Raw genomic sequence first — 278,214 nt, forward strand, 5'->3', positions numbered from 1 at the left:
AGTGAGGAGGAGGAAGATGAGACAGAGCAGCATGAATGACAGAAGAGAATAAGGAAGACAAAGATGAGACGGCATCAGAGGAGGGACAGTCAGCATCATTGGTCAGAGAAACAAGGCAGAACTCAGCATAAGCAGGGGCTCCACCTGTTCCTGGACCAACTGGTGAAGTTAGAATTATGTTACCCTAATAATAAAAATGTTTCATTCATTATTAGTCTGAATAGAAATGTCAACAGATATAATTAATAATTAGAAGGATATTTTTATTATTATTTCAGAACAACAGATTTCATTTTTTGTTTATTATAGATATCTCTCAGTCAAGAGCCGAACACCCCAAGCAGACACACCAAAGCATTAAATATAAACAAAAAAAAATATATATATATATCAGTAGTAGTATCTACTAATGGTATCTACTAGTATCTATTAGTTATTATACTAGTAGTATCTACTATAAGTTCATGTTCTACAAAATATCAGTAGGCATTTATCTTTCTGTTGGTTTTCTAAAGGTTGTTTTACTACGTTTGGTAGAATGAATTTTAAAAATATAGCTCATGGTTTTTGTGTGCCACCCCAAGATTTAATGTGGCCCCCCACTGGCCACCCCCATGAAAAATTTCTGGAGGCGCCACTGCCCCCATCTCCATACAGCCCCAGTCCAGCAAACCCTCAGGATTGAGCCTTTTTATTATTGTTATGCTGTTCATTTTAATTTATGGCTCTCTGCAGCCACTGACTGCAAGAACCATACTGTTACTGTAGTTTTAAACATTTCTTTAAGCGAATATGCGCAAAAAGCCACCAAAATTTGCACACACCTAGTACTTGGCAAAGGTAAATTTTTGGCCATAAACAACGACCCCCCCCCCACCCCCACCCCCCAAGACAATAACATCATGGCGAGTGAAACTGTAAAAACAAACAAATGGGCCAAAAATCGTTTATGGAGCCAAAAAAAATAATGAATTTCCAAATCCTCAAAGAAACCAAAACACACAAGTTGGGGATATCCAAAGGACGTTTTGAAATTATTATGGGATGGCCACACGAATTATACCTTGGTGGCCATTTTGTGGCAAAGTTTGGGATTTGGTGATTTTCACTTTTCCTGCACTAAGTAAGAAGGAAACCTTAGTTTGAAAGACAAAAATGTTAAAATTATCGGTGAGGAAAACAAAAAAAAGTGACATTCATTTACAGCTCAGCCTAGACGGCAAAAGGAGGGTGCAAAAAGGCAATCTCAGCATACAATTCTTACACAATTATTGTTATCAGTCATCAACACACTGTTTTATTGAGAACAAACCAAACAGAATCAGCTTAATGATTGATGTTTCCAGATTCCTTGCAAGATAATCAATTAAATATTTGTGCAAACAAACAAGTAAACAAGAATTATTGTCAAATCCATTCACATTTTAGTTTTCTAGAGTTCAGCCCACTCTTGTTTTTCCACATTCAAATAACCCAAAGTAAACATGATTAGAACATTCTAGCACACTGTATGGTCACATGACTTTACTAAATGACTTTACTAAATTGAAAGTGTTTCCACACATTGGACTGGAATGATGGTTGATCATTATTTGCTGTCATCAAGTGTGTGTTGTCTGCTGTGATGCACTTGACCTTTCTTTATGTTATAGTTAAATAAACCTACTATAGCTCAAACTAAATGGCATTTTCATTTATCAAAAGTTCCTTTTCTGGTCCTTTTTTTAAAAACTTATTTGATAGATTGGTGATCTTGTATTTGTTCCTCCTCTTAGTCAGGCAGAACCTCTTCTGGTCTTTCCAGTTTTTCCACATCAGGTCAGGGTCGTATCAGGATGACCCCAATGCAGGACCAGATGACAAGCCACAGTGAGAACTAAAAGTATTTCATAAGAAAAAGCACCACTCTAGGTGGGAAAAACGCACAACATGACAGAACTCAACACTAGAATACAAATTAATCAAGATGTGCTGGAGCTAGAACCTAAAAAATAAAGTATACTCCGACACAGAGAGCAGAAACAGAACCACTTCAATACAGCTCAAACAAATTGACCTACAGTGCAGGCCACTATGCCTATACTACATGGACAGCCACAGCCAACCTGCACAGAAAAACACAAGAATGAGGAAGAAAAAACAGAACTGACACTGTGTCACATAAGTGTTGAAGTAAAACGGCGTCTCTAGAAGAGCTTCCTTCTTCCCTGATGTCTGCTGGCCGTCACACAGCGAGTCGTGGATTTTCTTCCAGGAGTCCATCTCTGAGCTCCACAGAGCAGCTCTGGCTCTGATAAATTGTGACACCTCCGTCTCGCTGCCTTTGGCCAGGCTGATGCTGTCTATACAGATGAAGAAGACGTCCAGGCCGAGGAAGAGGGCGTTGGCCGCGATTAAGCCGGCTCTGGCCGACTTGGACAAAGCCAGAGAGCTTTTCACAGCTGCCTGACCGATGTCAGGGACGTCTGAAGCCACTCTGGAAACGCTACGGAGAGCTGCTGCTTCCTGAGCCACCGCTTTACTTGCACTTGAAACCAACTCCTCACTTTTTAACAGCTTAGCTGTAGAAGCTAAATCAACAATTTTGTCAATGCTTTTACAGACACCTCCAGCTTTGAAAGCCAGTTTTCCGACTCCCACAGCTAAATCTATGTCACTAGCTTCCAGTTTGGTGATTTCTCTGTTGCTCACCTCCTTCAGACAGTCCTGTAGTTTGGTCACATCCTCCATGAAGCTCTGGAAGACTTCACTGGCTTTCTTCTGGTGCGTTCGGTTGACCCCCAACTCAGTGGCCGTGGTGACGATGCTGTTGACACCACTGGTGACGCCCATCCCTACGCCTGCCATGGTGAGTGCTAAGGACACTCCTGCTGTCACAGGTATCAACGCCAAACCAACAATGGACAGCACACCTCCAACTGCCCCCACCGAGCTGCCAACAACACTGGAGATCTTTGCACCTTTGTTCATCCTGTCCAGCTGAACAGCATTTTCCTCCAACTCCTTAAGAAACTGCAGCATCCTGGGCTGACGCTCACTAAACTCCTTCATGAAGCTGGAACCAGATTCTTCCTGGAACAAGAACACCATCCGGAAGTCCAGGTCCATCCTGACGGGACAAAACAGGAAACTGTTGGACTCTTGTTTTCTGAAAAGTTACTCAAAAAAGTCTAAAGCAGAAAAATAATATAATTTGTTATTACAGTAAGTACAAACCAAAACCCTACCGTATGTCTTTAAGCTGGTTGATGTGGTCCAGCATCCTCTGCATGTTAAATTCAGACAAATCCACATCCAGCTTCACCACAACTTCTGTCTCCGTCAGGCAGCCATCATTCAGACAGCTGTGGAAAACACTGTCAGTCACATTTACTGGACATTTTCTGCACACAGCTGTGCCTATTTGCTGTAGTTTCACCTTTTCTCCATCTTCTCACACATCTTCTTTGTGGTCTGGATGTATCTGTCCAGCTGATATGCCAGCACCTCAGCGTTTTGCATTTTGGGAAGGAAGAAAACGCTCGCATCTCTTTTAAACTCCAGCAGGAGAGGGCAGATGAGTTTTGCAGTGTTGATGACAACCTGAACGTAATCAAAGCCGATGTTTTCAGGAAGCTGGATCAGCTGGTTCTCCATGAACACGTGCACAGAGCTGACCGCCAGCTTCTCTATGGCGTCCAGGAAGCACTGGAGTGTCTCCAAACCTCCAAGAGTGTCCATCAGCACCTCCTCCAGCTCCTTCTGCAGCTCTGCAGACTGTTTTACCTTGACTTTGTCAGCCCTGTCTTTGATGTCTCTTATCATTTCCAGCTCAGTTTCCCTCCACAGCATCCATTTGGAGAACTTCTCACAGAAATCTCTGACCGTCTGGATGTCGGTGAGAATGTCTGAGGCATAGCACCTCAAGGCGTCCTCCAGTTCCTTTCTGTAAAACAAAACATTGCCCTGTTTTAAGAAATAAAGTGTAAAAATTCCATATTTCATTAAAAGTTTTCTGCATCTTTCTTAATCAAATGTGTGCAGGAGATGCAGCAGATGAATGTAAAGAGAAATAACCATAGACTCAATTTGATAAAAATCTCAACTTAGATTTTAAAAAAGCAATAATGAGCAGTTCTTTAGCTGGCAAAAGTAATCAAGGTTTCCAAATGTCAGCTAAATACATTTTTATCCTGACCACAATCAAAATGTGTTTGATAAGATGATAGAGACAAACAAATACTAATTCACTGCAAAAAAAAGAAAGATGACAAAAACTTATTGAGTTAAAGTTAATGAGAAACATTTTTCCCTTCATCTCCAAAGTTTTGCTTTCAAAATCATTACTAAAATATTGAGATGCTGTGGCAGTTTCCCCTGACTGAAACTCCACACAGGAACTCAAACATACAGACACATCGTATACTCAGGGACTAAGCTAATGCTGGTTGGGTGGGTGCACACATTCAACCATTTAAAACATCTTAGAAAGTTCCTGATAGCAACACACACTGATATACACACTGTTAACTCCTTTTATTCCTTTATTATTTTGGGTGTATTATGTTTATGTATTTTTGTATGTCTTGCTGACTTGTGTCTTACCTTTTTCAGTTTCACTTCCTGGGTCAAAGGACCCGATCTCTGGGTTTGGTAGGCTTTTGTAGGGCCTGACCAAAAATCAGCAATTAACCTCAACTGAAACCACCTGGCCCAGGGGAGGGGCCATGTCTTATAAAAGTGTGAATTTTGGTTCATGAGAGAGAGGAGTTTGGGTTTCAGAGCATGTATGGACATTGCTGCTGGTTACCTACTGTAAAATAAAAATAACAGCCATTTTCAGCATTCACAAAAACCTTGTGGAGTGGCTTTTATTGGTCTTGCCTTGGACCTGTCGGTCTCACTCCGGACAGGAGCGTGACATTTGGTGTCAGAAGTGGGATCATGACCCAGAAGACAAGGAGCAAGGCTGCCAAACATTTGATGGAGCCAGAGCCAGCTGAACCTGATGTGGAAGGTAAAGACTGGGCAACTGATGATGGGGATGAGGGTCCTACCTTCCAGCCACCAGGAGCTGCGTCCTCAGAGCAGGAGATGGTTACACTGCTGCGGGAGTTCATTTATGCCCAGAGGAGCAGAGAAGAAATGCTGCTTGGGGAGCTCCAAGGTTTGCGGACAGCTATGGAGGCTGGCAGGGGGCTGCCATCTCTTTCCAATGTGGAGGTTGCTGCCTCTCCTACAGGACTTTCCTTGGGTGGGCCTTCACCACTGCAGCAACCAGCTCTGCAGTCTCAGCCAACGGTTCCAGCCCTACGGAAGGACCCCAAGTTGCTACCGTTCCAGTCTGGTGAGGACATTGAGAATTATTTACTCCGGTTTGAACGTGTAGCGAAGACCTGGGCTTGGCCGGAGACTGAGTGGGCCTACAGATTGGTTCCTCTACTGACTGGGAAGGCATTGGAGGCCTATTCTGCCATGGATGAGGACCTTTCTGATTCTTATTTAGATCTGAAGCAAGCTCTCTTGGCTAAATTTGACATTTCTGCTGAGACTTATCGCCAGCGTTTCAGGAGTACAGCTGTTCCTCAGGGAGAGACGCCCACAGAGACCTACCAGCGCCTGAAAGGTTTATATCGACGTTGGATTAAGCCAGACCAGTGCAGTGTGGAGGACATCGGGGAGGTCATCATACTCGAGCAGCTATTGAGGATGTTTCCACCAGACGTTCGAACATGGGTTAAGGAGCGGGAACCCACTTCTGGCTTGGAGGCTGCAAAACTGGCAACGCAATACGTCAACGCCCGAAGACCCCACGTGACCAGCACTTCACAGCGGCCGTTGCGTAAGGGACATGAGGACAGTCGGCTAGAAGGTCAGAGGTCCAGAAACCATGGGACATTTGGGAATGTGGGGGCTACAAGGGTGGAGCAGCAGGCTACTGTTAGTCGGGGTGCTGTTGGGACTAATAGGTTTGGACATCAGGCTGGTTCCAGTCATGGGGAAATCATCTGCTACTACTGTCAACAACCTGGTCACAAGGCCTCAGACTGTCCCCTTAAAAAGTCTAAACTTTCAGGTTACTGCTATGTTCCAGGTAATGACTTATGCAGACAAAGTACCCCACATTCATCCTCATTGTATCCTGTTCAAGTTAATGGTAAATATGTGTCCGCTTTATTAGACAGCGGAAGTTCTTTGTCACTGGTTAAGAAGTGTTGTCTGTCAAATGGTGTCATTGATTATAAAAACAAGACTAACATTAAGTGTGTTCATGGGGATCAGAGATCGTATCCTACAGCAGAGGTTACTATAGCCGTTGACGGCCATGCATTTTTGTTACAGGTGGGGGTTATTGACCAACTGTCTGTAGAGTGTGTTTTGGGAAGAGATTTGCCGGTTCTCCATGATTTGATCACACAAATGAAACCTAAAATATGTGCAGTGGTTACAAGGTCTCAAACAAAAGCTGGCTTGGAGCCCCTGCCAGATCTTCACAGTGATCTGTGTGAGGGTGGTTCCAAAGGCCCCAGGAAATCCCGACGCCAGCGTCGCATTGACAAAATTACAGGTACAGATTCTGATGTAAAAGTTTATCCTGAACCTGTAAGTGTTAACTGGGATATTCCGAATGACATAAGTTTTTTGCAAATGTCTGATCCTTCTCTGTCTTGGTTGTATAAGCAGGTGGAGAATGGGGAGGGAAAACAAGGATCTGGATTGAGGTTTTTGGTTGAAAATGACATTTTGTATGCTACAGGGGAGGCAGGTAAACGGTTGGTCGTTCCAGTTAGTTGTAGGCCTCTCGTTCTACATCTAGCACACACAATACCATGGGCAGGACATCTGGGACAGCAGAAAACATACATGAGGTTGGGATCCCGGTTTTTCTGGCCTACAATGTTCAAAGATGTCAAACAGTATTGCTCTACATGCCCAGACTGTCAGGTCACCTCACACATCAAAGTCAGACAGGCACCGTTACACCCATTACCGGTAATTGGTACCCCCTTTCGGCGCATAGCCATGGATGTGGTTGGGCCATTAGAGAAGAGTAGCTCTGGTTATAAATACATTTTAGTAATCTGTGACTACGCCACACGTTTTCCAGAAGCTTTTCCCCTTCGAAGCATAAAGACACCGAAAATAATCAGTGCCCTTGTCCAGCTTTTCTCTCGAGTTGGGGTGCCAGATGAGATCATCACGGACCAGGCTACCAACTTCACCTCTGGCACCATGAAGCAACTACAGAAGGAACTTGGCATCAAAGGCATAAGGACAACCCCCTACCATCCACAGACTGATGGCTTGGTTGAGAGATTCAACCAAACGCTCAAACAAATGCTGCGCAAGTTTGTGGCTGATACAGGCCGTGATTGGGACAAGTGGTTGCCTTTTGTCTTGTTTGCTTACAGGGAGGTGCCTCAAGCATCAACTGGCTTCTCCCCGTTCGAGCTGCTTTACGGGTGGCCTGTCCAAGGGCCACTAGATCTTCTGAGGAAAGAGTGGGAGGCTACCAAGAAACCAGTACCAGAAGGTATCTTGTCTTATGTCCTCCAGATGCGTGAACGCCTTGAGAAGTACCAGGATGAGGCCCAAGTCAATCTGGAGCGGGCTCAGCAAGACCAGAAGTACTGGTATGACAAACGGGCTCGACAAAGAGAGTTTAAACCAGGTGAGATGGTCCTGATTCTGCTTCCCACAAGCAGCAACAAACTGTTAGCCAAATGGCAAGGACCTTACGAGGTATTGAGGAGGACTGGACCAGTGACTTATGAAGTGGCTCACCCAGACAAGGGAAAAGCATCCCAAGTCTACCACATCAACTTGCTAAAGGCGTGGAAGGAGCGTGATTCAGCTCAGGTGTTGTTGGTGCGTCAGGCTAACGAAGACGATGGTGAGTCAGAGACTAATCTGCACCAACTCTTACAGCCAAAAACACCTCGTCTGGAGCACCTGACCTTAGCACACCAACAAGCTTTGCAAAGGCTGCTGCAGGAGATGCCTGGGCTATTTCGGGATGGTCCAGGTCAAACAACACTCATCAAGCACACCATCCGTCTCCAAAGACCTGAGACTCCTCCAATACGTCAGAGGCCGTACCGCATCCCAGAACGATTGGTGGGGGTCCTGAAAGATGAAATCCAGCGGATGCTGGATCTTGGGGTTATCGAGCCATCAAGGAGTGAGTGGTCCAGCCCCATGGTGATGGTGCCCAAGAAGGATGGCTCTCAGAGGCCCTGCATCGACTTCCGAAAGGTGAATGCTGTCTCCTGTTTTGATGCCTATCCTATGCCCCGCATAGATGACCTGGTGGAGCGTGTTGGGACTGCCAAATATATAACGACATTGGACCTCTGCAAGGGGTATTGGCAGATTCCACTAGATGAGACGTCAAAGCAGTACACCGCCTTTTGTGCCCCAACAGGACTCTACCATTTCACAGTGATGCCATTTGGGCTCCATGGTGCCCCAGCAACATTCCAGCGTTTGATGGATGCTGTCCTGAGGGGGTTTGAAGCCTTCAGTGCGGCTTATCTGGATGACGTCGTCATCTTCAGCCAGTCCTGGGAGGACCATCTCATGCATTTAAGAGCTGTTCTGAGTGCGATTGAAGGGGCTGGTTTGACTCTAAATGCTCAAAAGTGCGAGTGGGCCAAGGGAGAAGTCCAGTACCTGGGGTTCCAGCTTGGAGGGGGTCGCATCCGCCCTCTTGTGGACAAGGTCGATGCCATTCGTAATGCCCAACGCCCACGCACCAAGAAGCAAGTAAGGTCTTTCATCGGCCTTGTGGGGTGGTATTCCAACTTCATCCCTCACTACTCCACTCTCGCCACCCCCTTAACCAATCTCACAAAGAAGGGGGCTCCTAACACTGTCAAATGGACTGCTGACTGTGAACAATCTTTTATTGCATTAAAGACTGCAATGTGCTCTTCACCTGTTCTCTGTAGTCCTGACTTCCAGAAGCGTTTAACGGTCCAAGCAGACGCTTCTGATGTTGGCATTGGAGCTGTGTTGACTCAGAGTGATCAGGGGGGAGAGAGGCCTGTGTTGTACCTCAGCCGAAAACTGGAGCCCAGAGAAGTGAGGTTTTCCACCATAGAAAAGGAGGCCCTAGCCATCAAGTGGGCCCTGGAAAGTCTTCGTTACTATCTCCTGGGGCGTGAGTTTGACCTGGAAACGGACCACAAAGCCTTGTCCTGGATTGGAACCATGAAGGACCGAAATGCCAGGGTGACCCGTTGGTACCTTGACCTGCAACCTTTCTGTTTCAAAATACGGCACAAATCTGGCAAAACAAATCTGATGGCAGACTACCTGTCTCGGTGGGCCACCACGGCGGCGCCAGGAGAGGGGGGAGGTAATGTGGCAGTTTCCCCTGACTGAAACTCCACACAGGAACTCAAACATACAGACACATCGTATACTCAGGGACTAAGCTAATGCTGGTTGGGTGGGTGCACACATTCAACCATTTAAAACATCTTAGAAAGTTCCTGATAGCAACACACACTGATATACACACTGTTAACTCCTTTTATTCCTTTATTATTTTGGGTGTATTATGTTTATGTATTTTTGTATGTCTTGCTGACTTGTGTCTTACCTTTTTCAGTTTCACTTCCTGGGTCAAAGGACCCGATCTCTGGGTTTGGTAGGCTTTTGTAGGGCCTGACCAAAAATCAGCAATTAACCTCAACTGAAACCACCTGGCCCAGGGGAGGGGCCATGTCTTATAAAAGTGTGAATTTTGGTTCATGAGAGAGAGGAGTTTGGGTTTCAGAGCATGTATGGACATTGCTGCTGGTTACCTACTGTAAAATAAAAATAACAGCCATTTTCAGCATTCACAAAAACCTTGTGGAGTGGCTTTTATTGGTCTTGCCTTGGACCTGTCGGTCTCACTCCGGACAGGAGTGTGACAGATGCAAATTGGTCATAAACACATTTGAGAAGTTTGAAAACTGCAGTAAGACACATACAGTTAACACATCTTACCAGCAGGTGGCGCCAAACTGCTCTAAATTATGCCGGATCTATGCAAACAAAAAATTCGAAGAAGCAAGCATGAAAATTAAATATTTGCTTTCAAAAACTTTTTTTTTTTTTTGCTTTCAAAAAATAAATATTTTTGCCTTTGCAAAACAAACGTTTTCACATGTGTTGTGTCTCATCCCGCTTTTTCCCTATCTTTGATTTTGCGTTGATAAGTTTAATTTTAGGGTGACATATCTGCCATCAAAATTGTCAAAAGGGACAAGATTAGTGAATATCCTCCTGACTTCAGGAAAATATTAAATTAAAAAAAAAAAAAAGATTCACCGAATTTTTTTGTTCTTTAAAAATGAAGTCAGACTTTATTCATCTTCATTGAAATGTATTCAGAACAGAAATCTTTTTATTGATATTTGTATATCTGCTACAGAATGTTTACTAATCTAGGGTCCAGATTGTTATTTGCCTGGAAATTTAATTTATGCTGAAATATTTCTATATTTTAATATAATAATAATAATAATAATAATTGGTACTTTATTTATCCAGCAATGGGGTAATTCTTCTCCGCATTTAACCCGTCCCCTGGGGGAACGGTGAGCTGCAGCCTAACCACGCTCGGGAGGCAGTAGCGTTAAAGGGTCTTGCCTAAGGACCCTCACTGGGTGATGTTAATTGCTCGCCATTGATATGGTAATTGACCCAGTACCATTGTTTAATATATATATTCATTTGTTTTGTTTTGTTTTTTGTGGAGAACTATGCCTTGCATCATTGTGCTGTTTTGTCTTCGAGAGTTTGTAATAATTATATTTCAATAAAAGAAAATAAAAAAATATATCTGCCATCAAACAGCCTGATAATTGGTCTAGATTCTATCCAATCAATAGTCTCTGTCTAGTATTGATGGAGCTTGGAGGCAGAGAAGGACTTTGTATCAGTTCTGTCTGAATTAGATTCCCCAGTCTTCCACCATTCTGTCCCGTTTCTCTCCGAATAAAACCCAGAAGGAGCAGCAAAGCTACAAAAATAGATTATAACAGGGTTTTGTATTTATTTAAGTTAGTGTGGCAATGTGTGACTCTTTTAAGTTATAGTTCATGATAGAAACAGAGAGGCCATGTTGTCAAATTTCAGTCTGCATAAGAAAACAGATCAAAACGTGGAGTAAAAATCAAAAATGTCAATCAAATCAAGTCCTGACACTTTCAAAGAGGTTTTCTGACTCAAACAGAAAGCTTACCTGATGCCAGACATGGTTCTGCCGCCAGATTCACCTATACCTGCAGAAACCAGAGCTCTGCTGCAGGGATAGTTTAGATTCTTATTTTGCTTTCACTTTTGTTTCCTCAAATCAGCAGATTCTGCCACACCCATGTTTACAGAGCGTCACAGGCAGTTGTTAGGTCAAACACTGAAAAGCGAACCCGAACCCACCCACCAAAGGATCATGGTGCACTGCCAGAGGCCCAAACAGCAGGATAGAGCTTCCAGTAAGAAGGACAATCTGGCAGTCAGTTGCTGGAGGGAAGCAGAGCTTAAATAGCACGAGTCTTGATGAGGGAAATGGTTGAAAGGTTAGACTGGAGAACAAAAAACCCTCTGCACATCTCCTGCAGAGGCAGAGGAGAAAGACTGCTAACCACTACACCATCTTTGAATCCAAATGGATTTTTATTTTTTCTTAATCAAGTGTGTTTCTGGTTGGAAACATTTTTCATGTTTGTTCTGGTTTCATTCAAATGAAGCTCCATGGTAATGTTGTGGTAGTTTTAGGAGAACACATCTTCCTCTTACTTAACACATTTGTGTTTGATTAGACCAGTTCTTCCACATTTCTCTTCAGGACAAACTAAATATAACATCAGACAGGCTGAAAACAAACACAGGAGGAAGCTGGAGGAACTGCTGGAGCAAAACAAAATTCGAGATGAGTAGAGAGACCTGAAGACAATCACCGGATACGGACATAGAGCCGCTGAGACAACTGGGCCAATGTGGTTAACCTGTTCATCAATAGGTTTGATTCCAACGCTGCTCCCCCATCTCCATACAGCCCCAGTCCAGCAAACCCTCAGGATTGAGCCTTTTTTATTATTGTTATGCTGTTCATTTTAATGTATGGCTCTCACCAGCTCTCACCAGACAAAAAATAAATAAATAAATTTAAGAATCTCCAAAGAAACCAAAACACACGAGTTGGAGGAATCCAAAGGAAGTTTGGAAATTATCATGGGATGGCCATGCGGCCATTTTGTGGCAAAGTTTGAGATTTGACGATTTTCAATTTTTCCTGCAATATGTAAGAAGGCAACCTTAGTTCGGGCATTAAAAATGTTAAACTTGTGGACGTGGGAAACAAACAAAAAATGTCACAAAAAAAATTCTGCTGATTCTGCTAAAAAAAGAAATCACATACATTACATCCATCTTCTTCCCCTCATCCAGTACCGGGTCGTGGGGGCAGCAGTCTAAGCAGAGATGCCCAGACTTCCCTCTCCCGCCCACTTCCTCCAGCTCCTCTGGAGGGACCCTGATGCGTTCCCAGGCCAGCCGAGAGACATAGTCTCTCCAGCGTGTCCTGGGTCTTCCTCGGGGCCTCTGCCCAGTGGGACATGCCCGGAATATCTCCCCAAGCAGGCGTCCAGGAGGCATCAGAACCAGATCCCCGAGCCACCTTATGTGGGTCCTCTGGATGTGGGCGAGCAGCAGCTCTACTCTGAGCTCTCCCCAAGTGACCTGCAGATATTACCTACAAGAACTCTGATGACTCAGAGCTCTGCTGTTGGAGGGGAACAAACTGGAGTACAGGTCAGTCATGGTGGACTTTGTGGACTGGTGCTAAGAGAATAAAAATCAGGACACCATCTTCTGCAGACCTTAATTTAAAGAGCAATGCAGTTAATGCAGCAAGACAACGATCCAAACACCACAAAACCACAGCATTGACTTTTGAAAACATGCTCAATCTTTAATTCAGTTATAATTTACATTCATTCATTTACAGCTCAGCCTAGACGGCAAAAGGAGGGTGCAAAAAGGCAATCTCAGCATACAATAATTTGGCATAACACAATTGTTATCAGTCATCAACACACTGTTTTATTGAGAACAAACCAAACAGAATCAGCTTAATGATTGGAAATTCAATGAAAAGTAAAGGTTAAAACAACAGGAAACTGGGATGAATCAGTCAAATTTAGGGGTGCAATGATTCATACCATTACTTGACAATCTGATTCATAGATGATATTGGTTTATTTGATCCGATTCACTGACCTACAATGGACCCAGGACATCTTTACCCAAAACTTAAACCATTGTGACTCAGAGATAAATCCCTGGAACTGAACAGACCAGGGGAAGGTTTCCACATTCCTTGCAAGATAATCAATTAAATATGTGTACAAACAAACAAGTAAACAAGAATTATTGGCAAATCCATTCACATTTTAGTTTCCTTAAGTTCAGCCCACTCTTTTTTTTCCACATCCAAATAAAACAAAGTGAACATAATTAGAACATTCTAGCACACTGTATGGTCACATGACTTTACTAAATTGAAAGTGTTTCCACACATTGGACTGGAATGATGGTTGATCATTATTTGCTGTCATCAAGTGTATGTTGTCTGCTGTGATCCACTTGACCTTTTTATGTTATAGTTAAATAAACCTACTATAGCTCAATCTAAATTACATTTTCCAAGATAGATAAAAACTATTTTTTTAAAGGTTTAGGTTGATATTAGAATGAAGATTAAAATGAAACTTTTACAGAAGATCTTTTTCACCATTTGCAGTGCAGTGATCCCAGATCTACAACCAAAGAAAATATTCTTATCTTACTTTTTCCTCATCTAATCAAGAATCAAAAAAATACAATGTGAACCAATTTAAAACCAATTAAATTTATTTATCAAATGTTCCATTTTCTGGACTTTTTTTTAACTTATTTGATTGATTGATGACACATGATCTTTTATTTAGTCCTCCTCTTAGTTAGGCAGAACCTCATTGTTGAGGTAAAATGGCGTCTCCAGAAGAGCTTCCTTCTTCCCTGATGTCTGCTGGCCGTCACACAGCGAGTCGTGGATTTTCTTCCAGGAGTCCATCTCTGAGCTCCACAGAGCAGCTCTGGCTCTGATAAATTGTGACACCTCCGTCTCGCTGCCTTTGGCCAGGCTGATGCTGTCTTTACAGATGAAGAAGAGGTCCATGCCGAGGAAGAGGGCGTTGACCGCGATTAAGCCGGCTCTGGCCGACTTGGACATACCCAGAGAGCTTTTAACAGCTGCCTGACCGATGTCAGGGACGTCTGAAGCCACTCTGGAAATGCTACGGAGAGCCCTTGCTTCCTGAGCCACCGCTTTACTTGCACTTGAAACCAGCTCCTCACTTTTTAACAGCTTCGCTGCAGAAGCTAAATCAACAATTCCATCAATGTTTTTACAGACACCTCCAGCTTTGAAAGCCAGTTTTTTTACTCCCACAGCTAAATCTACGCTACTATGTTCCAGTTTGGAGATTTCTCTGTTGCTCACCTCCTCCAAACAGTCCTGTAGTTTGGTCACATCCTCCATGAAGCTCTGGAAGATTTCACTGGCTTTCTTCTGGTGCGTCCGGTTGACCCCCAACTCAGTGGCCGTGGTGACGATGCTGTTGACTCCACTGGTGACGCCCATCCCTATGCCTGCCACGGCGAGTGCTACGGACACTCCTAATGTAAAAGGCATCAACGCAAAACCAACGATGGACAGCACACCTCCAACTGCCCCCACCGAGCTGCCAGCAACACTGGAGATCTTTGCACCTTTGTTCATTCTGTCCAGCTGAACAGCATTTTCCTCCAGCTCCTTAAGAAACTGCAGCATCCTGGGCTGACGCTCACTAAACTCCTTCATGAAGCTGGAACCAGATTCTTCCTGGAACAAGAACACCATCCGGAAGTCCAGGTCCATCCTGACGGGACAAAACAGGAAAGTGTTGGACTCTTGTTTTCTGAAATGTTCCTCAAGAGTCTGGATTATTAGAAGGAAAATAAAGCAGAAAATACAATGCAGATCAAAGATTTTGTTATTAAAGTGAGTACAAACCAAAACCCTACCGTATGTCTTTAAGCTGGTTGATGTGGTCCAGCATCCTCTGCATGTTAAATTCAGACAAATCCACATCCAGCTTCACCACAACTTCTGTCTCCGTCAGGCAGCCATCATTCAGACAGCTGTGGAAAACACTGTCAGTCACATTTACTGGACATTTTCTGCACACAGCTGTGCCTATTTGCTGTAGTTTCACCTTTTCTCCATCTTCTCACACATCTTCTTTGTGGTCTGGATGTACCTGTCCAGCTGATATGCCAGCACCTCAGCGTTTTGCATTTTGGGAAGGAAGAAAACGCTTGCATCTCTTTTAAACTCCAGCAGGAGAGGGCAGATGAGTTTTGCAGTGTTGATGACGACCTGAACGTAATCAAAGCCGATGTTTTCAGGAAGCTGGATCAGCTGGTTCTCCATGAACACGTGCACAGAGCTGACCGCCAGCTTCTCTATGGCGTCCAGGAAGCACTGGAGTGTCTCCAAACCTCCAAGAGTGTCCATCAGCACTTCCTCCAGCTCCTTCTGCAGCTCTGAATACAGTTTGCCCGTCTGGGTGAACATATTCTTCACATATCTCTTAAAGGCTTGACCTTTTCCCTCTGATGTGGCACAGTTGCTGACTTTGTCTGCCCTGTCTTTGATGTCTCTTATCATTTCCAGCTCAGTTTCCCTCCACAGCATCCATTTGGAGAACTTCTCACAGAAATCTCTGACCGTCTGGATGTCGGTGAGAATGTCTGTGACGTAGCACCTCAAGGCGTCCTCCAGTTTCTTTCTGTAAAACAAAACATTGAAAAAAAGAATGCAAATATATTTTCCATTTCCCAGTAAAACATTTTTTCATTTTTCTTTATTAAATGTCTGCAGATGTTCCAATGGTTTAATCCAAAAATTGATTTAGATAAAAATGTTCAGGAGCAGTTCTTTATCAGCTATCGGGATTTCTACTAAATATTATCTAAATGGGTTTTATTGTGACCAAGTGTGGAAAGACTGATACACAGAAAAGATGTTTTGATAAGATGATAGAGGAAAAACAGTAATCTAATACCAAAAAAGAAATATGACAAAAAAATCTAGTTATTTGTAAAAGAATGACAATATTGTTTTTGTTATATTTCTATTAATCAGATTTAAATATTAAATACATTCATTTTAAACAAATAAATAACTGAAAGTGGATTTTTTTAACTTCTCCCCAAAGCTTTGCTTCCAAAACCAACATGAAAAACTGTGATACACAAATTGGTCATAAACATATTGTAGCGACCTGGGGTTAGCCCCGCCTTCAGCCCCTAGGGCTCATGGGAAGTGAGGAGCTTTAAGGCCCGTACACACCGGGACGAATATTCGCCAGGCGAAATTCGTCCCGGTGTGAACGGGCCTTTAGGGTGAAACCTTGAGTCTGAGGGTTGTGCACTGAAGTGACCTCCATGCTGTTTGGGCTGTTTGAGTGTGTTGGGATAAACAGGCATATTGCTCTAAGGGAATTAATGCCTGTAGTCTAGTTTATTCCTCCTTGAGACTCACCGGGGGTTGTGCGGTGCATGGGGCATGGACAGCTCTTCAATGAAGCCATCTGATTAGCAGCTCGGCATTTGCTACCCCGCTTAAGTGACAGTACAGCTGGATCATCTGGATCATTACAATATTTAACCCCCAGTCCGTTTAACGATCATATTAGCTGATCTTATTTATTATTTCAATTGATTAAAATTTTATTGCAAAAGTTTCAAAAAGATTTTAGCTTTAAATTTTTTGGAGTTATGTGTTAGTGTATATATATTTTGCATAAAAATAAATAGGAAATACATTTTTTTCTCTTTTTTTCTAAAGGAAATAGTTTATAACTTTTGATACAGGCGAATTCTTTTCAAAATAAAAGACACCCTGTGTCACATAAGATTGCGTCAATCCAGCACATGTAGTATTAGGAAGGGTGATGTCAACAGTGATAAAAAAACCTGTTTATTTCACTGTTTGTGATGCATCTTAGCTACAAATACATAAATCTAACAAACGAAAATCAACTCTGATATAATTCAGTGACCCCTACTGCAGTGTTTTTCAACCAGTGTGCCGCAGCACACTATTGTGCCGTGGGAGATGGTCAGGTGTGCCGTGGAAAATTGCCCTCATTAACTGATCTAAAAACATTTCCCATCTTCCTGATATCAGTTCTGTGTTCATCCAAACAGGCCCTGATATAACACTGAGTAGTTAAGAATATGAAAGATTGTAAAAGGCTTTTTTCTTTGTGTTTATTTGATTCTATTAAAGACATTTTGATAAGAATGACGGTACCGCGATTTAGCTGCAGCTATAAGTGTTTTAGTCCCGCCCCTTTAACTATCTCCACCAATCATTCTTGAAGGCTTGATCACATGTCATCATAACCCTCTAGGAGGTCATCTGGGACAACTAAAAACATTGTTGCGGGTTTTGGAGGTAGCCTGGTGGCCTAATGTGCGTAAAGATGTATGGGATCATACAAAAAACTGTGAGGTGTGTCAAAGAACCAAAGCAGATAACCGAAAACCATCAGGTTTATTACAAAACACCTCTGTGTCTCTGCCGGGAGAGATGTTGGGAATTGATATCATGGGACCTTTCCCAAGGAGCAAGAAATCGAACACCGTTCTTGTAGTGGTCGTTGACTATTATACAAAATGGGTGGAAATGTTTCCCCTCAAAGATGGCAAAACACCCCGGGTTGTAAAAGTCCTACGGGAAGAAATATTTACTCGTTGGGGGGTACCAAAATACTTGGTGTCGGACAGGGGTCCTCAATTTACCAGTCATCTGTTGAACGAACTCTGTAACAACTGGGGAGTCGTACAGAAATTAACCACCAGCTACCATCCTCAAACAAATCTGACAGAACGTTTCAACCGAACCATAAAGACCATGATTTCCTCCTTTATCGGCCAGCAACACAACACCTGGGACCAATGGATCCCTGAGTTCCGCTTTGCCATAAACACCGCTCAACAGGAAACAACAGGGAAAACCCCTGCAGAGTTAGCCTTAGGACGAAACATACTTGGCCCACTGCAGCGGTTAATTCACAAACCTCCATCACCTGAACAGTTGGGGTCGTACAACCTGGTAGAACGGCAACGTAAAATGGCAGAGGAGGTCAAACGGAGAGGGGGGTTGCATCAGGCTAGACAAGCTAGGTACTATAACCAACGGAGGAAAGATGCGCACTTTCTCCCGGGTAACCTAGTCTGGGTCCGAACACATCCACTTTCCAAAGCCACTGATAAGTTCACAGCAAAGCTTGCGCCTAGATGGGAAGGGCCAGCAAAAGTACTACAAAGATTAGGGCCTGTTAATTACAGGGTTGGTTGGGGTGACCCACAGAAGGAAGATACCGTCCATGTGGTTAATTTAAAGACCCATCATGGGTTAAGTCCTTAGAAGCCTCCGGCTGGAGGGGGGGACTATGTGACAAAGCCACATAAATGTATCATGTTTTCTGTATTTTACACCCTATGAGGTGAAGAGGTCCTATGTTTTCCTTTTATTTTAGTGAATGTGTGTATTTTGGGTATTTGTGTACCGGGGATGCCGCTGACGTGACTCCTCACAGCTGATGCGATCAGCTGGGGTGCGTTAACACCCGGCATGGCTTCCGGGTTAAAAAGGGACAGACAAGGTGGGCTGAAAGCCTAAGGAGAGTTCAAACTCTGACAAGACGGAAAGGGAGACTAAGAGGGCCCTTCCAACAGCAAGCACGCACGGAATACCCCGGAAACCGACCATCGGGAGTCACAGAGGAGGATCTGACATGGACCTTTCCAACTTCTGCCGCTGGGATTATTATTAATTTCTTTTGGGGAAGGACGTGGCTGGAAAGTGACCATGAGAAAAATGAGACTCCCTGACGTTAACCCGAAGGACGGGGTGAGATCATTTCAGTTTTTCTGTTTCTTTTGACTTTGGGAGGAATTGTTTACGTCGGAGCGCTTACGCGCACACAGGTGGGAGTCGCTAGACGGACAATAGGGAATCATCGTAACCGCGTGCACGGACCTATAATGTAATCGGGAGCGCGATTCATGGAGTGTGACTGGGTTCAATGAAATTATGATGGTTAAAGAACAAATCTTGATTTAATTGGTTGTTCATTTGTTCATTTGTGTTCCATAGTCAACCCACGACAATAATCTTAAGACTCTAAATGAACTGTAGAGTGTTACAAGTCTGACCAATCAGAAGTGGTTAAAGTCTTCACTTCCTTGTTTCGATTTAGCTCATAAGTCACTCAGTTCCAACAAAAATACCAGCTAAACCTCATCTTTAGCGGTGTAGCTTTCCACAGAATGCGGTGTCAGACCGTGGAACAAGTGAACAAAACAGGGAAGCTCAGAGACGCTGGTCTTTCTGCGGTCGGTGGATTTTCTGCACTGCATCTCCCATGGTGCATTGGGTTAAGGCAGGGGTGTCAAACACACGGCCCGCGGGACGTCTCCGGCCCGCCAGGTGGTTTAGTCCGGCCCACACATGAAGAGTAAAAATCACAAGAATGTTTAAAAAAGAAAGCAAGTTTCTAGTCCATTCCTGTGGCGAGTTATGATTTTTTTAAAGAAATAACCGAAATGCGCAATTCCGCCACTAGGGGGAGCAAAGGAAAAGCTGAACAGTTGAAACAACATAACTCTGCATGTGTCTGGGTAGGCAGTAGTTTTGGTTCCCTGTGGTTCCCTGTGAGCCTCACCACTGAAGGATGATCAGTAGTGACAACCTAATGACCAAAATGTTGTCAAAAAGAAAAAAAAGGTTGAAGTGAAGTCCTGAGCTTTCCAGGAAAATGGAAAGCGTTTTATTTGTTCACAGAGCTGAATGCAAACCTGCATGCTTGGTATGTCATCAACAGGTTCTCCAAGAAAATAACATTCAGCACCACTATGAGACACTCCACAAAGAAAAATTTCACCATTTGCAGTTAAGAAAAAAAAGACTTAGCAACTATTAGCTGGACCGATAAATAACCATCTGGATTTACTGCAGCCGTGACGTCAGTGATGGAGCAGTGAAAGCTAGCTACCTTATTGCAAACAAGTTGGAGATAACATCCAATCTATTTTTTCATGGTGAACTTATTGAAAAATGCTGAAGGCTGCAGAAGTCTTGCAGAAGACCTTAAACATGAGTCTGTCACGAATTACGATCAGATCCAACATCTCTGAGGAAACATGGGCAGCCATATGAAGGAATCCAGGCATTTATCATATTTTCAGTCACTATTGATGAAAGCACCAACATCACAGATATGTACAGCTGTGCATATCTATTAGAGGTGATGAAGAGATGTCACAGTGGAGTTTCTGGAGTTGATAGACACCACAACAGCTGATGACATAGTCAGCTCTCTAGTTACTGTGCTGGACGATGTTGAAGTGAACTGGTCACGTGAAGTAATTTTGGTCACTGATGGCGCTTCCATCAAAGGTCAGGAAGAAGGCAGGTGTTGCCACAAAATTCAGGCAGAAACCAGGAAAAGATTCTTAGAATAATGAATGATAATAATAATGGACATTTCATTGTGTTTTGCACACTTGAATGACAGTAAATGTGTTTCTGCAAATGTGTTTCTGATTTGAATCCTGATATTGACGGTCTTGTGAAGTTTCAGGAGAGAAAGGAGGTTAACTCCAAACACTTATGTTCACAAATGTTTGCAAGTTTAATTTAGTGTGATTTTTTTCATCGTTTGGATGTTTAAATTTTAGGAAGATGTTTCATTTTTTTCTGTAGCCCCTCTTGAATTTATTATCAGGATTGCTTCAGTGTCAGATTTAAAATATTCAGGCTGTATAAAATCGAATAAATCAATATTTTTTAAAGTGAAATTAATTTCATTTAAGATCCTTTAGCCTCTGTGAATGAATGTGTAATAAGAAATGATAAAGCTACCATGTTGGTTGAGGCATGTTTTCCAATTGGGTAAAAAAACAAGAACAAAGCTGTTGTTTTGCCTTTACGCTACTGGTCCGGCCCACTTGAGATCAGACGGGTTGAATGTGGCCCCCGAACGAAAATGAGTTTAAAACCCCTGGGTTAAAGTGACTGTCTTAGCGCACACTGAGTCTCTCCTCTTAACGTCTTAAAACAACGAACACACATCAAACAATTTTTGAGTCTTTTAACTTAACTTTTATTTCATCTTTTAGAAAAAAACAACTCCAGCTTCCAGCTTTTTCTGCAATAATTATCACAAAAATGCATGTGAGATTGCAGAGGGGCTGTACATCAATACAAACTATGAGCTTTTCCTTTTTTTTTTTTTTTGGGATGCTGGTGTGCCGCGGGATTTTTTTCAAGGTTAAAGTGTGCCGTTGTGGGTACCAGATGTTCTCGGGGTCCTTCGGGGTCCTTCGACCAATGATGACGTCACACTATTTGATTGGCTGTAAGTTGCCACGATGACGTCTAACTTAGTGATTGGTCAATTTCAAACTTTCTGTTGTTTGTGAGCTCGATAATACAATAACTTTCCTTTATTTTGTGAGATCGCCAGCACAATAACTTTCTGTTATTTGTGAGAAACATGGATGAATATTACATCGAAATTTCCCACTACATTGCACAAGGGACTTATCATAACCTCACCCTCACTTCTAAGAATCCCGATAGCAGAAAGGCGACCATTCAAAAGACGTCAAAGAATTACACAATTAAAAGTAAGTAACAACAATGTGATGTGTGAGACTTGTTAGATACACGCAGATGTCACTGTTTTTGAAGACGGTTTACTACCAGTATAATTAGTCATTAATCAGATATTAAGTTAACGCCAATTGAAGTTAACATTCTCTTTTCCTGGTGGTTATTAGATGAGCAGTTGTATTACAACCATCGGGGCAAGCTGCGCTTGGTCGTGTTTCAAGCGCAGGTTTGCGACATTTTAAGGAGCTGCCACGATGACATTGGCAGTGGGGGGTCATCATGGCAGACGGCGGACATTGGAGAAGGTTTTAGCATCGGACCACTGGAAAACTGCACGAGAGGATGTAATGAATGGGTAATATATTTGGACTACTTGAGCTATGTGTTCCCCAGAATGATAATTAGGATTTTCTGACTTAATTAATTAATTACTCTTAAATTAATTTATTTCAAACTATTTCAAAGTTTGATGAGTGTCCCCGCTGTCAGCACCACGAGACAGTTAAAACTGTTGCTCCTGTTCTTCATCCCATCCAAGTTCAGGAAGGATGGGATGTGTCATTGGGATAGACCTGATTGGTACCCTTCCTACCACTGCAAAGGGCAAAAGGTATCACTAAATTTTGTAGTGTGTCTGTGTGTTTAAATTCATTTAAAGTTAATATAATCAGTTTTTGGATTAAAAAAACCCAACAGAACCTGAAAGTCGTGGGTGCAACGTATATTAAAACTAACTGAATCTCATGTTGCAGGTTCATTCTAACAGCCACAGATTTTTTACCAAGTGGGTCGTGGCAAAATCCCTCTATACCAAAACTGCCACAGAGGTGTCAAGAAAAATTGTCAATATTATGCTTGACTTTGGACTTGTAGAGAGGATCATTGCTAACTAGTTTGTCCAACTGGGGTTACCGTAGGGTGACGTCATCATTGGTCGAAGGACCCCTAAAGACCCAGACAACATCCGGCAGCCCGAGAACATCCGGTACCCACACCGTGGCTCAAAAAAGGTTGAAAAACACTGCCCTACTGTACATTCGAACTATAAAGCACACTTAAAGTCCTAGAATTTGTTAAAAAATAGAAAATCTGCATTATAATCTGCCAGATATTGTAATTGTGAGACTGCTTGGAACTTTGTTTATGCTTGAATGGAGTTTCATGTTGTTGTTTTTTCTCACATGACTTTGTTTTAGCTTTGTTTAGGGGTTATACATTTTTATTTTGTATTTATACATTTTATCTTTTGCTATAAAAGCTCAATACCAGTTTGATCTCAATTTATGTTGTGTTATTTGCAACAAAAAAATGACAATTTGCAACTTTGAATTGAGTTTTTTTGACATTTCCTGATTCAGTGTGGGATCATTTTGTAATATAATCAAAATGTACCTGTGAAAAAAGAATTTTTACTAAAAAGTTGCCACAAAAGCATTTTTAAAGATAAATGAAAACAAACCGTAAAGTAGTAACAGAAAGGCCCCAAAAGGTTCCGGATTACAAAGTGTTAAGAAAATAAAATACGGTTACAACATTTTACCAGCAGATGGCGCCAAACTGCTCTAAATTATCAAGTGATTTGGGAATTTTGTAGACAAAACATCAAAATTTGCGCCTAAAACTTCGATTCTGTGGTCAGAGTTATTATTCTTTCATAACTGAGCTGAAATTCTGCACTTTATCCAGATATTTATTGGTTATAGATCGCATTAAAGCAGAAAAGTGAATACAGGAAACATGCGCAGAGCGTTTTATCGAATTACATAAATGCCAAAAATTGAAAGGGCGTAAAGACAACTAAGCGGGCGTATTTAGAAACTGAGGGAGTGAACCTTACAAAAAACGCCTGCTTAGTTGTCTTTACGCCCTTTCAGTTTATGGCAGAAACGTAGTTCCATAGTTTTAAGTTAAAGGTCTTTGTAGAAGCAGAAAGATACTTTGTTAAAGCCAGTTGGTATTTTTTAAGATTTAAAAACGGAAACATACGGAGCCCGTGTCCTGACATTAAGATATAAAAATATATCTTGTTCCCACAGATTAATATCTTGTTCCCACAGGTTATTATGTCGTTCGCACGAAATACTATTCCGTTCCCATAAGATACTATTCCGTTCCCACAAGATACTATTGCGTTCCCTCAAAATACTATTCCGTTCCCTCGAAATGATTAACTCGTGCGAACGCAATAATTATGTCGTTCGAACGCAATAATTAATCCGTTCGAACGCAATAATTATTCACGTCATAAGTCATTCAGGCAGATATGCTCTCTGTACGCCGGCAAAACTAAGCCGCTTTCAGCGGTAACTTCCGTGTCTCTGTGACCCATATTCGTTCAAAAAAGGAACATGAAAAACAAAAATGATCACTTTATTACTGTCTCAATGAATATAAGAAAAATATCATTGGTCTTGTTGTTAGACCTTGGTCACAGGGACACGGTGATTGGCCAGTGATTGGCAGCAAAGCACCCTGGGAAACGGGACGTACTGCTATTGTTGTTATGCTACAAGCTAAAGGTAAGTGCTTTAGGCGAAGCATCCAGCTTAATATGATATTTTTCAGATTTTCATCGAGAAAATAAGAGATCGACCATTCTTGCTTTTATTTTTACCCCTATTGAATGCTCACAGAGACACGGAAGTAGCGGCAGGAAGCGGCTTTTGCAGCAAGATGACTGAGGGCGTACCAGATCATCATGTGAATGAACGTGAATACGATGGATGCTTTTGTGCTTTTTAAAATAAATAAATCTGTTCTCTAAACATCCTCCGTGTCTTCAATGCAATGTAATGAGACACACACAGACAGAAATGTGAAGGTATCTGCTGTAAATCTATGACGTAAATTAATAACAGGAAATGATCGGCTAGTCAGTTAGCATGTAGCCTAATAGGCTTCGAATGTAAAGATACTGACTGCTAAAGTTAATAAAAGACAAGTCCTGAATATTATTATTCCTATTCGACCCTAAACTACAATATCAGCTGTCTGACAACAGACCAGCCAGTTGCCCAAATGCCGGCATACATGATCAGAGAACTCTGCGGCGGAGCTAGTAGTAGCCTAGCAGGAGCTATCGTATGACAAAGCAGCCTAGTTATCATAAATCTATTGATATTTTTCTTATATTCATTGAGACAGTAATAAAGTGATCATTTTTGTTTTTCATGTTCCTTTTTTGAACGAATATGGGTCACAGAGACACGGAAGTTACCGCTGAAAGCGGCTTAGTTTTGCCGGCGTACAGAGAGCATATCCGCGTGAATGACTTATGACGTGAATAATTATTGCGTTCGAACGGATTAATTATTGCGTTCGAACGACATAATTATTGCGTTCGCACGAGTTAATCATTTCGAGGGAACGGAATAGTATTTTGAGGGAACGCAATAGTATCTTGTGGGAACGGAATAGTATCTTGTGGGAACGGAATAGTATTTCGTGCGAACGACATAATAACCTGTGGGAACAAGATATTAATCTGTGGGAACAAGATATATTTTTATATCTTAATGTCAGGACACGGGCTCCGTAGAAACAGGTTCAAAGTGTGGAAATATTGAAACCAAGCATGGTTTTAAAAAAGACAAAAAACAATGAAAGACTCAAACAGAAAGTTTACCTGACTGCAGACATGGTTCTCCCGCGTCGTCGTCCTCAGACCCAGATTCACCAGACCCAGTTTAGCTCCTTGTTTAGGTTTCGCTTTCGCTTCTCCACATCCGCAGGGTCAGCCGCGCCCACATCCGCGGAGCGACACAATCAGTTGTTTGTTTAAACACTGAGGAACGATTGTTGCCATGCTGGGTCAGCTGTTCCAATGAGTGATTTCGCTGGAGGAGACACGCCCGCTTGGGAAGCCTGGCTTCACTGGTTCCACGGACGGAAGGTGCCGCAAACCAGCATGAGCTAAACCGGCTCCCCAAAAATAATTTTTATAAATAATTTTTTTAAAAAGTTTTTTTTAAAGTTTTAGACCTCTTTGACATGTAATTTAAATTATTTAGAAAACAATAACTCAATAATAATAATAATAAATAACAATATATAAACAATACATCAATCATCATAATAAATGATAACAATATATAAATAATAAGTCATGTGAGCGATCAATTTGTGTAACACAGATGCTACGGTGTCAGGTTTCAAGTGAACAGTCTGGCCAGTCTTATCAAAATGTGTTTCCACAAAATGTTTTGAACATAGACCGACTGCATTGTTGGTACCACATTAATCTATCTGGTTTAGCTCTTTTGATAGCTAAGGCCCACTTTTTCTGTCTGAATCAATTGGAAACCTGCAAGAAAAGTTCAATCACTGAGTCAGAAACGTATAAATCTATTTTACTATAATAGCCTTGTTCTAGTATACTGTATATAGGTTTAACAAAATAAAGTTAACATTTATGTCGACAGCAAATTATACGAACATCATACCTACATGGTGATAATAGCCCTGCAGCATCATGCATGTCAACATGTGTACGATTAATGAATGCAGCTTTAAAAGGAAAAAAAATTATACTACTTACCTATGAAATGTTATGCCCTCCTCCTTCTTGGACTCATTTCTCCGATTTTGGCAGTTGAAACCCGCACAATGAACTGGCATTTTCAAAAAATGTGTTCACATGCATGCAATCCAGCAGTGACTTGACCTCACCAAGATGGCGGTGCTCTCCTCCTATGAGGAATCACGTGATGTCTACTCTAGCGATATAACTCATTGAGCTGTTCTGCTCGAATCAACAGGCCAGAACTTTTCATCCGACAATAATACAGTTCATGTTAGAGCTGCTGTTGATGCCATTCAAGGCTTTCTGTCTGCAGCGTCTATACAGGTAGTTTAAAGGGAACCGTCATGGGGCTGCGCATGCTCAGTTGGAGCGCAGAGCGTCACACCTGTCCACCGCCAAGAATTTTAGAGTTTTGGTTTTGTTTCTGTAGCAGGGACAGTTGGCCATCTTCCCAATGTGCACTGTCCCTGTTCGAGTAAATAAATATAGTTATTTTCTATAAAACAAAGTGTTAGGAGACAAAAAAGAACAAATTAGAATGTCTCTAATTGAAGATCAAAGCAAAACAAACTCAACAGAGACCATATTTCACATTCATTAGGTGATTTTGAATTAAGGCGGAGTCATGGCACAGAGGTGGTCATGGCCAGTTTGGCACTTTGGACGAAAGGAACCTTTTTTCATTTTTTAAGTATATATACAATCAAAAAAATATATAATAAAATGTATGTTACTTTATTAACTTTTTAAGAAGAACATAAACAAGAACATAAAACAAAAACAAATATTGTATGTCGGACAATGTAACCTGCAAAAATCCTTCATAACTACAAATAAACAAAACAAAAAATTATAGTTATTTAATTTATTTAACTTATTTTATCAATTATTATTATTTTTATGTAATGAATTATATTAATAGAAATTGTATAATGATAATGTTTTTTAATTGATCTTATACATAAACAATTGTTAGATTTAATGTTTTAATATGATATCAATAGTTATCACTTCATACTAGTGATTGGTGAGTCCTCTTTCCCTCTTTTAGTCTTTCCTCTCATGCTATGTCCACACTGGTCATGTGATGCGTGTTCTAGAACATGCTAAACACGGATTCTTCAACGCTCGTTCAGCCTATAGCCTTCACACTGGACCTTTGCAACCCCATGAGAATGGAAGAAACATTGTGCTAAGTGTCATAGTGGCTGAGAACAAGCCACAATTATGATGAACTTTGGCAGCAGCAGATTTCAGATGATTGGGACACCCATGTCATGGTCATGGTCATGTGTTACCAAATCTGAGTCTGGGAACGGTTGTAGAAACTTGGGTAGTGATGCATATTCACTCAATTTATGCAAACATAAATGTGTTTATATGCATCAGATTAGGTTTCGCCCACTGTTCATCCTGCATTTTCTTACTTACATACAATAATACAAATATTATCAACAGAGCAGGAATTTGACATGGAACATGTTTCAATAATTTCACGTTGAAATCAGTGGTTTTAGTATAGATAACCAGTCATTTAAAAAAAGCTGGAGACATTATTTTTGCCCCCCCCCCCCCCCCCCCCCCCCCCCCCTCATATGAGGCCGTGGGAGATCACCAGCATTCCCTTTACTTAAAACCACCTCTGTCATGGCATCAGAACTTTTTCTCTTTTCTTCTTGAAATATTTCCACAAGAGAAGACCAAGTCCTGACATCACAATTTAACTTCAAGATAAACTTTACGAGACTTCATCACAGGAAAATCAACACTAGAAGAAACAAAACAACGCTGATCTGGATCCACAAAGTCCCACCAAAGGGCTTCATCCTATCGAGAAGAAGAAGAAAAAGCTGTCATTCTTTCATTCAAGAGTCTGCAGAGTGTTGTGTGTGGATGTGTTGGGATTCAGTTTGTCTGTAATCTGCTCAGATTATTTTCAGATTTCAGTTTTGTCACGTCATCGTCACACAACTCAGTGTTTACTTTCTTCCTCTCATGCTTCCTGCCACACCTCCCATTGTAGTCTGCTGAACGTTATTGTTCAGAGAGAGGTTTTGAACCTGAATCTGAATCTGACTGAACCTGACTTTTTTTTTCTTTTCTTTTTTTTTTTTTACCAAGAAGTCACTGAAAAACAGAATTAACAATGACGTTTTCACATTTCAGTTATTTTACTTCTTTGCAGAGACAGAAATTAAAATATAAACCCACCCCCCCTCATCAGGAATCTATTCAGATCCAGCTCAGCCACATAATCTCCTATTATTCTCTGTAAAATCACTAAGGACTCTTAACAAATACTCCGATCATCTTTTGATCTATTTTCAAAGCGCTCCCACTGGTCTGTTAATCATGATGATGCCGTTTTTAGGCAAAAGGCCAAAACCTGTGTCATTTTCTAGAACATAGTTTCTGCAGAGCGGCAGGAGTTCATTGGAACTTTACCTCTGAAAAGACAAATTTCTTCAAACTGGATTTTTTCGTCTGCTCCTGATTCCAATTTGAAAAAAGAATACTCAAAAGTGCTTTTTTTTGCTTAACTTTCTTTATACTGGTCCTCCATCGTCAGAAAAATAGCACAAGAAGATGTTTAAAAGCACAATTTTAATAGGAGCTAGTCTTTTACAGCACTGGCATGCCGTATTGACAAGACGAAATCCGTCCAGACTCCAACCCCAAGCAGCAAAAACATCCATCTTGAACACAAATCTTAAAAAAATAAAAAAATGTTGTCGCAATATTGTTTAAAGTCATGTGAAATCAAAACAAGAAAAGCTTGTAACCAATGATTGAGCGCATTCACGATTCATTCACAATTATTCCTGCTTTCTGTTTTAATGTTTATATAAAAGGAAATTTAGCATCTTGACAAATTGAACCTATTATTTTGAAGGACAAAAAAAAATATTTCCGTCTCCAAATTACTTTTTTTCTTGTCAGATTCAAAGTTTTTCCAGAATTCTGAGGTTTCATTGAGTCAAAATGAAATCAATGATGTTTTCAATTTATTTCTTATTTTACTTGACTGCAAATTCTTCATGATTATGAATGCAATTATAATATCTCATTATTATACTTCATTCATTCCTTTTTTGGGGTCACGGCTGCTGGAGCCTATCCTGGCCACTTGTGGGACATCCTGGACAGGTCGCCAGTCTGTCGCAGGGCCACAATCACACACCCTCATGCACACTCACACCTAGGGACGATTTAAAGCAACCAATTGATGAAGTCTGTTTTTGGACGGTGGGAGGAAGTCGGAGTCCCCGTAGAAGACCCACGCATGCAGGGGGGGAACATGCATTTTATATACTACTTATAATATTTTTTAGCCACATATGTCAGTTTTTGAACATCTATAATCGCATTTTGGATAATACTGAATCAAACTTCAGTTTGAGAAGTCCAAAAGTAAAACATTTTGTACACTCAATATTGCTCTGTAGACATTTATAGTTGCTTACTTCATAAAATTTGAATTTCTGACAGGCCAGTCCTGTTTTTACAGGTTAAAGTGATTAAATCTGCAGGAGACACTCTGCTTCTCTCATCCTTTACAACATTTTCAACTAAAACCATCGCATAGATCTACTGTCCCAGACCTCCATTCTGTTTGTGTTTTACTTTCACAAATCTTCAATAATGAGGAGAATCGATGCAAAGTATATTCCACATAAATAATATTAGTTTAAATTTCGAGTTTAGTTCTTTTTTTTTACATTTTCTATGGAAGTTTATATATTTATACTTTAAGGATTGATTGGTTGTTTGCTTTTATATCTTTTTTTTTACTAAAACATAAACGTCCATCACTTGCTAAATATGAACAGCAGGGGGCGACAAAGCCCACAATGAGATCCGGAGGGAGCTGTCTTTTCAGCACCACATTTTTGCGCTAAAACTGCGCAATTTTTACACAGCACTTCATTAATTCATCGTGAGATCAAACAATAAAACGTCTAGTGAGACTAAAATAGTAATCCTGCTTGAACTGGGCCGTTCGTCCTTGCTGATGATTGAGGTCTATCAGATCAAGCACGTCAGGGGAAAATAAACGGAGAGCTTGTTTATTGCGGCCTTTCTTGAGTTGAGAGCGAGTTAAAAGGCGATGAATGAAGTGGAGCATCACGTGAATGACCTAAAGGAGCTGTGGAGTGCGGAGGAGGCAGCTGCAACAATTGCATCGGTCAATAATAATGAGCCATAAATCCGTAAATCACAGCATGCGCGCGCGGCTGCAGTTAAATGATCCCTCATTTAGAAAAAAAAGAGAGGAACTGAGTGACTGAGAGCATCATCGCTACATCCCACCTCTTCCTGCGCCACTCAGAAACGGAATTAAAAATCTTAAATCTTTCCAGAAACCAGCTGATCCAATGCTGCAGCGCCAAGCGCGCGCGCACGCAGCGCAGCCACGTTCACCGTGGGCCTTCTGAACCCCGCGTGAAGAAAAAAAAACCGTGGTGGAGGAAGATAAAAAAATATCTGCAAAACTAAAATGATGGTATAAACATAGAAATCAGGCAGCACCAGTGGAGGAGGGGGGTGTTTGAGCGCAGCTCAGGCTCGCATCGTGACAGCAGAAACGCCGCGGCGGATCTGCGCGCCTCGCTCTCCTGATTGTGTAATAAAGCTTTTTTTTCCCTCTGCAAAGCGGCCAAACCTCCATCTGAGAGCGCCAAGGAGAGAGGGGGAGAGAGGAGAGCAGAGGAAGAGGAGGAGGAGGGAAAACAGGGGCATCGCAACGTCCATTTGATTTCATTTTCTTCATCTTACATGGCGCAAGGGCTACTTTACAAGCGGGACCGTCCTGGGTGTGATACTGCCACGGTTCATTTGGATACTCAGGCAGCATTCGCGGCCGCAGCAGCAGCAGCAGCATCAGCACCATCCTCCTCCTCCTCCATCCATCGAAGACTTATCCTCAGCTGCGGCGGCGCCCACACCGATTCCTCGTCCTCCTCCTGCCGGCTCCATGACGAGTGATGGTCGGCTCGCCTTGCTGGATGCTCTCCGCTCTCTCCGGATCGTCGACGACCGAATTTCCTCTCACCGCAGACCCCCATTTTCGGCGGAAACCTTCCCAGAGCTATAGGGCTACATATGGAAACTGGGGATCGAAATTTTAGAAAAAAGGAAAAGCGCAGCTGTTAGTTTGGTTCATTTTCTGTCTCTTTTTGCGTAAAAACCAGCGGTTTTTCCTTTCCGAGCATCATTTTATGCCTGATTAATTATTCTAATCCTCGAGTCTTGATTTCCGCAATTCGCCGGTTTGATTTGTGAGGTGAAGGTTTCCTTTTGACCCTCACAACAGGCTGTTATAAAACACACAGGAATTAGCTTTTTATTCCAAGGAGCGGGACTTGAATCGACTCGTTTTTTTCCTCTTTTCTCCTTAAAATGATAGATTTGCTTGCTGTTTCCTTCCTCCGCTTATCTCTTTGCTTTTTTTCCATTTTTGACTAAACGCTTCTAAAACTATAAATGCCTAATAGTCTTCAGATTAGCCTTGGATCTAGCTGTACTTCTGGATTTTTACTCACGTTACAGCCTTTGACTAAAGTATCCAGACATCACTGAACTGTTGTACTGTAAGCCTGCCATTCCTCCGGCACCATCAGCCCTCTATCTCTGGAGCTCATGAACATCCAACCTCTTTTCGAACAGGTTGTTTTGGGAGAAGCCTGCAGAGAGCAAACCACTGTTTTTCTCACGTCCATTTGCTGGCTCAGCCCAATCTCTAGAGGTTTTAATTAATCCTTGCAGCTCAGTGCTGTAATTCGGATCGCCTCGTTGCTGTGGTGTGGAGCTGCATCTTCGGCTGAAGGCCTGTTGAGGAGCCGCCACCCCCTGCATCCCACTTTTTTTGGGGTCCTTTTTTCTGCATTTGGTGGAAAAGTAAAGCCAACAGAGAGGAGAGGCGCCCCGTCTCTCCCTCTTCCACCTCCCCAACTTCCACTGTCAGATTTTCTCTTGTTGAGTCCTCACCCAAACGCAACCATAAGGTTCCTACCGCATCCTCCTCCTCCTTCTTCCCTCTCCTTCCGCTCGAGTATATCCCGTTTTTTCGGTTTGGTTTGGTCCCGTAAATTTTCAAATATTTACTTCCTGTACATTAAGAGGAAAGGGGGCTCCCCTTTCATGGAATGCGGAAACATGGGTCTGTTCGACCGCGGAGTCCAGATGCTGCTGACCACGGTTGGCGCCTTCGCGGCCTTCAGCCTCATGACCATCGCGGTCGGCACGGACTACTGGCTGTACTCCCGGGGAGTCTGCAGGTCCAAGTCCATGAGCGAGAACGAGACCAGCAAGAAGAATGAGGAGGTGATGACCCACTCGGGCCTGTGGAGGACGTGCTGCTTGGAAGGTAAGACCCTTCTCCCTCCTGAAACAGTGAAGGAGGTCAGCGGGTGCTGGATGGTCCTCAGTGCAGAGGAGTTCTGGAAACTGTTGGTTTGAAGCAGAATTCCAGCAGACACGGCGACCAAACCGACTTCTGTTGGACGAATGAGAAGATTTTTGAAGGTCCAGTCTGTCTCATGAGGTTAAAGTTGTGCAAATCCAACCAGAAGTGTCTAAAATTCAGTATTTTAGCTTCTTGTAGATGCTTTTCATGCTCAACTTCAACATCAAATAATGAAGAATTTGCTTGTGAACCACCTTCAATGTTGTTGAATCCCCAAAGGTTTTTGGCGAGATGAACCTAAAAGACATTTGTCCAACGAAAGATGTGCTTTTGGTGCATTTTTATCGGCTTTGTTGGTGTTTCTGTGAAAATCAGCGTAACACCTTTTTTAGTTCTTTGTTTACTTTGACAGCAATCATTTTTCTGGCCTTCTTTTCAGTCAAAATCTCAAATGACGAAGACTCTGCTTTGGTTGTTGTTCTATAAAGAGAAAGAACTTCCAGTTCGGAACCTGAAACTCACATGAAAGGGGAGGAAGCTCCTGAATGTCTCAATTTCACCTTAAACTGTATATAAATGTCCTCAAAGTTTCAATGACAGCGCGAAAAAGGAAAGGTTAGGATTTTTCAAAAAAAAAAAAAAGCTTTGAGTCAATCGGAACAGAGAAGAACATTTTCAGCAATAATTCAGAGAAACTGCAGGTAATCTGAACTTGTGAAGGATTGAAGAATAAGTGCTTCGAAATTCTGTCAGTGGCCTGACCTGTCGGACAGATTGATGACAACAGCACTTCCTGTCATGTGACCCCTGACCTGTCTGTACTTTCTGAGCTGCTGAACAGAGCGTAGGTTTCCATGACTTCCAACGTCTGCCCTGTCAGAAGGAGGCAGCTTGTTTCCTGTCATGCCCCAGTGGACGCACTGGGGGCAATGCTTGGACAGAGAGGCTGTAACCTTGTTGGGGCAAAGAGTGTTACAAATCTGCTCATCTTTTTAGCTGCGACGTCCGTGGCTGATTTCACTCTTCTACATTTCTGCAAAAGCTTGACAAAATCTGATGTAAAATGGAAAAATATCTTTGAAAAACTCTAAATGTGGGGACAATTCTAACCTCAGATTAAAAGATGGCGAGAAAGGATCAAAAAGGATCAAGCTGAATTGTGTGGGGGTTTGAATCTCTGCACTATATGCCCCTCTCCCCCCGCTTGTATTCTGCCACTCATTTTCAAAGTATTCTTCGTTTTGGAGAAGTGACCTAATGTTTCTGTGTCTTTTGAAGCTCAGCTGTACGCAACAGACTCTAAAAGTACGAAAAGCATTAGTCAGGGGTTGTAGTGGTTAGCGCCCCTACCCTCACGGCAAGAAGGCCCCTGGTTCAAGTCCCGGCTGGGGGATCTGAAACAAAACATCAATGGGGGACCTTTCTGTGTGGAATTTGCATGATCTCCTTGTGCATGCTGGGGTTTTTTCCGGGGACTCCAGCTTCCTCCCACCGTCCAAAAACATGCTTCATAGGTTAACTGGTTACTCTAAACTGTCCATAGGTGTGCCTGTGAGTGTGTATTGGGTGTGTGATTTGTGTGGCCCTGCGTCAGACTGGCGACCTGTTCGGGATGGCCCCTCCCTTCGCCCACGGGCGGCCGGGATAGGCTCCAGCAGCCCTGTGGCCCTGTGTGTGAATGAATGAATTTGTCAGTCACAGACACTGCAAGGGTTTGGTCTGTAATGTTCATCATGGAAACATTTCCACTGCGAGAGGCAGACTGACAAACGCCCTTCTTGGCTAACTGTATAGTATTTGGAACATTCATTTGTGAAAACACCAGTATTATTCTTAAATCCTTGTGTTTTTTAGTTTATTCAAAAAGGAAGTCAATCTTTTTGGGCATCTTCAAGTGTAAATTTGTCTGGACTTGATGTTTTGCAAACTTTCAGCCATACTAGCAGATGGAAACATCTGATCATTTTATTTTGTCAAAAAAAGTTGTCGTATTTGGCAAACAAAGCACAAACGATCATGTACAAATTTTGACATTTGCAGATATTCCAGGAAAAAAGCAAATTATGCTGTGAAAGTCCAATCAGAGCTGTCATGTTTGCCTTGTTTTTAATTATAATGTTGCTTGTGCAATTTTAGGAGAACAAAAAGCAACACATCTTTGAGTTTCCCATCAAACAGTTGGAAACGTGAAAAATCTGCTACCTCCACGTCTGATTTTATCTAAAGTTTGGCGGATTTTGTTCATCCAACTTCAGGTGAGATGAAAACAATAACACGGACTGAAAGGAGAAAGATCTGCAGCTGGTCGCCACATTTACACCTTAGCTGTACCTGAGAAGCCTGTCAGGTGGCATCAACAGAAAACTGTGTTTTCACCTGGCATGAATGTGTTTCTGGGAAAAGAGTTCTCAGTTTTTACGCCCGAGCGCGACGTCGCCACAGCCCAGGTGCAAGTGTGACAGCAGCGAGCTTTAATCTGGGCTGGTCCCTTAGTTAGAAAACAAAACAGGATGAAGTCCAGACGCTTAACTTTGTGTGTGTGTGTGTGTGTGTGTGTGTGTTTGAGCTCAGAGAACGCCGTCCTTCGAATGAAGGTTCAAAATGGCAGAAAATAAAACCAGATTTGTCATTTGTGATTCATGAATGATCCTATACCCAGGGGAGGCAAGGGAGTGGAAAAATGGGGGCACCGCATGTACTTACTGGGGTCACGTTCATTTAAATTCTAATTCAAATGACTTCCTGCTCAGGAAATGGGGTCTTAAGAAGCGAGTACATTTAATTATAGGTAGTGGGAACATTTTAAATCAAAGAGCACAGAGCGGATGCAGCTGAAGGGAGTCTCAGATAAGCAGGCAGATGAAGCTGAATGTTTCACATGTTAATTAGCCTTCAGCTCCATTTCAGCTCGTCTTCATCTCTCCTACAGCTCCTCTTAAATGAAGTTTGCTTGTGATCAGGCAGCAACTGAGGTTGCAAAGCAGCTGCTTTCACAGCAGCGGACTCACACACACACACACACACAGTGTGTTTGGCAGCGCGTGCCCACACATCCTCCTCACAGAGTGGACACAGGTGGGCGACGCTCGTGTTTGTATAACCAACGAACGGACTGGAGAACCTGGGAAAACCCAAACTGGGTGCTGCAGGAATGCAGCCTCTGCAGCTCTCTGAACGTTAGAGCAAATGCTTTGAATTCAGATGTTTTCTGCTGATTTAAAGTTGATTTTTATGACTTTCTTTGAAGGCAATATCCTTGAGCCATTTCATAGGTTTCAATAAATCTATTTTATTTGTCCAATTATGCAAAGAAAAAGCTGAAACTAGAAAGCTCAGACAAGGATTATTGATGTAAGACAAACTTATGTCAGAAACGTATTTGTGGATTCATATAAAAGCAATTTTTTTAAAGACCTGCTCGGATAAAATCGTATTTTTTGTGTTTCAAACATGTTTTCGTTGCATTTTTCTGACGATGGAGGACATATAAGAAAATTAAGCTTAAAAATGCATTTTTGAGTATTTCTTGATTCAAATCAATCTGAATTAGGAACAGATGAAAAAATTTGGTTTGGAAAGAAACACAAAAACATCCTTTTTGTGACGTAGAAAATAACAAGTTTCATTCTGATGCATTTCTAGATATTGATCTATGTACGTCTTTGATGGGTGTTTATGGATTTTGGCAACAAAAAAAAACACAATTAAAAGACTACTAGGAACGCTTTGAAAATCGATCAAAAGACGATCAATTTAAGGAAAATATCAACTAAGTCCTGCTATTAGCAGAACCTGCTAAGAAAATTCACCTCACTTGTTCCTCAAGAGTTGTTCTTGAGAACCAGAGAGAAAAACTCCCAGCAGGAAGATCTCAACATTTTAGAGTTAACTGCATCCGTTGAAAGAAAAGAGTTACAAAACAGCTTTCCAACATTAATTATATGTTTTACAGCCAGACTCCAAGTGCAAAGACTTTTACATTATTAAAGGTCAGAGGGGGCTGGCGAGCATGAATCATCCTGAGAGGCGCTCTCCGGGGAGAGATCCCGGCATTCCTATGATCCGATTGGTTTCCAGAATATCAGATGATTTTTATTGTGGCCCATAAAGAGACGGTTTAACTGGAACATAACTACCACTCTCTGCTCATTACCCATTATGTGACGCTACAAGCTGCACTAATTAGCTAATAATAGTTCAACTGTCAGTGTTTTGAAACAGTTTATGTCCATCTGTGTGTGTGTGTGCGTGTGTGTGGGTGTGTGTGTTCCTCTTCATGATCCAGACACAGATCTACTCTGTGGACAAAACTTAACATTTAGTGATGCTTCAAAGGATCAAAACGAGGGTTTTGATTCACAGGCGGTTTTATCATAGCTTTATGCAGACACAAATGGGAGATTTGATTTGATTTGATTTTTCACCATTATCATCCTCAAAAATCTACGGTGGCCCTGAAGTGCAAATTAATTCAGCAAGCTAAAACATATTGAAGAGAATCTCCAAGGAAAATTGTGTTTTGGGGGATTTTAACGTGTTCTTGTAGCATTTTTCTGATTAAAAAAATGTACGGCTGGATAGCTCCAATGATGCTCGCCACGTTTGTTGCACCGCTAATGTCAAGTAGGGGTTGTGAGAAACTGTAAGCTAGTGGGAGAACGTGTAAACAGATGGATGATGGCTGAACTCCTGCTGCTCTGCAGAAACTATGTCCTAGTAAACGACAGGTTTTTCAGTTATGGCTAAAAACGGCATCCTCATAATTTAAGAAACCACAGGAACGCTTTGAAAACAGATCAAAAGATAATCGGAGTGGGACTTTAAAGGGCCGATGTCATGGTTTCCTTAAACCTTTTTAGAGTAAATGATGATATATTACCTTTGGCACACTAAGGAACAAATTTGAAAGGTTTTTAGAGGAATACCTTCCAAATGAATGGATCAAAATACCGCTTTGGGGCTTTTTGTTAGGAATGAACATTATAATACGCCTAAAAAGTTGATTTTGCCCTTTTAAAGATCACAACAACAATTTAAAAAGCAAAACAAATATTAAAAAACAAATCACATTTTAGAAATCAAAACAAAATTCCAAAAACCAAAACTTAAAAAAACAAAACACAATTCCAAAGAAAAACAAAACGAAAATTTCAGGAATAAGAAAAGAGTTAAAATAAAAACTAGAAAAAGTAGTTTTAATGATACACAACTGATTGGATGGTGACATTTATTCATCTTTTAAAGTTATTTGGCGATATCTTCAGACATAAGATATTTCTTCAAGATTCTGACCACGCCCACTAAAAAGATCTATTGAAAAGTTGATTGATCAGTCAACTCTTTACCACAATTTGGCCATCTCTCTTCTTCAAAACCCATCATCCGATCAGTGATGTCCCAGAAAACCTATGTTTTCCCGTTTCTTATTTTGTTTCTTTTTTGTTCATTTCAAAATTACTTTTACTTCACAAAATCTTTTTGGTTTTTTTGTATTGTCGTCGTGATCTTCAAAGTCTTTTTGTGTTGAGGGATTTGTTGATGTGATTCGCCCTTCTGGGCCACCGTAGAGTGAAGCATTTTTTTCATTGTTTAATGAACGACTCCAAAAAACGTTCATTAAAATTTTAAATTGTCACCAGCGGATGTGTTGGAATCCGTGGCTTTGCGTCCACACTGGTCGTCAGCGCGGCCGTCTTCAGGCTGCGTTTCATCACAGAAGTTTAGGACTCTGTTTCTGGGAGCGCAGATGCAGCTGCAGAGAGAGAGATTAAGCAAGTAAACATGTGTCGTGCTGATGAATCGCCCCCTGGAGGCCATCGCTCCCCCATCCAACCTGAGATACCTCCAAAAGCCATGACTATACCCCCACCCCCACCCTTCACCTTGCCAGGTGTGCTGCTCTGCTAAGCTGCATCATTCATCTTCATTACATCTTCACCTGCAGGCTGCACAGAGAGGGACGAGGCGTTGGAGAAAAATGGTGAACTCCAGTGTTTGATGCTTCTTCTTCTGTTAATTTTGCATGAAGTGTTTGCAAAGGCTGGGGGAGGTGGGGGGAGGTTCTGCGCAGGGCTCAGAAACCTGTAATAACACCCCCAAACACTAGATTGCTTGTTTAGCTAATGAAGAAGAAGGAGCATGCTTGTTTTGACTGTGTCTAAATTCCCTCCCAAAAACTATTTGGTGCAGGACAGCCCTGATGATGAAAACATGGATGGTTTACTCAGAAAAAAAAAAAAGAGTCAAAATATTTCACTCAGCAAAAATGTTCAAATGCAATGCATTGTGGTCTATATTCACCAATCGAATGAGGCTTTGGATTTTGGAATTGTAGATTCGGACAGCTCTACAACAATGGAGAACACGTCATACAGTGCACAAAATGTGAGAAGTGAAGGAATTCAAGCGCGGTTGTGTCAAGGTTTATTTCTGCAGACAGTAAAGGCCCGTACACACCGGGACGAATACTCGCCAGCCATTATTCGCCAGCGTTTTTCAACACGTTTTTTGTGTTCACACCTAGGCGATTTTCGCTGACGATGAGCCGAACATGCAATTTCAGTCCCTGACATTAGATGGCGCTTAATGTAAAACAGAAATACCCCTGTACACAAGGTGGCGCTGCGCAACTTTACGCTTCTTAAAGTCGCTTTTCACTCAGAAGAAGAAGCCAAGTATTTACGCGCTTGTCAGAGTCAAACAAAGAAAACATGAATATTTCCAGCACCAGTAGCTCCGCTCCAGTTACAGCGATGAAGAAATTATAGTTCTGTTGAATGATGAAAGACGCCGGAAAAGACGCAGATTTTGGGTACATCCCATAGTTACGAGAAGAGAAGAACATGGGGAGTTTCATCGACTGGTACAAGAGCAGAAAATGTATCATGTATCAGGAGGAGGGTTTGGTCTAGGTTACCTTACCTTGGTGGGACACAGCCTTGGTAAATAAAAAAAAATAAAAATAAAAACAAGAGCTGAAAATGTATCATGAGCGTTTTCGGGGATATTTTAGAATGTCCGTCATTATTTCTTTGCGGCAGTGTAGACGCTACTTGGCGTCTATCTTCATCGCTGGTATGTGTGCTCAGAAAGGCAGTTTTGTGTTTGAGCGCCCCCAAGTTGTGTTTTACTGTAACTTCAGAAGCTCCAGACACGTGTGCAAAAGCGCCGTTCTCATTGGTCGTATAGTTTTTGACGCGGCGCGTCAAACCAAAAAAACGAACCCGAGGCGTTTTTTAAAAAATGACACTTTTACACGTGGCGTTTTTCGTGTCGGTGTCCACACTCACATTGGTGCCCTTTGTTTAGTCACAAGGCGTAAAACGTCGGCGAAAATCGCGCGCGAAATTCGTCCCGGTGTGAACGGGCCTTAAGGATCCCGAGTGTGATTTCTTGCAATGAGAGTAAACGACAGACGAATACTCAGTTACATCCACCTAACTAATCTGAGGCCCGTCTGCTCTTTCTCCTCATGGGAGGGTTTAGTCTGTGAATCACATGATCACTCGTTACTTCGAAGTTTGGGCTGATTTGTTGTTGCTTCCTTGTTGCAGTCCTAGAAAGAGTCAAAACAGGCCCAGTGCAAAGTTCCTGCATAGAGCAGTAATACTTTCAATCCTCATCAGCTACTTTCCAGATACTTCCTCTTTGTCTGGCAATGGCATTACCTCTTCTTAGAATGGCGAGTGGAGGGTTATTTTTATCACACGCTTAACTTCTTTATCATTCATTCATTGGTTTATTTGACCTAAAATACAGTAAAAACAAACAAGCAAAAAAAAAACCCAAAGAGAATAGACAGAAGCCTATGAAGCTCATTAGATGCTTATCCTTCAATATCCTCACAAGTTCACGAGTGTCTGTCCACATGTTTAAAAGACATGCATGTGCTGTATGTCAGAGGGGTGGGGGGTGAGATAAAGGCAGATGTATCAGAGCATTGCAGTATAAAATAGCAGGATTAGTCTCATAGTTTAATCTGATGAGGATTACCCAGCTGGGGCCGGCCCACCCCGGCTAATGTCACGGCCCTAAAGTGGCATTACACACATCATGAAACCGATCCCCTCCACATCCAGCTGCATTACAGCCACACGCTCCGGCCAGCGCGGACACAAAACAACGTCATGACCACTTGTTGGAGCTGAAATGGGGCCTGAGTCAGTATCAGTGCTGCCTCTCTCGTCATCTGATAACAGCCTGTGTAAAGTGACTGATCTCTATTACACCGCTCTGTCACTCTGCCCTGCAGCCGGCGATGGATGGGATTCATTTTGCCCTCTCCTGCCTCCACCGAGACTGCACACAGTTGCTGCAAAGCGTAACAAGTTTATTGCTCTCCACTTTGCCCTCTCTATTACCCACTGAGGCCAAATTACAGAGCAGCCATTACAGAATTAAGCAGAGGCCGGGAACGGTGTGAGATCGGTGCAGATCTCTGACCTTTGGTTGTGCTGCTGGAAAACCTGCTGTTCGCTGTCGTTCTCCATCATAACACCGACAAAAATGGTGCCTTCTTTGTTGGTTTACGTCCTTAAAAGTCACTAAAAAGATGAAATCAAGAGAGACAGTAAAGCAAAAGGTCCAAACAGAACATGAGACCCACTTTTTCTGAGAGAAAAGCCTTTGTGTGAATCGTGTTTCTGACACAGCTGTCATCTCCAGATGTGGATTTCCTTGATGCCGGCAAATCTGGCAAACACTTGTGTTATTTTGGGCTGATGGGCTAATTTTTTTTGGGTCCATTTGGACAGAGAGAGTTTTTTCTCACATGGCATGTCATCTGGGGCATGGTCCAAATGCAGGGGCAGAAAAAAAATATTCTCAATGAAACCAGAATTGTGTAGAGTTTCTTTCAGTGAGTTTTCTGTTTGAATGGCTGGGATTCTTTGTTGTTGTTGGGGTAGGTCTCTGGTTAATACTCTGTTCATTCATTTTTATTGATCCAATCTGATGAAAATCTTTCATTTGTGTGTGTTTTGAACATGTTCTTGCAGCATTTCTATGATGATAAAGGACATATTGAAGAAAATTATGCTGAAATGTTAATTTTGGAGTATTTCTTAATTTAAATTGTGTATCAGGAGCAGATTAAAATAAATGCCTGTGGACAAAGCTTGTAGATGTGATGTAGAGGTGCTAAAATCAGCGAACCCCAAGCTCTTCTCCATGCTGATGGATCCACCTGTAGACAAATAGATCCATATACGTCTTTTTTTTCCTTGTTGGAGCTGGAATCGGGTTTAAAACTGTACGGCTGGAAAGCTCTAACATTTTTGTTACACTGATAATGTTAAGTTGCTTTCGTGAAGGGGCTGTAAGCTAGTGGGAGAGACTGTAAACAGATATATGATGAGGCCTGGGCTTACTCAGTGCCAACAGTTTTTCCGACGAATGAGAGGTGACTTTCTGATAAACTCCTGCCGCTCTGCAGAAACTATGTCCAACAAAATGACACAGAAAATAGATCAAAGGAGTGGGACTTTCATCCTAATCTATTGACAGACTGTCAAAATGCTGTAGGTTGTTCAAATCTGTGAAGTTTTCATGACATCATTATGGTGTTGAATCTGAAAATACTTTTATTCACCATGAATCTTTGCAAAGTACAGCCTCAGTGTGAGAATGCAGCAGTCTAGCTGCAACCTTTCACAGCTTCAAACTCACTGCATTTAGCTTGTAAATTAGCAATCGTTGGTGTTGCTTCCCTTCAGCATCACTTCTGTTGAGTAGAAGTAACCAAACAACACAACAAGCTTCAGCAAAGAGGAGAGGAAGAAAAGCTTCACAAATAAAATAAAAAAAGTGTCTGATCCAAATCTTGATCGTCCCAGACAGCAGAGCGGACCGAGTGTGAGGGATTTGTGAAACCTCATTCACTTGTGTTATTTTTAGCTGCAGTGGGTCCTGTTGGGTGGGGTCTATCTTTATCCTACATGACCAAAGAACAAATCAATACGAAACATACCCAGGGCTAATATTTGTGTAAGTATACAGTGTGGCAGCACAGCTTAGCGGAGCATGATAGAGGGATGGGGACGATGCCTCATGGAAGTTTACTTTCTGCACACACACACACACATAAACAAAACAGCTTAAGTCCATGCGGAAAACTACTAATGAATGGGTGTAAATGTGTGATCCACAGACTTTAACCCTTGTGCTATCCTAGGCACTTTAACATTGGGAGTTGGGTCATCTAGACCCACTAGACAGTGTGCTGAACCTTTTTGCTTCAATGATCTTCACTGGTGTCCATGGATTACATGAAATCTTTCCACCTTTATCCACCTTTGTCATGGTAGGGAGAACACGTCAATGGTCATCTTGACCCCATAGGATAGCACAAGGGTTAAAGAAAAAATTCAGGAGCTAAAGGTCAAATGATGCTAGAAGGAATTCATATCGATGTAGAGTTGACTTCACATCTTCAACCTTCTTCCTTTAAACTTGTTTCTGGGTAAATCAGTTATTGTCAAAACCTTTATAAGTTTTTGCGAATGCCCTTAAAAAATTTAAAATTCGCAGCTCAGGCAGCTGGTAAAGAGTTGAAAAATAACTCCTAAAACAATTAAGCATTGCAAAAAGTATTTTTATTTATTTACTTTTTGCCTCTAAAGTGCACCTAATTCTAAAACGCAAAACTGATCCTAACTGGATTGTGTTGGTTGCTAATATTATAGATTACAAAAACGTATTTTTTAGTATAATTCTATAAGGAATAGTATAAACACAGACCGGTGCATCTGTTAGGAGGATCAAAGTTCTTTCATTAATAAGAAATGTTTTACCAATTGGCCTCAAAAGGTTCAATTCTACTGAGGTTCTGCTGCCCCATCTGCTGGAAACCCCCCACCCCCCACCACCCTAAGATGTTTAAAATGGTCCAAACACTCACCCCGCTCCATCAGAGGTTGGCTCTGAGTCAACTTCAGCACCTTTGAGCCTCTTTAAACCCAACCATACAGATCAGGAAAAACATGTTTCTACAAATATTGAAGGAAATGGCAGCTCCGCTGACTGTATCTGACAACTGGACTGAGTATGACGTCACACCCGTAATGGTCTATTTCCAGCTCCCGCCAAATGAAGTCTATTCAGTGGCCAGTTTTTTCGATATGGACACCGCCATGCTGGAGCCAGATGTCGTCAGTAGGCAGTGTTTGGTCTGAGTCAACGTTTCTATGGCAACCGCTCTTGCCAATCAGGAGTGAGCTTGTTGAAAGTCCACACTCCTGCCACTTGAAAGTGGGCTTGGAAGAATCTGTCAAATGTTTGGAATGTTAGACGTGGAGGCGGCGGCAAGCTCCCCCTACTTTAATTGAGTCATCTGATTGGTCAGTTTATAACTTGAATAACTTGCACTAAAGAAGAAAATAAATCGTTAAAAAATATAAAAATGATCAAGAACATAATAAAAAAAAAAAGGCATCAGACCAAGAATGGTCATTGTGACCAACAGAATGACTGAGTAATGGCTGTTTATTTCTCTATAGAGGTCCATGGGAGGCGGGGTCACTCAGTCCAATTCCCATGTAAGTGAATGTTCAAAAATCGTCAACTTAAAAAAGTGTTTTAACAACTGCCAGGTTCTCTTGTCTGACCTGGGTCCCTGTTTGTTAAAACACCAGCGTCCAGTCTTCATTCCTGAGAAAAGAGCTGGATGTTCATTTTCATTCTTATGGAGAACTAATGCAGACAAAAAAAGACCACGAAGGGACAAGTTGGAATGATCTGCTGTTTCATGTTTGCTGTAACGTTGCACTGCCGTGTTCTAGACTCAGAGTTCATCACTGGCCCAACTCCTGTCTCATTTTCACGCTCAGCATCCAACATGTGTGCTTCTTCTGAAAATGAGCAGCTTCCGCATTAAAGCGGCTTGAATAACCACTCGATTTTTAGTGTGATTGCACTCTGATTACATAGAATTGATCTCTTCGCGATGGAAGTGCAATTACCAGCAGGCCGAGTTGTGCGATTCCATCACAGCTACTCTGTGCTCCGTGTCCTCGGCTGTGTCCTTAAGCTGTAGAAACCTCCCAAAGAGACCCAGCAGTTAATGATAATTAACTGCAGATACAATCCATTCATTTTAAGAAGGTGCAATTTCCTTTTTTCTTCCTTTTTTTTTGCAACTGCAGAGAAATGGCACAGCGGAACAGCAATCTGGCTTTTGATTAATTGGTGGTGTCTTTGGTGCACTTCATTTGCAATCTATTACAGTGTATTTGTTTTGTGTCAGAACGCAGACCAAACACGCTGCATCATCTAGAGGAGGGAAGGTACGAGGCAGAGTCCGCTCTACAGGCAGCTGTGCGTGCCACGGCTCGCTGATGCTAATGCTGATGGAATAGCTGTAGCAATAACACTACAGATTGTGTAATGGATGTGTCGTGTGAGAGCAGTTAGCATTCTATGTAGTTATGGCCCGAGCCCAAAAAGGACCATGCTGTTATCGGACTGTTTTCATTATTCCCACTTTTCGTGAGTTTTGGGATAAGTTGATATCAGGGGTCAAATTTAAACTTCTTCTTCCCAACCTATTGACTAGATATCGGCACCCGGTGTGCATCTCTACCCAACGTTGATCTTTTTTTAATAGGAAGGGATTTCCAACTTTTTCAGATTTGAGAACCTAAACCCATAAAACCAGGGGCAGAGCTACAGGGGGCAGAGGGCAACACTTGCCCCCCTCAGATTTTGAGTCAACATTGCATCATTCTTGACAAAGAATTTAAAAAAAATCATCAATACAAGCAAACACCAAAATGCAATCCTTTCATTTGTACTGGCATGTGTGCTTGGTTTCTGGGAAATCTCCAAATTTTGTTTCGCTAATTGCAAGTAAAATCGACGTTAGCTAGCTTCAGGCAACCAAAAAAAAAAAATAAAATCACATATCAACTGCATATTGACTCAACTGCATCGTAAATTTAAGGAATTATTTTCAGTTCGACCTCAACTTTGGAAGAAAATCCGAGCACACACACGGCAGCTTCTACTTTCTAAGTTCAACAGCAAAACCGAGAGTTCTCACCTTTTCTAAGCACTCATAGCCTATGCCACAATTTTTCATCAATGTAAAGAAATATTTTATTTGTTCTTAAGAGAGTTTGAATGGTTTAGTTTCATGTATTTTAAGAATTTATTTGGCAAAACAAACTGATATTTTTTACCTACCTTTTATTAGCTTTTTAAAGATATCTGCACCAAATCTCAATATTAAATTATTTACATTTACATTTTAAAATTACATTTTAATTAAAATTATATACAAATCTTGGAGATTGGTAAACATGATACCAGCACAAACCCAGCTCAAATCCACATTTGTTTTATTTATTTGTAAGATTTTGAAAGGACGTGCGATTTCTTTTATTCTGGTCACTTATACGGTACCAAATTCAATATTTGAGTGGTTAAAACTTCCATTAAGCCAAACCCTTTATAGGAAATCTTTTTTTAAATGGAGCTGAGGAGAGGAGACAGAGATGTTCCCACCTCTGCAAAGCCCTCTTAGCACCCAGTGGGAGAGCTGCTGACAGCTCGGCGACCATTGTCCAAGCCAAAGAGCAAAAAACAAAAACAAAAAAAACAACGTGAAGTCTGAAGCTTCAACCGAGGTGAGCCATAGATTGGAGGTTCCAGTGGGTGGAGGGCAGAGGAGGACGGCTGGAGGTTACGCCAGCACGGGCGAGTCAGGAAGCGACAGATGGAGGAGTGAGCAAGGGCCACAAGAAGTGGAGGAAGGGAACAAGCAACCTGATGTAGCACCACAGTGAAGTTGAAAGACGATGAAGGTGAGCCCGTGCAGATGGCTCCTATTAATTCATGTGTCATTTAATTTGAAATGCAAATATGCAGCTTTTTAAGGTGTCTGACATCTTTGGCATTTGATGTTTGGTATTTTTTCTCTCTGCTGAATGATGCAAATAAATTCCGACAGAGTTGTCCAAATTTTTAAACTGCATCACAGAGCAGAGGCAGTCACAGGCTGGATTTTGATTTTTTTTTTTTATTTATTGCAGCATTAACCTCTAACTAATGAACTAACTAACTTCAGATCAACGAAAAGAAAACATACAAATCTACGCTATTACTATAAGTTGGTGGAAATAATGAGCCATTTGAATAATTTTACCTTAAAAAAAAAGTGAAAACATTAGTAAACCATGCTTTAATCCAAAGATGTCCAAATTTTTGCAAGGATGGCCAAATTTGAAGAGGTGATAATGTGAGGGCCAACCACTCAGCGAGCATTCCTCCAACCCTGATAATAACATAAAATGCTATGAAAGTTTTACTGCAATAGAATATTTTCTATTTCTTTACATAAAAACAGAAATACACGTATATACATTTTACCAAAGTAACTGTGAATTTCATATTTGAAAACCAGAAAAATAATTTTTAAAAAACCTTCATCGGCATTAAATCTGTGTTCACATGAAATGTTACATATGATTCATTATTAAATACTCACTGTCATTTTCAGAATGTAAATCATCTGAATAACGGACATTAGCCAATCACAATCAAGAAAAAAACAAGATGAAAAGGAGAAACATATTCAGCTGTTTTTACGGGAACGATTTTGCAGTAGTGGTTCTCAGAATAAAAATGTAGAAAATGCAGTAAAAATGTAAACAACTTTACACAACAATATATAAATGCAACATAATAATCTTGCACACACAACCCTCCCTTCAAGGCCGTGTAACATGGCATTGCTGTAATTAAGTAATTGTTTTATGTGGAACTATTTTTTGGGGTTATTTTCACTTACTATATTAGTCAAATTAAGCTTAAAATTCTTCATGTTCTCTAAGATGTGACTATTATCTGTGAGTTTTAATGACAGTTTTTTAAGTGTAAATTATCACATAAAGTTATGCAATATTTATAGAGTCCCTGTAACGTTGCTTACACAATTTTTTACAGATTTGTTATAGCAACCACAGCTGCAAGTTATTTTCTGTAAAATCAACAGTTTTTTTACAGTGTATTTATTGTATTTTTATCATTTAACTGTTTAAACCCCTTCAAACAAAATAAAGGACAGAACTCCCACCTATCTATTATTATTAAATTGACAATGCAGCTTGCATAATGCCATCATAACTACATTAATGTCTGGAAAGCGCCATGTTCCTGCAGGTGTTTCCTAAAGGACTCCAAAAAAAAAAGTAGATCCCATCAATGTGGAAGAATCCATCCTGAGCCAAAGTGCTCAAACCAAAGGACCAACAGCTTCCATCAAGGGATTTGTTTAAAAAACAATTGTAACTGGAGCCAGATCAGTTTGTCAAGTGAACAATGGGTTGTCCGTTACACAATGAAGTCTCCAACCATCTAACTATCCATCTTTTTTTTTTATTCCTTCGAACACAGCCATTGGCTAAATGCATTTTACTAAAACTTGATAGTTACACCTGTGGATTACAGACAACTTTGCTTCCTTTTTTATTTGAGATCTGCTGTATTAGTAAGCATCTGGTCACTTTGACTAAAAGTCCACTATTGCCTGGGGCAGCGGATGTTTTCATGTCCTTTGGTGGCCATGTTAAAGTCCCCAAGGCGCCATTTTGGCCTTGAGGGCTCTGAGGACATCAGAGCCTCCTGTCAGTGCGACGCTGCTCAGATGGTCGTGTTTATTGCTCTCCAGAGTGAGTATTTACTGCAGTCGACAGGCCTGGCAGACCCAATTGTCACAGCAAATGGTGCTGTTGGGACAACAAACAGTTGTAATGAGAGCGTATCTGTCAACGAGACTGCTGGAAACGGATTCAATTCAAAGATGACGAGGAGGCGAAGGAAGGACGATTTCAAGTTCTAGGAGTGTGGGTGGAGCAGGGTGGTGCACTTCTCAGCTTAGAAGTTGGTGCGTTTCGCATAACTGATTAGGACGTCGCTTTTTTTTGTCACACTTGTGTCGAGCAGATGGTCGGATTGTTTAACCTGAAGGTTAATGATTGAAGTCGTAAGTAAACCCTCCAAGTTTTCTTCTTGGCTTTGTCGTTTGTACTGGTGCCTTCACATGATGCAGTGATTAAACTGAGATGTGTGTTTGTGTGTTTGTGTGTGTGTGTGTGTGTGTGGGGGGGTTATATTATGAGGAAATGCTTGTTAACTCTTGAATACTGTAGATGTCGCCTACAGAACATAAACTCTTTATCATATGCTGAGCCCTGGAGCGATTACGCAATCAACGTGAATCGGCTGATTCTGACACCGAGTCATCGGCTTTGCATTGATATGCAACACATCACTACCGTAAAGGGTTAGATAACTACGCAAAGCTGCCTTTCTCTGCCTCTGAATCCGCGAGTATTGAAAGGTTTAAGAGTTACGGTAGAATAAAGAATGTAAAAGGGGAATGTTAAAAAGGTTAAACCGGCTTTCTTCTTGCAAGTTCCTAGCTAGCGTTCTAACTTTATCTTCTCCTTTTCTGTGTCTTCTTGTGGAGGCTGGCATTGCCAATAATTCTAAACTAGCAGGGTATAGAGTTAAGCAGAATCAGAATTCATTCCCTACCCCTACGGCTTCTTCCTGCCCCTACGTTTAGCCCTTCAAGTGGAGAGATGGGAAAAAATTGACCATCGCTCGATGACGTCATTAGTCTCTCATCTATGTTGGCGTGTAGCTGCTAGCGCTCGGAAAATACATACCAACACCGGTTTTACAATTTAAAATACTCATGCCAAAACAAAAACTAAATATATTAAGATGTAAAGTTATGTACTTCAGAGCAGACCATTCATTCATTCATCTTCTAAGCCGTTTTGTCCCTTTCGGGGTCAAGGGGCTCACGGAGCCCATCCTACGGCTCTCCCTTAAAAAAAAAAGTTCGGACAAAGTCGGAAAATTGGAGCAATAGGGAGGAGCCAGAGGGGTAGTGAGTGAATTCAGATTTGGCCTTCGTCTATGCTAACGTTTTCTAATGGACACATCTGCCTCTTCTTTCACTTTCATTTTCCATCTCACCTACTTTACTTCTTCTCATCTCTATTTCTGAGACCAGTATTTGTCAGGATAATGGTTAGAGTTTAACTAGTAGTTAATATTGTTATTGCTTTGCCGTTATTTTAGCTACTTGTGTTTAAAAAGGGTGGAGTCTGGGTGCAGGAAAAGAGTTGGTGGTTCGAAGACACTGAAACATTGTTGAGGAGCCTCCTTTGTGTCAATGGCCAAACACGACAAAACACTAATTGTTGGAGTGTTCCCACCTAAAGACCCCACTGACCTGCTTGTACCCTCACAGCCACAACACAAATATTAGTGTGTGTAGTTGGCATCTTTCTTTGAGATTTATTGATGAGTCAGAATGTCATTTCAACTGTCTGCTCGACTTCTAACCAATTCCTTTTGTTATTTATTTGCACATTCAATTGTTTATTTTGCAAAGCTCTTCGAGAGGAAATGATCTAAACCTGGTGTCAGGAAAAAGCTGACGCTCAATTATTCATTTAGCGATAGGTAGTGTGACTCTGAGACAAAGCCGAACTGCTGACGCCGCTGCTGATTTTTACCCGGATTAAAGGAATACAGAAAACAGAAATGCCTTGCTCATCAGCAAATCAAGGTGTTTGCCCAAATGAAGTTGCCACAGTCATCATCGCTGCATCCTGATGTGGCCGAGGATAAATAAGGTGTTGGTTGGTCCAGTGAGGAGGATGATGTCATTTCCAGTGAAGCATGCTGCCGTTCTCCTCCCCCCCTCTCTTCTGCTGGGTTTCTGGGATTGTGTGGATGTGTGTGCGTGAGCGCTCACCTTCATGTGTCTGTATTCCTGAAGGTGTACGAAACAGGATGAATTTTTAATGAAAAGCAGCGTGGCTTCTCTTTGCTCCCTCAGATCGCTTTCCAGGACAGGGTGTCTCTCCTGATCATAGCAGCAGGCAGCAGCGGGTGAGAAGGAGACGCACTTTCACCTGGAAAAGACTGCAGATGTTCAGCGCATGTCCAGGTTTTTTTACTCGCCTCTCCAGCAGTGGAGAGCGATGCTCAGTTGTGTATCTGTGTAATGTGTCATGCTGTTACATCACCACCACGAGGACCAACACTGTGATTTACAATATGTGTACATTGGCAGATCTAGGACCTTTCATGAGCGTTTTTCTTGAAGTTTACCTTTTGTAGTTTGAGGCCCAAGAACTTCAAAGTACGGTGGCCCTGAAATCCAAATCACATCCACAAATCTCTAAACACACAAGCACATCGAACATCACAACCATGATTATAAAAGCAAAACAAATTATAAAAACATTTTAGAAGTTACAGCAAAGTTCTAGAAACCAAAACACAATTTCTTTCTTTCTTTCTTTCATTCATCTTCTTATCCGTTTGTTCCCTTTCGGGGTCACGGGGCTGCTGGAGTCTATCCCGGCCATCGTGCGCAATTTAAAAAAAATCAAAATCATGTCAGTCACTCTTTTATATTTGAGTATCAAAACGTATTTCAGTGCAAATATTGGCAGCTCTTCGAAAAACGGCAAATTTCATCAATCAGAAACCTATGGGATACGTTTTATTTATCTATCTATCTATCTTTCTGTCTGTCCGTCCATCCGTCTCATCTCAGGAGGACCTCGAGGTTTTTGGGTTTTTTTGCATTACCAGACTCCATTACCAGACTCCAAGCTACCTGCTGGTTTTTCACACCAGACTCATGGTTACAAGCAGGAGTCAGTTTCAGTAAAAATAAATGGATCTTGAACATGACAGTGTTGTCAAATAAAATTTCCATCCATCCATTCACTTGTTGGAGCTCACTACTGTCAGGCAAAGGCGGAATACACCTGGACAGTTTGTCAGTCCATCTCAGGGCTCAAGGAATTTAATGTTTTTTTAAATTGATCTTTACCTACGAGACGGAATGTTGATATGCAAAATTGTTAGTGCTGTCTCCTCAGGGCAATGCCCTGGTTCAAAGCCAGCTGGGTCTGTGGGAAGTTTGCATGTTTTTCCTCAGGGGCAGTTCTTCGGGGGACTCTTCCTCCCACAGTCCAAAAATGCCTCACATAGGGAGATTGGAAACTAAATTGTCCCTTTGGAGTGTGTGGCTGGGTCATAGAGAATAGTGGCCGTGTCTAAAGGAGAGCACTGGTGTGTCTTTCAGTTTCCTTGAGGCTCGTACGGCCACCTTAAAGGACATCATAAAATTGGAATTGTTGTCCGTTTTGTTAAGTGTATCATGAATTTTTTGTAAAGCTAATGGAAGTTTCATGCACTTATGACACACGGGTGATGCTCTTGGACGGTGTCCTTGCACCACACCCTAGTCCTTAGTAAGTTGCGAGTATTGGCTCCTTACTGACTGCCTGCAAATGCTGGAAACACGAGAGGACGCTCCTAGGATGTCCACACAAACTACACTGGCTCATTTACTAATTTCTAACAGCCAGACTGCACGCTAGGAGCGCGCTCTCATCACTTGAACAGCAACAAGCTCCCTGCACAATTAGCAGGATTTGGGGATAGGTTAATAAAAATGAAAAATCTGTTTGGCATTACCTTTACATGTTGCACACGTGTTCTCTCAGACCTGTCGCCTGCAGCAGGCTGAAGAAAAAATGTATATGAACATTTTAGTCGTGCATGATCGCAAAGCGGTCTACAACCTTGATGTCTCATTCTGGCCACATGCGTGCCCCGTACAGGTTTGCCCCTCTTTCCCCCGCAGACAGACCGAATCCACCCATAAGGGCAGTAGTGATGAAGAATTAAGGTTTAGTTTTAATTATCAATGTATAATCCAATTTTCATAAAACGTGACCATTTAAAAAAATTTTTTTGTAAAATGAATTAGAGTATAAATCAAATTAAGACCTTTTTAATTTAGATCTAATCAATCAGCATTCTCATGTTGATTCTTTGGTAAAATAGACATTGTGTTGCTCAGGTTCATGACTGTTTTCAGAGGTCATCTTAGATAGAAAGATTAATAGAACAAGCTAAAGATACCTACCATTGATTGATTGATTGATTGGTTGGTTGATTGGTTGATTGATTGATTGATTGATTGATTGATTGATTGATTGATTGATTGATTGATTGATTGATTGATTGGTTGATTGATTGATTGATTGATTGATCGATCAAGCTATTTCAGCACTAAAACAAGGAACACATTTATTTAAGATATTAATTCATAAATTGATTGGAAGATTTAAAAATTAAATTAATCATGTATTCTTAACATTAAAATTGCTCTTAATTATAACTAGACATATTTGAGTTTATATATAAAGCAAACACAAACGACACATTGACTTCATTAAATAAAACAACTGTCAAATAGAATTTGAGTAATTGGTTGAAAGCTAATGGAAAGAAGCCAACTTTTTATAATCCCACCCCTGTAAATGCCAATACAAGAGGTTGAATGTGATTATTTCGGGAGATTAAAAAATAATATTTATATATACTTGCACATTTCTTTCCTCGCTCTGACATCTCACTAATTCCTCCTTTCCTAATTTATGACTTTGGATGTCAATGGATCTTGCTGAACATTTAAAGGACACCTTCTGTGTTTTTCTCTGCTCTGAATTTTCTATCTCTGATCTGTTTTTGTGTCAAGTTCTAATGTACTTCACAGTCAAAGCATAAGCTAACATTTACAGCCGTTAGAGCATCTCCACCCAGGTCTCTTCGCTAATGCCTGTTTGATTTCCCCGCCTTTCGCTCCCCCTGTACACATGCCCTTGAAATGTCATTTGACGAAACAGACAGTGGCTGATTGCTGCACACATTTAAACGCCATCGTTAACGGCGCGGGTGTGACGTGCTGTGTGTGTGTGCTTCTCGTATGGAAATGTAGGTCACGCTCTTCTTCAAACGTCAGAATTGTGCTTGTAGTACGCGGAGAGATAGGCTCATCAGTGCGAACGTTAGGCACACACGGGCTTAATTAAAATGATTACCCAACAGAATCAAGACCGATAAGTGAGCCTGTCATCTTCTCTGACCCGAGCCCCCTTCCCTACTTTTTAGGGGCCACAGTATTAAATTTGCTCAGTAGCAGCTTTGTGGGGATTTAACTCCAGAGAAAGACAACGGTAAGGATGAGAGAAGGCATCCAAGGAGGCAATGAAGAACTGGCGGCGGTAAAAATTGTGTTGAAGATGTTGCTTTTCTCTCATAAGGCCATGTGTGTGTGTGTGTGGGGGGGGGCACATGTACATGTAGTGGAACAGGAAAATGGATGTAGACCTGCCTCCATCCATCTAGCCATCTTCCTCCTCCCAGCATGCCGTTCTGCTCGCCGCTGCAGCAGGGGCAATTCATGGCATGTGGACACTCAATGAATCGCCACCAAAATGGGGGTGGGGGTGGGGGGCTGACGCATCTAGACTGCAACCACTCCCCCCCCCCCCCCCCAACTGCATTAAAGATTGGAAAAAAAGAACTGCAGAGAGGCACCACACTGAATACGAGATGTGACCCCCCCCCCCAAACACACACACCGTCTGAACACACACAAACCTCTCTTCATCCCCTCCCTTCATGTCCGCTCCACCTCACCGTCTTCCCTCTCTGACCCACACTCAAACTACCCCCCCCCCCCTCAATCTCCGTCTCCCCCACATCAGGAGAAATCAATCACCACAAATGAATCATTCTGCCATTTAAAGGCAGACCCAGGGAGAAGGCTGCTGGTTGGGGGGGGGGCAGTAGAAGAGGTGCATTAAGAGGCTACAGATATGCAGGGATTGGGAGAGATTTCTCAAGACGTGAGGAGAACAAGGACCACACGTCCACACTTTAGTGACGTGAAGCATCAGAGCTCCCAAGTCGTGTTTAAAGAACCACTCTGGTGAAAAGAATGGTGCCATTGGTGTTTTTAACAGATTCTAGTGGTATTTTCTTCCTGATGGAGGACACATATTAGGATTAAAAACTACATTTTTGAATATTTATCTATTCAAATGGTTGTAAATCAGGAGCAGCTGAAAAAGTGCAGTTGGAACAGGTTTGTAGGTGTGCCATAGATGGTGAGTAAAAAAAAACATTAAAAAAACATTAAAAAAAAAAAACAAACAAAAAAGGTAATAACAGGGACTAACTTTTTTCTTAATTCTTTTAGCTCAGGAAATTGATAAAACTCAGGAAAAAATCATAAATTTTCTTTAGATGAAACCCAAACAATTAGTATAGCTCCAACAAGTAAAAAGTGTTTTAAAAGTGTACTACGACACACAAGCTCCCTGTTCCGCTCCACTCGCATCCACTTGCAGACAAGTAGATCCACGATCGTCTTTGTTTACCTCATCTGAGCTGGAATCTGGATCTAAACTGTACGGCTGGATAGCTACAATATTGCTCGCCATTTTTGCTGCACCAGTTATTTTAGGTTGGAGATGTGAGGGGCTATAAGCTAGTGGAAGAGAGTGTACGCATACGGATGTTGGGAAGTAGGGACGGGCTTACTCTGGACCTACAGTCCTGCCCACAACTCAGAGGCAATTTTCTGATTAACTCTTGCTGCACTGCAGAAATTATGTCCTAGAAATTGACACAAGTTTTTTTTTTTTTTTTTTTTGGAAAAACACCATAATTAAAAGACCAAAAGACCAAATAATTAAAAGACCAAAAGTTCAAAAAGGGAATCTCTTAGAGCCTAAATTCCAAAACCATGTCACAAGGTTCAAAACAGTAACATGCATTTTTGTCTCCAAAGTGAGGTTGGATCTAATGCCCAAACAAAAGCACCATCTTTTAGATGCACCACCACCATGTTTCTGCCTCCATCAATGCCTGACCAACTTTGTTCCAAAAAGTTTCTTAAAATTGTGCAAAATTAGGGATAACAATGGGTAAAATAGGAAAAAAATTGAAATCCACATTGCAAACTTTGGATGGATGCTTTGTACACACAACCTTTTAAAGCTGCAAATTTACTGTGTTGGAAAAAAACAGCTAAAGGAAGTAGGCTTCAATCCTAATTCGAGCTAAACCTGAGCCACATCTCAATCAGATTAGTAAAATAAATAGCCACTGTCCATATTAAATGCATTATTTATATTTAATAGTATTTTATTTTCCTTAAAGCTGCCTAAATGTGGCCCCACAGTCATTAGAGTACCTCGCTGGTGCAGTCATGTGGGTTGGGGAGCTGCAGCCAATCAGAGTTGCCACACACTAAAGACTGTTGCATACTTGTGCAGAACAAAAAGTTTGACTCATCAATATTAATGATGGCGTGATGGAGAGAGGTGCCAATTAGAACCCCCTTTTTTTTTTCCAAGAGCAAACCGGTGTCATCCATCTCCTCAAGTTCTGCACGTTTGCATTCTGCAAGAATTTGTTAATTCGGCAGATAACTGGGAATATTTTCTGCATAATTAAACAGCACTGCTGCATTCAAGTAATGTCGTAAGTGCATCAGCAGCTACCTGCTCTTCTCCCTTGGAGAGGTCTTTATATAATGGACGCCATAGAGGCAGTGTGTATGTGTGTGGGGGGGGGGGGGGGGACACAGATTACTGTGGGGGAAAATAAAAACCTTTCTCCAAGCTGAGTCACACAAATTCTGCAAACGTAGAATGATGTTTTGGTCAGTTTTAAAATAATGAGAAGCATTTCCTCCACAGCTGGTTGTTCTGTAAATTTTTAGTGTCACCATTGAAGTCTTTCAAATCTGCAATGTTTATGAGTCTGGATTAGAAAATATCTTTCTGCAGATGGGTTCTTGTTCTTTATGTTTTTCAAATAACTCATTTGATAACTATTTTCTTTGAAGTCCCACTACGATCATCTCTGGATCTATTTTCAAAGCGTTCCCAGTGGTGTCTAAACCACACACACACACACACACACACAAATGGTGTCGTTTTCTAGGACGTAGTTTCAACAGAGCGGCAGGAGTTCTTCAGAAATTCACCTCTGAGTTGTGGGGGGGATTGTTGGAGCGGAGCAACCCTGCTAGCTTACAGCTCCTTACACCCTGACCCAACATTAGCGGTGCAACAAAAATGATGAGACGCATTGGAGCTATCCAGCTGTACAGTTTGGATCCAGATTCCAGCTAAGAAGAGTTAAACAAAGACGTTCATGGATCTGTTTGTCTGGAAGTGGAATTATCAGAAGGGGCGGAGCAGGGATCTTGTGTCAAATCCAGTGTATTTTTTTATGTCACAAATAGAATCCTTTTCAAACTGCATTTTTTATCTACTCCTTATTGATTTGAATAAAGAAATACACAGAAATGCAATCTTAAACTTTGTTTTCTTTTAAACGATCATCAGAAAAATGCCACAAGAACATTTCAAAAACAACATTTCATCAGTGTGAGGGCTCATATAATGCAAAATGTATTTTGAAATTTACACCTTCAGCAATAGTTACACGTTTTTTATGGCTTAAAATGTGAATTTTTGGCACCAGGAGAACATTTTTTTCTATGGCTGTAAAGATCATTTTTCTCACATGAAGGCTGCACACCGATCTGCTTCAGATTCCTCTTTTCCTCCTCAGAAGGTTGGAAACAGTCCTACGATGCCCTGCAGCTCAGTTTTGTGCTGGGTTCTGCATGGAGCATCCTTTCATTTCTATGCACAAATAAAATATAAAACATTTCTGATCATTACAGTTCTACATTGACTTGTAAAACAGGAATCTGTCGAGCTTCCCCCCTGCTGGAAGCTTTGAAGTCCCTTGTCATCCAAAGTACTTCAATTTTATAACACGGAGCTTGATGTATCTTCAAATGAAGACAGAGACTTCATAGAATAAAAGTGAACAAGTTTGCATTTTAGTGCGCAGGCACATTGTCAGACAATTTAATTTGTTATCTCCGGCAGAAAGCAGCTGTCTTGCAGAGCCGGAATCCGTCTCCTGTGCTGATGTGTGATGTCGGGCCGAGCCACCTCACAGAACTTACTGTAATTGGCAGAGATGGGAAAGGTGACTTTGGCGGCGTGAGCATGCATTTTCTCCTACCCAACCGTTATCTTGGTTTTTAATTCGGAGCCAGCTTTAGAAGGAAAGCTCAGATATCCTCTGGAAGAATCATCACTGTCAGCGTGGCGTTCACTTGCGCTGGAACCGCTCCAGCTGCATCACATCAGGTTCTCGGCCGTACAGTCAGAGGGCTCCATGATCACAGAAATTGATCTGCCTGTTAATGGGAATCATATGAATTTGTAAACTGAGAAATGTTTGCGTTGGAGAAAAAACATGTGGGCGGGGGGGGGGGGGGGCAGTCTTACAGTAAATCAGCATTAGTCACCACTGAACTGCTCGAATGCACTTAACTCACACCAGCTTTACTGGAAAGTTCTGCTCTTAGTTTGACTTTCTTTGCATTTTTTTCTTTATCTTATCTAGCAGGGGCTGCTGAGCTCTGCAGCTTCAAGAACAAAAAGATGAAAAAAAATGTAGATGTCTTCTTACAGAAAAGATTAAAAAAAGTATAATTCGATTTTTTTTTTCTTTACAATATTGAGTCACTTTTCTTTAAATCAAGTATTTTATTAGACCCAGCCTGATAAAACATTGTGTTTTTAACATGGTCTTGCTGCATAATTCTGATGGAGGACATACATTAAATTTAGAAAATCAAGCCCCATCTTGCATTTCTGAGTATTTCTTTATTCCAATCACTGTGAATCAGGAGCAGATGAAAAAAATGCCATCTGAAAAAGAGCCCATTTGTGTTGGGCAGTCCACAAGCTCCCTCTTCTTCTTTCTCTTTCGGCTTTTCCCGTCAGGGGTCGCCACAGCGAATCATCCTTTTCCACCTCACTCTATCATGGACATCTTCTACCCTAACATTAGCCAACTTCATGTCCTCTGTTAAGACATCCATGTATCTCCTCTTTGGCCGTTCTCTTGCCCTCCTGCCAGGCAGCTCCATCTCCAACATCCTTCTACCAATATATCCACTATCCCTCCTCTGAACATGTCCAAACCATCTCAGTCTGGCTTCTCTGACTTTGTCGCTAACACAGGCAACATGAGCCGTCCCTCTGATGTACTCGTTCCTTATCCTGTCTAACCTGGTCACTCCTAAGGAGAACCTCAACATCTTCATCTCCGCTACCTCCATCTCAGCCTCTTGTCTCTGTCTCACTGCTACCGTCTCTAACCCATAGAGCAGAGCTGGTCTCACCACTGTCTTGTACACCTTTCCTTTGAGTCTTGCTGGCACTCTTCTGTCACACAACACTCTTGACACTTTCCTCCACCCGCTCCAACCTGCCTGCACTCGCCTCTTCACCTCTTTTCCACACTCTCCATCACACTGAACTGTTGACCCCAAGTACTTAAACTCCTGCACCTTCTTCACCTCAGCCCCCTGTAACCTAACGCTTCTACCTTGATCCCTCTCGTTCAGACACATGTATTTTGTCTTACTACGACTGACCTTCATGCCTCTTCTTTCCAGAGCAAACCTCCACCTCTCTAGCTGTTCCTCCACCTGCTCTCTACTCTCACTGCAAATTACAATGTCATCCGCAAACATCAGTGTCCAGGGAGATTCCTGTCTTACCTCGTCTGTCAGCCTGTCCATCAGCATAGCAAACAAAAAAGGACTCAAAGCTGATCCTTGGTGTAGTCCCACCTCCACCTTGAACTCCTCTGTCTGACCTACAGCACATCTCACCACCGTCATACTTCTCTCATACATGTCCTGAACTACTCTGACATACTTCTCTGCCACTCCAGACGACCTCATACAGTACCACAGCTCCTCCCTCGGCACCCTGTCATACGCCTTCTCTAAATCTACGAACACACAATGCAGCTCCTTCTGACCATCTCTGTACTTTTCCATCAACATTCTCAAAGCAAAAATGGCATCAGTGGTGCTCTTACGGGGCATGAAACCATACTGCTGCTCACAGATCTCCACCTTCTTCCTAAGCCTGGCTTCCACTACTCTTTCCCACAGCTTCATTGTGTGGCTCATCAACTTTATTCCTCTATAGTTGCTGCAGTTCTGCGTGTCACCCTTGTTCTTAAAGATCGGGACCAGAACGCTTCTCCTCCATTCCTCAGGCATCTTCTCACTCTCTAAAATCCTATTGAACAACCTTGTTAGAAATTCCACTGCTGTCTCTCCTAGGCACTTCCATACCTCCACAGGTACGTCATCAGGACCAACGGCCTTTCCGCTCTTCATCCTTTTCAGAGCCTTCCTAACCTCCTCCTTTCCAATCTCTGCTACTTCCTGCTCCACAACAACCACATCTTCCTCCCTTCTTTCCCTGTCATTTTCCACGTTCATCAGCTCCTCAAAATACTCCTTCCATCTTTTCTGTACACTCTCCTGGGTTGTTAGCACCTTTCCATCTCTGTCCTTAATCACCCTTATCTGTTGCACGTCCTTCCCATCTCTGTCTCTCTGTCTGGCTAGCCTGAGCAAGTCCTTCTCTCCTTCCTTTGTGTCTAACCTGTCATATAGCTCATCGTAAGCTTTCTGTTTGGCCTTTGCCACCTCTCTCTTCACTCTACGCTGCGCTTCCTTGTACTCCTGTCTACCTTCCTCAGTCCTTTCTACATCCCACTTCCTTTTAGCCAACCTCTTCCTCTGGACGCATTCCTGTATTTCCTCATTCCACCACCAAGTGTCTTTACCGTCTTTCCTCTTTCCAGATGACACACCTAGCACCTTCCTACCTGTTTCCCTGATAATCTCTGCTGTAGTTTCCCAGTCATCTGGAAGCTCATCCTGACCACCCAGGACCTGCCTCAACTTCTGCCTAAATTCCTCACAAGTTTCTTCATTCTGTAGCTTCCACCACTTGGTCTTCTTTTCTGTTTTCCCTCTCTTCTTCTTCCTGACCTGCAGAGTCATCTTACACACCACCATGCGGTGCTGTCTGGCTACACTCTCTCCTGCCACCACTTTGCAGTCATTAACCTCTCTCAAATAACCTCGTCTACATAGGATGTAGTCCACCTGAGTACTCCTACCTCCACTTCTGTATGTCACTCTATGTTCCTCTCTCTTCTGGAAGTAAGTGTTGACTACAGCCATTTCTATCCTCTTCGCAAAGTCCACCACCATCTGTCCCTCCAGATTCCTTTCCTTCACACCAAACCTGCCCATCACCTCCTCATCACCTCTATTGCCCTCACCAACATGGCCATTAAAGTCTGCTCCAATAACAACTCTCTCTCCTCTGGGAAAACTCTCTATGACCTCATCCAACTCACTCCAGAATCTCTCCTTCACTTCTAACTCACAGCCAACCTGTGGCGCATACCCACTGACTACATTCACCATCACCCCTTCAATTTCTAACTTTAGGCTCATCATCCTGTCTGAGACTCTTTTCACCTCTAGAACACTGTTTACAAACTCCCCCTTCAGAATCACTCCTACCCCGTTTCTCTTCCTATCAACACCATGATAGAACAGTTTGTATCCTCCTCCAATACTACGTGCCTTGCTGCCCTTCCACCTTGTCTCCTGCACACACAGTACATCTACCTTCCTTCTCTCCATCATGTCTGCCAGTTCTCTGCCTTTCCCTGTCATTGTGCCAACGTTAAGAGTCCCTATTCTCAAACCTATGTTCCTGCCTTTTCCCTTCTCTCTCTGGCCACGGACCCTTCTGCCTCCCCTCTTTCTTCCACCAACAGTAGTCAAATTTCCACCGACACCCTGTAGGTTAACAGCATCGGTGGCGGTCGTTGTTAACCCGGGCCTCGACCGATCCGGTATGTCTAAAGTGTTGTGGATGATTCGCATGGTTATTTTGGCAATTTTTACGCCGGATGCCCTTCCCGACGCAACCCTCTCTATTTATCCGGGCTTGGGACCGGCACAGAGGCAACTGGCTTGCAACCCCTGTGGCTAGATTAGGCCACAAGCTCCCTGCTCACAGCAAAAAAAGGTAAGAAAGGGGGACGGGGCAACAATTCTGCCCACAACTCAGAGGTGCATCTCTGATGAACTCCTGCCGCTCTGAGCGCGACTTCCCATCAACCACTTAGAAAACATTGGAATTTACATTTATGATCCCAAATGACCAGAAATCTGTAAACAGGATTATTACAGTTGTTGCAACACATGAATATAATCATAATTGTATAAAGTCATGTTGGTGCAGCATAACAGGAGATCCCCGTCATTGTTGTAGAGGTATTTCAGGGTAGCGTCATAGTACTATTGCTTCAATTTGTGAGTGTTTAAAAGTCACATAAAAAGTACTCTTTAGAGTTGAGAAGTCATGCTAAATTAGGCTAAGAATACATTTTCACCAGCTGTAGTGCAAAATCCTCAGATTCACTGCAGGGTTTTGATTAATGAATAGATGACGAAAAAACCAGCTCCTGTTTCATTATCTGCACAAAGTAAAGTAAGCGCTCAAAGCTATCATGTTTCAGGAATTATCCATAAATGCCAGATTTAGCACCCCAGGCTACATGAAAGATAGCCATTAAAACAAGTTAGTAAAGCAGTGCAATGGGAAAGATTGTGTACATTGAAAAGAAAGATCCTTGTAAACTGTGTGAACTTGACTTGTACCGTATTTTGCTGTGACGGCTTTACTTACTACATTTTCTGTTGAAAAAGCTATATCTGTCCAATGCTTCGCCTGCTTCCAGCTTTTAACAAAGCGAACAGTTCCAGGACGTCATGAAAATTTAACGTACCATTGTTGTCGTGTGGGGTGGGCATTGTAAAGTATTGGTAAGATGATTGGCCACTACTAGCACTTCTGGGGTATGAGTGATGCTGTCGTACGGTGTCCTTATGCCACACTAGTCGTTAGTAAGATGTAAATACTGACTTCTTACTGAGCATGCATGAATGCTACACACACAGGTTATGCACTCGATATGCAAGTGCCCGTACGCTTGTGTCATTTATTCATTTCTAAAAGTCAGGCTGCAAGTAAGGAGCACACGTTTATCACATACAGCACTGACAGGCTCCTTGCAAAGTTTGCAGTATTGAAAAGAAAAAAAGAAAAATCGGTACGACACACACCTGCTTAACCAATTCTTGTAGTTTGTGTTCACCAAGACCTCTCTCTGGCTGCACTCCCTTGAAAAAAAAGTGGCCAAGCGTTTCCACTCTACCGGTTCACTAAGCAGTCTGTCATCTCGATGTTTTGGCTGGGCCACCTGCAACTCCCGTACAGGTTTGATCGTTTTTCACCTGCAGACAGTGAAGGCTTAATCCCTGCGCACGTCAGGAGCAGTTGGCAGCCACGGCTGCACGTCTCTGCAAAGCTGCAGCATAACTGCATCTTTTCCAGATAATGACGCCTCACTTTTAAATATGTTATTATCTGGAGATAGAACACAAAACATCCTGTTTTCACTGCAAAGAAAGACTGACATATGAACACAGAGTGAGTCATAATCACTGTAAATGCAGCCAACTGTAAAAAGTGTCGCTCTCGGTGATCCCCCCCCCCCCTCTGCGGATCTGATAGCAGCACTGATTTGCAAGCCAGATGGATGAATTAGTGCTCAGAGGAGCTGCAGAGCATTTAGAGCTTCTCTGAACACAGCAGCAGGAGCATGGAGCACATTTCTGAGCTTTTTCTGACTGCTGGTAGCTACATTTTTACTTTTAAAAATAGTAACAACCCCTCGATGAGTGTTGAGATGTCTTCTCAAGAGAAGGGACAAGATGTAACTTGATATTAAACTGTTGCAACTAGTGGTTAGCACTCCAATAGAGATTCAATCTAAAGGGGGCTACATGGGATGTGAAAAAACCCTCCATGAGTCGATTATTTGCTACTCTGTTAGTACCACTGAAATGTTGCTAATGGCATATCAGAGACAGAGCATCCCTGAATCATTACAAACACAGAGTCTGCTTTCCAGGCCTGCAGTCCCGATCATTTGCACTCAGAGCAAACAAACCTGCAGCATCCTGACGTACCAAAGAGTCCAATTACGCACTTTACTGTTGCGGAGGCTTTTATTGCACCCTCAGATCTTTTTTTACTCTTTTACCTTGGCGACGAAAGGTCAGAACAACATTCAGCGCTCGAGCTCACCGAGTGACAAGCGACCAGATGCCGAGCTTTGGGCTGAAGGACCGTTCAGGACTCCACCTGTTCAGAATGCTAAAAGGCCAAAGCTACGTCTTTAGTTTAAACTAACACACATGCATACACATGCAAATGGAATATGGATAAAACAAGTTTAAAATAATGTAGATTTAGGAGAACAGTGACATTGCATCATACTTTGAATGCTTGCTGATTGCTGAGGGGAAAAATTATTTTGAACCTGGAGGTTTTTTGTGTTTTTTATATCATATCCGTCCACCCATGTTATTCTACCAATTTCTTTTCTTGTTCTTCTTTTACTTTGGTTGTAGCTACTATGTTTCATGAATTTACTGTTGTTTTTCTGTATCTGCTTAATGTTATCCTTTCTCTGTTAATTGAACTTGTCTTTATACTCAGGGACCATCAACCTTTATGGAATAAAGATGGAAATTAGCCTGAAAGGCTATATTGGTATATAGATATTTGTGTTTTTCCCTTTTATATTATTATAAATGCTGTCCCTGTCTTAAATAAACAAACTCCTCAGTAGCAGTGGTTCTGAAAAGGAGTGAAAGACAACGACTTTAAAATGTACCTGCTCTACCAATTCCAGAGAGGTCAGAGGGCATTGAGGGTTCTTTCTGCATTCCTGATGACTTTTTGGTGAGGTTTTTTTGTGCAATAGTGCACTTTGCGTTCCACCCAGAAGCCTGGTGTGTTTGTTTTGTGGATTTGGTTGAAACCTCATTCAAGGTCGGCTTTCTTCTGGGTGATGGTCAGATTTTCAGTCGCTTTCCTCTTGAAACTCAGGACAGTTAACGTGGGGTCAAATCTGGATTATCTTAAAGTGAATAACTCTAAAGTACACATTGTAAACTTGAAATAAATCACTGAAAAACCTTTTCTTTCAGTCCTGAGTGTACAGTTTGAACTCAAAATTTTCAGTGCGGAACATCATTTTTTGTAGGCTTTGAGCCCATTGGCTACTGGGACATGATTGACATTGGGGGATTAAAGTTATGGATACACCATTTCCACTCCAGAACAGCATCTTTTGTCGGCCTTGCCCGTGTCACCACTCCTCAGATGTGCCAACCTTTGGCAGAGCCTCATCACCTAAAGGACACTTTTCTGGAGCGGAAGTGATGTCACCATAACGGCTGTCACAATCATTTCTCAGTAACCAATGGGCTCATAATCCCACCCCCACTAAAATTGTCTGAATCGAATTGTAAAAGTAAAAAGAGAGAGAAACAAAAACCAAAAATGTTGAAAATAACGTAACAGCAGCGGTTATTAATAAATATTTTTCATTCGGTAGCATTTTTTTCAGGTGTATCTTTTTTTATTGTTTTATTCAAGTTCCAAATTAACAGTTTTTTCCCCCAAATTTTCATACACTTTAAGCTGATCCTGATGTCACCCAAGAAGTTTAGTTCATATTTTATTGAGAAAGATTTATCCTGTTGGGATCAATACTCCTCATCTCTGCAGTGAAACTGTTGCTCAGACAAACCCTCAAATGAGCAAACATTGAATCCTAATCCTATTCCTTGTTAGCAGTGGTGCGAGTCACTTTCTTTGTGAGAATCTGGTGAAATGAGGAGCTTCTTTATGCTCCGTCTGCTGTATTGTCTGCCTTTGATTTGGGATCTTTTATGGTTTCCAGTAAAACCAAACCTTCGCCCCTTAGATCAGACCTAAAGTGATCCTGCTGTTGGTAAATGGTGATCCGGCTGATTTAAATAAAAGCGGGGCTCATTTGTGAGATCAGTGGGCTGCAGTTTTAAAGAGGAGATTTATAACAGACAGCTGTGCTCTGTGTGCAGATTTTGCATGATGCACCGCCACATGTTCACAGAATGTGATATAAATCACAAAAAAATGACACAAATTCCCTGCTTTGAGGTCAAATCATTTAGACGATGTCTAAAGAGTAAAATCTGCAACGTCATTTTATGATTAATCCAGGCTGCTTTGCACAAGTACACAATAAGTTAGACTCCCTTGACACAAGTTTTTATACTTACACAAATGAATATACTTGTGTCACAGTCAGGCCAACAGGTGAGAACCCAAATGAGAAGAACAGCAAACAAATGAGTAACAAAGACCCAATCATTTTTTAACAAAACAAATAACTACAGACAATATTAATGAAACTGGACAAGCTGACACTGAAGGGAGAGTTCCTTCAAAAGTGTGTGGCTAATTAGCAGAGTCACAGCCAGCTGTAACTGGTCAACAGGTGAAGGGGCGGAGTCACAGCAAGCCTGCACAAGAAACCAAAGAAAAGGCAAATGTTAGAACTAAGGAAAACTAATCAAGCAAATCAGAGAAACACATAAGAATGTTAGAACATGCTGAGCTTTTAAACATGTTCAGAAATGAAATTAATAAAGATTACAGACCAGTTGTGTGGGTCACAGCAGCATCTAGTGGCTAAACTGAAAATTGCAATCAACTGACATGCTCATTTAACCCCTTTAACAGGAAATAACACACATCCTTCAAATGACTGTATCTCTTTGATTGCTTAGATAAATATTGTAATTCAAACAGAATCTGAAGCTGAGAAAAGTATTTTCTGCCAAAGTTGAGTTTATCAGGACAACCCCAAGACAGGCAAGGGTGAGTGAAGAACTAGTATTTTGTAATAGCTCTACGTTGCAAAAGAAATAACAAAACACAAAAAGCAGCATGGCTAACAAAGTACAAAGACACTTACAAAGTGCTCAAACATATCAACTTAAATTGCAGGCAGCTGTGCTCTGCTCCATGGAGAACCACAGGTGAGAGGGGTAAAGTCCTCCAGGAGAAGCCAACCAAGTTGCAAGGAAAAGCTGCTTTATCCACTTCAGAATTACGTTAATTGCATAAAGGTTTGAAGAGCTTCGATAATTCAAAGAGCGTCAACACTGGAGCTAAGGGTCAGGTGTTAAAGGGTTAAAAATCCATTGATTTTATAAGAAAGTAAAGAGATTAAGAACCAAAACATGAAATGAGAAAGAAAAGCATGAACAAAAGTCCTCATTTTGCACAACGTCCGTTTAAAACCCAATCCTTGCAGCATTGCTGGGTGAACCACAAATTTAGATCAGATAAACCTTAAACGGACAGAAAATCTTTCCTTTCTGAGCAGGATTTTGATTGGCAGCTACAACCAGAACAAACCTATTTCATCTTAGACCTAATCTGGGCCAAATGTGGACAAAAACTAGTTCTGCTGTAGACAATAATAACTCTTGCTAGTCCAGCTAGTCTGCAGAGTCAGCCAAAGCACAGGGGAAAATGTGCCAAGACTCATGGATATCTTATGTATATCTAAATTCTTCAATTCAGCATTTTATTTCCTATAAAACACAAAACTTAAAGCAATGAAACCGTCTCTTTAGGCTTGGCATATTGTTAGAAACCCAAAGGAGCGATAAACTTCACTGAATGAGTCATTAATCCACAAAATCATTTTTAAGAAAAAATGCTATGAAAAGTTAAAAAGATATTTAAAAAAAAAGGTTTAACAAACACAAGTTTTTGATTTTCCAAGTGAACCTCAAAATGATTTATATAAAAATGAAAGAATGGAGCAGAGAAATTAATGTTGTTTTTTTTATCCCCAAACTTTTAATTAATCCATAATTAGTGGAATGCCATGGTTGTTTGGTTATAAACTAATTGTGCGCAGCTCAGAGAAAATCCTTAAGAAAGTTGTTTTGCCTGCTGTCATGTTGGGTCGGACTCTGCTGGATGAAGTTTTTAAGCTTGTGCCGGTCCATCATTTCAGATCGGAGGGATTAAGCAGTTTCCTTCTGCTGGCAGGACTTAGCTCAGCGCTTCGCGGACCGGAGAGCGAGGAGAGTAAATGTGATGTTTAGCCTTTTCTCAAGGAGGAGGAGCTAAACTGCTAACATGGGTTTTCCTAATTCAGGAGTTTATTGTCCTTTGCACTTTGTTCTCACAAAATCGATCACAGAAGACGCTGAAGTTGGACTGTCATCATCTGACATCATCTATTCTATAGTAACTTGAAGCCATATGTTTAATGCTTTATTTATTGATGAGGCAGAGTTTCCAGGATGACACAAGGGATAGTTCAGATCCACAGCAGATGCTCATAAAAGCCAGAAGACAACTGAACAGCGTTGTGCATCGCCAGAAACCTTTTATTTGATCTGGACCATGTGATGAACCCCACCTCCATCTAAGTGTTTGGGATAGGCTCCAGCAACCCGTGACCTCGAAGCAGAAAGAAAACGGACATTGGTCACTAAAAATGCACATAAAGTTTTTGTTGTTGTTCTTATCGTCTCTAAAGAAGCTGTTTAAAAGCGTATTAACCATACGGGAAGCATCATCTCTTCACTGATTAAAAGGAAGAAACAAAAGGAATGTTCCCATAGGTTGTTTAAGTTTAACAGACAAAGAGAAAGTCTCATTCTAAGACCAATTTTTTCACATTTCCATAGTGAGACACGATGAAAAACATCTGGATTATGGTTTTTACTGAACTCTTACGCCTGCTTGGAGAGTTTACTTTACTTTTTTTTTTAAATGTTCTTGTGGGATTTTTCTAAAGATGGAGAACAAGTAGGGAAATTAAACTTAAAATTACACTTCCGAGTGTTTTTTTTTTTCAGGAGCAGACGAAAAAACTCAGTTGGTAGAAGCTTGTAGGTGTACCTCATCCTGGTTTTCCTCGTCTGGGTTGGCATCTGGCTCCAAACTGTATAGCTCCAATATTGCTTGTCATTTTGTTGTTGCACCAGTTTAAGTTGGGGGTGTGAGGGGCAGTAGTGGGGAAATGTGTAAACAGGTGGATGATGGGAAGGGGCGGACTTAATCTGCGCCATCGGTCACACCCAGAGGTGAATTTCTATTTCTATCAGAATTAAAAGACCACTGGGAACACTTTTAAGAAGGTGAGAGTGGGACTTTAATCTCGTGTCTCAAAAACAACGTTTTATATTTTTTAAGGCCTTTCCTGAATTCGAACATCAGTTTCCTGTCACTAGTTCTGAATTTTCTTTTCTATTTTATGCACAAGCTGCCTGACCTGTGCTCGCTGGATGCAAACCCCTCACAGAGTTGATTCTCTGTTACAGTCAGTCGCATCAACTTCTTACACTCTGGGAAAGCCTCTTCTTGTGGGTGCTGCTGAGGGTTTTCATGAGGACCAGACAGCTTTCACCCTGTCGGACCAGAAGGCCATGACGCAGTCTGCAGTGACGCCGCTGACTCACTGGTGCTCCTGTTCCTGGATCTGTGAAGTTTCCTCCCACCCCCCATTGCTGTGATCCCTGCGCAGCAAATGGACCTTGCATGTCGTGGTGTTTCCACTCTCCTCGGCGGAGACACACAGATGGAGCGCAGGCAGGAAAATCCCCTCCTCAGCTGAGAGATGCTCATCTTCTCTTGGATGGAAAACAATAAGATAGTGGAAGCCTGCTAGAAAATACTTCATCTGCAGAAAACTGTGACAGGGAACAGCCTGGCGGATTTTCTTAGTCTTTTGCGTCAGGAACTTTTTGGTTCTTGAACTGGTTTCACCTCAAACTCAGCGGTATAGAACTTCACTTTCAATTTTGTTGACCTGAAAGAATCTGGATCAGAAGGAAAACTCCATCAGACCTAAACATCTGTAGAAGCTCCTCTATGATATCAGATAGTTTACAGAGACAAATATTTTCTCTTGATCAACATCTGGATGTTGGGAGGTTGGATGAGATCAGTGGGCCTTTAAGAGATCCTCGTTTTACTACACTGTTAGACAGTTTTCCTTCCTAATTGGGAAAACTCAGGAAGCAGCAGACTCTTTTATTATCCAGTGACCTGGAAACACTTTCACAAAGAAGAAAACAGCATCGCAGCCATTTCTGATGCATCTAAGGCTATCACTGGTTTGAACATTTTTAAACTTGCGCATTCATCAGAAGGTGGACAAGGAAATGCATTTTTTCATGTGTTTAAATGCACAAATGAATGTTCTGTGAGAACGGATCATGTCTAAAGTTAAAGTGGGGGAACTTGACCACATTTTTATCCCATGGACGTTGAGCTGCAAGGTCCAAATTCAGCCTGTGAGGCTGAGTGCCAAACAGGAGGCATTAGCTCGCTTTATACCCCAGTCTTAGGAATAGCCCGACTGTGGATTTGAACTCACAGTTTCTCCTTTAATTAAACTCACTTCAACTATGATGTCACCATTCGCCAACAAAGTACAGTGTCCCTGAAGTACAAATACCATTAACAAATTAGCATGACAAGATTCAGACAGAAGATATTTCTTAAAGCTGCTGACCACGCCCACTGCAAAAGATCTATGATTAATCAAACACTTTACTACAATTCATGTAAAACTTCCTTCTGCTTTCCCTTTAATGATCATGTCAGTGATGTCCCATAGTGACTATCTTTTCTATCTCATTTTTTTAACATTTCAATTTACTTTTGCTTTTTGTGAATTTTTGTTTTTTGTTTTTAGGAATTTTGTTTTAATTATTGTCATTTGTTTTGCTTTTACAATTGTCGTTGTGATCTTTTTTATGATTTTGCAATAATTGATTTGATGGTGTGATTTGTCCTTCAGGGCCACCGTACCACAGCCATCATAAAGCACAACAAAAATAAAACTTCAAAGACATCAAACAAAACTTTCAGTCCAACTGAGTCCACATCAATCCAATAAAGAAAAATTATTTGAACTGTTTTATAAGTGAGCAACATATGTGATGAATCTTCCTAAGCAGTTGTAGAGGAAAGCGCACTCCAAAAGGATGGAGAAAAAAACCACAGCAGAACCAGACTCAGCGACCATCTGCCGTGACGGGTTGGGCTACACTGCACAGCGGCAGTTCTCTTAGCTGGAGCTCAGAAGCGAGGAGCATCTTTGTTGGGGAAGCGCTCAGAGTTGTGAGAAGTCAAATGACCGTCTGTCAGTCAGCCTCTACAAACTAAAACCTGATGGCACCTCGCTGCCCTCATTTGTCGGCCCCCCCGCCTCACCTGCAGCCACAGCCGCTGCGTTACACACCTGCCAGCTTTACCACCTGCAGTATGCGCCTCTACAGCTGCTGGTGTTGCATTTCTTTCACAGTTACACTGTCTAAACTTGTCTCCTTCATTTTAATTTAAATTCTGATGAAATTTCAGAACCTATAAGGAATACTTTGTGTATCCATTAACCCCCTCCCCTCCCCCAAACCAGCCTGTGTGCTTTTCATCCTCATTACTAAAGCTGGAGAAGCTCAGTCTGTCAGTTATTTGTCCAAACACAACACATCTTATCTAAGTGTCAGGATGAATGAAGCCTCTTTTCCGCTGCCCAAAACTCTGCTGCATGTTGGCATAAAGGGAGCGGCGGCGCATGAGGGCCTCCCTGGTTTTGCAGGGTCATTACTAAGATGAATATAGTGATTATAAGGATGAATAAGGTGTGATTATGAAGATGAATAAGGCGATTAAGCCCTCTTGTCACCTCCTCTGGGGCGGCTGTTCATTAGGAGCAGAATTGTCAGAGTGTAACATGGGTGAACCCGTCACCTTTTCCTCCACGGGGGATTCACGCGCTCATACCTGCGCATGCATGCATGCACGCACTCTGGGATGCTCCAGCAGTGAATCTGCAGACCAGAGAAGAGCATTTGCATTCGTATATACGGTTTAATGGCCCATGTTTGCAGTCTCTCTCTTTGCACTAGTGGTGTTATGCAGATCTGAGCGTGTCGGGCCGGCGTTGCAGGTTTCTGTGTGTCAGAGCAGCGGCTGCTGACTAACTCTGCATGCTGTGTCACTGAAGCTGCTGTGTCCAGGGGTTAAAGACGCCTCACCAGCTCCATCCATGTGATGCTCCCACCAGTAGCAGCCCAGATTGCCATATCCATGGCAACTGAGGAGAACAGCTCCAATGTCCACATGGCAACGGCTGCTGTTGGGACTGAAGATGGAGGTGGGAGGAGGACATGAAGGAGGTGGGAGGGGGGGTTCTGGATGCTGACGCACTCTGAGGCTGACTAGAAAGTTTTTGAGAATGCCGCCCACTGGCAAATCAGAAGTGGGCTTAAATATCTCTGTCTCTCACTCTTTCTCTTCTAAACGGCACCTCCTACTCAGTCAAGTCCTGCTGACCCCCTGCAGCCTCCTCCACACCACCACCCCCCTTCCCGCCATGCACCTCCTACGCCTTTGTGTCTCATCAAACCTTTGTCTCTGTCTGCAGAGCTGTGGCAGCTGTGGACCCATTTGATCACTGTTGGAGGGTGTCATGTGTGGGCAGACCCGACCTGGATGCGTCCAGGAACGCTCTGGTTCTGCTCGTTTCCTCTATCCAGAAATGGGCAGCCTGACAATAGACTGGATTAATGCAAGATTTTAGAGCCGACACGGAAAAAGATGATGATTGTTTGAAAAGTAATGTTCCAAAAGTTTGGAGGGATCGTTTTAGTTCTGATGGTTAATGGAGCTCAGGCGTTGGATAATAATATAAACTGGAGGTTCTGCAGGAAGTCCTCAGGAAAAAGCGTAAATTGATTGCAAGGAGAAAATGAATCTTTTCCTTTGCTGTTCCTGTAGCGCTGAGCCAATTTGCCCTCTTGTGCCATCAATAATAGCGGAAAAGACCATCACAGACCTCTTTCTGCCAGCTGAAACCTAAACCTAAACGTTTCCTCTTCAAGCAGAGCTTTCTCTGGACTGGATCCCCTCCAAAGCTCTTCAGGCCTCCGTGAATGCAGCCCTGCTTTCCCTTTAACCGCATGAATAAGGAGCAGTGATGTCACCATCCTTGTGGTTGTCTGCTTTTGCCAAAAGCACTTGAAAATGGGCGGACCGACTGCAGCCCAGCGCCTTGGGGCCAGACCCTGAGACTTGCTGCATTGGGAGACCATAAATCTGCCCGCCAGCTATCCTCTCCACCACAGTCTGCTGCCTCTGTGACTCCCGGCCCTGTGGTAATGAAGTGCTTTGTGGTGGTGGAGGACAGGAGGGGACGTAGAGGGCGTGGGGCTACCCTGTAGCTGATTCTCACTGGGGGTGGATTCCCCTAAAAGGTCTGGGTTGACTGAATAAGTCCAGATAAAACCACTCTAGTCCCTACAGGGATCCTCTGGATCGGCAGCTCAAGCTAAACCTCTTTAAAACTTTCTCTTGATGTGTTTATTTCAAATTTCTTGTTTAAAGTCATAGAATTAGATATAATATTAAACTCAAAAAATTAAAACTGTTTTCTGTTTCATAAAATATCAACATTTAGACCAACCATAAAGACCAACTTCAAAGAAAAATGCTCTTGTGGCAAACATACAGTACAGACCAAAAGTTCGGACACACTTTTGTGTCCAAACTTTTGGTCTGTACTGTATATGAAGTAAGTTAAGCTCAAAATTGCATTTTTCTGTATTTCTTTATTCAAATAGTTGTAAATCAGGAGCAGACGAAAAAATGCTGTTTAAAAAAGAGCTTATTTTCTACGCTAGACGGGCCACAAACCCCCTCTCTGAACTCTCAGCAACAGGGAGGGGAAAGGGGGTGGGGTTGCTCCGTACCAGCAGTCCCCCCCACAACTCATAGGTAAAATTTCTAATCAACTCCTGCTCCTCTGCAGAAACTATGTGCTTGTAAACAATACAGGTTTTTAGATTTTAGCTAAAAACTGAGTTGGTTAAACTCAAAATAAGAAGTCCAAAAGAGAAAATAATGCAGAGACGGTTTCTAGTAGTTATTCGCAATATAGTGGAGAAATTATTTTAATATATTGGTTTTTAGGTTATGTTTATAGCCATACTTATTGTTAGTATCTTACAATACCTTTGCAAAAACTTTGAACTTTGCAGTATTGTAGGAAGTTTCGCTCACAGGTGCTCCTCAGAGGGGAGCGCTGCGCCCCGCTGCACACCTGAACCTTTGCTAACACCGCTCAGGTGTCCCCGCCTGACCTCCATGCTTCCCGTTAGCGCCCTCGCCTTGACTTTTACACCGGGAGGTCTCTAAAATGAGGATGCCATTATAAAACATTTACAAACCTGCTGAGTTTACATGTCTGACAAGAACAAGAACGTTAAGTGTCACATTAATCTTTCAGCAAGTTAATTTGGGGCCTCCTCAATAGACTAGATCTCGTCTGCAGTTGATAACATTGTTAACAGTTTGTGCAGACAGCTCCACCGGGAGTGGGTAACGCAGTCATCTTTTGGTGAAAAATGTTCCCGCCCTCTCCTAAAGACTTTTTTAAGCAGAAAAGATTGAGAATATACTGCTATATGTAGTCACAGGAAGCGGCCCGGTAACACCTACAGAATGCTCACTCCTGAAAGCTAGCATGCAACATTTAGATAACAAAGCTTGGGAGGATTGTGCGCCTCCAGCTTTAGCTGGCTTTTGTGAACAGAGATCACCTTCCAGCCGATTGAAAAATACCACTTCTAATCTCCAGTCTGTCAGAGCACAGAGTTCAAAAACTTTGCAGCTCTGTTAAACTCTGGAGGGCTTTTTCACGGCACAGCAATTACTGTAACACTTAAATTTGATGTATTCCACCTCCCGCTCCATCTTCCTTCTCCTCGTCCTTCAAAAACTTTCATTCTCTGCCCTTCCTGCATTTATCTCTCCCGTCGTCCACATTGGCTCTGTCTTTTTATCTTCCCCTTGTGATTGTTCTAATTGCCACAGAACCTGATGATGAAAATCAATGTTTTTTTGATTCAATGCCAAAGCTGAGTCAGTGGGAGAAATGAGTGCTGCAGGATCGGGTCTGAGGAGGATTAGTGGGTAGACACTGAGGTTCCCACGCTCCTGCAAAACTCTGCCCTGCTCTGAAAGTCTGCAAATGTGTGAAGAAGGATTCAACGTTTCATTAACTAAGGTGGCAAAACTGAAGGCGGAGACTCCATGGATAGAGACAGCTGCATTATTGCAATAATGACAACATTAAAACCTTTGTATCATCCAGTTTCTATTACCTCTTTGACCTGATCCAGCTTTCTAGCTGGACCCAATATTCACTGTCTTCAAGCAAACCACAGGAAAACTCCACCGTATTTAAACCAGCTCCTGCAAGTCATGTTAGAGGATAAAAGTTTGAAAGAAGAACTAAAGACAGCAACTGTTGTCTAAATCTGGGTTAAAAGCTTTATAAAGAGGGAAAAGTTGAAAATGTTTTCAGATGTTTGAACGCTGTGTAAGTGCAGGGGGGGGTGAACACAGAAAGCATAAACGTGAATCACATGAGAAGCAGAAAACAAGCACCAATCCTGTAGGACTGAAGAAAAGAGAGGTTTTTGATGTTTTTAACATTTTTCTGATGATAGAGGACATATATAAAGAAAATTAGGCCTAAAATTCCATTTCTAAGTATTTTAAGTCATTGTAAATCAGGAGCAGATGAAAAAATGCTCTTTGTGAAAGAGCATAATTTACAGGCTTCCTGCTTCGCTCCAGTTTGATGCGTCCACTTGCAGTTGTCTTTATTTTCCTCGTCTGGCTCAAAAGCTGTACCTTAACTGCCTTAATAGCTCTGATATTGCACATAGTGTTGTTGGACCTGTTGTGTTAGATTGGGGGTGTGAGGGGCTGTAAGCTAGCAACAGAGACTGTAAACAGATGGCTCATGGAGATTATGGGCATTGACTGGTTAGTAGAACTGGACTGAGTGAGTGTGACATCAAAGGAAATCGTTTACTTCCGGTTCCAACCAAGTGAAGTCAATTCAGTTGCCATTTTTCCGCTATATGTATGTTTGTCATGTTTAGATAGACAGACAGACAGACAGACAGACAGACAGACAGAGACAGACAGACAGACAGACAGACAGACAGACAGACAGACAGACAGACAGACAGACAGACAGACAGACAGACAGACAGACAGACAGACAGACAGACAGACAGACAGACAGACAGACAGACAGACAGACAGACAGACAGACAGACAGACAGACAGACAGACAGACAGACAGACAGATAGATAGATAGATAGATAGATAGATAGATAGATAGATAGATAGATAGATAGATAGATAGATAGATAGATAGATAGATAGATAGATAGATAGATAGATAGATAGATGACTTTATTAATTTTCAACCAGACGTCTTCAGTGAGTCGGGATTGGTCCATGTTAGGCAACAGGTCCAGTCTTAGGCTACATTTCTGTCAGTGGTGTGGCCACACCCCTTACACTGAAAGCTGGTTCAGAAGAATTTGAAGAATTAGAATGATGAGGTCATGAAGCGCCCACTGAGTTTGTGCTTTACCTCCTCTGTCTTGTGACTGTGACACATGGGTTGTCTGTATATTTTGAGACAGTAGCCGACCAACCAGGCTTTATAAGGCTGATGATCATTATTAATACAGTGACCAGCACTGTTGGAGCCTCAGAACCTGCGTATTCATGAGGTTTTTTCGTTTCGGGGTTTTGGCTTCTTGGGACCAGCAGGTACTTCCTGTTTGGAACGCCAGGGGGAGGGGTCTGTCAGTCCAGTTCTCTACATACAGTCATAGTTAAGGGTGATGGGTGGGATTGCTCTGCATCAACAGTCAACTCAGAGGTAAATTTCTGATGAACTCCTGCTGCTCAGCAGAAACTACATCCTAGAAAATTACACAGGTTTTTTTTTTTTATTACGGCTTAAACCCGTATAATTTTAACAAAGAAAACACTGAGAACGATTTGAAAATAGATCAAAAGATGATCGGAGTGGATCTTCAAAAGACAATTAAATTGTGGCTTCAAAAATGTTAAACGTGTAATTGCATTTGTTTGTATTTCAATTTGTATTTTGTATTTTACTAGTATTTTATATTCTCAAGTGTAGCTTCCATATCTTTTAATCTGTTTTGTTGTTTCAATAACATTGACCTGCCAGATGGAAACTAAGCTGTGGTTAAAAAAATCTGGCATGTTTACATTTGTTTTTAATGTTCATTTTGTCCCTTTTTTGTTCATAAATGAATGTTCAGATCAGTACACCATGCAGACGTCTGACTGCGTGTTCCCAGAATAAAGACACATCTGCGATGACTGTTGAGGGAAACATGTTAGGAGCAACAGATGTTGTTGTTTCAGGGGTGGTGGTGTTAATTTTAGCACTTCAGTGTCACATAAATGTGGCTCATAATAGATGTTGTAGGAATTTAAAATTATGTTTTGTGTCAAATTTTTCTGGGTGATTGAGAAATAAAAGAATGGAATGTGGGTTTGGTTACAGTCAGGACATCTGGATGCTTCTTTCATTTTACCGGGAGTGACTTTGTGTAACACCTCCTTCACCTCACACAAACTAATAGCTACACCCCTCTGTTCCCATCATACCTTGCTGCCAAAGCCTCCCTTGCAACACCTGGCACCATGGTAACCAACACCTGTCCCCTCTAATTAGAGGGACACTGAAGGGAGAAGAGATGAAAAAATTAATGAAACACTAATCTGGCCTAATCAAACGCATCGGCATCTGCCTGCTCTCTCCAGCAGCAGGTCTCCGTAATGGCCTCCTTATGGCCGCCTGCCTCTGCCAAGGCCACCCTGGGTGACCCCATAAGGGCCAAAACCGCACACACGGGAGAGCAGACAGGATTGATGCTGCACAAAGGTGGAGGGGGAGAGGGGTGCCGCCTCCTGCATGAAGTGTCTGAGCGGCGGGTTGTCAGCCAAGTGGACGGGCTGTAAGAGATGAGGTTCCCAGTGCACGGCAGCTGGAGCAGCTCCAGGTCGCACCAGCTGCACCGCTCTTGTTTACAAGCTGCCAACTGCTGCAGGTCTTCCTGCTGAACACAGAGCCTCTGATACGAGCTGTTTGGATATGATCTCTGCTGGCTATTAGAAAGGTTTTCTGAAAGGCACATAGCTGCACATCAGTCCTGATAAAAGTCATTCTATTGGTAAATCCTTTTACAGAAACATTCAGATCAAATGAAAAAACTCTGCATTTAGCAGCTTGACTTTGCTCTTTGTGCATAAACTTGCTGATCTGTCGGGGTGTTGTTGCTCGTCGTCGCTCTCAGATGTGAAATGTTTGCAGGTCTGCTGTTTGCCTGCAGCGTGAACTCTCCTGAACTCTTCGTCTCTCCTCTTTTCTCCCTCCAGGAAACTTCAAAGGGATGTGTAAACAGATAGACCATTTTCCCGAGGAGACAGACTACGAGGCGGATCCATCTGAGTACTTCTTGCGTGAGTATACTCCCCGTTCAAAAAAAAAAAAAAAGTCATCACATGAACCACTTCTGCCTCACAGTTTCCCTTTGCGAGTTTTGCCCCACTTTTTGCTCAGAGTGCAGCGAGCTGCCAGTAGCTGATGCCGGCTGCGTGTCAGCGCCGTCTCTGCCTGCCTTGCCAAGCAGCTCGTCTGTTTTTGCTGCTCGGCTGTGTGTAACATAACTCACAGCATTGCAGTCGGCTGTGTACCCTGTAAACACAGTCCATTGATTTCTGCTCTCCTTTCTTTTGTGCAAGCAAAACAGAGATTCTTGTCGAGCTCGTTTGCTTACTAATCCTGAAATTCACAACAATGTGACCTCATGATGAAGTGTTGCTTTGTTTTAGTCGATACTCTACCTAAGGTCTTAGCCGTGACTTTCTGCAGTATTGCACACTCCTTATTTTGTAAAGTTGTCAAGCGCTATCCCTTGTTTACATTGCCGTTGCTGATTGTGATGCTGGAGGCAGCCGTTTCCATGGTGACAGTCACTGTGAAGAAACAGACGCAAGTTTGAAAATGTTGTAGCCATAGCAAATGTTACCATGGATACAGATATGCTTTCCTGTTGGATTGTTTTACACATAGTTTCTCCCTTTTTTGTTGTCATGAGGAGTTTAAATTAATGTAACATCTCCTCAGACTTTATTGGACTCTAATTTTATTTATGGAAGATCATAACTTAATTCATTTCGGGGGTTTTTTTGGTAGGAAATGCTCTGCTAAAATCCTTTTTAAAGAGAAAAATGCATTTTTTAATTATTATTTTTGTTCATGCTTTTAAGGAATCTATAATTAAGTTTTGCGTAGAAATTTAAGGAGGCTTTTAATTCTAGGAAATGCTGTCAGTTTATCTGTTTAAAAAAAGGGACCTTCCTCTTTAATTGCATTGATTTGTTTGAGATGGATGGTTTTTTTAATAACATTCCCAAGGTGTATGGATGTTTTCAAAAGTGCAGGTGATCAGTAAGTGTCGTAAAAACAGAATTGGTCCCAAAAGTGGTCTCCCTCTGACACCACAGAGAGAATGATGCACTTTCGTGATTTCCACAGATCTGAGGCTAATAAACCCCTTGAAAAATCTGGATCTAATCTGACCGCACAAAGGTTTGGAAAGGCTAGCTCTGCATTTTCCAAAATAAAGTTGAAAAAGCTTTGAACAATACTAGAAATATGACTTTTAAACAAGTCTCAAAAATCTGTTAAACATAGTGTATAATTAATGTAAAGCAATAAAACAGTCCCACAAAGCTTATTTTAAAGCCACTAAACCCCTGAGTGGAGTATGAGTAGCTCTCATAGTCTCTCAACTGAAGGTCTTGCTGTGCCAAAGGAGATCTGACTCCAATTCATTTCTACCTCCAGACTTCATCTCCACTTCTGTCTCTTAAGGCTCATTTCTTTGGTCAAGATTTATTTCGGAAGTCAAAATTACGTTTTTTTTTAACAACCTTAACAGACTTCTTTATATAATTTGAAAGTCAAAACTACATTATGTAAGGGTTAATGGCCTCCAAAGTGGGCATTATCAAAAATTAACGCATGCCGTGGAAGCCTGAACCATCCGACACGAAGCAGAGGGTGGTTGCTTCCGTGAAGTGCGTTAATTCTGATAATGCCCACTTTGGAGGCCATTAACCCGCTCATACCGTGGTCACTTACAAAAGAAACAAATAACAGTTTTCAGTACATTATTCTTGTTATTATTTGTTTTGGTTTGGTTCGCTTTTTTCCACAAAAAACTGACTATTTGTTACGTGGTGCGGCATGTTGTCATGGTAACAGGACAACATGCCAGCTGAGCGGGGGACGGACCTCGACTGCAGCGCCAAAGGTAAGCGATACATGCTGATCGTCACAATGAGTTAAATAAAGCATCAGTTCAGAGAGAAAGTTGACCTCTTACCGCTTGTTTCCGTCCAGATGATGAAGCAAAAGTTTGTATCAGAGAAGCCAGTGCAGTGATATAGAACATTTAAGCTATGTGACCGGAACTTCTTTTTTAGGCGTGCATCATCCCTGTGTGTTATCACTTTTTAACGCACACCCAACAGCCAGTCCGATTCGAGAATTCACCCCGACCATGGTATAGTGCTGTATAGGTCTTCTGTCTATGAGATTGTGAACAGTTGAGTGTCATCTGCGTATGGGATGCTATGTTCAAACTAAACAGTAACATCCTTCAACAAACCTGTTCTTCTCACCTGGTGAACAAGGATGCAAAGCTACATTTCCTTTGAATCATCATCATAATTAGTGAGGCATGTGAATCCCACCTGACCCATTTCTGCATTACAACGTGTCCCTCTCCTCGTCTCCGTCTGCAGGGGGGGGGCTGACAGTCATGGAGGCCTCTCGCAGAGCTGAGCAGTGCGTGCCAGTGCAGGAGATTAAGCCCAGCCAATTAGGCTGTGTTTGACCTTAGCGCTCTGAGCGGTTGTTCCCGTCCGTCTGTGCGGCAGATAACGGTTGTGATAAAAGCTCTAGTAATAATTCCGAGTCGGAGCCGTGGCAAAAGCGGAGCATGGGGAGGTAGATGACAGTCGCTGGGACGAGGCCGCATTCCGGCGCTTAAACCGCCACTGCTGCTCGGCACGTGAATGAATTTGTGTGCGTTAATCTCTTCGCTGGCAGTGATTGGAGGGGAAGGCCGCAGTGCTCCCAGTGGCTTGCCAATTAGGACGCTCTCATCCATAAATATTTCAGCCTCCTTCTTATATAGGTCAGGCCTCTCTTGATGGCTGTCTCTCTTCTTCTCCTCACAGCCATGCTATTGCATGTCAGGATTTGTGCAGCACTTCTTTGTCATCTCAGCCATAATGATTCACAGCTTTACACTTCTTAAACACCCCCCCCCACCCACCCACCCACCGCCCAGGGGCAGAACAAGGTCATGGAAGTGTGACGCACTTTTACATCTGCACATTTTCTTTTCAGGGATACACCTGCTTTTTTTTTCATAACGAGGACTTTCATGGCGCCGCTGGGTGGTTAAAAAACACTTCCATCTGCAGGATTTGGGAAGCTGTGCAGCAGAAGGGAAGTCAGGTGAAGGCCTGTCCAAGTGACATTGGGGGGGGGGGGGGGGGGGGCTTGAACAGCCAAAAAAAATCAAGGGGACTCACTGCTGATGTCATCTGAAAGAGAGAATGAAAGGCATGTTTGGTGACATGGTTACCAAGCAGAAAGACACACAAATCCAAATGTTTTCTTCATCCGGGTTGAAGCACACTGCAGCAGAGTGCATGTCTGCACACACACACACGCACACACAGAAACACAACCGCAGCACATATCAGGGATGCTGCATGTGTCCTCAGTTTGCACATCCATGCTGAGTTATATAAGACAGCTGGGGCACACTGAAGCGCCAGTGGGTTTTTAGATCATGCCATGTCGGAGCTCCCATCATCCACTGCTCTACTGGGTGCTAAGCAGCTGAGAACCAAGAAGCAGGGGAAGAAAACGCCCAGTTATGCAAGCTACTGATGCATCCCTGTACTGTGATACACGGGATGGGAGAAACACAGGAGGGGCCGCCGAGTCACAGGTGGAACGCTCACCCTTTTCCTGAAAACTTTTCAGATCTCTATACACTGCCTAAAACAAAAGATAGATCGATCAATTGATAGATATGGATTGGATTGACTCCTCCCATACGTTTCTGATTGATGAAATTTGGAGTTTTTCAAAGAGCTGCCAGTATTTCCACTGAAGAACTTTTTAATACTCAAATATAAAAAAAAATATTTATTTAGATCAATTTGATTTCTTTATTTTCATGTTGCACCTAAATTGGTGCTTTCTGCTATCAAATAATGTAATAATTTGCATTAACAGGTGTATTAGTTAGTATTTAACTAATACCTAATTATTCAACTATACTTGTGTATTTCACAGCATTCATAAAAGTTGCCTTATGCAATTAAGTAATACACTTAGCAATGCAAAGTAATGAACAAAAAGGGGCTTTTAACACTTTATTTAATAGTTAATTAAATAGTTGAAGCAATTGCATAAGCCAGCTTTGTAATACATTAAGTACAGTTAAGTAGGGTTGAAAAATTAAACATTGGTTAACTATTAACTAATACATGTAGTGATACAAAGTAATGCATACAAGTGGCTGTTAAATTATTTATTCATTAATTAATTGATAACTAATGTCTAGATTTTATATCATATGCATTTCTAAAACAGTTTCACAATAGGTCTTGTGATAGACTGGCGGTGTAGCCCACCTCTGCTCAACAACAGGCGGATCAGCTCCTGTGTGGGAACAAGCAGAAAACTGATGAATGGATTATTACATAGACTTGAGATTTCAATAAAAGTAATGTATTACAGAGTCGATATCAAGCTATTCTGAAGCCTTTCAGAGTAAACGATATGCGTATATATGATAATATATTACCTTTGGTACACTAAAGAACGATTTTTAATGAAATATAAGTTATTTTTGCAATTTATTTTCCTCGTCTGTGTTTTGCCCACGAAAGCAACATCCAAAGTTTTGCAAAGATGGATGTACATATTTAGCCGATCACTGCAAACTCCACGGAGGAGGTGTGTGTGTGTGGGTGTGTGTGTGTGTGTGTTAGGCTGGGGCGGCGCCGGCAGTGTACACTCTTCCTGGAAGGAGTTGTCCTTAATTTTCTACGTCACAATGGGAGAACAGACTCTCTAAACCCAACCCTAACCCAAAATAGCAATATGGGGTTGGTTTTTTTGTCAGGAATTAACCTTATAATACACTTAAATGCTCAAAAAATAGATTTTGCCTGATATAAGCCCTTTAAGGTGCACAATTGATTATATAAATATAGCTTGAGATAATCTCCCAAAAGGTCTCGTCAAAGAAGAAGGGAAGAAAACACAGATAAAGACAAATACTTAGGAGGGAAACAGAATATTGACTGATTGATTTGTCACTAATTGTCACTAATAAAAACAAAAATCAAACTAAAATAATGTCAAATCTATTTAAGACATTAATTCATAAACTGATTTGAAAATGAAGAAATAAAATCATATTGTATTCTTGACATTGTTTCTCCTAATCATGAATAACATATTTGCACCTATATTCACAGTCACACACATGACACATTAAACTAAAATGATTGTGAAATAGAGCATGCATAAAATAAGAAGCACAAATGTTACTACAACCCAAACAACACAAAAAAAAAAAAGAAACACATATAAATACTAAAAAAACAGAAGAAATATGTATTGGCTACACATTTTTACCATCAGGAGAAATGGTACCGTTAACATCCATTATGTACCAACTTAAAAAATTAGATGGTGATTATTGAAAATCAAATGTTAAAGAAGCAATTCCGGCTGCTGCACCTATTTTCTGCAAAAATCAATAAAACATCCTTAATGATGCTCTGTGAAACATTAATATATCCTGAGCTGTGCATTGTCACATTTTCCTGACATTTCACCACAAACATAATGAATCACCTAAAGATATGGTCGCGGTGTTTATTCTTGACATGAATTAATTACCACTTCTTTGAAATGAATATACTGACAGCCAGGTGACAGTGTTATATTTCTTTCTTTCATCAACGAGCCGTTCATCTTGCAGCCTTTGATTTATTAAAGGATGTTAAACAGCGGTGACTGCAGAAATGTGACTTGAAGAAAAATATTTCAAATTTTGAGAGCTCTAATCCAAACTGTGCAGATAAATATGGTTCAAAACATCAGTCTTGTGGGGGATTTCTTTTCAACCAATGTGTCAAAGCTGACAAAAGAAATCCGTCAAATGATAAAATCAGTCTGTTTGTGGAAACTTAAACATCACACTGAGTCATTTAGTACTGATGTCAGAGCGGAGCAGCCCTGCATCCAAAATATAAGTTACTTATAGGAAACAGTCTTTTAGAGGTCATAACTATCTTAAAAAGGACTTTTGACACTTAAAGCATGATCAGTAAGTTTTGTCCAAAGTTGAAGATATTTTTTGTGTTTTTCATCTGTTCTTGGCACCCAGGTGGTCCACTCACATGACCAAGGACGTAGACCGCTCGGTGAACCCAGAGAGAGAAAATATTTATGCACATTATGCACATTTTCTCTCTGCGGGCGACAGGTCGTAGTGAACACTGATGCAACACGTAAGGGGAAGTTAGGGTGAAGTAGGTGAGTCGAAGGTACCGTTTATTTATTTATTTTCAACCCCACCAAGTCCTGCAGACTGTGCAAGGAGCCCATTAGTGCTGTTTAAGGGATAAGTGCGCCCTCCTTGCATGCAGCCTGACTGTTAGAAATGAGAAAAATTCAACAATCAATTTGTCTGGACATCCTATGGGCACTAACGTATCACATGCTCTCCCACGCGTGTGATATTCAGTAAAGAGCCAGTACTCGCACCTCACTAAGAACAAGAGTAAAGGACACCACACGACAGCATCTCCCGTTTGCCATAAGTGCGTGCAACTTAAATTATCCGTACAAACATTTCACGATACACTAATAACATGAACGACAATGGTACGTTCCATTTTCATGACCTCCCTTGAGGTGGCCATACGAGGGGACCTCAGATGCAGCCGCTGCTCTCTACGACCCCCTACGTGTTCGGACATCCTAAGCAGCACCCGCACAGGTCAACCGGATGCATGTGACTAAGGCAAAACATGTAGTTATGGCAAATTAAGCCACATGTTGGTCAGTATTGAGGCTTGACAATGTTAGCCGTATGTTGTGCTAACACTTTGTATCATATTTTAAACAAAAATGTTCCAGGGCTTATGAGTTAATAACGAGAAAACTCTTGATACACTATTAGTTTTTACTTAATTTCTGAAATCTAAAGACAAACATGGCACCCCACATTTCCAGGAAAACACAGAGCCTCCAGAAGCCCATAAGTAGTATTGACATCCAATATATGAATTATTGGAAAAAAAAACGTTTTTACAACCTGTAACTTCATTGAAAACCCATGTTTTATTCTGAAACTCAAAAACATAAAAACAGACTTTAATTTAAAACGTTATATTTTTATTAAACTGATCAGATTATGCTAAACTGATCATGTAAATTCTGGCTTTTTATGTGCATTAGGAAAGCCTTGAATACTTTTTTGTTTCTTTTTGGTGTCTACACTTCTAGACATGACAGACACATCAGCAAAATGTGTGTGTTTTTCTAATATCTGTGAGTGCATGTGTCCATCAGAGTCAGTGTACAGTATTGATTCAGAGCACAGCAGTGAGCTGCCACCATTCATTCACAGTGGCCTGCAGGCAGGGACTTCCAGTGTGTGAAAAAGTGAAACGCAAAGATGAAATGGGCCTTATTTTCTTTCCCGGTTTATCGATTTCACAAACTTTATGTGTTTTTCAGCTCTGTCTTTGCTTGAGTTGATCTGAAAGTATTCGCTGGCATTGAGCGCCGCGCCTGCGTCACCCTGGGGCCTCGTGGCGGGCTGGGCGCTGGCCTGAGCTCGCTCTGGTGTCGCCCGATAAAATCGATGGGTCTGGGGTTGGGCCTTGTAGGGCAGAGGTGGGGGATGCAAAAACAACTGCTGCCTGGCAAGTCCAGCGGGAGCAAGAGATCACATGACCTAATAAGGTTGTATGAAGAATGTGAAAACTGTTTTGACTATTCACGGTGGCAACGTTGTGTGTTTTTAGCTTATATGACAACAAATATAAAATCTAATTTTAAAAAAAAAGGTCATTCATTTCTGTCCTGACTGACCGTTTTGAAAACCAGCCCACTTATTGTAAAGCACCAGAACGGCTTGTGTGCGTTCTTAAAGGAGTTACGCTCCAAAAAGTTCCAGAACTGAAGGCGAGAACGATGTGCTTGTGTGCTCTTATCTCCTGGTCAGAAGAGGCAGGTTTGCTTGTATGTAGGCCGACTTCATCAAAGTGGGAGGAGTCAGAGCAACAGAAAATACAGCAGCAAAACGAAGAAAGTCTAAACACAATGTCCCATTCCATAAATGACATCCTCCAGAGGTTTGCAGGGAGAAACTGGCTGTGAAGGTCACAGATGAAATAGATAAGGTTTAATTTTTCTCCTTGTCTACAGATTCAGGTGATCTAATGCAGCTCGCTTGGACCAGATGTTTTTGTGCAAATCCCAGTGCTGTGACTGAACCCCCACTTCTCCGAATTTAACACAAACCAGGAAGTACCAAACGTAATAGCAAACACCACTGAAGGGATTTTACAAAAGGGAGGAACTCTCCATAGACTCCCATGAAAAAATTCTAAGACATAAGACAAAGCATGAGGGCCACCCTATAAAAAAAGAAATAACTTTTTACAAGGATAAACTCTCAAAAATCATGAGAAAAAGTTGCAATTTAACAAGATTAAATTCATATAATGATGAGGAAAAAAGTTCAAAATTTTAGAAAAATAATCCTGTACAATAATGAGTAGAAGAGTCAATATTTTACAATAATAAAGTTATACTACTGCGACAGACTGGCGACCTGTCCAGGATGCCCCCTGCCTTCGCCCATACGTGGCCGGGATAGGCTCCAGCAGCCCCATGACCCCGAAAGGGACAAACTGAAGACGGTGAATGAAAAAAAAAAATGAAAGTCATACTTTCATAAGACAAAGGCTGAGAAATTACAAGATTAAAAAAATTATCATCTCAGCAAAAGTCTGTTTACTAAGAAAAATATAAACAACAAAAAAGAGACCATGTCAGGTTTCAGTATGAGAGACACGTAAGCAGTTACTTCAAAAAAAGGAAATACTAAGTAATTTATCTTTTTTCTCATCATTTAATTTCTGTTCCGTTTAGTCCCTTTCAGGGTCACGGGGCTGCCGGAGCCTATCCTAGCCACTTGTGGGCGAAGGCAGGGCACGCCCTGGACAGGTCGCCAGTCTGTCGCGGGGTAGAATGTCCACAATCACACACCCATGCACTCTCACACTCACACCTAGGGACAATTTAGAGTTGCCAATTAACCTATGAAGGCTACTATGTTATTTAGTGGGTCGTTACAGGAAACTGGGCATTTTTAGAAAAACATTCTTGACCCACAAAAGGTGGATTTCAGGCAAACGCACCGTTTAGACGGTGAGCAGCGGAAACGCTGAGATTCTAATGTATTATGGCCCATAGAAAACCATAAATGGCTGCACTGATTGATTTAGTCAGCGCATGATGAGGATGCAGGCTCAAACAACCAATTTTGTTTTAAAAAAAGCATTTGTATTACATAATTAATGCTTTTTTCTTATAAATTCCCTGCATCCGAAGTTTTGTCAATATGGGTGTGCATGTGTGTGTTAGCCTGGGGGCAGTGCTGGCGGCACAGATTATTCCCGGAAGGGGGTGATCCTCATTTTGTGATGTCACAATGTGAGGATCCATGCGTTTTCATGGATTTGGAGGGGCTGGTGCTCAGACTGCAGGTTTTTAGAGGAATGCTCAGGAATGTTTGAACGGATCAAAATACAGCTTTGGGGTTGTTTTTAGTGAGGAATTGACATTACACTTAAAAGCTCAAAAAAGTTAATCTGAATGATTTTACAGTCGCTACCATGAATGGTTCTCTGAAAAACAGGAATCCTGAAAGTTTGCAAGTTCATAAGGTTTTCAGTAGAAGTAATAAAAAAAAGATTAATCTACTGCTATAGAAGATAAATCAAGTAAAAAATATTCTAATATTACTAAAGTTCTCAATCAGAGCATGCCTGCACTCTACCTGTTTTGTAAATACCTGAAATATGACTATATTCTATATCTAATACCAGTTAGACTTTATTCTGCTTCAGCATTATTTGTGAGGACAGTTTTGGGGTGATATCTGGCAGCCAACGCTAAGTTCCATGACTTTTATTTGCGGTGGGTTCAGGTTGAAGCCAGGTGGACAGGATGGTGGAGTGAGGTACGTGGCTCTTCATCGTAATGAGGACGAAGCAAGGGCTCCATATTGAGGAGGAGGAGGAGGATGATGGGGGGGGGGAGGTGTGGAGGGGATTCATAAGCGTTTGTAGTATTAAATCAATGTGCCTGGGAGCTGAGGCACCTGATTAGCGTGACCCTGTCCTGCACATCAGCACATTCAGGGCTCGAGGAGGCTGATTAAGAGCCAATGCTAATTTCTCCTCAACCCTGTCAATGAAGGATGGAGGGAAGAGGGGAGGACAGGGGTAAAGAAGTCAGAAAGAAGGAAAGGATAGAAATGGAAGCCTTGTTAATGAGGAGTTTTGGCATAATTTCTGTCTTTGAGCAAAAGAACTGGACTTGAACAGTAATTTTAATTTACAGAGCTTGTCTGTTTGTATTTAAATTAATTAAATCAAGAAAGGGTGTATATCTGCAGATTTTTTGGAGTGTTCTGGTACCAGCTCACACACATACAGTGAAAATGTCCTATTAACACATAACAAAATGTACAGATCATTCATTCTGTGCTTTTCTACCTTCAGACTTCCAACCCCAAGCAGCTTGAATGCCTCCACATATTTAGATTAAGGGCGACATGTGGTCATATATGTAAATTCCACCATGGTGATCGAGCAGGACATGCTCCTCCTGAAACCGAGCCACCAGCCTGCATGGGTGTTGAGTCTTATTAAGTTGTTTGTCAGCCAGCACAGAGGAGTGCCAGCGCTCCGACACCAGCCTGAGCTGCAGTCGTGCCAATCAATACAGTACACACAGCATCCGCTCCCACCCTGTGCCTCTGCGAGCAGGTTGGCACGCATTCTGGCAGGACGGCAGGCACAGGCGGGGCTAACTGCAGTCACCAAAAAGCTTGGAAGGGAGGAGGAAAGGTTCACATTGCTGTTCTGCAACGGTACATGTCACTTCGTGGGACTTAGTCCGTCTGGATTAAATATGTTTCTTCCACAACCAACAAAAGTGTAAACATGTAAACAAGTCAAATGGAAAAAAAGAGGCAGCAGCTCAGTAAAACTGAAGTTTTATGATGCGTTCAGTCTGGCATTGCAGGTAGAAGGAACAGATTGATTAGCCCTTGTGCTATCTTGTGGGGTCAAAGTGACCCCATCCTTACATTGACGCATTCTCCCTACCATGACAAAGGTGGATAAAGGTGGAGAGGATTTCATGTAATCCATGGACACCATTGAAGATCACATACTGTATCATTGAAGAAAAAAGGTTCAGCGCACTGTTTAGTGGGGTCTAGATGACCCAACTCCCAACTTTAAAGTGTCTCGGATAGCACAAGGGTTACAGGAAAAGACCACGATTGCAACTTCGAACTTTTTGCCGGTAGGGCACTTTTAATCGGCACTTTAAAACTCATCTCACCACATACGAAACTAACCCTGTCGCTGCGGCATGGTGTTGGCATGGTAATACAAAAGACCCACCGGACAGATTCGGCCATCAAATTTGCATCAGATGCTTGTTCAAAAATGTGTTCGGAACTCGACATCCCTGTTCCAGAAATTATGTTCAGTGTGAACAAAGCTTTAAAACTGTTCTAGATATTTATATAGTTAGATATAGCTTATAAAGCAGATTGGCACGGATCTAGTCCAGAGGTGCGCAGTCTGTCGATCATGATCAACTGGTTCATCGTAAAATATCAATTAATTTAATTGCCGTTAGCCAATCATCATCCAAAGAAGACACGTCTTTGCTTGTTCCAGCTAACCTGAGGGGCACACTCCGCTAGCAGGACTTTTTCTCTTTTCAGTGTCAGACTAACCGTGAATGTAGAGTTATCATCAATGGCCCGCGGTCAGTCACTTGAAAAGAACCTCGAACAGAGCGCACACGGGACGTTCCTATTGCCAGCTCGTCGTGCACTGTGGCACCGTTGACATGACAACCACGGACATTCGAGTCTGATTCAACAAGCTGTTGACAGAAGGAACTTTTATCATGTTGTAATCTTACATATTTATTTAGATGTATCCATTTAATTCAAAATAGTTGTCTGATTCACTTTTAAATATGCTTTTCATAATAAGTCTGTATTTTTTGGTAGATAAATATGAGAATTTTAAGAGCTGGTAGGTTCAAAAGTAGCTTGCCAAAAAAGTGAAGGCACCTCTGATCTCAACTTTCCTTTATTAAACTGCATGTGAAAATTATGCAACAGTCCCTTTAGCTGCCAAAAAGAATTAGCAAGGACATCTAATGATTACGTTAATGCGACAAACTAATTATTTCATGGTTTTGTATTTGTTTGTGTAGGAACTTCATCAAATCTCCCTGAAAGTTCCTAATTTTACAAACAGCTTTTACATTTGACATCTCAGCTTCACCCTCTATCCATCTCTTTGCCGCAGGGCACCCGGTGAAAACAGATGCGTCTCTTTGTCGTTATTTTTCACTTATGATAGAATTAATGGAGTTTTTAAAGTAATTTGGTGAAAATAAATGTACAAACTCTCTCTACCAATTGAACACCCTGATCAGATCATCTCTGCTGTCACCCACAGGATTCTGAACGGGGTAAATAAAGCATAAAGTGGGTCAGACAGGCTCTCTGCTCACCTCACCAACATTCCAAAATCTCAGTAATATCTGTATTGTGTTGCACTCCTGACCTTGTAAATGCTGATGGCTTAGAGTTTCCCCAAGTGGGATGAATCAAGTATTTTCCCATTGGGCAGAATACAAGGTCAAAGACACAATCCGATGAAAGTGGTGTTTTTGGGTGTTTAAAACATGTTTTTGTAGCATTTTTTTCATGATGGAGGACATATATATAAAACAATTATGCATAATTCAAATCAATGGGAATCATGAGAAGATAAAAAAAGGCTTTTTTTAAAAGATCGTATTTGTGAGGTGGAAAATATGCTGGGCACAAGCTTCCTGCTCCACTCTGTTCAGTAACGGGCAGGGGACAGGGGACGGGGTTGCTCAACACCAACGGTCCCAACCCAAAACTCAGAGGGTAATTTTTAATGAACTGCTGCTCTGCAGACACTATGTCTTAGAAAACAACAAGTTTTTAGAATTTGCCTTAAAAAAAAAGACACTATCACTTTTTAAAAATAGATCAAATGATGATCAGAGAGGGACTTTGAGTACGACTTTGTATACAAAAATATCCCAATAATATACTAATTTGATCACAATTCAAAACATAAACTAAATAAGAAAAAAAACATCCAAGAGTTTTTAACCACAGAAAAAAAAGCAGCAAAGATTGAAAGACATTCGGCTGATCATATGATTTTTGTGGGCTAGTCTGACTTTTCAACATGGGAGTTTAAGGGCCTCTATTAGGGGTCCCCAAACTTTTTCCAGCGAGGGCCACTTGACGTTTCCACTCTCTGATCGGGGGCCAGAGTCGGTTTGAAACAGAAAATATGTGGCGATTGCAGGGATGCCTATATGTAAACTGAAAGCCACACATAACCAAATATTAATAACCCAATCTAACATCAAATACTCCTTTCTGGATTCCCTACCAAAAATCTGTGGGTGTGTGGGTGTGTGTGTGTGTGTGTGTGTGTGTGTGTGTGTGTATATATATATATATATAAATAAATATATATGAAATTACACACACACAACCACTTTCTCCGTAGAGCTAGACGCTTTCATTTTAGCATCATCTCTGACTTTGCACAACTTCGCATGTTGTTTGTTTCTGTGGGTGAAACGCAGACACGCTGCCAAGGCCGGGTCTAGGTTGACGTCATGAAATGGGCGGCGCCCGCATGGAGCAAAAGGCGGTGCCTTAGAGATCGAGGCGTCTTAATTCCTGGTAGCAAAAGAAGATGCAATAATAACTAATATTTCATTTAAAAAAATCATTCTTTAGAGTGCTAAAGGTGATGAATGATCATATATATTAATATAGTTCACTCTGAAAGGCCTCAGAATGGTATGATATAGGCCTTTTAATCGGAAAATGGTTATTCTTGAAACCTGCTTCTAGTGGTAATTGAGGGAACTGCAACATTTGTTATTTTGGGGTTTAAATAAATAAAACATGGGGGCTGGATATTCACTGACCCATCTAGATTGCTCGTTCATTCGAGTTCTGTCATCAGGTCTTTTTCTGGTCTGCTTTTAGGTGTAAAGTGCAAACAGGACTCTGTAATTCAGAGAGAAACTTCCTTCAGTGTTGCAAGGTTGTGGATGCTGTGGTTTATCAAGCCGAAGATGCACAACTCTGCGATTTTGTGACCTCAAACCAAATCATAAGAATGAACTCAGCGCTGATCAAAGACCTCCAGAGAGCCTCCTTTAATGTGGGCCCCAGCGAGGCCTTCACAAACATGAGGTGCTGCAGAAGGTCGCCGCTGTCGTTAGCCGTTAGCACGAAGGTCAAAGCTTTCATTTAGGCAGACGCTGTTGTTTCCCATAAGAAAGCGCCTGACAGCCTTTTACTGTGCGTTTTACCGCTGCGTCCCAGGACCGGCACCGTCTCAGGCACCCTCTGTCAAAATAATATCACCCCGGCGGAGATAATCAGCGTTCAGCAGGACTCCTTTGTACGCTGTGAAGATGTAACAGATGTACGGATAATGAGCATCGCAGCCGCTGTGAGAGGATAATTTGTTAAAAAAAAAAAACATTTCAGACCCATCATAAGTATGAACAAACATGCTGTATGTGGATGTTTAAACAAAGTACTGCTCTCATTGGGGAAGTCATCACTCAGACTTTAATCTGTCTACATTTATATAGTTTTTTTTAAGCTTTTATGAGTTGTGTTTTTATTGTTAATTGATCTGATTTTTTTCCCTCTTGTAAGTTAAAAAAAATCAACCAGAGATAGAAATAAATAATGAAAATAATAGTTTTGAAATAATAACTGTCCCATTATTCAACAGGGAAAGTTCGTTCCTGGTTTCAGAGTCAGACTTTCATTGCCTGAATGCTTATCTTTGATAATGCATGAAAGGACCAATTGAAAGTATTTGATCTCCCAGCCTCAGGGGTTAGCTTGTTGCCTTGTCGTCTTAAAACATTCCCCATTCGCTGCGGACAAAAAGCTGCTCAGCGATGCTGCTATCTGAGCCTCATCGGACGATAAGTGAGCACTGACACAATCGGCAAGAAAACTGAATGCAGCCCGGCATTAAAGCCTTTCCTTCCGAGGTAGAGCGTGGTCAGCCAAAGCCAGGGGCGTGTTGGCGCAGCAAACTGCATCCAGTGAAGGCACACTGCATGGTGGAAGGTCACAGTGAAGGTCGCAGTACTTTTTAATGCGCTGCTACACATGGAGGTCAATGCAGAGAACCCTTCAGATTGGAGAACTGCAGGCTAGGAAATGCTTAAAACCATGCAAACAAGCCTCTGAAAGCTGCAGAATCACACTGCTTTCAGGGTTTCTCTGAAGCTTTTAATAAAGAAAGAATCCAATTATTGTTCAAAATAATTTACACTTGATAAATTCAGTAATTAAACTACTTTTGCAGACTTTCATCAGAAAGCAAACTGTGGTTCTGTAACCATCTTGTAAAATAAATCTATTTTCTACCTTCAATTTAAGTTTTCCAAACAAAAAAGGGTTTTTAACAGTATACGTTCATAGTGTCTGTATTGATAACTGACATCTTAGGTTCTTCTATTATCCGACACGGCTTCGACGGACGTCTTCCGTCTTCGTCAGAGTATTTAAAAGTCTAGTCTGAGATCATTTTACAATTTTGTAACCACATTTTTGTGCACTTCATGTTTATTTACACATGCATCTACTCTTCCAAAAGCTTTGTATGAACATTATTTATGAATGAATCTGATCCCAAAATGTTTGTGCTTTAAACTCTTTAGTTGACGGTTGATTATGACGTAAAAAAAAACATGTCTAAATTACAATTTAATGGCTCATAAATATGCGTTTTAACGTCACCTCGCCCAAAGATCTATATGCATCTATAGATTTTTTTAAGGGGCGGGCTTTATTAAGCTAAGCCTCTGCCTGCTCCCTCTTGTTGTTGCTATTTTTGTTGTTATTATTATTATCTATTAAATTGTGCCACGCTGACTGCATTTTATTAACATCTTTGAAACAATTTTAAATAAATACATAAATAAGATTTGAATTTGGATGAAACAGCAGCAGAAATTTCTGGAGTAAACAAATTTTGCTTTCAGTTTATGGAGTTTTTTGGAGTGTTTCATACAAATCGTTCGAATTGCGTTTACAAAATTGTAAAAATGGTCGTTTTAAATGTGAAAACCCAACTAAACGGTGTTACATTTTTCTTTGACTGAGCTTCTTCCTGTAACTTTGAATCTCCCTGAGACTTTGCTCCATTAATCAACCCAGTTGTCAACAATCAATACGTGTATCTGGCCTCTCTGGTCCTCTTTCTTTATTGTTTTTACTGCACTAAATGGAGCTGATGGATGGAAAGGAACCGCTGCGCCCTCTCCCACGTTTTTTTTTTCCCATATCAGGCTCAATACTTTGAGGGGATAACAGGACACAAGGATGGATGCTGGGATACGTGGGGGATGTTGAAGGGCAGGAGAAGGACACACGGTCAAATCTAAGGACCACTTAATATTTAATCAACCTCCTTCACTCGTAACCCTAAACGCCGCAATCCCTCCCGGACAAGCGAGGAGACGAAAGGGGGAGGGGGCAGCGTGGCCGAGATGACACTCCATCTTTCAAACTTCAGAAGATTGCAAAGGCAGTGGGAGACGTTGAAAAATATCAGGGAGAGGACGTTCAGGTGGGGACAGACAGGTGAAAGACAAATGAGAAGGGCTGAATGGCACCATTAAGGTCATCACATAAACGGCAGCTTAATAGCCCTTCTGTGTGAAGACGAGGTCAAAGGAGTCCATCAGCACATCGTTATGCTGTACAGGTGAGGAGAGGACAGAGACGTCAGAGTCACATCAACATCATGTTACCTCCATGAAACGTCTTCAGTCTGTGAGGCCTGACAATCAGGAGGGCTTCATTCTTTTTTTTTTTTTTTTTTTTTTAAACTTGTCCTGTCCAACAGCTGGGCAGTCAGATGAGAGCTGAGGGCCTCTTGTGTTGGACATATTTTACTTTAACAAGAGGGGTTATTAATCTTATTAATCTCAGACAAATCAAAGGCATGACTGAATAAACCCCTTTTGTAATTGAGGCCAAACTTTATTGATTTCAATTATGTTTGAAAATCTTTGGTGTTGGACCGAACGGAAGGGGGGGCTTCATTCTGACAATAAAATCAGAAGAAACACTTGGTTTAAGTTGTTGCTAATGTAGAAATCCAGCTAATTGACTCATGTATCCAACAGGTTCAATGCTCAGGAAAACATCTGTGACTCTATGAGCTGGTTCAGCTCGTTACGAGAGGTTTGCTTTGGCAGAAGAGTGCAGCATCGTTTAGCAAAACTGCAGATTTCTGGAAAAAAAATGTGCTCAACTAAGTCACGTTTTTTAATAATAATAATAATAATAAATTTTATTTGTTTTTCTTGGAACCCAAGGCAGCCTTACAGAACATGGAAACATGGTTAAAAAAAAACAGCGGCAACAAAACATATACAGCTTTAAAATAGGCCAGTGCATCCACGTTTAAGAAAGTATGTCGTGAAAGGGCGGTTCATATTTGCTAGTGACGTCGAAGGGCGAACCAATGTTTTTTTTAATTTTCTGCTCCACATGGGGACAAGATGAGCAATTGGGACATCCACAGACAGGTGTAGCAACAAGTTTTGAAAGGTAAAGGGGGCTAAGATTATAGATGGATTTATAAAACAGGAGAAGTGTTTTGCAGATCATCCGATGGGGAGGCACTGGAGCTGCTGTAGTGCAGGTGTGATGTGTCGGATGGATGGTGTTTGTGTGATGATACGGGCAGCGGAGTTTTGAACATTGACTGTATGAGAGAGCTGGACTGAGTCAGTGTGACGTCACCCCTTAAAAAAATGGCTTACTTTCAACTCCAACAAAATTAAGTCGATTCAGTCGCCAGTTTTTGCAACACGGCAATACGCCGCCACGTTGGAGTCAGATGTAAGCAGTGATCAGTGAATAACTATAGCAACCACTCTCACCAATCAGGAGTGAGCTTGTTGGAAGGCCACACCTCTACCACTTGAAACCTTTTCAACGTTGGAAGTGGGGGTCAGCAGGCTCCACATGCTTTTGTTGAGGCAGCTGATTGGTCAGTTAATAGCTTGAACAACAGAAAACAATATCAGGAAAAAAAGAAGATTAAGAAAATGTTTAAAAAAAATAAAATTAATCCAGGCGGGGGGTGAGAGGCTGTGGACCATAGGGATGAGGACTAAGCGAAGGATGAAGACGGCGAATGGTGCGAAGGTGGAGGCAGGCAGGGCGGGGGACGTTGTTGGCGTGAGAGGTGAACATCAAACAGTTGAACATGTTTGTGATCAGAATCAGAATCAGCTTTATTGGCCAAGGAATTTGGCTTCAATGTCTTGTGCTTTCGTGCAAACTAGCAAGGTATAAAAAAAGTTTAAAGGAGTAAGATAAAAGAGGATAAATAATAAAAAGAAAGTACTATGAGGTAGATATAGGAATATTAAAACATAACTAAATAAAAATGCAACAGTAGTTCTGGTGTGACAGTTTGTTAATGATGTGAAACTGTTTGTGTTTTTGGAAAGGAGGGATAAAATATGACCATTTAACAACCAGAGCTCCAAACACTTCAATAAATGCACAATAATATTTAAACTTTTACTCAAATGAGCTTAAATCCTAAAGAAAACACTGCCGTGATCATATGGTTAACGGAATGTCTTATTTGGAATAAACACAAATGGAATATACGGATTTTATTCAAAATATTCACTTAAGTATAGCCTTTAAAACACAGCAAGCACTGGAAGTGAGTTCTCCGACATTTTTATGACTTAATAAAAAAATTCTTTGTTTATTTAATGTCTATTCTAAGATAGAAGCTGTACAAGTATAAGAAAGTCAAAAGGTTCGTTGCTTCATTCAAGAATAACTAAAACATGTTTGATTTATCAAAACCATCATGGAATTAAAAAAAAACTCACAGGGGTTTTTCTGGATAGACTCTGACATTGATGCTGTATTACTCAAAATTTTAAGAGTAATATTCCAGAATGCATGTCATAATTATCCAGAATAGATTCTTCTCTAGGAGAATAGTGCGCAGTTGTTCAGTAAAACATAAACTCCTCTTCATATCCTTTTGTTCTAAAGGCAAATGTGAGTTCAGAAGCAGTTTTCTTTTTCCCTAATCTGATGGTCCCAAATGCATTCTTTATGCCAATTAACGGATAACAAAACAGTTTAAAGGTTCCTGCAGCATGAAGCTTTTCAAGGAGCCAAGAGAGCCAGAAGAGGGATGTTCATTTGCATAGATGTGTACCTCAGCTCTGCCTTCAAAGATGCTTTTGTGCATAAAGAGTCCTGAAAACCAGGAGCAAATACGTCTAAAGAGACGCGCTTCCAACATGAGTCACAGCTGTGGTAACCTCTGAGCTCAGCAGCCTGTGAGCCCCTCTGTGCCCTCAGGGTGACTTTTCCACTGAGTTCAAATCTTAAGGTGAAAAAAAATCCAGGTCGCGGATCATGAAGGGGTGGGGCGTTGATGAATGGCAGCAGGTAGGCAAGGCAGATGGGCCGCCTGGACCCCCGGCTGGTCCCAGCGGAGAAGCAGGCAGCCAAGTTCAGAAGCAGCCACCCATCCCCGCGTCAGCACTTTGGGGAGAAACTGGAGAAAGTGCTGACGCGGCAGCCACATGGGGAGAGGAGGTGAAGTGGTGAAAATTTAACCAGCCTGATGAAAGTTTAAGTGTGCATGTTAAACAGGAGAGCGGGGGGGGGGGGGGGGGGGTGCTCAGGAGAATTTTTCCCCCCACTTTCTCCTGCATCGCCTTGACTCTGATTTTACCGGTGGATCTGACCCTGCGCTCGACCCGAGCAGAAACATCACATCCCACACTTACATTTTCAGCTTCTTGATAATTGGCTGTTTTGTTTCAAGGATGGCCGCAGCATGCCTGGATTAAATCCACGCTGAAACCTTGAGGTACTTTTGCTGACTGCTTGAACCAGTCAGTCAGTCAGTCAGTCAGTCACCTCTGTGGTCTGTGCAGCAGCTTTAGAACAGGGGAAAGTGAAACGCTGTGATTACATAAGGTTGGGTAACGGGCTCACCGTGGGGTAACACACTCACCAGACAGTGTTGATGGAGTCTTTCACAGGAATGATGGGGTGTTGATTAGGAAGCCCTTCACCCACGAGGACGCGATGTTCAAATCCGTCTTTTAATGTTTTCCATCTCCATCCCGTTCTTGACTCCTGAATCACGTCCCGCTCTCTCCTTTCAGGTGCGGTGCGAGCCTCCAGCATCTTCCCCATCCTCAGCGTCATCCTGCTCTTCATGGGAGGCCTGTGTATAGCTGCCAGCGAGTTCTACAAGTCACGCCACAACATCATCCTCAGCGCAGGGATCTTCTTTGTGTCTGCAGGTGAGTCAAACTACAGCTGAGGCGGGCAAGAGGGAACAGATGTATGGCTGGCATCCTTCTACAGTGTTAATCCAACAACTACTGAAAAACCTAATGAAGGGATTTCGCAATAATAGCTCTTCATCATTCTACAGCATATTTAAAGACCCAATCAGATAAAAATTGTGTTTTTAAGATGTTCATGTGGCATATTTCTGATGGAGGAAAATTAACCCAAAAAATGCATTTTTGTGTATTTCTTTAAATCCTTGTGAATCAGGAGCAGATGAAAAAATGTCGTTGGAAAAAGGGCTCATTTGTGATGTACAAAACACACTTGGTGGGCCGTGCTCTGCTCTATTCTGATGCATCAACTTGTAGACGACTAGGTCCAGGTGCGTCTTCGTTATCAACCCCTGAGCTCGCATCTATCTCCAAACTGTACGGCTGGATAGCTCCAAGATTGAGAACTCATGGCAATGGGGTTACTCTGCACCAACAGTCCAAACACAACTCAGGAAGTGATTTCTGAACTACTGCCGCTCTGCAGAGACTATGTCCAAAAAAAATGACAACTTTCTTTGATTTAGGATAAAAATGGCAAAATTATAACTAAAAAAAATCCACTGGGAAGATGATCATAGTGGGACTTTTACCATGCAGATGGATTCATTTTTTACTTTTACTGTACTCACCTCGAAATGGCTCTTTATTGAGATCCCTGGGAAGGGAGGACTAGTTTGGCTAAATGCTTTAAACCTGGTTCACTGTCAAGCTAGTCTATTGAACACTAAAAAAAAATAAGAGGAAATTATGGTAAAATACCACTTAGATGTAATTAAAATTCTTCTAACTGTTCCTCTGTCTCCTCTCATGAGGACTTTCCGTGGCTAAAATCTCTAAAAATATGTCGTCCCTGACACCATTTCTTCAATGATCCGTCTTTTAATACATAAAGTGTCAAAAGTGTCCCTCTGTGACTAAGCTCATATTAAGTTTGTTGTATGATGAGCAGTATCGCAGAAAACAGCCGCGTGAATCCAGTTGATTTGAATAATCTGCAGCGAGACGTGAAACTTCCCTGTTCCTTACTGCGCACAAAAAAAGCCTGGACCAGTGTAATGTGTTGCTGGGGAGATCAGAACCAAAATACCAGAGGAAGAGTCAGAACTGGGCTCCTTTTGTACGACCTCAAACAATTTTGTAGCCTTCTGATTGACATCCTGTGGGATTATTGTTTGAATGCGCTTAAAGTCCCACTCCGAACATCTTTTCATCTATCTCCATAAATCTTTCATTTTCTCGGGTAGTTTCAGCAGAACGTCTCTATCTACTCTGCGGGTAAAATGACTGAAAACTGGATGTTTGTCCATAGTCTTTCAGCTCATACATTGTAGTTCCAAAGAAGAATATTTCCCTATATTTTAAATAATCTTTGAGTAGTGTTCCTCCATCACATAGTAAAGAGTTTTAATCATTTTTCTTAAATGGTGATGGCCTGAAGTAATCCTGACCGAAGGAATGATGCCTGTTTTTAACCAGCACAAGATAAGTGGTATCACGTGACGATTCGGAGTCTTGACCCACCAGCTGACAGAGATTTCTTTACATTACTTGACTTTTAATGAGGTGTTGTGAATGAGTTTATGACTTTGAAGTTAAATTTGTAGATGTGAACTGACACATTGCCTCTGTTTTCTGTTTTTTTCCCCCTCTCATCCATGGATCGTCACCCATAACTTCTGTCTCATTGCGGCGCCCAAACTGCACCTTCTGATCCACCAGGTCTGAGCAACATTATCGGCATCATCGTGTACATATCAGCCAACGCGGGGGACCCTTCAAAAAGCGACTCAAAGAAAAACAGCTACTCGTACGGCTGGTCCTTCTACTTTGGTGCCCTTTCCTTCATCATGGCGGAGATGGTGGGCGTCTTGGCTGTGCACATGTTCATCGACCGACATCGACAGCTGCGAATAGGAGCGCGTGCAGCTGACTACCTCCAAGGCTCGGCCATTACACGGATACCCAGCTACCGCTACCGCTACCGGCGCCGTTCCCGCTCTTCTTCTCGCTCCACAGACCCATCGCATTCCCGCGACGCCTCACCGGTGGGCCTCAAGGGCTTCAGCGCGCTGCCATCCACAGAGATCTCCATGTACACGCTTCCCCGGGACACCCTCAAGTCCACCGGTACGCCCACCTACAACTCTGAGAGGGACCACAGCTTCCTTCAGGTCCACAACTGCATCCAGAAGGACCTAAAAGACTCGAGCCACACCAACACAGCAAACCGCCGCACCACCCCTGTATGAGGGGGTCGGCGCAGGCCCGGGAGCCCAGCTGAGACACGGGGACCCCTGTGGGGGCAGCACGGCCTTGCAGGAGAAGTTGGATTTCCATGTTTATAGACATTTATTGTTGGTTTTCTTTTCTTTTTCTTTTTTTTCCAACTGCATGACTTTTCCATTACTATTGTTGAGAGAGCCTCAACGATTCTCCTGGACCGAGCGGCGCCGGAACAGGCCCCGCTGTTCCGAGAGCGTTTCCTGTCATTTTGATTTGGGTTTTGTTTTGTTTTATTTTGTTTTTTCCGGCAGGGTTGGAGATCCAGGACACACAGAGAGGTGGGGGGTATTTCTGAGACAAACTAAAAAGAAATAAATAATCCATTATTTTAGTTCCTCTTTGCTTTAAAATGTTCTGCTCTCCAGTTCAGTTGAAGCACCACTCAGTTCTTTGGCAAATTTGTTAATTTTTTGCATAAAACTGTGAATTGTTACAGCTTGGGATTCAGTAAGAATTACCCCAAACTGTAATATCTAACAAAGGTACTATATATATATATATATATGTAATACTTTTATAAATAAATTATTATGTTAATAATCAAGAGATAACAGACTTTACTGAAGCAAAAAAGCAACAAAAAAAGTTACCTGAACCAAGTGCTGTTGGAGACCCGAGAAAAGACTCTTGAAGGTCACGACCCAGAGAAGGTCCTGCTGGTGGCAAACAGCGCTGCGACTAAAGCCACCAGAAACGCAGCCGTAGTGTAATATCTATTCTTTTAATAGAACCTTCTCGTCTTTTTCCCAGTCTCTGTTCGCTTTCTTTTTTTGAGAGGGCGGGGTTCGCCACAGAAAAGTGGAACCTCCCCCAGCAGAAAGAACCAACCGACGGAGTCCCCCGAATGACTCCAGACATGACTTCTGCACACACAAAAAGGAAGGAGCAGAGGGGCAGGAAAAGAAGAGGACGTCAGACACAAAAATAAAGTTTAAACATGAAGTAGAAAAAAAAAAAAAAAAAAAGCTAAGTGACTCACAATTTCAGAAATTAAATGCATGCTATAAAATTACAGCAAATCTGCTCTTGAGAAACTTAAGTTTTAAAGTTTAATAAATATAAGGGGAAAAAAGCAAAGGCGCTACAGTTTAAAGTGTTAATGTTTTCATGTGTGTTTTTCTTTTTATTTTTATTTACCTCATTTTATTTCATAACGTTTTGAGACAAACCAAACGATCTGAATTGAACAAAACTGCTTTTTTAAACAGTTTGGTTAATTTCTTTATAAATATATAAATATATGTATGTATGTATGTATTTAATTTTGTTTTTAAAACTCACACAGCCTTAGTCATTTCTTTTGTTTCTTTTGATTTTTAATGTGTTGTTCAGACTGAAAATGAAATCTTTAAAGGTGCCAAAACCGAATGATCCTATACTTGGATGCATCAAGTCCTGATGAATAAAATACAAACCCAAAGGGGGAACAAGCCGACATGTTTGATTGTGGGTCTCTAATACACGTTTACCTGACGACACCTTTGCTGTTTTGGGATTTTCCCACTTCTCCTTCTGCCACACATTCACATCTTCAAGGCTTCTGCTTTTAATCGATAAACAATAGAAAAACAGGAAATGTCAGATCTGTTGCACTTTTATTTTGTTTGGTTATTGTTTTTATTATAGATTGTAGATCCAGATACATTAGCGTTGCAACATAAATGGCGAGCATTATTGGAGCTGTCCAGCCGTTCAGTTTAGATCCAGATTCCAGCTCAGACGAGAAAAGCCAAAATGTCTGCATGTGAATGCATCAGAATGGAGCAGAGCAGGGAGCTTGTGACCCGCCGACTGTAGCACCTACGTCACAACTACGATCATTTTCCAACGGCATTTGTTTGTCTGCTCCTGATTGACTTAGAGTTGTGTTGGGAAATACTCCGAAACGCAATTTTAATCCTAATTATCTTTATATTTGTCCTCCATCATCAAAAAATTCCATAAGAACATGTTAAAAATTCCAGAAACACTATTTTTATCGGAGTGGAACTTTTAGCTACTAAAACAAGTTTTCTTAAAGGTCCAATTCCATGCTTTTTTTTAAAGCCTTTTATATTTGCATATATATGGTAATATATTACCTTTGGCACACAAAAGAGCATTTGGTTTATTAAATGTTAGTTATTTTCCTGAGTTCTTTTCCTATGTGACAGTAAGACAACTCGATCTCTGAGGCTATGCCCGAATTCCCACCTTAATCCCTAACCACAAAAAAACTATTTAGTGCTGGATTATCTAGTTCTCTGGGTTTTAAAAGCAATTCGGACACTACTTCCTTATTTTTTAAACGGGGACTATGACGTCACCGATTTCATGAAGTGAAAATCTTATCGATATGAGCGTTTTACGTATTTAACTATTTATGAATCCAATGTGTTCTGATGATGAAATTGTTGACGGTTTATTTAAAAAAATACATTTATATACATTTTTTTGTTCTAACGCAATGCAAAAATGTTGATTTTGCATGATATAGGTCCTCTAGACAGAGATTATTTTGCTACTGAAAACCTTTTTTTCCTGGAAACAAGGGTCTTTTTTATTTTTTTCAGATTTAGATTGTTTAGTGTAACATATATTATGTCAGCCTTTTTTTCTGTTAGCTAATTTTGACCATTACTTTATTGACATTAATAGCTTTTTTTGTTTTATTTCATGTGTTAAGTTTTTTCTTTTTCAATTTTCTCTCTACGTCGTCTATATTTTAATTTAAATTTTAATCTAAACTTTTTTCTCAAAAATGTTTATTCTGTGGTGGGATTAAAAGATTAGTTATAAGGGATTCAGTAGAGCAGTGTATGGATGAAAATGATATTTTCTGATGGGAACTATGAGGAAAACAGTCCTGGGACACAAACAATGAGAATTATCAGCCATTATCCATACTTGGTATTATTTTTTTGCATTGTTGCTGTCACGGTGCCTGGCGGTCTCCCCCCCCCCCCCGTCATAGACTTCAGAATCCTGGCGGTGGAAGCCGGCTGGACGGATCCAGCATTGAGAGGGGTCTTCTATCAGTCTTTAAATGAAGTCATTAAGGACCACCTGTGTTCGCAACCAGAAACCCACTCTTTTGAGGAGCTCGTCACGGCGGCTCTCCGTTCGGACACCCGCTTACGTGAACGACAGCATGAAAGACCTCAGCCTCCACGCAGAAGTCCTGCTAATCCACCACAAGGTACGGCGGCACACATTTCTCCTATAACCCAGTCTGAAACCTCTCGCAGTCAGACCGACGAGCCCATGCAGATTGGACACTCCAAGCTTTCCGCAGAGGAGAGGCAGCGACGCCGGATCGAAGGGGCATGCTTTTACTGCGGAAAACCAGGACACCAGGTACACCAATGTAGCCTGCGTTTAAACTCCAAAACCCCCCGCTAGAGGACAGGCCGCGGGCGGGTCAAGTCTTGTCATCTTCTAAAGATTTTCTCTGCATTCCTGTCAAGTTAAGTCATGTTTCTGAAACTCTGGATCTCCACGCTTTGATTGACTCCGGCGCTGAACAGAATCTTATAGATCACAGCCTAGTTACTCGCCTGTCCCTGCCTACAGAGTCCCTTCCTTCCCCTATTAGAGCCGCTGGGTTGGGGGGTCAACACCTTTCGGTGATTACTCACCGTACGGAACCGGTGTTATTAATTACTTCTGGTAATCATAGAGAACTCGCCCGGTTCTTCGTAACTCAAACCCCCCAGAACCCCATTATTCTGGGGTACTCTTGGCTTCGTCACCACAACCCGCAATTTGATTGGGTCCATCGTCGTATTATTGGTTGGAGCGAGTTCTGCCTCGCTAACTGTTTGCAATCCGCTGTTCCACCCGCTAATTCTGCCTCCGTTAAATCTCCTGAGGAGATCGATCTGTCTAACGTGCCTAGTTGCTACCACGATCTTCACACCGTTTTCAGCAAAGTTAAGGCTGGTGCCTTACCTCCCCACCGGCCTTACGACTGTTCAATCACTTTATTGGACGGCGCTCCTCTCCCTAAAAGTAGGCTGTTCAATCTCTCTGGCCCCGAGAAAGCCGCTATGGAGGTTTACATTCAAGAGGCACTTTCCTCGGGGCACATTCGTCCTTCTTCCTCCCCTGTCGGTGCAGGGTTTTTTTTTTGTCGAGAAGAAGGACAAAACCCTCCGACCGTGCGTAGATTATCGAGAACTAAATCAGATCACGGTAAAAGACAAGTATTCCCTTCCGCTCATCAGCTCTGTCTTTGGCTCGATTCAGGAGGCCCGTATCTTTTCCAAGCTTGACCTACGAAATGCTTATCATCTCGTACGGGTCAAGGAGGGTGATGAATGGAAAACCGCTTTCAAAACTCCTCTCGGTCATTATGAGTATCTCGTCATGCCATTCGGGTTAACAAACGCTCCTGCCGTGTTCCAGCGCCTCATAAACGACGTTCTACGGGACTTTATCGACCGCTTCGTTTTTGTCTACCTTGACGACATACTGATCTACTCTAAACATCCTGATCAGCACAGAGACCACGTTCGTCAGGTACTCCAACGATTGTCTGAAAATCAGCTTTTTGTCAAAGCCGAAAAATGTCTGTTTCATTCCACCGTCGTCCCCTTCTTAGGGTACATCTTCGAGGCAGGTAGCATTCGACCCGACCCCGCTAAAATCGAGGCTGTCTCCAAGTGGGAACCCCCTACCACGCGTAAGAAACTTCAGCAATTTTTAGGGTTCGCTAATTTCTATAGGCGGTTTATTAGAAATTACAGCTCCATCGCGGCTCCCCTCACGCGACTCACTTCCACTGTTCGGGCCTACCAATGGAACTCGGATGCCCAAGAAGCTTTTGACACTCTCAAGAACCTCTTCGTAACAGCCCCCATACTAATACAACCCGACCCAGCTAGACAATTCGTGGTCGAGGTTGACGCCTCCGACTCAGGCGTCGGGGCAGTATTATCTCAGCGGGAAGAGTCCTCCAACAAATTGAAGCCCTGCGCTTTCTTTTCTAAGAAACTGACCCCTGCTGAGCGCAACTATGATGTGGGCAACCGTGAACTTCTCGCTATTAAATTAGCATTGGAAGAATGGCGACACTGGCTGGAGGGTGCGGTTCATCCATTTATTGTCTGGACTGATCACAGGAACCTTTCATATCTTCGCTCCGCCAAGAGACTGAATTCCCGTCAAGCCCGCTGGTGCCTGTTCTTTGACCGTTTCAATTTCACCATAACCTACAGACCAGGAAGCCGCAATATTAAGCCCGACGCCCTCTCACGGAAGTACTGCTCCTCTGATGACCAGGACGGCACCACGAACCCCATCATTCCCTCCACCTGCATCGTTGGAAACGTTACCTGGGATATTGAGAATAAAGTGATGCAAGCTCAAGGTGAGGAACCCAATCACCCAGAACCTCCTGACGGAACACTTTATGTACCCCGATCTCTCAGGTCCGACGTCATCACGTGGGCCCACGCCTCACGTCTTGCCTGTCACGGCGGGGTCACCAGGACTCTCTGCCTCCTCCGTCGGCGTTTTTTCTGGCCCTCCATGACTAAGGACGTTAAGGAGTATGTGGCTGCCTGTACCACCTGCGCCCGCTCCAAGACATCCAACTCACCACCGTCTGGTCTCCTCCATCCGCTGTCCACTCCCGGGCGTCCTTGGTCCCACATTGCCCTGGACTTTATAACCGGTCTCCCTCCTTCTCAGGGAAACACGGTCGTCTTCACCGTCATAGACCGCTTCTCTAAATTTGTCCTTTTCATCCCGCTCCCACAGTTGCCCACGGCCACCGAAACCACGGAGATCCTGGTCCAGCATGTATTCCGTCACCATGGTATTCCTGTGGACATTGTCTCGGATCGGGGCCCCCAGTTTGTCTCCCAGGTTTGGAAGGCTTTCTGTGGGGCCTTGGGGGCCACAGTCAGCCTGTCCTCAGGCTATCATCCCCAATCTAACGGCCAAGCTGAAAGAGCTAACCAGGAGCTCGAAACATCACTGCGTTGTCTCGCCGACCGGAACTCCTCTGACTGGTCCAGGTATCTGGTTTGGGCCGAATATGCACACAACACTCACCCCTCTTCTGCCACAGGCCTGTCCCCGTTCGAGGCTGCTCTGGGGTTCCCGCCTCCGCTGTTTCCTTCCCTCGAGTTAGACCTCGCTGTCCCCTCTGTTCAGGACCATCTCCGCCGATGCCAGAGCATCTGGCATCAGACCAAGGCTGCTCTGCTCCAGACTAAGGAGACCAATCGCCGTACGGCCAACCGTCATCGTGTGGTGGGTCCTACATATCACCCTGGTCAGAAAGTCTGGTTGTCATCCCGTAATATTCCTCTTCAGGCCACCTCCCGCAAGCTCGCCCCCCGCTTCATCGGTCCCTATACTGTGGAAAAGGTCATCAATCCCACCTGTGTCCGCCTCCGCCTCCCAGCGGCTCTCAAAGTCCATCCCACCTTTCATGTCTCTCAGGTCAAGCCTGTCGTTGACAGCGCGCTTTGCCCGCCATCCGCCTCCCCTCCACCCGCCCGGCTCATCGATGGTGCCCCGGCTTATACGGTCAGTCGGATTTTGGATGTCCGCCGCCGGGGTCGCGGCCACCAGTTCCTCGTGGATTGGGAGGGTTACGGTCCGGAGGAACGCTCTTGGGTCTCCCGTTCCCTGATCCTGGACCGTGCCCTCCTTGCTGACTTTTTCCGTGCCCACCCGGATCGGCGTCCCGGACCGCCTGGAGGCGGTCGTTGAGGGGGGGGTACTGTCACGGTGCCTGGCGGTCTCCTCCCCCCTCCAGCTCTGCCCTAATGTTCCTGATTGCCACCAGCTGCCATCACTCTCCTGATCATCTTCTGTGGATTCAAAAGGAGATCAACGCCACTACTCGACGCCAGTTTGTTACCCCTTATGGTGACTGCTCTGGTTCTAGCCTCGTTACAGCTTTGTTCCAAGTCTCTGGCTCTAACTAATTCTTTGCTCCCTGTCTCAGGATCCTACCGCTCACGAGTGACGGCAGCACGGACCTTCCATTCTACGCCTCAGGAGCACGGAAACTCTCGGCAGCCGCTAACCGCTTCAAGACCCTCCAGCCACGCCACAGCCACGTCTAACCTGGACACTCCTCGAACCAGCCATCTTCACATCTGGAGCAAACAATAAATCCATTCTCATCCTCCACTTACCTGTCTTCCTTCTGGGTTGCAGCATCTGGGTTCCTCATCCTTGTGAAATCATGACAGTTGCGCCGTATTGTTGTTTAATGCAGCCATTTAGCTGAAGTGACTCTTCCTGTTGCACACAGATGCACAAAATACACAACAAAACTTTTAAAGTCTTTTGAAATTTTCATTTTTTATATTTAGTGTGGATTTGTGTCTTCAATTTGTTGAATTTTCACAAATCCACAAAAAAAAACACAACTGACAAGATGTTTTCAATCTGATCTCAATCTGGATGAAGACATGCAGCGAATAAAGGCTGTCAGGAGCCTAAAAACACTGGATATCAACACAAAATGTTGGCTCAATCCCTCATACACCCATAAAAATAACAGCTGAGCTGTCACACATAAAACCATGTACGCACTCCTGAAATCTCTGCCTCAGCCTGCTGTTGTAAAACGGTGATAACACACAGCAATCGACCACTGTGGCCCATAATTCAGGATATATTAGAGTTTACTGCAGACTGAGGAGCTTTGTCCTGCATTTCACAGGAGGGAAGACATATACATTTTTAAAAAAGTGTTGGACTGATGCTGCACAAATACATCTTTGCTACTCACATTTGGTCTTTTGCTTTCTCTTGTAACCGTCTGAGAGAAGATGTACACTGAATTTTGGTTGTATTTGTCTTCAGAAACACGGGTTTGCAATTCTCTCAGCTGGTAGAAGCCTCTTTCTGTTGCACTTCTCTAGGAGCTCTGCTGGACCTGCAGCGCTTCGTGGGTTTAAGTGTGAAGTGCTCACATTTCGGAAGCCGCTGAAGCAGAAGCTAATACCAAAAAAACTGGGCATTTCTTTTAAAGTTTCCTGTAGGTAAAGGTGGGGAAACTAAAAAAATAAATAAATAAACAGAAGCAAGTTTGCATTTAAAAATGAAGGCATTTGCAGCTTTAAAGACCCACTGATCATCTTTTGAACTATTTAAAGCGTTCCCTGTGGTCTTTTAGTTATGATTATCCCTTTTTTAGCCCAAATAAAAAACTGGTGTCATATTTTAGGACAAAGAGCAAACAGATTAGAGCTAAAGGCTTTTTGTGTTGGACAGGTTTTACTATCACAAAACAAAAAAGGTTATATAGCTTCGAGAAACCAGAGTGTGGATTGGTACAAACCCCTTTTTGTTGTATTATTTTTTATTTATTTGTTATATTTAGTGTGTGTGGGGAGGGAGAGGGGAAGAATGTGAGAGGGGGGGGTGGAAGAGAGTAAAAGGAAAAGAGGTGAGAAAGTGGGGGATACAAGCACTGTTTTGAATAAGTTATTATTTTAAGCTGTATCTTATTTTCTACGCTGCAAAACTGATTATTTTTTTAAACTGAACCCTTTCAATGATTTAAATTGACAAATACTCAGAGATGCAATTTTAAACTTATTTTTCTTTATAATTGACCTTCATCATCAGAAAAATGCCACAAGAACATGTTAAAACCCCATTTTCATCAGAGTGTTATACAAGAATGTCAAAAACTGCTGAGATCCTGACTTTCATCCTCCAAGCAACTCTCCATAAAATATAGTATTGATGCATCTAAATGAACATTATTCAGAAGAATTCATAGGCAGAAGGCATTACCTTCAACCTAAGGTGCTGGAGGATCCAGGCATGTCACTAAGCAACACCTGTCCATGCGTCAACATTCTGAACGTCACTTTTTTTTTAATGATTCTGGACGGGATAAGTCTGCTCTCTGGAACATCCTTCACATTTTGTCAAGCTGTCTTCTCCGATTTCCACTTTTCCAGAACAGGTCCTGTCATGTCAGATGCTTTGCAAAGGTCGACCCACACATCAGCGGGCGGACATACGACTGTTAGTGTCAGAGAAGCAAAGCCTCACCTGTGCGCTCTCAAGAGGAGGACGACGTCTGACAGATCTAATATTGCCACTTTTTCACGTTTTCAGATAAAGTAGAGCCAAAGTTCCTTCTTTGTGAGGAACATTACTGTTTTTGCTAGACTCCTTAAATAAGCAGTTTTTTTTTTGTTTACAAATTGTAACCTGAGGAAAAATAACCACAAATTAATTAATAATTCCTCTAAAAACAGAGAGTAGATCAAATGTTAGGCTATTAAAATTGAAGCGCAATAAAGGGGATTATAGAACATGTTTTCCAAGGAGGATCCATGGATTTTTTAAAAGTGTTTTTTAGAACAATATCCTCAAAATACAAACAATAATGTATTTAATTGTTGGTCTAAAGCACACTAACATTCAGTTCGGATTGTTGTAAAGGGTTGTGTGGTGTCACTGTCAGTCAGGTGAGCCTCATCTCTCACCTGCGGATAGACGTATTGTCACAGCCCTCCACCTCTCAAGCAAGAATGAAAAATGAACTGCTGTTATCCTCTGTGGACAAAAAAAAGCACAACTTTAACCCTTTAAAGCCCACTACATCAAAGAATTGACAGAAAAATCTTTTTTGGAATTAAAATGTTAAAAAACAAAAAGAGATAACAGTATCAGTTGTGATACGTTGGGGGATTTGGTGTATTTTTGCTCCCAAAAGTGAAAAAAAACATCTAAACTCGTTAGTTTCACTATTTCTCTGCTGCTTTATTTGAAATGCAGCTACAGGGGGAGTGGCCGGTGTTTGAACTGTAAAATTTAGATGCTCGCATAAGCGGCTAAAAGCTGATCTGAGGACAGATTTTCCTGCTTCTTTGGATGGAGGAAAAAGAAAAAAACGTGATCCCCCCAAAGAAGGCCTGAACTGTTGCTCACAAGACTGGTGGTCCAGATTCAATTAAACACTCTCCGGACAACTTCAGCGAGGAAATAAATCACCCGGCCGTGCTTTGACAAAAATGTTTTGGGGGGTTAAATTCTGCAAACAAGGGAAAAGCTCTGAAAATCCTCCTGTTAGTGTGGGAGCTTTAATTAGCTTGCACCACCATGCCTCCTCTCTTCTGCATTTAACCTTGCTCTCTTCTCCCCATTTTCCCTCCCTTCTTCCTGCTGTGGCGATCAGAGTGTCTCTGCAGTGCTGTGTGATGGGGGGGGGGGGGTGTCAGCAGAGGAGGCTATGAGAAGATGAGCCCCCCCCCTCCCCTCAGTTGCTTTTACCCAGAATATTAAGTGCAAACACACTGGCTCTGTCACGGCTCAAACCAAACTTTGTGTCAGTCCGACTCCAAGGTTACATAACCTCCCATCAAAGCCCTCTCTGTGACCTTACTGGACCATGCTCTGGGACACAGAGGAGGGGGGCCCCCCACAGGGGCCAAAGCCAGCCCTCCAGCTGCTGAGACGGGGCATCACTTCTTTGGATGCAAACCTAAAATGTCTGTTTGATCTTTCTCTTCTGTGCATGCAAACACAGAGTTTGCGTGCGTCTGCCTTTCAGTACTGCTGACCAGAGGACAGTTGCAGATTGCACTTACCCCAGGTTATTTTTCGGTCATGTAAAGTTGACTGGCAACTGAGAGCTATATGCACGCTTCCACCAGCTGGAAAAGAAAGACAGAAAAAAAAATCAGTGGAGCAAACACACAGCCATGGAATGACAAAGTCACGTCACCCGAACAGCTGAGACAAGCACCATCCTCTGAAAGCTTCTGAGACGGCAGAAAGCCTGGCGTGGACAGGGTAGCTTTCAAAATCATCTCAGCCTTTTTTCTTTATGGTAAATCTAACATTTAACTGTTTTTTTTAATGCACTAAAAGAGCTGCTGCGTTTTGATTGCGAATTGAGCGCCCCCTGTTGGTGCTTGGCGGGAGGAGCACCGGGCTGCAGCCTTCAGCAGGAACGCCGTGTCCATGAACGGGTCTGGAATACTGATGCCACAGTGCAGGGGTGCAGGAGCACTCAGTGTCCTCGGCTAAGACACCAGAGGAGGTCCCTGAATGCGTCTGTGACAACTACACTTGCAGATGATCGGCAAAGAGGAATTATTTTATAACAATCACCTTTAAAGGCTAAAGGGACTATAAAAAGGTGGTTTGTGCAAAAAACACAACTCCATCCTAACAGCTTAATTTGTTTTTTTTTTATTCCAGTTATTTGATGGGAATAAATAATATTTGCATGAATGTTAAGCCATGTGGATGCTGTTCTTCACAGCCAGCCTGCGCTGAACCAGTTTTCGCCTCCAGCCTCCATTGGGTGTGATGATGGCCCTGACCGCGTGGTCGTCCCCTCCAACAGCCTGTCCCCCTGTTGGACTGCACACCCCCACCAGCCCCCCATGTCCCTCTGCAGGACAGCCCGCCCCTGATTCTGTGCCAGCCAGACCTCAGCAGAGCCACACAGAGTGTGCGCAACTCCATGCAGACGAGCGCACAACTCTGCACATACATCAAATGCTGGGCTGTGCTCTCTCTGCTGTCCCAGCATGCACCCTGCTTACCTGGCTGCTGTCCCATGAACGACAGCTGCTGTCAAGAGAGTTGGAGCGAGGCCCCCGCTGCACTTTGGGACCCTGACACACTGTTGTCTGACAGACACACAAGTGTTTCCATCAAATCAACCAAAAGATGATAAAAAAAATCAAATAAAAAAACAGCTCCAAAGGAAGAACCAACCAGACATTGTAGTGGCAGATTAAGACCAGAGAAAAGCTGGTGGAATGGATGTGGCAACATCAGGAAGAAGAACCATAAGAAACTGGAGAAATACCAGCGAAAGGCGGGAAAGGGAAAATGACAGTAGAGCCTGTGGAGATCAGAGCACTCAGGGTGGTGACAGCTAAACCCTAAATCCCTCAATCCAGATCTGGAAGTCCCACAAAAATTATAAATGCAAGCAATAATAAACTGGTGCATGAGGATGCTTAGATGTAGAAGTATCACAATATTACCTAAACTACACACAAAGTAAAAACCAGTCAACTATCTTAAGGTGTTTAACAAAATAAAAGCTGAAAAATGACCCGAAGTTTAAAAAACAACTTGAATTAAAAAAGTGACTTAATTGTACTTTTTACCACAAAATATCCAAATGAGACTAAAACTGGAGAAAAATGTTTCAATTGACATGTTTACTTTTGGCTGCAGTTTTTGACAAACGCTTTAAACAAATGAAGAAAAAAAATCTGCACAATTACTGCATTTTAAAATTTCAAATTACTTTATTTACAGCGTCCAACAAAATACTAGTTATGTCAACAAAAAGTTTAAAATTAAGGTAGCGAAAGCCTCTTAAAAAATAAAAATATAAAGTCACCTGAAGGCCCAGACGTGACCTTCCACTAAGCCCTCAGGAGCAGAACCACATGGGCGATACTATTCCGTTGGAGCAAAAACATGGCCGTCATGCAGACCCCTGCTGCTGGGACATCCGGCCTCGAGTGGACAGGACCGACGAGGCCATGTCAAGTGGTTCTGAGCGGCTTATTCAGCAATGCCGTTATGTAAAGCCAAACGCTGCTTGTGTGTGGCGTGGCAGAGGTCGCAGCCTCTGGAGCGGCTTATGCAACAGCGGGCCGTCTCCATGAAGCTCCTGACCACCGAGCCTCACCGCGCTGCACTATCAGGGCCAACTGCCCCCAAAGATCCTCTGGTGTAAAAACTGCTTTGCTTCTCAGTCCTGAATCCCGTCAGCTGCAGGTGAAAGTGTAGAAACTTTGAAAATCCTCAACAATCCCACCTCCTCGCTTTTTATGCAGATAACCCATGTTCTTAATGACCAGTCTCTCAGGGTCTCATTACCTGCTGAAACTGAGTTTTTCTCTGCAATCATGGGTCAAAAGTGTTTGGGCTTAATAAGTCTTTTGACTGCCAATCGCAGCACAAGGACTCTTAAGGCAGCAGTGGATCCAGCGAGAACTTTAAAATGAAGTCTAGAGCTTTTAAGCATAGAAGCTGGAATTCTGCTCCTCTGTGCTCCAAAAGTACTCTTAAAGAAAACAGTTTACAAACACGCCAATGCTCGGTTTTTCTTTTATTAAACAACTCTGCAGATGAACATGGATGACAGAGAGCGCAGCAGAGATGTGGTTTGAAGTCAGGGGCCTCAGGCGGTCTCTTCCTTGGCAATGCGATCCTTCTTGAGGGGTCCCTGTGGACAAGAGAGACTACATCAGCAGGATGTCAAAAGCCAGGTCTGCTGCTGGCTCAGAAGCTGCCGTGTTCCCAGAGAGTGAACAGGGAGCCACCACAAGGAGGCACTGCTCCCCTGCCTACTGGGGGTTACTATGGCACTGGAATGGAACCAGAGTTCACACTGCAGGATGAACCAGGTTACGAACAGTGCAGAGAGGCTGAAGGAACAGTCGATGCAGATTACTTCTGCATGATTCAGAAAATTTACCATGAAGGCCTTCTTTTCCTCGATGGTCTGGAAGCGGCCGTGACCAAACTTTGAGGTCGTGTCGATGAACTTGAGGTCGATTTTCTCCAGCGCGCGACGGCTGGTCTGCACCAGCAGAGACTGAGGAAAAGAGGACACGTTCAGCATCTGAGAGGCGTCTGCACCGAAGGAGTTCTGGAGAAAGCGGTTCCTCCAACCCACAACAATGTTCTTAACAAGCCCCTGTGGATGTTAGTGATGAGGACTCAAAGAACAGCAAGCTTAAGAATGCAGTTCTGAGTATAAATGCTTGTGAATATGAAGCAGACCAAAGATAACTGGAGTGGGACTTGAACATGTGAACCTTTCAGGAACAGTTCTCACCTTGCGCAGAGTCAGCACCCTCTTCTTGGTTCCCACAACACAGCCCTTCACCATGACAAAGTCATTGGCCACTTGTCCGTAGTGGACAAATCCACCCTAAAGAAAAACCACAACTGAATAACCAACACTCGTCTTGTTAAATGTGAACCGTTTCCCTTTGAAGGTATGTACCAGTGGGTTGATGCTCTTGTTGGACAGATCATACTCAGTGGAGGCGTTGTTCTTGACAACCTTCCCGTCCTTGGTGTGGTAACCCTGGCCGATCTTGTAGATCTTCTTGTTGATCTCTGTGCGGTGGTGGTAACCCTTCTGACCAGCGCGAGCCACAGAGAAGGCCACACGGGCAGGATGCCAGGCGCCAATGCAGGCCACTTTACGCAGACCACGATGGGTTTTGCGGGGAAGCTTCTTCGTGTGCCAACGGCTGGTAACACCTACGAGTCATTTAGTCATCTTTAATACATCTGGAAAGCTTTAAAGCTACAGGCAAGAGAAAAAAAACAGGGAATGCATACCCTTGTATCCGTGACCCTTAGTGACACCAATGACGTCGATCATCTCGTCCTGAGTGAAAACTGTGTTCACGGGCACGGCCTGCTCCAGCTTCTCACGGGCCCAGTCCACTTTGTCAGAGATGGTGCCCCCGTTCAGCTGCACCTCCATCAGGTGAGACTTCTTCTGCTTCAGCGGCAGCAGACGCATCTGCACCAAAGGAAAAAAAAAAACAGTGTTAAAATAAAGCTTATGAACCGATTCTGTACAAGAGTTCCGTGAAAACTCGTCTCAGAAGGAAGGCAGCATGGAAACTATCTTCATAACTGATCAGGCGCCATGCCTGGCGCAGGTTCCGTGGTCTCGTCACTGACAAAATACAAATGATGAACCAAGCCGGACGTACTGACCTGTGTGTGGGCAATGACACGGATGACCTGGCAGTACTTCTTCATGGAGGCAAAGTCTTTCTCCAGCTGCTTCTTGCCTTCTTCATCCTGCCACTTCTTGCAGTATTTGGTGAAAGCCTTCTTCTTGGACTTGTACCTGGGAGCATCAAGCAACACAAACATTTGCACAGGTCCTTCATAACCCCATAGGGGTCAGCGGAAGAACACAGTGCGAAAGCGACAGCCCTCTCCAACGAGGACGCGGGGGGCTGCATCACTCAAGATTTTGGCTCATGGCACAGTTTCTAAGAAGCGCTTTCCACTGGCCAGAGGAGCCCGGAGCTCATCGAGGTACCAGGTACCTGAGCGGAGCTGCCAAAGGGGCCACCGGGATGTTAGACTCGCCAAGTGAAAACGCCATTTCTTTCATTCTCACTGGCGACTAACATCTGCTTCAACATTAACAGCCATGTTTATAAAACTCACCAGTTCTTGTAGAAGCGACGCTTGCACTCATCACTAATGTGCTCTGCAAAGATGGTCTTGAAGGAGCGGAGGCCACGAGGGGTGCTGACGTAGCCAGTGACTCCAACCACGACCATGGGAGGCGTCTCCACGATGGTAACAGCCTCCACAACTTCCTTTTTGTTCACCTCTGCAAGTGACAACACAAACATTTACAAACCCTTTGTCCCCACCAAACAGCATGCGTGTACATGCATTTATCATGGCAGAACGCTTTCAGTAGACGACATTCAGCAAGGGGTTAAACCCCATTATGTCCGCCCGTCGAGAGTCTCATCATTAGCAGATCACCATATTCTAAACGGTTACCTTATTTGTTAACTAAAAAAGAGCCACTTCATAGACACAAAATAACTTTATTCAGAACTACTTACTTGAGCCCGGTCTGTCAACCTCCCGAACAATGTGGGTCATGCCGGCCTTATAGCCTAGAAAGGCGGTCAGATGCACGGGCTTGCTCGGATCATCTTTGGGGAAGCTCTTGCATTTACCGCGGTGGCGACTGCTTCTCTTCCGGGGCAGGAAGCCCAGAGATCCGTGACGAGGAGCTGAGAACTTTCGGTGAGACTGTGGAGGAAAGACATCCATGAGCCCAGAGCTTTTATTAGCACCAATAACTTCACTAGATCTCTCATCCATGTTTTCATTTTAAACAAATGTTAGAAAATGCGTTCCCACTTCGTATGTCACCTTACCGGCTAACGCGTTAGCTGTTCTCAAGCTAACTGTTAGCAACACCACGCCGTTAGCGGAGGCCAACAATCTCATCTTTCGGTTTAATTTAGCGCGTCAAACTTTTCAAATGCAACAATATGCCATCCATCACTGTCGGTAAAATGTATAGGTTCGTAATTAATAAAAGTTTAAAGAATGGACCTGCCTTTCACGTATTGGAGAAATGGCAAGAATGCACCTTAGACACCCTACAATTTAACCCGCAAGAACTTTTAAAAATTTAGTGATGGACCCCAAGAAAGCTAACCGATTACTTTAAAAGTGACAAAATATGTAGGATGCTTTTGATAATTGAAGGATTGGGATACGAAGAAATAGTGAAATCCACACCCACCATCGTGTCTCCAGTCCGAATGAAAGAGGGCCTCCGTACTGCTGGTTCTGCATTTATAACGCTGAAAGTATCGCGAGAGCTCACGAGATCTCAGTCGGTGGAGTTATTCCTATACGTGACCACTAGATGTCACTGGTTGTAACACCAAAGGATTATAACACCATGCACAATGCCACAGGTTGACAACTGTATTATTTGTACTGTATATAGTTATATTTTAACTATATTGTTTATTTTAATCTTTTCTTTCTTCGAGCAATTTTTAAATATTTAACAATGGAATTAGATACATTTTGTGAACTTACACTATATTTCATGTTTGGCTATCATTTTTGCCGTTTAATGTACACTCACCAGCAAAGTTATTAGAAATACCTTCCTAATACGAGTTTGGACACCCTTTTGCCTTCAGAACTGCCTCAGTCCTTTGTGGCACAGATTCAACAAGGTACTGGAAACATTCCTCAGAGAGTTTTGTCCATATTGACATGACAGCATCACAAAGTTGCTGCAGATTTGTCAGCTGCACATCCATGATGCCAATCTCCCGTTCCACCACATCCCAAAGGTCGATCAATTGGTAGGGGATCTGGTGAGTGTGGAAGCCATTTGAGTCCAGAGAACTAATTTTCATGTAATAGAAACCAGTCTAAGATGATTCCAGCTTTATGACATGGCACCTTAGCCATTAGAAAATGGTCCACTGTGGTCAGAAAGGGTTGGACATGGTCAGCAGCAATCCCCCACACCAATACACCACCACCACTAGCCTGAACCATTAATACAAGGAGGATGGACCCATGCCTTTGTGTTGTTAACACCAAATTCTGACCCTACCATCCAAATGTGGCAGCAGAAATAGAGACTAACCAGACCAGACAACGTTTTTCTTACCGTCCAGTTTTGGTGAGTCTGTGTGAATTGTAGCCTCAGTGTCCTGTTCTTAGCGGACAGCAGTGGTACCCGGTGGGTTCTTCTGCTGCTGTAGGCCATCTGCCTCGAGGTTGGACGTGTTGTCCAGTCAGAGATGCTCTTCTGCAGACCTCGGTTGGAACCAGTGGTTCCTTGAGTTCCTGTTGACTTTCTATCAGCTGGAAAAAGTCTGGCCATTCTCCTCTGACCTCTGGCACCAACAAGGCATTTCCATAAATCCTAGATATGGTTGTGGGTGAAAATCCCAGTAGATCAGCAACTTCAGGAAATACTCAGAACAGCCCTTCTGGTACCAACAACCATGCCACGTTCAAAACCCCATTCAATTACCTTTCGTCCCTATTCTGATGCTGCCGTGTGACCGGCTGATTAAAAATGTGCGTAAACGAGCAGTTGGACAGGTGAGCTTGATGAGGTGGGTAGTGACTGTGGCTTGTAATGTATTTTAAATTAAGAAAAAGGAAAAACACTTTGCACCCAATAAACAGGTTTTAGATCTTTTAATACACTTTTCTTTATACAAAACAAACATATTCCAAATTAAGGCAAACATTCTTTCAGGAACCCAAGTTCTTGTTTTACTTTTATAGGAGTTTTGTTTTGTGTTGGATCATCAATGTAAAAGCACTAAAGAACATGATTTTTCATACACATGCATGTATTCACAGCAGTATGTTCCCAATGCTTCATGCACAAATGAAGACATGCTGTAAAATCAGTGGCATTGTCTTCAAACCGGCCATTTTCAGTGAAGAGATCCGACACTAAACCATAAAGATCTTTAAGAACCAAAGAGAAACAGGGATCTCTACATTGTTCTGGGTGTTGCTTCTTTTTCACAGTTTTTCTGTTGCAATAGTAAAATACAAAACTAAGGGTTTGTTCGGTACAAAACATATATCAGTCATCTACACAGCAGATAACTGCCTGGACTTGTGACGCAGCGGCGTGCAGCGCGGAGCAGTTCCCTGTTGCAAAAACATGCAGTTTTCCAGGGTGATGCAGGATTGAGGACAGCGTTGTGGTCAGAGAGGATTCTGGTCCAACTTTATAAACAGGTCGTCCCTTTGCATTTTGTCTTGTTCGGTGTACATCAGTCAAATGCAAAATTGACTGAAACACAGGATTTGTGCTCATTTAAGCTTCATAACATCGCCGAAGTTGCAGGATTTTTTTTCAGGCCTTTTGTAACGAGAGAAAACCTTTAGGTAGATCCATTCCAACTAAATCCTCAGTTGTTAAAAACAAAAAGAAAAGAAAAAACTGCATCCACTTCCTTAGAATTTAATTTAAAAGACAGATGATCTAAGGATCGACTGCCCCATTTCAGATGATCAAACTTGGTGGATTTTCAGGTTACCAACCGCTGTCGATCCAGGTTTACCTTCTGAAAAAAAGCTTTTCCAAACTCATAACTGCTTATCATAACAGCACAAGCTGGGGCCACTTTGATCACTCTGGGCATGAAACCTGAGAGGATAGGAATTAATAAGTGTTAGTGTGTTTAAACTTATAAAATATTCATAATTGAAAGGGCAGAATGTGTGCGTACCTGCAAAAAGACCCTTGTAGCCCAACTCCGTCCATATTTCCTTCAATATGTTCAGAGTGGATGAGGTTTTCCTTACAGAGACTGTTAGGGAAGAGGCTTCTTGTGAGAATGCAATCTTCAAAACAGAACTGCAGAGAGGACGTATGTGTGAGCACAAACCTCCAAGAGAATCCATCTCTCCCAGCTGGATCTGCCTCCGGGTTTTCACCACGTCGAACGGCAGAGTCAGCACTGCAGCCGCCTGAAAAAAACAAACAGGATCAATTCCAGGAACGACAGCCGAGTCAAAGAGGACGAAGAAACTCAATGTCCGTTTCTGTGTTCCCTCGCTTATCACAGGTGGAACCTTCTAAAAAATAACTCACACAAACCTGCAAACTTTATTTGTACAGTTAAAGATGTTTTAAGTCAGGACGCAAACTGTTTTGTATTTTAGAGACTTCACTCGTTCACATGATCCAATAAAAAGTTCTACAAAGGTGAAGCTAAAGCCGAGCCGGTCCACGAAGAGAGCCGGCATCACTGCTGGGTACTTACAGCTCCAGAGACGGCTCCTGCAGTGAAGCTGATTGAAAAGTTGGCCTGAGTCGTTCCACACTGCTCACAGAGCTGGGCCTTCACCAGCTCATAGTTAAACCAGTACAACCCTGCCGAAACACAAGCAGAGCGTTTGAACGTGTTGCTTTGCCAAATCTGTAGCACCAGAATTCACGATTAATTCACATCAGCAGCTGCAGCTCTTTAGCTGGAAGACAACACGACTTTAACACGGGAGGGACTCAAGCGCTGCAGATAATCTAAACTAAACCCTGATGCACGTGTCATTTACCAGACTCCATGTTTCTCACAAGCTTTTTCTTTAAAAAACAAACAAAAAAACAGTTTGTTTAACTTTTCCTGATAAGAGCCGAGAGCAGCAAAAGCACCTCTACAGACAAAGCATGTGCTCAGAAAAAAAAACTAAAAAACCCAGAGGGACAAAGACAACGGAGGCAAAAAGTGTGTTTAAAAAATACACAACGGTTCTTTTTAGGCCTAAAAGGTAAAGTATTTTGCTAAAATGATAAAACTAATAAAAGCTGCTCTAAAATGTTCACAGACGCAAAGATTTCTGAAACTCTTCTTTAATAAGTTTTAAAATGTACAATGAAGCAATAAGAAAAGAAGATTTTAAATAGCAGGAAATTGAAATAAGCTCTTTTTAAATTTTATGCATTCATTTATTTTCCAAGCGATAAAAAAACAAACATCATAAACCAAAGTGTAACAATATGAGAAGTATGAAAAGGGCTTTGGATGAAGATTTATGTCGTGGGAGTCCAAGCCCCTTTTTTCCAAGTCAATTCAAACATTATTTTTCCAAAATTTGAGGAGTAACAAGCAGGAATGGACATTTTCTAATATGTCTCACCAGAGAAGGGCACGTCTCTGAGAACGGTGGGACCCCACCCCCTCCACAGCGACAGCGGGCCCCCCCGAGCCACAGCAGACCGGATGCACACTCGCAGCTCGCTGTACGACAACTTCCTGGACTGCATTTTGGTCCTGATGAGCTCCAAAGGGCTGATGACGGTCACGGCCCCCACTGCCACACAAACCCAGAGTGTCAGGGAAACGAAAGCCGCGGGACTGCCGGGATGTTTGTGCGGACGCGAACTCACATCTGGCTAGAGCTCCAGCAAGAAGAGGGACGAAACTTCCCTGGAGGCCCACGCCGAACCGCAGGAAGTCCCGCAGCTGGTCGTAGCAGGTGAAGTAGATGATGGTGGCTGGGACCGCCATGACCCTACACCCATGGAAAGGAAGGTTTCAGGGGGGAGTTACATACACTAAGAGAAGAACAAGTCAGTTTATCTAAAGACATGTCAATGATTTTAAAGTATCTGACAACTTAAGCCTGCTTTTATTAAAAAAAAAAAACCTTTTGTTTCTCTAATTAAAAGCTAACAAATAAAGTCGGGGAATGTGAAAAGATTTGGCGAATGAATTTGATTAAAAAGATGGAAAGTATCAAATACAAACGTCTTTACTTTTGAGTTGTCTTGATAACGGAAGTTATAAATTAAGGATTTTTAAGACCCGTTTGCCGTTTCCTCCTCCACACATACAAATTAAGCAACACGATCCTCATCGTGCAAAGTTTAAACTTCCGTGCAACTTTCTCTATAGAAGTCTAGGAGGGGTCACTCACATACGTTCAATGGCTTTTTAAGCTAGAACGCAGCTAAACCTTTAAGGACAGGACATTCAGCTTCACACCACATAAGAGGAAGAAAAGCTGCATTGGTGGAATAGTTGCAACAGGAAGAAAGTCTGCTCTGACTCCGTTCACACTTCCTTACAAAAATCCTCAATAGTGGGAACAGAATAAAAGTAAGAATGTTTTTTTTTAATTGCCTTTCCCACTTAGCAATCCATCCATTCATATCATCAATACTAGCCATTTAACTGTAGTTTTTGACTAGTTCATTCTGCAACTGTTTAGATAACACTCACAGCGTCGGCGGCAGCCCACTCCACAGAGTCCTGAGTCCCTCATGACGCGTTATTTTGACAAAAGCATCCTGTGTCGCAAAGAAAATAATAGTATTTTAGTTTGTTTTGAGGGTGACATATTGACTACAGACACAAGCATCCAGGCACCGTGACCCACCAGAGTCCCGCTGAAGTGTGTGGGCTTTTTGTACCAGGTGCTGCAACTGGTTCCGTTCTGGCAAACGTAGATGTGATCCATCAATCCATTGCAATACAGGAAGCATTTCCCTGTTTGGGGAAGCAAAGCGGGGATCAGAGGAACAGAAAAACCTGCAGTGCGCTGACCGAGTGACCATAGGTCTCACAGTTTATCCATTAACTCCTGAATGCTCTGTAACATAATTCAGATATAAATAGATCAAAGACATTTCAGATATAAGCAGACAAAAATTCTAATGTGTCCTTGTAATGATTTACTCTGTCTGTTTTTTTAGGACTGATTTCAAAATGATCCAAAAAAAGAATTTCACCACCAACTCTACAAATATTTATGAGGCACAGGATCAAAGTAATCAATAAACTAAAAATAAGCAGAAGAAAAAAACCCTTTCCCCCGGATTTTCAGATAAAAATTTCATAAATGCACATTTAGGATCTCACAGCATTAAGTTCAACAATACAGCATAAAGCCACACAAATGCTTAGACACTCACTTTTGTGAAGACGGCTGGCACCCCCCCATGGAGCCGGTTCACAGGTTAAAGCTACGGGACGGAGCAAAGAAGCAGCACATGAAAGCAGGACACAATAAAGAAAAACATAAAAGCAGTGAAGTTATAGCACAAAACAGCAGTGAACAACCACCGTCTCTCTCGTTTCCTCACCTTGGTGGAACGGCGTCTGCTGAGCCTGCAGCCTTATCTTCACAACGTCCAGCGGTGTGACTGTAAACAAATTCAGCAGATCAATCATCGCAACCAAGAGGAAAGTCTGCAGCAGAGAACAATCCACTAAAGCAAAACTCCACTAAAACAACATGAAGTAGCTCTTTTAACCAAATAGAGATGTGAGGAGGGCTCCAGTGCCAGAGGCCAGCATCTGCTGCACTGGAGAGATCGCAGCCACGGGGCCGCCAACGGTCCGCTCCCCCATCCTGCCCACCTGTCAGACCAAAGAAAACATAGCAGGTGATGCTGAACAGGTCATGCACTGTCTTTAAACTTGGCAGCGGCGTTTTCTCATTATGTAAAACGGCTCAGGAGGACTGAGTCGCCCAAAGATCAGTAACCTTAGACTGTCTTTGTGGTTGGATAAGACTCCTGGTGATGTCAGATAAGCCATACCTGCAATGCTCCCAAAGCTGTCAGCGCACGGCAAATGAGGCAACCTAAGCACAAACTAATGGGGACCGTGTAATTAGCTCAGACTGCTCTAATGGAATTGGAGAGCAGATCTAGGCGGAGTTCTTCCCGTCCTTGGAGACTCGATAGCTTATCTGCAGCGAGCAGCCAGCATGGCCTCGCCCCCACATGCACTCCAGCAAAAGCCGGCTCAAACTTGTTCTCCTGGTGTTAGCTTGTCCTTTGATTCCTCTGTTTTTGCCGGATTTTTGGCCTGGCAGTTGCTGCCACACGATGGTTTCTTTCCCAGATAAAAACGGCACGAGCCCCAAAATATGAACATAAAGTTGTTCCCATTCCCAGCGCTGCACGCGCACGGGTCACGTCTCCCCGTTAGTTAAATAAACATTACCCTGTCATGTTGGCAGGAAACGTGAAAAATGCTAAATACACAACACATATCTGTAGTTATGGTTACAATAGATAAACATTTCAAGTAAAAACACCCCCAAAAACGCGCATAGTTCCCATGTTTGTACATTATGTTCCATGTTTTGCACCATCTGTTATGTCGCTGGTCACAAAAAACACATATAGTCTAGGAAAGCTGAGCAGGATCATTTGGTGTCAGACATTATCGATTTATTTACGAAAAGGCTGACGAAAAGTGGCACGGGTGTGATATTTTTAATTTAAAAAACGATTAGCTTACAGGCTAGTTAGCTAAATTGTGCTAGTACGCCTCGTGCCAAAAAAAATCCCAAGCTAAAGACTTACTTTTACTTTAGCCGCCTGCTTCTCTGTAAGCCACATGCGCCTTCGCCCATGTTAGACAAGCACCAGTTGTATTTTACTTCATCCTATCCGGGACTCCATCATCTAATGCTCATCGATATTTTATCAGTTCAAGCTCGTAAACCAGAAATCAAGCTAGGCGAAGCGAAGCCCACGTACGCTTTACCCGGATATAACACACATGTGCACTGAAACACTTATGGAACGAGGCATGTGCAGGGCGTTTGGAGATCAGCGCTTCGTTCTCTTCCGCTTCTACAAGCACCGCAGCTTTGGCGCCGCCTTGTGGCAAACAATTATATGACGTAAACAAGCTGTGTTTACCGCAATAAAAAAAGGTTCATTTCTGTCAGGAAAAATACCAAACATATCATCGTGTTTCCATATTAGCAGTGCATATGGTTTTAAATAATTACTAGAATAATGGAAAAAACATTAAATACATGGGAAACACTGAAGGGACCGCCTCCACACCCTCCTTACGTATCCTCCTTGTTGGGGGCGTGGCAACGATGATTCAGGTCTGTGTCTTGAGTTTCATTTCAGTCAGATGCTCGTGAAACACCTGACAGATCGCAACAGCCTTTCTGAGTGTTCTAAAGGTAAGATAAAGACACAAATTGGTGTTAACAGCTTGGAGAGAGAAGAAATAATAGAGAAGAAATGTTATTGAAAGATTAATACATATATTTTAAAGTGGACCCACCATAGTAGTATTAGAGTGTAATGTCTAAAGTTGTTCTGCAGCCATTATTACAGTGTTTTTTTGTGAGTATTTCTTACATGTAGCTGGTGATTTGCATATTAACTGTAATGAAGTGTAAAAAGCAGAAGATTGAAAAAGAGGAAATAGACAGGAAATTTATGTATCTGGCCTTTTTGTCGATTATTTTTTAAAGCTTTTTCAGAAATAAGCAAAAGAATATGATCAAAACAAGAATAAAAACAAAACGGTTGCACAGATTTTTATACTATTATGTATAATATTGTGTTTCAGCTGCATTTATTTCGACTTTTCATGAGATAAAGAGAGTAACAACTTGTGTTTCAGGTGTGTCTTTAGTTTTCTGTTGGGCTTCCCTTTGTGCAGATGCAGAAGTGGGTTGTGATCTGCTGGGTCTCCCTGGCTCTGGTCGCTGCGGACATGTGTCCAAACGGCGGGAAATGTGAAAAGGGTCAAACTTGCTGCCAAAGCCCATCAAAAGACTACGATTGCTGCCCGTTTGATGAGGTAAACGGGCTTCGTCAAAATTAATAAACTCTCTCATCTCTTCCTGACCACTTTCAACAAACTAGTTACCTGTGTGCAGGTTTCTTCTATTGCTACAATGTCGTTATAGTGCCAGCATTGTTCTACTTGTGGAGAAAATGTTAAACGGTGCTTAAATACTTGTGTGTCTAATACAAAAATGTATTTGATTACACATTTCAGTGAAACATTTTGATAGAGAATCCCTTAAACCTGCAAAGTAAATATATATTTAGTGTAATATTCGTGTCTGTCTCACATTTTCATTACAATCCATTTATCACCGTTTCATCTTCGATGCAATAGTTATTCTTTTGTCAAATTACATTTAAATAGACACACAAGATAGACATTCGTACTCTAAATTAAAGGAGGATCCACAGTAGTGCTATTCATCTCCAGTGCTGCTTTTACTACTCAGTAAACCAGATAAAAGCAGAGCCCCCATTCATTCTGAGCGATAGACCTTTTAAACGTTTGGTAGTCAAAGTTCCTCTACTCCTCCTGTCTGCTTAGGCTGAATGCTGTGGGGATCATATACACTGCTGCCCTAAAGATATGCTCTGTGATATGACCACATCCAGCTGTGGAAACGCCACCCTGTCCATGCGCTGGGTGGAAAGAGTCTCTGCAAATCTGCAAATGGCCACCAAAGTAACATAAACACATTTCACAATTGTTTTCTCCTGCAAGTTTTCAGGCTGCCAGCGCTCACTCTGTGTCCCTGCAGTCTTTCAGGATGATCCGCTCATACATGGGTGAGGATGAGGATAACATCTGCCCCGACCAGTCCAGATGCCCGGCTGAGTTCTCCTGCCTGAAAGCTCTGACCCGCTATGGCTGCTGTCCTTTAGCCCAGGTAATCTACTGAGCACAAAAAGCAGCACTGACCTCAGTACAGACGGTCATTTCTGCTGTTCTTGAACCTCTAAAAAGCTTAGATTGAACAGCCCGCATTTAACAATTTAAAAGCTTCAAGGTGACGGGAAGAATTTTGTATCATACCGACTACGATACAAAAGTACGATACGAGTGAGTGCTGAGAACCTTTTTTCTTTCTTTTTTTTACAAACCTTTTCTGTTCAGAACATAAAGCAACAGTTAAGAAAAAAACAAGAGTCTACAAAAAGTGAGAATAGCAGTTCCTTCTTGCAAAAATCCAAACCAGAGGGGATTAAAAGCTTAAAAGTTAATCTAGACTTAAAAAATAGTTTTCACTTCCTTTGACCAAAGTTTCTGCTTCTGTTTTTTTTTTGTACTTTCACTTTGCTGAAGGTCATCAATAGAGGTTTGCTGATCTGTTTGCACTAATAACAGCAGGAACACGTGTTTAAAACAACAACTGGTAAGATTGTTTATAAAAATGTTATTGACATGGTTCTCTTCATTTCTTGACCTCTGACAGGGAGTCTCCTGCCCTGATGGCAAACACTGTTGTCCTGAAGGGCACCAGTGCAGCCTGGACAGCCGCTCATGCGTCAAAAAAGGTTCAAGTTCCACTAGTTTTTCCTCCTGAACTGCTCTCACCTTGGTCTTTTTTTGCCTATGACAGTTTTTCTATGTTGCAACAGAGAGTATCAAGACGGTTCTGTGCAAAGACGGAGTGTCAGAGTGTCCAGATGAAACAACATGCTGTGAAAACCAGGAGGGAAAGTGGGCATGCTGTCCCATGCCAAAGGTACAGGAGGACACTTTTGGGAAATCCATGTATCTGTAATTAACTGTGCCATTCCAGAAAAATGATAAATCTGCATGTCCTTCTTGAAGCTGCATCATGTCGGGTTTGTTTCAACAGGCTGTCTGCTGTGATGATAAAATTCACTGCTGTCCAGAAGAAACAACCTGTGACGTTGAGCAAATGAAATGTTTGTCTTCCTCCGACAAAGCGCTGCCGATGTGGGCCAAGTTCCCTGCCAGAACCAGGGCAGACTGGGAGAACCAGAAAGGCTTGTTTGCTCCTCTGTGAATTAAAACAAAGCCATCCTCATTCTTGGTAATCATTGACTAAAACCGCCTCTTTCTGTCCCATCAGAGGGTAAGGAAGTAAGCGCTGTAGCAGTTGAAGGCAATGAAACCAAAAACTTCCCTGAAGTCACTACAGCCAATCCAGTTCCTGCTTTTCTGGAAGGATCATCTGTTGCCGGGGAAGCCTCAGGTAAGTTTGCAACATGGAAAACATGGAAACGTAAATAAAAGGAAGCAAAATTATAACTGTGCAGTTTAAAAGTCTTCCTCAATGAAATGTAAAGAACTAAACTGTATACTTCAGAATATCCACAAACTGAAAGTCACTAAAACATTCAAGAAACACAATTAATTCACCTGAAGACAAAATTTATCGACTATAAAAGCTGTCAATCTGTCCTGTTTTCCTGCTGGTTTGCATTCTTTGTGGTTGGAATGTCACTAACGGAAAAACAGATGTTATCACCAATCAGCGCAGATAATTACCAACAATTTCCTTTATAAATCCTTTATGTTAGACAGAACCGGATCAAAGCCAGAATAAAGATAATAACTGCTTTTAGTTTGCAGTACACCTGATATCTCACTCAGATAAATCAATGATGTGAGCTACACGCCTTCAAGTCTACAAGCTTTTGTCTTTCAAAGACTTACTCAAGGAAAACCCAAAATAAAGATCAAACTCATTCAGAGCTCTGCACCAATTCTGTTTTCTTATATTTGAAGCCAAGGATATTCCATGCAATGAAACCGCATCCTGTCCTGATCAAACCACCTGCTGTAAAACCCAAGAGGGTGGCTGGGGCTGCTGTCCTTTTCCTGAGGTGAACTTAAGGTTTTCATCTTACTTTAGGATTCCTTATTTAAGATGTAACTCTCTAAAGTTCTTTCATCTTTTACCACATCCAGAGGAGCTGGTTGGGGAGGCAGCTTAGACTGCTGCCTCCAAGACCTGCTCCTGGATGAGTGGAAGAGATGGATGGACCTAGAAGTCCTTATGTAACATGTAACTCTCTAATCCTCCTCCATTGTCTTTTTTAGGCTGTTTGCTGTGAAGATTTCATCCACTGCTGTCCAAAAGGCAAGACGTGTAACCTGGCAGCTCAGACCTGTGAGGGTGATGGAGGTTCTGTTCCAATGTTGGAGAAGGTCCCTTCATTCTCCAAAGTGTCTGTGAAGATGGAGGACGTTCCATGTGACGGCTCCACCTCCTGTCCTGATCAAACCACCTGCTGTAAAACCCAAGAGGGCGGCTGGGGTTGCTGTCCTTTTCCAGAGGTACTAATGTGGTTTTCCTCTCATCTTACTTTAGAAGTCTTTGCTTAATAAGGACGTTTTCTTTGTTCCTCTATCGTTTTTCTACAGGCTGTTTGCTGTGAAGACTTCATCCACTGCTGTCCAAAAGGCAAGACGTGTAACCTGGCAGCTCAGACCTGTGAGGGTGATGGAGGTTCTGTTCCAATGCTGGAGAAGGTCCCTTCATTCTCCAACGTGTCTGTGAAGATGGAGGACGTTCCATGTGACGGCTCCACCTCCTGTCCTGATCAAACCACCTGCTGTAAAACTCAAGAGGGCGGCTGGGGTTGCTGTCCTTTTCCAGAGGTACTAATGTTTTCATCTCATTTTAGGAGTTTAAATATCTGAGAGTTTTGTTTTGTTGTGAGGGAAGATCATTGTGTGAGGTTGACAGGCAGATTGGAGCAGTGTCCTCTGATATGTGATCGCTATGCCGGTCTGTTGTGAGGAAAAAAGAGCTGAATAAGAAAGCAAAGCTCTCAATTTACTTTAATACTTCCCTATGGTCATGAGCTCTGGGTCCTAACCAAAACAACGAGGTCCTGAAAGCAAGATGCCGAAATGAGTCTCCTCTTCAGGGCTGATGGACGCTCCCAGAGGGAGGTCGGAGTAGAGCCGCTGCTCCTCCACATCAAGAGGAGCTGGTTGGGGTGGCTTGGGCATCTGGTCCGGATGCTTCCTTGATACCTCCCTAAGGAGGTGTCCTGGGCATGTCCCACAGGGCGAAGACCCCTTGGAGGACCCAAGACATGCTGGAGGAAGTGACTGGGGAGAGGGAAGTCTAGGCATCTTTGCTTAGACTGCTGCCTCCAAGACCAGGGGCCTCATTTATAAAACTTTGCGTAGGATTTGCGTCAGAAGTGGCGTACGGATGAAACATAGGACGTGCATACGCACAGAAATATTCGGATTTATAAAACCGTGCGCACGCACATCCTACGCATCTTTCCCTTAATAAATCACAACCAATTCTAAATGCGGCGCAGCTTTTGCGGCTTCATGACACGCCCATAGTTGCCCATAAATAGTCCGTGAAACGCCCACAAATTAATATTCATTGATTGCGAAACCATGGCAAACACCCGAGAGGAAATCAAAAAAACGTAACTTCACTCAATGTGAAGTAGAAGTTATCGTTTGCAAGGTGGAAAAGAGGAGAAGAGTGTTGTTTGGAGGGCACAGTGTGGGCATTACTAATGCCAAAAAGGCACGTGAGCGGCAAACGGTGGCAGACGCCGTAAATGCTGTAGCCTCACAACCTCGGACCGTGGCCGAAATAAAAAAGAAATGGTCGGACATCAAAGTCGAGGCAAAAAAACGTCTGGCGCTGCATCACCAGAGTGTGTCTGCCACGGGGGGGGACACACACACACCGGAGCTGACCCCTCTTGATGACAGACTGGCGGCAATAATTGGGGAATCCCTTTTAAGTGGAGTGGTGACTGAGGCGCAGGGGGAACACTGACGCGCCAGATGCACCGGGTGACACACCCCCAAAATCCCGCAGAGGAAGTGGGAACCGGCTCATTAGCCACTCGTCCTCGTTTGCCAGCAAGTCTTCTTGCTGTTTAAAGATGCGTTCACTCCGAATTCTTCCATTTGCCACATCTTCTAAGAGCGCAAGATCAGCCATTGTGCATCATTACGCATTATGATGGGGCATTTTATTTCCCTCCATTTAATTACATCTGACAAGCTACAGATGTCGGTAATAATCGATGTGGAAATGGGAAATTGTTCAGCGCAAATGTAATTTCTTGTTGCTTTCTGAATGATTGAGACATACGCCATACATTGTTTTATCAAAAATAAAACAAACTAAAGGCATATGCATGAATACCATAATTCCGTACCTTATGAAGAACTATTTTACTATGAAAACAACTTTCCCCAGTGGACAATTAATATGTCCGTCTGTCTGTCTGTCTGTCTGTTTAATTGCACCTATATCTGCTCCGCCAGACGGACACATTAACGAGAATATCAACTTTGTACATTATTTCGTTCTGTTAACTATATTATTTATGAGGATGAATTGCACAGCATGCCAATATTGCAGAACATATTTCACTTTTCTTTTTGCAAATATGTGTTCATTTGAATTTCTGTTGTAATTTTCGTTTGATTTTTTTGTTTGTTTCACTGCTGATCGATCAAACGGGTGTTCGTGTAGCTGTTAATTGTAAGACTTGCTTTGTGAAGTCTTCATGTTATTTATGAGAGGCAGTATTGTCATTTTCACTTTCACGTGTTTCTTCCATCTGCCGACGGCGTCGCCGTTTCTCATTTCACCCGTTTTTGTGCGTACGCCTGGGTCAGAGCTTGCGTGGAGGACCGCACATTTTCCCGTCAAGTTTGCTTTTTATAAATCTCAACTATTGCGTAGAGAGTGGCGTACGCCTTCTTTTGTGCGTACGCAACGTTTATAAATGAGGCCCCTGGTCCTGGATGAGCGGCAGAGATGGATGGACCTAGAAGTCCTTATATAACATGTAACTCTCTAATCCTCCTCCATTGTCTTTTTTAGGCTGTTTGCTGTGAAGACTTCATACACTGCTGTCCAAAAGGCAAGACGTGTAACCTGGCAGCTCAGACCTGTGAGGGTGATGGAGGTTCTGTTCCAATGCTGGAGAAGGTCCCTTCATTCTCCAACGTGTCTGTGAAGATGGAGGACGTTCCATGTGACGGCTCCACCTCCTGTCCTGATCAAACCACCTGCTGTAAAACCCAAGAGGGCGGCTGGGGCTGCTGTCCTTTTCCAGAGGTACTAATGTGGTTTTCCTCTCATCTTACTTTAGAAGTCTTTGCTTAATAAGGACATTTTCTTTGTTCCTCTATCGTTTTTCTACAGGCTGTTTGCTGTGAAGACTTCATACACTGCTGTCCAAAAGGCAAGACGTGTAACTTGGCAGCTCAGACCTGTGAGGGTGATGGAGGTTCTGTCCCAATGCTGGAGAAGGTCCCCTCATTCTCCAAAGTGTCTGTGAAGATGGAGGACGTTCCATGTGACGGCTCCACCTCCTGTCCTGATCAAACCACCTGCTGTAAAACCCAAGAGGGCGGCTGGGGTTGCTGTCCTTTTCCAGAGGTACTAATGTTTTCATCTCATTTTAGGAGTTTAAATATCTGAGAGTTTTGTTTTGTAGTGAGGGAAGATCATTGTGTGAGATTGACAGGCAGATTGGAGCAGTGTCCTCTGATATGTGATCGCTATGCCGGTCTGTTGTGATGAAAAAAGAGCTGAATAAGAAAGCAAAGCTCTCAATTTACTTTAATACTTCCCTATGGTCATGAGCTCTGGATCCTAACCAAAACAACGAGGTCCTGAAAGCAAGAGGCCGAAATGAGTCTCCTCTTCAGGGCTGATGGACGCTCCCAGAGGGAGGTCGGAGTAGAGCCGCTGCTCCTCCACATCCAAAGGAGCTGGTTGGGGTGGCTTGGGCATCTGGTCCGGATGCTTCCTTGATACCTCCCTAAGGAGGTGTCCTGGGCATGTCCCACAGGGCGAAACCCCTGGGAGGACCCAAGACATGCTGGAGGAAGAGACTGGGGAGAGGGAAGTCTAGGCATCTTTGCATAGACTGCTGCCTCCAAGACCTGGTCCTGGATGAGCGGCAGAGATGGATGGACCTAGAAGTCCTTATGTAACATGTAACTCTCTAATCCTCCTCCATTGTCTTTTTTAGGCTGTTTGCTGTGAAGACTTCATACACTGCTGTCCAAAAGGCAAGACGTGTAACCTGGCAGCTCAGACCTGTGAGGGTGATGGAGGTTCTGTTCCAATGCTGGAGAAGGTCCCTTCATTCTCCAACGTGTCTGTGAAGATGGAGGACGTTCCATGTGACGGCTCCACCTCCTGTCCTGATCAAACCACCTGCTGTAAAACCCAAGAGGGCGGCTGGGGCTGCTGTCCTTTTCCAGAGGTACTAATGTGGTTTTCATCTCATCTAACTTTAGAAGTCTTTGCTTAATAAGGACATTTTCTTCTTTCCTCTATCGTTTTTCTACAGGCTGTTTGCTGTGAAGACTTCATACACTGCTGTCCAAAAGGCAAGACGTGTAACTTGGCAGCTCAGACCTGTGAGGGTGATGGAGGTTCTGTCCCAATGCTGGAGAAGGTCCCCTCATTCTCCAAAGTGTCTGTGAAGATGGAGGACGTTCCATGTGACGGCTCCACCTCCTGTCCTGATCAAACCACCTGCTGTAAAACCAAAGATGGCGCCTGGGGCTGCTGTCCTCTTCCTGAGGTTATTATTCCAACAAACAGTCAGTTTGTGACACCATCCTTTTCTAAATCCATTTTATTTGAGGTTAATGCATCCAGAGTGGATTCAGTAGTTCACATACATGTTGATTTAAACAAAGTAAGGGAAAAGGACATATCATTAAGGGACTTTTCTAAAACCTTAAACATAACTTAATCTAATGACATTTTTTGACATTTTGACATTTTTTGGTTTGACATTTTTGACATTTTTTATAACGCGCTTTACTTTTCACGGTTTCGCTACTTCACGGATTTGCATCATGCGTTGTGTTCTGCATTCTGATTGGCTAAGAAGTCACTCCGCTTCTTCTCTACCTGTGCGTCAATAACGATGCAGTTTAATATGTACAGGTACGTAAAACACAGCTGCACCGCGGGCTTCAGAAGAAGAAAACACTGCAGAGCGGAGTCAGGATGCAGCAGCTCAGTCTGAAGAGCAGTGAAATACACCTGAGTCACTATTTGTCCCATTTTAAATTTTCTCCCGTTTAATCCAATTACTCGGGTCGCGGTGGGCGGGGCTAATCTCCGCAATTTGAAGCCTTCTGTTCACATCGATGATTAAAATTATTATTTGACAGTACAGTACAGAAGTTATTTGTTGAAATTAAAAGTTTTTAAAGTACTTTTATTTGTGAAACAAATGCTTGAGCCTGTAAAATGGTTTGTTCTTTCTTTTCAATGTATAATAGAGTATTTAATTGTATAGTAATTGTAGAAAAAAAAAAAAAGGATTCTACTTCACGGATTTTGCCCATCACGGGTTCTTCTTGGAACGTAACCCCCGCGAAAAACAAAGGTTTACTGTATTTCTCTCCTGACGAGTTGAATAGTGTATGACTGTGTGTTAAAGGCGGTGTGCTGTGACGACCACGAACACTGCTGCCCCACCGGTACCACCTGTGACTTGTCCACCTTGAGCTGTTTGAAGGCTTCTGGATTGGTGCCAATGAGTAAAAAGCTGCCTGCATCTACCCGGACTTCCTCTGCTACGAGCCAGCTGATGAAGACAGGACAAGAGACGGAGGAAGGGGAAAACAAGCCTGATGACAGAGATGGACAGGAGGATTTTGATGAGGAGGATAAAACTGATGAAGAGGGAATCATTTCCTGTGACAGCCACACCCAGTGTCCTCAGCACACCACCTGCTGCTTCATGAAGCAGGTTCAGAAGTGGGGGTGCTGCCCGCTGCCAAAGGTGAGCTCAGCTTCCTCACATCTCTACTGACGCCCTCTGACTCATCTCTTCATATCTGTATTGGTAAATGAAATGCTTTACATCTGATGTCAGTTAAATTTTAAAGTTTAGAATGAAATCTATTGTTATTTTATTAATGCATTCTGCAATGACTGATAAGCAGTCCTTTTGCACGTTATTTGGTCCACTTTCTTAAACCGATATTTTCCTTTTGGGGTAACCCCGGACAGGTTGCACCTTTAAGTTTAGCTTTCTCTGCATTCAAAAATAAAACACCGGGGGAATTTTAAAAATAAATTAACATTATTTTTGGTGCTGTCACAGCTTCCTCATTTCAAGTCTGACACTAACTGTTTAATGTAATCTTTTCTGATTAGAAATGCTTTCTTTGAACTCTAAATTATTCAGTTTCACAATCTTCTGTATTAAAATCTCTCCAATCACAACAAAAGTCTTTGTTTGGAGGATAAGATGTAAAAGAGAATTTAGCTGTGAATCCCAACATAGAACAAGAGTCACATTGGGTGCAGCTGTCAGGAACTGAAGATGTAAGAGCCAAAATGCAGGAACATAAACATAATTAATAAACCTAATCAGGACAAAATATGTGGAGAAACAAATAATAGATGAAAGAATATGACCTGACAATTAGTCAGGTAGAACTGAAAACCACACAATTCTACTCACTCAAGAACAGAAAGCTGTGGATTAATAGCTGGAAACCTGAGTGACTGTCAGAACATGACCAAAAAGACCATGGACAACCAAACTGAACCACAGAATCCTCACAGCAACAGTATGATAACATTAAATATGATTACAAATGTCTGAATTCTGGGGATAAAAGTTGTAGAAAATCTGGATTAAACTTGATTCACGTTGATTATGTCTGCAGCACATTGTGTCAACATAAATAGCCTCCAGTGTTTTATGATAAGGCGATCAAACTCATGTCGAAAATATTTTCTTTACTATAAAAAAAAGACAAGCTGAGTAATTATCTATAAGTAATTTTCTTTTTTAATTTGACTTAATTTTCATATTGTTTGAAGGACAAAAAAAATGGTTTTTGTTGCCTTATTCTGACTTTGAGCCCCCGCCCCTCTAAAATCCTGTGCATGTCCCTGTGCTTTAGTCACTATTGATCTTTTATGAGAGGATAGGGTACAAAATATTAAGATCGTAGACTGTTTGATGAACCCTTAGAGTGAAAAATGTTCACGCACATGAATTTCTACGGGCACACTATGAGCCACAAGTGGTAGAACACTTACGGAAGGGTAGACTTCCATTAGCTTTACAAATACTTCACGATACACTTGCCACTTGCATGAAAATGGTACATTCCAATTTATCATAAGGTGGCCTTACAAACCTCAACTGCAAGACACACCTGTGCTCACCTGACGATGCAGCCTCACCTGTCCACAACCCTCAATGTGTCCAGACAACTCAAAAACCTGCAGAACCCGTACGGGTCAACATTCCATTTGAGTGCATCTGACTAAAGCAAATTATGAACATTAAAGGCAAAATGCTTTTGCATTTTAAAACATTTATCAGCATCTATCTTTCAGAAGAATGTATTTTATTGCCTTTAGTCTATGTAGCCACTGTCATTATTCAAATCCAAGGGAGTAGTTTAATTGCAAAGTCAGCAGTAACAAAGAATCATGCAAATTCTACAAAGCGTACCTGCAGATATCTGGATTTCGATCTGCTGTGTTTCATTTTATCTGCATTAAAAAGTTAAACTTCAACAGGATCACTAATAAACCCAAAGGCTATGTACTCCAACAGAGTTTTTGGTTAAAAATGAAAACAAAGGAAATAGAAGGGCTAAATGTCTTAGAGATGTACTTGTGCATTTCAACCTCAAAGACAAGCAACTTCTGCTGTTCTTCAGATATCTGGATACTAAAAAGTTCTCCACAATTCATCATTTTTTTCTCTGATTTTATTTTTACAAAGTGGTGATATTATTAAAGTGAGTTGCACTTTTCAGCACAACTCTGTTTTGAGATACCTGACTTTTAGACACGTTTTCTGGCCTTTTATGAAAGGGGTTTTACATCACAGAGACCTGCAAATGCTCAAGCAGCTGATACTGTAAAAATCCCCGCTGCTCACCAGATCAGACCCAAATGTAACCTGGAATCATTGTTTCCCTACTTTGCATGTTCTCTTTTGGTATCTCGACTCCCATTTCTGCATTAGGTTCTGCACTTTCCCTACCTCTAAGTTCAGTTTTCCACCTCAGATGAAAGCAGAAGTGAAGACAGGATGAAGTAAATGAAAGTGATGCTTCCTCTTTCACTTCTCTTCAGGCGGTATGCTGTGCTGACGGGGAGCACTGCTGTCCCGCCGACTACAAGTGCAAAGAGGAAGACACCTCGTGTGTCAAAGGAGAAGTGGTGATCCCATGGTACACAAAGATCCCAGCCACCGACAGTATTCAGGCGGATTCCAGCTTTGTGCAGTGCAGCGCTGTGCATCAGTGTCCCGAACACATGTCCTGCTGCAGGCTGTTCACAGGAGAGTGGGGCTGCTGCCCGCTGCCAAATGTGAGCACATCTGTGTTGCATTCGGAGAACAGAGTTGCAACATGGAAATAAAGAGACATGAATTAGCTTTAAAAGGTTCGTCTTTGTAAAGTGTCCTTGTTTGTGTGCAGGCTGTGTGCTGTGGTGATAAGGAGCACTGCTGCCCAGAGGGCTACACCTGCGACCTCGCCTCCAAGTCCTGCCATAAGCTCCTCACGTTGCAGCTGGAGACCGTCCCGCTGACACCAGTGTTTCTACCCGACGACCAGTCCCAGCATGGTCCAGTAAAGCCCATCCTGAACCGATGCGACGACGTCTACAGTTGCAACGTGGATGAGACCTGCTGCAGGACGTCCCACACCACCTGGGGGTGCTGTCTGTCCCCTAAAGTAAGACAATTCCATCCATTTAATTTCTATGCTATTTCCCTTTCGGGTTAACGGGGTTGCTGGAGCCTGTCCTGGCTTCTGTTTGGCAACGGTGGGGTACACCCTGGAAAGGTTGCAGGGCATTCAATCACTCCCACACACACTCATACATGCACACCTAGCGAGAGCAGGGGGTGTCAGAATCCAAGCCTCGAGGGCGAGTGACCAACAGGTTTTCCAACCAACTGGCTATTGAAGCTCTTTATTGGCGAAACACGCCTGATCCAGGTAATCAGCTGCAGATAAGGCAGGATTTCTGAAAAACTAGCAGGAGGCCGGCCCCCTGGAGTTTGACTCCCCTGCTTTTGAGTAACCAACTAACCTATGAAGGAAGTTAGGGAAATAACAAAAATGCATAGTTTGTCAATTGAAAGCAAATAAAGCACACAGTTGTCCTACGTTATCGGTCTATAATTTTCCCCTAGAAGCTTTGCATTGCAACAATTAGAACCTTTATTTAAAACAATGTAGCCTATAAACGTAAATTTTAGTAATTTCAATTCGAAAAACCTGTTTTATCTAAGTTAATTTATAGAAACTTATTCCACTTGACCTATATTAGAACTGAAGACATTCTTTGTAACAAGCGAATATTCTGCCCCCTTAGCTTAGGCTGTATTTACCCTCTAATAATGTAATCTTTCCTTATTTGGCTCAAATAATCCAGACAGGTCAGAACAAGAGAACCGCACGCTTACAGAATCCCGTGTCCTCTTCTTTGCAGGCCGTGTGCTGCAGAGACATGAAGCACTGCTGTCCTGATGGCTACAGATGCACAAAAGGCGGCTCCTGCATCAAGAACACTGGGCTGCACTGGCTCAACTGGCACACATTCTTCACCAACAAGAGGAAAGCCATAATCGTGTGAAAATCTGCAGTGTCAGTTAATTCTGCCCACTAAAGGAAGTTTACATGCATTCAGTTTTAGATTTTTTAATGTTTTTTTTCGTTGAGAAAACTGTGGTAAACAGTAACCTAAACACTGACAAAGACAAAAGCACTTAAGAAAATGTTATTGAAACTTAACTTAATCGAGGCAGACATCGTACTCAGGCTTCCTTATCTGCTATTTTAATTCATCGGCAAAAAAATGAGTAAAACTCTCCACTGACTTATGGCTTACCTAAGTGTCATTTGTGTGTCTTTGTGTTCTGGAGCATCTGTACCTTTGTGATATCATTTGGAAACCACACGACTTGTTCTGAGTGCCTTAACTAGTCTTCAAGTTGATGTTAAATTGAGCTAAAATGATAGGTTGAATGCTTTTTCCTCCATTATCTGTCATGGGCCTGAGTGCTGTCGACATTTTCCATTTAAAAAAAAGAAAATAAAATGTAAAATAAAACATAACTCATCGTTTTTATTGTCAACATTAAAAAAAATGTTTTCAAAGAGGAATGTTTGATAAAAATGTGTGAAGCAGTCAGCTTTTGTTTTGTCGATAATTTTTAATCATAGGCCAGTCTTGTAAAACTACTTCTATACATAAATGTGTGTAAAAATATGAAATAATTTAAAGAATATATTTTAGTGAATCTTAGTGTTCTGCAAATCATACACATAAAGTTTTGGCCAAAAAGAAAAAGGTTAAAAACCCTGCATTCTGGATTTTCAATTATCTTTTAGCTTTCTTCTGCAATCAGTCCTTTTATAGTGAAGGATCTATTTACCATTTTCTTTTCATATCAATGCATTTTTTAAAGGTTTTCAGAAGTGTAAAGTTCTTTTCAGTGCCTGCAAGGTGTTGTTTTGTAAAAGCAAGCGGAATTTCATGCCCCTACCGGAGGTTTGTGACCCCTAGAGGGTTGCACAGCAGCATTTGTGTGTGATGGTTTCAACTTCCCCCTGTCATTGTAGACTCAGATGAAGGTTCAGCAGAGCAGACATCCAGAAGAATTAATCTAAAATCAGAAAAAATTGAATTCTCTTGCCTCAGTATTTCCTAGAAAAAAAATCTTTATGAGATCAACAAGTGAATAAGAGCAACAAAGACCAAGAGAACATAGTAAGGAGTAGCACGCTCAAAAACAATAGAATTCAATTCTTATTTTTAAAAGGAAAAATCTTGGTTTGAAACAGAAACCATGAATTCTTTTGCAAGATTGTACAGTTCCAATGGTAACATTTTTTTTCTACTATAATTGAATTCAAGAATAATCAACACATGGGAATGTAACCACAGGGGGGCGCTATCTAGTACTTTGAACCTGTCATGATTCACTGTGGTGACCCCTACAGGAAGCAGCTGAGTGAATGGAGATCTGATGCACTTAAAACTGAGCATCAGAATGGAAAAGAAAGGAGATTGAAGGGACTTTGAACGTGGCATGGCTGTTAACGTGGCATAGTTGTTGGTGCCAGACGGGCTGGTCTGAGTATGTCAGAAACCGCTGATCTACTGGAATTTTCACCTGCTACCATCTCTAGGGTTTACAGGGAATGGTCAGAAAAAGAGAAAATATCCAGTGAGCGGCAGTTCTGTGGGCAGAAATGCCTTGTAGATACCAGAAATGGCCAGAATGGTTCCAGCTGAAATATCTTGGCACACTTTGGGTCATTTAGTAGCAACTGCTCATCGTTGGAATGGCATAGACCTTGTCCGTCCCTTTATGCCCACTGTGTACCATCTTCTGACAGCTACTTGCAGCAGGAAAAGGCACCAATTCATAAAGCTGGAATCATTTTATACTGGTTTCTTGAACATGACAATGAGTTCTCTGGACTCAGACGGCCTCCACAGTCACCAGATCTAAACCCAATAGAGAACCTTTGGGATGTGGTGGAACGAGAGATTGGCATTATGGATGTTCAGCTGACAAACCTGCAGCAACCGTGTGATGCTATAATGTCGATATGGACCAAACTCTCTGAGGAATATTTTACAGTACCTTGTTAAATCATACCACGCAGGATTAAGGCAGCTCTAAAGGCAGCTCTAAAGGCAAAAAAGGCTCCAACCCGGTACTAGCAAGGTGTACTTAATAAAGTGGCCAGTAATTGTGTTTATTGGACTATGCGTTGAATATTGTACTGGAACCCCTGACTGTATAAGGGAACTGGTCAAAGTGATCCCTCCTCTGGCATGTTCGAAACAGAAAGTGCCCGCTAACTCCAAGACCCCATAATCGTATAGACTTCTATAGAGAAATAAACAGTTATTACGACTACAGTCGTTCTATTTGTTAGAATAGCCATTATTGTTCTGCTACATTTCCTAACATGTTTTTGCTCATACAAATTGTATTTTCATCATATTTTTTTTCTGTTTTGCAAGTTATTCAAGTTATAAATTGTTGTTACAAATTGGACGCCTCAATACAGGTGGGCGGTGCCTGCTGGCCCCTCATGCCCAACGTTCAAAGTGTTTAAATGATAGATGTCGTGTAGCCTGCTTTTAGTGGTAGAGGTGTGGACTTCCAACAAACTCACTCCTGATGGCAAGAGTGGTTGCCATAGAAACGTGGACTCAGACTGATGACAGCTGGTTCCAACATGGTGGAGTATTAGGGCCAAAAAAATGTAACATTACAAGATTTAAAGTTCTAAATTTAAATCTATTATTTGAACTAAATAAGGAAATATGACATTATTAGAGGGTAAATCTGTCAAACTTGCGACATTTTTTTGGTGCTTTTTGCAAATTTACGAGATTAGGAGCACAAAACATAAATATATAAAAAAAATGTTGACTTAATTAATTTATTTGGGCGAAAATTAAAATTAGGCAACTTCTTTAGGTGTTATCTCACTCACTCATTCCAGTTCTGAGATACTGTCAAGGTCCGCAATGACTGGAGCGTATTCATAATATTAAATAATAATAATAATAATAATAATAATAATAATAATAATAATAATAATAATAATAATAATAATAATAATAATAATAATAATAATAAAAATAATGAAAACCACATACAGACAGTCAGTAGGGGGTTGGTAGCGTCATTCAAAGGAAGTTGGAGATTTTATTCTGAAGGCGATCGCACATTACTTCCGTTTTTCTGCTGACGTTCAATCAGGATTACCTTCTGGCGCTGTGACGTATCATTTTCCCAAAATGGCGATGCACCTGTTCCCCGGGCGGTTATCCCCGCTGTTACCTCAACTTTAGGAAACCTTCCATCTGGAGCTCGCTGTTCGTGATTTACCGACAACAAATCTGCGTGAATTCCAAAAATGTCCACGGAGGAGCTGTCAGCGTCTGACAGCGAGGCCGTTTTCGCCAACGCAGGGGAGCGATGGGCACCGGTGGGAGCCGTGGCCAGCCCCGAGGTTGAGAGCGGGGGCAGCGGCCAGCCGAAGCAGGGAGTCTCGGCTGGCGAGGGGGAGATGGCCGCGCGGCTGAGGAAGCTGGAGGGCGAGCAGGAGCAGCTGAACTCGTCCCTGCTCGCGCTCACCTCTCACTTCGCGCAGGTTCAGTTCCGACTGAAGCAGATCGTTCACGCGCAGAGCGAGGAGAAGGAGAGGATGCTGGCCGAGCTGGAGGAGTTCGCCTTCAGAGGCTGCCCGCACGTCGTGGGCTGCAAGTCGGATGCAGAGCAGCTGGAGAACTCGGTGAGATTTCTGGCTAAACTTTGATTCCTTCTGTGGAGAAAATAAAAAGTATATTTATTCGTTTTTGCTCACAGATCTATGGGCGAAATAATTGTCATGTTGTCAAAAGATAAAAGAAATAACAGTTGGCATCCCTTAGCAAAAAAATTATTCCATTATTACAAGTACTAAAAGTAAGGCAGTATAAGTTTACTTTTTATGTTGTGAACTGTTTGTATTTAGTAAGAAGTATTCAGAAAGTAAACTTCCTACTTGGAGGCTCCTTCAGATGAAAAATGTGTTTGAAGAATTATGGTTAAAATAGCATTTCTAACATCTTTATTCAAATCATTGTGAATCAGGAGCAGATGAAAAAAGACAGTTTAAGAAACATAACATGTGTTACGTAAATAATCATTATTTAAAGACCACTGGGACGCTTTGAAGATAGGTTTTAAAGAATATATGATCAGAGTGGGACTTTAATAAATTACAGATAATAACATCCTGGTTCTTGGCAGGTTAAATTCCAGCAGATCCTTTATATTTGATTCCAATTAGTGGCTGAAATCTAGCAAGAGTGTCTAAACGGATGGATGACGGGAAGTAGGGGCGGGCTTACTCCATGCAAATGTCCCCGCCCACAACTCAGACAATTTTTCGAATGAGCTACTGCTGCTCTGCAGAAACTGTCCTAGAAAACAACACAGCTTTTAGGTCATTGTAATTCAGAGAGCACTGGGAACGCTTTGAAAGTAGATCAAATAAAATCAACTTCAGGTGTTTTTACTTTTTGCTAAGGGATGTTTGATCACGTCGTTGGACAGATCCATTACAACACTATCACAGAAAAACGATGCTCATGTTTCAAATTCAGAGCAGGATTTGGTGCGGATGAACCTAAATGAATGCTGTTGCTGTTCTTTATTCCGTTTTTGTTTAATCTCCTGTGTGGAAAAAAGGTTGCTTTTGTGTGACTGGAGCAGATCTTCAAAGCTTCTAACCTAAGTTTGAGTCTGTTCACTAAAAAGCTCCTTTTTTGTTTCTTTCTGGTCACATGCTGCACTTGCAGGGTGATCTGGTGAGTGACTCCCCGACAGCCACAATTTTGATGGTGTGACCTTCAATTCCCTGTACTAATAACCCCCCCCGCCCCATGTGCTTCCCGTCAGACTGAGCGGGAGAAGCGGGAGCGTCTGGAGGCCCAGAGGGAAAAACAGAAGGATCTCATTTTCCAGCTGAAGACGCAGCTGGATGATCTGGAACGCTTCGCCTATCAGGAAGGCAGCTACGACTCGCTGCCGCAGTCTGTGGTCATGGAGAGGCAGAAGGTGCAGAAATCTCACACTTTCAGGCCAAAACGTCATTATTTCACTTTGAAAAATAACCTGCAATTTTTTTCCTGGGATCATGTTTTGCAAACGATAGCGTTTGGCACTTCTCATGAAGAAGACATGGGTGTGTGTTTGTGCACAGGAAATGTCTGAGCATTCCCAGAAGGAAGTTGTTCTGTTTGACTTAAACTGACTTCATGACGGATCTGGACGGAAAGGAATGTTTCTGTGTGCTCAAACGCAGAACAGACATTTGGTCTGTCCACATAGCAAAGATGTGGAGCCAAAAATGATAAATGATGTTTCCTCCAACTGCTTGTCAGATCAATGCATTATTTTCAAAAAGCTTATTTGACCTTAAATAACTATTTCAAGCTGTTTTCTTTACATTTTATTCATTAGAATAGATTTGAAGATTCTCTTTCAGCTCCATCAAAACTGGATTTGATCTCATTTTAGGATTAAAGTTTGTTCTTTTTGCTATGAGACTGGATTTTAATTGATCATCGGACTCCAGTTTTATTAAATTCTTAGTTTGATTTATTAAACCTGAATACATAAACATATAGAAATACATACATAAACCGGGATCTGCTTTAAAGTCCGGGTCTACGTGCTACAAATCAAACCTCTGTTGTATTTTTTCCCACAGAGTTGTTATTTTTACCTCCACGACTACTCGAGCTAAAGGTTTGTTTGCTTATGAACAACAGAAGGGTTACTGTGCAGCTATTGTTGACTTTTCTCTGCACCAATTAGAACTTGCTTGTTCGCATAACTAAAGGTTGCATTCAAGGAGGTTCAGGATAATCAGGAGCCATAATAATCCAGGAAGCAGCCGTCACCCGTGTGACTGTAGTCAGACAGGTGCACACAACACACCGGACTCACGCCGAGGCTCAAAGTGTGTCTGTGTTCACATGAATCGGAGCATAAAGGGGCTGAAATCAATGTCTTTGTGGTAACTGGTAATAATATGGAGGCTCTGCTGGAATTTAACCTGCTGAGGTCCAGGATGATCAGGGAATTTATGGTCTGAAAGTCCCACTCTGATCTTTTGATCTATTTTCAAAGCGTTCCTAGTGGTCTTTTAATTATAATTCTTCCATTTTTAGTCAAAATCAAACAACCTGTGTCGTTTTTCTAGGACTTTGTTTCTGCAGAGTGGCAGGAGTTCAGTGAGTTGTGGGCGGGACCTTTGATGGGGAGAAAACCCTTCCCCTCCCCATCACTGAGGGCTCTTTGTTCACACTGTCTCCCTCTAGCTTACAGCCCCTCTCATCGTCAACGCATCATTACTGGTGCAACATTAATGGCGAGCAACATCAGAGCCATCCAGCCGTACAGTTTTTGGATCCAGATTCCAGCCCAGACCAGGAAAACAAAGACAGTCATGGATCTGTTTGTCTGCAAGTGGATGCATCAGAATGGAGCAGAGCAGGTTCTTCGTCATGATCTTTCTCAGGCAGTATTTTTTTCGTCTGCTTCTGATTCACGATTTGACTAAAGAAATATTAAAAAAAATACAATTTCAAGCTTAATATTCTTTATACATTTCCATCCTCATCAAAAAATCCCACAAGAACATGTTAAAAACATAATTTTCTTTTTTCACTTGTTAGGAAATAATGTTGTTGGTTTTTTGTTTTTACTGCCCCCAAGTGGTCAAAAAACTGAAGAATCACTGAGCGGTGAAATCTCAGCTTTCAAGACCCACTCAGATGAAAATTGTGTGTTTTTATCACGTTTTTGTGGCGTTTTTCTGACGATGGAGGACTTGTATTCTAAAATTACGCTCAAAATTGCATTTGAGTATTTTTGTAATCAAATCAGTGTAAATCAGAAGCAGACGGAGAAAAAAAGCTGTTTAAGAAAATGGAGTATTTGTGAAACAGAAACTAGGCTCCCTTCTCCAAGCTCTCAGCAACGGAGACGGGAAGGGGGGCGGGCTTACTCCACACCAACGGTCCTGCCCCTTAAAACTCAGAGGGAATTTCTAATGAACTCCTGCCGCTCTGCAGAAACTATGTCCTAGAAAACATCACCGGATAAAAACGGCATAATCATAATTTGAAGACCAGCGGGAATGCTTTGAAAATGGATCAGAAGGTGATCGGAGGGGGACTTTAGTCAGAATGCTGTCTCTTAGGTAATAATCGATGAGCTGATCAAGAAGCTGGATGTCAATCTGAACGAGGACATCGGGAACCTGTCGCCGGAGGAGCTGAGGCAGAGGGTGGACGCTGCCATCGCTCAGATTGTAAACCCGGCCAGAGTCAAGGAGCAGCTGGTGGAGCAGCTCAAAACCCAGATCAGAGACCTGGAGATGTTCATCAACTTCATCCAGGGTTTGTCAGCCATTTAGAGCTTTTGCTCGTTGGTGGGTAAGAGTTCGGCATTTCATCCATCAGTTTACCTTTTTTTCCCCCCAAAGATGAGGTGGGGAACCCTCTCCTGTCAGATGGTGGACAGAGGCAGCAGCCGCAACCCACAAATGGAAGAGCTCCTGGAGGGAAAAAGAAAGGTGAGTCACTTCTTGGGTTAAAGTGAAACCCCTCCCTCCGGGCGGGAACGTGAGGATTTGCTGCTTTTCCTCCTCAGTGGACCCGGAGCAGGCGGAGAGGATGCGGGAGAGCGGCCTGCAGCTCATCCAGAGGGCGCTCGCCGTGCTGCAGATCTTCGCTGCCAGTCAGTTCGGCTGTGCAAGCGGCCGCGTCCCGCAGAGCATGTGGAATCAGGACTCGGGGGAGCGGGACTATGGCCCCCTGCTGCAGCGCCTGGAGGCCGCCACAGAGAAGGTGCGGGTGTTGGGCTCCCGCAGGCATCCGTCTGTGGAGCACGTGGTCAGCTACACCAGCAGCACCTCCTCGCTGGGAGGGCGAGACGAGCTGACGTCTGCCGTCAGGAAGGAGCTGGCCATCGCGCTGAAGGACCTGCTGGCCCACGGCCTCTTCTCGCCCTCTCAGGCGGTGAGCCTGGTGCTGGCGCCCATCTCCTGCCTCCTGCCTTACACACCCACCTCACACAGCATTCACCCATGGGAGCTCTTTGTGAAGTACTACCACTCCAAGAACGGCAAAGCCTTCGTGGAGTCACCCGCCCGCCAGCTTTCGCAGTCCTTCAGCCTGCAGGTGGGCGCCGGCCCCGTGACCGTCACCCCAAAGCAGTCCCTGCTGTGGGCCATCCACACCGTGCTGAAGGAACACGGGCGCTACAAGCGAGGGCCGGACTCCGAGTTCAAAGCTCTGGTGTGCATGGCTTTGAACGAGCAGCGCTTGGTGTCGTGGCTGAACCTGATCTGCAAGGCCGGGACGCTGATACCCCCTCACTACCAGCCCTGGAGCTACATGGCGCAGACCGGCTTCGAAGGCGCCCTGCGCATCCTGGGCCGCATCAGCCACCTGAGGTTCAACCTGCCAGTGGACCTGGCTGTCCGCCAGCTCAAGAACATCAAGGATGCATTCTGAGCGAGCTCCCAGCATTTTATTAGCATTTGGGACCGAAAGCATGACTGTGCTGCAAGTTGGTAACTCTTTAAAGTTCCACCGGCGTCCAAACATCTTAAGTCAAGTGCAAATATGTGATGTCAGAAGTATTCGTATTGATTTGGTGTGAGCCGCATATTCTGTTCTATCAAGGATGCCGAAACGTGAAGACGACGGAGCAACTCACTTTGCAAACATGCCTTAGAGTAAGATTACCTCACCTCTAGCAAAGCCTTCCTGATCCCTGTGCCCTGTGCTCAGCATGCAGTGTGACCGTCTGCTGTACCTGACAAGTGACCTATGCAGAACATGTAGAAGTAGGGCTGGAGCGGCCGCCATCGCCATTCGCTCTGTGCTGGACAATCCCGGAGAGGAATGAAAGAGCAGACTTGCTGTTTGTGGAAATCTGCTCTGGCGGCCATTGAAGACGGGAAAACAGATCAGCTTGAAAAGTATTTACAGTTTCTGTCGGAAATGTGAAACGTTTCAGGAGTGTTGTGGAAGTTCTAGCACAGAGCCAATAGACTCCGTCTCAAAGCCCTTTGTCGACATTTCAACCCTGTTTTTGCTGCTGCTGCTGCTGTCCTCCTCACCCTGCGGGAGAATCCAGCATTTGAACATATCTGATATTAAATTTGATTGGGAGATGTAAAGGTTTCATTCCAGATCATTTTTCCACCCTCCAGGAACCGCAGAGCGGCACTGATATGTCCTCAATAACTGAATGTATAATCCATTGATGCTATTAAACTAACAAGAGTTCAGAGTTTTTGAACTAAATTCAGTTTTTTTATGTTTCAAATACATTCAATGCTGATTTAAATCACCTTTACCACTATTTCTGTATGTTGTTCTGCTGTTTTAACAGTTCTGTCGTAGAGAATAAGTTCAAATCAAATGTAAAAGTCACTGAAAAATGATCAGATATTAAAATTCATTGTTTTATTTATTGCTTCATTCATAGTAAATATATTTGGAGACCTATTTGTTTTGGATTTTATTGTATTTATTATGTACATGGTAAAGAAATAAATCAATGTAGCAACCAAAAAGCCATGTTGGTGTTATTCAATGAACTGTACAGTATTTTTCTTTTTTTTTTAGAAAAGCTTAAATTAAGCAGCAAATAAAAACAGTACACATTCAGTTTAGATGTAACAAAACAGATTCAAAGCTTGCTGCTTCCATGACATCTGGGTGTTTTTTTTTCTTTATCAAAAACTCAATTTGGGTTGCATAATTTTAGTGTAATATTTATAAATAAATGCCCTTTTATGACTAAAAATTATACAATATAAACAAAAAGGAGAACTTAATTTAAATAAAATTCGTATTTGAATGGTTATCTTATGCTGTATTTTGCATTGAAAATTTTGTATTCAAGTATTTACTTTAAATTTACTGTATTGACCTAAAAACAAACATTGACAAGAAAAAAGTCAAATTTACCAATAACGATGTATTCTAATTTTATTTTAACCATCAAATGGTTTTTTGTGTTAATTAATTAAACTACAACATGCGGCAGCTGCTTAGAAAACACTCTTGAACAAACGTATTTAAATCAAGTAAATATTTTCAGAATTTAAAAAAAATCATTTACGCAATAAAGCTTTATAAAGACCGAAAGTTAATTTTGAAGGCAGAGTTTAGTTTTAAATTAATTAGTAACGCATTAAAATGTTCGAAAAGTTTAACAATAGCTTTAAATACCTAAAACAGGATATTAATATTACATCTTAAATTAAAAGAAATTAATATAAAATCTTTAAACTAAATTTTAGGGGATCACCGTGCTAAAATAATCCAAAAATAAAAGCTAAAAAAGAAAAAGGAAAATAAAATATTTCCCCCCGGAAGTGACGTAAAAAACGGGCAGGTCAAAGTTGACAAAAACCTATCAGACTTCCTTTTCTGTTAGCGGAGGCCGTAGAGCAGCATCAGTGAGTGAAATTCTCCAACAATCTCTATCCATCTGTCGAAATATTGAGGAATATTTTTCATTCATCACTGAAAACAATAAAACACGTTTCTGTTTTACAAATTCCATCTGTTATTTCCCCTCATTTGTAGTTGATAAATTAGGAAAACAACGCCGTTGTACCGCAGCTCCGCTTGCGCAGAGTTCATTTAACATGTTAAAGACGAGGACTTAGACAATCTAGCAGCTGAGTTATTCTTTGGAAATTCTGGTTTTTAAGTCTTTTGTTAACGCGAGAAAGATGTGAGCGTGATCCCGAGTATGTAGTTGACATAAAAATGTTGTTTTACGTTCGTTAGCTAGTAGCTAAAGCTAATAAATATAGCTTCTAAAACCTGGAGATGACTTGACGTTTCTATCAAACCCCTTTCATTTAGAGCGGATTGTTGAATCATTTACGTCTTACCTGTGATGACTTTGGTGGCGTGATGTTGACTGTTCCATTTCCTGGCAGAAATGGGCAAGTTTATGAAGCCTGGGAAGGTGGTGATGGTCCTGGCTGGACGCTACGCCGGACGCAAAGCCGTCATCGTGAAGGTAACAGCCGAACATGTGAACTTTTAAACATCCTGGTGCGTTCAGGCCGAAAGCAGCACAGCTCCCATAAGGCCTATGCAGCACCTAACTGTTCAGTCACACTGTAACTCCACTTTTACCTGGAATAGTTCAGCTGAAGGTGAGGTGAGTAGGCGGGCCTGTGCTGCTCCTCTTCCAGGTGAATTCTGATGGACCTGATGAGTCTGGAAAACAAACCCATTCCTTCTCAGGGTGGAGTGGATTCTTGTTCAGTGGCAGGAATAACGTCCTCATGTTTCTGCAGAACATTGACGATGGAACCGCCGACCGGCCTTACAGCCACGCTCTGGTCGCAGGCATCGACCGCTATCCGCGCAAGGTGACCACCACCATGGGGAAGAAGAAGATTGCCAAGAGGTCCAAGATCAAGGCCTTCGTCAAAGTCTTCAACTACAACCACCTAATGCCCACCAGGTCAGTGTGGAGGTTCTGGTGAAAGAATGCCGGCTAAAACAGCTGGAAGCAGGAGGATCTATCTGTTGGATTGGGTTTTATGTGAATTAAATCTGGTTAATTAGAAAATGTTTCAGTTGTTAATATTTCATCTTGAGTTTTAGATAAAAAGCTGCTTCTTTTGACCTTTCTCTGGATTTAAAGCGACATTCACTGACGGATTCACATCAGAAATTTCCCAGTTTGTTGTTTAGTGACAGCTGGTCCGAATGTTTCCTGAACTGTATCCGTCATTCAGACGTTTGTCTGGATCTGAAATGGAAAAAAACAGATTTATTTCCAAGATCCTCTGAGTGTCGCTGTTCCTGAAAACCTTTAAAGTGTGTTTAGCTTCAGTTCCGTAATGTCTAAACTGGTTTCCTGCAGATACTCTGTAGATATTCCTCTGGACAAAACTGTTGTCAACAAGGACGTCTTCAGAGATCCCGCTCTGAAACGCAAAGCAAGGCGGGAAGCTAAGGTCAAGTTTGAGGAGAGGTGAGCTTGGAATTTGTTTTATTGTGAGCTTGTAGGTCTGGTTGTATAAAAGGTTAAGTTTGTGCTGTTTTTTTTTTTTTTTTCTTTCTACAGGTACAAGACGGGCAAGAACAAATGGTTCTTCCAGAAGCTCAGATTCTAACTTCAGTTTCACAAATAAAAGTTTAAAAACCGACTTTTGGCTCTTCTTCTGGTGTTTTCATAGTCCATCCATGCCCTGTAGGTTTGTTTCCCAGAAGAACAAACCTTTTTTCAGGGACTCTTGACTGTAATGGAACAGGAAGAGTCTCAACTGCCTGGACGCTCCCCTCACAGGACGAACGCCACCCTGTCCAACCATTCAGCCAAGCTAGAACCTTAACAAACCCCATGTGTTCCTTCAAGATCTCCCCAGTCCTTGTTCATCCCCCATTGGAGGGTTGGTGTAAAATGCAGACATTTCTTTAGATTGGAGTGAGACAGACCTGCCAATGTTTACAACAGTCAAGGCATTGACCTTCCTGAAGTCAGAACCGAGGTGTTTGATCGATCTTAAGAAGCAAAATGCACCCAGACTTGGAAGGTTCAGCAATCGTATCTAATTTTATCATCCAGATACTTTCTTTTCCGGATGAACTCGATAAAAAACATGTTTTCCAGGTGGTGTATCTCCTACCTATATCATGCTCTGGGTTTGTGTGGGAATGAAGCGACACAGGAAAGCAATTTATAAGCTCACCAAATGCTAATCCCTGTGGTTCAGACAAATGACCCACTAAGACGTCCAACTCAGAGTTCCTTAACCGTCCGTCACTTGCAGCAGAGTCTAAAGAAACCAACTAACTTCTGTATCTGGGTAAAAAAAAAAACTTTCAAACAAGCAGCCAAAGGGCAGATTTTCCCATCAACAGTTGAGGAGCGGCTGTAATATGGTTCCAATGAATCTACATGGCAAAGATGTGATTTCACATAAAGTCCTCTGCAAGAAACATCACTTGAATTTACTTCATAAATGTTCAAAACTGTTGAAAAAAAATCACCTTCAAAAAGACAAAAACAAAGCAATTTCACTGACAAATATACTTGCGGCTCTACTGAAGCCAAAAGAAACCAAGTTTAAAACCTCAAATACAGAAATACAGTGTCTGTACAGCAGCACACATTTAGGATAAAATAATGTGGGGGGAAAAAACCTCTATGCTTTTAATGTGCTGTCATTCTGTCCTGGATTGAAGGACAATAAAAAGTTTTTCTATAAAATTTTACCTGCTTAGGTTTGCTTGGAACATTTGGGGAAAATATATTTTACAATGTAACTAAAAGTTTTTTTTTTTATTAAAACTAAATAGAATACTGACAAAAATTGCTTTACCTTTACAAAATAATTCTAACTTAGCCCAGAAAATTAAAGAAACAAATTTAACTTGAGAAAGTTGAAACCAATGCATATAATACCTATATTTAGTTGTATATTTTTATTGCTCTTATTTTACTTTATTCACTACTGACACAACGCTTTTCATGTACAAAAGCAAGTGATTCATAACCCTTGTGCTATCTTAGATGACCCCACCCTCACATTGAAGTGTTCTCCCTACCATGACAAAGGTGGAAAGATTTCATGTAATCCATGGACACCAGTGAAGATCACAAATCATTGAAGAAAAAAGGTTCAGAGCACTGTCTAGTGGGTCTACATGACCCAACTCCCAATGTTAAAATGCCTAGGATAGCACGAGGGTTAAGAAAAAAATATGTGAATGAACCAAACAAACAAACGATTAAAAATGAATTCCTTTAACTGCCGTGCACTGGAAATGTACGGATATTCCGACAGTGAGTAAACGCATCACCGCTCGTGTTTGTGGAGCGCCCTCTGGCGGACAGAATCGGCAGGTGGTTCATCTTTCGCGTTAACTCAGAAAGGAAAGTGAAAGAATGACATTTCAGACCAAACAACGAATGTAGAAGGTAAGGTAACAGCGAACTGGGGGTTAGTAAAACAACATAACCAGTGAAGTCCCATTACAATGTTGATATTTAAACAGTTAGAGCGTTAAATATCGTTTGTCCTCCCGATATTTTACATAGTTTTTTATGTTAGGGCAGACTCGTTATAAAACTCTGCTCTCTGTGGTTTAGCTTCTTTGTGAGATCTGCTGCGTAGATGAAGTGAAAACACAGTCATATTTGTTTGTGTTTTATTTTAGATCACTTTCATCATGTCATCAGAAGAGGTGAGATGTCAAATATCTTTTTTTTAAACTTTTGTAACATATTAAACTCCGTTTTTGACTTTGCTGATTTAAACAAAGGAGTGTGAATTCTTGGAGATCTAAGCGTCCGTGTCTGTTCCCTTCAGGACTTCTCACTGGTGGACTCCCAGCTGTCTGACGACACCCTAGAAGGAGTCCAGAACTTAATAAGCAACCAAAAGGTGCTCAAATACACTTTCACAACAAACCACAAGATGCTCCTGGATTTTACCACAACATTTGTTTAAAAATTGCTCTACAATGTAGATAAATAGATAATATTTCAGTTAGAAAAGTAGAATAAAAAAGCCGTGACCCCTGCTTCCTCTGTGTCTTCAGAAAATCTATGATCTTCTGCTGGAGGAGCAGAAAGATCTGATTCACAGCAGGGATGACCGGCGGGAAATGACCAAACAGTTCAAGCGGCGCACCGAAAAAATGACCCTGGATTTTCAAAAGGATGAGCTCTCCTACCGAGACCAGCTCACACTGGAGAAGGTGCCTTCAAGGTCGCTTAGAATCTGTGTCAGGAAGAGCAATAGTTGATTTCCTCTGTGCCTCTCCAGGCAAAGGTGGACCAGCTGAAGCAGGAGGAGGGCGACCTGATGAGGCAGATCCGGCAGGTCCAGGCTGCCATCAAGGAGGAAGGAGTTCAGAACGATTACCTGAGAGAGCAGGCAGACGTACGCCAACGCCATGCTGGCCTCTCTGCAGCTAGATCCTACATGCGGCCACTCTGAACCCGCGTTTGTCGATTCCAGGTGATCAAAGCCATGCCGGACAAGAAGCTGGTCTTCAGAGGGGCGACGGCAGAAGCAGACGACTGGGAGATGTTTGAGATGAGGTCAGAGGTCATTTACCCGATGGAAGGAGGAACTGCGCTGATCACCTTTGAGGAGGAGGACGGTGAGAGTGCATGCTTTATGTTTTCCCAAAAATGAGAAAAGGTGATGAGATTGTGATATGTGTGTGTTGAGGTGAGCAAAACCGCAGCGTGTTTAATGTCTTAAATAAAAAGAAACGGTAAATTACTTCATCCTGCAGATCTACTGTTCATTTCTATAGTTGCAAGAACTTCCCTTCTTTCAAAATACAGTGGCGCAGAATATTCTGGACATGAAGACTCATCATGTGGACCTGGGAGGCGACTGCAGGATCACCGTGGAGAGCAGAGCCGTGGAGCTGATGCTGCCCAGCGCCGCGGAGGTGACGCAGCCGCGGCCGACGAAACGACAGCCTCCAGGTCTTCCGGCGCCGACTCTGAGTGTCGCTCTGTCCTGCAGATCAACTCCTCCGTGTGCCCGAACCGCATTCTGGTGTCCAACCTGCCCAAGATGGACGAGGAGATCCTCAAGAACAAACTGGAGATCCACTTCTCCAAATCCAAGCACAAAGGGGGAGAGGTGGACGAGTGCGAGTACCTGCCGGACTCTGGAGCCGTGGTCGTCACATTTGTGGAGGATAACAGTGAGCGCTAAAATTTACTTTGTAAAAAAAATAAAAATAAATAAAAAAAGTTCTTGACACTTTAACCTTTTCTCCTGTCAGTCGCCAAAGGTTTGACAGAATGTGAGTTCCACGATGTGAGGATGGATAAAAAAACGTCCCACCGAGTCAAGGTGACCCCTTTCCTGAACGGAAAGATTACAGACCTGCAGGTAACCCTGATTATCAGGGGGGGGGGGGGGGGGGGGGGGGGGGGGAGATGTCAAATGTATTTCTGACAGCCTGAGCCTGTTTTATGTGCCGTTTCCCGGTCAGACTCGGATGACGACGTGTCCCCGGACGGTGCTGCTGACGGGCATCCCGCATGTCATGGACAGGGAGACTTTGCAGGACCTGCTGGAGATCCACTTCCAAAAAAATGGCAACGGGGGAGGAGAGATCGAAGCCATGCTGTACAACCCGCTGGGCCAAAGCACCTCGGCCGTGTTCCGCAGCGTCTCCCCCGACTCACAGCGGGAGTAACTCCACCTAAAGAGGAGTTCCTCAGGGTCACAGCAGCCGTTATTTGACCACCTGAGTTTAGGATGGTGGAGGATTTATCTCATGTAGGTAAAGAGAACATTTATCGGATAACGCGTACCAAAAATAGGTTTTTAATGTCTTAATCGTGATTAATTGGCTGCATTTTAAAAGGGGAAAAAAATGACTTTTTAAAAATGTTTTTAAATTGTGAATGTAAAATATGTATCTATGGAAACAAAAGGAATTTTTATTCCTTTATTTCATTACCTTAGTCTAATTTAATTTCATATTCCTTTTGTCTGTTTTGGAGGCTAATGAAAAATAAAAACCAAATAAACGTGAGATTTACATTTTTTAAAAATACGGAAATGCCATTATCTATGTACGAGTACAGAGCTCCATAGGTGAGACGTAGCTTATTCCTATCTTAATCATGTTATTTAATATTATTTAGCACACACATTTATTTTATGAAAATCTGAAACTTATAAACGTCTTTTTCTGAAAGAGAAACATACTTTTTTGTCTTTAAAAAAGAATCTTGTGCTTATTTGTAAACCTATAAAAAAATAAGAAAAAAAAATAAGAGGTCTCTAAAACTCTAATTGATTATTGGTTTCATCTGGAATAATGACTTTGTTTCTTTTGATCCTTTAATTATTTTATTGCCAGTTTTTAGTTTGGCATTACATACATGTGGGAAAAAAATGTAATTTTGTCAATGATAAAAAAAGCAATGATCGCAAGCAAAAGGTGAAATGGCAGCAGGCTCATTTGTAAACGTCGATTGTAATGTTTACATCAATGAGTTATATCCTGTTCAGCTCCTGGAGCATTATGGGTAATGGGAAAAATGTCTTTCGTTCAAATGTTTTAAGAGTAATTTTTTTAACTGATAATTTGGTCAGTATTTTAAGTAATTAACATTTTTTAATTAAATACAGGAAATTTACAAAATAAAAGCAGAATAAATCAGATTAGCCAGGAAGCGGAAGTTACGTTTGACAGCGCCGCTGCACTTCGCGGTTTCGTCCGTATTTAGACACTTCAAATTTAAATTTAAATTTATTAAGATTATTGACGTAAATTTAGTGATTAAAACACTTATTGTACGAGGGGTTTTCCAAACTGTCTGCATTAATTATATACATAAATAAACGAAATTCTTTTAAAATGGAATAACTAAATAAAAGTATAATGTGGACGCAAGACTCAGACATGCTACATTTGAAAGAGTTTTACCTCTAAGATCGGTTTAATACCTAAAAGAGAAAATTCTGTTATGATAAAAGCCACCTTCCGCTGACTCGATCACGTGATCATAGATGGGCTGTGGTTATGACATGTTATGTCCACAAGGGGGCAGCAGTATAACATACTTACATACTCACATTTACGGGATATTTTAAAAATTTGTTACATTTTTTGTATTTAAGACAACATGATACCATACAGAAATAAAACAGCTGCATAAAAAGAGCCAGATATCTCCATAGAGGAGTTCAAAGCTGCAAAACACCACAAACGCTCAGATTCACAGGACTTTAGACGAGATTTTAATAAAAAACCGTCACATCTGTATGAAGGTAACAACCTATTTAAAATAAACTAATCTTATTTTTCAGCTATATCTTTAGTGCACAGCCTGGAACAAACAAATCAGCAGTTGAACAAAGAAACAACGTTTAGGCACTTAAAGAGAGATGTCAGAATGAAATACATTAAAAGAGAGGAAACACAAGACAGCAAGTGGCATACGGTCAGATGACACAGACGACTTTGGAAGACGCTCTAATTTCACATGGAAATAGGATTAAATAATTTAAAACTTTTGGGCGTACATTGTTCTGATCTCAGAGTCGTTGCTCTTGAACGTCGACCATCTTCTCAGTGCCGCTGTTCTCTTCTCTACGTTTGTGCGCCGATCACCAACAACAACAAAAAAAACCCCAATAGACATTAAAAACCGTTTGTGTTTCCTCTCAGCATCAGTGCAAACTGCTGTCAAGGTGATGTGGCCCCCCCGAGAACGACACCAGTACACAACAGCAACACAACTTCCACCCATTCACCATAATGTCACAGTCTAAAGTTTGGAAGAGAACAGCACACGCTGCAGGATACCCACAATGCTCTTGTGAACATCTGCTGATGGGAAAACGTAGCGCATGCCGTCTAGAGGTGAGGCGCCGGACATCCAAGTCCTGCACGCCAAATCTGACGCCAGAGCGTTCTTCGGGAAACGTCCATTTGGGGGGAATAAAAGCCGTAAATGACTGAGAACTCTTTCACCGAGTTCTGAGAAGAGTCTGCAGGAAATGGGGGCAAATCAGGGCAACGGGGGTACTTCTGAGTGAAAATGCTGGGGTGAACGATAGAAGGAAGCGGAGCTGCTGGTCGTCTGAACTGGAATTACACGACTAACGGTTGATACGAGTGGCATGTGTGCAAACGGGGCCGTTTAAACGACCAGCGGCGCCCAATCGCTCGGCGTGCGTCCGTACTGGAGAAAGAGGAGACAAATAGTCAGCAGGAGGAGGGGGGGGGGGGGGGGGGGGGACAAACAGTAAACTGACAACAATCCTTTCAAATTAAGAGCCAAACTGTTCTTCCACCTCTGAAGAAGAGTGGAAATCGTGGAAATTTAAAGGCCGCAGAAACACTTTTTAACAGAAAGGGGTGTAGAGAAAAGTTTAGTGGATGCAGAAAGTGAAGAATAATTAATGCATAACTGCAAACACATTTAGATTAAACACATCAGAGATCCGTCCTTTATTACAGTTGGACATTGAAAATAATCCAAAGGTTTGGGCGTTTTTGGTGGAATGAAGCTGCACTGAGCTGCAGAGATCTCACCTGAATGTCCGTCAGCTCCTTGAAGAACCTCTTTGCCAGGTCCGGACCGTTCTCCATGGTGGGGATGTGGTATGTCTGCAAGGCAAACAGGAAGAAAGCCTCAATAACCAGCTGCCCGGCTCCTGCAGGGTCCAGGAGACGTCATGAAGGAGCTTCCTACTTTTCCTTTGTAGAGGAGCTCGCTGACCGGACAGACCACACAAGCTGTTCCGGCTCCGAACACCTCCAGAACCCGTCCAGCTTCCAGAGCGGCGAGCAGCTCCTTCATGCCCATCGTTCGCTCCGTCACTTTAAACTCCCCCTGGTGGCGCAGAAAGGAGACTCAGGGTCTCGGTGACTGACAGCTGTGGGTTTGATGGTCTTACCCAGCCTCGAGCCAGGTCCAGCAGGGACTGCCTGGTCACTCCGGGGAGGATGAGGCCGTCCAGACCGGGAGTCACCAGCTCCCTCTCTGTGTGGAATCACAAACGGTGAGACCATCTCTGCACTGCAACGGTTCAGGGACAAAGCAGGAGTCGAGAGAGTCCGACCTCCGTTCTGCTTGGTCCAGTAGACGAAGAAGTTCATGGTGCCGACCTCTGTGACCTCCTCGTCTTCTCCGTACAGCCACAGCACCTGCTGGCAGCCTCGCTTTGAGGCCTCGCTCTGCACGGCGATGGTGGGCCCGTAGTTTCTGCGGAGACACCGCCATGACAACGACTGTAACCACGCCCCCACGGAAAGGTTATGGTCTCTGACTGCTCCCACAATATAAACTCTCAGATTTATTTCTACTTCCTTTTTTTTAACTCCTCCTGTGGTTCATTAATCTATTTAAATATACATTTCTGAGTATTTCTTTATTCACATCGCAGTGAATCATGAGAGGACGAACAGAAGCAGGTTAAAAACGAGCTTCTTTTTGCAAATACATTGGACAAAAACTAACTCGTGGCCTTAAAAAGTAAAAAAAAGAAAAAAGACTTTAACGGCAGACAAATTCTTAAATGATATTAACATCCTGATCATTATAAGGAATCCCACTTTAGACTCCAAGTGTTGTCTGACTGACCTTAAACTAAAGAAAATACAAAAATTATTCTATATATTTCCAATTATCACAGTCAATTAATTACAGACGGATTAGAACATTTTTTTCTTATGGGGTTAATCTTTTTTTTAATCAATAACTATTGCTGTTCTCAAACAATAAAGAACAAATGTTTATTGTTTACTTGCATGAACGTTTTATTAGAACTCCACTAAAAATGCGTCTTCCATTTCTCCTGCTGTGCACGCGCCCCGCTTCGCTACTATGACATCGTCAACATGCGACTTTGTAGTTCTGCTTTAGAACTACAAGTTGTACGTTGACGACGTGACAGCAGCAACGCGGCGTCATCAACGTGCGACTTTGTAGTAAACAAGTCCTCAACGCCACAACCATTATATGGATTATGTAAGCCTGGAAAAGCCAGACGAGGTGTTCGTTATCAGCGTAGAGGGATGATCGCACCAGCTGTGGAAAAAGGAATATATATTCCATATATTATGGTATAAAGAAGAAGTTTGAGGTCAATGTTTTGGGATTGCTTAAAAAAATGTTTTTTTCTAATGTTTTATGAGGTAAATTTGAACACTGTGGACCTGATGTTTTGTTTTCTCTTGATTGTTTTTAGATTGAAAAAAAAGATCCTTGTTAGTTTAAAAGTAGGAACACTTCCTAAAATTATTTTCTTAATTGTAGTTTGATCTTTTACGCCACAATGACACACGTTTAAATGAGAATACAGCGGCAAAAACTGCAATTGTTAGATGAAAAATATTTGCTATTAAAAATTGATTAATTACAGCTCATCATGAATGAATCGCTTTAAAAAACAACTGCATGACAGCACTACACGTTTCCTCCGTGTCTGTAGAGACTAGAATGACTTTGATTTGTGGCGTTTGGCCTAATAAACCCTACACGGTTAGAACGTACGTCTGCACACGCAAAGTTCTGCTCCGGTTCCAGCAGCAGCTGGTCTGAAACCATCAGAACCAAGAAAAGGGAAACTTTGAAGGACTGCAGGGGATTTGGAGCTAAATCAGTGACTCTGGTGTTTCCAGGTCTTCTGGTAGGGGGAGGAGAGGTTTTTTCCGGCTCAGCGAGTCAGGCAGAGGAACGTGAGATTATGTAATCGCTGCAGGCGGCCGTATTGGGGGGGGGGATTACAGGCCACGTGGAATGAGAGGGATTAGGTTTAGAGCAGAAGGTCTGCATGCCGTCAGCCCTTCATTCTATATAGTATATAGCTGTGCTGCTGCAAAATGTCCAAATGTTTCAATTAAAAAAAGAAAAGCTCACCCTCCCATCTTGTAGGCCCCCACCCCTCCTTTCCAAGCTCTGACAAACGAAGGGTCTGCCAGAAGAGACACCGGGTTGAAGGTCCCCGTGCTGAAGTAAGGTCCCACCGGGCCGACGATGACGAAGATCAACGCACTTCCAGGTCGAGCCACGCCCAAAGAAGGCTGGACAGAGACCAGAGCAGTCAGGCAGAGCTTCATCCTGCAGCTGCAGGGGGGGCGACGAGGCTGACCTCGGTCCCGATGAAGGTGGGTCTGATGTACAGGCTGGCATCCAGGGAGTACGGGACCCACTCCTGGTCCACCTCCACCAGCTTCCTGATGCACTCCAGCAGCTCCGCCTTCTCGAAGAGCTGCAGAAAGCAAACATTTTGAAGGGAAAGTCTCCCGTCCGTCTGCGTTCCTGCAGGTTAACCGGATCACCGGGCAGAACTTCCAAACATCTCCTGATCCCACCCTAAACTGTTTTCTGAAGGTAAACGTTCACATCCAGAAGATTCGTTTTCTCTGAAACTAAATTCAGGGAAAGAATCAAGTGGAGGATTTTTTCTCTCCTGGAAGTTTATCAATGACCTTGTTGGAAAATTCCAGGTTAGGAATGTCTGGTGTGAAAACCGAGAAGAGAAAACCTAAACAGTCTGAGCTAAATGAAAAGCAGTGGGTGTTTTAGCTACCAGGAGCTGTGAGACGGGCTGTTTTTCTGTCTCACATGAGGGTCGGGTCACCGTTTTAAGGCTTTATGGGTCACTGATTCCACAGGAACACTAATCTAAAAACAAAGCTTTGTCCTAAAACACACAGGATGATTCTCCACCCAATCTAATTTAAGGCCATGGACCGGTTTAAAGTCAGACGGTGTTTTTACGGATTGATTTGCTGAAAAATCTATTTTCTATGGTAAAATGAAATTTGGTTTAAAAAAAGAAAGAAAACTATGTGAAACTTTATTTTCTGTAAATATTTTACAGAAAATAAAGATTCAATGAAACAACGTTGTTGATTTGTAGACGTTATTTCTGATTAATAAAGTTCAATAAAGGCCTCTTCTCTTTGCAGGGTTTATTTTTTCATAAAGTTGCCGTTTAAACACCAAGGCGCTCAGATTCTTTCAGTGCAAAAATATGAATCATGTTTTCAAATGAATCTCGTGTATTTCTCTTGAACACAGAGGAGAGTTTTTCTGTGCTGAAGTTTCTTAACAGATGCCGTCTGTTTAGTTTGGCTGCAGGAAAATTCTTGTTTAGTGTTTAGTGAATCTTCACCTGCTGTACAACATTTGCAGTCAGTTTAAACTTGGACCACTGAAATGTGATGTCAGTTTCCTGGCTTTGAAGGTGTGACGAAATAAAAAAGCTTTTGTTATTAATTTATAGTATTAAACGTGAATCCGCCGTGTTTTTTTCTGCCACTTTCTGTTTCTTTGAAGCTGAAGACTTTTCCTTCATTTCTGCCCACAGAAACTTTTCAAAGAGGTTTTTTTTTTTTTTACTAACTTTGTTAGTTTGATGCTTCAAATTTAAATTGCAGGATATGAGGAAAATTTGCCATATTAGTGATTTAGATAAATGACTTGTGATACATGAACAAATAGTAAATTAAAACACACAACTAATACATCATTTTCATTTCACTGCAGCTGTTTTATTAAATAAAAGTCAAAATAACTTGAATTATCCAGCAAGTTATCTCAATAGGAGACGGGTAAGAGGAAGACAATGTAGGTAGAATGTGTTTGTTTTCTGTTTTTTTAAAACTGTCTGTGTGTGTAAACACATTATGGTGACTTAACGTTTTTTATGATGCAGGTTTTGCACAATCTGGTATCGCGATGTTGATGCAACGGAGCAGGATGGATAAGACACATGACCGAGACCTGAAGTTTTCTAAAATAAAACTTCCTTCAGTATCAGAAAACAAACAAATCTAAGCTAAAGTCTTTTTTTTATTTTGTCTGTGGTTCACAGATCGGTGCCTGGGGGGAGCAGTGACCTATTATATAAATGGGTCTAGAGGATCTATGTTATGTTCAGAGAAGAGCAGTTAAGGAAACGCATTCCTGCATCCACAGGTCTGATTGCACTGTTTTCTCTCTTGTGTCTCATCCTAAAAGCTTCGGGGGTGTCGAGCTGTTACTCACTGGAAGGCAGCTTCTCTCTGCACTGCGATGCATCCGCTCCATGTTCAGCATGGGTCTGAACAGGCGAATGTGGTTGTCCACGCCGCGGAACGCCTTCATGCCCTCAAACAGCTGCGGACACGACAAACGCAGACGTTTGAGTCCAGAACGGCATCGTTTCTGTGCGAGCGTAGCTCCGATTCCACCACCACCCGTTACCTCGATGGAGTAGTGAAGGGAGGAGCTGGCCGGGTGCAGCGAGAGGTTCTGGAAGGGTTTGATTTGCGGCGCCTCCCAGCCGGTCTTCTCCGACCAGCTGACGGTCAGCATGTGGTCGGAGAAGTTCTTGCCGAACAGCAGCGTGGACGGGTCGGGCTTGGGCTTGCATGCTGCGTTCCGCTGGATGGTGAGATCCGCTGCCTGAGACGGAGAAGGACGAGTAGAGCGGAGAGCGGGAACGTGGACGAGAGCAGAGCAGGCCGCGGATACAGCGATTGTTCTCCAATCTTAGTTATTCGTAAAGCATGCTTCATTTAGTGGCAAGTTATCGTCAGTGAAGATGCTGACTCGACTGTTAAATTAATCAGGATTTAGCAAACACAATTAAATATGATTACAAAAGTAAGACAGAAAGAAAAAGACAGAAGGAGGAGGAGGAAACGTGTTCAAATGTTACTTCCTTTTTCCTTTGATGCTTTACAAACATCTCCTGCTCTATAAAACAACAGGGCATGTGAAGACGTCACACCAAAGAATAACCGTGTCACATGATCTGGAAAAAGGAAAAAAACTCTCAGCGTGTTCCTCGTTACCTTGAAGGAGCTGACAAACCGCAGAGAACCGGAGAACGGGACAACTCGAGCATGAAGCACCTGCAAGGAAACAACAAGTCTGAACGCTGCTATTGAAATACCCCCCCCCCAGCAATCCCTCCATGGTAATAATTCATCAGAACGTTGAGGTCTAGATCGGCTTGTTCCTCTCAGTCTGCAGACAAAGCTCCTGCCAAGAGCCACAAATAGAAACAACAACGGATGCCAGAGTCACACGACAACAATTAAACCCGTACAAGCTAAGGGCAAAGTGTTGTTTTGGTAAACAAAGGGAACCGAGGACTGGGAATTTATTTAACCTGTAATCTGAGAGGTGGTGCTTTTGAATCCCAGCGTGATCCTCGGCTGTAATTTGAGTGTGTGGCAGATCCACGTCACCCAGAGGAACACAGGCCCAGCATGGATGATGCTGATCACAGCTGAATCAGGTCCAGCTGCAGTTTCACTGGATTCATGACGTCAGATGAAGGTGAAAGCATTTTCAGAATAAAACAACCTTAAAAAAGGTTTGTATTTTTTAATCGCTTTTGACCTTTACATTAATCTCAAAGACATTTAAGGTAGTAAACACAAATAACATTAATGCAAAAATAAGTAACTGTTAAAAAGTCAGAACAAAAGTTTAATTTTGGAGGTTCACAGGTAAAAACAACAACCACCTTTGCAATTTATGATCTAAATCCGATTAAAGCCTGCAGAATATGCTTCCTAACGACCTTTGGTCCCGCGTAGGAAGCAGCACAGTTTAGTAAAAGAGTTACGTCATTTAAAATATCATCTTTTTTCAACGGAATTTGGTTGCCTTGTTTTTCCAGCGCTGCTGTTGGCGGGACAGACTCCGCGCGCGTGAACCCCGTGCCTCCCCGGGTTTAAATTAACTAGCTTCTTCTTCGGCGGACGTTTTGTCCTTAAGTGAGGTAAATAATTAACCCGAAGAGTCCACGTTAACAGATAACAGACACACACATATCAGTAAATGAACTCACTGTCCTCAGCGCTGCCATCTCCGCCGATTATCCAGGCTAAAGTGTCCGTGCGGAAACAAACTGTCCCGTCAACTTCCGTTCCGCTCAGTTTTCCTTTGGGTTCGGTCACGCGACTCTAATCTTGGATTATGTTTTCTCGTTCAAAACAACCTGTAATATGTTAATGCATTTCCTTCTTATTGATATTTTATTTAAAAATATTTTATCAGAGAGTGTCTGTGTACTGTCAATCAACAGGAGTGTTAAACAGCTGTGACTGTATTGACTGGATTAAAGAACCAGCAGGCTTTCTGGGGGGCGTGTTGGGGCTCTTGATTCTGACTGGTGCGCAGGAGCAGAGGTTACTGTCGGTCACAGAGAGCTTGAAGCTGATTGGTCCATAAAGGGGAGTGATGGAGGTCAGGTTGCAGCTGTCCTGAATGACGGTTTCACCTCAACCATGACATGTGTACCTGAAAATACTGTACTTTATTTGATTTCTTTAGTAGCTTCTCCATTAGTGCACAGTATTTTTTTTAGTAAACAGTATCAATATGAAGTGATATTCAGGTGTTGGCATAAATATCACTTCATAGTATGAGATTAAGGGGATGTTAGTTGGTTAAAGGCAACAGTTTAAGACAGGAAATTCAGGTGTTGATCTGACTCTTGAAGCCGTAGTTGAGTTCGGCGCCCCCGCTGAGCACGAGGTCGATGCCGGTGCAGTAGGTAGCGTCAGCAGCCAGGTACAAAGCTGCCAGTCCACACTCGGCCTCGGTCCCCATGCGGCCCATCAGCTGCCCCGGGAGAAAGCAGCAGAATGAGCGGTCCATTGGGAAAAAAAAGTGTTTTTGTTCTTATAAAACGACTCTAAATCCCTGAAGATTTGAGGAAGCTCAAATCCAAACCTTTGTTCCTCCGTCATAAATAATGCAGTTTAGATCCAGTTCCTCTGTCTGCATCACATTTACATGGCAGCTTTTAGAGAAATGTGTTTTCTGTGGAGATCCTGACGTTTGCATCACATTTGAGTTTCAGCACGACTATTTCCTTCACAGCAGATCTGAGTAATAAGCTTCAGCTTTTTCTGCCTTTTCTGTGTTTAGCTGGTGCATTTGAAACAGTGAACCGGGTCAGACAACACTTCCATACGTGCTGCTAAACAGCCTGATTTTACAGTGCAGATGCTTTAAACTGAAGGTCCCACCTGAGCATTTTCTCCCATCTTCACAGCGGCGGCGGCATCTGCCGTCTGCGCAGCTAGCTCCTCCCACAGAGGCGTCATCACGTTACCTGGAGAGATGCTGTCCCACATCACACAAAGGTGTTAGCAGGGCAGAAAAGACCGACAGATGTCAAAATAAAAGCAGTTTTCTTTCTTTTAGTAAATATCCTTTAAGACCCACTTAGATGATAATAGAGTTTTGGGTGTTTTCAACATGTTATTGACATCTTTTTCTGAGGATTTAAAAAAACAAGCTTTAAATTTAACTTCTATATATTTCTTTTTTCATATTGTTGTGAATCAGGAGCAGATTTTTTTTTTAATCCTGCTGCTCTGCAGAAACTATGTTTAACACAGATTAATGTGATACAATTTTTAATTTATATAATTAAATGTTTGTTAGTTTGCCGCATTAGAAATGAGGCTTTTAATGTTCTGTTTTTTAACACAACTAGAAAAAGCTCACAAAAACTAGGAGCTTCTGTGACTGCAGTGTACCTGCACTTTAACATACATTTTTTCCTCTCTCCTCAAATAAAATGTACATTCATTCTTGGTCCAGCTTCGTTTTGTTTGTAGTTTGTAGTTCAGGTCTGGATGAACGTAAAAAAATGAGTACAATAAAAAAAAGAGGGGAGGATGGAAGTTCCAAAGCGTGCAATAAATAAATAAATACATGTTAGGGAGTTACAGCCAGAGGAAGTAACAAAGGACATATTATGGCACATACATTAAGATTTAAATTTAGTATCAAGAGATGGAAGTCCATAAAGAAAACATTCATAGTTACTTAAGAAAAACAAATACATATATACTAATATTTTGTTCTTTCTTCAATTAATATCTGAAAAGTAGCATTAAAATATTTAAAAAAGTGCATAAATGTTCTTACTAAACCACAAAGGGATGGTTTTACTGCCTTAATGTACATCAGTTATCAATGTGGTCACAACTGAGTAATTTATTCTTCAGCTTAAAGTAAGGCGTGGAGAAGTTGGGATGCCTCACCAGTTCACTCTCACGTGGTATTGGCTCTCATCCACAGCCATCGCCTTCGTCATGGAGATGATCGCCCCCTAGTGGAGAAAGTAGCGCATTACAGGAGCCGCCTGACTGCCTTAAGAACATCCTTCCAAATTCACTCACTTTCGTGGCAACATATGGCACTGCATCTTTCTGACCAATAGAGCCCACGAGACTGGAAATATTAATGATGTTTCCCTGACGCTGCCGCAGATATGGCAACGCAAACTGGAGGGAGACACACAAGGACACAAGATGTTAGAACAGTCCTAACTGTGTTCTGATTAGGGTTCTTGTTACACTCTAAAAAAAGTATTTGGGCTGTAGTTGGAAATATTAACTTTTTCACATTGATCTAATTTAATTATTCAGTTTGGTGAAAATAAATCGTTTTTTGAGTTCATTAAACTTAAAAATGACATTGTTATTTTACTTTTAATCAACTTAATTTGATTAAGTTGGTGTAACTTCGGTGTGAAGCTGTCAATGCGTCAAGACATCATGATAAAGAATTGTGGGATACCATTTTCTTTGCCTATCTAGGCAGATTGGGGTTTAAGTGTGAGTCCATGTGTTTTGTTGTCTAGCTGTTTTAATTTAAACTGTTGTGTTTCTTTCTTTCTGCACCATGAGTTAGAGTTGAGAGGATGATGTGATTTAATTAAGTTAGATAAACTTATTTCTTTTTTAGAGTGTAGGGTTCTTATTAGGAAAAGTTCATTTTCTATTTTGGACATTCATACACTACAATTAAAAAGAAAATCCTTAAAACAAAATGTTGTCCTCATAAAGCATCTTTGGTACTAAAAACTAACACAAAAAGAAAACTGTGAACCAATGTTTTCATATTTTTACTACTAAAGGCTCTTTTTATAGTGATTTTGCAGTTTTATTCAAAATAATTGAAACTAATGTAAAATAAAATGTTCTTCTAATCATAGAAAAGTTTACTTTGGAAGCCAGGAAGTAGCTGACGAGGTTCAGGTTGAGCAGATCTCTGAATTCCTCAGCTGTGGTGTCATCGATGGATTTGTGCGGAGGGTCTGAAAATCACAACAAACAAACAAAACAGCAACCTAAAGGTCTCCAAAAATGTCTTCAACACGTCTGCAGGAGGCCAGAGAGGTTTGAGCAGACTCACGCCAGCCTGCGTTGTTGACCAAGCAGTCGATGTGTCCATGCAGCTCCACGGTGGAGGAGATCAGCCTCTGTGGAGGTGGGTGGGAAACAAGCCCCTCGTCAGACTGGATGACAGAAAACGCCAGTCTGGTTGGATGGATTCTTGTAATAACCCAGAACTTCACCTTGATGTCCTCTTCCTTGGTGACATCACATCTCACAAACTTGCAGGATCCTGGTCCGGTTCTGTTCAGTTCTGCCTCAACAGTGTCACCTTCTGCAATAGTGACACAATTAAGACACTTCAAATAGGCCTAATTTGATAATGTACAAGAAAAGGGAAAGACTGTCTCTTTGCTGACCTCCTAATGCACAAAACACCACTTTGGCTCCATTTCTCACTGAAAAACAAACAGACTTTCAGGGAACTGGACTTGAACCTGCAACCCATTTGGAAATGTGGACAGATCCAATACCAAAGGCCTCGGTAATCCCTCTGCCGATTCCTCTAGACCCTCCAGTCACAATAACAACTTTGCCGAGGTAGCGGAAGGACATGGTGTTTGCGCTTTTCCTGCACGGATGTGCACGGAAGCGCCGCAAAGCCGCGAGCCGGTGCGTCCCGCAGCGTCCTGCAGCAGGAGAGGCGAGCGGCGGGTCTGTGCTCTGCGGGAGACTCACAGAAACACCGCGACTGGGCAAAGGTCTGCGTCTGCACCGAAAAAGAAACTATGCTGCATTCAAGCGCCGCTGGGAAGACTGGAAACTCTGAAATTCTTCAATCCTATTAAAAACATTTTTTTTTTTAAAAATCTGAAAGGAATTTGCTTTCGAATATATTACTTCTCCTTTTAACTGACAGTTTCGTGAGAATTTAGATAAAAAGAGGAAACATTTCTGAAGTTCCTTTAAAATTTGTTAAGTCAGCCTGTCTTTATTTCTCCTTTAAAAAATAAAATAAAAAGGTAGAGGCCCAGAAATAACTTTAGACCCGAAAAACGTGGTGTTTTTATTTTAACTTGTCCTGTCCAACAACCGAGCTAACATACAAGAGCTGAAAGCCTTTTGAGTTGGACAGATTTGACTATTATGGATCTTCTGACAGCCAAGGTGTATATCTGTATAAACCCCTTTTAGGTTTTTATTTTAATTGTTTGTTATTTATTTATTATATTTTATGTTTTAAATATATATTTTATTTCTGCTGGAAAGACAAATGTTACATCCAAAAGTGAAAATCTGACACCAAGATAAGTGGAAGATATCTGTCCATCTGTGGGTTAGGAGGAGGGATAAAGCAGACAGGGATAAGTGTGCACGTGCACATGCACACCGGGGGGGGGGGGGGGGGGGGGGGGAGATGCAAGCACGCTGCCAAAGTGTACCATGTGATCATTAGGGGGACCAGATCCTCCCCAGCATGACCGGTAGGACCAAGAGAGAAGGTGCAGGAGACCGCCGTTTGGGCCCCAAGGCCCAAATGGAGGGGACCCTCCTAGGGGGCCCTTCCATCACTGCGGAGCACAGGATAGCCCGCCGTTTGGGCCCAAGGCCCAAATGGAGGGGACCCTCCTAGGGGGCCCTTCCATCACTGCGGAGCACAGGATAGCCCGCCGTTTGGGCCCCAAGGCCCAAATGGAGGGGACCCTCATAGGGGGCCCTTCCATCACTGCGGAGCACAGGATAGCCCGCCGTTTGGGCCCAAGGCCCAAATGGAGGGGACCCTCCTAGGGGGCCCTTCCATCACTGCGGAGCACAGGATAGCCCGCCGTTTGGGCCCCAAGGCCCAAATGGAGGGGACCGTCCTAAGGACACCCTAGGGGGCCCTTCCATCACTGCGGAGCACAGGTTAGCCCACCGTTTGGGCCCCAAGGCCACAGGACAGGCACATCAGACGGCCGCCATTGGGGCCACCGGGTGCTGGACACCGGGTGCTGGACACCGTGACGCGGGGCCACATCCCAGAGGACCCAGGCGCCGCCCACCACAGCAGGCCCAGGCACCCGACCCAAGCAACCACAGCTCCAACCCCCCCCATACACTACACTATCCTCTACAACCCCCTGACCCAACACCTCCCTTATCCATCCCCGGTGCCCACCCTACAGTGGGGAGGGTAGGTCCCGGCAGGGTAGCCCCCCCCCCAGGCTTGTCCCCACCCAGGCACTCTCACACTCACAAATATTCTTCTGGTTGCCCTCCGTCACCACACAGTAACCCCCGCCGGCCGATCAACCCCCCCCAGCACCACACGCCTTGCCAACAGGATCCCCACAAGCCAGGCCGCCAGCCGCCTCTCCCCCATCCCACCTTTGTGTTGTGGTGTGGGAGTGCAGTGTGTGTGCTGCAGGTAAAACAGCAGAACCCCCCCCCCCAGGTCCCTTTGTGTGTGGTGTGTATGCGTTGTGTTTGTGGTGCCAATATGTAGTTTGTGGTGTCTAAAGTGAATATTAAAATTGGTGGGCGGACCGGTGGGAGACGAGCCCGGGTGTTTCACCGTGCCCCCCTGCACCAGATAACCCCCCCCCCCCCCCCCAACCCCCTAGATGAATGAAGGTGTCTAATATGCAAGTAAAGGTGGAATGGGGGGCGGGTGCTGACGAGGCCCAAAGAGAGTTGCCCCCGTTGAACCCCGCCAGCATGTCCCACCCACAACCGGGGGAAGAGGGCTCCCCCCACAGCAGGAGAGGCGAGCGGCGGGTCTGTGCTTTGCGGGTGACTCACAGAAACAATAAAATAAAATAAAGATAAAAACCGAAAGGAATTTGCCTTTGAATACATGACTCGCCTTTTGATTGACAGTTTCGCCAGAATTTGGGAGAAAAAGAGGAAACATTTCCTTTAAAATGTGTAAACTCAGCCTGCCTTTATTTCTCCTTTAAAAAATAAAATTAAAAAAATGCAGAGGTCCCGAAATGACTTGAGACCCGAAAATAATTGTGTTTTTACGTGTTTTTGTAGCAATTTTCTAAAGATTGAGGACACGTATAAAGAAAATGAAGTTCCAAATTATATTTTTGTATTTCTCTATTTAAATTGCTGTGAATCTGAAACAGACGAAACGTTTGAGTTTGAGAACAGATCCATGTCGGTTTTTGTTTTCCTCGTTTCAGATGAAATCTGGCTCCTAACTTATGGCTGGATAGCTCCAAAATTGCTCGCCCTTTTTGTTGCACTGCAATGTTAGGTTGGCGGCATGAGGGACTGTAAACTAGCATGTAAACAGAGAGCTCTCAGCAACATGGATGCTCATTTCTAATTAACTCCTTCTGCTCTGCAGAAAATAAGTCCTAGAAAATAACACAGGCTTTTTTTTATTTTTTTTATTTTGGCTGTTAACATAATTTAAAAAACACAGGGAACGCTTAGATAATAGATCAAAACTTAATCGGAGTGGAACTTTAAGAAAACAAAACTTACAGTCCAATACAAGTCAGCTTTGGTCAGATTAAATAAAGATATAATGAAAAACAAACTTGATTTTTGTGAGTTCTGCCACTTAAAAGCAATATTTTAGATAATAAGTAGTTAAAAACAACAAAAAACAAAAGCAAACAGGTAATAATCGAGTAAATAAAAACAAAGTGTTCTAATTATTGAAAGATGTGCAGTTTGAAAAACCAAACAGTGCAGTTCAAAGTCTATGCCAGCAGGTGGCAGTAATTAACAGATTTATGGTTACCCAATTGGCCTCTTTTTGTCATTTACAACTTGTTACACAAAACTTTAAACCAAAGTCACACTTTGAGGAAGATCCATGTGGCTGTTTTGAATTTAGACACCTAATCTGGGTCATATAATACCTACAGTCACAACTTTAACCACTGGTTATTGACCTGTGGCCACATCTGGCTTAGATGACTCATGTCTGAACCCATGAAAGACACACAGTTACCTGCTGAGACCTGCCAGTGCTGGAAAAAAGCCAAACGGGCTCCAGGTTGGACCCAAATGTGTCAAAAGTTCAGATAAATCAACAACAAAAATCACAGAAAATAGATCAACAACTGAACATTTGCAGGAATAAAACTCAAAAGACAAACTTTTCACGTTGAAGCAGGCCTCTAAGCATGAATCAGCGCATCGCTGGAGAAACCTTTCAGGTTTTTCCTTTTTCAAACGTCCAGATCAGGAAGCTGGACATTTTATCGTTTTGTTTTCCTCCTGTAGGTTAGAAGACAGTTGGAACGGTGAGGACATGTGTGGGGCTAAAGGGTTGACATTTCAGGCAGACGGAGCAGTTGGGAAGCAGGGAAAAAGGAGGTGATGAGCTGCTGGAGCTCCTGGAAAAGTAGTGGGTCAAAGATCAGATTTCGCCCCGCTGCATTCTCCGGGTGCCGCACTTGAGCGTGAGAGAGAGAGGGTACAAGTGAAGACACCAAGTGACCTACAGACAAGCTCAGCTTCACCCAACGCCGCAGCAGCCCCCCGTAGGAGCTGCACCACCGCCTGCGCCTCCTCCCCGCAGCTCATGAAGGAGCCAGGATTTAGAGGGCTTTCCCCGACATTATGGTGGGAGGATAATGCAGCAAGGCAAAGGAGAGGTTCATCTCTGGAGGCACCTGGAGGTGAAGGTACAACTGTAGAGTCATGATGACTCAGACGGAGTGATTATCGGGAATCAGGAGAAAGTTGGCAGCAAAAAGGTAAGAAAACAAAGAAAAATGGGGTAAAATAGGAGAGTTAAAAGTTAAAAAAAATAGCCCTTAAGGCTTGTTTAGAGACACAGTCTGGGTTAGAAAAGTTGTGTTTTTTAAGATTTCCAAAGCCTAAAAAGTATGTGTGGCTGAAAAAAACGGTGTTCACACAGCCAATGATAATCAAGTTTTGGTGAGGCGCTTTGTGATGCTGAAAATCATCTCTTCTATATGGAAAAATAGATTTCTGGGACACAGAGATGAGAAACCTTACAAAGCACAAATGTGGAATGGTTGATTTTTAAAGTTTTTGTATCTATCTGCTCCTCATGTTTTGTGTTTTTACTTTCCCCCCCCCCGTCAGATAAAAAGGCCCAAAAGTCACCAAAAGAGGTAAACATCTGGGGGTGAGAAATGCACAGTCAGGATGAGGGAGGAGGTACAGACGGAGGAGGAGAGCAGTCAGCGGAAAAGCAAAAAGCCGAGGAGGCCAACAAGGATCAGAAGCAGAGTAAAGATGAGTCCAACAAGCTGGAGAGGGAGAGCAGCGAGAAGGAACCAGGGAGCGGGAGCAGGAGGGAGAGCCGCCGGGCCGGTCCTCCCAGGATGGGCTGGGCTCTGAGCGACCGCCTGGCCATCAACGTGTCAGGGATGCGCTACGAGACCCAGCTCCGGACGCTCGCCCAGTTCCCGGACACGCTGCTGGGCGACTCTCAGCGCCGCCTTCGCTACTTTGACCCGCTGCGTAACGAACTGTTCTTGGACAGAAACCGCATCTGCTTCGAGGCCATCCTCTACTTCTACCAGTCGGGGGGGAGGCTGAGGAGGCCTGCAAACGTCCCCCTGGACATCTTCATGGAGGAGCTGCACTTCTATGAGCTCGGAGAGGAGACCATCGACCGCTTCAAGGAGGATGAGGGCTTCCCCAAAGAGGAGGAGAGACCTCTGCCAGCCAAAAAGTGGCAGCAGAAGATCTGGATGCTGTTTGAGTATCCAGAGTCTTCCGGTGGAGCGCGGATCATCGCCATCATCAGCGTCATGGTCATCATCCTCTCCATTCTCATCTTCTGCCTGGAGACTCTGCCCGAGTTCAGACAGGAGAAAGAGCGGAGGGAGGTGAGGAGCTTTCAGGGGTTTCGAAGACGAATGCGTAGGAGGTTAAGACTGCAGGATAATAGAATCAACACAGAACCATTCAAAGCTTAAAGTAAATGAAGGTTTTTGAACTGAATCCGATCCAGGTGAAAGCCGTGGAGACCACGGGGAGGGCAGTGAAACCGTAGACGGAAAGCAGAGAAACGAGGAGAGGGCAGATTTGCAGAGATGCTATAAGCCTGTCAGAGTCTGCAGGTATTTTTGCATTAGGTCGATACTTTAAAATGCAGTGAGAAGAAGGAGCAAGAGAGGGGCTTAGAAGATGAGAAGCAAGTGGCAGGGTAGGAGAACGTGTCTCACGTTACCACTTGCAGACCTGGAAGAGCTAAATATAAATGCAGAACAACCCTTAGAGCACATCAACACATAAACCCGTGTCCATATTAAAGAGCTGTGGCTGAGACCGGCATGAAAACCAGGCCGAGAGATCAGCGTTTCTGATGACGGCTGCAGAACCACCTGAACGTGTAGCATCACTCTCACAGTCAGCTGTGGTTTCTCTGCACATAATCACTAAAGAGGACATCCAACAAAAGGCTGAATACACAGCTGCTCTAATGTAACCTGCTGTTCACCACATGGAAGCTCTCAGAAACTGGATCAGGTTTGGTTTCTCAACAGATCCACATGACTGAACCAAAGTCTGGAGCAGAGCAAAACGCTGAAGCAATTTGAGCAATGGCCATGAAAACTCAGACGTTACAATGAAACGCAGACAGTGGAAATGAAAAAAAAAAGGGTTTAATCAAACCCACATGAGTTTTGTCAGTCTGCACTGCCCCTTGTGAAAAACCTCAGTACTCTCAGTATAGCAGCAGACATGAGGACACGACCTGATGGGCGAAGTGAAACGGCTCCCTTTCCATTTTCAAGAGTCCGTCCAGCTGAAACCAATAAACTACAATACATCAGTCCTGCTATAAATCCTCATTTCAGGCAGCTGAAATGTTAGGTTGGTTCCGCTGGATGTTGATGTTGGAACACGCAGTTCCCTTTGTTCATCTTGTTTCCGAGGCTAAGGTTAATAACAAAACAACATCTATTCCAATTAAAGCACAAACACACCACGAGCCAAGAAAATGGCCCCAAAGGAATCAGCATCTCTCTAATCAGGAAGGTGGAACCGCTGCCGCATTTGACTCCTTAGATTCTGACGAATCCGTAAACGGTTTAGAGCAACAACAAAAACCTGAATTTATTTCAAATCTCCTCCTTGATCTGAGGAAAACAACAACAGCTGGTTTGAAAGAAGTGTCAGATGCTCGTAACACAAGCCACCGTCACATGAACTGGATGTTTATTTGTCTGTTTAAATATAGAGAAAGTGACTTATATATAAAAAGTGACATATAAAAGTCTGCGGAAAAACATTCAAGCTGGGAGAGTGAAAACGGAGAGCAGGCAGAAGTTAACACAGTATCACAGACCTCATAGCTTAAATGTGCTGAGAACATGTCTCCATCATAATCGTACTCCTGTTTACACTGCTATAAACATCGTATCCATAGAGATAAGCCCCACCCCTAATTTATTCTAACATTTACACTGCTAAATGTTGTTAAAACCATTGACTGTACATGACAATTGGACCGAGTGACCCCCCATCCTTGGCATTCCAAACAGGAAATACCCGCTGGCTCCAAGAAGCAAAAAGTCCCATAAACCTCTATAGAAGAACAAACAGCTGTTATTATGTCAATCTATTGGTCAGAATAACCATTCTCGCTTTGATACTTTTTTTTCACATGTGTTGTGTAGATCAAGTTATAAACTGACCAATCAGATGGCTCAATAACAGTAGGTTGAGTCTGCTGCCCCCCACGTTTGACAGATTTTGTGTAGCCTGGTTTAAGTGATAGGGGTGTGGACTACCAACAAGCTCACTCCTGATTGGAGGGAGTGGCTGCCACAGCAGGCAGACTCAGACCAATCACTGCTCGCTGACAAGTTCTGGCTTCCAACGTGGCGACTGAATTTTTTTTTCTCAAATCTGTTTTTATTGCAAACAAAGAAAGTATTGTTACATACATGATAAAAATGAAACAAAGATATAGTTTCATATTTGCAAGACAACTTGGCCAGTTTTTTCTTTTCTTTTTTTTTCCAAACACCACTGTCCCGTCTCCCCACCCCCACAAAAAAGGGAAAATAAATAAATGAATAAATCTGAAAAAATAAAATAAAAAGAAAGAAAAAGGAACCCCCTCGAACCCCCCTCTCCATAGTTTGCAAGACAAGGGTATGATATATCTTGTCCAATATAACAAAAGCATATCTTTATGTGATCAACTCGATGGCCAAATCGATCAGCCAAGTGGCAACATAAAATAGAGAAATATAGTAACATATATAGCTGATGTGATATTTATACGTAAGGGAAAGGAAAATAGTAATAATAATATTAACAATGCTAATAATAGTTAAGAATAGTTGGAATATTTTAAACTATAAACTACTGAGATGTGATGGTAGAATGTGAGGAGGCCTCAGGTAGAATTTGCCAAAGTGACCTAAAACCGGAACCCCCAAAATTTGTCCCTTGATCCCCGAACTGAATATTTTATTTTTTCAAGTTGTAATATTTGCATAAGATCCGTCAGCCACTGGGACACCCTGGGGGGGTCTTTAGATTTCCAGTGCAATAATATACGGTGCCTTGCTATTAGTATAGCAAAAGCAAGAATGTCTTTGTATCTGGGTTTTGGTGTGAAACACCAAATATGGCTGCTTCTGCACCAGTCTGCATCTGATAAAGTTTTAAAAATTTTAGACAAATAATTCACCAGCGCAGAGCATGACCAGAACATCTGTTGTGTCGACTGAATTGACTTCAATTGGTTGCAGCTGGAAGTAAACCATTTTTTATGAGTGACACGACGCTCACTGAGTCCAGGTGTCAATGATTAAAACTGTCATTCGGTGAAAGACAACACGTTGCTTCTGTTTGGGTGACCACTTGTGCCTCATTCTTTGTCTTGCAGCAATACACCATCACCCCTCACCCCACCATACCCAACGAAACCGTCCAGGTCCCGCCAAAGTTCACCCCCTTCCACGACCCGTTCTTCATCGTGGAGACCATCTGCATCTGCTGGTTTTCCTTCGAGCTGATTATGCGCTTCATCAGCGCTCCGAGCAAGATGAGCTTCTTCAAGGACGTCATGAACGTCATCGACTTCTTGGCCATTCTGCCTTATTTTGTCACAGTGGGCACGGAGCTCGGCAAGGACAAAGACACCCAGCCCTCGGTGTCTCTGGCCCTCATCAGGGTCATCAGGCTGGTGAGAGTCTTCAGGATCTTTAAACTTTCCCGTCACTCCAAAGGCCTACAGATCCTCGGTCAGACCCTGAAGGCCAGCCTGCGGGAGCTGGCCCTGCTCATCTTCTTCCTCTTCATCGGAGTCATCATTTTCTCCAGTGCCGCCTATTTTGCTGAGGCGGACAGTCCAAACACGGCCTTCACCAGCATACCTGAAGCTTTCTGGTGGGCGGTGGTTTCCATGACAACGGTGGGCTACGGTGACATGTGCCCGATTACGGTTGGGGGAAAGCTGGTGGGCTCCATGTGCGCCATCGCAGGCGTGCTCACCATCTCCTTGCCCGTGCCCGTCATCGTGTCCAACTTTAGCTACTTCTACCACAGAGAGATGGAATGTGAAGACACCAGAGAGTACCACCACGTCTCCACGTCCGTCTGGGAGAAGAGCGAAGAGGACGGAGACGAGGACGACGAGGAGGACGGAATGGACGAAGATCCGGAGAGCATGTTGGATTACGCACCCCTGTACGGGCAGAATAGGGCTATGTGCCCTCCACTCAATGGGACCCTCATGGCTGGGGTTTGCGGCGGACAGGAAACAGGCGACCCTGTGACCTTAAGGTTCTGTCCCAAGGAACCCTTGGTTACTCAGGTCTGACAATTTTACACTTTGCTGCAGAAAAAGAGGGAAAGTACTGCCAAGAAAACAAAACAAAAAAACTTCAACACTGGGAGAAACCAGGTTTGAAACGTTGATTTTTACGTTTTGTGTGAACTTATGGAACGAAAAAAATCTAAATGTGTTAAAAACATTTCGTCTCCAGCTGCAAAGCATGGGATGTCTGCCTCTGCATATCTGTTTTATCAGACATATTTAATTGTAAATGATAAATGTTGCTCTAAAAGTGAACATGACAGGAAAATACTGTAAAAGTTACTTCTTCTCAGCTGTTATTCAAACTTTAAAGTTTGTTTCTGCCTTTGTGTGCAGCAAATCTGTAATTATTCCGATCATCGAGGTAAAAGCTGTTTCTCCTCACTCCTATTTTTTATTTTCTGATTGTACAAGTCTGTGGTGCAAAAATGCGGATGCACTGAACGTCTGGACAACAGCGTAACGAACGCTGCACGTGCTGCACATCTGTGAGTGGAAGTTCACTGATCAGTCCAGCATCTGTCCGTGTGCATGTGTGGCAGTGGTTGCAGGTGTTAAAGCTCAGCTCGCCACAGTCAATGTGGCAGGAAAGTGTTTCTGCATTCTCATGCTAACAAGGGCAGAACAGAGATTCTTCTCTTCTCTGACAGCGCTGCAGAACATTTTGGTCGACCACAGACCAGTTTAAAGACCAACTCCGGTCATTTTTTAATCTATCAAATCGTTCCCAGTGGTCTTTTAATTATGATGATGGGGTTTTTAGCCAAAATCTAATAAACAGTCTTTTTCTAAGTTCTGCAGAGCAATAGTAGTAGTGCCTCCTCCTCCTCCCCATTACTGAGAGCTCTCTGTTTACATGCTCTCCTGCTAGCTTACAGTTTTTTGTTTTTTTTTTCTTTATTGATGCAGAACAAAAGTGACATACAGCAAAAGAACAAGGAACAATAAGCTGTACATCAAATGTTCAAAATAAATGCCAGGGGATATACAAGCAAAAAAATAAACTTACACTAAATTATACAGCTGAGCAAGGTGATACGTTTTAATAGCTTTTTTGTTTGTACTGGGGGAAATGGAATGTAAGTAACATCTAACTTGGGCTAGTAAATCAAGAAAATTAGGAGCTTTATTGCTGAATTTAGATTTGTGAATATAATTCTTGGTTAATAAAATTAGAAGATTTATTAAATAAAATTGAGATAAAAATGTCTTATCATAATTAATGTAACCAAATAAGATGTAAGATGTAATAAGATGCTTACAAAAAAAAGAAGGCGAGCAATATTGGAGCCATCCAGCTGTATAGTTTGGAGCCAGATGGATCTATTTGTCTGCAAGTGGATGCATCAGAGTGGAGCGGAGGAGCAGGGAGCTTGTGGCCTGCTGAATGTATTTTCCATGTCACAAATAAGCTCTTTTTTTCAAATGGCATTATTTCATCTGCCTCTGATGCACAATGAAATGCAACTTAGAGCTTAATTTTCTTTGTATAGGTCCTCCATCATCAGAAAAAAGCCACGAAAGTGTGAGAAAAACACCAAAACCTCAAGAACACGCACTTTTTGCTGAGTGACTAATCCAGCAACAAAGTTGATTGGATGATCAAGATTTTAAAAGTCAGCAAATCTCAAAGTTTTGTCCCAACATCAGTAAAACTCCTTATATAGCTGATGAAGCAAAGACTTCAGCTGTTCTTGCACTGGATGGACTTAGTGAACCCACAAAGGACTTTTTGTCGCACGAAGAGTCTATGGATGTTAGGAAAGCTGTTCTGAAACGGTGAACTCTAACTGAAACATGGTTTCCCATCATAACACCGGGTTTGGGGAACAAATGCAATGCATTTACCTGTCTTCACATCTGTTTCACAGCAGCTCTTTCCACGGTTTGCACATCTGGAAACTCTTGTCTCTTTCTCCGCAAAGAAAAAGCTGTAATGTGTCTGCACTAAACTGTATTCGAGTTACAGCAAATTTCCTGTGATTGTATTTTTGAGAACGCTTTTGCACAATGTTAAAAAATAACCAGTTAAACAAGACAAGTACGAAGGCAGAAAAAACACGCGTGTTCACGCTTTTAAACTTCTGGAACTGAACAGACACTGGTAAAAAGACAGGACCACCACCCAAATAAACCCGGAGCTATTGGTGTGCAGTGTGAAATTTAAATCCAAATTCCTATTTGCCTCTTACTTCTTTCATTTCTGTCAAACTGTCAGTGTTTGTAACGTCCACACACATAAACAAATTGATTTCTATCCTGATTTCTAAAGGGAACGTCGTGGAAGAAGCTACAAATGAGTTTTGGAAACAGGAAACCAGGTGATAAGGAAATGAGATGTTTGATCTTGCTTAGCAGGACGTGTTTGTGAAGCTTTTTAAAAAGTATATTTATGTTGGTTTGGCTGTGTGAATGATGAGAAGTCTGAATCCTCAGGGTGGAAGAAGCTTTGTAATTAAAAAGGTCTTTCTTTACTTAATAAAGACGGTGTTTTATCACTCCGGCCAGAGATTTTTGGATTCCTTCCATGCGATCTGCTGTGCGGTGACTTTTTCTTTAGAGATTTTCAGAAGATTGGATTTTTTCGGTTGATGAGACTGTAAAACCTGGGGGAACCTAAGCTCTCCTCAGCTGCACGCCATGAGTAATCCTGCCTCTAGATGTCAGACTGAGTCGTAAAACGGCGGTGCAGGTCAGCCTGGTATGCGTCCTCGCTGCCTGTGGCTTTGATTTACTGTAATGTGACATGAAAGACTTCAGAGGATTCAATCCAGCATCTGTCATCTTGAAATGATACCACTCATTTAAACCACACCATCAGGAGGGTTTATTTAGGGTTCCTTTCTTCCTCTGCTAGCCAGAAAAGGATTAGCTTCTTGTGCTTGAAGCAGCTGAAGTTATTTTAAAATATTCAAAACATTTAGCAAATCTAGTTGTATAAAAAAATATAAATAATTCAGTCAAAACCTGAATTATTTGGGCTTGGAAACTCATCTGGTGTTTCCCCTGAATTCAAATTTGAAACGGAATAAAATTCAGAATTTAGTCTTTTTGTAATTAGCTTTAAATGTGACATAAGACTAAGTACACTTTGACTTATTATTGTCTGATATATTATTTGAAAAGGCTAAACCATATGCATCATATTTTTGAATTAAAAAAAGGGAAAGTTATTTTAAAATAACTTTAGTGGACACATTGTGTCCACTAAAATCCTGTCATTTTTCAAATCCTGATGGTAAACAACATTTACATGTCAGGATCTGTGTTCCTTAAAGAGCAAGTTAGACCAGAATCCATCAGAGTTGGAACAGAGGAATGCTGCATCGGTTTAACGGACCGGCTAATTTGCCTGCGGGGGACATAAAAGTAATGACACAAATACCAGACGAGAAAGGGCAGAATATTCTGGTTTACTGTGCAAAAATGCATCGACTCAACTAGAGTGTTTCTCACCGATCACAGTTGTCAAAAACTCACTCCGATCATCTTTTGATCGGTTATCAAAGCGTTCCCAGCGTCTTTTTAAACTATGATTATGCCGTTTTTAGCCAAAATAAAAAAAAACTGTCGTTTTCTAAGACATAGTTCGGCAGTATTGGCATGATTTCATTAGAAATTGGCCTCTTAGTTGGTGCTGAGCAACCCCGTCCCCCGTTCCCCTTCCTTTTGCTGAGAACTTGAAGCAAGGAGGCCAGAGGCGTATTTTTGGCATCACAAATAAGCTTTTTTTTTTCATCTGCTCCTGATTCACGACAGAAGAAACACTCAGAAATGCAATTTTATGCTTAATTTTCTTTAAATGTGTCCTCCATCATCAGAAAAATGGCACAAAAAACACAATTTTGCATTGGAGTTGGTCTTTAAAAGTTTAAATCAATCCACCAGGTAAAATGGTGGATGTAAAAGTGTTTAGACATCAGTATTACACATGATATGGGTGAGCTCCATATTGCTATATTTACCCAAAGTGATCACAAAAAACAAAAATATTCAGTATAATTCAGTAGTTTTCAATTTATACTTTTTGTGTTATTTGGGATTCCTTAGGAATACCCCAGATGTCACTTTCATGTTTTTTGGGAGCAAAACCTCCAGATCTAGAATTGTAATTTTTTTCCCTAGTTTTTTTTGTAGAGATGTTCTTCCTGGTTTGGGAGTAAAATCACCAAAGTCTCTGGGGCTTTCTTCAGTGAGGTGAGGACTTCAGAGCAGATGATGCTCTCATATTCTCTCAGATGACTATAGTGATTAAATTCCTGCCCCCCCCCTGCGCGCTGGAGAAGCTACAGAGCAGATTAGTGCTTCACCAACACTGTTTAACCAGAGACGTCTGGTCTGCTCTCTGCAGAGCACTGGCCTGCAGCTCTTCACCTTTCACCTCGCACAGCCCTCCTGTGATGGACCAGAAACTCACGTCAGTCCCGCTCGCAATTACCCACTGTCCTTATGCTGTCTGGGAAGAATGAGATAGAATGACGTCTTTCTGGCCATCTGCTGCCCCGCCACTTCCCTCGCCATCGTCACTCTCCCCTGCCTTACCCATCTCTCTGAGAGGATTAGAGCGCTGCTGTCTCGGTGTCTTTGTTTCATCAGCGCACAAGTTGAGCTCAGTGTGCGCCGTGTGCTTTTCCTCAGTGTCTATTGCGACTTTTCGATCCAGTTATTTCTTTGCCTGCAGGATTTTCCGAAACGCAGAAAAAACCGGGAAGACCGCAGTAACTTCAAATAGAGCTCTTAGATTTTATTACATACAATATTATTAGTATTATCATTATTATTACATACAATATACACACCACCTGCACCAACCGCTGAATCTGAAGGAAATCTCATCTATTGAGGGACATAGTTTGAAATAAAAAGGCAGAGGAGATCAAGAAAGTAATTCGCAGAGATGAAAGTCCAAGAAATAAAACTAACATATGCAAACATAAGAATTTAAACAGCATTTTTGTAATACGCATGATTGCACACACCCTACCATAAACACACACACACACACACACAAAAATAACTTTTAGATTTCTGACAATATTAACAGAAACAGTGACTGCAGCAGGAGAAAAGAGGAAGAGAGCAAAGGATGAGAATGAAAAAGACGCAGGAAGGTGGAGAACTGTAGAAAATTACTAATCAGAACCACGAAACCTTTCCATCTCCCTCAGAGCTTTGAGAGAACGTCCCACTGAAGGAACCAGCTGCGTGCTACAACAGCTTGGTTTCTAGCCACCAACTGAAACCAAAATCCCAGCTGTTTTAAGTTTTATCCATACAAAACTTAACATTTACAAAAAAAGAAGAAAAAAAAGATTCTTTTGAATCAAATGTACAATTATAAACAGACCAACGGCATCCAGTTAAAACTTAGTGAAACGTTTTAACTCCTAAAAGACAGGAAAACCCAATTTAAAACTTAAATTTAGAGAAAAAAGCTGAACATTTTAACTTCTATACTTCTGTGTATTTACCTGAAGAGTGGCCAGAGGAAACTCTAGAAAGCTTTCTGTGTTACCCGATTTTTAAAGTGTTTTCGGGTATCGAACTACTCTCTTTACAGCTGATATTTTGATTAGACGGTCAGACTGTTTTTTCTGCACTCCTTGTGTTTTCTTAATTGGAATCATTTCTTGGCATCGGACTTCTGAAAAAAAAAAAAATCAAAAAACTGTCACTGAAAATGGACACAGAACTAGTCAACACCACTGAGGCGTTAACATGTTTATATTGATAATAACAATCCAGGAAGTTGAAAACGTTCAGGTAACAGGAAACATCAAACCAGTTAGTTTTTATTGCAGATGTAAATCAGGACAAAATCACTCTAAACAAACCTGTAAGAACTTGTTTCATGAAGATTTGATTCAGCAAACCAGAACTTTACTTTGGTAAAGTAGTGCTCTTTTAAATCAAAACAAACTTCTTTATTTATAGTTTCTCTGAAATCGTTTTCTGAATTAATTTACTCATTCTCCCGCATTCAGATAATATAAATATTGTTTAGATATTCAGTCAAATTCCCTTTTCTGGATCCAAACAAAGATCCAGAAAGGAGAAAAATCGGGGTTAAAACCAAGACATTTCGGGAAAAGCCTAATTCTGATTAAATCGAATCACGGCAGGTCACACGGCGGGATGGTGTGTCGTCGATCGTAAGCGGTATCGTCACTCTCCTCGCCGTCGCTGAGCTCACACAGAACCCGGTCTCGCTCTTCGTCCTCTTCGGTTTCGCTTTCTCGCCTCAGTTGCTCCCGCTCACGTTGCCGCTCACGTTGCCGCTCTCGTTCCCGCTCTCGGTGCGAGCGCGGCGGCATGGAAATCTGAACACAGACGTCACGCCTCCATTACTGACCAAAGCTTTGCAAGCACAGATCTTACATTTATAGACCCAGTATTTAAGAGACTGTTTGAAATGTTTTAAATAAATATTTTGCTATTTACTTATGTCACCCAAAAATATAACTAAAACGGTTTCCAAGTATACTTAAAAAAAAGATGATTACCTGGTTGTCATAGGTGGGCAGGGGGCTGTAGCCCTGCTCCGTCCTGCGGAGCAGGCGGGGCGAATGAGTACGGAGAGGTCGAGGAGAATGGGAGCAGACGGAGCGCGGGGAGGGAGAACGGATGGAGTGAGGTGACGGGGATCGGATAGAACAAGACGGCGAATGAGGGATGGACTGGGAGGCAATGTGGCTGTGGTGGTTTAGTTTATGGGGGCGCGGAGAGCGGGGCGGCAGCTCCGGCGGTTTGAGAGGGTCAACCAGGTCCATCTCAGTGAGAATGGGAGGAGGAGGGATGAAATCCAGCTCCCCTTCCGGATGGAGCAATTGCATCTCTGCTGCATCCAGATCAGCCAGCTCCCCTTTGGATAAGTGATACACGATCCCAGCACCGAAAGAGTCGCCCACCACATTGATGGAGGTGCGCATTCTGTCCCTGAACGGACACAGACAACGAGCGGCAGGAAGTGAAGCGGTGGAGTCCCTCCAGAGCAGCACCTCTGCAGCAGTTTCTAATGCAAATGCAGTCACAACACTGGACTCACAGCAGCCAGTCGACAGCAATCAGCAGGCTGATGTCCTGGGTTGGCAGGCCGACGGCCGTCAGGATCAGCAGCATGGTTACCAGTCCGGCGCTGGGAATGCTGGCAGCTCCAACACTGGCCAGGGTGGCAGTCATACTGAGGAGGAAGAGGGACATTTCAGTGCTGAAGCGACGTCTGCTTGATTTATCTGAAAAGATCATGCGTTATAGAAATGATAGATTTTGAAGCCACTGGGATGGAAGAACCCCAAAAAAGGAACAAATCTTGAAACAATCAAGAAAGTATGCAGAAAATGTGTCCGTCTTCCATCAAATTAATTGAATTAGTAAAAGAGCCACTTTGGAGATCTTGTTCATTCTGCAGAGTTTGACTCAAAAAATAAAAAGAACCACAAATGTTACTCGATTACAGTTAACCTAAAGAAGAAGAGCTTTTTCTATAGTTAGACGACTTTAACATCACACTTACAAATACAGTATGATTGCCTGTTTCAGTACAGCTTTTATAATATTATAATCTCAGCAAAGAATGTTCCTGCAGATCATTTAGTAGCAGAGAATCTGGTGTTTATGTACATTCTTTTTTTCTATCCGAAAAACAGGCAACGCTGAGGACTGTTCTGCCCACAGCAGTATGAAGGAATGCAGCTTGCTCTGACATGTAAGCAATTATAAGAATTACCAGTTCATGTCAGGCTCAGATGTGACTGCGAGGCAGTTTGGACTCTAAATCGTGTTATCTCCACCCCAACAGCATTTATCTGATCTAAAGCTGGGCCTGCTTCTGACGGCTCCCATCGTCCCCCTGACCGAGAACCTCATCCACCCCTCAATACGGACCACGTTTATCACGGATGCACTGCAGAATGCATATTAAAAACGCAGACTGTTTCATAAAAAAAACAGTTATTGACAACGACACAAGAATCCCCCAACCATAACAAGCTGAGTCTGAGCCAAGCAGACTGGATCCAATTAGGGTAAAAGTTTGGCAGAAACCTAAACATTTTTTTTTAAACTCATGTATGTGATGGAGAAACAGCTGTAGACAGGAGAAAATGGACATAAAAAATATTTGGGAAAACGTGAATTCGTATTTGAATGTTTAAACTTCTAAACAATAAAGTTTTGTAGTTTTCAATGGATGCAGACTTAAAACAAACAGATTGTGCATTAAATGTGACATAAAACACAAACTTTTTCACCATTTTAGAAAATTTTATAAACTAATTTTAATTGGTTTAATTTGTTAAATTAAAAAAAAAAACTAAAACTACTATTAATACATTTTATTTTGAGTTGAAAAAATAGTTGCAGTGTTTTACTCGTAGAAGTAAAATATTTTGCTAAATATAGGATTTAGTTGTTTTGTCTACTGGATCGATAACAAGAATGTTATTTTTGTCAGTGATGTGATCAGCAATGGCCTCAGGTTTATGCCACAAAAGGGCTTTTTAAAATAAGATGAGATCAGATTAAGAAAATGACGGAGCCTTTCCCACATCAGCTGATTGGTCGGCTGTTTGCTGTTTTGCATATAATTGAGAATGTGGTGCGTGTCAAAACGAATCCAAACTAATGACTTCCTGTTTTCTCTGGAAGCTGGGTTGCAGCGCCGCCACCTCCAGCCTGGCTCTTCCTCCGTCTTCATCTGTCCTCGCCGCCTGCGGCTATCTTGAATGAACTGGTTAATGCGGTCTTTGTGGGAAAAGCGTCCGTGGCAGGTGTGTTGAAAGGCTAGCAGCCATAAATAAAAGTGTCACATTTAAATTGGAAAATAATATTGTATGCCTGAAGTTTCCTCCGGAGGGCGTACATTCTATTGTAGTTTGTTTAAACTAAAGCGGAAACACAAGCAATCAAATAACACAGAGCAAGAGGCAGACCTGACTGTGACAATTTGTCCACTGTCCAGGTTTATGTCGTTCATCTGGGCGATGAAGATGGCCGCCACAGCCTCATACAGAGCGGTGCCGTCCATGTTGATGGTGGCACCTATGGGCAGCACGAAGCGGGTCACGCGCTTATCAATCTTCAGGTTTTCCTCCAGACAGCGAAAAGTGACCGGCAATGTCCCAGCGCTGGAAAAAAAACAACACACACACACAAAAACAAGAGAAAGTCAGAGGAAAAGACGCAGCTGAAATGGAAACGAGCAGACAGGTGGTGAGAGGGGAGAAAGGTGAAGGGGGCAAAAACAGGCCACAAGGCAAATAAAAGGCAGCAGAAACTCCAGTTGGCTGACAGCCTACACCTAACAGCTGGTGACAGCCACTGTTTCAGTCCTCCAACATGTGAATTAAAGGAACTGGAATCCTAGCCCCGCTAAGCTCGGGTCATAATATAATTACAGACAACACTGATAGGATTATCCATTTTCACTAAAGCCTCAATAAAGTGCCAAAATGACAGTTGGTGTCAGCAGAATCCAGGCAGGCCAAGCCAAGCAGTATACAGTAGCGCCAGTTAGGCTGCTGGCAACTAATCCGAAGGCTTAGGCATCCGAAATATGTGGTCTGTCTGACATGGACTTGTCCATGAAAGCCTCCGCTCACGCACTTTTGGCTGTGCTGGCCCAGCTCAGCAATGGACAACTTTGGTGATCATTCTCCGATCGATCACATTGGCATACCTGCTCGCAGTGCCCAGAGCTGTGATCCATGCCTGGAAGATTCCAGAGTAGAAGGCAAAAGGGCTTTTTCTGGTGATGGCGAAGAAAATGGCGGGGAGGATCAAGCCGCCGTGGATCACGAGACCCACGATGACGGTCACCATGTACATGCCCAGCTGCCTGGCTACCGTCTCCAAGTCTCCAATAGCTGCGATCTTTCCTGCAATCAGGGAGGAAATGCCAACAGGGGAGTACCTGCACAGAACAAGAAGCAAAGATCCGGCTGGACGAGGAGATGCTTTCTGACGCATTTAGAAAAAACAAAAAACGTAAAATAGCAGTTTGCATGCATGTCCTACTGCTTTTTAAAGTTTTTGACAGATGCTTTTATTCTTCTTTTAGAGAGGAACTACGTATCCCACCATTTCAGCTTTTTAATGATGCACAAATCAGAGATTTTATAAATAATGAAATAGAGTAGAATAGTAATTAGCACTGAGTCTGATCAAATAATCTTCTTTATTGCCAGTGAACGTGATCCGCTCGTAGATCTCCAGGTTCCAGCTTCAGAAAGCAGTTGATCCCATTCATGAATACAGACAAACATTGTTTTCCCTCCTGGCCCCGCCCCCCCAGCCTCATCCCGACCGCGGCCTGCTTCAGCGGGTCAGCTGTGTGGCGAACGCCGGGGCAGTTGTTTTCTGGAGAGGCAGCATGTGTGAGTCAATGGCTTTTCTCCATGGTTCTGTATACACGGGCCTCTGTGATTGGTTTGCTCCACAGGCCCACTGAGTAATTTGTTTATACTGAGTGAGTGATGTGGAGCTGACACCATTCCTTTGGTGTCCAGCTGCACATGTGGATGGCCCAAAAGAGATGTAAGACAAGCATCCTGCTGTTTTTCTTCAGACCAAAACCCCCCCTCTCCTGGTCCCGTTCCAGCTCAGAGTGCTGATGTTCTCTTTCCCTGAAAGACCAGCCATGTTCCTGCGAATCCTCAAGACGAGCCCTACTTTTTGAAGGCACGCTCATCCTTCCGCCTCACGGCTGTCTGCTTTCTACTCTGCTGCCAAGTGGCTCCTCCACATCAGTGGATCCATTACATCTTGGAAATCGTCCACCCCAGATCTCATGGGAGTCCTCCACATTGTTCCGGGCCCCGACCTCTGCTACTCCCCGGCTTACCGCAGACTCCAGCGTGTCCCAGAGAATCCCTCTCCTTCCCCATCTGTCCATGTCCTTCACCAAAACTTCTTCTCCTCCTCCTCGTCTCACTGTCTGACTAACTTGGCCGTTCCCACAGTTCGCCTGATGAATGCAAGGCTGGGGCTGATCCATCACTGTCGCTGACCTCTGAGGGGTATCTTCAGCACGTCAAAGCCAAGCAGCCAATGGCAAAGAGACACAGAAGCAGAGACGGAGGGAACGCACGCATGCAAAAAACACACCAATGCACACAGACACTGACCACATGATCATGGAGACCATCGTCATGATTATTTCATTCAAGATGTTGAAGAAGTCACACATGATCTTGCCCCGCTCGCCCATCCTGCCCATGCAGATGCCAAAGGTGATGAAGAAGCCAATCAAGCCTTAGTGAAGACACGAAGCAGCCAATCAGCTAAACATGCAGGTTTCAAGCAAAACAAAAAAGACATAAAATGCAGCAAAAGTCTTTCCACTCTGACTTTCACCAACTCACCGAGGACATTCATCCCCCATTTGTATTCCAGTTTTTTTTTAACCACTGAGACGGCCTCAGATTGGTTTGACGGAACCACCTGCACTGTTTTCACCACCGTCTGAACCTACAAGACACACAGAAAAACATCAAGAACGCTCAATAACCCAGGTTAGGAGGATGGGAAAGATCCAGATGAGAATGTTGGATTTTTTGCAGCCTCAGCTGCTGCAGAACTGACAGTGATTTGTGTTTAAAGAACAAACGGAGAACAAGAGATTCTCACATAAAAACAACATTAAAAAAAAAACATTAAATGGAAGACAGTCTCTTCCTGCGTTGACTGCCACTCCTTTTACGACCCAAATGAATTCCTGATGAGTTTAAACAAAAGAAGCAGTAAAGCAGAAACGCAAAGAGAGGTTCAAGAAGGAGAAAACCTGATGAAAAAACACAAAGAGAGAGTAGGGAGTCAATCAGGTCTGGTTTGGCAGCTTTCTCTACTCACTAGTAGACACTATACTAACGCAAGAGGCTGACCTCAACCTACTTAAACAGGACAGAAGGAATCATTTAGACAGACCCAACTTAACAACAAACAAGACATGAGAGGATGAGCTATGGGACTGATGATGGTGTGTAGGAGCGTTTATTCCTTAACTGATCTCAGAGAGATCAACACAAGATTCCTTCATTATTCTGCTCAAAACCCAGAAGAAACCTGCTGGGATTCCAGCCAGAGCTTTGGTGGAAAACCTGGAATCTTCAGCTCAACCTCTATTCCTACTTTGAAGACCCATTTCCATGGAAATTGTGTATTTTGAACACATTTTTGCGGCATTTTTCTAGTGAAGGAGGTATAATAGGAAAATTAAGCACTGCAAGTGTGTGCCAGACTGGCGACCTGTCCAGGGTGTACCCCCCCCCCCCCCCCTTGCCCCACAGTAACCGAGACCGCATGGCAACCCCGTGACCCCGAAAGCCTTAGGGGGGTTTAAGAAAATGGATCGATGGAAGCTTAAAATTGAATTTCTGAGTATTTCTTTATTTAAATTGTTGTGAATAAGCAACAGAAGAAAAAATACGTTTTGAAAAGGGTCGTTTTTGTGACATAGAAAATACGCTGGGCGGGTCAAAGCATCCTGCTCTGCGACGGGTAGGGGAAGGAGGTGGGGTTGCTACACGCCAACAGTCCCGCCCACAAGGGACATCATGAGAATGGTACCATTGTCGTATGTGAGGTAAGAGTATCGTGAAGTATTTGTAGGCATAATGTAAGTTAGGCGCACTAGGTGAATTTTTAATGAACTCCTGCCGCTCTGCAGAAACTATGTCTAAGAAAACAACACAGATTCTTTGTATTTGCGTTAAAAACTGCATAATCGTGATTAAACAATCACTGGGAATGCTTTGAAATTAGCTCAAAAGATGATCAGAGTGGGACTTTGAGATGTTAAAGATCTTTAAAACCAAGGACGGTTTTTGCTTTATAGCACTTCTAGGAGAAAGATGTATTTATTGGTTTTTTAAAACGGTCTGCTAATGATTGAAACCATTGATCCACATTCAATATTTTATCTTCAATTTTTTTCTGCCCACAGGGAGCCATAATCTCCAAACAGATGACAGCAAGGCAGAACAAAACGGGTCACAGTGAAGGATAACTTAAAGCACATGTCGAAAAACAACACAGAACTTCAACATTAATCTGTGGCACAACAGCAGGCAAATGTTTAACAATGTAGAAAAATAAAAACCATGACAGACAATGATTATCTGCATTTTCTCCCAAGATTTCCTGCCTTATAAAGTATTTTCCTGATGAGTTTATTGCATTTATTGAGTTTATATTTATCAAATTATGTTCTAATTGTAATTAAGAAAAACTAAGAAAAATAGAAAAACTGGGAGTACCTGTTGGATGCAGGCCTGCACCAGATTCTCGGGGAACAGGTTCCTAATCAGATCCAGGAAGGCATCCAGGCTGCTGACCTCCTGGTTCTTTGTTGCTGTGGATGCGGTTCTTCCCCTCAGCTTGGGGTTACCCGGGTGGATTCCCAGCACCAGGATCACCCCCAGAACGGCAGCGATTACAGTGGTGGACATGTAGTACACCATGGCTCTGCTTCCCATCCTGCCACTAGAACGAGCATCAAGACCGGCGAGACCTGAAGGAGGCGGGGGGAAAGGTTTAAGAACCATCTGTGGTCTGTCTCACCAGTTTAGGGAGATGTTTTAGCAGGAAAATCCATATAAACTAATGTTTCATTTGCAGTTTTTTTGCACATTTTGTTCAACTTCACATACAAAAATAGGAACTAAATTAATTTCTCCAATACGAATCAGGCCTGTCACACAGGAAAGGATTGGAATGGACCAACTTTGAGCAGAAAAATATCACATCGTCAGCATCTACAGCTGATAAAAAACAAAAATAGCTGAATTTGGTCTTAGGATGTGTGTGAGTGGCTCGCCTGTGATGAGGCTGGAGATGATCAGAGGCAGGATGAGCATCTTCAGCATTCTCATCAGGACTTCTCCAGGAAAGGAAACCATAGTGAGGGCGGACAAGTCTGTCACCATCATGTACCGCAGCAGCATCCCAAACACCACCCCCATAACGACACCTGAGAAAGGAAAAAAAAAACATTTATGTCCCCTTTGTAAGGTTCAGTTTGAAAAAGAAAGAAATAAATAAATAAAATAAATGTTTTTTTTTTTTTTTTTTACTGTAACAAGAATGACGAAGATGTCAAGTGGAAAGTCTTTCCTGTATCGGTTTAGAAGGCAGGCAAATGAAAAGTACGGACAACCACATTGACTATATTTGTTTAGCTGAAAAACTCAGCAAGTCCTCGGTGAATCCAAAGTCCCGGCCTGTTAGTTTACATCTGCCGTGTAAAGGCTCTCTGACTAATGAGAGCCATCTACTGTAATGTAAACAGCTTCATATCGGAGTTTAAATCTTGGTGACAAATTACAGACAAAAATAACACACTTCTCAGCGTCGCAGGGATTTTTTTCTCTTTTTGGATTGAAAGCCCAGCTATGGCAAAACATAGCAAAGTGTTTACAGAAACCGACCGAGGACAACAACAATCCTATGGTGTCTCACGGGAAAATGGTCACGGACTACGCTTGCATGTGGTAAGATTTTCTGCAAACCAAGCTGGATGAAAAAGCAACTAAATCTTCATCTGAATTCTAGCAAACTAGTTAAAGAGGTTGGGATTTAGGATACACTGAGGTGGGAATGGTTTTAAAGAACGCTCCTGCGTACCGAGGACAGTGAGACCCAGAAGGAGGTTGTGAGTACTGCGGCTGCAGTGGCCTGCATCTTTGTAGGCTACATCTGTGTTGTCATCACGCTGCGATTCTTCCTTCTCCTTTGCGGTGTTGGATTGGTTGGTGGCTGGTTTGTTTGTCATCCTGCCTGTGAAGAGAGGCCGACATATCTGTTTATTCTCAACCGGATGCATTCTTGATGATTCAATATCCTCCAGACTTGCTCATTCGTTTAGACTGTGAATGGTGCATCGATTACTATGAAATCCTGCATAAATTTGACTTTTTACTATAATAGGATTTCTGTTTGATGCAGTCTCTGCTTAAAAAGTTTATTTAGATTGATTTAAACCTCCTTATTCCTGACTTTTTCTGAATGGGATTTGGGAAAAATCCAAGAGAACCTGGTTCTCTTCAGGTTCTGAGAGGTAAAGACGCGTGACTGCAGGCAACCCAAACACAGCAGGCATCGGCTAAACAACTGAAGAGATGTAATCTATCCGTGGCCCTCTTAAATCGTGGAGAGGAAGAAAAACTTGGTATGGAGCTGATCCCACGCGACGCTAATGCATATGAAAGATGAGTCAGCTCCCAGCCATTTAGCACAGTGACAGCATCAGTGATTAGTATCTAAACACAATTAAAAAAAACAAAAAACAACATTGCACTTCAATATTTTTCCTTCCCTTTCTTTTTTATGCACAAAAAGTCACAACTTCAGTCATTAAAAGCTTTTAATTTGAAAATTCTGACTCCATCCAATGAGCTTCCTCTTTGATATATCCACCACAACATGGGATGTTCTCTTTTTGTAACGGTAACACTGCAAACGAGGATAACACAAATTATTCAGTTTCTAAAGCGTCAGCTGGAGATTCATTAGACAGAAGCTACAAAACAAACAACACCTTCTCAAAAAAGGAAATTTCATGACACAAAGCTTCAAAAGCGTCCACCATGTTCAGTTTTGTTACTCTTTAGGTTTTAGTTCATCCACCAAACTTCTAGTGAATATGTGCAATGTGAGACACAGTCACTACAGACGGCAACCAGATGTTTGACTTTTCTGACATCTCATGACGTGCGGCGTCTCGTGTGTCCTTGCAGTCTCAGGTCAGGGACATGAGTGTGAGACGTTAGCCGGCTGAGGAGTTAGAGGCGACTGAAATCGTCTTATTTGATTTTCTATATAGAACAAATGCAAAGGTCACTTTGGGGTTACATCAACAACAGCAACACTGGTATTAAACTTTCACCCTTTCTAATGATATTCTCACATGAAACAAAAACCCTCAATGTGTTTTTTTTTAACTTTATTTAAAATCGTATTGCGTCAGGAAAGGCATCCGGCGTAAAACATTGCCAAGTTTACCATGCGACTTGTTCGCTGTGTTATGGAGAGAAATTAGACTCAGTCGGATTTGTGTGTGCGTAATTCTTGATTTGTGCGTAAATTAGGATTTGTGTATGCATATTCTTGCTTTGTGCGTGCGTAAATTAGGATTTGTGCATAAATTTGGATTTGTGCGTGAATTGTTACTCACATAATACGTTTTGTGTATAAGTTAAAAAAATGTAAAATTAAAAAAATACAAGATGCAATTTACGTATGCACAAATTAAGATTACAACAGCTTGAAACTACTTACACACACACTTCTTTAAAAAACACACACGAATCCCTTGTTACGCACACACGAAGCCAAAGTTACGCACGGATCTACCGTGAGACTATTTTCACGTCTCACAAATTCGTCCGTAAGTGCTGCGTTTAAATACCAGTGGAATGCTCGGTCATTAGAATTTTCCTATCAGCCTTCCCTTCTACGTATTTCCTTCAGTGGGTGTAGCAGGGCTTAAAAAAACTTTAAAGGAAAATAAAAATTATTATCTGAGAATATGACGTTCACTTTTAAAGGCTAATATATATATTAAAAGTATATTATTCTCAGAGACACCGAATTGATACAAAATGCGTAACAGGAACGACCAGTAGGGGGCACTGTTTTTTTTCTTCCGGAAAAATCAAAGGCAGTCAGACTGAGAGAGTCACGGGAAGAATGGCGGCCCATCTCGGTGGTCAGCGCCCCGAAGTAAGTAGCCTCTATGTTCAACACTAACATCTACTGTCTTCATGTATTGATTGAGTCATTGTCTGGATACGTTTAGAATTGAAGGCTGATAGGAAAATTCTAATGACCGAGCATTAAATACCAGTGGTATATGGTATATTAAATACCTTTGAAAAGTTAGTTTCATCTGAAAATCTACAGCAGAAACAGAACAGTAAGAATGGAAACATTCACGCTGTTTTATAGGAAAGATGACTTCTCTATGAGTAACCTAGTTTAATATGTTACTAGTTGCAATCCCGGACGAGCCCCAATTTCATGTTGCACCCCAGTCTAGGGCATTGTAAAAGTACGCACCATAAAAGAAAATATAAAAGAAAACAGGCAGAAACTACAATCCGAAAGTACAAAAGACAGAATTTTGGCTGTAAAGTTTACACCGCTCTAAAAAGTGTTAGTTCACATGCTAGGAATCAATGAAAGGTACTAATGTGTGAGAGAATCGTCCACCTCAATGAGATCCACGAGCACAACATTGCTGTTCCTTTTTTTGTGAAAGGACATTTTGGCTGACAGGCCAAAAGGTTGATGTTTCTTCAAAGAAGCTGACGATTTAAGATATTCCAGCTGATTCTCAAAACAATACAATGTCAAACTGAATGTAATGTAATTGAGTGATGGAAGGATCGCCATGGCAATGACGGATGGTGTCTGAGGTGCCTGGACTGCCATCATTTATGAGGCACGTTGTCATGTTATTCCACTCAAGCTGAGAGTTTAAAAACGTTGATCTTTCCTCTAAGATAATCCAAAACCTGCCCGATATCCAAACCAATTCTTTATAAGTAATAATTGCAGATATTTGGGTTGTCCATGTTTTCGGACAACCCAAAAATCTGCAGGTCAACCCCCTCGTACAGGCATGTGTGACTAAAGCCTTATTGGGTTGTCCAAGCACGTGGAGGGACGTAGACAGAAGTGGCTTTCCTTGAGGCTCATATGGTTTCCTCAAGGGACGTCATGAGAATGGAACGCACCATTGTCGTATGTGTGGTAAGAGTATCGTGAAGTATATGTAGGGATAATGTAAGTTAGGCGCACTAATGACGTACGGGTGACGATGTTGTGAGGTGATCTTACGTCGCACTCTATTTGTGGTAGTGTGCACATACTAGCTTCTTACTGACCAAACGCAAATACGGTATGTGATACATAAGTGGCGGAAGGACACCTGTAGGATGTCCACACAGACGTCAGTAATTGTTTAGTTTCCCTTATTTTTAACAGTCGGGCTTCATGATAGGAGCACATACTACATAGGACAGTTGTGATTAAGGCATGAAGCAAACTCTCAGCTCATAAATATGTACTACCTCCGAAGCATTCATTCCAAACTGGCACAAAAAAGCTTTCTAATGGAAAATATCTTAACTAGTCTTCTCATTTAAGACGTTTCGAAGACACCACAGCTGCCACCTCCCCACAATCTATAAACACATCTGGGGAGTAAGGCAGTCGGGCCAAATCCATGTGACAAGAACAAATTCACATTTACGAACGGTCGGACTCGCAATCAGACGAGAGTATAATCCATCAGCTTAGCAGACGGCATTGTCTGTGTCTGTCCTGGTGAATTTTCCACATTTGTTCACGGAAAAAGTGAGGCAGGAGCGGACAAAAGATCTCACCTACTGGTTTGTTTGCCTAAGGCTTCATCTCTATCACCTCCTGCCCCCTTCAGCCGTGTTTCCGCTCCTCTTTTCTCGGAGGCAAAGATGGCCACTCCACTCCACGCCGTCAGATTGCCGGCGTGATCTGAGATGGTACATTTTCAGGGCGGAGAATTTACTGCCAAGTTTCAATTGCAGAGATGTAATCCTCTGTGAATGGAGTACGGGGAAGAGAGGGGGGAGGGCGTTCCAGTGTTCTAGTCTTCACAAATCCTCTTTCCAATCTTTACATCATTCTGAACATTGTTCCACATAGTTGTTTGTCAAACACTAAGCCAGTTACCTTGAAATGAATTAGTGGACAAAAAAAACTCTCTTTTCGGGACAAAAGGGCCACTTGCACGGTGGGAGATAATCTGTCATAGTAAAATTGAATTATTTCAATCTTTTTTTTCTTTCATTTTACAGTTATGGTGCACAAGGTGAGAAAACGCTTTTCCAATAATAAGGCCTAAACATGAACAAAACACCAGTAAAGCAGAGAGGTTTTTAGGACGTGAGAACAGACTCAAGGACCCAAAACTGGACTGCAAATCTGTCCTCCATCCTGAGCAGACAGATTATTTCTCTGCTCCAGGAAATGTCTGAGCTGCCTCAAGACATGACATAGCTGGCCTCGAGGAATCAACCGTCGGCTGAAGTGATAAAAACTGTCTGCCTCTCAGCAAAAACAGAAGCAGCAGATGCTGTGCAGAGTGTCGAAGCGGCATCCAGGACAGGAAAAAAACTCACCACAGCAGACAGCATGGGTGAGAAACAGAATTCTGACGAAGGCCTTCAGAACTGTGAGGCAACTTCCAGTGAATCCGAGTCGAAACGTTGCACGACTCTGCCAGGTCGACTCCGATTTGTAAACCGGTTTTCTGCCGGCTTTGGAGTCACTTCTGATCTTATCCTCAAATGTGAAACAACAGACGAAACCCCACGCGTTGGCTCATCAAAAAGGAATTTCGATTAAATATTTTTGTGTCAGAGGTAATTTTTTACATTCTTGTGAAGTTATTTTTTACATATTCCTCCTTACAAACAGGCCTCACTTTAAAATGGTTCCCGCTTCTTCTTCTTTTTAAATGTGCTTTCCAGTTGTTCAAATCATTCCAGGACAGATTTATTTTTTCAACTTGTACATTTTTAGGTGCTGCCATTTCACGCTGAGAGCAAATATTGACATCCTCTGCATGTAAAGATGGAAAACTAACGGCGGGTTCATTTTATTTTCATCAGTGCTGGATGAGGCGTTGCCTCCCCGAGCAGATTTTGTCTAAATTTGCCGACTTGTGCTCTAAGAATACACAACGTGGCGTCATAATGTTTTTCGGACACATCTGTGTTCATCACTGGGGGTGTGCATGGGTGTCTCAGAGGATTATTTCCAATGCTTGATTGTTTGGTGTGAGCTTTGCAAAGGGATCGAGATGTAATCCCCACCCTGCCCCTCCACAACCCATGTGCGTGGGGGGGGGGGGGGGGGGCAGTGCTGCACAAAAAGACAGGACACTAAGTGCTAGTAAGGGAATCCATGCAATGACAGTGTCTGATGATTTTCTCTTTGACAAAAGTATATCGTCCATCGTTATCTATAAATTCCCATTAAATCAAATTGTAAAATGTCAGCTTTATTTCTTAAACATTAAAAATTTTACATTTTTGTCAGCAAATAAAAAAAAGTATTTGAAGTCCAACTCAATCGTCTTTTCATCTACTTGATTGGTTATGCAGCTTTTAGCCAAAACCAAAAAAAATGTGTCTTTTTGCAGGATAGAGTCAACTGCAGAGCATCAGGAGTTCATTCGAAATTTGCCTCTAAGCTGCGGAGCAACTCCGCCCCCCCTTCCCTTCCTAGTTGCTGAGAGCACTAGATAATTTCTATCTCACAAATAAGATGTTTTCCAAATGTCATTTTTTTTTGGTCTGCTCCTGATTCATTCATCAGAAAAATCTCACAAGAACATGTTATCAAAACCATTTTCATCGGGGTTGGTCTTTAAAGAACAAATTGCAGCTGCAACCTAAATGCATTGACTGGTTTGAATATTTGTAAAATCATACTGAAGGGTTGCCTTTTACTTTAAATGATAGAATCCATGCAGCTGAACTTGACTCATTCTTTAAATGTTTTAAGCTTGTTTCTATATAAATTGAACATCTTAAATAAAGTTTAGCCTAAATTACAAAAGGGGTTTATTCAAATATACCTCCGGTGTGTCACGGTTCATAAGCCCTGTTGTAAAAGTGTAATATGTCCGACACAAGAGGCATTCAGCTCTCATCCATTTGGTCAGCTGTTGGACAGGACAAGTTAAAAAAATAAATAATAAAAAATAAATTGAACATTTTTTAAAATCTTCCGCGGCGTTCCAATTTGCCGTCATCAAACAAACTCAATTATTTGAGTTATAATCTCTGCAGTGAAGACAAAGATCTGCACTTAGGATGAACAGCTGCCCGGGACACGTGCCTGGCCGACGGCGGCAGGGTTAAACAGTGTCTATTACCGCTGTCAGTGACTATCAGAGTCAATCAGATCAGGACTGCCGCTCAGAGATGGGATGTGACTGCAGAGGTCAAATGCTTCCGCTCTTGCTTTAACCTCTTGTAGAGTCAATGGGGAGACTCCTGAAGAGTTTCTGCCCGCAACTGTGTTAACTGAAGAAGAGGAACAAGTTATTGCCGTGCCTGCTGGCTTTTCTTCAGATCCTGTTCACTCCATCATCGTGGGGCTGCCAACTTGCTTTGTGATGGATCGTTGACCTTTTTAAGTTCCCAAATAAAGATTGGATGAAACTCTTCTAATGGAAGGAGATGCCTCTTATTCAAATGGGTTGTCCGCTTTCTCGCTGACCTCTAAAACGTTTAGGCTTATTTATTGGAACATTTGGAAAGAGACTGGAGGTCCCCAACGTATTTTTTCTGGTTATTTGGTTGGCTTAGCTGTTAAGGAATTTTACAACTATAATTATAGCAACTTTCTACACTTTATTGAGTGCAGATGCAGCCAAGGTGGAGTTCAGTAAAAGATATGCAGAGGCCACTGACTCCTGACTAGTTGACGGTTGGAGTCCCGCCTCAGGAAACATCTGACCCGGCGGGGACTCCTGCTTGACCTCTGAGGCAACAGTAATCATGAATCTTTACAGGGTCAACCCTCCAAAAGCCAAAACATGCTAGACTCGGCTAGGCCCCGTCAAAAGTTTTATTAGAGTTATTGAGAAGTCAGCTTTACTGCTAGGTCTGATAAAAATCATCAGCTGCTAAGCTTTTCTAAATAAAAGATTGATGGCGTGTGAGATCCGCCTCCCGGTTTATTTCTTTCACACGTTCATAGATGCCCAAAAGTCAAAGGCGGCTTGGAAAATGTTCAGATGTTGTAATGATGACTACCTCAATGAATCCGTCAAGATAAAATCCAAGCCTACGACACAATCTGAGGTGATTTATGTTGCTGCTTTCCTCCTCCCTGGTGGGCAAAGATTTATTCAATTCTTCAAGGGTTTTTGAAAGAAAATGTACCGTCCCCCCCCCCCCCCCCGTTGCATTTGAAAAATAAAAGCAGCTGAGAAATTTTAATTTTAGTTGAAACATTACTTTTCAAGCAAATTTGAGTCTTATTTTGAAATAATAACATTTAAAGTTTGACCATTTATTCAATAATTTGGTATAAAAAAAAGTTTAAATAAGAAATAAATATTTTTTGGGAGGGGGTTTATGTACTGGGCATTCAGTGTGAGAGCATGAAAGCCTTTGTGTGTGTGTGTGAGTGTTATTGAGAGTTTGTGAACACATGTCAAACGCACAAACCCCTCCCCTCCTCTCTCTTGCATGATAATCTCAGTGTATTAATCTGTTGTTTGAACTCCTTAAACACGGACTGTCGTTCACATCTGCTCTCTTCACCCTCGTAAAGCCCTGCTATTTATAAAGTCCCTCTTTTTCCCCTCGTTTGTTTCCTTTTTGATCTGTCATCGTCCTTTTTTTTCCCAATCACACATACATCGGGAAAACTGTGCTCGCCGTTGGCCTGGCAGAGAGTTCACGTTTCTGCTTTTAAATCCTCACGCCACTTGTCCAAGAACAGCAAAGATGCAGAATTCACAGCACTCAAAAAGTTGCAGATGATGAATTGAAAAAAAACAAACAAAACAAGCGAGACACTGAGACATCTCTTCTTATCGCAGCCATAAAACATCACAAGCTCATGATCACAAATGTCTTAGGAAAGAAGTTGGAACCCAGCTCTGCGCTGGTGGGTTTTCCACCTCTCTGGACACGCAGGGAGGTGGAAAACCTGCAGAAACGAGGCGACTCGGCTCACCTGATGTGCGTCGCTGTCTCCCATCCAACAAGAGTGAGGCATCGGGAGGGAACTCGGGGAGTGGGGATGTGGAGATGAAGAGGGGACGGGAGGCAAAGTCGCAGTCCTTGCGTCATCTGAGAAAATTTGCAGATTAATACAACAGCTTGGTGCTCTGAGCCCCCCCACCCTGCAGCATGTCACTCTCCTCCTCCTCCTCCCCCATCCTTTCTCTCCGTCTCACTCCCTTCCACTTTGCTCCTGCCTTGCTGCACACTTTGAAGGATGCATGTCACTTTGCGCTGCAGCAGAAGGAAGGAGGGCATGCTTTCGGTGATGAAGGAGAGCAAGTTTATGCAAAAACTCCAAAAAAAACAAAACGGCAATGTGTTAGTGCGTACCTGAGAGGGGAAGGGAGGTCAAGAATGCCCTCCCCTCCACAGGGGGGCGCCATGACTCTTCATGGACAGACCACACAGTAGCTGGAGTCTGGGATGCACCCTGACAGATATCGGTGTCAGTCATGAGGCCTCAAAGAGCTGGCAGCTCGAAGGCGGAGCTGCCACATTCCCCACATACAACATTCAGGCCTTTTTTTTTTTACTGTGAAGCTTCAGGAGTGGAGGTGAATGAGCAGCGAAGGTGGGAAATTTCAAGTAGTCAATAAAAGTTTTTTAAAAAGTGTCGTAAAGACTTCAGGCCTCTGGGCTTAAAAGGGCCTTATGACAGACCTGCAATTAGTTTATGAGCAAAACATCTCAACTGTCAAACGTGGGGCCGTAAAAGAAGGAGACGTGGCTGACACCGATGAGAAAACACTGCTCGGTGTGAAACCTACTCGTCCTCGCTGGCAAGGCGGAGACATGAAACTCAAGCTGATGAACAAAAAGCTCGCACACTAATAACAGCAGGGCTTAAAAACAGGAAACCGAAATAACCTACTTTAGACACAAACATCCCCTGCAAAAACGACGATGTTCCAACTCTTTTCCAAGCTACAACCTGTTTAAATAACTGTCATTTTAAACATAATTTACCAAATATTTTAAAAAAAGATGTTCAGAATGTCAGGAATCCGCTTCAGGACAAACCTCATAGTTTCATTTACCCAGAAAAATAGCAGCACAGGATTATTGACATCAACAAATAACTATTTACCAGCTAACAATAGAAACAGCAGCTCATGCTAACAATCCTTCATGTCGTGGTTATAAATGCTGCTGAACTGTTACTATTATCACGTCTATAACTGGTTCAATTACAACAAAAGCCAAAACACTTTAAATTTCAGGCCTGTGTAGAAAAGAGATCCAACATAGACTTCGTGCGCTCACAGTCTGGCAGGAGGTCCCACAGGACTGACAGATGGAGAGGGGCTAAATGGGAACAGGGGCTCGTACAACTGGAGCGGTGCCTCTATTGTGCAGTAGGTGCTCTGTAAGTCTATCCTCTACTAATTGCCAGAGCAGTTCAAACACAAAGTCTGCCTCTGAAATTCAACCCTGCGCTTGTTGTACAGTGGGTAAAGTTTACAATGTGTAACAGTTTGGCCTCTGGCGAAAAAAGGGGACAAAAACACGGCTTATGGCGGAAGACGGCAGGGAACGGACGGTGGCAAAAAGTTCACTGGAAGATGGGAGGATGAGGGCAAAACTGTAAATAGATGGCTCGCTGTTTAGGCTGCAGGTCTGATGTGTGGGTTTTGTGTGTTTAGAGGGACACTGAATGAAAGTGTAGCCGCTGTAGGTGGACCAAGTCCTGAAAGGAGACACTGAGGAGGGACAGATAAGGAGACCGGGACGAGTGGGTGAGAGGCAATGCGGGGAGGGGAAAGAGCGCCGTTAGAGAAGAGCAGACATGGGCAGGAAAATGTAAACACGACCAGCAGAGTGTTGGCACGCCGGCTCTGCAGACGTTTCAGAGAAATGACAGTTATCAGAGATGTCAGCCCCACCGGGGCAGAGTTGCGCCCGCTCCAACCTGTTCCCCTCCAGTGACCACACATTCCTCCCAAAGGGAATATTCCACACACTAATTTCAGGTTCCTGCTGGAAAGCCTTGTGTTGTTTGCATGTGTACAGTCTCATCAGTGTGTCTGTATCTCCAATCCCCCTCACTGACAGTTTGGGAGCAGGTCAATTTCACGTCAGGCTTGGCGTCCTGCGTCTGTCCAGACCAACACCTGTGCCGAACATGTCTGGGGAGGAGTGGGACGGCAGAACAAACGCCACAGATAGATTGAGAGCCAGACAGACAGCGAGGCAAAGAGACAGGAGGTGAGTCCTGCACCCCCCCTACATGTGGCTTTACCTTTGACCCTTTCCCTCTTCGCCACCAAGGCTGGCGACCGAGGCATTTCCAGGAGGCTCTGGCTAATTGGGTCAGATTGCGCAGAGAGGATCATTACTCCTGAAATTGGAAACACATGGCGCTTCACCTCAGTGTGTGCGTGCTGACGGTGGCTGTACGGCTTTCACTGGAGAGCCTTTTTTTTTTTTAGATGAAGAACTGGAGATTCATGGCTGAGAAGAACGATGATGAAAGTAAAAAAGAATCACAACAAACTCAGGAGGCAGAGACGTAAAGATAAAAGAGAGGAAACGGAAAAGAAGGGATAAGTGGAAGGTTTGAAACTCAGTTTGGAGTCGGTGGCTCTGCAACAGACGGACAGTCAGCTTCACCTCCACAGCGCAGCTATTTGAAATAATTGCCATAATAGCTGCCATCGAATTACACTCAGACCTGAGCTGGAAATGAAGGATGTCCAGGGCACAGGCAGTGAGTGGATGGGTGGTGGTGCTCTGATTTCACCCCAGAGGTGGATGGCAACAGAAGTGACATCTGGAAACTCCAAAATGCTCGTTTAAGGAAGTTAGTCATTGGAAACTGACATTGCATCGATTCTTCAGGGGAACAAGAACCAGCAGAAGCCTTAAAAGCCAAACATCGATGTGTAATAACTGTAAAGTTATTTTGTGTAGTTTCAGTGGTAGACCGTCAAATGTTAGTGCCTCCTATAAGGAAAACTTCCTCCGGGGAATAAACTGTTTTAAGGTAATTCCCTTAATCCCATTCATTATGAAATGAACCGGATTACATTTGTGTGTCTCGGTTAAACTTTAGGAGGCCAGGAAAGGTTAAAGCCCTTTTAATCCCTGACCGACTGCCACTCCTGTCCACATCTTTTTATTGCTCCTCGTATCCAACTTTCACTGATGCTCCCCGAGGCGGAAATTTCTGAGACAAGTCCAGGCAGGGATGGAGATAGAAAAGGTTATGGAGTCTTTGTGGTGGTGTTGATGATAAACTGGAGAGCCTTGTGTTGTTTTAAAGAAGATGAGACGGTTGTGAAAGAGTGTGTGAGTGTGTGGGAGTCGGTGCAATCAGTCAATGAGTGCAGGAACATCAAAAATTCCTTCCGTCTGAGGGCATTGACTGCGTTAAATGTCTCCGTCCCCGACTGAAGACTGCACTTCAGTCTGTCTGCCTATACAGAAGTGACCCGTTTGGCGGCTTGAAAACCCCTTTTCATGATCCCCGTCTCTTTCTGCGTCTCCTCTCTGGTCCCTATCTCTCCCATCCCCAAACTCTTTCATGAGCAGTCTCTCAGGGGCAGGGATGTAACACAAACCTGCACCCTATTGTCTCCATTCTTCTCCTTATCCTTTCATCTTTTTAAACATTCAGGGGAAAGGGTTTTGGTGAGATGGAAACCACTACTTGGTAAAGGAAAGAAAGAGATAGCATGTGAGAGAGAGTGATAGAGAAACAGGGTAGGCAGCAGCAGGGGGAGGCAGAAACCCCCCCCTCTTTGCTCATCCGCCAGTTTATAACTCTCCTTTTCAACAAGACCATTCAAGGTGGGGAGGCTCAGTGGATGTGCTATTCTTGCGGGTCAATAGCATTGAACCCTTGGTTGGTGTGTGCTGTGCCGAGGACCCAGTGAACTGTGTGCCGCCCTGTGTGTCCTCCATTTACCCTTCGTCTGTCTCCTTTTCGACCCCCCCCCCCACAGAGCAGCCAGTCTGAAGTGTCTGCTTTTATTAACAGACGGACCACAAAGACGTCTCTGGATGCTGCTGCTGCTTCACAGCGACTTTGCAGCATTTCATCAGAGACACACGCAGCGGAATTTAGTCTGAACGGGTGGGTTTAGGGTTGGAGCTGATCTCGATCTGTGCGAAAACACAAAAATAACAAACATTCATAAGAGCAAAGCGACAACAGAGACGCAGCAGGATCAGTCGCTGCCGAACGAAACGCACTTAACCTGCGTTAAGAGACATGCTGGATCTTGGGACAAACTTTAAACATCCATGGGAAATCCTTTTTCTGACAACCATGCTCATGATTCACATTTATGGTATTTCAGGATGTGTCTGCTGCCCCTGCCTAAGAAAGGAATCCATTGACAGATTCCAGGCCAAAACCACATTTGAGAGATTTGGAAGATTTTAAACTAACTTATTCAGGCGGTTATCAGTGTGAAAAACTGTAGGAAGAAATTAAATCAAACCCTTTAAAAGCCAAGAAAGAAATATACTCTGGCTATTTTTATGTGCAATGAAATATAAATCTAAATGCAATTTTGCTACATCTAATAATCTTAATTAATAAAAAAGTTATTTGCAGGAAAATACACAGTTATAATTATTTTAAAAGTGCTCCAGTCAAATTTCAAAGGTTTACAAAACATTCAAGGCTTCGCAATATTCTTTTTTAATTTGGAGATTTTGAAATATCTCACTTAAAAATGGACCTAACTGGTTCCATAATAGAAACTAAAACTCAAATCTTTACATCTAAAAGTGCTGACAAGTATTGAAATGGAATAATGAAGTGTTTCTCTGCTCAGAGGCCCCAGGAGTTAACGTCGGGGGCCCAACGCTGAGTCTCCAGATCTGTAAATTCAGTTTACTTTAGGGGAAAAAAAATGTGTGATGATTTCAGCTTCATCACAGCCAGGATAATCTGCCAAACAGGAAACAATCCAGATCTGGCATTTGAACCGAAAGTCATATCCTGAGGTCTGATTGTGCCAAAAGGGATCATGTTGCATTCTTTAAGGCCGCAGATGAAGAAAACCTTGAAAGAATCTTGCTACTTAACCTTTAACCGTAAGTGGAGACAAGTATTTAACCACTTAGTTAAAAAGTAAAAAAAAAATAAAATAAAATATATATATATATATATATATATATATATATATATAAATCTTTTTTTTTCTTCAGATTTCATGTTAAAGAAAATGCCACGAAAGCACAGGAGATAATTGGAGATAGGCAAATATGATTTGTGTTTTCAGTTTTTATTGCTAACGGCCCGTTTTTAGCTAATTTTGCGAACGAAATTCGAAGTTGTTGCCTTTTTACGCCAATGAATATTTTCCTAACGAAATATTTTATTTATGTATTGGTTTTTCATACTTTAAATTGAAGATTTGGTCTCCATCTGCAACTTACCAACCTCGCCTCGTTTCTGCGATTCCTGGGAGAGTGGCAGGCATCGTCAAATTCGTCAAACGCACCAAGAACAAGCACCGGAAGTAGCTAGTCTTACCTTTGAAAATAAAAGTCTGAGTGCTGATTGGAAGCCTCATCACGGCTGGGATATTTAAAGTTCGTTTTACTTTGAAAGTGCAAACCAGAAGTTACATTTTCAACGGATGGAAACTTTATTGAAGACACCAGTCTGCCTTGACGCGTTTCAGCCGGAGTTGGGCTCATTTGGAAAACTTCGGCGCTGCACTCGCGCACATTTTAGCTGTCATGGTCTCTCGTGCGTGTCTTGTAGGACTACAAATATTCTAAGAGCTACATAAGCAATTGTAGCCTTTTTTGAGGACTTTTTTTTGGGTTTATTCTAGTAACTTGCAGTGGAAACCCTCCCTGGATTTGTTAGCAACTAACTTTTTTCACCCTTTATTTTTTTCAATCTCCAACCGGCCGATTCCGATTCTGGTGCCAAAACGCGGACTGTTAGACGGAAGACAAAAATGCTACCGATTACTTTCGATGCCACAAAGTGAAAACGCGAAGGTGTTTGTTTATTTTTCCAACCAGTTGAGTAACTGGCGACAGGACTCCATAATCAATGTGGTGTCAGCTGGAAGGACGCGGGGTCCGGATCTCACCTAAACGGTACGACTTTAAACCATTTACGCAGGCCTTAAACTGTGCACACAACCCAACATTTGTCCATTTTTTCCTTTAAATTTGCCCCAAACTCTAATCTATGGAACCACTAAGGCATTCAGGCGGTGACAGATGTTAGTTTTTAAACGCGCGCAACTTTTGCGTAAACACAATTAGGTCTATTTCTGAACCGCCTTCACCCTGGAACTAGTTGAGTCATTTCTGTTTATTCAATGGATTTTTTTCACTATTCTGTTTCTTTTAGACATGAAAGGAGTTTGGTATCCACTAATTCCTAATAAATTGAAGGTTTTCCTTGGCAGTCCCGCTGCTTTACGCGTTTTTTTTACCCACTTGTTTTCTTTGGCGCGACTGTGGTGAAGTGGAAGCCACCGAGTTCGCCCGCAGGTAGATCCCACAACCTCCAGCTGATCCCTCAGAGCTGATATTGCGTGCTTATGCGGGGCTGCGGGCGCAGAGTGGGTGGCAGCGTGGGGAAGGAAACACGCAGGGAGAAAGCTCCTCAACTCGGAGACAACTTGATTAGTAATGTCATTTTGTTTGCGTTTCAAGTGAAGTAGAAGTGCGGAGGGGCCACAGTGGAGCCTGGACATGATCACAGAGCTGGAATTAATGAGCTGTTTGCGCAGTGGGACGGCAGGGCGCACATGTAAATGCCTGGTTTCTCTCTTTTTTTCCTTAAGAGAGAGGGAGACAAACGTTGATCTGCCTGTTTTTCTTTTTTTCCTGACAATGCAGCCTGCAGAGTTCTGAAAGTGTTTCAGGAAAACTTCCTCCTGTCCTCTAAGCCTGCGGACAGGTCACAACTTCAAAAGAAAGGGGATTAAGGGGGATGCATTCCTAACACCAACAGAATGCATCATCTCTGTCAGATTGATGTGGCTGATAGTAGCCACACATGGAGAAGAGGATTAGCTTAATTGCTCTGTAAACAGCATAGTAGCCACAGCAAGGTGTGGAGCTGCTTACTGGCATCATTTTCCTAAGGGTGGGTAGCAGCCAGAAACATTTAGTGTCATAATCCTCCAATTCCTCTTCTTTTATTCCCACTAGTAGCTATTTATCAGAAAAAAACTATTATTTAAGTCATGACTAATGAAAAATTTCTTCTGGTCAGTAGACGAAACTCTGAGCCGAATGATAATTTGGAGGACTGAGCAAAAAAACAAGCAAAGTGAACCAGAGGTCAGCTCAAAAAAAGTTTGGTTTTCCTAGAAGACATTCAGGGAATGCGGGAACATTGTTTTGCAGTTTTGAAACAAGTTGCAACTCTACATTTTTTCTGCTTCTAAGCATCTATGAAGGTCTGAAGCCATCTGAGCCATTGAGCATGCCGTCAACTGTGCTAAATAAAACACAGCATCACTGCAGTTCACGGAGGCCTCGCGCAGAACGTCCGCTTTTCGTCTTTATCTCAAAAGTTGCTCCTCTTTTTCTTATTTTCCTAGCCTCATTTGGAAGAGAGCTAAGACTAGGAACAATTTGTCAGACAGAGTACAGGTTTACTTTTCAGAGACGGAGTTTATCGAGAGCTTGGGTCTGATCCAGAGCGCGGGAGCACGCCGTGGGCCTCGTCGAGCCTCGCAGGCAAATGATGCGTGTCACTGTAGCAAATGGAGCATGGCGAAGAAGTGCTGCTCCTGTTTTACAAAGACGCCCCTCACTTTGGAGCCTGCCTGTCTGATCTGTGTGCGTCTGAATGCCCCAAAAGAGTGTAATCTCCCAACTTTTCCAGAGTTGCACAATTTCTTCCTGCTCATTCGGACTGTCACTCACCTTCTATCATTATGCAATTTGCATAACTGTATACCTATAGGAGTGATTTACCATGAAGATTGATTTACCATGCATGCTTCCTTAATGACAGCAAACATTTGGCAGGCTCTGCACGTTTACTTGTAGTGAGGACAAACACGGCGGTGCACACTTTGATGTGATTTATTGTATGTTTGGAAAAGGTGCCTTGAGCAGAGGTGACTGCATGAGTGATGCGTGGACCAAACCTTGTTGCTCCCCGCCAGCTGCATTGTGTCAGGGGTGTGGCCCCCGCGGAGCTCAGGTCTCGTCACTGAGGGGATTTCTTTTTTTTTTTTGTCCGCAGACACACTCGCTGATAGCCACCGATGATGCATCTGCTCAGTCACCCTCACACACCCGCGGAGGCAAACACAAACATGACACTACCAAACAAACACAACCATGACAACTACCTTTTTCACAAATACCTCACTTTTTTTGTTTTGTTTGACCACAAATCAGCATAACTCTGCAGAAACGCATCCTCTTTTGAAAGACCCGGCTGAGTAAATCCACACTCGCGCCGCTGCGTGGGCTGTTTGAATGCGCACCCTCTCTCTGTACCTGCCATAAGGACGCGTGACTGGAATATTTACCTTGTGAGTCACAGAGCAGCCCCACAGCAAAATCCAAGATGATTCACCCCTGCACGCCTCATTACCCGTAGTTTTGGGCACGCAACGTCAGAGATGATGACAACGATCCACCTGAAAAGTCCTCTGAATGGCAGGAAATGTTTATGTTTTTGTGGCGTTGTTTATCCCTACCGCTCCATTCATCCTCACACAAAAGAAAGGAAAAACGTGACTCGTCATTTCCAAAGCACGACTGAAGAGTTTAGAATCTTTGAGGCTCTAATAAAGCTGCTTTTATTTGCGTCATAATAAATCTTGAGCTATAATTTTTGAAAATCAGTAAGAAAAAATATTTTGTATCAAACATTTAACGACAAAAACTCTACTTCTCTGGCCTTTGACACATTTAGATATTTTGTGTTGTCCTTGAGTCTGCTTTTGCAAACCAGTTGCTCCGTTTTGGGTTCTTTGTGGGACAGTTAAAAGGGATTACCTTTTGCATATATGTGTATATATGTTTTATTTCTTTCTTTTATTCAAATATGCAATAGTCCTACCAATAATGCTTCTGTAATTACAGGCAGCTGCAGGTTTAGTGACTGCAGCCAAACACGTCCATAACTGGAAGAGTAACAGAGCAGTCATTAGCTTTCTGAGGGAAAACGGCTTTCACCTCCAGGCATGCTCTTCAAAAAATACCTGAGCACGCCTGCCTGCAGTGAGAACCATTTTCACAGTGGAAACCAAAGCTGCAGGTTTTCAGTGTTGGTGGCGTATTTTGCAGCGTTTTCTGGGTTTGAAGGTCAGCTCTAACGATCACCGGGGAAACCTACGCAGAGACAGGCTAACGTGATTCCACTTTGTGCCATTTTTCCACGATCTCTGCCAGAACCTTAAAGCCATACCTCAGCAGTTAAAGCTCCAGCCATAAAGCTGCAGGCCCCCAGTAAAACCGCTCATTTTATGTTCCAATTGGGGTACTTTATTTTACTATAAAAACCCACAGGTTGCATTGTATAAAGTTAACATTCTCTCCCCTCCCCTGTGTCTGCTCTTTCAACTTTCAGCTGAAACGTCTTGGGAGTGATGCACTGGCTTCCCTTGGTTACCATGGTGATTGCCTCGGCCCTGCCCTTTCCTCACAACCCTGTGTCCAGGATTGCTACTGTGACAGTGCAGACTGGGTCTGACAGCAGCAGCAGCAGCAGCAGCAGAGAGCAGCATCTCCACCCAGACGCCCAGCTCGCCGCTCCGCCGGTGGACTACAACCCCGCAGGCAATGCCTCGCAAACGGACTACAGCCAGCACGACAGCCAACAAAGCCTCCACAGCAGCGAAGACTTCCTTTATGGAGACTCCTCCACGTTCAAAGGGGAAGCACCGTATGGATCGCAGAGCATTCCAGGCAGCGATGACACAAGAACAATCAGTCTGGATGCTCCTACAACAGGAGCAGCGCTCGGGAGCCAGGATACGTCAGAGGATCGTTCTCTAACAAGGGACTCTGGGTCTGTCAGCAGCAGCAGACACGATTTCTCCATTTCTCAGGACTTTTCTAACAGCTACGATCTTAAGGACACTACAGTTACACCGTTGGAGGTTTCCACAGTGAAAATGCACGACGTTGTCAGTCCTGCTACCACACTAGAAGGTCAAAAAGGACCAGAAACAACCGCTCCGTTGAAAAAGATGAGATCAGCATCAAGGGGTGGGAGGACCAGGACAGGTTCAGCCGGCGAGACCTCGCCTTTGGAGGCGGGGCTGGACAACTTTCTGGATGGAGACGAGATGTTCCTGTATGCACACCCACGGGTTCTGTTCTCACCCTCTGCATTACCCCCAGAAGACCCCCCCCTTCTGCTGATGCTGGAGAACGACCTGATGAAGGACGGCGGGGATGTGGAGGAGCAGGAGGACATGGACGCACACATAGAGGGTCACGGCGACCGTGCCATTGAGAGGAGCGCCTCTCCGAATCTGACCGATGGCTCCAGGGATTCAGTCCGGGCGGTCAGACGGGATAAACGTTCAGAAGGTATTACGCGGCAGACTTTGGAGACGTCGGTGTGCCAATCGGAAAGCGGTTGGATCACAGATAAGCGGACTGCCATCGACCAGAAGGGAGACAACGTCACCATCTTACAAGAAGTTCAGACGCAAGCTGGGCCTATCAAACAGTACTTCTTTGAGACGCGCTGCAGCCAGGGGGAGCGTCAGGGCGGGGCTGCGGCGGGGAAGAGCGCGGCGAGCAGCACAGCCAGAAGAGGATGCTTGGGCGTGGATAAGAGACACTGGAACAGCCAGTGCAAGTCCAAGCAGTCCTTTGTCCGCGCTCTCACCCGGGACGACCAAAACAGGACCGGCTGGCGGTGGATTCGAATAGACTCGTCCTGCGTGTGCGTGCTGTTGTCCAGGACAAACCAGGCCAGGCATGTCTGGTCAAAGAAGGGGAGGGGCTAAGGTGGAGGTTTCCTCACAAGTGGCCATGCTTTTTCCCCCATCTTGGCTTTCTGCCACTCCCAGAAAACTATATATATATATATATATATATATATATATATATAGATAGATAGATAATTTTTGTAGCGAAGAAAAACAAAAAACAAGACGACCTCAATACGAAATCTTAGGGAAATGTGTTTTATAGGTGAGATTTTAAGTCCAGATGTTTTTGTATGATTTCTTTCATAACTTATTTTTGGATTAGTATGTAAGCATGTGTATGTCTTTGACATTAATATATTCCTTTTACATTTGTGTACAATACGAAAGCAGTATACCTACATGTAAGAAGCTATGTATATCCGCATGTATTTATAGAAGACTTCTTCATGCAGTAGTCGCTCCCCTAATGATTACTCCAGCCTCCGAGCTGCTCGGGTTACAAAAGCACGGAGCGCCACCTATTGAGTCTTCTCTATACTGCTCCGGACCCTTGTGAATAAAAGATGGAGAATGTTTTTTAACAAACCGCAGACAGAGCAGGATTCTTCTCCATCTATTCAGCTCAGGACTGTAAATCATGTGAAGCTACCATTTGTTCAAACATGGTAATAAAGTACCTTTGTATTCAGCTTTTGCACATTCATGCAGGCACCGGCTCATCTAGTAAAGATATTTCCTTCTCAGATTATCAGATTTAAGGAGATAAATATTGGTCTCTGCAATAAAATGAAGCACAATCCAGAAAAAAAGATGATCAGCAGACCCACCTGGATCCCTTTATTATTGTTTTTTTTTTCCATTGTACATCACCATAAGTATTCATCTTTTTTTTTTTCTTTTCTCCAGATGATATTTTCAACTCGTCTGACGATCACTTCAGTCATGGATCTGTTTAAATCGTTGCACAATTTGTTCTCAAAATGTACACGTATTATTGGAATCCAACATTTTCAATGTTTCGTGATTACCGTTGAAATGAAGTCAAGAACATGTACATACATTTATCCAATACATACCTGAAGAAAATAAGTAGTTATTGTAAAAAATAAAAAATACAACTGAAAAAAATACACACATTTTACAAATTGATTCCCCCAGGCTTCCCCTCCCCTTGTAAGTTTATCATACAGTTATATAATTTTTCTTGTTTGTTTTTTTTGGTGTGTTTTTTTTTAAAACACCTCATCTTCACTACCAAAAAAGAAAAGTTTTAGGTCATAGTCGTTATTTGACATGCATCGTAAACACAAAGGCTAAAGGTTTTGTTTCCTGGGCCTCCTCCTCTTCCTCCTCCTCCTCCTCCTGCTGCCGCCTTTCCATCTTCTGAAAAGCTTTTCATTCCTGTTATGGCTTGTGTGTTCAATCAAATGTCCCATTTTCCTTTTTGGATTGTTTTTCTCCTTGTAAACTGCTGTTTTTGTCTCTCCATCAGCTCTGCCTTCACCCAAACAAACCCTCTTTTATGAAGGATTCATCCACACCAGCATTTCTTAAAAACTTCAGACATAAAGTGTCGTCCATTCGGGAAAACTTCTGAGTTATAAAGAACTATAGAAGTTCTCATTTCCGGGTTTCAGACCAGGCCCCGCCAGGAGAGTTAACCTTTTTGAGATGATTACATTTAAAGTGACTCGAGGGTTTCCTGCCACCTAGTTAGCAAACTTAACAGCTCTGCGGGACGCCTCATCCCCACCCCTCTGAGCCTTTCATCTCCATATTAAAAAAAAAGATCACTTGGGTGCTAACGGATAAGCCTGGGGAGGGTCCAAGGACTGTATATGAGAACTGGACTGAGTGACCCCTTCCCCCCTGGGGTTGCAAACAGGAAGTGCCCGTTTGCTCCAAACAGCCAAAATTCCATAGACTTCTATAGAGAAATAAACAGCTGCCACTTAGTCATTCTTGATAATCTTCATTCCTTTATATTCTTTCTGTGGTTCAAGTTATAAACTGACCAATCAGGTGTCTCAACAAAATTAGGTGGAGCCTCCTGGCCCCAGCGTTCAAAATTATTTAGTTAAGCCCGCTTTCAGGTGGTAGGGGGTGTGGACTTCCAACAAGCTCACTCCTGGTTTGGTGAAAGTGGTTGCCGTAGAAACATTGACTTCGACCAACTCGCACCAATCACTGCTTTCTGACGATGGCTGTGTCCAAAATCGAGAGCTGCTTCCTTCAATGGCCGGGTCCTTCGCCGAGCCGGTAGGTCGGATGTTAACGACTGTGAATTTGGACGAGTTTAGCCTTTGGATAATTCCAGCCGCTACATCGGCGAATGTCCTGTCGCCTAGCAACCGTGAGTCCCGAACAGAGAGGAGTAGTGAACCAGGCATGGAGCTTATTTGATCCAACTTTTAATCTTGGAGGTGTAATTATAAAAAGGTGTCATTATTTCCAACTCCGCCTCCCACTTTGCAGTCCGTCATTGTTGTGGGAAAATCTCCGGGTTGGGCCACAATGCATCTTCAGCATAGAAGGATACACCAGACAATCCTTGAAATCGGGAAAAAGGCGGCCGTGTTTGTTGGCCGCATCTGAAGGAGTCGTTGAATTTGGGCAGCAATTGTCGCGGCGCTCTGAGGTCAGCAGCCCAGGAAGAACGCAGCCCTCCAATTTGGACACACCCTTTATCTGGTTTCAACATATTGCGAAAAAATGCAGACTGACTTGACTTCATTTGGTTGGAGCTGGATGTTAGCCTTTTTCACACTTTCACTGTCCAGCTCTCAGATACAGTCTATAAGAGAGTCCCTCAGATGTGGCTGAAGCTAAACGGTCTGAATCCAGGTTTTTTTTTTTATAAACGCCAACAAACAGATCACAATGGCTCACTCCCGCCAACAGCACTCTTGTTTTTCAATCCTGAAAGTGAAAGGAAAAATGCTAGCAAGAGAAATCTTCCTGACTGACAGGAATCCTGCACGGCCTGCAGCGAGCTAACCGATTCAGCCCACAGTGCAGAAGGCCGTAAAGAGAGAGAAGACGGAGAGAAAACAGCTCTCAACCCTTCTAGTCTGAGAATACATTCTTCATGTCACTTTCCCATTTCTTCCTAAGCTTCTGTTATTGCAAAATGGTCAGAGACGTACGTTTAATTGAAGTGAAAACGGTTATATTAATTGCTTCTTTCTCCGTGGATGAGCGAGAAGGTCCTTTTCCTCCAGGTCCGGTCAGCACCTTGAGGAGAGAAACAGCGTTAGCGGCGTGGCAGCCTGTGGCCTCCATGGGAACGACCAGCATCCCAGACTTCAACTCATCCGTTGACACAAACAAATTCATAAAACAAAGTTCAAAAGAAAGTTGGGGTCCATGTGGAAGCCATCAGCTCCAGAGCAAAGCCCCACACCAGCGAAGCCCAATTTTGCAGTTTAAGTGACGGTTCTCACCTCAGCCCCTCAACAGGAGTACGTCCTCACTGAGGCGGATTCACCCCGGGCACCAGAGCTGGCTGTTGGAGAGCAGACACAGGGTTATTATCATAACAGCACTGACCTTTTTGGAGGCATTAAGAAGTGGGATAACAGAGTCTGCGCCTTGTTATTGCCTGCTGCTGCTCGGCTACAGGAAACAACAAATTCCACTGGAACTCCTAATAGTTCAGTAGCATGAAAACATCTAACTGCTTTGTGCTCGTGAATCCTGTTTTTAATTCTCCTATAAAGTGCCTGCTAGTAACCCTGCGGCCCAGTTCCTGTCATGCTCTTTGTGTGAAAAGCGAAGGAACAGCTTTTCGCACAATTGTGACGCACCTCCAGGGCTTCAAAGAGATGTCTGTGTGCCGGTGCGCTCACCTTCACTCTGAACCTTTCTTAGGGTCACAGATGGAGTGGAGATGGCGGAGGCACGGAAGTTAGCAGGCAGGGTCTCGGAGGAGTCGGAGGTCACGCCGCGGAGGTCCTTCTCCCGAAACATCTTTCTCCAGGAGGGAGAGCGTGTGAACGTCTTCGCTCCATCCTGCTAAACAAGAGTGTTTCTGCGCATCAGAACCTGCCTGGACATGCACGGCACGCCGGCAAACCTAAATGCTTTCTTTTTTTTAAAAATAGATGAGCATGCTGACCTCATCGGGTCGTCTCTCTGTTCCCATGGAGATGAGGGAGTTGTACTCTTGCTCCAGGAGCTGTCTGGCCTGCAGCAGGGAGGTGATGAAGACCTTCTAGATTAGTTTGGACTCCGCAGATGACTCACGTTCAGAACGGCTGTTATTCTGGCACTCGGTAGATGCTTTTGAAAAGTCACTTTAATCGCCTTTCTCCACTCCACACTGGAAAAAAGTGTCCTTCTCCAAACAATTCAAAAAATATAGAATATAAGAAAGTTTACCTTGTTATAAGTAGAATTACTTATAACACAAGTAGAATTTGTCTTGATATGATTTAAAAAAAATAAGTTGTGATGTTCTGCTCTTTTGGTGCCAAAATGTAATCTTGAATTTAGCTGCAAACACTCAAATTTGTTTATTTTGTTCTGATAAATACCAATATTATGTCCTAAAATAGAAGCGTATTGTTAAAAGAAAGTTTTCATTTACATACGTTTATAGTTATACTTTATCCACCAAAATATTCTGTTTTAAGTGCTACAAAAGTCGAACTATCCTTTCTTCTTGACCGAATCATTGAAATAAGACGAGAATGAGACGTTTTAAGACAAAAATATGTAAATTATGACTAGAAAAATAGAGATATTACTTAAAATACAATGTTTTTTCATTAAATAATCCCTTACATCTAACTGAAACGTTACCATTAAGGTATTTTTGTCTTATAGCAAGTTTAAAACTAGACAAAAAGACTTGATGATATTTTGTGTTTTTACAGTGCAGCAGGCTACTTTGTCATGTCTGAAGACCTAAACAGGCTAAAAAGGCTGCAGTCTGACACATCTGAAACACTTTTCATGGACCTGCAGATTATCTGGAGTCAATGGGGTTTATGTCTTGTCTGAGAACCTTTCCTTTTTCTTTTTTGATGGGTAACACTTTTGAGGAGCAGCATTAAGGCTCTCCTTGACCCTAAATGTTTTTTATTGCTTGAATTCATACATCATGACAGGAAAAAAAGCATTATTTGAAATTTGCTTTAAAAATCAGTTATTTTTCAAATTCCAAACAAATTTTTTATGTACTTTCTTTCATGTGTAGTGCCTAAAAAGGTTAAATAAATAGAAATAAAAACAACAAAAGATGTCAAATATTTGTCATCTAAGCTCTCAAACTATTCCTAAAATAGAACGCGTTCTCCTCAGTGAGAACCGACAGGTCGTCTGTTACCTGCGTGTTCTGATTGGGAATCTGCAGCAGCAGTGCAAGGTCTGTGTAGTCAAACGTGTCGTCCAAAGCCAGCAGAGCGCCGTGCACGCCGCTCTCCCGGAGGTTGTCGGCGTACTCCTTCAGCCCGATGCTCTGCACCCAGCACATCACACGCTCATTGGACCAGACCATCACATCTGTGAGGAAGAGGAGGCCGTGAAGAAGGGCAGAAAAAAAGCATCTGTGTGCTTTTAGAAGCTGTCTTCACGCTGGAGGGTCCTGAAGGTCTCTCCAGCTTCCGTTTTCCTTTGAAAGGGTTAAACAAACTGAGGGATCAGCACAAACGCTGCTGCTTTACACACTCAGCACTTGGAGGCTGCAATCCAGAATCCACTAATCTGTATAATAAGACTGTGGAGCAGGCAGGAGGTAAATGCACAACACATGTATCCTGAGGCCCTCAGAGGGAGGAGGAGAGATTTGGGAGGGTTTAATGCCTGAAATGATGTGATGACATTTATTTACTTGTTATCCTCCCTAAGTAAAAAGCTGTGGTTGATAATGTCAGCGAAGTACAGAGGGAAGGAGCCGCATGTCAAGGGTGGTCTAAATATTTTCTAGAAGTGTGTGTGTGTGTGTGGGGGGGGGGGGTCCCCTATTTTTTCTGCAGCTATTAACATTTTTTAAAGCTTAATTTTACAAGGACATAATCATGTAGGACTGGGTTATTTTATACAGACTCTGAATGAAATCCAATTGAATTAGATTTAGAAAAATAAATTGGAAAAGTTGATTTAATGAGCATTTTCCTGTCCAAGCAGATGTAGAGATCCATTAGAAGTGAAGATTACAGACAGAAAAAATTAAAACTTTTATGACCACTAATTGCAATCCAACAAGGTCCAGAAAGGTCAAGGTTCAGTCTGAGAAACACATTTTATCTTGTACAGTTTGGCTTCTCCTGTCAAACAAATAAAATCAGACCAAATTGTTGCCCAGCAGAATCATTTAAAGAAAAAATAAAGCAGGTTGGAAAAAAAAGATGGTACCCTTAAATTTTATATTATCTTGAACTGCCTTTTAAATCCCACTCTGATCATCTTTTGATCAATTTTCAAAGCGTTCTTTTATGCCGTTTTAAGCTAAAATCTAAAAACATGTCGTTTTCTAGGACATAGTTTCTGCAGAGCAGCAGAAGTTCATCAGAAATTCACATCTGAGGATATGGTTTTTTTTGTAGCTGTTCGAGAGTTGGGCTTTTATCTTGTTGGTGACCAGACCTCCTGACACCAAGCAAAACATTTAGCTCCGATTTTATTGAACCTTCATTGCTTTAAAGACCCACTCCGATGAAATTCACGTTTCATGTAGCATTTTTCCCATGATGGGGGGCAGATATAAAGAAAATCCAGATTAAAGTTACACTTCTGAGTATTTCTTTATTCAAATCGTTGTGAATCAGGAGCAGAAGAAAACATGGTACATGACGTGGAACCTACGACGGCGAGCGCCGAGCTCCCTGCTCCGCCCCTTTCTGATGCATCCACAAACAGATCCTTGAATGTCTTTGTTTTCCTCGCCTGAGCTGCAATCTGGATCAGAACTGTACGTCCGGATAGTTCCGATATTGCTGCCATTTTTGTTGCACTGCTAATTTCATTTTGAGTTTGTGAGGGGCTGTAAACTAGCAAGAGTGTAAACAAAGGGATGATGGGGAGTTGTCCCGCCCACTCCTGCTGCTCTGAAAAAACTATGGCCTAGCAAACGACACAGGTTCTTTGATTTTGCCTAAAAGTTACATAATCAAAATTAGAAGATCACGGAAATGCTTTTTAAATGAATCAAAAGAGGATCGGAGTGACTCTTTGGTGTGTCAGACCCCCCCCCCCCCCCCCCCCCCCCCCCGAAAAGCAGCCCAGACTATGATTCAGCCCCCTCTATGTTTCACAGAAAGTACAGCCCTCTTATCTTGTTGTGCTTCATTTTTGCTTCTGTAAACAAAGAGTTGTTGTTGACACAAAAGACGCTCTGTGGTTTGACAAAATGCCTGGTGGCAAATTCCAGTCTGACTGTTTTATGAACCGCTTTCATCGGTGGTGTCCTCCTCCATCATTTCCCATCAAGTCATCTTTGGATCGAACTGTGATTTATGATGTTATGTGACACTGATGAACTTTAGAGTTTAATGGCGGTGGTTCTGGCTCTTTTGTTTTTCTCTTGTAAAGGTTGTCTTCAGCCATGTGGAGGTTAAACGTCCATGATGGTTTTTATGACTGTTTCTGATCTGCTGAGAAACTCTGTCCTTTTCTTTGAATGCTAATTAAGGGAAAAACAAAACTCTAAACCTTTTCAAGTGGTTCCACTATTTTTGGTGCAGGTTTCTTTTTTTTTTTTTGGTCTCTTCAATAGTGTCCCCTCAAAGTCGTCTTACAGGTGTTTTAAGGCTGAAAAAATCCAATTTTTCCCAAACAGACATGAACATTTTTACACTTTTCACTCTTGTCAAAGTTCAGACCTTCATAGAAAAGTCCAGATCGGATCACGGTTGAAGATTTGTGTAACTCAGACAAGCTGCATCTAAGGAAATTGATTGACAAGATCAAAAACCAATCAGGATGCAGAACACAGTGCGCAGTAGAAAGCCAGAGGAAAGAAGTCTAAACTCCAATGAGCCAAACAGCGAGACCGCAGAAGGTGAACTGCAAGCTAGTGAGGGAGCGCTGTACTTCTACTGAGATGATTTTTGTCATTTTTTTATTGATTATTGAGGGTTTTTCTTTTATTGACAGAGGGGTAATTCTTGTTATTGTCTACATCACGGTAAATGCCACATACTTGAACCCAGTGGGGTTTTTTTTAACCTAAGGTGGGGCTGTTGCAGCACACAACACTGTTCTTTTAATTCATTAAAGGGCCTGTATCATGCTATTCTTAAGCCTTTTTAGAGTAAACCATATTCATGTATATGATATTAACTTTGGCACACTAATAAGCACATTTCTTTAATCAAATATGAGTCACTTTCGCAGCTCGTTATCCTACCCAGCAGTAAGAAAACTCGATCTCTGAGGCTCCGCCTTTCTCTCCTTGTAGGCGCCGCCCATTTCATGACATCATCCCGGAGCTGGCCTCTGCAGTGTGTCTGCGTTTCTCCCACCAAAACAAACAACATCTGAACTTTTGCAAAGATGGATGTGAGTATTGTTCATCATAAAAGGAAAAATGTTTTAGCCGATCACCGCTGGCTCCACAGAGAAAGTGGGTGTGTGTGTTCGCCTGGGGGGCGGAGCTGGCAGCGCAGACTCTTCCTGGAAGGGGCTGTTCCTCTCTTTGGGATGTCACAATGTGAGGACCCACTGCTTTTTGTGGGTTTGGAGGGGCTGGTGCTGAGTGAGCAGGTTTTTAGAGGAATGGATCAAAATGCCGCTTTGGGGTGTTTATAGTGAGGAATAAACATTAAAATACACTTAAAAGCTCAAAAAGTTGATCTTGCATGAAATCTTCATCTAAAGTGGCTGTGAAACTGACTTGGATTTTTGTTTTTCTGTGCCACATTTAAGGTTGTTGGGACTGAGAAACAATTTTTTTTATTTATTAAAGTAACTAAACAAGCTGGATGCCATTAATATGACATTTGAGAAACTTCTGTAAAGAATAAAACTGTCAAATGTATAAACATCTGAAGCAAAAACAGGTAAAAACAAACAAAGAAGTAGAAAAGTTCACCTTTGTTCTGGTGGACACTCTCTTCTCTCCTCCTCTCCAGCTCCTTGCGATCGTAGTTTAGGCGCTTTAGGCACATGATGCCGTAGTGCATGCTGACCCTGCAAAGGGGTCAAGAGGGTCAAACAGTTTCACAGAAGCTGTGTTTTCAATCACAACAAGACTTCTGTCTTTCAGGTTTAGAAAACGGCAGCCGACAGAAGTCCTGGAGCAGAGTCGTACCTGTGGAAACTGTCCACCATCTTCAGCTGTCCTCTAAGCTCTTTCTTGGTCAGGTGGTCGAGCATTCGGGCATCCACCAGGGACTCCATGAAATAGCTGCGATATTGCGGCAGGCCCAGACTGGGCAGCCATTCGTTGCCCACCCACTCGTGATTCATATCACCATAGGCCAGTATCTGAAAGGGACAAGCCCAGATGATTGTTGCTGATTCATGCTTGGCTTGGCTCGGATCTCAAAGCACTCATGACTCACTTACAAGCAGTCTCACTACAGACGAAGAAGTGAAAAACACTCAGCACTTTCTGACTCTTTTAAAGCTGCAGCTGATCCTTACCTGATCCCAGCTGAATTCTTTCAGCTCCTGGAAAAGAGACAGAGAGAAGAGGAGGAGGAGGAGGAGGAGGCAGAGAGAGCGAAACGGAGCCGGAGAGGGTGAGGTGGAGGTGGTGAGGGAGAGGGAAGCGGGGTGGACGGATGGAAAGATGATCGAGGAGAAGCAAATGAGGGAGAAGTAACAGCAGCAGCAGGAAAGGAGGACAAAAGTGAGGAACAGCGTGTTAGTGAACGGGTAATTAGTCGGAAGCAGTTCACACTGAAACAGCAAACACGGGGAGAGACGAAGATGCTCAACACTATGACCTGAGCCCAGAGAGACACGAGAAATAAGAAAATACAGAGAGAAGAGGAGGAAGGGGAGAGACTCATCAACATGATTTGGAACAGACAAGACAAGCAACATTCTTCAAACACACATAAATATTTGAAACTAGATGTGGGGAATTTGTCAGACAGGACAGCAGTGAAGCACTAACCGGGGGTTTGGTGGCGGCGTTCAGAGACTCCATCTCTGCATGGGTCATCCACACGTTACTGGTGGACTGCAACAAGGAGAGAGCAAAGAGTTCACGTGTGGAATGTAAGGTGAAAGATCACATTGATACCTCGAGCACATGTTTTCCCCACCAGGAGCAATAAAAGTTGCGTTTCTGGATTTGAATTCAAACCCAATTTAAAGCTTTCTGCAAACAGATTCGGCAAAAGACGAGACAAAACGCAATGATCCAAACTAACGGGAAATCGTTTTCGACTTTTTCTGTCTTTGTCTTTCCAGGAAACCTGCAGCTGTTTTTTCGGAAGTCTAGATCAGAGTGGCACGTCTTTATTTTCTCTTTGAAGAGCTACTTTTAGCAGACTGGCTATAATCCCTGCCTCTACTGTGCTAGACGTCATACAGAAAAGTAAGTACACCCTCTTTCAACAGCTCCTCACATGGAGACAAAGACCAATTTTATTCAACTTTTAGATCGTTTTTGACAAATAAAAGGTAAATAAAGTTTTGAAAAACAGAATCAGTGTCTTCTATTGTTAGTTTTGATGTCTCCAGGCTATTTAATTTTTATTTTCTTGACATTCTGTTGCGACATCACAACAGCGAGTCTTTGTTGAATCTGGACATTTATCTGCAGATGATCATTTTTTATTTGTTTTTGAAGTCCTTTATCTCTAATGTACAAGAATCTGCCCTAAACTAGCGTCAGAAAAAGGTCCCAAATGTGCTGAAGATGTAGGGAAATTAATGTAATTATTATGTTTTGATGCACCATAAAAATGTTCTTAAAAATAAAGAATAAAGTGTTGTTTTTTTTATCTTCAGGGTCTCACAGAGCGTGTGCTAGCCGGCGCCGACGGGCTGGTGAGGGACACCATCTCCTGGATGGCCAGCCGCAGCTTGAGGCGGTGCAGCGGGTTACTTATGCCGATCTCCCGCTGGATCTCTGTGTCCGACAGGTTGGCCATGATTGCGCCGCTTTTCACGTTGGCGTGACAGGCGGCGACGTACCAGGCGGGCATTCCAACCCACAACTGAGGGGAGAAATACAACAAAATCACCAGAGGAAACAAATGAAAAAAAAAAAATCTGGGTTAGTTATTTAGCATGACGTACTTCTAACCAGGACACAACAGTAGGCCCATCCCAAGACGCAAAGGGAAGCCCTTGACGACAAGCTTCTTCCAGCAGTTCATGCCTGAGAACAAAGACACAGTTGGTGATGATTTTAGAAAATTTAAGAGAAGAAATCAAAAAGCTAAAGTTCACAAACTTCTTTTTGCTGCGGCGGTCTTTGTCTGCCGGACCAAGAGTGCCTGTCTTGTTTATCCCCATGGCATCTCCTGACGACGTGTCTTCACAGGGTGTGGAGGCTGAGAGATAAAAGTTAAATGTCACAGCCTGCTTGTTTAAAATCTAATGCAGACACGTCCTGCCTTATCTTCCAACTCTTTACCTGCAGAAACAGATCCTTCACGCCCGGGTTGGCCCATCCGTCCTTTCTCCTTCTTTCCAAAAAACCCACGAATGGAAGACTTGATGCTTTTCTTCTTGCTGGACTTGTGCAGAGAATCTTGGCTGCTGTTGGAGCTGCTGCCATCTGCAGAAAGGCTGAACAAAACAAAATGAGATCCAGCAATATGAAAAAACAAAAAGGGAAATGCTCCACGTAGGGAGGGTTTGATGTGCGCCTGGCTTACCTGCGAAACTCGCGGGGGTCATCGAGCATGGCTCCTGGATGGGTGAGCGCCATCCGGTCCAGCCGCAGACCACGACTGGACAGGATAGGAGTCGAAGGAGGCGTGGAGTCAATGAGAGCAAGGGCGCGGTCGTCATCTTTGCTGTTCTAAAATGATAAATAAAAACATTGGATCTTTATGAGGTCCATTTGCATTATGCGTGCATGTTTTTCGTACAAAAGGTGAAAAAACAACAGTTGTACTAAAACATTTATTTTTGTGTTTCTGTGATTGTGTCTTGATGCTAAATTACGATATTATATTGCGGTGTGCCGTTGTTTTCCTGACCATAACCCAAAATTTGACATGATTTCATTGGTTTTATAGTTTTTCTTCAGGATTTCAGGAACTCACTTCCACACCGTCATATTTAGAACCATTTTTTTTCTAGCGCTATTGCTTTGTGATCTAATGTTCATTCCAACCCCTAAACAGAGTTGATGTTGAGCAACCCAACATGCACTTCAGATTCAACTAAACCTCTCCGTCTCCTCCGGAGTGATTAACTTCTCTTTTTTTTATCTGACTCACTGTGCGGAGGAGCTGTTTGCATAAACGGGGAGGCTGATACCGAGGTACCTGTCTGTCGATCTCACGGGCCGGGGAGTGAGGCAGACGGGGGGTGGAAGTTCCCGAGCTGGGTGGAGAAGGAGAGGCCAGGGTGGAGGACGTGATGGATGAAGGGATGAAACCCTGTCCGGCGCTGTCTCTCCCCAGGGAGGAGGGAGGAATGGGCGGACTGTCCAAAGCCACGCTCACTCGGCTCTCGATCTCCTCGGCCCGTAACTCTGTGTTCTCCTTCTCTTCCTGGATCAGCCTAGATTTAGCGACAAAGGGGGGAAATAAAAACACATTTGAATGATGTAAAAGAGAAAAATGCTTCTTCTGAATTACAGCATTTACCTTTAAAGGAATAAGCTTGTTAGTGGGCCTCATCACAGTAGCTGTGTCAGATTTGTTCATAAATACATGGGGGGGGGGGGGTTTAGCTTCATCTCAATTCTGATATATTCTTTATTACCAAAATTCGACATACGGTGGTCCTTGTTTATTGCAAGAGTTACATTTAATAAATAACAACAAAATCTGCAAAGTTGTCAACTTAACTTTGTTTTAAGGCTCTAAAACTCCTCAGTGCACACTTTATACACTTTTCTCAGACAGACACAAACATGTGAACACTTTTCTCTCTTGTCTAAATTCTCAAAATTCAAACCTTTATAGAGAAAGAAGTCCAATTTTATGGCATGAAAACTAAAATCTGCTGAAGATCGAAGATTTATGTAGATGTGGCAAACTGATCACATTCTGTACAGGAAACATGGCAGCGAGGAGATTGATTAACGATGGTCTACAGCCAATAAGAAAGCAGACCACAATTCACTTTTAAAGTTAAAGATTGAGACCTCATAAAGTCACGCTAAGCCCCCTAGCTTTTATGAAAACATGAACTATAATCCTTAAAAAGGAAGTAGATATTTTTAGCAGCAGCAAATTCATTCTTCAACAACCCAACAGCCATAAGAGACAAAGTGTTTAAGCTGGAAATGGATAAATCCTACTATAAGAGACTTTTATATCGCTATGCTGCATTTCCTCTCAGAACAAACAGCTTTAAATTCTCAAAGTGTTTCATTGGGAGATTTGACATTTCTTTGTAAAGAGATGTTGAAACCGTTGCACTAAAAAAGGAATATTTTATGAGAAAGGTGAGAAAAAAAAACGTGAATTGAGAGCTCAGAGAGCCACTCCTATGGTGTTTTAACACATTTTTCTAACGATTGAGGATACATTAAAAGAAAATTAATCTTAAAATTACATTTCTGAGTATTTCTTTATCCAAAACGTTGTGAATCACTAGCGAACAAAAATGCAACATGAAGGGGAAGGGAAAGGGGGGTGGGGTTGCTCCTGTCGCTCTGCAAAAACTATGTCCAGAAAGTAACACATGATTTTTTATTTTGTCTTTAAAAGGGCATGACCCCAATTAAAACTTTGAGAATAGACCAAAAGATGATTGGAGTGGGACTTTACCACAAAACAATACATATAGATTTGGTTACTTTTACAACATTAATCATATTCCCTCCCAGAATTATCTTGAGACCTTTCGGGAAAAAGCTCCTGTTTGAATGTAATGAAGTAGTAAACCAGCCGCTTCGACAAACAGCGCTGAAGATAACAGTCCAAGGGTTTCAGATATTAAAATGATCCAAACCGAGTTTCCAGCTGAGCTGTAGTTTTTCCTGAAGCAGTTTTCATTTTACAGGCTGTATTAAGTGATGCATGAAGGAAGGTGTTTTTTTTTTTTGTTTTTCAAATCGCCCTCACCTACCTGGAACCCGCCACCCCATCCCTCCCTGCTCGCGCTTTCTTACTTGATCTCCTTATTGATGGCCTCCAGCTGTTCCTGCAGCATGATGGCCAGAGTCTGCACATCCGTCTGTCCACTGGGCGACAGCAGCCCGGAGCCAAAGTGTCGCTCGGCGTCATCGTCGTCATCAGAGCAGCCTATGTCCATGCCTGGCTCATAGCCGGTTCCCGACAGAGCGCCACTCTCCCAGTCTGGATACTACAAACGCAGAGGAAATATCTAAACAAATACGGTCTGCAAAACAAATCTGTGTAAAAACAGAAGGACCAAAAACGATTGGAGTTTCGCTCTCTGCAGTCAAATGTTTAAAAGAATGCAGATTTTAGTGAAAAATGCAAGATGGTCTTTGGGGTGAACAATGAGCTAAAGTGTTCATTTAAGATGTGTCCTTTGCTTGAGTTTTAAACTCATTCTGCTATTTTTTTTAAATCAAACTTCCAAACTAAAAGTGTGAAAGCAGAAGATAAACTAACACAACTCCTGGAATTACTTTGGAAATTATAGATATTACAAATATGGACAGACATAACTTTTTCAATGTGTTTATATCTATATTTAGTTTTTCGTTATTAGCAATATTCCTGCATTTAACACATTATTTTTAACGCAATTGGCTAGCTGGGACCACGCTTTTTTATCACCCTGTGGTGAAATGACAATAAAGATCCTTGAATCCTTAAATAATATTAGAGAATTATTTTGATCGGAATCCACAGCGACAATAAAGAGTTGATGGAAACAACATTAATTCCTTATGTCATAAATTTCCTCATCCTACAAAAGGAACTTTTGAAAAATATCTGCCAGAGGTTTAAACGTTTGACAACTATTGATCCAAATATGCTCTAAAATGTAGCATCTACTTAAAAGCAAAAACTTTACTGACATTTTGTTTTTCCAAACTGGAAATAAGTTCAGACATTAAGGGGTTAACTGAGCAGTAAAAGCCTATTCTTTCTGTAAATCTATGTCCAAAGATGAATTTTCTGGATTTTTTCTGGAGGTGTACCTTGCTTGAGTCCTCGCGGGCCGAGCTCCAGCGAGCCCGGTCTCTCCGCCGCCCCACAGCCATGGCGGAGGTGTTACTAAAGGGGTCCAGGTGAGTGGTGGAGCCTGCTGGGAGCGACCCGCATCCATGTGAGTACCTCAACTCCAGGGCACTGCCCGGCAGAGAGCGGCTGCAAGGCGAAGACGAGAAAAAAAGAAAAAGATGGCTTTTTTCATTCACATTAACCTGACGCAGCCGTTTAAAAGACCAACTCTGAGGTATAGAGAAGTCCCACATTAACGGTGAGAGCTGCTCTGATGCCTGAGCGGCACCCACCTTGAATAAGAGCCCCCAGGCCTCGCTCTCAGCTGATCCAACTCCAGCTGGAGACGCTCCAGCTCCGCTATGAGCTGGTCCTAAAATCAAACACGAAACAGTTGACGAGGAAAAGGGGAGGATGCTGAAAGTCTCCTCGGGTTAGAAAAATCCTGGAAGTGAAGTCACCTTGTTTGCCAACACATCATCCTGGAGCTTCTTCATGTTGGACAGCTCCTCAGAGAGGGCGTTCTGAGCAAAAAGAACAAGGTTATGGCAAAGGGCGTGCAACTGTGTCTAACTCTGGAATTAACAGCAAACTGTTAGAAATAACAGAGCAACCTGCTAATTTCATAAAATCTAAGTTTATCATTGAATTTAGCTGAAAAATTCTTCTAAAAGAGATTTAAAGATAAACGTGTAACCTACAGCGTTTCAGTTACTGTGACTCATCAAAATGGCTTATTATTTATGTTTTCACTTGTTTAAATGACTAGCGTGACTTTATTTGCAGCGCTTTTGTTGCAGTGGTCACATGTTAAAACAAAAATGTATGACTGGAAAAGTATTTATTAAATAAGACAAAACTAATTGAGGGCAATTGAAAAAGAAATGGTTTTCAAGAAATGGGGTTTTGTTTTTATATTCACTGAAGTTTTTCCGTCTCAGACTAAGAAAAGAAGGTGTCGGGCGTCAGAAACTCCTGATCAGGTGTGAACAGGTCACCTTCTCCTCCAGAGCAGCCATCCTCTCCTTCAGATGAAGCTGCAGCCGCTCGTTGGACTCAGACAGCAGTTTGTCCACGGTGTCGGAAAGACGCTTGTTGTGTTCATCGTTCATCCTCTCCCTCTGTCTCGCCTGCGAGTGACACAGCGAGACGAGTGAAAAGAGGAAGATTAAAAAAATTGTAAGAAAAAAAAACAACAAAAAGAGGAGAGTGCGGGAGGAGTCCCGAACACGTCCTCCCACTTGACTGAGGGGAGAGTGAGGCAGAGATTTCTATCTGAATGTGCACCGTCAAGAAGAGGGTTTAGAAAATTAGTCTTCCTTTGTGCGTCCTGACAAAAGGAGCGCCGCGAAAGAGGGGGAGGATGAAAACAGAGAGAGGAGAAAAAGAGCATGACTCACTCTCTGTAGCTCCTGGTTCTTCTCCTCCAGTTGCGCCTCCATCTGTCGCAGCCGCTCCTCAAAGTTACCATGACGCTCCTCTGCCTGAATGATCGGAGAGGAAGCGGGGTTAAAGCGGGAGCCGTGTTGCGACACTAACACAAATGGACACAATGGAAAAATCTTGTTCTCAGAGTCTACCAATTAGCTACATGCCTGTGCAGATCACAATGTTACAAGCAGCTTTGTTTGCTCGCCTCTTCTCAGGCAGAGCTAAGAACCCGCCGTAAAGGTTATCCTGCCTCAACATGTAAGACGAAACTGTGGCCAATTCTTGGAGGAGGTTGGGAGGAGAATGAATGAGATGCACATTTTTGGCATGACAGAAACTTGTGCTTACAGGAATAGTAAACAATTAAGTGAGGAATCTGTGCAGCTCCCGGCCTGCTCGGATACTTCCCCTTCTATGTGAATCGACTGGATAAGAGTTTCTGGCAGAGGCTGGATAAAATATTTGCCATCTAACTGTCACCTTCCGTCTTGTGTTGTGTATCGGTCATGCGTGCAACCGCAACTTTACACACAATTTAATGTGCACGCTCAACCCTGCCTGGATGCCTGAGGCCATGTATGCATGTCGTCTCCACAGGAGGTCACGCATTGTGCAAACGCATTTCCATGTTGATTTATTATATCAACAGTGAGTGACGGCAAAAAGCTCCTTGAGATTTTTCCAGCTCCTAAATGCATCACCAGCAGAGGGATAACTGCAGACACACCTTGTTGAGAGCCGCCACTCTCTGAGCGAGCTGCGCTTCGATCTCAGGCAGCGTCTCGGCTCTCTGCAGGGTTTGCTGCAGCTTCTGCTTGGCGTCATCCAGTCGCTCCTGAAGCTGCCGGTTCTTCTCTTCGCTCTGCAGGAGGACAAGAGGACAGGGAGAGGAGGTAAAACCTGGGGGCAAAAGACCCGATTAAAGCCGCAGAAGGAGAAAAACAAACGCACCGAAGGCGAGCTTTGTATGCCAAGGTGAAACGGAGCCAAACTGTCAATCAGATTCACAAAACACACAAAGAGGGATGAAGAGGCTGTTTTTCTTACTTGTCTGTGAAGAGACTCCTTGCTGGCCAGCTCGTTTTCCAGCTTATCTTTGATGTCGTGGAGAGACGTTGCCTCCCTCTGGGCACTCAGGTACCTGGAAACCAGAGCGGCGCAGCAGACAGGCGACAGCAGTGAGAGGAGAGCGGTTTGAAGATCTTTCAGAGTTCAGGGGAGAAAGCAAACCTGCGCTCTAATGTGGTGATTCTCTCCTCCATGTCCTCCCTCTGACAAAGCGCCTAGGAAGCAGACAGAAAAACGTTGGTGCACAAAGACGGAGCAAGAGCCGAAAGCAAAGGTCAGATAAACCATGACAGGTCAAATGTCCCACCGTCCAAAACCATGTTTCGTAGGTTACTGTGAGTGTAAATGTGAGTGTGCATGAGTGTGTGATTTGTGGTCCTGCGACAGACTGATGACCTGTCCTGGGTGTCCCCTGGCTTCGCCCACGAGTGGCCGGGATAGGCTCCAGCAGCCCCGTGACCCCAAAAGGGACTAAAAGGGTTTAGAAGTCGGATGAATGAATGGATGAAAGGTCAAATGTTTACAAGAAGGTGGTGTTGAAACTTGGCTTCAGCTGCTATTACCTGAAGAACGATAATGACTGGTTAACAGTTGGTGTTGACAGATTTCAGAAGCGCCCTCTTATGCGGTTGGAGGGGGGGGGGGGGTTGAAGGAGAAGTAGTGAGGGGTAGCTGTCAGGCGTGGCAAAGACGCACAGAGGGGGTGGAAGAGGTTTTTCTCAGCAAACCGGCTTGACCGCCTTTCGTCCCAAAACGCTCCACGCACCTTCTAGGCAGCTGCCAGCACACTCACTGATCAACAGGCCCCCATCCATGCGAGAAACGCCTGCTGCTCGACTGATGACTGTCACCATGGCGACAGCGTAAAGGTTCTTTAGCATACAGTAGCAGCTACCACTGCTAACGATTGGTTACCATAGAAAACTGTAAAAAACGATTGTGTACGCTCAGACACGCTGATGCCACAATGACAGCCACACGGAGAGGCGGTTTGTGGTCCGTCGTCAACACAGCGAGTCTCACTTCTTTTAAATCCCGCTGGAGTTTCTGGTTGGCCTCCTCGGATCGGGCCAGCTCCCTCCTTGCAGATGTGAGCTGCTCCTCAATCTCCCCCACCTTGACAGGAGGAGAAGGTTTGAGAGGGATCATTCACTCCTCGCGTTGGGTTTTTAGCGAAGGTGCTGACATCTAAAAGGGTGTCTCTGAGTCAAATACCTGTCGGCACATGAGGGCCAGCCTCTCCTTCAGCTGCCCCAGCTCTGACCTCTGCCGCTCGATCTCGCCCTCCCTCTGTCGGTCCGTGTCACCATCGTCCAAGATGGAAGACGGGCCGTTGGGAAGCCGCTGGACAGAAATATTGACATAAATAAAAACAGTCGAGGGTCTATAACCACATATATAACTTTTCTTATGAACAAAAGACTTAATCTGTTGCTTTCACAGCTGACAGGCGTCTATCGTCCTGTGAAACAGATATCATCCTCTCTTCAGTTTACGTGGCTTTACTTCCATTTAAGAATGATGGAGGGTCAACAGAGACTCAATCAGGGACACGTCATCACATCCCATCAAATAAATAAACCCTGAACTTTTGTGTAGACACATAGAAAGGATCTGGTGTTTTGATGTGATGCTCTGGGCTATCATGAAAAAGCGTGGGCACCACAGTATGTTAATTTGACTACAGGAAGACTTGATGTTCTGTTCTATGCAGTTAGGTGGAAAATATATGAGCAATTAGAGGGATCAGCCATCAGCTAAACCGAGAGGAAAAGCATCAGCACATTTGAAATAAAACCTACAACCGTAGATTGCTATGATGACACGTTTTATAGGGAATCTTTTGGAGGTCAAGTAGAACCTTTTTCCTCTTGTAGTACTTTAGAGACAAAAAAATGAAGTTTAAAATATTAGAAATTGTTGCTTATGTGCGCCAACAATGATCTTTGTGGAATAATTTCTAACAAAAAGTACACACAACAGAAAAGATACAGAGAAGAAAGGAAACTAAGAGCTTCATAGACAAAACTTACAAAGAAAAGCAGAAAAAAACCCTGAAGAGGAGCTCACTTGAAGCTTTTTTTAGAGACTCATTGAAACTGCGACGTGGCCTGATGACGCACTTTATTGGCCGTGGAAGCTAATCTTGAACATGTTTCTGTAAGGCAGTAAGGAAAAAATGCACCTGGAGGAATCTTTTGTTCTTATTCTTAGCCATTTTTGCTGCTTTCCAGCTGCATTTAGCACATTCACATTACATGAGAAGTGAATTTTAAATGAAGCATGTCTGCATTATTATGAATTAAATCACACATGGCACAGGCTGGGTGTCACTTTTTTGATTCTGTAAAACTCCATTGAACATAGATCATTGGTAAGACAATAAGCTGTTTAGTATTTCTAAAATGCAAGATTGACAGAACGCCAACATGCTTGGGATGAGTGGAACCACATGACTCGCTAAAGTCATAGTCACATGACCTGTATGGGTGCGGTGGGTTTTTGGGTTGTCCGGGCTGTAGAGGGTCGTCGAGAGGAGCGCCTGCATCTTAAAGGGAGCGCAGGTGTGTGTCTTGCAGTTCCCTTGAAACTCGTACGCCCACCTTAAAGGATGTCATGAAAACGGAACGTACCATTGTTCGGTGTCTATTATCGTGAAGTATTCGTAAGGCTAAAGTAGGTTGCACTTATGGCGTACGGGTGATGCTGTCATACTGTGTTCTTACGCCATACTAGTTGTTAGTCAGGTGTGAGTCCTGGTTCTTTACGGACCCGCAGGTACCCGTAGGATATCCACACAAACTACACTCAAACTACTAACAGCCAGGCTTCCCGCAATGGGTGTCCAAAGAGCAGGCACCTTTCCCCTGAACAGCACTAATTTCAGAAGGGAAAAATAGGAAAAATCCATAAGACATGCCTGTGTCTCGCCTACTCCCCCTTACGTGCTCACGCGTTCGCTACAGCCTGTCACCTGCAGCACGGCCGTAGAAAAAAGGCATGAACATTTTTGCTCTACAGGTTCACTGAGCGCTCTACGACCTTCATTTTTCAAGCGAGCCACCTGCATCCTTATCCACACGTACTGACAGACGTGACAATGTAATCGAGAGGTACTCAAAGCATAGTAGGACAATGCAAAAATACAATTGAATATGTCAGCAGATTTCACCAAACAGAGTTCTCACACACTTAACTTCAAACACACACAACAGAAAGACAGTTATAGGTAATAATGAGCTACTGGGAGAAAAGACTGTCAATTAAACGTAAAAGAACAATTTCCCAAAGCTGCTGAGTGAGGTTTCAAAGTGAAAACAGAAGATGGCGTATCATGACTTCCTCCTCGCTGAATGCCAGTGATGGCTGGAAGCACCACAGCGGCAGGACTGATCCAAGAACTACAGAGCAGGCTTGCACTAACTGCAGCCGCTCCTGGCAATCAGGGGCCCTCGATCAGCTCTCCGGCTGCAGACCGAAGAGTCACGCAGCCATTTGGAATGAAATCACACTCACACCAAACACGTAAGCCAGGTTTCAAGCTAATTTTTATCTCTTGTGTGTTTTTTCCTCATCAAAAGCAGCACAGAGAACGCTTCTCTCCTCATACCGACCATATAAATGTGTCCTTTGGTGCCATTTTTCTTTAGTTTGACATCCAAACTAGGATGTTTTTTCACCACACACCACAGTTTGTGTTTTCACGACTAAATCCAAGAAGACATATCGGTTGTTAGGATTTCTGTACTAAAGTGTCACGGGAGACGGTTTGGAAGCTTCAGTTTTACATCAACACAGGCTGTTACCTCTTTGCCGGGTTCCAGCCCTTGCTGCCGACGTTTGACTTGTTCTTTTAAAGTTACAACCTAAAGATAAAAGAAAAAGATCATTGTAGATTTCAGCTGCGGTTCTGTCGGACCCTCTTGTTCAGGAGGAACTTACCTCTTGTGAGGAAGTGTGCAGCTCTTCTTCTAAGGCCGACACGCGCTCCAGGGCCACTCGTAGCCTTTCCCGCACCTTCTCGTCCAGAGCTTTGTGGTGCTCAAACAAGGACTTCAGAGCTTTCAGGACCTCCACCTCGCTGGAAACCCCAGCGGGAGACTGGGCCTGCCTCTTCACCACGGTCATCCTGAGGCTCCGCTCATGACGGGACACCAGGCATTCCAGATGTTCCAGGAGCAGCTGGAGGCATGTTCGTTTCAGGTCATTGTGTGCCAGCGGACTGTTCGCACAAAGCTAGCAGGAGAGCGGGGTACTGACTCGTGTGTTGTTGCGCTCAGCCTTCAGCTCTGCGATCTCCTCCTCGCGCTCCAGCAGCTGCTCCCGGCAGAGGTTCAGCTCTTTGGTCAGCACTGCAAACTCCTGCAGGGTCGCAAGAGGAGGAGGCTCTTATTGTGCTTCTAGATCTCTCACAGTCATCAGCTGTTTCATTTCCTTTATTCCCACATTTTCCACACTGAACAAAGTTTCAGGTCTGGGCTTTACACAAGAAAAGAAGAGGTTGTTGGGAGCCTTCCCTGCTGGAAAAAGAAGTCATTTCCATCTCCTCTAATGCAAAACCTGACATCAATTATTTAAATCTACCTTTACATAAATTCATTTGAAAAATCAGGTGAGAGAATGCTTTCATAGAAGAGCGTAAACGGAACAGAAACACAACAATTAACTGAATGAATCCAGTTTTTATGACAGAAGAACTCCCCCAGTTAGAAATCAAATTATTCTTTGCTACACTGGTAAAATGTGGGCCTTATGACTCGATACCCGTATTCAGCTTAAAGACCCACTCTGATGAAAATGGTCTTTTTAAAACACGTTCTTTTAGGAATTTTCTGAAGATGGAGGACATATTTAAAGAAATTAAGCTTCAAATGACATTTTTGAGTATTTTTTGTTCAAATCTTTGGGAATCTGGAAACGAAAAAATGCCGCTTGACAGAGGAGCATCTTTGTGATGTAGAAAATCCTCTGGGTGGGGCCACAAGCTCCCTGCTCTGCTCCATTCTGATGCATCCACTGTCAAACAAATAGATCCATGTTTATCTTTGTTTTCCTCGTCTGAGCTGGAATCTGGATCTAAACTGTACGGCTGGATGGTTCTAATATTGCTCGCCATTTTAGTTGCACCGGTAATGGTAGGTTGGGGGTGTGAGGGGCTGTAAGCTAGCTGTAGAGAGTGTAAACAGAGAGCTCTCAGTAATGAAGAAGGGAAGGGGGGACTGATCTATGCCAGTGGTCCCACCACAATTAAGAGGTGAATTTCTAATGGAACTCCTGCTGCTCTGCAGAAACTATGTCCTAGAAAACGACACGTTTTTTTTTTGTGTGTGGAAATTGATGGGAACGATTTGAAAATGGATCAAAAGATGATTGGAGTGCGTCTTCCTGGGTGATTATTGTGAAAGGGAAAAGCTTTAAAAGAATCTAAACATCAACATGTTGAAACCAAAGTGTAAAAAAAGCAAAGGTCAATGTTTTTTTTTTTATCTACCTCATCTAATTGAGCTTTTGTTGGCTATTTAACAAGCATTTCTCCTAAAAAAAACACCAGCGCACTTTTGGTTTAGTTGCTCCATTTACTGATTTCAAGTCAGCAGGAGAGCGACGTTTCCAGAAAAACTGCAAAACGTGGTGTCACCATCGACAGCCCTGGGAGTAGACTCTCCACATCCCTGAGAATCTGAGGGATGACTCAGTCTGATTCACAGAGCCCCCACCCTGCCTCCCCCAGCGCACAGAGGATCTGCCACCAGCCTCCTGCTGCCAGGAACAACAAGAAACCCCTAGAGGTCTGCAGCCGGCACTCAAACCCGTCCAAGCTGCTCTGGCTGCACCGCCAAACCAGTTAGGGAGTTTAACTTGCACCTTTCTTGACCTGTCAACAGTTTTACTGCAGAGTCGTTAAATAAGCGACACAATTTGGCAAATCTTGATTTCATTAGCCAGCCCGCATGCACACGGAGTCTGACTGAATTCGGGGGCATTAAACATGTTTGAATGAGGTCAATGGAGAGCAGGCTGCCAGCACTTTGGCTTTAATCTGTTCCATGCAGTTCAGACTCCTGCAGGCTCCAACCGGGCCTCGCTATACGATCTTCCAGCCGCGTTCGCCGCACGTGTTGCACCTGGAACTGATGCGGCAAGCATTTCTGTCTGCTGCCCCTAATTAAAACCTGGAGGTTAAACAAGCATGAGACTAATGGAAATCAGAGCAGCGCCGTGTTCTGTCTGCCATTTCCAACTGACAGCTGTCCAGCTCCTCTGTTTTGGTTTTGAGTCATTTACTCCAATTATGTGTAATTGTGACATCGGTAACACGAGTGTTTGAATCCATCGCGCTTGTGAGGAGAAAAAAACCCCATGGGCGTGAGTGGCAGCTCACTGGAGCTGAACCTTCAGCCGCTCTCCTGAGACTCCTTCCATCATCGCATGGCGTGCAGCGGCCAGGCTGGCGTGTGATCGCGGCGTGATACACGCATGACACAGAGCGCATCCCTGACCAAGCCATGCGTGTTTTGAGGAAGCACATATGCAAACGGGGCCTTAAAGGGCGGCGCCGCCGCCGCGTGCTAACAACGATCGGTTTACCCCACGCAGCAGCAAACAAGGCGCCTCGCCTCACACCCGCTTCCTGCCAAAATGCAGTGAAAAAGTACAGCATGTACAGTCTGTGTCAGGCCTCCCAGCTGATGTGCTCACTGGGCTGAAATGCAGGAGAGAAGTGGAGTGAGGAAGCCTGTTTGAAAAGGAAGGAAATTGCAGTGTACAGATGGCGTGTTCTTGGCCCAAAGGATATCATGATTCTGGGATTTATTCATGTAAAAGATGGTGTGAGAGCGACCACAGAAACCAGACACTTCCCTCTCTCTTCTGCTCCTACTCCAATCCCTTCAGCTTCGCTTGTGCTATTCTCCATCAAAGTCCAGCTTTTCCATCTGTCCTGACAAACACGTGGAAAACAGACTTCAGGAGCCACCGGATTAACATGCAGAAATATGCAAATTAATTTGATTGGTGGCTTTCTGCGTGTTTCATATCAGGGCTTTTTTTTTAATTTTTTCCCCCCTCTCCTTTCTCCATGCTGTCGTACTCCTCATGGCTCCCTCTCTTGGCACTCACAGACAAACTCACTGAACTCATCTTTGTATTACAACACACCATGTGTTCCTGCATGAGTGTGTGTGTGTGTGCGCGCGTTGTATTGATCTCCTCCTGCTGAGGTAATATGGCCCTTTAATGTCCGGTCACTCTCTCTGAGAGCGTGCAGCTCGGGATGTTTCGTTTTGATATTTCAGGCATCGCAGCAGAGAAAATAGGGTAAAAACGAGGGGGGGGGGGGGGGCATCATCCCGGCCGGAGGCGTCCGAGTTTTCTCCTGCCTAAAATAAAGAATTCTTTCTTTGTTAATCGTGATTAAAACCCAATCAGCTCCCAGGCACCAATCAGAGTGTGGGATAATATTAGCTTTAAGGCTTTGGGGGAAATGCAGGTTTCGTTTTAAAGCAGCTCTGAAATGAGGAACAATATGTTTTAGGCTTGTCAAGGGTAAAAAAAAAAAAAACAGCTGCTAAAATTGTTTCTTATTCTTTAAGAGGCAAATTAAAGCATTTATGTATTTATACGCGTTTCATTTAAGACCCACTCTGATGAAAAGGGGGCTTTTGGTGTTTTTAACATGTTCTTGTGGCATTTTCCTCACAACGGAGGAAATATATAAAGGATGTAAAGGATTTCTGAGCATTACTTCAGTCAAATCGGTGTGAATCAGGAGCGGATGAAAAAAATTCGATTGAAAAAAAAGATCTGTGACGCAGAAAGTCCGCTGGGCGGGGCCACAAGCTCCCTGCTCCGCTCCATTCTGATGCATCCGCCTGCAGACAAATAGATCCGTGTTTATCTTTGTTTTCCTCGTCTGAGAGGGAATCTGGATCTAAACTGTACGGCTGGATAGCTCCAATATTTCTCACTTTTTTTGTTGCAATGTTATAATGAGGGTGTGAGGGGGCTGTAAGCTAGCGGGAGAGACTATGTCTTAGAAAAAGGAAAGGTTTTTTTACATTTATTTTAAAAGCAGATGACCACTGGGAACGCTTTTACACACAAATCTAAAGATGATCGGGGTGGGACTTTAACTTTTTTTTTAAATCATGCAACTGTTATGATTTAGTCATGAATTGGATTTTATTAAGGAGCCAGGGTTTTCTTACCGCTTAAATAACCTAAATCAGCTCATAAACCTGACTATAAGTTAAAGCCTTTCTATTATTATAGTCAGTCTCCTGAAAGAATGTGGGAATATCTTTTTCCATGGACGATGATGAGGCAAAAGGTGGATCCAGATGTTGGAGAATGAACTTTTTCTGCCTTTTCTTCATTCATGCTAAGATTCACGGGTTGTCTTAAAATGAAGGGAGCAACTGACAGTGTCATGAGATTCTATTATGTTTCCCAAAACATTTATATTTTCCAAAATCGAAGGACTCTGGAAGCAGCACAACAAGGTAAAGTGACTGATTCCTTCCTAACAATATTTACTACGGTTTCCTGTCAAATATTAGAAAAACATTTTTTGCTTCTACTGGAAAAAGAAGTTTTATGGAGCAGTTAAAAGTAGTTTGTTCCTCCAGGTTAAAAGAAAAATATATTTTTTTAAATCAATATGCTATAAGATGATAAAGCTGAAGCCTAAAATCCAAAACATCAACTACAAATGTTTATTTTATTGCATATTGAATGTTTTAATCTAGACTAGAGCTCCACACTAAATAAAAAAATGTCATTCTCCCAATGTCATTATCCAAAAAATAGACTTTTCCTCAACAAAACAAACTTACATCCAAATATAAGAAATTTAATTAAATGTTCTTGTAATTTAGTTTGTGTCTCAATCCACCGTTAATAAATCAAACTAAAGAATTCAGAAATTTGGTGCAGACAGCTTCAGCAGATCTACAAAACCCAGAACAGATCAAGTTGGGCTGAACTGATGTTTGAGCCTGAAGTTTATTGAAGCAGACTTAGTTCAAAATTCCCGATCTGCTATTTTTCTTTCCTGTTTTAGCTGTCTTAGTTTCTGCAAAGTTTTTCCCCATGTTCCTTGAACGGTCCTGCCGGCATTCATTTTTGGTTCTTCAAATGACCGAGCTGTGCGTACCTGCGGCAGAGCGATGGACAGCTGCCTCTGCAGAGACTCTTTTTCGTGGCCCAGCTCCCGCAGGCGGAGGTGCGCCGTCCCCAGGCTGTCCTGCGTCTCCCTCAAGCTCTCCAGCAGCCGCTCTCGCTCCGTCAGCATGTTCACCATCAGCGATTCCAGGTTCCCCGTGCTTCCTCCTTCGTCGCTTCCTCCGCTGCCGCCGCCCCGAGGGTCTCGACCGCTGTAGCCCCCGACGCCCCCGATCCCGCCGCCCATCCCTCCGACGCCCGCCGGAGACGACGAGCCACCCCCTCCACCACCGCGCCCGTCCTCCGAGATGGTGGGCATCACCTCGCACATCATCTTGAGGCCTGGGCGTGAGAGTTGTTACCGGAGATGACTAGGAGGGCGTGGCGAGGAGCTGATTGCTCGACATCAAAAGCTGAGCGGCCGCTGTTGCTGTTCGGGAGTGCGTCTCCGTGAGGTGATGTGCGAGGAGAAACCAAAGGGGAGGGTCTTAGATGGCAGATTCCAGGGACACGGGGCGGTAAACGTGGGTACGGGGGTAAAGGGGGAAGCGTAGTTTTAGTTGGCGACCTCTGAACCCCAGATCCAAGCTTCACTGAGTTGCCATGGAAACCTGGAGCAGAGAGAAGATACAGACATTTCCCATCAGTGATTTTGTTCACAACTCGGGGGTATCAGAAGGAGGAAGGAGAGGATTTAGGCCACGCTTTCCTGCTCCTGCTTCTCCTCAAAGAGGATGCACTTCCTGTCAACCTCAGAGACATGGCAGCATCAGGACCGTCTCCCCCACCGCCCCTCACGGTGATACTGTACACCCCTCCGTGTGTGTCACTGCTTTGTGTGTCTGAGTCCAGGCTCATGATGGCAAGGAGGAGATAAACAGACAGAGGCAGCTATACTACAGAAGTGTCAGGCCTGAAAGTGATGCGGATCTGTATTGGGAGAATGTTGAGAGGGGAACGGGTGTCATCGTGAATAGTGATGACTGGATGTACCAGGAGAAGAGACGCTTTTTTAACCCCCCCCCCCCCGCCCCAGAAACCCATCTGTCCAAATAGTCTGGTGTCTCGTTATCTCCAGAGAGTCTCGACGGAAAAAAAATCAAACGCTGTCCTGGAACAAAACACAAAAATGTGGAAAAACGGGGAGAGAAGGAGCCTGTTTGAGGACAGCTATCACATCACGGTGGGAGGTGCCAATCATCCTGTAAATGATGCGGGTCTAATTAACATCCCGCCGTCAGAAGACGCACACATCCGTCAGATGTGATGGGCTGAAACGACGCAAACGGTGCGCCGCTTTTGGCTTCATTCCGACAAACGAGGCGTCTATTTCCGATCAACACCCCGTTGGACCCCCCCCCCTCCCGCGTGCCCCTCACCCCCACCCATAAAAACAGCTGGACTGTCTAACGCACGGCTCCATGATCTGCGCGTGCCGCACCGCGCGCGGATTTCTAGCCGCGTTTAAGCTAACAGTCTGACTCACCCATTCCATGTTCAACAGAACAGGCCCCAAAAAGCGCATCTTTGCCCGGTTTACTCCATCAGAGCATCCGAGAGACGGAGGCTGCAGGTTATTCACGTTCAGCCCGGTTACCAGCCCGCCTCACCCCCTCCCTCCCTCTGCTGTGGGAGAGAAGGCACAGATGAGCCGCTGCGTCAAGCCCCGCGCAGGAAGTAGAAACGACATCCGGTTAGAACTTTCAAATTAATAAAAACTGAACCAGCAAAAATCATCTCAAAATTTCTCTGTACATGTTTGTGTGTAATAATAATAATAATAATAATAATAAAACATGTTTAAAAACGTTTTCAATAAACATGAGGGTTTTCTATGGAAATAATAAAAAATGAACAGTCAGAACTTTTGCAATTAAATTTAGAAACGCCTACTTCAAAACATCCAAACATTTTATTGTTAAACTTGTTGGTATCCAATTAAGTTTATAAAAAAAAAACATTTTCTGCTTGATGCTATTGTCTACTTTGCTTTAATATGACATGTACCTTTCTTTATAACCTTTTTCAGACTGCAAAACAGAACTGACAGGACAGGAGTTTCTTTTTTTTTTTTTTTACTTTGTTCATTTGTCAGGGTGAAAAAGTAATCAGAAATGAGCATGCAATAACAAAAATGGCAGAGTAAAATAAAAAATAAAATTGGCCGAGGCAAGGCAAGAAACAACCTAAAATAACAACAATTTTGTAATATTTCTAAATTAGTGTTGCTCTCTTTTTTTCATTGTTTAAAATTGTGTAAGATATTTAAAGTATCAGAGAAAAATTATGAAGAGACAGTTTCAACCACTAAATTGTTAGGTATCCCTACCAAAACGTACTATACTTGAAGTTTATTTTACGAAGTTTATCACAAATGTAAGCTGACTGAATACCTCTTCAGACCGATTTTTAAATCACTGCATTGGCTCCCCGTGCGCTTCAGGATTGATTTTAAAGTTCTTTTATTGGTTTATAAATGTTTTATGGTCTCGGGCCTTCATATTTATCTGATATGATTTTAAAGTATGAGCCCTCGCGGACCCTGAGGTCCTCTGATGCAGGCCTTTTGGTTATCCCAAAAGTCAGAACTAAAACATACGGCGAGGCCTCATTCAGTTTTAAGGGACCTCGCCTGTGGAACAGCCTCCCAGAGAGCCTCAGAGACTGTTCATGTTTTTAAAGACCTACCTTTTTAATCTAGCTTTAAGTTGAATTTTAGGAATTCATTTGATATTTTAATTATTTATTTTCTTTTTTTACTAGTTTTATATATATATGAATATACATTTATTTGTTTTATTTTTAAGTCACTCTTACCATTTTATATGTCTATTAAGGTTTATGTAATTATTTGTTTCTTGTTCATCTTTTAAATATATTTTAATTTTAGTTTTATTCCTTTTACATTTTATTTGTATCTCCAGTGTTTTCCTCAGAGGGATCCTCCACATCGGCGATTGACCCTTCTCAGTGAACGGGGTCGCTGCTATGGGATCACCCGGGTCTGACTCTATCGATCAGATCTGGGGGGTCCTGTGGTAGTGTACTCTGTGAACTTGGGTGGGGGGTCACTGATGTGGATATGTCCCCAAAATGTCGTTTCCCCACTTCCTCCAAAGGTTTATTTGAATTGATTTGATTTAAATTGAAACATTTTAAGTTTACAATAAAGATAGTACTTTAAAAGTAAACTTGGAGTTGAGCTCACTTTTAGTATAGACTAAGTATACTTGCAGTCAACTTAAAAAGACTACTTTGTGCTCCATTATTTCCAAAAACAAATACTTCTCAGAAATTAAACACAAGTCATGCGATAAAGAAATGCAACTAAAAGAAATTTTGCCTAGTAATCTAAAGAGAAACATTTAGTTAATAAAGCGAGCATTTGAAAAGCTTGAATAATAATAATACTGATTTTAATGATTATCTGTTTCAAATATGGAAATGTGGAAGAATTTTAAACAACCATTCACAACAAACTAGAAATGTAGATTTACTGAATAAATTATTTAGAATAAAACTTGACTTTTTGACCTTTATTTAAAAAAAATAATACTAAAACCCTTTTTCTTTTAAATACAAAAGTACAGTTAGCTAGGAAAAGGCTTTTTTAAATTTAATTGAAAATGCTGTAACGTTTAAAAAATAATTTAACAATATGTTATCATGAAATTTCTTTTGACTGTTACATGTAAGTGATAAAAAATATCATTATCATATGAGTAAATGTCTCTAGAAATTTAAATTTAGTTGAAAAATTAATGATTACGTTAATTAAAAACTTTATTATAGATATAAAACAAAATCATGCTCTTTTTAACTTTTATTTTGAAGGTAATTAGTGTTGCTTCCGCTACTCTGCTTAATTGTTACGTCTATTTATTTTTCTTCTCCCTATCTCTAAAATGCTGTGTTTTAAAGAAATAACATTTTATCGGCTTTCCTCACTCCACTTTAGTTGGCTTTAGCTTCTTAATTTTAAAGGCACATTTTGTTTTAAATTCTTTAAATATAAAAGACATCCAACAGAGTTGTACAATAGCACCCTCTAGCGGTGTAAATGCAACATCAGTATTGAGAAGTTCCAAGTCAAACTACCTCAGGCGTAAATAAATATAGTACGGAAGTTTTAATTGTTTAACCCTTTGATATAAACAGTAAGAAACAAATTACTTGAGCTTTTCTGTTGGATATAAAACCACTTTAGGTTGTTTTTGTAATACATGAAGGTAATGTATTTTTTTAATAAGATATAATTTTGCATTGTTTGCACATCAGATGAGAACCATAATCTAGGATTTGTGATCAAACCATATGCGCGTGTTTGCTATGAAAGCTGCAGATGGATGCGTCAGTCAGTAAACACATAAACAAGATACCAACATGAACTTGCAGGCTGGTGATGGAAAGTTGGACTTTTATCAGATGATTATGCAACTTCATCTGGGAATCTATGAAATCATGAGGCAGGAGAGGAGAGGAGAGGAGCGGCAGGCAGACTGCGATTTGGCAACACCGCCTCAATCAGATCTGTTACTAAAAGCTCAGCAGAGGCAGGAGGCTCCATTTACAGAATTACAGCGTCTGCGCCTCTTCAGTGAAGGATACAGTGGCCGTGATGATGAGTAAGGGCAGGAACACTCTGGTCTTTTATGCAACACCTTTAAAAAGCTGTTAGGGGGAATAAAGCTGAATCAGATGTTTACAACAGAAAAAAAAGTGGACTCCACTACAATTAAAACCCTGCATTTAGAAGATGCACCTTCAAAGATAATTATGTTTATTCCAGTGTTCCTTTATTTCTTCTATTGACATTTTTGCCTCATGTTTTTCTGGGATACTTTACTCCAACATCTGGGTAAAAAACAACAACAAATTTGCTCATTGATCTTCTTGCGTACTTGATGTGTTCAGATCAGAACGTTGATCCAGTGTAAACAAATCCACTCTGAGAAATGCAGACTTGACAGGAAGCGCCTCACGGTGGAGCCGGTTGAGAGATTTGAGGAAAAAATGAAAGTTTGCTTTCGATTAGCGATTAATCAAAGCAGGTTTTAGGACAAGGGTCTAAAAAGTGGCAATACCGTATTATTCGAGGTAAAAGCCTGGTTTTATTCAGTATTCCACAGCTGTAACGATAGAATATGAACCGTCAAATGTCTCAGAAATGGAAAGAACGTGAGTTCTAAGATCTTTTTTGGACTCTTTCATGGAAGTGTTTCGTTTGATTCTGAGAATGGAGCTCCGGTTCTGCAGGTTAAGCCGGTCTGCATTGGGAAGAAGTCCCAGAGAAAAATTCAAAGCTGCATCTTCAGCTGATGACTGACAGTAAAGCCATTAAAGAGCTTTTAGGCATTAATGTCGATTACAATCAAGGGTTTTCCCTGAAACGGTTGCTCATGCTCTCTAAGGTGAAACACTGCACCTGGAACCACTGTGTTTTCACAAAAACGTTCTAAATTTGTCTGATGTGGCAGCGGTGACTGACACGCAGCAGATGCACGCATACGCCGGGAGGGGAGGGGCCCTTTGCGGGGTCACGACAGGTCAGCGGGTTGCAGGAATGCCGATGGGAATAGCCCCAGCGGCATCCAAGGGTGCAACTCGTCATGGAGACAACAGAGAGGAGGAACCGGTCCCTCAGGAGCTGTGGTGGTGGACGACTGACCTGAAGTCTTCAGAGACTCCCATTCTCAGATGATCATCAGCTGAAAAGACTTCCACAAAGACCGGATTAGGATACATTTGATTTTGGCTGCTTACAGTGGTAAAAATCGCAGAAGAGGAGGTTTCCAACATTCTTTAGCTGCAATTATTGGGCAAACTAGTCTTTATCCTCTGTGTCATGTGCAGATCAGGGCTCTTTTGGGTAGTGAGGTGCACCTTGTGTGTCCAAAAGCACAAACGCTGCCTAACTGATGGCCAAAATACAAAATCTCCTATTTGTAAAATGTTTAGATTTGGAGTTTTTACATTAAATGGTGAAAAACAAGGATAACTCCACATTTTAGGTGAATCTGCAAAAAAAATCCTTCCCTTATTTATGACATAAAGGTCACTAGAAAAAACCTGGAATATTTGAAACAAATCTTTCCTGTTTCCTGAAAAGCTGATTTTGTTTACAGATAAGTTTTGTACTTAGGGAAAGAAAATGTCCTCACATTTCTGATGCCGAGTAAAGTTTGTGATTTAGCTGGTTTCACCTGCTCAAACCATTTAAATGAACTTAAAAAAGGTCTTTGTGAATGTTTCTGTGCGCTGTTCCATGGAAGAGGTTTGCACTTAATGCATCAAAGCAACAACTCGTTGAAATGTTGGTCATTATGGTCTGCAGAGCGGAGACATCTGCTTCCCTCCTGGTATTTCCATAGCCCTTGTGCTATCCTAGGGACTTTAACATTGGGAGTTGGGTCATCTAGACCCACTAGACAGTGCTCTGAACCTTTTTTCTTCAATGATTTGTGATCTTCACATGGATTACATGAAATCCTCTTCACCTTTATCCACCTTTGTCATGGTTGGGAGAACACGTCAATGGTCATCTTGACCCCATAGCACAAGGGCTAGACTTCCTCAGCAGATGTTGTTCTCCTCCCTCAACTGTGTTCCTCAACAGACTCCGGGTATTTTGCAGCAGATTTTGATTCTGGCCACCTCTCAACACTGATCCTAAATAAAATACCTCCATTTAAACCCCTCATTTGTTCCTTGTTGGTCATGTCACACCTTCAAAATCTGAAACACCTTGAAGTTTGACAACGTAAAATGAAAGAACAGACAGAGAGAAGATAGAAACTACTGAGTTTTCTTTCCGGTTTTGAACGTTACAGAACAAGGCACAGAAATTTCAATCCTTGAACCACATTACGATGCAATAAAATCCATCCAACATTACCAACACGTCCACAAATTGTTTTTACTGCAGGATAAATAGAAAAGAACAATAGGTCCACTTAGACAGATTAATACATTGTGACCGAATGGACCAAAACAATCCCATCACTGAAGCGCAAACAAGCCCTGGAATTTAAAAACGTTGACGAAAAAAGGAGCTTTATGAAGTCCACAAGCTTTCCATGCGAAATGTCAGTTCAGCTAGAAAACATTCAAAGAGAAGCGGCTCCGATTTGCATACGTAAGCGTTTGGACTGCTTAAACATATTAAAGCTGGGAAGCACGGCAGCGGAGGGACCATGGTGTGGGATTGTTTTGTTCAAACCACCGTCACTCAGGCCTTTGAGGACGTTTAAAGCAAAGCAGCAAACGAGGAGTGTAAAAAGCTGACAGACTTATGAGACCAGAACAAAGTTTGAGTTTGTTCATCTTAATTAAAGCAACAAACATGGTTCTTACGTTTTCTTTATTCTGAAGAACATAAGATGTAAATGTAAGACTGGAGTGCAAAAAAGAAAAAAAAGGCACATTTCTCACAAGAAATCAGACTAACGCTTAGCCTGAAAACCCTCCCAGGGACAAACATGTCAGATCTACTGACCCGCATCGATTTATCTGACCGCAGCGGCCTACGTGTCACTTCCTGTTTCACAGGAAGTCTTCTGCAATCAGTTTAGACAAAACAAGAGACCAACGTGCTTAACGTTTGAGTGGAAAAATGTGGAATAAAAAAAAGGAAAAATACCAGTAAAAGAAATAGAGGAAGAATGTAAAACTAAGAATACAAACATGAAACCAAATGGTTAGATATGCCACTCCTGATTCCATTCTTAAGGTCCAAATCAAGCACTGAGGTTTCTGCTCCTCAGAAGCTGCTAGGAAGAGAAAAAAAACCCTTTAATCGTTGCCATGGTGACTTTTCACCTGATGTTTTTACAGTAAAAGCATGTGAGGAGTGAGTGATTCACCGGGACAGAAACCAAAATGTCAGCGGAATGGAATGAACATGTACAGCTACCATACAACCTGCTTGGAAAAGGGAAAAATCAGGAAGGCCAGACGCGGCAAACTTCAGCGGTACGGTCAGCGTGCGCTGAACAGTCGCTAAAGTGAAATACAAATCGAGAATTTTGGTGCGGTGTTTAAAACTGAGCATGAAAAGGTCAAGAGGGGAAATCAGACATTAAAGCAGCAGCCATTCAAAAGCTCCAAGGACGACGTGATCCTGGAAAACAGAAGAGCTGAGTCCACCTCAGCACGCCACAGGGACACTAGTGCATCTCAAAGACGGGCATCTTCACCACGTACACCCTACGCTCCCGTTCAATGGCGAAGCATTTAGCAACCACGTCCCCACATGTCACTGCACACAGTTCATCAGAGCGCCGTACTCGTACCAGGAACTCGGCGATGTTGGCGTCGAGCTGCGCTCCGTGGCTGCGCCAAGGGAACAGCTTCTTGCAGAAAAGGACAAATGTTTTGCAGGAGCAGCCAAGTTTCTCCTCACAGCTGCAAACATCTTTCAGAGCGACTATAGACTGAACAACAGCAAAGCCGCTGCTCGTTTCTATCACAGAGTCGTTTCTTTTTGTTGTGGCGCTGTGGCCCGGCGTGGAGATCAGCATGTTGTTGTGAACTAAGCACTTGTGTTGGGTCACGCTGCCCTGATGCTGCCCACGGTGCACTTTCTGCAATGCAGCAACTTCAGCTGCAGTTAGAAATCTCTGAGAACCACTCCCTAAAGTCTGCTCTGAGTCAACCGACGACCTCATAACGACGTCACAACTCGTCATGGAACGAAACAAGTCCTTCATTTCTGCACTTGCTCCCTGAAGAACCAAACTCCCTCTGCGGAGAGCATCTTCATACGAGAAGACGCGGGAGAAAATCTGGGAGGAAGCGGACTTTGAGGCGGAGTACATCTGCAGGAGTCTGCTGCTCGCGCCCTCAAAGGCGAAGGCCGAGTTGGCCCACAACAGCCCCCAGTCGCGGGCGCTCTCCGCCAGATGCGTCAGCAAATGGCAGTTGAAGGAGCAGTTCTCCAGGCCGTACAGGGAGGGGACCTGTGCCACGAACTGAAGCAGAGACGACTCTGCATAACTGAGCTGCTCCTGCGTGGCAAACGGGGAGAGCAGGATGTGAAGCGCAGAGACGAGGAGCATCCAGTGAATGTGGTACAGAATCGGTAAAGCATCTTCCAGCAGCACAGGAGAATAGAGAAGAGCAAACGCTCGCCACTCGGAGGCCGTCCACAGCTTCCTGTCGCTGACACGCCGAGGTCCGGGCCCAACCTCACTGGGTGGCTGGATGGCACACAAAGCTTTGTCCAGGTCGGTCAAATGCTGAGGAGTCAGGTGGAAGGGCTTGTGGGCGAGATCCGAGTCGAACCAGAGATCGACGAAATCCGGAACAACACCCAGACAAAAACAATGCATGTAATCTGGAACAGAACCTTTGACGATGTCAAATGACGGCAGCAGAACCAGCGGGCTCGGACCCTTGACTCCCGTCTGTCTGTGCTGAAAGCTTTTGGCGGTTTCAGCTACGTGTCGCAGATCACACCTGTCAGTCGGAACGGGGTAAACTCTGGTGAAACCCTGACCTTTTGGCACCAGCTCGCCTTTGTGGTAGCAGAAGCTGCAACCGAACGACTGGAGGTTCTGCACCAAGGACCTGGAAGCTGGATCGCACAGGCAAACCTTAGCCGCGACTGTGGTGCGACGCTCAGAGCCCGTCCCGTCCGTCCACCTGAAGCCCTCGCTGGAGAGTTTATGAAGCTCGTAAACGAACGGCGTGAAGAAGCTCTGGACGTGCGGCCTCCCTCTGCCAAACCACAACGTGTGCAGCAGAACATTTCTGCCTCGCTCCGCGTACGGGAGCTCGTTGATCGTGCACAGGATGGGCCAAATCGAGAACTTGGAGTCGAGCAGAGGGAAGCCATCGCATTTGAAGGTGAGCGTAATGCTGCCCGCCTGTCTGTCACCCTTATATTCCTTTCCGGTGACGACGTCTGAAAGACAGCCGTCCCTGACGAAATGCTTCCCTAACTTTGAGTGGACTCGTGTGAGGATGTTTCGCAGCTGGATTTCAAGGGGCATCACCATGAAGTAGTGAGCTTTCTCCAGCAGGCATCTTTTACTCAGTCTCTGCTGACACACCTCACACCGATTTCCAGGCTCCACACCGATGTAGCTCGCACATTTGGGACAATATAAGTGGGTCTCTGCCTCGGCGCAATGCTGGGAGGGGTGGTTCTTTAAAAACTGGAGGGACTTGGGAAGGCATCCGGGAACAACGAGGTTTAAGAGGTCCAAGAGGTCCAAGAGGTCTTTGGCTGCTGCGTTTGACAGTTTGTGCTTTAATATAAATGTGAGGAGGAGCAGCAGGAGAGCGCCCGCTGTGACCGTTGAGCCGGAGTAAATCTTCTTCTCCTGGTTGAAGTCTGGGTCAAACGGTTGTGCCTACAGTCACAGAAACATCAAATTAGTAGACGGTTACAACCTTACGAAACGACAAACAACCAACCATTGGATCTTCCTCTGACGCCTCATCGTCAGATGAAAGTGCGCATCTTCCCAGCTGTAACATAAAAGAAAGTTCAGGTTTCGGTTTGTTTATGCCTTTTGGACCATCTCTTCTTTAAAAATCTTTGGACCTCAAACCTTACAGACCCACTTCGATCCTCTTTTGATCAATTTTAAAATTGTTCCCAGTGATCTTTCAACTATGAATATGCCTTTTTGTAGCCTAAATCAAAAAATCCTGTCGTTTTCAAGGACGTAGTTTCTGCAGAGCGGCGTGAGTTCATTAGAAAGCTTGGAGTGGGACCGTTGGCACAGAGCAACCCCGCCCCTCTTCCCCTCCCCACTGCTGCAACAAGTGGATGTATCGGAATGGAACAAAGCATGGTGCTTGTGTATTTTCTGCATCACAAATAAGCTCTTTTTCAAACGGCATGTTTTTCTTCTGCTCCGGATCCACAACAATTTGAATAAAGAAATACTCAGAAATGTCATTTTAAGCTTAATTTTCTTAATAAATGTCCGCCATCATCAGAAAAATGTAAAAAGGAACGCCAGAAACACAATTTTCATCGGACTAATCTGATCTCTAAAAGCCTTTTTCCTGTTTGAGCTTCTTAGGTGGGATTTGGTTGCTGCAGTCTTGTGTTTCCATCGAGTTTAATCAACTCATTCTAAAAAAAACTCACTGAAATCCTCCCTTGGTAACAATCCAAATCTGTAAAATAAAATTAATAAGAACAGTAAAACTTTGCTTGATCCTGTGGTTATCTTTTTTGCCTCAAACGTATTCGTCAAAAACATCAGCTACTGGGGGATTTCTGATATGAAAAACAAGCAGCAAAGCATCACCTAACCATTATACCTCCACTACCATGCGTTAGTGGTGGAATCAAGTCGTCTTTTGATTTGTTTTTTTGCGTTTCAGTCTCTGGTTAAAGCTGAATCTGCTCTGCAGCCGTGTTTGCTGATTTTTTGGGATGTGAAAATAAAAAACAGCAGATCCTTTACAGGACACTTATTAAAAAGAACCAAAGACAACTTCATTTCCTGTGTGATTTCTTTAAGAATTAAAAAAAGAAGGGATTTTTCAAATTAGCAAAGAGGAAAAAAGAACATTCCACATTTGGTGCAGTTTAACCTACAATAGGTTTCACTGGTTTTTACCCTTTCATGGCCTGGATCTTCAGCATCATCTATTTGTTCTTGAAAGAAATGATTTGCCTAAAAATGATAAAATATGTAAAATAAGATAAAAATGCTGCAATCGGTAATATCAGTGGATAATAAAGTTGCTAACAAGCTCACCATGAAATCTTCTTCCACATCCGTCGAGGAAGAATCTGCCTCCTCACCAACTTCATACACAATATTGTAATCGTCCTTCATGTGAACAGAAATAAGAAATAAAGACTTTTTTTTTAATTGATCAACCTCAACAAACAGGTTTTACCATCTCATTGTCTGGATCTTCTGCTTGGACGGTCGGCACTGGCCTGCAGTACACCTGAGAGGCAGAAATCCACGAGTTACAGGTTTTCTTCATGTGATGTTGGGCCAACTTTAACCATAACGTCTCACTTACAGAAGGGTCTTTGTTGGAGGATTCAGCATCAGATGAGAAAGACTCCGGTTTCACCACATCAGGAATGATTCTGCTTTTAATTTTCTGCATTAAAAAAAACATATTAAAGTAGTTTTGTCCAAAAATGAAGCAATCTTTGGGGAGCAAACTTTACCTTTTTGATGTTCTGAACTCCATTATCATCAGCTGGGCCAGCCTGCTCATCATTATCCTAAAATAAAGGGTAAAGGCAGACACAAACAGTTCTGTGGAGTCACTTTAAAGCAGTGGTCCCCAACCTATTTAACGCTGCGGACCGGTGTGACGTCATACAAAGATTTCGCGGACCGGTTTTTAAGATGTGGCGGAGGCTTATTGTAGCAAAGCTTCGATGAAAGGAGGAACAAAGACGTGACAAGACCGGCTTTGAGCTTCTAAATTAACAGGTGTGTCATCGTACATCACACAGGTGTGTCATCACCCTCTCCCTTTTCCACACTCATGGTGTAAAAAAGAAGTACTGTCTATTAGGGGTGTGTATTGGCAAGAGTCTGGCGATACAATACGTATCTCGATACGCGCTCCACGATATCCCAATATTGTATCAGAACATATTTTCTTCTCTTTTAAAAAAAATGTGACTTAGGAAAAACTCTACATGAATTTCAATATGTCTTTCATTATGATAAAATGGTCAAATTTAGTTTATAAATTTAGTTTATGTATGGACATGGAGGCCTCTTCCCGAGGTCAAAGGCCAACAAAAGTTCAGTTGAGGTTGTGGATTTAAGCTGGTGGTTAATTTTTGCTCAAAGTTGCAGTAAGAAACAAAAATGATGGAAAAAAAAACAGGACTGTTGCAGGACATAATTCTCACAGTCAATTTAATACAAAAATAAAACAAAGGAATGCAGATAACTAAACTTAAAAAAGGGCCATTTTATCAGTCCATCATATGGTCTCACAGACACAGTTACTTCTACCGGACAATTATGACCCACCGAGTCACCCATGAAGCATGTTTTAGCATCAACGGGATTAGTTTTTAATGAGAAACCACCACACCACCTATGTTCCCCAAACGCTCAGTATAAAGATCCTATCATAGTACACCTGTATACATACAGGTGATAACTGAGACCACGCCCACACCGCTGATTAAAAGGCTGTAACAGACCAGAGCATACACTGCCTTGCATCTTCGTCATGTAAATAACACATCTGCTTTCACATTTATCAAGCATGATGATTGACAGAACCTGGCAGCCAATCATCACCCTAATTGATACAAACAGGAAGTGGTTTTCCAATTTCCAGGCAAGTTTGATTGTAACAAAATAAAGGCATCTACTATAGGTTATGTTTAAAAACGTGTTTCCCCCCTAAAATCAGCTTAGAGCCAAAAATAAATAAATAAATAGTCATAATAATCGTATCTGTGTTTTGGTACGGTGCACAACTTTAAACTTTTAATTGGCTAGCAAAAATAACAAAAAAGTAAATGTTTATAGGGATAGGAATCATCACTGGGTTGAGGTAAAAAAAATAAAATCATTCGTTAGCTGCACTAAATGTCTTAAATAATGATTTTCTATTACATAAATGCACACAAACGGCAACTAAATGTAAAGCACAGAATGATCATAAAACACACGAGCCCCTCCCTCACGGCAGGTACGAGACATTTTAAGTAAAATGTTGTTTTTTAATGTTTTCGTCTCACCTTGCTGAGCTTTCGTGGTGCCGGGATGGGGTTGTTTTTTACCGGACGGCCGCTTCGAGGCAGCGTCGCCACAGTTTTAAATCGTTTCCATTTGTGGATAATTTGTCTCACAGTCGATAGATGAATATCTAAACTCTTTGAAATGGATTTATAACCTTTACCAGCCTGGTGCATTTCCACAATTCTTAAACGTATACCTACGGGGATTTCATTTCTGCGAGGCATGATGATGCACTAGCCGAAAAAAAAAAAAAAAAAAAAAAACAATCAAAATATTCGGATTTTTAGCAACAAGGAATCGCTGTCTCCGTTAACCCACTTCCGGTCTAAACCGGAAGTACGTCTGTAAAATCTAAAAAATATTTATCGACTTTTATAAATGATAGATTTATGTGGATATATCTAATTTTTTATAAACATAGTCATATTTTTATCTGAAAAGAAAATGTACTGCTGTTAGCTGCTTTGAATAAGCTAAATTTAGAAAATATAAGGTTTCGAATGACTATCAGAAAAAAAATGTAATCTATAAAAGGGATTCACTGCCTAAATTCCAAGGTAGCATGACTCAGACATTAAATTGTTTAAAAAAAAATGGATGGCTTTGTTTTTAAATACACCTTCCTAATTTAAGCAACACATTTTTAGAAGCAGACCCGTTAAGTACCTCATATAAGCCTAAACCTGAAACGTACATTTTCTGTCTACTAAATATATATATCAAAAAATTTAAGGATTGAGGAAGTAGCTTTTTTTTAGAAAAACGTTTGCAAAAACTCATTTTGACTTTAGATCAGATTATCTCTGCCACCCAGATAGTACTCGAGAAGCTTTAAATTAACATTAGTAACTGCAGCTGCGTTCTGCCAGGATGACAGATCCCCTCTACCTGGAAATATAGATTGAGCCCCGGAGTCTGGGTTTTAAGGTAACATTTTATTCAATGACATTTGTAATAGTCCTTTGATGAATGTGCTAGAATGAAAAGTGCCTCAAAAACCAAAAAACATAGCAAAACAAGTTGTAAGAGCTGGTGTTTTGATATCTTGAATCTAATATAGACCACAATAATGAAACACACAGCACGACAGGTCATGAAAAACAAGCAGCTTTGTTGAAGGTTAATTATACGGCTCCTGTGATTCAGATTGCATACCCCGACCCAGCTATAATGTGTCAACTGTTACTCAAGTGTGTCTTTATTTAGGCTGTTACATAGCGGTGCTTTAGGTGTGTATGGGTAGGTTCTGTGGTGGTTCTGCAGGCAGGTTGTTCTGGACTTCAGCTGGGGCTTTGGCCTCTGCAACAGATAAGATTGACTTTGTTAAAACCGTTTAATCTAAACACCATAAAGATACACATGATGTCGCTCAGAGCGTCACCTTCAGGTTTGTGTGCCTGTTGCTGAAGGTCACCATTAGGTCCCACAGGAGGCTCCACCTCTGCTCCCTGCTGCTGCCTCTGAGACATTTCCAACACGGCCTGTAATCAAAAGAGCTGATTTCAACCCTTCAGATCTAACATTTCCTGCTTTTTTTGTGACTTGATATGACAGCTACCTGCTGGTACTCTCTCCTCTGAGCCTCCAGAGCTTTTCCTCTCTCTTTCAGCAGCTCCTGCTCCTGATGAAGAGCGTCTGCTTTCCTCTTCAACTCTTCTTCTTTGTCTCGAAGCTCAGCCTCGAAGCGCTGGAGCTCCTCCTCTGTGTACACTGGCTGTGAGTCCAGAGTCTAAACAAAGAGGGATCATAATTAAAAGACTCCAAAGCCAAACTGAACCGAGATATGTATTTTAGCAGCTGCTAAATGTTGGTGTTCTAGCTTTTATTTTATCATCAAAATCATTCTAGTGAAGAAAGCAGAGTATTCTCCAGCAGCCAAAATGTCTGTATATTCAACCGATATATGGTTTCCATGATCAACTATGACCAATCTTTCTCCCAGAATGAAACTGATCACTATGGGTGATCATGTCCTCTGCTCTGCTTCGGTCCGCCTGAAGACTCCCAGCCCACCATGACCTTCAAGAGCTGCAAACCTTTCTTGTCCTTGTAAAATTTCACTGATTTCATCTCTTTTTTTTTTGTTGCTTTGAGATTTGTAATTTTTTCTACGATTAAAAGATGCATTACCATTTAAATTTGAATGAACGTTTACCATATTCATACGGCTTTATGATAAGTATGAATCTATTGTATTTAAAATGTTGGACTTTCAATCTTAAGTTTCTTTGACTACCGGCTGTTTGCAAAAAAATGAGCCTCGGTCACCTTGTTTTTGTGTATTCTAATCAATGCATACATGCTTTTAAATACATCTATACACTAAAAAACAAACAAACTAAGGCTGCCCTGAATGAATTATTTACTTACAGTCCACCAAAGGCCACCAGCAACGCCGTAAACTGCTCTGAATTTTTCTGAAACTGCCCCCAAGTGGCAGCAACATTCAACAGTTCAAACTCCTTTTTTTTCCCTCACAGGAAATATCTTTGTTGCTCCTGAATGATCCCTTCTCCCCTTCGCGCTCCTTACCTCCCACCCTTTGGCATTGTTGAACTCCTTCCTCTCTGTGGATTTAAGGAACTCTTCCAGGGTGACGAGTCGGTCTCTGTTTGTGTCCACCTTTAAACACAGAGGGAGGGGATCTTTCAGTGATGACAGCCAGGCAAGGAAAAAAATCCCTCAACCTTTCTTTGGTGATATATGGCGGGCGCGGAGCAAAAGTTAGATGCATTCTGGTACATTCTAGCAGCTAGTTATTCACTTCTTAATCAAGAAACTAGGACTAATTGGAGCATCATGATTTGTCATGATCACCGTAACTAATTGTATTAGAACGGCTGAGAGTGAAATTCTGAGCTACTCAAATTGTACCCACCTCCAACATTTGTCTTGCGAATGTACGATGAAAAGAAATCGCCATATTTGTCCTTTTCTTCCAGCCAAGACCACTTAAATTTGTTTTTTTATCGTCTTCTCACAACTGTGGTCGTGAGTACGCTCAATAATGACGATGCCCGCCATTACTTTAACACAAATTTGATCGCAACTCTTCAGATTTGATTGTGAAAGCTTAGCGTGGGTCCGCCATTTTTGGTCTCTAGGGAATCCGTCACGCTGACCACGTGGTACAGACAGAGCCAATCAGAGCCGTTGACACATCCGAAAGCAACTAAAAAGTCCCGTCATTGGTCAATTAGGCCAGGAAGACGAAGACAAGATAAAGCGATCCACGGAGAAATATCGAAAATAAAGCTAAAATTCGCCGATTTCAGACATTTTTCTCATCTGGAAAGCCATTTGTCTGTAGAGATCAGGTCTTTATTTCCCGGAAGGTACGATCGGTTTGCTCACAAACCCGGATTTCCGGGAATACCCGGAAGACTTTCATCACTGATCTTTATCAATGAAACCCAACGGATTTGCAAAAGCCCAGAGACTAAATAACTCACATTTTTCATCACATGCTCCCTCATTCTTAGCCGCTCCTCCTCCATCTCCATCATGTCGTCCTCCTCGTTTTTCGGGTTGTAGACCTTCTCAAGCTGGAGAAGATTAGAGGGAACTTAGATTGTGACTTTTAACTTCTTCTTTGAGATAAAACTTTATCATACCTCCTTTGTGAAGAGGGCCTCCAGCTCCTGCTCATCTAAAACTCCATCTTCATTTGTATCTAAGTGAAACAAAGCAGTGATGAGCGTCTTTTTCAAGTGAAGTTAAAAAGCAAAAGCTGTAATCTACCGTGAAGTTTGAAGAAGGTTTTAGGGTTGAACTCCTGTGGATCCAGTCCATCCGTTTCCTCCCAGACCTCTCGCAGCTGATCAACACTCCCCTGAGTGTCAAAAACTCGGAATCAGATCACAGTTCTCCTCCTCATTTTGTTACAAATGCAAACATGGATGTCCTTTACCGGAGCATTGACTTTGGGGTGCTGGCGGTGTTTCTCTTTCAACTCCTGGATCCTTTTCTCCTCTTTCTCCCTCTTCTCCTGGTCCAGACTCTTCAGGTACTCCCTCCTCTCGTGCTCCTTCAGCATCTCGTAGCGTTTGAACTCCTCGTGTCTCTCTGCGTCGTAGTTCTCCAGGTCCTTGGTGGCCTAGGAGGACAGACAAAGCAACCACCATGAAAGTCTTGAAAAGATTTCTTGGATAAATATGTTTGACAGATCAATCTTTGACTTGAACATAAACGTAAGTCAGCAGAATCTCACCGCTGAGATCAGCAGCTCCAAGTCTTTGGCCTCAAAGGTGTTTTGATTGTGAGGATCCAGGTGTTCAAACTGTTTCAGGAGTGAAGCGTGGTCCATCTGAAGGCCTGAGGAGCAGACGCATCCAGAAGATGGATAAACGGATGGGCAGTGACAAAAACTCAGCATCAGATATAAAATAGTCTAATATTGTAAGCATTATGAAATTGGGATTTGACTAATAGCCAAAACGTTCTTTTATTTCTACCCTTGACTGTGAATAGAAAAGAACAAAATTTGAAGACTTTTTCAAGAACTTTTTTTTTTAAAAAGAGACAATTTTTCTGTTTTCCGAAGTCACAAAAGTTTGATGCACAACTTTATTTTTGTCTGAAAGTCAGAATATCTGTTAATTATTTACAAAACAGTGAAACTTGTAACAAACGATCCCTGTACTCTGTGTAGGAATAACTTGGATTCATTTATTTTGTTCTTTTAACACAAATAACACAAACAATACCATTACGAGTACTGAACATTGGAACGGAGACCTGAAAGACTGCACCCCCACTCACTCTGTGTGTTGGTGCTGTCTAGTTTAGCCTTCAGCAGCATCCTGAGGCGAGAAACCTCCTGACGCTTCAACTCATCCAGTCGGGTCCTGACATGATGGCCCACCAGGTCCAGCTCTTTGCTGAGGCGCCCGTTCTGAAGACAAACAAAGGACCACTTCATGAGTTTTGTTGATTCATTGAAGATTGTTGTAGGAACGACTGAAAGTCTGACCTTGATGTCCTCCGTGTTTGCCGTCTGCAGCTTCTCTCTAAAGTGAGGGTCAGTCTCCAAAACTTCAATCACCTCTCTAAGATACCTGTCATAGTACAGACCTGTGTCCTGCAGCAAGTGTGAAGAAGCACAGCTTTCACCAAATGAAATCAGCCAGATCTGACCCGTGGAGAACAGTCAGTTACCATGTTTTCCTCCGGCACCTCTTCTTTGGGCTCCTGGTTGGCTCCATTACGGTCAATGGGCACAGACCAAACCCCAGCAGAGATGGACAGGAGCAGCAGCCAGCAAAGGTACATCCTCCTGCAGGGTGAGCATCAGTGCAGTGAAGGCCACACAGTCAGTTCACATGAAAACAAAAGCTGAATCAACTCCTACAGCCTGACTCTAACGGTGTGGTTCCTATAAGGAGCATCTAAAGCAGTCTGTGCACCAAAGCTGATCTGACTCCAGGTATCACTTTGTTTCTGTTTCAACTTGAAATGTGAGAACCAAACCAAACGCCCAACTTAACTTACTTACGGATGCGAAAACGGATATAAAACCATGAATAAACGTACTCATAATATCAGACCCCGGTGACAGGACAAACAGTTGGACTGATTCTTGATTTGAGTAAATCTTTTCTAAAATATCCTCGTTCAATATCTGTATAACCTCGAGAAAATACCTGTACTTATTACTATTACGCCATCTTAACTGTCAGTTGTTGTTTTTATGGGTCAGAATTTATGAACAAAAAGATAAATCAACAGGGTTAAAAATGAGTTCAAACAGGTAAAAATGTGTTTAAATCGGCCTCTTACCCCATAAATGTGTCCGAAAAGTGATCCAAACGGATCCAACACGGCAAACAGGAATCTGCTCACGGGTCGAGCGTTAATGACGTCATGAGTGTGCTGCTGTCAGCTGCGTTCAAAGACAATACGAAATAAGAAATATCCAGGGACCGTGGCAGGTGACTGCTCTCACTTTCTATCAAAGTTACAGTTAAACCTTAAACAGGGAAAAATAAAAAATAAATAAAATAAAATCCTAAAATGTATTTTAAACGAAAGAATAATGTCTTGTTAATGGAACTGGGGTAAATTGCTTTTTCTTAATTCTCTCTGTATCCTGTGTTTTACCGTGTTTGTGAAGCACTTTGTGATTTTTATCTTGAAAGGTGCTTTACAAATAAAGTTTATATATTATATAAATTGACCTGAACTCTATGTTTTCGGACATGAAAAATGATCGATAAAGGCATCGTTTCTTCCATAACCATGAAAAGACACCAATGTCCTAGATGGTTCTTTAATAGATTAAAAAAATACATTAAAATTGTTTTGCGATATATTTTATTTAATACAAAAAACAAACGCATGGCAAATTGAAATAAATTAACATAATAAAAGTAAACAATTGCACGTGATCATAAATAAGGCATAAATAGAGTGCATCAAAAATAATATGTAGACTGCCAATAAAATTCAAGGACAGTTAATCGTATATGGCACATGAATCACACAATCTTCAAAAATAAATAATGACACATTCAATAAATAACAGTAAAACAATTCAAGTTATTAAGAATCGTTTGACATTGTGTTGCCGTCACAATTAATTCATATCAGTTTGACTGATGAACCTTAAAAGGTTAGTCTTTTCATAAAGTTATTCAGCGATTAGAAATTGATCTCTCTCATGTCAGTTGGTGTTCCAGGTCTTTCGTTCTCCATCTCTTCATCCTTCTCCATGGGGGGCTGCTGCAGTCCACCCCTCAGCCGCTGCCTGAGGGCACTTTCGATCATCTCGCTGTAGCACTGCAGGACTACCTGGGAACCAACCAAGACAAAAACAAACAATTAAACATTCAGGCCAGTTGCAATTGACGGCTGAATGCGGTAAGAACTTCACAAAACCAAAGTCAATTCAGGCTGAGACAGACATACCAGATCAGTCTGGCACAGCTCTGCCAGAGCTTCACTGCTTTTGGACAGCTGAGTGGGCCCCTTGTTGCTCAGACCCCTTAGGGCACAATTTAGTGATGCTGCGGCAACAAGTGATGGGGGAGCTCCCAGAAAACGGGAGTCGCAGGCACACATGGCAGCCAGAGTGTCGCTGTGCCGGCGCAAAGTCGAAAGCATCTCCCTCTCAGCGTCACCTTGCTCCCCAACAGAGGCCAGAAAGTGAGGGAGGAAGTCCTGCGGTGTGACTGCCGCGGTGTCCCACCGGAGAGTGCTGAGGATGACACGCTCCATCTCCTGATGATGAATCAGAAGCAAAAAGCAGAGATTTATTATGATTTTAAACCAATGTTTTGCAATAGAGAGGATGAGGATTTGCATCCAGGTTTAAATACACACAACCCCCCCTGTGCCACAGATGCTGTGAAGAAACTCACCCGCAGGTCTGACGGCTGGAAGCTGTACTCAGCTGCGGCGCAGAGGCTGTCTGCAGTCACGCCGTCACACTCTGTGAGCTTTGAGGCGATCAGGACGCAGCCAGCAGCCAGGCAGTATGGAGACACAGCCAGAGACAGAGATGCAGACAGGAACCTGTCCATCAGAGACACAGACCGGGGGAACACGGCCTCATCACAACCGCAGTCGCAGCATACCTGGAACACAAAAACACGGACATCAACTCCTTTCTAGGGCAACAAACAGATAACTGGACAGGAGTCTCGTACCTCCAGGGCCCATTTGGCGAGCTCCTCCCTGCGCTCTGGATCCCGCTGGATGAGGGTGGTGTAAAGCATGGAGGGCATGTACCTCTCTTCCAGGTGAAGCAGCCTTTGGATCACTCGATGACCTGACACTGTGGGGTCCCAGGCGGCACGCAGCTGAGGCGAGCCCCCTGTACATCCCTGGGCTTGATCTTCACCCTGTCCCTGATCCTGGGCTGCATCGTCCTCCACTTCCTCACACCAAAGGGACACGCACATTCCTCTGTCCATCTGCAAAGCCTGCTGGGTCCTTTACATCCAGCGTGGAAGAAAACGTCAGTCAGCTGAGGAGATGCTTCACAGGTGAGCAGACATCCCCCTTCCTTCTCGGTCTTGTGAAAAATCGTCTGTTCACCTCCTTCCCTCAGAGTTTTATACTCAGCAGAGAGAAAGACGGAGGGAGTTACCCAAAAAAAAAGGGGGCCGGGACCCTCACAAGTGATATAAACATAATGCTGGGACTAACAATACGGTCTGCAAAACAATTGCTTCAACAGGTGGAGAGGGAGAAAGACGGTGACACGGGGAGGCAGTGGGGGAGGACACCAGAGAGGGAGGTCCCCCCAGGGACCAAGAACAGCTTGTCTTCGATAGTGAAACAGAGAAGGGAGGAAAAGAAAAGAGAGAGAGGAGAGAAAAGGTCATCTCCAGACTCTGACAATGGGCATGGATGACAAAAGCATGAGGGTGTTTGTTTACATCACCAGCTCAGGAGGAAGTACGTCAACTTCTGAGTGATAGATGGGGAATATTTCTGCTTAAAATATTTGATAAGAGCTTTCCGTCACAAACATATTTAACTTTCTGTCTGATTTGACCAGTTTGACACCAGAAAAATACAACAATTTAAACAAAGTTTACAGAAGATAATACTCTTAAAGTGAAATTTGACTGTGTATTAATGCTATTAGAATAGAAAGGTGTGTCCAATTATCTTAGCTGTATATTTTATTAGTTTAAAAGAAATCACTTGTATTTTAAAAGGTCCTTTAAGAACGTATTATTTTACAGCCATAACCCTTGTGCTATTTTGTGGGGTCCAGATGACCCAATCCCAACGTTAACGTGCCACGTTAACGTTGGGATTGGGTCATCTGGACCCCACAAGATAGCACAAGCGATAAAGTCCTAAACAAGTTTGTAATTTCTAAAAAAAAATCAAAATGTGCAGGTTTTAATTAATGAGGGAATTTTTTTAAAAGAAACATGTAAAAAATAAAGAAAATAATAATAATGTTTTGCCTCTATAACTGGATCTTTTGCATCCAAAAAAGTAAACAAAAACGAATTAGGATTGAAACAATTATGATTTTTTTGTTGGTAGGAAAATATTTATCTTTGTCTTCCTAAAAGTTTTGGCTCGCCATCTTTTTTCATTGTCAAAGCAACCTGCGGCCCGTCAGCCTCCCTCCCCGCGGTGCCTATGGCAATCTGCTGCCCTTGTTTAAAGAGCAGCGAGGGCCGGGCGAGGTATGTGCAACAGACAGTGGAGCCGCGGAGGTCAATGAGCCGTATTGTCTCCCTTAACAAATCAGTGTCAGACAACAAGCCCTTCTGCCTGCTGCCGGCTCCTCCCGCCACACATTCACGGGCAGACACAGTCCCCACATGAAACCCTCTGCTGGTCACAATGGGGTCACACTCACCACAAGAGATACAGATTGTATTTGACACGCTCATTACAGGTGGCTTTTCACACACTTTAGGCTTCAATAGCAGCTAATGTTTCAAATGGGAGTTAAATGGACGGCCATGCTGACACCCTGCTGTGATCGCCAGCACTTGATTTCAGCCGATCATCAATAATTCAGACTCCATTCAGCAGCTCTGACTTTTTTACAGTTCAGGATGAAAAGAGATTCTGTTTCAGAGGCAAAATGATCTTTTTTTTAATACTAAAAAAAAGACATTTAATAAATAAAAGTAGGAGGAAATTTCTTCCTACTTTTATTTAATAAATAAAAGCAGGAGGAAATTTCTTCCTCCTAATCTTTTGCAGTGCAAAGAAAACAAAACTTCAGTTCCATAAATAGCAAAACAATCTTGTTTAATTTTTTACAGTCCTACAGAATACAAATACCTTTCTAGAAGTATTTTACTTTCATTTCAGTTATCTATCCTCTTAAGTATAATATACTCTTCTGTCCCGTGGAGTCAATCTAATTTAAAATGATCCGAGGTCCCTTCACTCAAGATTCATGAATGGAAAACCCTTCATAAAGGATGAGCAGAATCAAAACGAGGTTTTCTGGCTTGGTTCCCAAATACTCACCTGTAATAGTGATCATTACTTCTACAAGGTCTTATAGATTTTCTGACTATTTTAACCAAGTTACTCAGCTGTTTTTCATTTAAATTTTATCTTGTTTGCTTTTAGGTGGCGCGTAAATGCACGGTGGAGAAGTGCTTGGCGCTCTTGCCTCACAGCAAGAAGGCCCCCGGTTCAAGTCCCGGCTGGGGGACCTGAACCAGAACATCAATGGGGACCTTTCTGTGTGAAGTTTGCATGTTCTCCCCGTGCATGCGTGGGTTTTCTCTGGGGACTCCACCATCCCAAAACATGCTTCATAGGTTAATTGTTTACTCTAAATTGTCCCTAGGTGTGTGATTGTGACAGACTGGCGACCTGTCCAGGGTGCCCCCTGCCTTTGCCCACAAGTGGCCGGGATAGGCTCCAGCAGCCATGTGACCCTGAAAGGGAATCAACGGAAGAAGATGAATGAATGAATGAATTGTTTGCTTTCAGCTTTTTCTGGGTCTGGGAACTTAAACTTCACCAGAATTTGTTTACAGATGCGTTCAAGTCAGAACCTCCAATGCTAAAAACAACATCTTTCCATGACACCGTATCCTAAAAAGTATCACTTCAAACCAAATTTTAGTTCATGTTAGTTGATTTTTCTTGAACGAAGTTATGAAACGTTTTAGTGCTATTTAATGATTCGTTTGTTTTTACATCTTTTTTTTCCAAAATAACTGTTTTCTTTAGCTCCTAAAAAGAAAATAGTTTTTAAAGATTCTTTATTGTTCTTTGGAAATGTGATTCGTATATGTTTCATGGTCTGTTTTATCCATTTTAGGCGGACCAAAGTTTCTCTTGATGTGGAGCTCATGAAGAGACTGTAATCCTCTAAGATGATGGTCCTGTCAGTGAGAAGAACATCGGGTTTAGGGCTGTCGGCTGTAAGAGCAGCATTGAGAGGAGCTGAAAGCAGATTGACTTTGAATGAAGGACTGAATGAATTTGGCTCCGTCAGTCAAGTGAGGTCAGGTTGGGGGGACAGAGGAGCAGAGTGACAGATCGGGGGCCTGTTTAAGCAGCCTGTTAAATTCATACACCGCAGCTGTATTCAAACAGCACGGAGGGCCAGGGCCGGAGACAGAGAAGGGCCCCCTGCAGGAGGCGTGGCGCTCCGCCCCTCGTTTTCCAGCTCATTTCCCGGGATGGAGGGGAACAGAGGTCCTATATTCCCCTCATACAGACACCTGCTGGCCTGTGGGTGAGGAGGGGGACGAGGGCAAAGTTTAAACAGTTCACAGGTTTAAGTTGCATTAACAACCATGATTTATAATTAAAACATTTGTAGTATACGTCTTAAAATTCATGCCTTCCTTTGGTCTTCAAAACAGCTCAGCTCAAACGTCATATGCAGTAAAACAAATTTTATTGGCTAAAGATTTTTCTATACTGATATATTTAACATTTTTTACGCTTGGTGTTGACATTTGGTCAGGTTCGAACAAACAAAACAAAAAAAGAAGACAATCAGAAGAAATGCATTTCTATCTAATCATAAATTTATCTAACTTCAGAAGATTAGTCGTGACTTAATTGGAAACATAAAAATGTAAATGGCAAACAAGATTCACATCCACATAGGCTACACATGTAAATAATGCCTTTACAACTACTCTTAATCATAAACAGACATATTTGCATTTATGCGTACCCTATAATATATGACACACTGAATAAATGTAATGTGAAGTTTGTCAAGCAACTACCAGAAAAAATAGACGCATTTAGCTAAAATAGAAAGTTTCAAATCAAGTTTTAAATTAACTTTTTATTGTTAAAATATCCTTCAAAGTATTTTAAAAAAGGTGAACTTAAAAAGAAAATAGTCGCATGAAGTCTTTCTAAGCTACTTTGTATTTTTATCCTATAATGTCTTTACATTAACAGAATAATAAAACATAGTTGTATTTCTAAATGCCGGCACGTCTGTATTTTTCTTTTTTTTTAATTGAAGCAATTCAGGAACATGTCAAATTTCTTGCTCATCAAATAGAAACATATTTACCCAAGATTCAAAAATGTAAACACTGTGAGGAAAACGACATTGTTAGTCGCCAATTTTCCTGCCAAATTTAATAGAAAAGGGTTTGCTTTCCCAAAAATATCTTAAAATATTGTCTGAAATGTAACAGATTACAGAAGATTACTCTGAGGAATGAGGACTGATTGCTTTTGTATTGTAAACCACCAAAATGTCTTTCCACAACAAAAACAACCCTGTTTGTTAAGATTAAATCCTTTATTTGGCAGTAGTTCACAGAGGAAAATCTATTAAATAATGCAGATTACAAATTACAAGGCATTACATACTGTACTTCAATGCATGATGTAAAAACTATCATTCATGCTAAACGTTTGCATAGGGCTGGAATGGCGCCGTTCAGTTCCTGGAGGTTGCTGTAAATTTTCCCTTCACCGTATTCCCTTTCCGGTACAGCAGAGCTGAGGCAACTGAAGGTATGAGGACGACAACCCGGGTGAACACGGTTTAACAACAGAGTAGCAGCATCCAGAGGAGAAGGAAAAACCCACGTGCAGGCGAGGTGTGCACACAAAGGCAAAAATGTAAAGAAAAAAGTGAATTTACTCACAAAAAACACTGTAACGTTGACCCATCCAGACCGAAGACAACCCCCCAGGGCGTCAAACTACAAACCACAGTCTCTGCAGGTCTCACTGTAGTGACATGGATACTTTGAGGACTTCAACAGCGCCCCCTGCCTCTAACAGATAGTAATAATAATCAGATACAACTCCTTCCTGTAAGCATGAAAGTTGTGTGCAAGTCTTCATTTGTTCCTCTTCCTGAATTCTTATAAGAAGCAAGCTCTAGTTTTACAGTTTTCCAGACTTTCTGAAGACATTTCTGGCTCTAAATTATCTTTAGAGGAAACTGGATTTTTGCTTGCAAAATGCGATTAAAATATACCTAAAATCCCTCAAGTCTCAAGAAACTAAAGATATTTTAACCAAAAAACATAAAGAAAATCTTAATTGAGGCCCTTTTTATCTCAAATTCTGACAAAAGCAAACGTATGCAGTGTGTCTGCGTTTGTAGTATCTTTGAAAAACTTAAAACGCTCTGATAAATTACTGTAGGCTTAAACTTCTTTTTGCATTAACATTCGTTGAAAAGTCAGCGTACAGTGAAAAAAAACAAACATTTTCCTTTAGTGTAATCAAAGGAGAAAGTGGGCAGCAAAGGTTGAAAACACTTTCAGAAAGGCTGGAAAACTGGAACATCACAGATTTAGGATTATTGCCAGAATCTTGAGGAACATTTCCATAAAAGATTTAACGCTTTGCATGCAAAGCGTAACACATCGAGGGCTGTCTCCAGACTTTTGTCCATATTTCTCTCAGCGGCTGCCAGTCCTCCAAGTTGACCTCCAGATCTAAGGATAGGTGGGAACATAAGAACTAGAAGAAGCTGCTCCTGCTTGTGATTGGCAAAGGAGGTGCTGCGCCTCGTCACTCTGAGACTCTGAGCTGTTCTCCTCTGAGCTGGACGAATCACAGAGACCCAGAACCTGCTTCACCTGGACAGGAAGCTCCTAGGCAGACAAGAAGGGAAAAACCAGAAGTTAATACGTCAGAAGTGACAAACCATCAGCTGGTGATGAAATGATGTGTCCAAAGCCTTAGGTTTGGTTCGGATTTTTCAGATTTTTTAATGAAAAATCCAGAGTGCAAAGAAGGAGCAGGTCTCACCTTGCACTGAACCAGCTGCAGGTAGATCGCTTCCGAGTCGCGCAGAATATTCTGCAGGTCAAGCTTCATCGTCAGCTCGTTTATGTGCTGCACATTCAACAGAAACAGGATGAAAATGTGGGTTTTGATCTTCAAAGTCACTAAGACGGGAAAGGACACGGACCTTCAGAATAGTGTTGAAGTCGTGGTTGGAGCCGATCAGCTCTCCACGCTGGGACTGGAGGATGGAGCAGGCGATGACCAGGTGGAAGTTCTCGCAGGGAAGACAAGTCCAGAGGACCTGAGGAGAGAAGCAGGAGGACGGAAAATGTGAATTTAACAACCAAAGCCTCCAGGATTGTGTGAATGGAGAACTCACCTCCCACAAGGTGAGGATGTCCTCAAAGGAGAACTCCCTCTTGAACCAGATGAGCAGCCAGCGGAAGCAGAAGCAGAGGGAGCCGCTGTCCTGCGAGTCTGCAGACCGCAAACAAACTCCACATGTTCACCTTTTCCTCTCTTCCTTTAGAATCATGCCATCATGTTAGAAAGAATGACTAACCCAGAAAGTCACAAAGTTCTGGGTCTAAAGCTTTTAGCAGGATTCGGAGCTGAAGGAGCTGCTGCTTCATGGCCTCCTGAGACTCCTCAAAGTTGTGATGCTGCAGAAAGACGACAAGTAAAGAGGGGAAGCTGGTAAGTTTGCATATAAATAAAGGGTTATCTCAAAAAAGGAAAAACATATAAAGACCCACTGATCATCTTTTGATCTACATTAAAATCTTTGCCAGTAGTTTTGATTATTATTATGTAGTTTTTAGCCAAAATCAAAAATCTTGTGTCGTTTTCTAGGACATACGGTAATTTCAGCAGTAGTTCATGACATGGATGGGGTGGAGAAACTCCGCCCCCCTTCACGTCACTCATAACTGAGAGCTCAGAGCAGGGAGCATGTGGCCTGCCCAGCGCATTTTCTACGTCCCAAAAAGGCTCTTTATCAAAGTGCACTTTTTCATCTGCTCCTGATTCACAACGATTTGAATAAAGAAATATTCAGAAATGCTATTTTAAACTAAAAATACCAAAAGACCAGGTTAAAAACACCAACACAATTTTCATCCGAGTGGGACTTTAAAACAGAAGCTATCTTACATCAATTCTGTCTGCATTGTCATTTTAACGAGGAACAGTTCCACTTACGACCAGGTCCATGAAGCCAGTCAGACACCAGAAAGACTCCACCTCGTTCTGAGTGACAAACAGGATGGGAGCCAGAAGGTCGCTCATCCCCTGGACATATCCTGGACCGACCAGAAAAGACAAAGATGGAAGGGTTATTGAAGACCGTGGATGTGGTCACGTGGTGTCCAGCTTCCCCCCCCCCCCCCCCCCCCCCCCCCCCCCCAAAGTTCTTAAATAGCACGTGAAAGACCCCGAAAGATGAAAATGGCAGAAACTTTAAGACACAAAAGAAGGAATTTCTTTAAAAAGCCTGTTGCTGCACAATTCAGTGTCTAAAGAGTATAAAGCTGTGATCATACTGATCTCAATTTGCGAGTCAAACTAGCCTCCGTTCCGACACACATCACAAAATGTGCTCATATGCTTGATGCTTTTGACGCGAGTGGGAGGAGCCACCAGGGAGGCTTTGACTCTCTATCTCATTAGAAAATGCATGGAAGACGTGGATAACGCTGAGATCAGTGGTTTGTTTGTGCGATAAATGAATCATGGCTTGCAATCAACCTTTTACATTAATCTATTTTTAATCTAACATAATAACTGCTGCAAAAAGCCCCATTTTGAGGTATTTTCATTTAAATGTGTGACATTGTGGCACAGGAAAAGATCAAGATACAATTTAAAAGTGGATTTATAAAGTTTTCCAATAAAAAAATTGACTTCCAAGGCGTCTGTACATTAACATTAAACTAGATGACCCTTCTGTTCAGTGTGAATATAGCTTTAGATGTATTTGGCAACAACAATTTATAATATTCCTAAGTCCTTCAGACACTATGTGAGAAGTAGAAATAAAACTGTTTCTTTCTGCAGTTTGTAAAACCCACCAAGATCAAAGTTGTACATGCAGTAGGTCATCAGCACGTCGTGAAGCAGTGTCAGGCCTGGATTGTCGTTCCCAGAGAAGAACGTGTTGTGTCTGTCTGTCCGGTTCACGTCTCTCTCTGTCACAACAAAGCAAAGATTTTCCCGTTTCATCGTCTGCTGCGGATCTGAGCAAAGCGATGGGCTGTTCTGCAGAAATCTTCACCTATCAGGCTCCTGTATCCTCTGAGGAGCGAGTTCCTCATCTCCTGCTCTTCGCTGACCGACTTCCACTGCACCTTCATCCTGAAGTACTCGTCCCTGCAGAAGAAAAGAGGCCGTTTCACAAAAATAAACCAGATTGCTAAGAAGTTGATAGTAAACTCATCAGAGAAGACTGTGAGAAAGCTTGAAGAAAAGTGCTGACGTTTTGACTCGAAGGATGTCCTCTCTCTCCCTTGTTGTGCTGGTCCATGGATAAAAACCCAAAAGGAACTTCCACACTTCTTTCCTTAAAGATGGAGTGATGCCCTGCAAGGAAAAGAACTGCATTAAACTCTGATGATTTGGTTTGAAGTGGCAAATATGATCCTCCTACCCCTCTGAACACGAGCTCTTTGACTTTCTCTGGATTCTTTACTCGTCCTTCTGGGTCCAGAAAGTCCTCCCACTTGTCCAGAGGTTGTCCCCTGGTGGCTTCAGGTCTGGGACCAAGCTCCACGCCCTGCGTGGACAACAACCATGACATGGTGAGCAGCTGGGTTACACTTTTCACTGCGTCATTTTGAAAAGAGTCTTCTTCTTACGCAGGTGATGAGCTCAAATCCAGGCTCGTCATCTGGCTGGGACGGCAGACTGGGATCCTGAGCGGAGCGGGGGTGGATGGAGGATTCTGGAGGACGAATTGCTGCCCTGAAGAAGTTTGTAACTTTAGAGAATCCACCAAATGTGGTGGCATATGGATCCTGGATAAACCTCTGTGAGAATCAGAGCAGAAGGATGACGAAATTACTGACAGTCATAAGAGTTTTCAGAAATCATATTTTTGCTTTTACTATTATTTTATTGGATTATGGCTAAACAATGAAATAATAGATAAAATTATGAGAAAAAGTTTAGCATACGACAGAGAATTTGTTATTTCTGCCAAATATCAAACTCTGAGGTTGTATTAAAAAAAAAGAGACTTTTGAAAACATCCATCTACGTTTGTCCTGAAATTACCGAGACGAGATCGGAGCCTCCATCATCAAAGAGTTGCAGCTTGTCAAAGCCTTGGGGGAGAGCATCTGAATCCCGCGGATAGGCGAGGAAGAGCCGCCCATCCACAGGGGACCTGAGGGTAGCAACAAAAAGAGGATGGGATCAGGCCGAAGACAACAGGATCCAAACTCCTCCTGAGCAGAGTGTGGTCCCACTCACTGGTCCAGAACGATGTAACGGTGCATTGCCCTGAGAAGCTCCCTGGTTCCACCTCTGTGGAAGTGCAGAGGGGGCAGCGGGTGGCCGCCTCGACTCGTCAGAACGATAAAATTTCGACCCAGAGAGAAGCGAGCCCTCCGGAGGGAGTACAGCTCTGACAGAGGCAGGGAGAAAGCCCACTGTCCTGAAAAGGAGACAAATATCATGTGTCATGCGACGTTTGGGTTTCTGATTTAATGTGAAGCATGAAAAAACCCAAAACGCACCAGCCTCCTGTATCGGAACGGGCTGACAATCTTTCACTACGGTGTTGATGACAGCCCAATCTGGTTCATAACCGGGGTCAAAATGGGTTTCTTCTTCCCCTCCCTCCCCGTCCTGGTTAAAAAAAATACAATATCATCATCTGATCTAAAATAAATCATAATTTAATCCATAACAAACACATTCAGGCAAAAAAAAACAATCAGCTGCAGACCTTTTTGGTGTAGAGGACTGCGGGAGCGGTGCGACCCTCATCCGGCAGCGGGCTCCATTCCAAGGCGGCTATCCCAGCCTTAGGGAGAGATTATTCTCATAAATATACAAAAAAAACAAAATTTTTTCACCTTTGTAAGCCACTGTTACAATTTGTTACCCGCTCGACGATGCGGATGAAGCCGGGGATGGAGGTGTCCTGGTTGGTCCTCTTGGCGTTCGTGTGGAGGTACACGCCCTCTTTCTCAAATATGAGCTTAAAAAAAAAGAAAATTAAAATAATCATTAAAAGAAGATAAAATTGTGTAAAAGTCATAAATGAACAGACTTACTTAGGCCTTTTTCAAAAAGAAAAAAAAACAATAGTCAGAATAAAAAACATACAATAATTCACATTTTTCTTACAACTAATAAAGCATTTTTTGATTAAATAAAACGTAAATGTGAAACGTGTTTTCTGTTCTTCATCTTTCACTTCTCTATTTCTCTTACCACTCTTCTAACGTGACATCAGACGTGACGTAATTGTATCACCTGACTTACCTGCAGCAGGTTGGATTTTTCCACAACCGCTCAGACTAATAACGTAAAAATGATTTTTTTTTTAAAAAGTCGACTTTTTAACTCGACAGAGTGCGCAGCCGCACTATGAAGCAGACAGAGCGCTCGCGCGCATCGGTTAAGAAAAAAGAACAAAAGCGTCAATCAGTCGATCGAGTCACATGACGCCGCGCTGACTCGTCGGTCAGGTCTGTGTGAGAAATGAGCCGAGCCCAGTTTACAAAAAAAACTAGTCTTCACTATTACAATTAGATCCAACCACTTTGTCAACAACCAATAACGTCTGCACGTGCGTTTTGACGTTGTCAAAAGATGATAAAAGCGAAGGATTAACCGTTCGAAAGATGAAAAGTGTCCATTTTTACTCTTTCCTTTGAACTGTGAAAAAGCTCGGCTTTATTTAAACACAAATATATTGCTTAAAAACAGCAACGACAAAACAGCAAAGCTGCCAACGAGAAAAAACAAACCATAAATGTAAAAATACCTTATAATCCTGAACGTTTTCCTCCATTTCTCCCCACTGCTCGTCGTTCCACCACAACAAACGTTACGTCAGACTTCCTGTTCACGTAGTCCCGCCCACCAGATACGTCACCTCACGCAGCAGCCTCTGTGTGTTTTTTTAAGTCACTGATTTATTTATGATAGTGAATGAAATATATGTATATATTTAAGAACTAAATTGTTTTAAAAATTATTCTTGAAATATTATTATTATTTTAGATTCGACAGTAACTCATTAGACCACTTGATGGCAAAGCTCCAAAGTTTTCTAAAAACGTTATGTAACAGACCAAAACAGGTTCTGAGCCTTTTGAATACTTCCTGTAAAATACAGGAAATTTATAAGACAAGCGATGTTCCTGTTGAAACAGATGGCTGCCATCGTCTCAATGACGGCTCACGGAACCAAGCGCCACCTACTGGCAGTAAAGTGTAACTTCCCCCTTGAGACACATTCAAAATTAGAGCCTCGCGACTTAACATAATGTGAAAACACATATTTAAACTCGTTCCATGTTCTGATTTCATCGTTAGTCACATCATCAATACAAAACGAATGAAAGAAAATCAGTAAAACACAAAAAGTAAACCAACAAAAGCAAAATTTAGGAAAATTAGCACAGATTATAGATGGAAACAGGCAAAACATAAAGTAAAAAGCAATTTGCAGCAATTTTTTAATTTTCACATCAATTTTGACTTATCTAACCTATTTTAGTGCATGCATCAAAATTATTAAAACCAAGTTACCAAGTGCTTCATCAATTCTTTAAATTGTTTTGTTTGCTCATTTCCTGTTCAATGTATGATGCCTTTGTTTTTTCTTGTCTTGAGCACAGTGACGTTTAATGTATTTAAACTGAACCTTAGGCCTGCAGTTCTACTTCATGTTGCTGCAGCTGAATGCTCAATCTTGAAACTTGCAGCAGCAGCAGCAGCAGCAGCAGCACTGACGCACATTGCAAACGGTCTGACTGGTTCCATGACAAACTTAATACTGTTGCAGCATGTTCAAATTTTAAATGCACGCATATGCACCTCCCTGGTCATCTCAATTCCTGACTCTGACGTGCCTTGACTTCTAAACCATGCACCTATGCGCACATTTAACAATCAATGCCATCCCGGACTAACATGTTGCCTTTATGTGCTTTAAAACTAAATTACTATGAGAACAAATAAAGGGTTCCTGCAAGGACAGCAGCTCAAAAAAGCAACAGTACTACAAGGCCTGGTTTACTTTACTAAATCACTAAGTTCAAAACATGTTTTATACTTGTTCCTACAATCTATATGACAAACCTTATAGCTGTAAAAAGAAAAACTGGTATTTAACATCCGTTCAGTGTGTGTAATAGCATTAACGTGTTTGTTTTTCAGATTAAAGCCTGACTTGATAAACAAAAACGTGGAAGGTCATTTTAGGGATAGTGGGAAATTAGCCTGCGTGCACGAGGACAGATCGAGAACGTGCCCGCCCGAAGGTTTTGGTCACGTGTCGGACGTGCAATTGATTGGAACTTCAGTAAACAAGCGACGTCGAGCGACGTCAAGCTAGACGTCAAACCGGAAATGGATAAACACCTTGAAAAAAGACGAAAATCCCCACAATTTTTCAAACATAAGTAATATGTTCCTAGTGTATTTACAACACCCAGCCTGCTTTTATGCTACAACAAAAAAATGATATTTTGATTTTTATAATACTTTCAAGTAAAAAAACTTTTGGAGAATTTATGTTTTTATAAAATATTTGCATTTTCATTCAGAAACGATATCACTGTTGATTATCAAACTTTGTTCATGCAGAATAATATTATACATACATGGGAAACAGTAATGCTGCTAAAAGATCCAAAAGTATATTGCTCTGCGTCACAACCTTTATTTTGAAAGGGCTCACAGGAAACGCTTTAAATAGCCCTTGCTAGCTTGTTGCCGCTGGCGTCAACCGAAGCTGGGGGAGAGAAACAGTGGAAGAGGGCTGAAAACGAGTGTCTAAAGGAATAATAAGCTCGATTAACATCTGTCAAGGTGGAAGAAAGAAACTGGACAGGTGGGTGAACGTTTTCTCGTCCTTCCCCGTGCTCCCCTTGCAAATCCAAGGCGCAGTTAAAGGCTAAAACATGGAGGTGAAATGCGGCTCCATCATGAGGAGACTGCACACACACACACAGCCCCGAACAAACAGCCAGATAAACAACAGCTGCGACAGCGGCCGCGCGCGGACAAGCCGTTTGCATGCTGTTTTGGACGGAACCGATCTGATGACAAAGAGACAGCTTCGCAGTCTATCCGCCCAGAGGAAATCATGAGAAGGAGCTTAGCCTTACAGTGTTAGCTTTGGTGTGTGTAGAAAGTGGTGGGGGCTACGCGACAGCCGCTCTACTTGTGCAGGTTTAGATGTTTACCTGCATGCATCTGACTGCCTGCGTGCCTTCAACTGGATTTAGCTGACCAAAACACGTTAAACATGCAAGTCTTGGTACTTTAAATGCACCCAGTTGAAGCCACATTGATTGTTTTATATTTTGATAACATTTTCAGGTATCACCAGCAACTTGGCAACATCCCTTCTCTCCCCTGGCTTTCCTGTCTGGAGGAACATCGCCCAAAATATCAGATATTTAAGCCACAGAGTGCCTGATAAGTTTGAACTTCATCTTCATCACTTCAGAAGTCTGAACCAGCACCTAAACTAAGACAGATCACACAGACACCAAAGGTTGAACCCCTCTAAGTTTTGTGCACTCCTAAGGATCAAACACATCTGATCCTCTAAACGTTATCAATTACTAAACCAGGAATCTGTAGACGGTGCTGAGTAACATCATGGCCGCCCAAAACAAAGCGTCAGGGCCCGAAATCCCAGACAACCACAAAGACAGCTGGTTGGCTCTACTTTCTGCTGCAGAAGCATATTGCCAAAAGTCTGGCTGTGACCTGGCCTTACTCACGGCCTGTAAGAAGTTCCGATTCTTGACTGGAGACTCGGAAGGAGTGAAGAAGCGGGAAGGCAGTGTCACTTTTCCCAGGGAGTTTGACTTCTCCTACAACGTGTGGGGTCACGGGTTTCTGGCCGAGTCTGCTCGCCGTTACATAGACGACATCGCCGTTCTGCACTCCACGAGTATGCTGACGGCCCAGAAGCAAACCCGCCCCGCTGCCGAAGAGAGAGGAGCCAAGCTGACGGCTGATTTGACCTCTGACCCCGGACACAGAGGAGTGAGTGGACTGTTTGTGCTGAATGCCACGCACACGTATTCACTCAGAAAGCTCTAGTTCAGAAGTGTGAATTTGTGCTGATGTTGCAGAGCGCGCCAGGTGAGCTGGGCGGAGTCACCCCCAACGACAGGTTGTTCTCTCAGAGCTACCCCTCCATCTACAGCTCGGTATCTGTGAGCGGGGCAGCCACGGAGCAGAACGCTAACGGAGAGAGGGAACGAGAGAGGAGCTCTCTAGAAGCCGAGCGAGAGAGGCAAAGAGCTGGGATTGTAGATTTGGAAGAAGAGGGTGAAGATGAAGAAGATGAGGATGACATGGATGAGAGGCAACCTTATGGACATGAAAGTGCAGGTGAGACCGACATTGTAAAGCTTTTCTTCATCACATCACAGCACAAAATGCAGTTTTCTTACAAGTTGAAAGGAGTGTCCTATTAAAAAATTTTTGCCTCTTTTTTAGGTGTTTTCTCCATGGACGAGGACTCTGTATCCCGTGACTGTGAGCCCTTTTTTGAGTCCGATGGAGAGGAAGAGAGCACTGATGGTAACAGTTCTGCCGCCCTAATTGTTGTAGGAGCCAAGTCTAGGACGCGAGGAGCAGCCAAGTCTAGGCCGCGGGGAGCTAAGTCTAGGCCGCGAGGAGCTGGGTCTAGGCCGCGAGGAGCTGGGTCTAGGCCGCGGGGAGCTGGGTCTAGGCCGCGGGGAGCTGGGTCTAGGCCGCGAGGAGCTGGGTCTAGGCCGCGAGGAGCTGGGTCTAGGCCGCGAGGAGCTGGGTCTAGGCCGCGTGGAGCTAAGTCTAGGCCGCGGGGAGCTAAGTCTAGGCCGCGAGGAGCTGGGTCTAGGCCGCGAGGAGCTGGGTCTAGGCCGCGAGGAGCTGGGTCTAGGCCGCGGGGAGCTAAGTCTAGGCCGCGGGGAGCTAAGTCTAGGCCGCGGGGAGCTAAGTCTAGGCCGCGAGGAGCTGGGTCTAGGCCGCGAGGAGCTGGGTCTAGACCGCGAGGAGCTGGGTCTAGGCCGCGGGGAGCTAAGTCTAGGCCGCGGGGAGCTAAGTCTAGGCCGCGGGGAGCTGGGTCTAGGCCGCGAGGAGCTGGGTCTAGGCCGCGAGGAGCTTGGTCTAGGCCGTGAGGAGCTGGGTCTAGGCCGCGAGGAGCTTGGTCTAGGCCGTGAGGAGCTGGGTCTAGGCCGCGAGGAGCTAAGTCTGAGACCCGAGGGATCTAGGTCTTGAAGCTCCTGAGGTGTGTGACGCCAGATTGACCTGGCTGATGCGTCTCCCTTAATGATGAGCAGAGTGAAAGTCTTTGCACTCCCGTCAAAGTTGCAGATAATTTCTGTTTGTTATTCAAATAATTGAAAATAGAATTCACTTATTCTCCTCCATTTCCTGCGATGGCGGTCGAAAACCTTTTCCCCTTCAGGCGTAAACACACCTGTCAGAGGTCCGCTAATCAACCTTTATTTATAACTTACAGCAAAGATGAAAGTGACGCCACCCAGTGAATAAATGACTAAATATGACCCCTTCACATTTAAAATACACTTTTAATGATCCTAAGTTTTAAAAAGTATTTTTATTTGTCTTTGTACAAGGCTCCATGAGCGAGGATGCGCCCCCACCATCGCGCTCCATGGCCGTGGGTCAGCCGGCGTTCCTGCCCCGTAACGCCCACCCCACGGCTCTGGCGCGCTCCCTGCCCGTGTCTGTGCCTGTGTGGGGCTGCAAAAGCAACAGAGCCGCTCAGGGAGACGGCAACAGCGGCGAGCGGGTGAGTTATGAACTGTTGGAACGGAGAAAGCCTCTCGCCATCGCTGTGCCATGCGAGGAGGAGAGTTCTGTTTGCCCGATTGAAGACATTTTTGAGAAAAATGTGCAGAGTGGCCGTCTGGATTCAGAACCTTTCGAATGGGGAAACGACTTAAAGAACTTTAACGAGTTGGGATAAATTTAAGAACACAAGAAAACCTGGTAAACATCGGTTTTTCACATGGAAATATACCTGCAGCATCAAACCTGAAAAATCTACAAATTCTGCTTTAGAAAAATAAACAAATCAATACTTCAATGAGCCAAACTTTGCAAGATCTTTAAGAGTCACAGTTTATTCAGTGATTTTCACCGGTTTGAGGTTTGACCGGTCCACCGTTCCACCGTTACTGTTTGGAGTCGCCTGATGTCTCCACCCAGAAACCATGAGCGTTTATGTTAAGTTACATTTCAAAGATGGAATGTCTTTCATAGCTTTTTATGCCGCGTTCACTCTGAATGTGTTTTGCATGTCAAAGTCCCTGCTGGACGCTTGTCTGAAAATATGTTCTTGCACTTGACTCTTGACACAGGTTTATTCATTTGAGTTTTTGTCGGTGATCACGTCTCCATGTCTGGATTCATGTGATCGTTCAGAGACTCTCCCAGTACGGTGAGCTTCACCGTTTACTGCAGGGCAGGAGCTGCGTCTGAATGATGGCGCTCTCTGCGGTACTTCTGTCTCTCTGTGACCCAGTTTGAAGACATGATGATGAGGTGAAAAATAAGAATAAGATTTAATTTAGAGGACCTTTTAATGATTGTGTCCATAGAAATAAGGAGAATGTAAAGTTCAGGAGAAGAAATGGCAACGATTAGGTTCTGCCCCATGTTGGTTTTGGACTCCAACCACTGATCACATCGACACATCACAGGCCAAAGCTCAGCCCCTGATTGGCTGATGTGAGTTCTTTGCAAAAGTTCAGATATTTAAGCTCTGAAAAGACTGACGCCCGAAAGCGTGCTGCTGCCAGACCACTGCGTCCGACGCTCAAATCAGGATCTCTGATCGCGTCTATACATTGACTCAAGATTGAAAGTTTGAAATGACTGTAGAGATGGGCAGTAAAGTGCTGGTCTGATAACATCGTTCTGCTCTTGTCATTGTTGGAGGTGGTATGAGAAACTATTCTACAGGAGTACCATGTAAATAAAGGACACATGTTAGACTTTCTTCTGCTTTAAAAAGGATGGAAAGTTGTTTGGGGTTTTCTGTTTTCAGGAGTGAGTTCATCCTAAAGAGTTTCTTTCTTTTAAAGACAAAGACTCCATTCAGTTCTCACCTCTGATCCAGCAGCAAACAGTCGTCACGGCTCCTTTTACTGCATGTGATCATGGAAGTGTGAGGGGTCGCGGCTGGGATGCGACCTTTCAAGGGACTGAAAGGATTTCTGTTTGGGTCCAGCGTTCATCTCCGTCTATTTATTTTTTTCCCCCCTCAGGTGGGCTGTGCTGACCTGGAGCACATCGCCGCCAGTATGAAGGCCCTGCTGGTCCCCGGAGCAACCGACGGAACAGAGATGTTCGGGGCCCTGCCCCGGCCCCGCCTCAACACGGGGGACTTCTCGCTCAAGCACTGAGAGGGCCAGAATGAAGGAGACCGGAAGGGATGGAGGCCCGGGGTCAGGTTGTGACGGCGGCGAACTTCGCTTTTAAAAGCTAACGTGACGTTTGTGAAAAAGCGTAAAAGCTAGTACCTCCATTTATTTCTCACTAACTCAAATTAACGGCACATGCTTTGAAAAGAAACGGTCATACAGAAATGTTATCAACGCTAATAACATTTTCAACACTACTACCCTCCATACTTGAACTAGCTGTACAACACTAAACTGCGACCCACGGCGCCCAGCAGCCACCGCGGCGGCAATCTTTGCCTTTTGGTCAAACTACCTAGAGGTTTTTGGGGGAAAAAAACGAAAGAATTCATTCATTTTAGTGAACAGCTGCGCCCAAACAACATCGGAAAGAATCCTTCAGTTCAGCATCGAGCCTGTCAAACAGACTACAGAGGGTTAAAATATTTACCTCAAACACATCTGGCAGCTCTTTCAGCTTTGCTTAGCTGATGTGAAAATAATGATTTCTCTCTTGAACTGTAATCCAAACTGCACTTTCTCATATTTCTGCAAACTTAATAGACTTTTACCGTCTATTTAAAAAAAAAAAAAAAACAATGACTTTTCTAACTGCCCTCAGATCCACCCCAGAGCAGGCAGTTTCCATGTTCAGTCTTCTGTTTAACATCAACAGATACCCTGAAGGCAGCGGAAGCTGCATCTGGTTGCTGTAGTTTCTTTATTGGACTAATTATAGCCATTAGCCCCCCCCCCCCCCCCTCGTCGTTTACCAGGTAAGATGACCAAAAGGCTCTGAAGCCCCGCCCTGTTGCCCCCACATGTTTTCCCCTATCAGCTGAGGGGGGTAGAAACCAGAGAGATGGTTCAACAAGAAGCTAAAAAAAAGTGAGCAGGGAACACCAGCACCTCCTCATATCACGCCTGTTTTTACTTTTGCCAATGAATGACTGACTGAATGAATGCAAATCAATACTGAATTCGATGGGATGTATTTCTTTTTTTTGCTCCTCATTCTCCGTGGAAATGACAGAATGAATGAAACAGTGACTGTGAGACAGAAGGAGTGGGTTCAAAAAGCAGAGCATCCACCTTTACAAAAAAAAAAGTGTTCCATTTCTTCTTTGATGTTTCAAAATAAAAAGGAGCAACACCAAGAAAAAAGACTCGACTGCCGTGTCATCTTTGGCCTCTAGAGGGCGTCGGCAGCCCACATCTGAATGGACATAAGTCATTTTACATTTATAATTAATGCAGACTCTACCTTTGTATCCAATGCAAAGGCCTTAATACAACAAAAAAACAAAATGACTGCTTTTTCTAATTGAAACATGATCAGATTTAGAATGGTAAATTAATCAGAGTATAAGATAATGCTTCACAACTCCCACATTTGTTCCCCAAACATCACAATATTTCCTTCTGACACTACTTTTTCCTTTAATTTACGCGCCATCCCCCTCTCCCCACATCTGTTCTTCCTCATTTGTCACTGATCTTTTTTTCTGATGAGACAGAATGAATTTGTGCCGATCCAGAACCCAGGAAAAACCTTCTCCTGGAAGCTGGCTTTGAACTTGTGGATCAGCCGCACCTCCTTCTCCGCTTCTCCCTCCACCGAGAGGAACTTGATGATGCCGGCGGGCTGATCCACATACACCCCCATGTTGGAGGACAAGGGAAGCTGGACGTCCACGTTTTCACCGTTGTGCCAGACTTGGTAGCAGGAGCCGGACCAGCCCACGGCCCACGAGGTGGAGTTCTCCCCGAGGCCGCAGGGCACCTCCTGGCCTTTCCGAGGAGAGCTTTCGGAGATCACCCCGATCACCACCCAGCCATCAAAGTCCACTTCCCAGTAGCCTCGACAGCCCAGGAGCCCTTCCTTACACAAGACCTGAAAGATCACATTTGGATCAAATAAATCATCTGAAGGTTTCCTACCCCTTGTGCTATATTGTGGGGTCCAGATGACCCCACCCTTACATTGACGTCTTATCCCTACCATGATAAAGGTGGAGAGGATTTCATGTAATCCATGGACACCAGTGAAGATCACAAATCATTGAAGAAAAAAGGTTCAGCGCACTGTCTAGTGGGTCTAGATGACCCCACAAGATAGCACAAGGGTTATTCTGGCAGCAAGTCGTTCAAATAACGCCATTGTTTTTTGTTTTTTTTATGCCCACGCAGAATGAAGGTTTGCTGCAGTTTCCAACCTCTGCCAGTAGAGGTCAATAAAGCCTCCTTTATTTTTCTTTAGCTTTTCATGTGACAAAAAAAAAATGCTTTTAAGTCACATCTGATCAATATAATAATAAAAATAATAATAGCTCCAGTCAGTGAAGGACTATTATACCATTTTTATGCGTGTTTGCTGCTTGTACCTGCGGAGAATGTTCATATCTCTCAGGCCTGTTTGGATATGGACAGACTGCATCGGATGTTCGAGCGACCTTGGAGCCGTTTTCAGAGATCCACAGAAGCTTCTGTGCAGTTTTATCATCCAGAGAGAGGGGGAACCAATCTGAGGAGACCAAATGCAACCAGCCTTATTAAAAAAAGATCCTAACCTCGTCAAAAATGAATTTACCAATTCACTGTTGGCCCTGAACATCACCTATAAAATTCTGTGTTGTTTACATTTTTATGTGGCTTGAAAAGAAA

At 42.8% G+C, this 278,214-nt stretch overlaps 21 protein-coding genes, 2 long non-coding RNA genes and 2 other non-coding genes across 44 annotated transcripts in view; 8 read left to right on the forward strand and 17 right to left on the reverse strand.

The window, feature by feature from the left end:
* Positions 1 to 1,268: 1,268 nt before the first annotated feature.
* Positions 1,269 to 11,299, reverse strand: LOC101155313. Its single transcript, XM_023957322.1, has 4 exons — positions 11,219 to 11,299; positions 3,419 to 3,925; positions 3,228 to 3,344; positions 1,269 to 3,109 (listed from the first exon to the last, which is right to left on the reverse strand). Exons 1-4 carry the CDS (start codon positions 11,230 to 11,232, stop codon positions 2,083 to 2,085), a joined length of 1,665 nt encoding a protein of 554 aa, XP_023813090.1. The 5' UTR covers positions 11,233 to 11,299; the 3' UTR covers positions 1,269 to 2,082.
* Positions 11,300 to 12,920: 1,621 nt separating this feature from the next.
* On the reverse strand, positions 12,921 to 25,664 carry LOC111946270. The gene is made up of 4 exons (XM_011477785.3): positions 25,374 to 25,664; positions 15,273 to 15,848; positions 15,082 to 15,198; positions 12,921 to 14,936 (listed from the first exon to the last, which is right to left on the reverse strand). The coding sequence occupies exons 1-4, from the start codon at positions 25,385 to 25,387 to the stop codon at positions 13,973 to 13,975; spliced, it is 1,671 nt and encodes a 556-aa protein (XP_011476087.2). The 5' UTR covers positions 25,388 to 25,664; the 3' UTR covers positions 12,921 to 13,972.
* A 5,234-nt stretch (positions 25,665 to 30,898) lies between these two features.
* On the forward strand, positions 30,899 to 101,503 carry LOC101166629 (voltage-dependent calcium channel gamma-2 subunit). The gene is made up of 4 exons (XM_004071158.4): positions 30,899 to 32,637; positions 77,722 to 77,805; positions 98,060 to 98,200; positions 99,965 to 101,503. Exons 1-4 carry the CDS (start codon positions 32,412 to 32,414, stop codon positions 100,492 to 100,494), a joined length of 981 nt encoding a protein of 326 aa, XP_004071206.2. The 5' UTR covers positions 30,899 to 32,411; the 3' UTR covers positions 100,495 to 101,503.
* An 8,187-nt stretch (positions 101,504 to 109,690) lies between these two features.
* On the reverse strand, positions 109,691 to 111,613 carry LOC110015448. The gene is made up of 2 exons (XR_002873600.1): positions 111,088 to 111,613; positions 109,691 to 110,053 (listed from the first exon to the last, which is right to left on the reverse strand). It is a non-coding gene; the product is annotated as an uncharacterized LOC110015448 (long non-coding RNA).
* Positions 111,614 to 113,570: 1,957 nt separating this feature from the next.
* Positions 113,571 to 116,866, reverse strand: LOC101166874 (60S ribosomal protein L3). Its single transcript, XM_004071159.4, has 9 exons — positions 116,793 to 116,866; positions 116,098 to 116,290; positions 115,685 to 115,853; positions 115,220 to 115,355; positions 114,833 to 115,019; positions 114,489 to 114,751; positions 114,318 to 114,413; positions 113,955 to 114,074; positions 113,571 to 113,702 (listed from the first exon to the last, which is right to left on the reverse strand). The coding sequence occupies exons 1-9, from the start codon at positions 116,793 to 116,795 to the stop codon at positions 113,658 to 113,660; spliced, it is 1,212 nt and encodes a 403-aa protein (XP_004071207.1). The 5' UTR covers positions 116,796 to 116,866; the 3' UTR covers positions 113,571 to 113,657.
* Positions 113,769 to 113,899, reverse strand: LOC111947844. Its single transcript, XR_002873794.1, has one exon. It is a non-coding gene; the product is annotated as a small nucleolar RNA SNORA54 (small nucleolar RNA).
* LOC111947846 lies at positions 115,094 to 115,187 on the reverse strand. Its single transcript, XR_002873796.1, has one exon. It is a non-coding gene; the product is annotated as a small nucleolar RNA U83B (small nucleolar RNA).
* A 1,344-nt stretch (positions 116,867 to 118,210) lies between the features above and the next one.
* Positions 118,211 to 124,141, reverse strand: LOC101167120 (solute carrier family 25 member 39). 3 transcript variants are annotated; one of them, XM_004071160.3, is made up of 12 exons: positions 123,870 to 124,141; positions 122,808 to 122,913; positions 122,637 to 122,696; positions 122,466 to 122,516; positions 121,931 to 122,040; positions 121,774 to 121,841; positions 120,939 to 121,063; positions 120,689 to 120,862; positions 119,815 to 119,924; positions 119,437 to 119,518; positions 119,278 to 119,358; positions 118,211 to 119,195 (listed from the first exon to the last, which is right to left on the reverse strand). In XM_004071160.3, the coding sequence occupies exons 1-12, from the start codon at positions 123,903 to 123,905 to the stop codon at positions 119,077 to 119,079; spliced, it is 1,122 nt and encodes a 373-aa protein (XP_004071208.1). In that variant the 5' UTR covers positions 123,906 to 124,141; the 3' UTR covers positions 118,211 to 119,076. The 3 variants fall into 3 exon arrangements, with proteins under 3 accessions (XP_004071208.1, XP_011476089.1, XP_020560714.1); XM_011477787.2 differs by lacking the exon at positions 123,870 to 124,141 and adding an exon at positions 123,096 to 123,863; XM_020705055.2 differs by lacking the exon at positions 122,466 to 122,516 and having other exon boundaries at positions 123,870 to 124,122.
* Positions 124,142 to 124,386: 245 nt separating this feature from the next.
* Positions 124,387 to 138,178, forward strand: LOC101162601 (granulins). 5 transcript variants are annotated; one of them, XM_023957325.1, is made up of 19 exons: positions 124,387 to 124,489; positions 124,978 to 125,118; positions 125,653 to 125,790; positions 125,867 to 125,995; positions 126,542 to 126,623; positions 126,708 to 126,814; positions 126,932 to 127,082; positions 127,169 to 127,291; positions 127,828 to 127,925; positions 128,143 to 128,379; positions 128,467 to 128,703; positions 130,925 to 131,161; positions 131,249 to 131,485; positions 132,084 to 132,320; positions 132,408 to 132,644; positions 133,518 to 133,862; positions 136,190 to 136,426; positions 136,537 to 136,794; positions 137,558 to 138,178. In XM_023957325.1, the coding sequence occupies exons 2-19, from the start codon at positions 124,978 to 124,980 to the stop codon at positions 137,699 to 137,701; spliced, it is 3,375 nt and encodes a 1,124-aa protein (XP_023813093.1). In that variant the 5' UTR covers positions 124,387 to 124,489; the 3' UTR covers positions 137,702 to 138,178. The 5 variants fall into 5 exon arrangements, with proteins under 5 accessions (XP_023813093.1, XP_011476090.1, XP_023813094.1 ...); XM_011477788.3 differs by lacking the exon at positions 131,249 to 131,485; XM_023957326.1 differs by lacking the exon at positions 128,467 to 128,703.
* Positions 138,179 to 140,762: 2,584 nt separating this feature from the next.
* Positions 140,763 to 148,798, reverse strand: LOC105354508. Its single transcript, XR_909111.3, has 3 exons — positions 148,576 to 148,798; positions 145,120 to 145,209; positions 140,763 to 141,420 (listed from the first exon to the last, which is right to left on the reverse strand). It is a non-coding gene; the product is annotated as an uncharacterized LOC105354508 (long non-coding RNA).
* Positions 140,854 to 147,240, forward strand: rundc1 (RUN domain containing 1). 2 transcript variants are annotated; one of them, XM_020705056.1, is made up of 6 exons: positions 140,982 to 141,390; positions 142,442 to 142,450; positions 142,542 to 142,700; positions 144,853 to 145,051; positions 145,138 to 145,227; positions 145,305 to 147,240. In XM_020705056.1, the coding sequence occupies exons 1-6, from the start codon at positions 141,013 to 141,015 to the stop codon at positions 146,168 to 146,170; spliced, it is 1,701 nt and encodes a 566-aa protein (XP_020560715.1). In that variant the 5' UTR covers positions 140,982 to 141,012; the 3' UTR covers positions 146,171 to 147,240. The 2 variants fall into 2 exon arrangements, with proteins under 2 accessions (XP_004071210.1, XP_020560715.1); XM_004071162.2 differs by lacking the exon at positions 142,442 to 142,450 and having other exon boundaries at positions 140,854 to 141,390.
* On the forward strand, positions 148,066 to 149,850 carry rpl27 (ribosomal protein L27). The gene is made up of 5 exons (XM_011477792.3): positions 148,066 to 148,131; positions 148,624 to 148,706; positions 148,990 to 149,159; positions 149,565 to 149,675; positions 149,769 to 149,850. The coding sequence occupies exons 2-5, from the start codon at positions 148,626 to 148,628 to the stop codon at positions 149,815 to 149,817; spliced, it is 411 nt and encodes a 136-aa protein (XP_011476094.1). The 5' UTR covers positions 148,066 to 148,131; positions 148,624 to 148,625; the 3' UTR covers positions 149,818 to 149,850.
* A 1,673-nt stretch (positions 149,851 to 151,523) lies between these two features.
* On the forward strand, positions 151,524 to 154,240 carry ifi35 (interferon induced protein 35). The gene is made up of 10 exons (XM_023957329.1): positions 151,524 to 151,625; positions 151,865 to 151,891; positions 152,017 to 152,091; positions 152,249 to 152,407; positions 152,476 to 152,592; positions 152,671 to 152,815; positions 153,006 to 153,115; positions 153,193 to 153,376; positions 153,458 to 153,567; positions 153,671 to 154,240. The coding sequence occupies exons 2-10, from the start codon at positions 151,877 to 151,879 to the stop codon at positions 153,875 to 153,877; spliced, it is 1,122 nt and encodes a 373-aa protein (XP_023813097.1). The 5' UTR covers positions 151,524 to 151,625; positions 151,865 to 151,876; the 3' UTR covers positions 153,878 to 154,240.
* Positions 154,241 to 155,410: 1,170 nt separating this feature from the next.
* Positions 155,411 to 163,321, reverse strand: LOC101168042 (branched-chain-amino-acid aminotransferase, cytosolic-like). 3 transcript variants are annotated; one of them, XM_020705060.1, is made up of 12 exons: positions 163,121 to 163,321; positions 162,997 to 163,090; positions 161,990 to 162,049; positions 161,397 to 161,597; positions 161,199 to 161,309; positions 159,295 to 159,414; positions 159,063 to 159,226; positions 157,264 to 157,406; positions 157,099 to 157,184; positions 156,894 to 157,034; positions 156,734 to 156,808; positions 155,411 to 156,380 (listed from the first exon to the last, which is right to left on the reverse strand). In XM_020705060.1, the coding sequence occupies exons 2-12, from the start codon at positions 163,012 to 163,014 to the stop codon at positions 156,339 to 156,341; spliced, it is 1,161 nt and encodes a 386-aa protein (XP_020560719.1). In that variant the 5' UTR covers positions 163,015 to 163,090; positions 163,121 to 163,321; the 3' UTR covers positions 155,411 to 156,338. The 3 variants fall into 3 exon arrangements, with proteins under 3 accessions (XP_020560719.1, XP_011476096.1, XP_011476095.1); XM_011477794.2 differs by having other exon boundaries at positions 161,397 to 161,748; positions 162,997 to 163,321; XM_011477793.2 differs by having other exon boundaries at positions 161,397 to 161,891; positions 162,997 to 163,321.
* A 124-nt stretch (positions 163,322 to 163,445) lies between these two features.
* hsd17b14 (hydroxysteroid 17-beta dehydrogenase 14) lies at positions 163,446 to 167,070 on the reverse strand. Its single transcript, XM_004071165.4, has 9 exons — positions 166,819 to 167,070; positions 166,705 to 166,743; positions 166,528 to 166,619; positions 166,365 to 166,431; positions 166,175 to 166,266; positions 165,347 to 165,451; positions 165,209 to 165,276; positions 164,183 to 164,279; positions 163,446 to 163,772 (listed from the first exon to the last, which is right to left on the reverse strand). The coding sequence occupies exons 1-9, from the start codon at positions 166,898 to 166,900 to the stop codon at positions 163,626 to 163,628; spliced, it is 789 nt and encodes a 262-aa protein (XP_004071213.1). The 5' UTR covers positions 166,901 to 167,070; the 3' UTR covers positions 163,446 to 163,625.
* A 3,564-nt stretch (positions 167,071 to 170,634) lies between these two features.
* Positions 170,635 to 189,163, forward strand: LOC101163081 (potassium voltage-gated channel subfamily A member 7-like). Of its 3 annotated transcripts, XR_002873632.1 has the most exons (5): positions 170,635 to 170,988; positions 171,344 to 172,095; positions 175,116 to 176,135; positions 183,695 to 183,753; positions 183,847 to 184,917. XR_002873632.1 is itself a non-coding variant. In XM_004071222.4 (3 exons), the coding sequence occupies exons 2-3, from the start codon at positions 171,394 to 171,396 to the stop codon at positions 176,049 to 176,051; spliced, it is 1,638 nt and encodes a 545-aa protein (XP_004071270.1). In that variant the 5' UTR covers positions 170,636 to 170,988; positions 171,344 to 171,393; the 3' UTR covers positions 176,052 to 178,555. The 3 variants fall into 3 exon arrangements, 1 of the variants encoding a protein (XP_004071270.1); XR_002873633.1 differs by lacking the exons at positions 183,695 to 183,753; positions 183,847 to 184,917 and adding an exon at positions 188,989 to 189,163; XM_004071222.4 differs by lacking the exons at positions 183,695 to 183,753; positions 183,847 to 184,917 and having other exon boundaries at positions 170,636 to 170,988; positions 175,116 to 178,555.
* LOC101167791 (excitatory amino acid transporter 2) lies at positions 180,768 to 204,313 on the reverse strand. Of its 5 annotated transcripts, XM_020705058.2 has the most exons (13): positions 204,227 to 204,298; positions 199,166 to 199,265; positions 198,786 to 199,066; positions 190,668 to 190,820; positions 189,862 to 190,014; positions 189,302 to 189,555; positions 187,409 to 187,514; positions 187,172 to 187,298; positions 185,725 to 185,958; positions 184,979 to 185,173; positions 183,094 to 183,228; positions 182,552 to 182,984; positions 180,768 to 182,368 (listed from the first exon to the last, which is right to left on the reverse strand). In XM_020705058.2, exons 4-13 carry the CDS (start codon positions 190,813 to 190,815, stop codon positions 182,162 to 182,164), a joined length of 1,992 nt encoding a protein of 663 aa, XP_020560717.1. In that variant the 5' UTR covers positions 190,816 to 190,820; positions 198,786 to 199,066; positions 199,166 to 199,265; positions 204,227 to 204,298; the 3' UTR covers positions 180,768 to 182,161. The 5 variants fall into 5 exon arrangements, with proteins under 5 accessions (XP_020560717.1, XP_011476097.1, XP_020560716.1 ...); XM_011477795.3 differs by lacking the exon at positions 199,166 to 199,265 and having other exon boundaries at positions 198,786 to 198,901; positions 204,227 to 204,313; XM_020705057.2 differs by lacking the exon at positions 199,166 to 199,265 and having other exon boundaries at positions 198,786 to 198,901; positions 204,231 to 204,296.
* Positions 204,314 to 204,439: 126 nt separating this feature from the next.
* Positions 204,440 to 210,364, forward strand: LOC101163326. The gene is made up of 2 exons (XM_023957334.1): positions 204,440 to 204,904; positions 208,359 to 210,364. Exon 2 carries the CDS (start codon positions 208,378 to 208,380, stop codon positions 209,749 to 209,751), a length of 1,374 nt encoding a protein of 457 aa, XP_023813102.1. The 5' UTR covers positions 204,440 to 204,904; positions 208,359 to 208,377; the 3' UTR covers positions 209,752 to 210,364.
* A 208-nt stretch (positions 210,365 to 210,572) lies between these two features.
* LOC101168785 (liprin-alpha-3-like) lies at positions 210,573 to 238,223 on the reverse strand. 3 transcript variants are annotated; one of them, XM_023957332.1, is made up of 31 exons: positions 238,051 to 238,221; positions 236,557 to 237,175; positions 231,663 to 231,764; positions 231,345 to 231,584; positions 231,209 to 231,268; positions 228,618 to 228,746; positions 228,426 to 228,518; positions 227,565 to 227,617; positions 227,382 to 227,475; positions 227,062 to 227,196; positions 226,304 to 226,387; positions 225,902 to 226,033; positions 225,365 to 225,427; positions 225,197 to 225,276; positions 224,882 to 225,050; positions 223,877 to 224,070; positions 222,078 to 222,315; positions 221,460 to 221,605; positions 221,216 to 221,370; positions 221,033 to 221,132; positions 220,876 to 220,957; positions 220,593 to 220,793; positions 219,743 to 219,808; positions 219,265 to 219,291; positions 218,930 to 219,105; positions 218,711 to 218,808; positions 215,006 to 215,181; positions 213,794 to 213,862; positions 213,525 to 213,687; positions 213,120 to 213,181; positions 210,573 to 212,910 (listed from the first exon to the last, which is right to left on the reverse strand). In XM_023957332.1, the coding sequence occupies exons 2-30, from the start codon at positions 236,896 to 236,898 to the stop codon at positions 213,129 to 213,131; spliced, it is 3,720 nt and encodes a 1,239-aa protein (XP_023813100.1). In that variant the 5' UTR covers positions 236,899 to 237,175; positions 238,051 to 238,221; the 3' UTR covers positions 210,573 to 212,910; positions 213,120 to 213,128. The 3 variants fall into 3 exon arrangements, with proteins under 3 accessions (XP_023813100.1, XP_023813098.1, XP_023813101.1); XM_023957330.1 differs by having other exon boundaries at positions 213,525 to 213,690; XM_023957333.1 differs by lacking the exons at positions 210,573 to 212,910; positions 213,120 to 213,181; positions 213,525 to 213,687; ... (1 more) ...; positions 215,006 to 215,181; positions 218,711 to 218,808 and having other exon boundaries at positions 218,960 to 219,105; positions 219,265 to 219,569; positions 238,051 to 238,223.
* A 5,127-nt stretch (positions 238,224 to 243,350) lies between these two features.
* LOC105354509 lies at positions 243,351 to 250,587 on the reverse strand. 2 transcript variants are annotated; one of them, XM_011477800.3, is made up of 8 exons: positions 250,267 to 250,587; positions 248,719 to 248,775; positions 248,565 to 248,648; positions 248,433 to 248,486; positions 248,288 to 248,362; positions 248,147 to 248,203; positions 246,984 to 247,037; positions 243,351 to 246,919 (listed from the first exon to the last, which is right to left on the reverse strand). In XM_011477800.3, the coding sequence occupies exons 1-8, from the start codon at positions 250,489 to 250,491 to the stop codon at positions 244,730 to 244,732; spliced, it is 2,796 nt and encodes a 931-aa protein (XP_011476102.1). In that variant the 5' UTR covers positions 250,492 to 250,587; the 3' UTR covers positions 243,351 to 244,729. The 2 variants fall into 2 exon arrangements, with proteins under 2 accessions (XP_011476102.1, XP_011476103.1); XM_011477801.3 differs by lacking the exon at positions 246,984 to 247,037.
* Positions 250,588 to 251,181: 594 nt separating this feature from the next.
* On the reverse strand, positions 251,182 to 256,164 carry LOC101169036 (nucleobindin-2). 2 transcript variants are annotated; one of them, XM_004071167.4, is made up of 13 exons: positions 256,046 to 256,164; positions 255,425 to 255,542; positions 255,240 to 255,347; positions 255,029 to 255,161; positions 254,478 to 254,581; positions 254,178 to 254,363; positions 254,009 to 254,099; positions 253,882 to 253,940; positions 253,720 to 253,812; positions 252,800 to 252,889; positions 251,826 to 251,996; positions 251,649 to 251,748; positions 251,359 to 251,566 (listed from the first exon to the last, which is right to left on the reverse strand). In XM_004071167.4, the coding sequence occupies exons 1-13, from the start codon at positions 256,048 to 256,050 to the stop codon at positions 251,493 to 251,495; spliced, it is 1,332 nt and encodes a 443-aa protein (XP_004071215.1). In that variant the 5' UTR covers positions 256,051 to 256,164; the 3' UTR covers positions 251,359 to 251,492. The 2 variants fall into 2 exon arrangements, with proteins under 2 accessions (XP_011476104.1, XP_004071215.1); XM_011477802.3 differs by having other exon boundaries at positions 251,182 to 251,566; positions 255,029 to 255,347.
* A 448-nt stretch (positions 256,165 to 256,612) lies between these two features.
* Positions 256,613 to 258,376, reverse strand: LOC101163574 (G1/S-specific cyclin-D2-like). Its single transcript, XM_004071224.4, has 4 exons — positions 257,914 to 258,376; positions 257,626 to 257,841; positions 257,174 to 257,485; positions 256,613 to 257,056 (listed from the first exon to the last, which is right to left on the reverse strand). The coding sequence occupies exons 1-4, from the start codon at positions 258,178 to 258,180 to the stop codon at positions 256,907 to 256,909; spliced, it is 945 nt and encodes a 314-aa protein (XP_004071272.2). The 5' UTR covers positions 258,181 to 258,376; the 3' UTR covers positions 256,613 to 256,906.
* Positions 258,377 to 262,468: 4,092 nt separating this feature from the next.
* tbc1d17 (TBC1 domain family member 17) lies at positions 262,469 to 269,043 on the reverse strand. The gene is made up of 17 exons (XM_004071225.4): positions 268,932 to 269,043; positions 268,044 to 268,139; positions 267,885 to 267,962; positions 267,673 to 267,784; positions 267,407 to 267,590; positions 267,209 to 267,320; positions 266,791 to 266,961; positions 266,583 to 266,708; positions 266,412 to 266,515; positions 266,211 to 266,305; positions 266,008 to 266,124; positions 265,139 to 265,239; positions 264,501 to 264,600; positions 264,318 to 264,415; positions 264,123 to 264,239; positions 263,960 to 264,046; positions 262,469 to 263,802 (listed from the first exon to the last, which is right to left on the reverse strand). The coding sequence occupies exons 1-17, from the start codon at positions 268,956 to 268,958 to the stop codon at positions 263,644 to 263,646; spliced, it is 1,884 nt and encodes a 627-aa protein (XP_004071273.1). The 5' UTR covers positions 268,959 to 269,043; the 3' UTR covers positions 262,469 to 263,643.
* A 1,817-nt stretch (positions 269,044 to 270,860) lies between these two features.
* Positions 270,861 to 276,714, forward strand: akt1s1 (AKT1 substrate 1). The gene is made up of 6 exons (XM_004071168.4): positions 270,861 to 271,007; positions 271,499 to 272,176; positions 272,266 to 272,527; positions 272,636 to 272,719; positions 273,760 to 273,935; positions 275,416 to 276,714. The coding sequence occupies exons 2-6, from the start codon at positions 271,784 to 271,786 to the stop codon at positions 275,551 to 275,553; spliced, it is 1,053 nt and encodes a 350-aa protein (XP_004071216.1). The 5' UTR covers positions 270,861 to 271,007; positions 271,499 to 271,783; the 3' UTR covers positions 275,554 to 276,714.
* Positions 276,139 to 278,214, reverse strand: part of LOC111947733 (tripartite motif-containing protein 16-like) — a 7,404-nt gene continuing 5,328 nt past the window's right edge. Inside the window, exons 4-5 of the mRNA XM_023957337.1 lie at positions 277,935 to 278,074; positions 276,139 to 277,444 (exon numbers count right to left, since the gene is read on the reverse strand). Of these exons, the coding sequence (XP_023813105.1) occupies positions 277,040 to 277,444; positions 277,935 to 278,074 (545 nt within the window). The 3' untranslated portion in view covers positions 276,139 to 277,039. The remainder of the gene's footprint in view (positions 277,445 to 277,934; positions 278,075 to 278,214) is intronic.

Source organism: Oryzias latipes, chromosome 8 (genome assembly GCF_002234675.1).
Source record: "Oryzias latipes chromosome 8, ASM223467v1".
Classification (NCBI taxonomy): Eukaryota; Metazoa; Chordata; class Actinopteri; order Beloniformes; family Adrianichthyidae; genus Oryzias; species Oryzias latipes.

Bases quoted from the DNA above. Each gene is read 5' to 3' on its own strand.
- LOC101162601 (XM_023957325.1), top strand. From the start codon at position 124,978: ATGCAGAAGTGGGTTGTGATCTGCTGGGTCTCCCTGGCTCTGGTCGCT. The intron at 125,119-125,652 runs GTAAACGGGCTT...CTGTCTGCTTAG, and splicing joins ATTGCTGCCCGTTTGATGAG to GCTGAATGCTGTGGGGATCA. The intron at 127,083-127,168 runs GCTTGTTTGCTC...CTGTCCCATCAG, and splicing joins AGACTGGGAGAACCAGAAAG to AGGGTAAGGAAGTAAGCGCT.
- ifi35 (XM_023957329.1), top strand. The intron at 152,816-153,005 runs GTGAGAGTGCAT...TTCAAAATACAG, and splicing joins CACCTTTGAGGAGGAGGACG to TGGCGCAGAATATTCTGGAC. The intron at 153,568-153,670 runs GTAACCCTGATT...TTTCCCGGTCAG, and splicing joins GAAAGATTACAGACCTGCAG to ACTCGGATGACGACGTGTCC.
- tbc1d17 (XM_004071225.4), bottom strand. From the start codon at position 268,958: ATGGAGGAAAACGTTCAGGATTATAAG. The intron at 268,140-268,931 runs GTATTTTTACAT...TTTTTTTTTAAG, and splicing joins AAAACGTTCAGGATTATAAG to CTCATATTTGAGAAAGAGGG. The intron at 267,321-267,406 runs GTGAGTGGGACC...TGCTACCCTCAG, and splicing joins CGTTACATCGTTCTGGACCA to GTCCCCTGTGGATGGGCGGC.
- LOC101163574 (XM_004071224.4), bottom strand. From the start codon at position 258,180: ATGGACAGAGGAATGTGCGTGTCCCTTTGGTGTGAGGAAGTGGAGGAC. The intron at 257,842-257,913 runs GTACGAGACTCC...TTTGTGTTCCAG, and splicing joins TCGCCAAATGGGCCCTGGAG to GTATGCTGCGACTGCGGTTG. The intron at 257,057-257,173 runs GTATGTCTGTCT...GTTGGTTCCCAG, and splicing joins AGCTGTGCCAGACTGATCTG to GTAGTCCTGCAGTGCTACAG.
- LOC101167120 (XM_004071160.3), bottom strand. From the start codon at position 123,905: ATGTGGCTTACAGAGAAGCAGGCGGCTAAAGTAAAA. The intron at 119,925-120,688 runs GTGAGACATATT...GTGTTTCGGCAG, and splicing joins CAGAGACGTGCCCTTCTCTG to GGTTGTACTGGTTTAACTAT. The intron at 119,359-119,436 runs GTTTGTGCTCAC...CTTCCCTAACAG, and splicing joins AGAGATGGATTCTCTTGGAG to TCTCTGTAAGGAAAACCTCA.
- LOC105354509 (XM_011477800.3), bottom strand. From the start codon at position 250,491: ATGCCTCGCAGAAATGAAATCCCCGTAGGTATACGTTTAAGAATTGTG. The intron at 248,776-250,266 runs GTGAGACGAAAA...CCTTTATTTTAG, and splicing joins CACCACGAAAGCTCAGCAAG to GATAATGATGAGCAGGCTGG. The intron at 246,920-246,983 runs GTTGGTTGTTTG...CTGTGACTGTAG, and splicing joins CGTCAGAGGAAGATCCAATG to GCACAACCGTTTGACCCAGA.
- akt1s1 (XM_004071168.4), top strand. From the start codon at position 271,784: ATGGCCGCCCAAAACAAAGCGTCAGGGCCCGAAATCCCAGACAACCAC. The intron at 272,528-272,635 runs GTGAGACCGACA...CCTCTTTTTTAG, and splicing joins TTATGGACATGAAAGTGCAG to GTGTTTTCTCCATGGACGAG. The intron at 273,936-275,415 runs GTGAGTTATGAA...TTCCCCCCTCAG, and splicing joins ACGGCAACAGCGGCGAGCGG to GTGGGCTGTGCTGACCTGGA.
- LOC101168042 (XM_020705060.1), bottom strand. The intron at 161,310-161,396 runs GTAACGGGTGGT...TCGTGTCCGCAG, and splicing joins CCCTTCACTACTCCATCGAG to CTGTTTGAGGGCATGAAGGC. The intron at 157,185-157,263 runs GTCGGACTCTCT...GATTCCACACAG, and splicing joins CTGGACCAAGCAGAACGGAG to AGAGGGAGCTGGTGACTCCC.
- LOC101163326 (XM_023957334.1), top strand. From the start codon at position 208,378: ATGCACTGGCTTCCCTTGGTTACCATGGTGATTGCCTCGGCCCTGCCC.
- LOC111946270 (XM_011477785.3), bottom strand. The intron at 15,199-15,272 runs GTGAAACTACAG...TGTTTTCCACAG, and splicing joins TGTGAGAAGATGGAGAAAAG to CTGTCTGAATGATGGCTGCC. The intron at 14,937-15,081 runs GTAGGGTTTTGG...TTGTCCCGTCAG, and splicing joins AACCAGCTTAAAGACATACG to GATGGACCTGGACTTCCGGA.
- LOC101166629 (XM_004071158.4), top strand. From the start codon at position 32,412: ATGGAATGCGGAAACATGGGTCTGTTCGACCGCGGAGTCCAGATGCTG. The intron at 77,806-98,059 runs GTGAGTATACTC...CTCTCCTTTCAG, and splicing joins TCCATCTGAGTACTTCTTGC to GTGCGGTGCGAGCCTCCAGC. The intron at 98,201-99,964 runs GTGAGTCAAACT...CTGATCCACCAG, and splicing joins GATCTTCTTTGTGTCTGCAG to GTCTGAGCAACATTATCGGC.
- LOC101163081 (XM_004071222.4), top strand. From the start codon at position 171,394: ATGCACAGTCAGGATGAGGGAGGAGGTACAGACGGAGGAGGAGAGCAG. The intron at 172,096-175,115 runs GTGAGGAGCTTT...TTTGTCTTGCAG, and splicing joins AGGAGAAAGAGCGGAGGGAG to CAATACACCATCACCCCTCA.
- LOC101167791 (XM_011477795.3), bottom strand. From the start codon at position 190,815: ATGACAAACAAACCAGCCACCAACCAATCCAACACCGCAAAGGAGAAG. The intron at 187,515-189,301 runs GTACTCCCAGTT...TGTGTCTTGTAG, and splicing joins TGCAGGCCTGCATCCAACAG to GTTCAGACGGTGGTGAAAAC. The intron at 182,369-182,551 runs GTAATCATCTTT...GTCTGTGTTCAG, and splicing joins TGCCCACCTATGACAACCAG to ATTTCCATGCCGCCGCGCTC.
- rpl27 (XM_011477792.3), top strand. From the start codon at position 148,626: ATGGGCAAGTTTATGAAGCCTGGGAAGGTGGTGATGGTCCTGGCTGGA. The intron at 149,160-149,564 runs GTCAGTGTGGAG...GGTTTCCTGCAG, and splicing joins AACCACCTAATGCCCACCAG to ATACTCTGTAGATATTCCTC. The intron at 149,676-149,768 runs GTGAGCTTGGAA...TTCTTTCTACAG, and splicing joins AAGGTCAAGTTTGAGGAGAG to GTACAAGACGGGCAAGAACA.
- rundc1 (XM_020705056.1), top strand. From the start codon at position 141,013: ATGTCCACGGAGGAGCTGTCAGCGTCTGACAGCGAGGCCGTTTTCGCC. The intron at 142,701-144,852 runs GTGCAGAAATCT...GCTGTCTCTTAG, and splicing joins TGGTCATGGAGAGGCAGAAG to GTAATAATCGATGAGCTGAT. The intron at 145,228-145,304 runs GTGAGTCACTTC...TTTCCTCCTCAG, and splicing joins TCCTGGAGGGAAAAAGAAAG to TGGACCCGGAGCAGGCGGAG.
- LOC101155313 (XM_023957322.1), bottom strand. The intron at 3,345-3,418 runs GTGAAACTACAG...TGTTTTCCACAG, and splicing joins TGTGAGAAGATGGAGAAAAG to CTGTCTGAATGATGGCTGCC. The intron at 3,110-3,227 runs GTAGGGTTTTGG...TTGTCCCGTCAG, and splicing joins AACCAGCTTAAAGACATACG to GATGGACCTGGACTTCCGGA.
- LOC101166874 (XM_004071159.4), bottom strand. The intron at 115,020-115,219 runs GTCAGTACGTCC...CCTTTGGTGCAG, and splicing joins GTGTCATTGCCCACACACAG to ATGCGTCTGCTGCCGCTGAA. The intron at 113,703-113,954 runs GTAAATTTTCTG...TCTTGTCCACAG, and splicing joins AGGAAAAGAAGGCCTTCATG to GGACCCCTCAAGAAGGATCG.
- LOC101168785 (XM_023957330.1), bottom strand. From the start codon at position 236,898: ATGATGTGCGAGGTGATGCCCACCATCTCGGAGGACGGGCGCGGTGGT. The intron at 231,269-231,344 runs GTAAGTTCCTCC...TTTTATCTTTAG, and splicing joins TGCACACTTCCTCACAAGAG to GTTGTAACTTTAAAAGAACA. The intron at 221,606-222,077 runs GTACCTCGGTAT...TTATCATTTTAG, and splicing joins CCCGTGAGATCGACAGACAG to AACAGCAAAGATGACGACCG.
- hsd17b14 (XM_004071165.4), bottom strand. From the start codon at position 166,900: ATGTCCTTCCGCTACCTCGGCAAAGTTGTTATTGTGACTGGAGGGTCT. The intron at 166,620-166,704 runs GTCAGCAAAGAG...TCACTATTGCAG, and splicing joins GGTGTTTTGTGCATTAGGAG to AAGGTGACACTGTTGAGGCA. The intron at 166,432-166,527 runs GTGAAGTTCTGG...CCACCTCCACAG, and splicing joins CCAAGGAAGAGGACATCAAG to AGGCTGATCTCCTCCACCGT.
- LOC101169036 (XM_011477802.3), bottom strand. The intron at 255,348-255,424 runs GTAACTGACTGT...CACTTGCTGCAG, and splicing joins AGGTGCCGGAGGAAAACATG to GACACAGGTCTGTACTATGA. The intron at 253,813-253,881 runs GTATGATAAAGT...AATCTTCTCCAG, and splicing joins AGGCCCTCTTCACAAAGGAG to CTTGAGAAGGTCTACAACCC.